Source organism: Phaethon aethereus (assembly GCF_964289735.1).
Source record: "Phaethon aethereus genome assembly, chromosome: 19".
In the NCBI taxonomy this organism is placed as follows: Eukaryota; Metazoa; Chordata; class Aves; order Phaethontiformes; family Phaethontidae; genus Phaethon; species Phaethon aethereus.
The window spans coordinates 11,142,947-11,423,367 of NC_138595.1; the positions used below are offsets into that span (position 1 = coordinate 11,142,947).

The 280,421-nt window shown below is 45.9% G+C and overlaps 1 protein-coding gene across 1 annotated transcript; it reads left to right on the forward strand.

Annotated features, from left to right (window-relative positions):
• Positions 1–23,087: 23,087 nt before the first annotated feature.
• GALNT17 (polypeptide N-acetylgalactosaminyltransferase 17) lies at positions 23,088–241,453 on the forward strand (the record flags this gene model as incomplete). Its single annotated transcript, XM_082008558.1, has 11 exons — positions 23,088–23,538; positions 79,315–79,498; positions 102,128–102,294; positions 111,192–111,366; positions 113,574–113,771; positions 158,890–159,007; positions 225,307–225,492; positions 228,987–229,124; positions 230,364–230,459; positions 240,502–240,669; positions 241,325–241,453. Exons 1-11 carry the CDS (start codon positions 23,301–23,303, stop codon positions 241,451–241,453), a joined length of 1,797 nt encoding a protein of 598 aa, XP_081864684.1. The 5' UTR covers positions 23,088–23,300.
• Positions 241,454–280,421: the final 38,968 nt, after the last annotated feature.

A 280,421-nucleotide genomic window follows, 5' to 3' on the forward strand; every position in this document is an offset into this window, starting at 1 on the left:
TTCTGTCACCAAGTGTTTTCAAGGGGAGTGCATTCAAACATGCTCCTAAATGCTCGTCATCTAATGAGACAGAGTATGAGTAATTCTGTTATTTTTATTCATTCTTTCCCTAAAGGTATACCACACCACTTCGATTCACAGTACTTGGCCAGAAAAATAAGGGTTTCTAAAAGGCACTGGGCACATGTGTATTGGTGTGTTAAGCGGTATATACCATGCCTGGGATAATCAAAGCTTTTATGTCCACTGGGGCTCTGTACTCATTGAACTCCTTAGTTGTTAAAGTGGAAACAGGTTTAGGTGGGATTTTTTTGTGGTATTTTTGTTTGGTGTATTTTGTTTGTTTTGAAACCAAGTGGATTTGGGCTTCCTTCATGGCAGCTAGTTGTATATGCTAACTGGGAACAATTTTCTAGGTAGATCTTCTTTAAGCTATAACTACTCTTGGGGCCAGCTGAAACTGAGGGAGCCCATGGTTGTCGATGTTGTCTCCCATTACAGCTGGAGGCAGTGAAGTCTTTAGGGATTAAGAGAAAAATCCCACCAAGACCTTGCTGCATCTTATGAAAACCAGGCTATAAGTGACTTTCCCAGTATCTGACTTAAAAGTCCCTTGGCACAGCAGAGAGTTGTCATGGATACTCCAACTCCAGGACACTATAAAGCCCATCGTTTGTCACATTTATAAAATTTTCAACACTTTAAAAATCTGCTCTCAGTACCATTACAAACCTACATCAAAGCAGACGGTACAGCACTACAAGAATAACCTTTTTAACCTCCTGAGGCATGGTGAGGGCTCTGTTGCTCAAAGAACTCCAACAGTGCCAATGAGCCATCACCTGAGCACCATTAGGACACGCTTTGATGTAAATAAAGGTAAAATTTGTCATGGTTTGACTAGCGATCCCTTACTCCTATAGATGTGTGGCTGCCTTTTTCAGTCTGAAATGCTCCGTGTTCCCTTAATTGAGGTGAGCTATTTTGGATACACGACATCGGTTGATGAGCACAGACCTGAAACCCCAGAGCTGTTTTGTATGTGTTAGAAGCTGGGGTAAATGCTAGGATAAAAGGTTGACTTGATTATTTGTTTTATCGTAGAGATGTGGGGAGAAATTTTGTTCATGTTAAAGCTGCAAACTGGAGAGCATAAGGAAAAGTTGAAAATAAGACCCCAGTATTAACCCGCTTCGGAGTGGGTCTATATTTAAGTCTGGCAGACTCTCCCCTATTTCCCTGCTTAATTGCCAATTAGTGCAATAGATCTCTCTGCATCTCTCTAGAATTAATTTTAGCTATGTGCTGACAGATCAGAAGGAGAAGCCAGGTGAATAAAGGATGGCTCCTGAAAGGCAACTTCTTCCATATTTCCTTAAATACCCTTCCTAGGAGCTAGCAGTAACAACAATACTTGTGTTACTGAGATGTAGGGAAAATGGAATATCAGAAAACTTAGCTTTTGGGCTAGGTTCTAGTAAAAATATTTAAGTTGAATTAAATGAGGAATCTGTCAAGTGCACCAGTATTCATGTGATTCCCCCTTTTAATGTGAAAAAGAATGAATTGTAATTTCTCTGAGAGCTTGGTGTTGATACTTAATTGGCTTGAGTGAAGCAGATAGCCAATTAAGGTCTGATTGAAAAAAATGTGTGTGCTAATAATAATGCCTTCTGGCTATAGTTAGTATGGGCTAATAAATTTGTAATTGAAGGTGGTGTTCACTTCCCGAGCACTGTCTGACACTCTGTAGTGAAGAAATACAGCCTCACTTGTCATTGAGTGCTATGAAGGCATCTGCAGTTACCTGTAACTCTTTAATGTGTACATCTGGAGTCAGAGCAGACCTGTGGGGCACTGCTAAGGTAGGTCATGCTCAACAGGTTCAGCTGTGGCATACAAAGCTGTAGGCTTTGTTACATGAACACAGATGACCATGGGAGGGTTAAAACTGCAGAAGAGCTGGAGACAAATGCAGAAGAGTGCTGTCTGCAGGGGAGGACTGCATTCCTGAGTTGGAGAGGATGACCGTGTTGTTTCTAAGACCAAAACCAGAGGATGGGTTGGTACCTTTTTCTGATGAAAGCACATGCCACACTGACGTCTCCTGCTTCATCCTGGCCCCAAGCTAAGTGCTGGAGGCACAGAAGGATACGACCCTTCTTCTCTGTTTTGTCTGTTCTCAGTGCTGGGAAGTGAATCCAGTGACAGCACATCCCTACAGAAAAAATTAAGAACAAATACAACCTCCTCCTGAGCTATGCTTCAAGCTCTTGTCCAGGGTCTGTTAGAAATGGTAAGAAACTGTCTTGCAGCCTTCACTGCATTAGGCCCTTATTCTATATATATGCAATGTATTTTTGCAGGAGCGCTCAGTTATCTCTGGTTTTGTTGTGTTTTCCGGCTGTGGTGTTTGTGATCTTATATTCTACATCTAAGTCAAATCCTGTACTATTTTGTTTCACCTCTTATGGAGAATATTTTTCTGGCCTTTCTCTCTCAAGTGAAGGGGAGCAATAATATAATGTTGGAGAGGATTAGACAAGGGGTAAACCCTCTCTTCATGCTGTCGAAAAAAAAGTCTTGGTGGTTTTGAATTTTAAGTGCAGGAATAAATACAGGAAGTTACCATTTCTTTCACTCAATAACTGAATTGAACTTGGATGAATCATTGTTTGGTTGTGGGTTTTTTTGGTTTTGGCTGTTTTTGGTGTGTGTGGGGTTTTTTTTTTGTGGCAGAGATGTACTAAGTTGCATCAAAGAATGCATCTGTGCCATAAAATTAAAAGTAATAGATTTGTGTATGTGCTTATAGAAAATGTTCTAGTCTTACTCAGAATGATAGTAATAAATACTGAAAGACATGCATGGTACTAGGAGTTGTGACAGACCTCTAAGAAGAAGAACTATAATTTGAAGGCTGTGTGCTATGAGCCTCCTTTTGGTGTTCGGTGAGTCCGCTGAGGTTAGTAGTAGTAGAACAATGTTGCTTTCAAAAGGGATCAGGTTCTTGAGGTTTTGGTGCAGATGCTGGCATATTCCATGGGAATGAACCAGTGTAAAAATGCAATATCCTTTTGTAAAGCAAGAGGAAACTTTCTAAGAATAGTAACTTTTACAAAATTGTTGTGCGGTTTGAGACTTTGAGGGGTTGCAGCATTTTCTCTTGAATGTCCGGGAGAAACTGTAAAGCTGTCCTCATGATGGGGTTGAAAAAGCAATTATGGTAAATCTACACTTCAATGGATCTCCAATCATTAGCTTCAGCCTCAGGTATGCTAACCTTTCAAGGCGAATACATAAAAAAAATGCTTAAAAGTTTTATATACACTGAAGGCAATACCCACCTTCTGCGTAGTTCAAAACATCAAAAGGGAAAGAGGCCTTGATAATAATGAACTTTGGCAACTTCAGAAATTATAGAGGTCATTTCAGAACCTATTTGCCCCTGAGTAAAACTGTTTCAAGGCATTTTAGTTTCCTCACCTTCTTTGTATGTATTTGAAAGCCATGGCTTTTTACCCAGAGCACTCTGAAGAAGATTAAACAGCTTTTTAATGTCTGCTGTGTTCATAGTGTGTAGGAAGAGCTATCAGTTTTGGTTGCTATTAAGATGAATGGGTGTTTACTTGATTTGGAAAAGGTGTTTAAACATACTTTGTTTTATGTTTTTGTGTTCTATTATACCCTGAAAATGGGGGGGGAAAAATACCTTGCTTCAATTTGGTGACTTTCGTTCAAAAGGAAATAAATGCTTTCAAAACAAAGCACACCCGCATCTAGAGGTCAGTTCTCTTGCAGGCATAAATAGCAGCATCTGTTTAACAGCAAGCAGCAACTCTGTGTAATGATGTAGTATAGAAGTATATCATGTGTGATAAAAACTAGAGGATAAAAATACAGGCTGGTTGGTTGAGTTGTAAGAGCAACTAATATTTATCAATTGTGTGACGAATTAAGAATTTGATAAATACTGTCTGCCTTATTTTATATGGCAGTATCTTGCTCAGCTCTGTGTTAATCAGAGAGGCTCAGGACAGAGCTACTCAGGGTACAGAGGGCTCCTAGGACATCAGGACTTGGCATGTCCATGCTTGTCTCCATGATGGCTGCTGGGTCTGACTCATCCCAGGCTGAACTGGGACTGCTGAACTGGGAAAGGCCTTTGCTATAGAAAGGAGAGTGAACTGATGCCTGGATAAAGGGGCCTGAGGGAGACACTCAGATCTTTGGAGAGGCAGTCTGCTTTGCTGGGCTGAATGAGGGAAAGGCTCCAGAAGGAGTTTGTGATTTAGGAAAGGAGACTGTGTACGAGCACGTTTCTTGTCAGCACTCATCTCTGCACAATGGCATCTTCGAGTCCATGAATAGCATGTACTGAGATGATGACGACTTCTGAGGACCACTTTTGTTAGAGATTCCTAATGAAAAAGGTCTCAACTGGAGCCAGTAGGAACATACAGCTGCAGCTCAGAACTGGGGAAATTCTAAGTACCTGAGCCATGTTCCTGGAGAAAGGTGCTAGGCATAGGGCCAGGAGGTGCAGGTGAGAAGGACCGAGAAGAGTCTAGAATTGCAATTCTCAACCTTTTCTTTTTATTCTTCCATGCTGTTCTTGGGGTTTTTTTTTTTTGTGGGGTTGTGGGTTTTTTTGTTTGTTTTTGTTTTGGTGGTTGGTTTGTTTTGTTTTGGTTTTTTTTTTTTGGCTCTTCATGTGACCTCAGTCAGTAGAAAGCGTCTGGCCACACATAACATTTGGGCTCCTCTGAGGAAGCCCCCTGCACTTGACATGATCATTACCATGTCTGTGGTAATGATGTCTCACCTAAAACAGAGCTCCCAGCAGCATGGCAGTGTTCACCTTTTGGTGTGACTCTGATCCACTGGAGGAGCTGGGTTGCTTTGCCAGCAGCAGCTTCCAGCCTTAGTTGGGTTTTTTCTCTCCGGGAACTCTCATTCCAAGTGCAAATCTGAATTCAGGGTTGTATTCTGCTCAGTTTGTAAATTCCCCAGGGATCACCTCATAGGACAGACAGAACAGCAGCAGACATCTAAGGGGAAAGGGTGGTGTTTGCAGCATACTGTAGTGCCGCTACTTACAACCAGTGTTGCAGCGCTGCGATTCCTTGATGTTCATATAAATTCCCGCTTGGAATTTATATGAGCAGGTATACAGGCCTTCTGCTTGCAATAGCCTCGCAATCAGATCTGGAGAAACTCCGCTGGAGAAGTAACTGGATTTTTGAACTTCAGATGAAAAGCCAGTTGCTGAATCTCTTATTTATCTGAATTTCCCTTGACTTTTGTAAGAGATTGAATGAGCAGAGGATGCAGAGATTCAGCCTGAGATTTCTGGAATTCAGATTTTGCTGTTGCCTGATACATATTGCCTTGCATAAGTCAATTAGCCTGTATTGAGGTTCGATTTTTCTTCCTGTTTTATATTTACATGGTTTTCTCAGAGCTTGTCTCTGCTGGGTTTAAGGAATTGCCTTTTTGTGAGGTTATTCCAGTGATGAGTATAAAACTAAAGTTGAGAAGAGCTTGTTTGATGCCTGGGCTCTGATAAAAGCATTCTGTAAGTTACAGCAGTGGTTCTCTGGGCAGGTTATCTGCACATATAGGATGCTCCTGGCGGGGAGCAGGAGGCTGATGCATCTGTGTCTGCATGCTTTTATATCCCACAGCTTTTGGGATAGGTTTCACATACAGCTGGATGGGGCTTTGAATGCAGGCTTGAACTTCTTGGAATAGTCTTATTGTTGGAACCAGCAGGACTGATCGTGTTTCCCTCAACTCTGTTTAGTGAACGTAGCGCATCAGAGTTCGGTGTGCTTTGTCCCAGGCGTAAAAGCTTTTATAGCTCAGCATATTTGCTAAGATCTCCACTACTCTCTCAGTAAGGAGATTAGTAGAGGAAATAAGTTTTGCTCCCTTAGGAACTGTGGTGCATTGCCAGTTTGTAAGTACACAGATGCTGTCACAAGAAAAAAATCCAAGTATGTTAAGCTGTGATGTCTAAAACATTGTTTTATGTTCTCAAAGAGTCTTGCTTTGATACCAAAGACTTACACATTCACTTTTGTGACATCTATGATGAAATTTTTTGCAGGCCTACAGCTAAAGAGAATGGTAAAATTCTAATGGTGGCTACTGTTAGTATATTTGTAGGGAAAAAAAAAAAAACAAACATCTTCCTAATGTAAACTTCATGCTGTATTTTCTAGAGTATGTTAGTCACAGTATAACCGTGTTCAAGAGAAGGGAAATAGGAATATAGCCAACCCTCTCTAGCTTCAAACTAGCCTTTATTGCACATCTTCTTTTGCTTTAGCTCTTAGCTTGAGTGTCCCAGACGATGTGAATTCTTATGTTGAGTTGGAGGAGAGTGAAGCTGCCAGATATTTTAATGTAGCTTTATATTTGTCACATGAGATGTTTGGCTCAGAGAAATCGATTCCACAGTTTCGTTTTACTTGAAAAAGGAAAAACGTGCCATGAATAGGCTCAAATTATTTTATGCCTGAATTTTCTTTCAGATCACAGTGCAACAACAGCCTTCTGCAGCGCTCTCCCTAAAACTCAGTGGTAGATTGAGCTGTTGGTGCAGGAGATGTCACCTGGCACCGCAGTCTTTGGGACCTCGTCCCCTGTGTTTCTGCTTCCTTTTCACAAAGAAGTAGGTCACCACCAAGTTGCTTCTGGTGCTGCTGAATTAGGTTCCCTTGTTCACCTCACTTTTAATTTTTTTTTTCTCTGAATGGAGGGGAAAGAAAGATATAATTTGCACTAATTTTCAAGAACGGATGCAAAATCCCAGTGTTGAGACATGAAAAAAATGAGGCTGTGTGAATCTGTGAGAAACTGTGGTGCAAACATGTAGGAGATTCAGGAGAAATGATAAACTTATGCCACGTATTTGGATGTCATTACTGCTACCATCAGACTAAGAAGGTCCCTGTTGCATCTTTGATGTAGGCTTGGCTTCTTTGGGCTTTATTGCGTTTCTTTTCTAATGGCATGCAGATACAGTATTGCAGAAATTCATATACGTGATGGCTGCCAAGCTAATCCAGGCTGTTGTCTGTATCCATTATCTCAGCGCTAACTGCACGCTCTGCCAATGCTGCTGCACTGTGTCCTGCAGTGATGCTGTTTGTCCCCAGCCCCCAGGGACTGTGAGCAACCCTCCTGCTCCTCTGTCCCCCTCACACTGACTCAAAAAGCTTCAACACTTGAGGCCACTGCTTTGCAAGGGGCTCTGCTGTTTCCTCCCACTCCACCGTACCCAGGTAAAGAAGCCCAGACTTTCCTTGCAGACACATTTTAATAGTTCACTCTTGTTATCCTCATCAGGAAGTGTAGGTGGGGGGAGAACAGTTTCTATGCCTCACATTTTTAGAAGCTGTAAATAATATAACTTAAACTTTCCTGGAAAGCACTTTGTGCAATCTGGGTGTTTTTCACCCTAATTTATCATCTGTGTAAAGTATCTTGTTTTCTTACAGATTTATTGTTTTCCTTTGCTCAGTAGTTCCCTAAACCTGTCAGTGAAGTAGCACTTTATTTAATGTATATATTATCAAGGGCTCAGCCATTAAATAACAAACAAACAAAAAACCTACCCAGAAAATGCTTTGGGATTTGGTTATTCAAATAATTGCCTTGTCCCTGTGGAGTATCTGCAACTGAGACAAACAAAATCTCTCAGGTTTGATTTCAGGATAAAGCCCCTCAGAGAAGGGTGTTGGTGAGGAGGAAGGAGGGTCTGGAGGCTGTGTCGTGGGGCTGGACTCTTTTGCTCTCGCTACAGGATGCTTGGGAGGCCTCAGCACACTCTTTAGAATGGAAGATCTGATACCCAAGATGCCCTGCTTTGGTCTGTTGGATTCATTAAAGTTGTGGGCAAGATCCCTTAATAAAAGTGCCAATATCAGGCAGTAATTAGGTAATTAAACCTGATGAGCCAGGAGGAGTTTCTTTCCCATGCTGTGAAGTGCTCTGTGGCAGAAGGAAGCTATTTAAATTACTCTGAAAGATGGGGGTTTCGCTGGGGGTTCCAAGGGCAGCTCAGCGAGGATGCTGTACAGAGGACAGCACAGCAGTGTTGGGTGTTTAGTGGCACCCCTCTTTTGGACTTTGCATTGTTTGAGTTTATGTAAGCCGCAGAGAGTGCTGGGCAGGCAAAGCATCAAATTAAATTAAAAAGAAAATATTCAGCCATCTTGGACGAGTTAATACGCACTAGACAAGCACATACATGAACTGTGCAGATCAAAGACAAGTGCTTGATAATGTCTGAATAATGCTGCCCTTTAAGGGACTTGTGCTGACCTGTAAGGTTCCTCCTAGAACACGCGTATGGGCTAATTGCAGCGCTGTCAGTCTGACAGCCCTGGGTGTAGCTCCCGCTTCGTGCTTGCTTCTCTGAAAGTAGTCAAGATGTTGCATTCACAGGCTGTCACTTGTGGCTTTTTGTAAATGACCACCAAAGTCTGCTTTGGATGCACTTAGACATTAGCAGGTATGGGTTTACCTAAGGAGGAGTGGGCAAAGAGGTACTGAAGATCTTCCCGTTCCCCTTGGTATCAGTTTGAGATACGCTCTGAAGAGCAGTGATGTGATGCTGTTACACTCATGCACCCTCCTGTTTAGATCAGGGCTGTGTCCTTTGCAGCATAGCAGGGATCTGATGTTTGTTGTCTACTCAAAGCTGGATTGGCCTTGACCTATTATTTCAAATTTTTAAGAAGGCAAACCCCCAAACCGTTATAAAATGGGTGTAATTTTGAAGAATGTCAATGCACATTGGACTTTTGGACAGGGTTGTGAGCACAGCTCCATGTGGGTGGGTCTCTGAGCACGGGCCTGTCATGTACAATTGTAGGGATTGCCATCAGCCTTTGTGGGGTTGGTGGAAGTTTTGCCTGTGACCTCTGTGGGCCTGGGCAATTCCTCAGTTGCTGGGGTGGATATTAACATTTGAATGCAAATGTCATCGGGGTGTTTGGTGAGGACACTGCTATACAGTGCAACAGTCATAACAGCTTCAACGTAATCTTAATTGCTGATGATAACTTCTGAGGTATCAATCTCCTGTGCTTCCTAAAGGATGCTCTATCACCCCCTTTCAAATACTAGCCAACACCATTTTTCTTGTGTACAGGCCATTTTTTTCCCTCTTGTTGTTTGCCTCTAGTTTTGAGATGTGCTGTAAACGCTGGTATGTAACAGGATACCACATGATATCAGAGTTAGCATGTGAACCTGCAGGCTGCTGCAGCAGGCATTGGACCTTGAAGTACCCAGTCCAGCTGCAGCTATGAAACACAAGCCCCTTGCTGGCTCAAAAGTACAGCATGCTCTTTAATAATAATCATTGAGTCATGTGGATCCAGGATTTGGAAGAGGGCTAAAACTGCCGCTTGTAAACCACTGTAATTACAACAGACACACTAGCAGTTGCGTTTAATATACTTACAAAAGACCAGGCTTTGCTATTCTTATCCATAACATGTTAAAAGTTACTTTGTGATCTGTTCCAGGGATATAAATGGGCTTTACTAGGTAAAGCACTGCATAGTAGAAATAAAGATGTCAAATAATAGTCCATAACAAAAATCCAGATCATGGGTGGAGGATGATGGCTTTCACTGTGTACCTAGGTGTCTTATACCTAATATGGCCCAGAAGTGTTGTGTTTTATAGCCATGGCTTATATTGAAGGTGAGCGATGTTACATTTCTTAGCCTCCAGTATTCCCTTTGAACACACCTTTATCCCCAGCTATATACCAGCAATTGCACATCCCAGTAAGGTTTTCATTTAAGGACCATATGGGAAGCATATGGGAAAATATCTCTTTGGTTGATCTGTCATTTATTAATGACACCTTATGAAATCTTTTGTTTGTTTGTCTTTGCTTGGGTGTTCTTGCCTTCCCTTGAAATTCAGCTCTTTTCCTCTGGGCAAGCTGATACCATTGTCTGCTTGCTGGGGAAATGAAAGAGATATGCTTGCTGAGGGTTAAACTTCTGTTAGGGGAATAAGCAGCAGTAGCAGATGAGATCCCTAATAAGGCTCTTTGCTTCAGTGAAAGTGCCCTTGATGATGCAGATGGAAGGTAGATCAGTATGGAAAACATGACCTAGATGTTCTTTCTAAGCAGAATACTTATATATACACACAAATATATATATATATATATATAAAATGTTGTTCCAGGCACTGGCAGCTCTTTAAAGGAGCAGCGAAAGCTCTTTTTTCTTTCTTTTTTTTTTTTCCCAGAGAAATACCACATCAACAGGCTTATTTGCCTCAGCATAGTCCCTGGTGATTAAAGCTACACCTACAAGAAAAGCTGAAAGCTTTGCCTACAAGCCTTCCTTGTTCTAATGCAGCTGAAAGACCATTCATTATCCCACTCAAGGCAGAGTTTAAAAACAAATCCTTTCTAGACTCCCTGCATCAAAGAAGAGAGGTTCAGCAGCAGATCAACTATACACGGAAATATTTTAACCTTTCTGCATTGATTTCTATGTAGGACACCCGTACCGTGGGCATATAGACTCTCTATATTTTCTGTGAGTGGTCAGTTAATGTGCTTATTCATAAATCTTGCAGAATGCTGTTTTGCATTATGGGTATTTTAAGATGAAGTCTAACTGTCAAGGGTTCATGGATAATTGATAAATTATAGCCATGAATATCTTGAATATGGTTAGTTAATATAAGCTAGAGAATTATCATTTTTGTAAGTAGATCTATCAAGTTACTAGAGTTCATAGCATTTAAATAACCATTCATTAAACATCAAATTGGTTCATTTTAACCCTTTCTTGGCTCCCTACATGTAGTATGTCAAAACTTACTTTGTTCCTTGATTGAACTGTAGTCCACATTAATGCTGTGACCTTGTAGCTGTTCATCACAAATGATCTCATAAGCCAGAATGGAACTAGATAAACAGCAAGACAACTCAAACACAGACTTGTACATACTGATTACTCACATGATTCAATTCAGTGAGCTACTGTAGTGAAATTTTAAATATAGGGCTTAAATGAATTTATATTATACGCAGGTATTATCCTGGTCTTTTGCACAAGAATGATTACAGGCTATAATATATGCCTTCAGGTTTGTATTACACTACTGAGACTATCCACACAAAATAAATAAAATGTATCTTTGCAAGCAATTCACAAATGCAAGAATTAAATCCAGTAAATGGTGTTTTCTTATTCATTGAATTGCTCAGTCTGAGTAACTTTGCTCCCCAGCTTCACCAGTCAGAAGCTTTATTCCAAAACCCAGTACTTGGGATGCCAGTTCTCCCAGCACTTACTGATGTAGTACATTTTGTCTAAATGAGTGTAGTCATTGACTTCAATAGGACTGTCCCTGTGCTTGGCGTCAGGTGTGCTTAAGCATCAGCACTCTCAATAAAGTAATTTTTAAGTGTGTGGACGTCCAACTCCAGAGGACGTTCTGTGCCTGCATGACTCTGGAGACTGAGCTTTCCACTGGTAGCTGTAACTGGTAAGCTTAAGACCTGAAGGCCTTAATTTCAGTTATCTCGAGAGGTACTATAGCCAGACTGGAAAATAATTTGTATGTGGCAGCTCTCTCTCTGTTAATCCTGAAAAGTGATAGCTGGTGTACGCTGTGCATTTCTTAGCCCTTTGAGTTTAACCTATTGAATAGTTTCCTGTGATCCTGTCTGTGATTCCTCCTTCATCTGTAGTGAGCCACTAGAGGCAGCTTAGTAGCTAAACTGAGCAAGTAGCTTTTCTGTTTGCTTTTTTAATTTATGCATATACATAATTTTGAAATGACCTACTCAGTTTTTACTTGTTGCAGTTTTGTATGGGCAGAAAAATCCATCCATGGAATTTTACTGTTCAAGATTACAAATGCTCCATTTGAAAGCAGGCTTCTTCCACCTTGTATGCACAAAGCAGGGATAGTCAGGCATGTATGTTTGCCTGGAGCTATGCCATGTGCATCTTACTCTCCAAAGGCCTGTGTACTGTGTGCACGTGCCTTTCTCCATATCCAGCTGGTACAGAAGGGGGCTTACAGTATCAGAGATGGAGATGGCCAAAATTATTTCAAAGAATCTTTCTTCTACGTTTCTGCCGTCCTGGTTCTGAACACCAAAACACCGAGTACTGAAAAGGAAAAATATACATCCTGATTTAGCTGTCTTGTCTTATTTGGTGTGAATGTGCCCTGGAATATTTGTGAATGGCATTTCTGAATAGCCAAACCTTGTGGCTTTTCACTGTGAACTGTAGAGATGGGAGGATGTTTCCTGGTGAGAGTAAAGCAGTTTGCAAAGCTGCTGTTGGCATGTGTTCAGCTTCTTAGGCCTGTGGATCTTGTTCCTGCTTATTTACTATAACCTCTGTGGGTCATAATAACCGTCCTTTCTTTCTAGAACTGTCTCAAGTACATCAAGTACTTTCTGTTAGAAATTTTTGTACTACCAGTGACAGCACCATGGAATGGTCAGCTCCATACTCCTCACACTCTGTTGAATGAAGGGGTGCTGAAGGCATAATTAATTTATTACTGAAACCTGTTTTTGACAAAATTTTAGAATTCAGCACTTGCTTGAAGATATGTGTGTCGAATTGATGGAAAGCAAACACCAAAGTCTCGTGTACAGATCAGAGGCACACCACTATGCTAAGCTGTATGCCTCAGCACTAGCAAGTCTCTGCTATGGTCTGATGGAGAAGAGCAGAATTGCCTCTGCTCCATCATCACAGGCCATGGCTGGGACACAAAGCCAGCCCAGGAAAGGGTCAAGACTCCTGCCCTTCAGAAACACAGCAGCCTTCCCTTTGACAACATATGGGCAAAGAAAAGAAGTACTGATGGGAACATGGAAGCACTCCTGCACACAAGTGTGGCAGTGGGGCTCACTCAAAGAACCAAGTCACATTTCTGCCTGGCCTTAGTGTTTGGGGCTGAACACTTCAAATCTTCATGTCTCAATTTACCCCTTGTGTTGGTTACCCATCAGCACCATAGCAGAGACCATCAGCCGATGCAGGAACACAAGCGCAGCAACACCCCGGTTAGTTACTCTGACACCTCCCTTCCTTAAAAGGCTCCGACATGAGTGTATCTTTTAGGGAAGAAATGAAATTGTTGCATATAGTAGATTATTTCCCAGAGAAATACCAAAAATATTTTTCCCGTGACTGTTAGCTTTTCTGCAGTAATTACTCTGTGTAAGAAATGCAAATACACTGTCCAGGCCACGAATAAACCCACACTTGGAATGGCATCACTGCCAGTGCAGGGGCCGGGTTCTGCTGCTCTGTTTCATCAGCCGTTTCCATTTCCAGCTCTGCTGTCTTTGACAGGAGATTTGAGCACACATTCACAAGCTAGAAACTAAGCTTGTATCCTGCTGATATTTTCCATTTCTTTGAGGTTTTGAGGGGCGTAAAGATCACCTCACTCAAAATATTTGATAAAAGTATCTCTACCCTGTGAGGAGGCAACTCCTGCACTCCTCACCCGAAGCATTTTTCCATCTGCCTGGTCTCTTCATCTTATCTTTCCCAAAAAATTCACTCTCCTGCTCTTTTCTGTTTCATGACCTGCATCCACTAAGAAGCGGAAAGGACAAGACGCGGTACTTACAAAGGGAAAGAAGCAAGTGTGAAACACATTTAGGCTTTGGCTGTACACATGAGAATCTCAAACTGTACTTCCTCCTTGCATTCCTCAAACACTCTTTCCTCCCTGTCTCTCCATCCCATGTCAGCCCGGCCATTCCTGTTGCAAAGCCCTTTCAGAAATAACCAGGGCATTTACGATTAATAGGTGCGCTTTAGTGTTTCCATCCACAAAATGGATATTACTCATCTGGAGGTTACGGTCAGTGCTGATGGCTCTAAAGCTCCTTAAAGATATGATGCTGTTTAAAAAAAAAAAAAAAAAAAAAGCAAAGGCTATTTATAGCTTATTATTTTTTATATGTAATATTTACTGCCTTCCCCTGCCTTCTTGCATAATGTAACAAATGGTGTTCTGCTTCCTGGAAATGTGTGGTAAATCAATCGTTCAACAAGTTTTTTTCAAGTAGCATTACTTAATGTTAGTTTTCATGCACACATTTTGGAAACTATGTAAAATAGGCCTGAAATAACAGAATAAAATAAATTCCAAGTTTCTTGCAGCTTCTTCCACCTGCTTTCAATGCAGAGTTGACAAACAATTTCAGTATTTTATAGGCTGTTGCCCCAAATCAAATTCTGTGTTGCTTTTGGTTTAAGGGCTAATAGCTTTTTGAAATATATTAGTGCTTTCTGGTGACAGATCCGAGATTAGCTGTTTATCCATAGTTCCAAGAGGTATTCTATAATCCTGTGGCACAGTAAACTTTATGAGGAATTTTACTAGCTTTCATGAGTGCATTGTGTTTTAAAATGCTAAAAAAGCAGTTAAGGAGAGAAGAAAACAAAGCACTGCAGTGTCTCCGTCTGATGTTGCACTAGTCTTTGAAGCGCAGCATTGCTAGCGATCGAGGAGGAATGACTGCGGGACCTACAGTGAATGAGGAAGCCAGCAAGGCAAAAGCTTTAAGCTCTGCAGAACTGTTTTACTACAGGCATATAGGCCTTCATATAATGAACAGCAAGAATGGCGTAACTCTTTCTTGAGCCGAAGTCATTGGCAAACCTTGAGCATGCACTTGGTAGCAGTAGCACTGAGAGAGTGACATCCATTTGACTCGCCTTCACTGATTTGTCACTTAATGTGATTTTGGAGGCAGCACGAAAGCAGGATCTTTGGAGTGCATTCATTGCTCTGCTGCCAGTCCTTGAGACGGTGGTTCATGCAGGTCATGGAAAAGGCAGAGTGCTTCTGGGCTGAGGACCCCCGTGTTTCTTTGGACTGTTGCAAACTGTGGATGCGACTTGAGTGAATCCCTCCATCTCTTAATGCTTTATTCCCCTTCTGTATGGAGAAAACGGGTAACACCCAGGTGCTATGATGAGACAGACCAAAGGAGAGAGAATTGGATAGGCTCAGCACAGCTTTTTTTCCCTTAAAGAATACTCTTCTCTGCAAGATCTTCAGCTGTAGATGTGGATGGTTGTTCCTTCAGGAGATGCATTTCAGAGGCAGGGTCTAGCACATAATTCTCTCTCTCTCCCCCTGCTTCCATAAAGTTGTCATATCTTTCACCCACAACAAATGCTATTGTTGGAAAGAAGCAAAAAATCTTTCTGGCCATTCTTCTGAAGTGAAAGCAGCAATCTTCAAACCTAAAAACAATCCCTTCAGGGTAACTCAATAACTACTTAGACCTTATGAAAACAGTCAGTTTGTACTGGAAGATTTGCAGCTGTTTTTATCAGGATGGAGCTTCCTATGGAGATGTTTGCATCTGGCAGTGGCTGGAGCAGTGCTTGGTGACAGGGAAGATTGCTTGAATCCTGCTTTTATAACTGGAGAGAAAATCACAGCTTATTTTGGGCACCAGTTTTCACTTGATGGGGAAAGTTACAGGTTTTATAAGCTTTGGGATCTGCTTTCCTTTGCAGCTCCACCATCCAGTGACTGGTGTGAGTGGAGCTGACTCGGCTGTAGCTGGTCGTCCTCCTCCCATGTTCTTGCATTTTATAGAAGCGTGACAAGAAAGCACAATACAGCCAAAACTCTGGCTTCTATTGTCCCAAATCTCCTACAGCAGCTTCATGGAGGCATTAAACACGAGGAGGAAGCAGGGTTTTGCCCTGAAAGACTTCTTGGCTGAGAATTTTTGCAATAAAAAGGAGATTCCTACCTGTAAATTGCTGCTTTCGGGAGACTCCACACTGTTTTCCAGTTTCGTGGACCCCACCTCCCAAAGAAACCACCCATAGCTGGTGACTGGGAGTATTTCAGCAGCGTTGCTAGGCTGAGGATTTCAATGTGCTTCTTAGGGTTGCTTAAAAATATGAAGGTAGCGGCAGAGAATGGGAGTTTGTGCAGTGTTTGTGCCAGAGGACAGATGTACCCAACATCTCTCCACATAGCCACCAGCTGTTCAGAACTGGCCAGCATGTTGGGTTTTACATGCAGAGTGGAGCTCTTCTGAAACTGTAGCCCTGGGTTGAGTGTCTGAATATTTGATCCATGACTACTCTGAAAACTCAGCTCTGGGCACTTTGCCTGGGGACACCTGATGAATCAACAGCAAATCTGGAATAAAATCCAGTTTTGGTTTGGTTTTATCCCCTGCCCCCCGCCTTTCAAGGATACGCAGCACCTCGTGTTTAGCTATGAGGTATTGCTGAGACATGCACTTGGTATGGTTTGGGAACTGGTAAAACAGTTGATATACAGATTCCCAAAATAAAACAAAAGGCTACCTGACAAGGAAATTCAGTTGTTTAATTCAAAGTGTAAACATATATATGTCTTTTTCTTGACCTACTTGATTTTCTAAATGTTAAGAACTGCTTTGAAGTATTCTTTTTGCTCAGATGCAGACCTCTTGAAATTTTTATGAGAAGCATCTTTTAAGTTCTGTAACAAGAATTTTATTCATATCTATCAATGATATTTAATTAGTGTGGTGCAGTACACAGACAGGCATTCATTAAACAATTGTTGCAATAAGTGATACCTCCTTATTGGGAGGTTTAAGTTTTTAAGGTTAAAATAGTGTATTATTTCCAGATGGTTAGCCCACCTTTCATTATCACAGCAGGATAAAGGCTGCCCTAGCATGACTGTAATGTAGTTTAAGCACAAAGCCCATGCAAGAGATATTTTAATTGTCTAAAAAGAATTAATGAAACGACACGAAGAAGCAAGTATCCATGTACACTGACTTGTAAAACTCACAGTAATTTTTTTTTGGTTGTTTTCTTTAAGATGACACTCTTTGTATTTTTGACATCAATACATGGAGAGCTCTCTTAGGTAAGGAAAAAAATCAGGTGGCAGATTTCCATTGCTGCCTGTGGCTACACCACAACCAAGTTGTGAATGATGTATGTTCAGTGCAGTTTCTGAACCACTGTCCTGCCCCAGTACTGCTCGTGTGGGGGAAGAGACATGCATTGCACCCCCAGGAGTCCCTGGGTTCAGAAAAGGCTTTTGGTGTTGACCCTCAGCTGAATACTTGATATAAGGTATCGGTTAATCAGTTATTCTTGAGCATGAGCTGTAGCATCTAGAGAGTTCTCAGAGCCAGGCTTAATGAGCAGCAGAGAGGGGATACTCCCTTTCTAGGATCTCTTCTGCTGTAATAGAGGCCAGAGCGCTACAGGAGGCAAGATCGGGCTTTTAGAGAGAAAACTAAACCCTGAAAAGTTGTTTTTATATCCGAGCTAACTGACTTCTTGTCTACATCTTTGTTGCACTATCAGATCTGCCCTTCTGACAGTCGCATGAAAAGCACCCCCAATGTTAATAGGAACAGGGATATATTGCAAATTGACTTCGGGGATCTTTCTGGATTTCCTTGCTTTCTGCTGGCATGGATGTACTGCGGTGCTGACTGAAGGGCCTGTCAGCTGAGTGTGTTAGCCTTGAACTTCAGAGGCTAGTCGCAAGTGGAGCTCTTGTACTAAAGGCTCTTGATTTGATTCTGGACAGGTTATTTTTGTCATCTCTTGACTTCCTTGGGGATTTAAAGTCCGCTTTTTCAAAGGTCTTTAGGTATCTCTTTGTTTGCACACGTAACATGAAGAAACAGTAGTATTCCTGGGCTCAAACGAGATGTTCTGAAGGACTATGAGATGATTAGGTGCTGAAATAATATGGGCCATATAGATATGTAATGCAAAAATGAGTCGTGATTTTTTTTCTAGACACACAGAAAGTCAATATTTAAAGCATATTTTCTTATTTTTTAATAATTGGTCAAAAGTGCAGTGAACTTGCTCTTCTCCCTTCTTCCCTGTTTTTTGAGAAAGAAGCTGAAACTTTTCTACCCAGCTTGTATAAGAATAGAACAGACTAAAATACAACAGACTATTTCAGATGGAAGGAAAATGATCTATGAATTAGATTCTGGTCGTTGAGCTGAATATTGAAGTTCAAAGCAGCAAAACTGAGGAGCAGTTGAGTTTTAAGCTATGATTTTACTTTTTCTGAGGGAGTTCTTTCATTTCTGAACTCAGTCAAGAGTTGAAGCCATTCTAGAAGCTTTAGAAATGCTGATCCTGAAAGATGTTTATTGATAACCATTGCAAAGATCTCTTTTTAATATCCTTGAGGAAACCATTAAGCAATCTCATAAGCTAGAATTACAATAAGCTGCTTGTTTTTTCACAGCGTTTCCCTGATGTGTCAGTGATGAGCTGTCCATGCTCACAGTCTGAACTTAAAAATTAATGAAATATGAATAGAGTCATTGTAATGTAGAACTAAATATGTTCCCCAACTTTGAAGATAAAACTGAAGAAAGTTACTTTTGGGCATTAGCTGTTCCCATAGTGGAAGAAAATTTTAAGGCTGGAGATAGAGAGTTCACTCCTTGATCTTAAATACTTGCCTAAATTACTGTCAAAAATGAATCCAGAGAGAGCAGACAATGTGCCATCAACTTTTTAATATTAACTTCTGAAAAAATTAATCTTTTTTTGCAAGTGCTTACCCATTTCACAAGATTGGGCATCACATGGCCAATAAACTGAGGGTACAGAGAGATTTAATGATGTTGGTGACCCTGGCAACACCAGCACCTACTGTATTTCTGGAGTAGCATGTGGACTGCAGCTCTGCATGCAACGAGGCCTTGGGCTGCAGGATCTGTTGCGACTTCCCTTCCCGAACGGTTGCCAGCGGGCAAGTGCATGCTCCGTGCCTCCTGCAGCAGCTGTCAGCACTTCATGGAGCCAATTCCCGCACGGAGAAAACACCAGTGCGAGAAACAAAGAACCCATAAGCAATATGGAGGCTTGAATTCATCTGACTTGATGGGGGGGGAGGACTTTCTCAGAGGTGGTTCTGGGCAGCAAAGAAACAAAATTAAAGCTGAATTAATCAGGAATTCTCAAAAGCCCAAGAGAAAAAGGGAAGACTGGCAACTCCTGAAAACAAAGCAGTAGCCCAATTGCACTGATAGTACTCCAGCCAGAACTTTAAGATTTTGAGGAAATAGCTCATGGCTTTAAATTGGACTCTTGTGGTTTGCCTCCCCGCCACTGCCTCACCCCTTGCAGATCATGGCTTCCATAGGGGAATTTAAAGTCACAGAAAGGCAAGTTCAAGGAAATTTATCTAAAATGACCCAAACATCTGCTTTTTCATGCTGGTGTGTCCAATGCTGGAAATGCAGATGATTACGTTTCCCCAGGTCAGCGCTGGGCACTCCTGCAACTCCCTCCCTTGCTGCCAGCCCTGGGAGCAGGTGAGAGAGGACTGAGCTGGAGTGGCTCCAGGAAGTGGCAAGAACCCAGGTTTTTCTGCCTGGTTCACATCTACCAGGACGTGAAGAGAGTCTGCCTGGACGCGTCATGCTATTGTACCGCCATCGTGTACTTCCAGAGTGATCAGGATGAGAGAACTTATGGAAACCAAGTTATTTTTGTATTTTTAATTCTTCTTGTAACTGACAGCTGGTGTTCGCTGTATTTTAAGGAGCAGAGATTTTAGTTAAAAGATTATGATGTCATTAATCAGTCCATTGAATATTCATGATTTAGTGGATTTTTCCTCCCCCTACAGAAGGAGAGAAGTAATTATTTTGGCTAGCACTTGAAAAGTGTGTGTGTGCTGTTGGTAGAACTCCGCTGTATTGGACAAAAATAGACTTTTTCGATTAGACATGCAAACTGATCTTCTCTCCCCAATACTGATAAATACCCTTTAGTTGTTCTTCTCTATTTAATAGCAATGTTTCATTCCTTTTTGTAGGAATGTAATGCAAATGGACAAAATGAGAAAAAAGAAAAAAACCCAGCAAACCCTCCAGTGGAGGTTGAGCGACTCCTTATTGAAACCCTGATTTGGAGAGTGGGGTCTTGACAAACCTTTTCACATTTATAGCAAACTACCATTTTGTATTTGTTATGTAAATTTTGTTCAGTCTCACAGTGGTGCAAAGCTCAAATGAAATACTGGTTGTGGAGCGTCTTGAGACTTCTAATGCACAAAGCATGACCTTACCTGGTCTCCTACAGCCATATCCTGTTGGTGTCCATCTTCCGTGGACTATTTGGTCCTTTTTTTTTTTTTTTCTTTTTTTTAATCTAAACTATGCTGCTTTCTCCCATGTCACTTTAGGGGAGGTATAAAGGTATACGTTGGTAGATAATACTGCAACTCTTGATGATGCAGATAGCATTAGGCTGTTTGGAAATACAATAGAGTTGGCAAAGCCTCGCGTGGAGCGTGCTGGTGGTTGTTGCTCAGGTCAGGCTAAAGGGCACATAATGATTGATGCTAATTCCGTGGGTTTTGTGTTCAAGCATTTTCTAAAATTGCATCATTGGGCCAGAATTGATTGTAGGACATCTGAGCAAAACTGAAATAACTTAATTTCTTTTACCCAGAGGACGGGGAAAATTGTAGCTGCTGCTGCTGCTAAGAGTAACACAGTGGAAGGTGTCCTGTGGAACATGCAGTGTTACAAACCAGTTCAGGAGCAGGGGATCAGTTTTTAGAAGGCAGCCCTTCACCCCCAAAAGGCCAGCACTGACTCATAGCAGGAGTTTTGCAAAGGTGAAGAACGTGCCCAGTGGTAGAAAACCTTTCTCTCCTGTAATGGATGCCTTGCAGCTGGGTTGGTGAGCTTCCCAGGTGATGGCTGTTTGTTGTCAGCCAGCAGAGCTTCAAAGTCTGCACTGTTTAGCTCTACCCTTTATATAAAGAAAAGCAGCAACAACAACCACAGATACCTTGGAAAGTTTTTTAAGTTTAATCCTCCTGGATAGGGCAGGGGGGCTGTATGGCTAGCTGTTGAACGCATGTGTATTCTTAATTTTTAGTGCTCCTGCTATTTCCCTCACAGAGTATAACTTCCCCCCCCCCTGCCCTGGTTTTTGGACATGTTTATTTTGTCCTGGAACGCTGTCTTCATCGGGACCACACACTCTCACAGGGGCTGGGTGACTGTACTCAGCAATACAGGGTCACTGTAAGGTTCTGGCGTCATCCCTCTCTTCCGGCTTTCTCTGGGGACTTAATCCTGCTCCTTTCTTGGGCGGAGGAGGGCAAAAATACTCCCCCTTGTCCTTCAGCAAGGAGCTGCTTCAAACTCTCACATTCGCTTTTTTCTTTTTAAAGACAGCAATTTTTTTTTTTTTTCATTAGGGTCATATTATGTAATAGCCATGTACCAAACTTCTTTACATCTAGCATTTTACAGCCAGTGATTTATAATTACAATAGACCTTGCTGTTTCTGTGTAATGCAGTAACACTGACTTCAGTGGGAGCACTGCATAATGAAGCAGGAATGGGTCTACTTTATCCGAGATGATTTTAAAATAATCAGCAAGTAGTTTTGTTTGCACAAATATTTCTGCTTCTGATAGTCTGAGGCCATGTGGCTTCCCTTTTTGGTAAACAGCTTTGCAAAGTTGTGGGTTGCCTTTTGTTTTGCTTGATTAAAAAGTGCTTTTCTTGAGAGAGAAAAAAGATCTTAGTTGACAGCTCTGGAAAAAAACCTCTTCTGTTTACCACGTGCCAGAACACCCCAGAAGAACCCTCAGATCTGCAGGTGTCATGATAAGCTTCCCCTCAGTGCCAGCAAAAAGCTTTTGTGGTTTTCAGGAATGTGTAAGGTAGTTCTAGCTTCATGTCACCGAAATCATTCACAGCTTTACCCTCTTAGCAGAATAATAAGCCTGAGCATGGATGATAAACTGACCACGTTATTTTAAGGTCTGACCATGAGTTATGTGCCTGTCTCCGTTTTTCAGGTTTGTAGCAGGGTCCTGGGTCTGAATGTAGAAACCATAAAAGTACTTGTGCAGCTAGTACTAAATTAAAACTCCAAATCCTTTAAAGCAATTTTAGGTTTGTTTCCATGGCATTCATTTTTTTGTTTCTTTTTTTAATTATGGTTGAAGGTGAGAGGGGATATTCTTACATCTTGAAAAGTTGCCTTGTAGGATAGAATGACTCAATGTTGTTTGGATTTCTAATTCGTTTTCGTGTCATCTTTCTGAAGAGCAGGGTTAACCGTGGCAGGTGGATAAAGTTCTGCAGAGGTCGGTTTCCTTCGGTTGTTCAGGAGTAGCCGTCCTCTCTGATAATACAGGATATTCAGTATCCTGGCACTAAACTTTGGGTCCGAGTTCTATTTGATGCTGTTTCACACTACCTCATTTGAATGTCTCGAGCACAGGAGCTCCTTGCTAAGCACCCAGGCGACGGCTCCGCAGCCGTTCCCCGGCACTGGCACGGACAGCCGCGTAGACCCGCCGGGCACCAGGCCGGTCTGCTGCTGCGTGCTGAGGGCCCGTACGGGGCAGCCGGGTGCCCGAGGGGAAGCCAAGTTCGCGGGCGCGGTGGAACTTTCTGTGGAACTGAAGAGCAAAGAGGACTTGCTCGTGACCGTCCCTTTCTCAGATACCCCGGGGGTGCGGTGCCGCCGCTCCTCTCCGCGCCGGCGAACAGGCGGAGGCGATGCCCCGCGCAGGCCGGGCCCCGCGCGGCTGCGGGCGCCTGCGGTGGGGCGGCGCCGGGCTCGGGCCTCCAGCGCGGGCTCACCCGGCCGCTCTCCGCCGGAGCGGGCGGTGCGCGGAGCGGCGCTGGCCGCAGCCTGCCGGCCTCGCGCGGGCGGGGGGGATCCGCCGCGGCGCGCCGAGAGGGGGCGGGCGCGGAGCGGCGTGGGGCTCCCGCCTCCCGCGCTCCCCCCGCCCCGCCGCGGTGCAGCGAGGCGGCGGCCGGCGGGGCATGCCCCGTCCGCGCGGCGCAGCAGCGGCCCCGCGCGCCCCCCGCGCGGCCGGCGGAGGCAGGCGCGGCGGCGGCGCTGCCGCAGGGCTCTCCGGGCCCGCGGCCGCCGCGGAGCCGAGGCGCGGCCGCCCTGCGCGGGGCATGAAGTTGCGCCGGCAGAAGCCCGGCGGCGGGCGGAGCGGGGCGGGCGGCCCCGGCGGCGGCGTTTCCTCCGCGGGGCCGTAGCCTGGGCGGGCTCCGCCGCGCCTCGGCGAGCGGCGCTTCTCCTCGCCGGCGCCTCCCCGCTGCGGCTCGTCCGGCGAGCCCGGGGCTGGGCCGGGGCGCGCAGCCCCCCGCGCCGTGGGATGTGCGCGCAGCGGCGGGCACCTGCCGGCCCGCTCCCCTAGCCCCTGCCGGCAGCGCGGCGGCTGGCGGTGTCCCTCGGGAAGTTTGATGGCTTCTTTGAGGAGAGTCAAAGTCCTGCTGGTGCTCAACTTGATCGCGGTGGCTGGCTTCGTCCTCTTCTTGGCCAAGTGCAGACCCATCACGGCCAAGAGCGGCGACTCCTTCCGTGACATCCATCCCAGGGCAGAAGTGACCAACTTGACAGCCCACGGCGTCGGCTCCATCCAGGATGCAGTGCTGAAGAGACTCTCCCTCTTAGAAGATATAGTCTACAGGCAGCTGAACGGTAGGGATAGTTCTCGGGCTTTCAGTGCCTTTTGGGTTACGGTCGCGGGTGGTGAATCAAGGCAAAGAGCTGGTGCACGGCTTGCTTGAAGTTTGCATGATAGAGCCATGCTTCTTCCTGTATTCTCATGCAAAAGGAGTCTCAACAGACCGGATCAATTTTGTACCTGGTTTCCAAGTTCCGTTTGCGTTTAAGGCTCAGAGTACCTTGCACGGGATGGGGGAAATCATAACAACGTAATGCTGCCTTTCAGGTGGATAGTACTGGTCAGGAAATTACAGCATCATGATTTCTGCATCAAACGAGAAGGGTGTTAAGTGGGCAAATACGGCTTGGAGCAGCACGCTGTATATCAACTGAGAGTGGCTTTTACTACTAGAGTTTGTTTTTTGGAAGGGAGTTTTTAAACGGCTAAAGTGTCTTGCATCATTTAAGTGCAAAAGGTCACAAAGCAAAATGCACTTTCTCTAGTAAGTTAAGCAAACTGTTCAGTATTTCCTATGGCTCAGCATTGACAGCTGCTAATTAAAATCTCAAGTAATGCTTCTCTTTATAGCATAGTGAAGGGATTTCTATTAAAATCTCACCAGGTTCAGTAGTTCTGAGATGTAGAAAGGGAGTTTTAAAGATGCCGTGCGGGATAGAGAAACATGTTGTAAAGATGTAAGAAATCTAGGTGAGGTATCTAATTAAAACACTGACTGCGGAAGCTAATTTTTTTGAAATTGTCCCCCCTAGATTCACAACTGGGAATGTAATCTCAATCAAGAGTCCTATTTATTGCTTCCAATCTCTGTAGCTTTAATGACTGCAAGTTTTCATGTATCAACATTAGCAGAGTTAACGTTTTTGGCAATGTCAGTGTGATTCTCTCTCTGAGTTTTGAATATGAAGCTAATGCACTATTCTGTGCCGTGTTGAACCGAAAGCTGGTGTGTGCTGTGTCTCCATACTGAATCAGAGCTACTGCTGGTGGTACTCCTGCACGGAGGATGTGAGGCAGGTGCAGGGATGAAACGTACCTCTCCTGGCGCATAGTAGTTGTCTCGGTGTCTGTGCTTTGGGGAAGGCACTCTACAAAATGAGAAGTACTCAGCTGAGTAAGAAAGTGTTCTTTATAGCGCTGCTTTATATACTTGCATGAAAAACCTGACCTGCCTATGGAAGTGCCTAGCAACACAAGATGTCGAAGCAGCACTGTTGAGTGACAAACAAGGTGAAACAAAAGAATAACAAGAAATAAGGTAGAAAGCTGGGTTTTTTTTATAATCAAACTGTGAAACCAGCTGCTTATGGATATTGCCAGGGCAGAAGTTCCCAGGAAGATTCAGGCACTTATTTAAAAAGGGGCAATAGCTGCAGTTCAAGACAGGAGACATCATACTAGGACCTTGGTATTGGTCAGGTAATCACAATGCTGTCTATGATTCCTGCAAATACGGAGGAGGAGCTGAAATTGTACATTACTACCATTCTTCTGCGGAGAATAACGTGGGATTCCCTGCTCCGATGTGCTCTGGGGGCTGCTTTTGGAGCTAGCTGGTGCTTGTAACAGGAGCCGTGAGTGTAAGGGCAGCCCTGAATGTGCCTGTCTCATCTGTAGGCTGCTGTGGGCACTTGGAGTACGTTTACGCTGTAGTACAGGAGTCTGCTTAGTGCTGAAGAGCAGTCAGGCATCTAAGGACTAGCAGAGGCAGAGAGGTAATAAATATGTTGCCCATATCACAAACATTTTCTTAGGGCAGGCAGAAAGCTGAGCACATAAGTGTGACATCTTGTCTGGCCTCTGCATACCAGGGTGATTTATAGCAACACTGATGAGTATGGCTAAAAAATAGCTCTGGCATAATGGTTATGTAACTTTGGGTCAAGTATGTATTTTGTACCTGTGATTTTTAGAAGAGTACGATGTGCTCTGTTATCTGAGTGGTGTCTGTGTGTTGTGCTTCAGCAAGACATGGATTTAGAGCAAGATGTGGGGGGCCAGGTGGACCCCCATCACCACCCACTGGCACTAAAAGGGAACAGTTAAGTGTGCTGAGACAGTCCATAGGACTGAGGATGTGAAGGCAGCTGGACCAGCTTCCCCACTAGGAGTTTTCTGTGCCCAAATCAGCGTTCATTCTGGGCACTTGGAAGTAGACACCTAAAGCTAAAATCCTAGTGCCCGCTTGAAGTATGCAAACATGAGCTTGCTTCTTTTTTTTTGCTTTTAGGATAGGGAAGTTGCATGCTGGTTTGAAGCGCCTAACAAAACCCACCATATGCTCTTAGACAAGCTCCCTGCAAAATGCATCCACTGTGAGAATTCTTTCTCTTGCGTAAGGTTGTATGTTCGTTTAACTCTGGCCTGTGGTTTAGCACATACAAAATGTTAGAATAGGGTATCCTATCGTGTAGCAGGTGGAAAGCCTACACCTTGGGGAGCATTGGGAAGCATTTGGCCAAAGAGAGAAACTAAAACACAGTTTGGGTACAATCAGCTATGGATTTTTTTCTATGTTATAGGACTTGGCAGGATTTCAGTGGGAGTTGAAGCCATCTTTAAAAAAATGAATCTCTTAAAAAGCTCTATTCTGTAAAGATCAAATGAGCAATCTGATCGTACCATTGCTGTGTTTTTGTTTTTTGAATCATGTAGTGTAAATCATATTGGAAATAACAGCTCTTTCTGGTATGGCAACCCTCATTTTGTATGTATGTGTATTTATTTCTGTAAATGTTGGCTGCGAAAACAGGCTAAACAACACTGCCTTGGGTCTGGTAAAGGAATGATTTTACACAATCATTGCTTTTGAATGACATTTCTCTGCAGTGCCGTTCTGGAAATAACACCGGGCCCCCCTTAGACCTCTTTGTGCACGAAGAGCTGTCCCAAACATGGCCTCAGATGCTGTCTCCTACAATGACTCCACATTTTCCAGGTGACACACCTTGCTGCTTTTGTAGATTTTCCCAGCCACTGTTAGCTGGGCTTGCTGTTGCACAATGCTGCCGCACCAGCCGTGGGATGCTTGTTTCAGATGGTCGTTGAAAGAGTGCCTTGGGGATGCTCAACATGACTGGGGACTCATCACAGCAGACACTGCCCTTGCTTAGTTTTCGCCTCTTTATAATTCTTAAAGTATCCGTGAGAAGACTTGGGTTTGTCCATATTTGTCTATTTGGTTGTCTTTTGGCCTAAAACTGATTGAGAACTGTATGTGTGCTTTGCTCTTTCTAAAAGTTTATTATTGCTCCTTAGTTCAATGCACAAGTTTTGGGTGTTTTACTTTTTGCTTTTCTGTTGCTTTTTTCTGATGTCTAATTGGACGGCTCCCACGGTCGCAAAGAAATACGAGGGTGCCCTTTGAACTGGAGAGGTTTGTATGTGCACGCACTTATCTGAGAATTCAGAGCATTTTTAATTTCTGTAGTCACTTTATGGATGGAATTTTCTTGTTCAGCAGATGTTCAGAGAACACTAATGAAGGCCTGGAAAGAACGTGTGCGTTTTACTCTGGGTATTAACTACAACTTGTCTTTTTGATCTGAACCTAATTTTTTGTGTGCTGACATTTACATAAGCAAAAATTGTGGTCCAAATTATCTCTGACTTTATGGAGATTCACACAAATGAACTTTTCAATTGGGTCTGTGTTTACAAAGAGAGGGTTTCTCTGCTTATGTGATGAACTGATCAGCTAGTGAGGAGCTGGAGTGAATAAAGACTCGAAAGCGAGCATTCGGCTTCTGCTGCAACCGTGGGCTTCCTGGGCAGCACTGGGCAAACTCTTGATTTACTGAGCCCTCTCCCTCTGGAGGAATTTGAGAAATCATGCCTTTTTAGGATCCTGAGACAGCACAGGTGGGCCAACTTTTTAACACCAAAGTGGTGTATAGGATGAATGAAATGACTTGAGAAAAGCTGTAGTTTGCCTCATGAAATGGCGTACAAAAATTTTGCTCACCGTGAGACTCCTCTCAATGGGAAGGGTCCTGCGTCCATTGCAGGGTGAGAAGCTGTGCATCTCCTCTCCTACGAACAGCATCAGGGGAGTTGCCCAGGTAGCTTTTGTCTGTCAGTGTGTCGTCTTTCTTGAAGTCATGCATTACTCTTCCCCACCTCCCTTTGTTCTCTTGAAGTTGTCCTTGATCCCACCCTGGCTGTGGGAAAAGGAAATGTTCACAGCAGTGCAGCGTGCATTCATCCCCTTTCCCAGGAGAGAGGATAAGGCTGGTGCCTGCACTTAGCGGTGCCTGCCCAAGGCAGGAGAAGTGTTCAGAGGTTGGTCATCAGCCGTTGAGGCACTGAGAGGCTGGTGGGATGTATAAGGTTCATAAGCAGGTTTTCTTATGTGTGCAGAGTGCTGGGGCTGCACCAACGTTGAGTATTCATCCCAGGTAGGAGGAAGGAGCCTGGATCTGACTTTGTGGGTTGGTTTTTGTCCCTGTCCTTCTGAATCTGATCCTGCCTGGAAGTGGGCAATCCCCTGTTCTAGAGCGTTTGCCAGAAGCTCTTTAAGGCAATATATAAATAGTTTAGTAATTAAATAGTGCTGCTAGTTTGAGAATAAGAAGCGCAGGAGAGACGGTACTCTAAATAAACCCTTGGTTCGCATGTGGGGAAGCCATCATCTGTATCTCCCACAGCTGAGCACCTTGAACAAATGTGAGTAGATCAGTTCTGTTGGTCACTGGTGATCTAAGGGTCCTTCCACTCAGCCACCTCCCAGGTGTGCTGGGGTAGACACCTGTGTGGCTACTTGTGTGTGTTCAGCAGAGGTTTGAGTCTTGAATTAAAACCTCCAAGGAGCAGAAGGGCTATAAACTCCCTCTCTAGTCTTTTTTGGTTTATATACAACAGCTGAATCTAGTAAGCACTCAGCTGCCTGGAAGCCAAAGGGACAGGAATGATGTGGCTTCTTTCTGAGTAGTGTGAAAAAGTGTAAGAATTTTTTACCTCAAGCTAAACATTAGTAAGACAGAAAACATTGCGAAGGGGCACTGCTGACTCATCCTAAGCATTGCTTTTAAAATTTATTTTGTAAACTCGCAACAGAGTATGTATAAGATTAGGGAGAATAAAAGCTATTTGCAAACCGTTGTAAACGAGAGGCCAGAGATGAAGAACCACTGAAGTGAGAGTGGCCAGAAAATGGGTGAGCAGAGAGAGTTTTTCCCATCGTCCTAAAGAAGTGCACAGAGAGTAAGCAGGTGCTTTACCAAATGTTAAACATTGAAAAGGAACTTTAAATTCCTTGGTGGTTAAATAAGTCTGTGTTCATTTTTTAAACAAGCTTGCATCTGTGCTTTTGCACGTGGAATTATTTGCATGTGCTGAGATATGAGCAAGGACGTGCCAGCAGCCTCCCTGCATAGAGCTTGTGCTCTCGTCTGCTTATCCAATTAGGAAATTAACTTTGTGAGGGTTGCATATGGACATTGAGGCCGATGCTGAAACACAGCCTTTTGCATGGTCTTGCTATCCGCCTTGTGAAGTGGCACTTAATTAACTTTAAACACTTTAGAGATATGTGGATTTACTTCCCATAAGGATAAGATAATGCTTATCTTCTATAACACTTACCATCCTCAAAGTACATTACAAACTTAGCTAACTACTGAGTATAAAAATGATATATGTAAATAAGGCAGATTAAAAGCAGCTCTATCAGGTATTTAATAGTATGTAATAGTGCTACACCCACAGACTAGTCATATTAAGATTTTAACAGGTTGGTAGTATATTAACTAAAATGCTAAGAAATTCTCTGATTAAGATAAACAACTAAATGTAAATAATTGAGAGTAGGGAAGTGCTGTTTGTGGGCAGAAGGGCCCAAACTTTAATCATGTCGATTAAATAAAATAGCTCTTTATACAACCACAGCCTTGTGGGGTGAAATCCTTTGATATAAGCAATGATGATGTGGAGATAAAGTGATATGCTATGGGGGTGTGACTACTGTATTAACTGATGGTTATCACAGAGGATCAGAGATGCTCTTTCCCCGTCTACCCCACTACCATGAAGTAGAAACTAAGTGTGTTATTTTGTATCACCTTGTATAGCTACTTGATAAAAATTGCAGTTTTAATATTTATTATATACTTAACAAATCTGCTTGCCATATTCCGTGTTAGGAATAATGCAGTCTTTTCAGATTTAGTCCATCCTTTTAGAAGTTCTCAGCCTAAACTTGCTAACTGCAGGAGAGGAATCTGCATAGGCTCAAGGCACCTGAGAGCTGCTGTCTGAAATTATTCTTATCAGGCTCATGGAAATTAGGTCTGATACCAATCAAAGAATGAATAAAAGAAATATATCTCAGGGAAATAATACAGTTAAGAGATGAGACTTCAGATAGTCATTTAGGAAGCATCTGGAAGCTTAGATGTTAACGTGACATTTAGTTTACAACCTGGCTGACTAGGAACTGTTAGATAATTTTTGTTTTCGATAGTTGTTTGGCATCATCATCATCCGAATATTCACTGTCATTGGCAATGAATGAGTAATAAGCCACTAACACATTTATCATGCAGAGTCAACACAGGATTCATGAGATGCAACAGCAATGACTAGAAATTAGTGACAATGTTGCTATTTTATTCTTGCATATTAATTCAGATCTGCCTGAATGGAGAAACAGAACCTTACCTCGATGGTAAGATTTACAAAGGCACGTTAGATTTATCAGTGGTGAATTATTGTGTCTCCAGTAAGAGACATTTGGAATTGGATGCATTTGGCAAGACATGGGCATCTAGTGACATTTCGGTGCCCGAAGGCATCCTGCCTGGCTTCCAGCTGCCACTCCAGAAGGGTACGACTCAGCCGATGGTGGATTGTCCCATCTGCTGGGCTCGTGCAGCATCTTGGATAACTCGAGGCCTTTTGTATGGCAGCAGTCATTGCTGAGACAAGAGTCCCACGCTTGCCGTCTTGGAGATCTTCCACTTTGATCAGGGAGGACAGACAGAAGAAGTTGGCTTTAGGCACATGCTGTAAATGCGCTTGGATTTTGGGGAGTCCTTCTGGTCTACTCTAGGCCACAATCTTCCCTCACTACTTCTCTCCTGGTGGAAGGTGCCTGCATTTCTAATAAGAAAATGCTGTATGCAGCCTGTGAGCAAATCTACCTGTTAATAAGGCATAGCACAAAAGAAAATAGAACTGAGCCTTGTCAGGTAATTAAAAAGGTTTTACTCATTTTGTGATTTATGGCACTACTCTTTATCTAAAACTGAACAATCTGGTCCAGATGTTAGGGCAGGCTGCCAGTTCCCAGCTCCTACAGATACACCTGATCCTGGTGTAAATGACGACATTCTGCATGTTGAAATATTACACTTAAAAGGGAGACTTTTTTTGGTAAAACGTCCTTATTGAAGTCTGCAAAGGGTTGTTCAAACCGAATACACATAGTATTGACCCTACTGTGAGTCAACAGCAGTGATTCAACTTCAGTAATGTATCCTAGTGGTACAATATTATTTTTCCTAAACAGTTTCGGGAGTACTAGCAACTGTATTTTCTAACCCCCAGTCCCCGTAGTCAAATTTCTTCGTGAAATTGTTGAATGCTTTACATTTTATTGCTACAAGCGTAGCTAGTTCTGCCTATAAATCTAATAGCTATCGACCCACAGTCTAGCATTCACTGACGGTTAGCTAAAAATAATGCGGCAATGATGCGAGAGCCCTACATAAAACACTACGTGCAAGGAGAGTGCTGTGCTGAGGCTCGCTCTGCTGTCATTGAGCAATTACGCACCGTGCTTCTGACGCAATCTTACAGCTTTGATGCTTGTGTTGATGGGGAGACGCAAAGTTACCTGCAAAAGACAATTTCCTCAAATCAGGAGCAGGTTGGATAAAAATCATGGTTTGCCTTTTCCTTTTCAAAAACATGACGATCTGCACTCGCATGCCTCTCGCAGTGTAACGCGTACCCGATCCTGTGCTACTGCCCTCCCAGGGCTTCGCTCCCTGTGATTCACTCTGGTACCTGACACCCACAGGCAGCGATGCTAAAGGCTATCTGCCATATTACAGCACTTGCTCAGTCTTGGAAGAGGAAATACCTACAGCTTCACAGGATCTGCAATATGGGAGTAATATAATAACTTTTGGTAAATGGATTTTTTCAAAAATAGGGATCTTCCTAAGTTGTCCAACCCAGGCTGTTGTGTAAGACCACCACTCTTCCTCCTGAGAGGGAAGATGAAAGATCCCTTAAAAGCCTGCGTCGTACATGGTAAATCACCCTTCTTACTGCACAGCAGGCATGCCTTGTTGCACCTGATGACTTAATTCTGGCACAGTAAAACCATTGTGTGATGTGTCGGCATTTGATGCTGAGGGAGGAAGGGGAATCCCTGGTCCCTCTTCCCTTTAGTACTCTCCGTTTGTATGCAGGTGGAAATGTTTTGTGTTCCTTCCCGTGGTTTGAAGTGCGATTGCCCAGCACTAACACTTCTCTGGGGTCTGGGAGGGAAAGGCTCTGGGCGGGAGGGCTGTGTGCTGTGTGCCACCTTTGGGCCCTTGAGCATCCTTTGTCTCCCTGACTCTGTTCCCAAACGGGATACAGGATTTTCTTGTCTCCTGTCACCTCTATGTAACAGTAGGGCCCTTTTGTGTTGGTGGGCAATGGAAATCCCACTTGCTTTTCCTTGGCCTCTCTAAGTGCGGCTGAGATACAGGAAGCGGAAAATCAACAGTGGATTAACAGATACCAGCAGTGCTGCGGCTGAGTTATTTTGGGTGTTTCCTCAAGCTGCAGAGAGCATGAGAGAGTCAAGCAAGGTCTCTTACCTGATAGTCATCAGAATTTATTTAACCTTTGTTTTAATCTTCATTTGCTTGTGTAGTATTTCGGGCAGTGTAATGGACTGCCATGATAGTGCGTGTTTTCAGAGCATAAAGATGAAGCGAGAAGGTTAATTTTAAAATGAAACAATTAGAATTTCTTTCTGGGTCTTTGCCTACATTACACTTTAAATTAAATCATGAGAGCACTCATGTTTGTGCCCAATTACTACAAATTCTTCCAAAACAATTGCTTGCTCATACTTTAAAAACACAAAGGAGGAAAAAAAAGTTAAAAGCCATTTAATTTATTTTTAAAGCTTGCTTATGTTCCATTATTGGGTTTAAAATAGTTTTTGTTGACCTCTGTGTGTTTTCAGTGTGCACCACCTTTAGCGAAGTGCACGGGAACACTGAATGCTTTAAATAGGTTGGAACATAAAAACCCTATACTGCTAGATTTTATTTCCGTTTTTCATATTTGCACTCATAATACAATAATAGTAATAACCGTTACACTTGTCTAACCTTGTAGTCACGGCTGGGGCCATGTTGTGCTTTACCTGTTGCTAAGTGTAGACCAAAGGCCATCATGTGGAATTTCGGTTTGCTTGAAGTTGTCATGTATGTAATCAGGAGGGACTGGTGTCATCGTTAAGGGCACCAGGTATCGGTAGCAAAGTGTTTCGTCTCAGTTTTTCCTCCAACATTAGTGTGATGTTGGATGAGTAACTTGAATCCCTAACTTGTATATTTTTTTGTAGTATTATTACAAGTTTCCTTATGTATTACTGAGTGAACGTCTCAAGGTCAGAAAGAGATGAAGAGGTTGTATGTGGGGAATGGTATGAGAACCAAAAAAAAGTTTCAGAGGCATTTTGGTGTTTTGAAGGTACTCGAACTGGCATCAAAGGGGTAGGAACAGAGAAAGTGAGGAAGGGATGTTTGACTCACTTCTTATTCCTTACCATAACAAGTGACTGGAATACAGCCTTAATGAAGTGATCAGCTCTCGCTTACATTATGATCTTGGCCAGTGGCCCTGGCTGGTTCGTGTCCCGTATATTTGGTGCAATACACCAGTGAGAAAGGGGCTATTCCCAAACCACTTATCATTTAGCAAGGTAAGTCATGCAACAGAATGAGGCAGAAGATGGGGGTAGAATTAGACCTAATGTGTTCGTTCCCTGTGGCTTTTGGATTTAAAACTCATGTTGGTTTAAATCTATGTTAATTTAATGTCAACTGGGTTGAAGGGGAGATGTGTAAGAAAATGAAGTAATAGGGCAGGAAGATGTGCAAGCGAAGCGGGGGGGAGGGAAGGCTGCTGTAATGGTGAGGGCAGAGATGAGGTTTCATCTAGGAGCAACCTGCTGAGCAAAGTCCTGCCCCTGCAGGGTCTCCATGGGCTTTGAGGGCTGGGGAGGGGGCAGGCAGCAGCTCCTAGCCGTGTACTTCCTCAGGGTTTCTGCCTCCAGAGGCTTTACTTTCGCCTCTGAGTTATGGGGAACAGCTTCAACATTTGGTTCAAAATTAGGAAAACATCCACCATGCACCAGGTCATAAAGGGACATGCACCCTGGTTGTGGGACGACGGGGGGAGCGGGAGTCTCAATTTGGAGGAGCAGGCGCTGGTGGTGGGGCAGGTGCTCCTTGGGTAAGGGTGATTTGACCACGTGCAATGCCCAGAGGGCCAGAGCTGTTTTTTAAGCTTTTCAGGTGGAGGCCAGAAACAAACCTGCAGTATCTGGAGACATAAATGAACAATTAACCTAATGGGCCAGGGACGGGTGGGCTGCTTCAGGGGTGGGGGGTGCTTCAAACGTGGTGCTGTTTGATTAGTGCTTGTGGCACGAAGGGACGGTATGACAGCTGGATCATGCAGATGATTTATAGGCATGAGACAGCTTTCATTTAGAAATCTGCCCCTGTCAGGAGTGTCTAAAGGTTTTTACCGTGTCTTACATGGAAGGTGTTACTGGGGTCAGGTCATATTGACTTCAGTTGTCTTTGGATCAAGCACTGAATCAATAAGTGACTTTCTGGGGGAGTTTGATAGCTGTTCTGCACAGACATAAAAGGGGTTAGACACTGAAATGGGATTTTACACTTTTATCACTCTTTTCTCAGGAAGTTGCTCAACTTCCAAGTACTAATTAATGCTATGTTCCTTTCACAAATTTTCCTCCCTACTGATGCTGCCTTTTTAATCCTGTAGAACAGCATCAGGCCTTGCAAATTACAACCAGCTGCCAGGCTGCAATGAGGAAAGAGGCAACGAACGGAAAGGAATAAAACTTCGACATCACATCCCAATTTGAGGAATCCAGCATAATTTATGCTCTTTGTGCAGCTCTTTGGAAAATCCTAGAATTCCCTTGAATGTCCAGCTCCGATTATAATTACCAGAACTGCATATCCTGAACTACCCAGCTCCAATTACAGTTACTGGAACTGGATAGCCAAAGAAAGTAATTCACTCTAAAGCTGCACACCCAGGTGTAGGCATCTTTGGTAGCATCTTACTCTGAGGCAGCCCAGCGTTTCCCGTCATGAGAAACTGCTTTAATTTGTTTGTATTTTTTCCAGTTAGGCTGAAACGGTCAGGTGTTGTCAAGATCATGTTTGTCTTTAATCCCAGTAAAGTGGTCCAGCTGTTTTTGGGAACAATGTATGAGAAAAAACACGTACCAGTGGAGGGACAAAAGCTGATACAAAGGGAAAAGGGGTGGAAGGACTGAAGTGGCAGCTCCAAAAAAATTGGGGCTGAGAAACCACAGGAACAGAGAAGGGGGAGATGAGGTGGCTGACATGGGTGGACAACATGGGAATCAGTGGGGAGAAGGGGCATGGGACAAGACATCCAGGGAGGGGGCAGTGGCCCCAGGGAGCAGGGGGCCTGGTGGCACCTCTGCTTTGCCACAGGAATGCTAGAACGCGGTGCAGTTGCTTGGTGTTTTTGTTACAAGTAGTGGAAAAATGGCTGTCTGCAAAAAAAGTGTTATTTTCAACTCAATACTTTATATAAATGAAGTATAACTAAAAAATAATACTTTCAGAAACCTTAATCTCAAATGTGGTTCTTGGGCATTTTCACTGGTTTGATGATTAAATCGTTAGCCTTATAAAGCATTCAAAGACGTGTGGGTATGAAGCCAGGGCAGGTATTATTAGCTGTGTAAAGCAAAACAATACAGTTGCTGTGGAAAAATTACGGGTTTTGTACTGACGCAGATATTTAACCTTTGTTTTTACAACTCCAGGAATGAAGCAGTGTGTTTCTTAATGTAGGCTTAATGCTCAAAGTGTATGCCTGCTAGATTTTCACAGCTGAATGTATGAAATGCTGGGCTATTAAAATCTGTTTTAATGATCTCTTTTCCCATAACTCCTAATATTTGCCACTTACTAATTATGATGTGCCTAAATAGTTCTCATTTGTAGTAGGTATTTTAAATGCTGCAGCTGTCCTAGTTTCACGCTAACTGCTGGTGACTTTTTTTTTAGTGTCTGAGAATTGAGTAGTATTGGTGATTTTTGCAGGTTGGCATTAAGTGCTTGCCTCGTACTGTTCTTCATTAGGAGGTTTTTGATATATTGGTCCCCAGTGGAAGTGGAAATAGTTGGACTCGGTAGAGGAGCAGCAGTGCTGGAGAACACCTGTGTTTCCGGTGAGCGTTGGTTTGTGGCATAAGCTTATGCTGAGTCAGCGAGGGCATAGCCAGGGATGGTTGGTGTGGAACACTTTTTGATTTGGGAGTTCCTTCCCTACCTGTCTTTTTTAGGATTTTCCAACAGATTTATGATAGGAGGAGGGTGGCTGCTTGAAAGGTAGCAGCCTGGGCAGCAGCTTTGCAAGCTTCCCAAGTGGCTTGTGGGGAAGAAAAAGGCAGGGAGGGTGTTTTTTCACGGCCCATTTCGCTGCTGCAGGGGCCAGCGTGATGGGACCGTGCGAACTAGTTTAAGGCCCCACAGATGTTATTGAAGCCGTTGACCTTATAGTCTGATGGACCTCCCCGCAAAACAGAGTGCCGAGAATGCAAGAAAGTGGTAATAAAAAGAACTTGTAAAGTGTAAGTTAGGAAGCAGGGGCCATACTTGAGGGAAAAAAGGGAAGTCTGCAACTTGGAACAATTTAGATGCTCTGCAAGCAAGGAAGGCTTGTTAACTCAGTTGTCTGTCCTCCTTGCATTTCATTTTACCTGAATTCTACCTGTTCTTTTTTCTTAATCCCATTTCTCAATCACCTTCACCAGAGGCAATTCCGGCTGTGACTTGACAGCTGCTGCTGTCTTCTCTGGCTTGTGCTGCCAAAAATCCCAGTTGATTCTAGAACTTAAAGCACAGTGCTATTTTCTGTATTCCTTCCTGCTATAAATTGATACATATTAATATTAATAGTGCTCTTTCTAAATTCAAAAGCCTCCAGGCCTATTGCAATTAATTTTTTTTTTTAAACTCAGTTTTTGGCAGGTATCTCCTGTCTGTAGACACGGGCTATGAGCGTCTCCCAGAGTATGGGCAGTGCTTTAGGGTTCGGTGCAGTGGACAGTACTGAAGTCTGGAACCAAATCCTTAAACTCTTAAGAAAGCTTGAATTTAACTGGAAGCATTGAATATAATCTTTTCACTTCAGATCCTGTGAAATAATTCCTTCTGACTCGGAAGAAGAGACTGTGGTGCCAGGGGTACGATGTGCTGCAGGTCCTTCTCGTGCTGAATGTTGCCAACCAGCAGCAGCTTCTCCTGCGCAGATCTAATGTGGTTAACTTATTTGCTGAGCTTATTTCTTGCTTCTGAGCCATAGGCTCCCTTTCTGCTCTCTAGAAGGCAAATGCTGCTGCTGCTGTTAGAGGCAGCATCAGACCTACAGACTCCCTCTCTTTCCTTCAGAAGTTAAAAAAATTTTTTTTTTCCTTTTTTGCCTGCTCCCTCCTTTGCATTTCTCACGCCTCCATGCTGAGCCTTGGCTTAAAACCTTAAGAGTTGAAGCTCAAGAAGCTGGGGAAAAAAGGCTGATCTAGGAGTCTTCTGACTGGATCAGTGGAGCAAAAGAACAAGCTGCAGTTGCACAATTGTGAGTTAGGAGAACTTTGAACGTGCTGTGTCAGGGTCTTGTACCACACGATTATCTTCAGAGGTGCATAAGGCAAATGCTTTTCCAGTCTGAGGAAATTCCTTTATACCCGAGTGTTAAAATGCTGATTTTTTTTTTTTTTTAAAATTTTTTTTGTTAATTGCTGATGGGGGCATTCAAGTAATAATGAAATTCTTGTAGTTCATTTTCTTTGACTCATTTTTTGGATGTTATTACGTAAAACCTTTTCAGAACTTGCCTTCCGTGAGCACTGGAATTTCTTTTCATGCCTTTAGTTGCATTTTCTGCAGTATGCGTACTCGATCCAGCCAGGCGCCCAGAGCTTCCGAAAAGGAGCTGAGGGGCAGTGGCCGTCCCTGCAGGCTGCAGGAGCCTGGGTGCTCCGAGCCCCGGAGGAGAGCTCAGCTTGCCCCACGGCGGTCCCCTGCGTGTTCAGTGGTCAAGGCTGGAATTAGAAGCAGCTGCTTGGTTCCATTGGCAGGAGCGTTTTCTGCGTGTCTGTATGGGGCAGCTCAAAGCGCTGGTAGCGTTTAAAACCCTGTAGCCCAGCCTGTCCGAATTGTAAATTCTTCTGATGAGCGGAGCCTGCCTGCATCCCCTCGTATGGGTGGGTAGGGAAAAACCCGAGGAGCTCGCTTTCATCGTTACGGGTGCACGCTGCGTTGGTGCCAGGGACTCCAGCAGGCTTAGGATCAGTGCTTTATTAATGGGCAAACGAACTAGAAGGCTGTATATTAGGTTAAAGAAATAAAAAGGTAGGGCCTTACTCTTAGGCTAAAATTGGTATGAGCTGGGCTTCTCTCACATCAGTCCCTAAATTCAAGAGTGAGGTTTTTTTGGGTTTTTTCCCTTCCCCTTGCTAGGTCATGAAGACCTTTTATATTTCATTTGCATTGTGTTATCTGTCAGGGACCTGGACTTCTAGCTATGTACCAAATTCAGAACTAACTGTATGGCAGATACCTTGCAAATTTTCATTCATTTTTCCATGTTTCTTTTTTTTTTTTTTGACAAGTAAATACAGTTTCATATTTATACCCATGCCAGGAATAAATCAAATTAGTCTGAAAATTAGCCTTTGCTCTTACAATGCTTTGCACATTTCTAATATTAAGGAGATAAGAAAGGAGACGAGCAAACCTGCTTTGAAGACGAGCTGATTTCCATAGCAGGCAGAGTGACCTACTTAAAGGGAGGGGGAGAGCGAGCAGAGTCGAAAATAGGCTCTTTATTTATTTATATAATTTTAAAGTATCTGCGTCAGTGCTCCCCTGGCTGAGCGCTCTCCTGACGCTCACCTGGCAGAGGGCTGAAGAACTTGGAGCTGAAGAAACGTTGCTTGTCCTTCCAGAGTCTCCTTTGTATTATGAAGATTTGTGTCGGTGTTGCAGCCGGGGTGGAGCTGTGCAGCTTAGTGCGGAGGCGTTTGGTAGATGACAAGATTCAGACAGGGCTTTGGGGGAATGTTAATCACAGTTTAACATTTGTAGGAAATCTACTTCATTGCTTCGCTTACACGAGAAGGAGCAGTGTGCCTTGCTTTGGGGCTCTTGAGCACAGTGTTCAGGAGCACAGGATGTTCAGGAATGTCCTCGCGGAGAATTGCCAAACGGCGCAGCAGGTCCAGAGATCCCCCAGTAGATGGGTTGGTGCAGCAGATGGGTGGTGAGGTGCACTCACTTCTATTTTTACACACGCCTGGTTTGGTGGCCAGGAGACGCGTGGAGTTATGTATGTATGTGCCGTCAAATAAACACTGGCTGGGTGGGTATATGGTTTATGGCCTTTTTTCTTTAAAATGGACTCCTTCAGTTATAATATAAGTCTGATTCAGGTCTGCTACTATATTAGTAGGGGATCTCACTCTGCAAAACAGCGTAAGTGTCTGGAAGGCCAATGCTGTCCACAGGGCTGGAGTAAGCAATGCGAGCACGTGTGGTTACAGCTTGTTGCCCTGTCTCTATATGGTCATTTCCTTTGGTGTGAAGTCAGTGTAACGTGCGTCCAGATCAGAGTGACCATGGGTCATACTAGACATTGAAATGCGTGAATTTATACAATAAAAGGTGATTTGTCAGTCCCAGTGGTTTTATAACTTGTTTAGAGAACCGACGTTCACTCGGTTGCTGAAGGCTGGCTGTGCCCTGCCGGTGCTGGTTTGCGCTCTGCAAGCTGTGTTTGTATCTTAACTTGATTTGCATCATCTGCAAAATAATTTATATATCCAGGACCTGAGTTGGGCGCAGCTCATGCATTGCAAGAAACTGTGATGATCTTGAGCTTTCACATGCTCAGAAATTGATAGATATTCTGCTCTTGCATTTAAAGTATTATGATGTCCTGATAGGCAGAAGCGGGAGGGGGTAGGTTGTTGATCTGAGCTTCTAAGACAGTCTTGTTTGAGCTGATCATCTTAAGTTTATGTAGAGATGAAGATTAGTTCATTTATTCAGAGAAGGCACTAAAAATTTTTCTTTGCTCATCCTGCATAGTGATAAATATTTTGTAAGAACAATTGTCTATGTGGTTGTCTTTGCCTGAAATCTTTCTTTCTTCCAATACCTGAGTGGAATGAGATGAAAACTTCCCTGCCCTGTGGGTAGTTGCATTTCGCTGGAGCCATATGTTAAGTCTGCAAAGCCCACTGGGAATTTAGCAGGATCTATGAACTAAGTTAAAAATTAAGAACTGACGAGTAGGTGAGAAAAGACTGCTCACAGCCACCTCGGGGCATTAATACTCCCGAAACAACTTCGCTCTATGCAATTATTGTCCCCTGTTGCTTTTTTAATAGTGTTTCTCTTTCTGTGAGCCAAGACTCTGTTCCTTTTAACTTCCATTCTTCGCTAAGAATAGCAAATTCAAGAAACCTAGAGGAAGTCTTGTGGCCTGTTTTAAAAGTTTAATATGTTTTAAGTAACTTACATAAAATAGAAGTTTACTGACCTACTGCAGAGAGGAAGGTATGTCAAGTCAAGCTGACAGCGATGGTGAGAGCTGCTACTCCACTGCCTTAAGTGAATTACCTGTTTGTGTTGTTGCTCAGCTGTTTGCCCCCCGTGCTGCACTGTGCAGGGACTTTGGGTGGCTTCTTAGTGCTTCTGTGGGTCTGGTAAGAGGTAGACTCCTAACGGCATGATATGGAGAAGAACATTTGTCAAGAAAGACATCCGAATCAAACACTTTATTCCAGTGGAAGCAATTTGCAAAGAACGTTTAGGTTCTTTGGGAAGTGCTAACTCACCTGTATGGACCTGAGTGGGCAACGTGGCCAAGAAAAAGTGGTTATGGCAGCAAAGGGCAGGTGGAGATCAGTAACGCTGTCACATGTGCAGTGGCCAGAAGGGCTTGTCCCCCTTGGCAGTCTTGTGGTGGTGCGAGAGTGTACCTTCCGCACTTGGCCAAACCAAGGGACCACCTCTGCCAGCACTACCAGTAGCAGGGCTTAGGGGAAAGACCGTGGGAGGGCTCACTTCTGTCTTTTAGAAAGTTGTAAACTTGGTACTGGGTAACTTCTTAGGTGCTCCCGACTTCTGGGGAGTGCCATGAATAGCTATATCTTGCTTTTTCTATCATTCAGCATCGCAGAGTTCTCTCAAGTCCTCTGAGCTCATCTGCCTCCTTTCCAGGGTGAGGAGTCCTAGTTTATTTAATTTCTTCTATATAAAAATAATTTTAAAAATCTTTGATATCCTACGGCTTTTATTACTAGGTTTGTTACACTCTTGTTTGTTTTTACCTGGAGATTACTAGAGCCACACCTAGCGTTCTGGGTGTGAAAGTCATGCCCAAAATAAGGAAGGAATACTTGGGCCAGACATGGGCAAAATGACATCAATATTTGCAGGAAGGTCAAAGACTTTCCTTTATGTATAATTCCTACTATTAATGTTTAAAGTGGTCCAGGCCTCAGGTGGATGGTTTCTCATACCATGGATTGAATGGCTGTAGTGCCTAGAAGTCCTCTTCTTCCCACCATTTTTCCTGCAGCGTCTTGGTGCTGTGGAAGGCAAGGCTGGAAAATCCCTTCAGTCTCCCAAATCTTTGGGCTACATAACAGGGTCTGTAGAGTCTCGGTGTATCAGAAAATAGAAGTAAGGTGCTTAAAGCTGAACCTGAAAATGACATGGGCTGTTTGAGCCACTTGTAGAACTTCAGACCATTAATTTTGTTAGTATCAGGATTTATGGAGTTCTTAGGAGCTGATGTTATTCTCCGCCACCAGGGATGTGTCTTACCTGTTGTAGGTGGGGTTGCAGATGGATTTTGCCCTTTTCCTCTGAATGTGCATGTTGTGGAAATTTGTGCAACTCTTGCTGAGCTGAATTTGGCAAGTCTGCACTCGTTCCAGTCTCTGCTCTGCAGCTGTTCTTCTTGCACAGTGATCCTTGCAACTCAGTCCTTTCCGATCTTGCACGATGGACTCTCTTGTTAATGTCAGAAACCAGCAAGGCTTTGATTTTTTTTTTTTTTTTTGGTAGCAGTTGTATTTAATGTGTACGTCGATAATGATGCACTTCAGATTTGCACGTGCCAATGCTGCAGAGTATAAGCAATCCAAGCCAAAAAGTAAAACGTAAGACCTTTTACAACATAATTCTGTCTCATTAAAACAAGTTGTGTCTATGATAGGAATTTAATGATTCCTTTCAGAAGGATTTATTTTAATATAATATTAAAAAACCCCCACTTTAAACTGCTGAACTGTTGGAGAGCTAACAAAGCAATGCTTTCCTAGCTGTTTTGCCACTTGGTTGAATGGTAAACCAGGTAGGTTAAGTTTGAAGAAAAATCTTATTTTTACAGAGCACGTAGAGAATTATGTAATTCAGAAATACTAGCTAATTCATTCTTGCATAGCCTTGTGTGGCCAGATAGAGAGGAGTGTGAACTAAGGGGCGAGTATTTGATTTCTGTGACTGGAGTCTCAGGGCTGAACTCAGCATCAAGCCTCTCTCTCCCCTTAGTGCTGGTACCGGTGCCTGTGCTGTCAGGCATGTGGGTCTGCTTTGAACTCCAACTGTTTACAGCCTCAGGGTGCTCCTGTTCAGGTGCGGGTTGTAGTCCTGAGCCCTGCTTCAGGGGAGCTGAGCCCCGAGCCTCTTCATTCGCTCTGCCTCGGTCGGGCACATGCCGGTCCCAGCCCGAGCTGCAGCAGGATTAATGATTGAGGATGCAGAGGTGACACGTGCTGGTCACAGGTTGTGGCTTTTGTCTGCTCGTGAGCCTGGTCTTAACCTCACAGTGCTATCAAGAGCCAGCAGGAGAATATAGTGGGGAAAGGGGTAAGTGCTGCTGCGCAGCTATGCTGCAGGGTAGCTCTGTAGCCCCTGCATATTCAGAAGTAATGCGTCCTGGTGGGATGCAGTGTGCTTGCACCGTGTGAAAACAGTCAAAAGATTGTTATACCAGCAGTGTCCACCACCGCTCAAGGAAGGAGTCCAAAAACTTGCTCAGGTTCACTGGTATTGGCATAAAGGAGAGGTTGTGAAAGGCAGGATATTGCCAAATAAATGCAGTTACCAAAACGGGATGTTTTATACTCACCAGAAAGCCTGTGGAGAAGTGAGAGGTAGAAAGTGACTCTGGCTCATGTCAGGATTAACTCTGGGAACGGCTGGCCTGAAAACTGGACTTGGGGATTGGTACAAACTGGAAGATACCCAAAAAGGGAATCTGAAATCAAAGCTGTTTTATTGTTTGTTGTTATATATCTGTCTTCAAATAACTGGTAAATGAAATCTTGGGTTTTAGTATTGTAGCCTCTTGCCTTTAGCTGAAGGCAGTTTGTTATGGATAATGGCTTCTGATGGCTGGCAAGCCACTGTCAAGGTCTTTGGGGTCCTAAAGCAGCACTGACCATCTCTCGCAGTGCCCAGAACGTTAATCTGAAATCAAAGGTAGCAAGGGTGTTACGGGACACTGTGTGTTGGTTTCGTTTCAAAGCTGAAAGCTGAGGCATTGGTGAGATGTCTCTGAGGGATGTGATTTAATCCTTGATACACAACAAAATGAAGAATAAGTCTCCCCACGTCATAACACTTGCTTTGGGTCAGCAGACTCTGCTTCTCACCATCCTTTAATTGAGTTATTCTGCTCTGTGGTGAGGTTATAAAATACAAGGATTAAGCCTCATGCTTTGAAACCTAAAGCGCTTCCGTTATCAGTTGCTCCATGTGGATGGCAGTGGACAAACCAGGCTGAAGCCTGGTGATTAAATGCCCCAGAGTTTCTGTCCTCAGTGTCTGGTACCTAGTAGAGTTCCGCTCCAAGGAGCGAGAAAGCAGAAATAGTTGAGTAATGATGATGACAGTGTCCTTTTTCAGACACACTTGTCCATGGCATAGGCTAAAGACATTCCCATGGGTACGGCAATACAAATAAAAACAGCGGAGCTCTTGGATCCAGTTGTGAGAGATAGAACAGATGGGCCCTTGTGTGCAAACAGAGTGTGTTCTGCGCTCGCTGGCACAGCAGCCAGTGCATCTGTTGTAGGGCTGGAGCTTCAATAATGCCAGACCCTGTAAAAGCCCTGGAAAATCATATTGTCCTGAGAAAGAAATAACTACAGTTGTTTTTTCTAATACATGTAGACTGACAACTTGTGCTGTTACATGTGGAGGTTCTGCATCACTGAGCCTTACGATTTCTTCCCTCTTGCTCTTGTGAAGTTCCTGCGATTCCCTTCTGCTGGAGGGCGGTGAAACCACAGTGCTCCTGCCTGTGGGGCGGCTGCCGCTGACCTCAGCCCGCCTGTGAGAATGTGTATCACCTTCCTTTCATGTCTGCTAAAGAGACGAAGCAGCTTTCTGGAGCCATGGGATGGATAAATAAACAGAAAAGTACTTACACATCTTATCTTGGTGTGGAAAAAGGATGGATGCAGCCACTTCAGAAGGGTGAGCAAGCGGCTGCTGGGATGCCTCTGTGCAAGGGCGCATCCGATGAGCTAAAGCTGTGCCAGCTGGGACAGCTGGACGACGTGTAGCGTCTGTACCTCTGGAAGAGAGCGGGGGATAGCTTTAAGGGCTGCTATCTGCAATAAACTGCAGTTAGAGAGAACATCTTAGGGGCAAGAGGAGGGTCCAGGTTTGGATTTTGAAAATAAATTTTTGTGTCATGTTTCTGCCCTTAAAACCATCTGGGCTGCAGTTTGTGCAGCTTGATGTGACCTGACTCACATGGCATTGAAAAGACGTTCTGGGGCTGGTGTTTCCAACAGATCTCAGAGCCAGAAGAGGTGACTGATATCACTTCAGTGCCTCCTGTTCAGGCATGCAGCTAGATGGGCAAATGCTCCAAGTAGCTCATTGAAGTTGAGCCTTCCTGAAGGGTAAAAAACTGAATGCTGCAACATGTAGTCTCAAAGTAGAAAGCAAGCTGATTATTTCGCATGCAGCAGTGACCAAAATCCTCTCTGGTTTTGGAGATGAAAAAGAGTGGGTTTTTTTTTTGTTTGGTTGGTTTTTTGTGTGGGGTTTTTTTTGTAGTGGTGTTTTGTGTGTAGTGTTTTATTTGTTTGTTTGTGTGGGTTTTTTTTTTGCAACCCCCATAGACTAGTGTGCAGCACAGCACTGCTCATAAAGGGAATACAATAACGGTGGTGCGGTGTAGGCAGTATTTGACTCTCAGTTGAACATCCTGGAACAAATGCAATTTCCCTGCTTAAAAAAAAAGCAACAGCAATTCATAATGATAAATGATGTAGCCAGTTCTATATGGAAGCAAATGTAGAAAACTGTTGGAAAGAAAATCTACACTTAAGGTCTGTAAAATCAGGCTTTTTGTATCTTCAAATATTCTTAGTACCTGTTGTCCAAGTATGGCTTGATAATTGCTTTCACTTGCTGAATTTTTTTTTTCTGGATGTGGCATACCTGAGAATTTTCAATCTGTACCAAGCCTGTGATAAGCAGCTTTCTTTTGGCAAGAGGTCTCTGCGTTCCTCCTGCTGCTTTCTCTTTTAATGGCTTAATTTCTTTGGGTTTGCCACAGTTTGATTTTATTTTACGGCTTGCAGCATGAGGTCCCCAAATCATTTATGTCCGTTAAACAAACATCTATTTCTGGGATTGATGTTTTAATTTCATAAAACGCTTTCTAATGGGGGTCAGCTGCAGCCGTGAATTTGTAATGAGCGTTTGTTGGAAGCCCTGTCGAACGGCAGCGCTTAGCGCCGAGCATGCGAGGGTGCTTGTTCCAGCCCTCTGCAGATGGGTGATTTGTCAGAGGGGCTTTGCGTGGCTCGCGCTCCTCGCCGTGCTGCTTGTGTTGGATCAGCTGCTCGCGCTGCCTGAGCCCCGGCGTTCGCCCTTTTGCGTGATCCCAGGAACGGTACAGGACTGACATCTGTATGAAGAAAGGGGTATCGGAGGCTCGGTTTTTGGATCCATCTGGACACGGTCCCAAATAGAAAGAGCAACTATGTGTGCAAAGGAGTTGCATATTAAAAGTTACTAGGAGGTGTTTCTAGGAGCTCAACTAAGGGATGCTCTTTTGTAGCACACATGGGGGATTTTGCCCTAAAATGGTTCAGAATATTTTGGTTCAGATTACAGCAAATGGAGCACCCAAACATAGGTGTTGCTTTTGTGCCTAGTCACCGGGAAGACCTGCAGACCAACTGTTGTTGGCTGCTAGCTTGGCTTACAAAAGCAGCGCAGGGCAGAAAGAGATGGCCGAGAGCGCCTCGTACCGGCTTGGGACAATTGACCTGTTGCTTAGCATCAAACACCTCCTAATCGTTTGTGAGGGTTAGAAAAGCCCCAAGACACAGATTGCTTGTCCAAGACTCTGTTTAGGCAGAGTGTGCATAAGCCAGGACACAGGATTTTTGTTGAGTTCTGCGTCTAGTGAAGTTAATTGGGGTCTTGTTTGTTTGCTAAAGAAGCACAGAGTGATTCCAAGCTGCTGGCTCTGTTCTTGGCCCTCAGGACACCAGGCAGAGTGATACTGTATAAATTATAAAAGATACATATATTAGTTTGTGTATTCTTTCAGTATGTCCTTTCCCATCTTTGCTAATCTCTAGTAAATCAGTGTTTTGGGAAAGAAAGCAGAGGCATGAAAAACCTCATAGTAATAGGTTTTTAATAAATTGTCCCTTGAGCCCTTCATTTCATTTTCCACTTTAACATGCTTTGTCCTGCTGACAGTCAGGACATTTAAGCCATTACTCTTTGGGTAACATTTTAAAGTGTACTTCCTTTGCCAGACTTTTCCGAATGGATTTGGGATAGAATGTTAAGCACCCGATTAAATTTTGTGTTCTTCTGCCCTGCAACCTCCAGAGAAAATTCTGACTTTTCCAGAAGATGGAAACAGGTTCCTAATTCAAGTCAGTGAACTTCTTTTACCAGTGCCCTGAAATAATTTGCTTAGCAATCTTCCTGCCTGCTCTGACCAGGATATCTCTAGTAAGACTTGCAACCAGAGTAACCAGTTCATTTTTAACGGTAGTGCTGCCTTCTAGGATATAAAATTCCCTGTAACCTCTGATTTTATTCCAAGATGGCTGTTACGGACCCATCAGACAGCAGAAGTTTTGTTGGCATGTGTTACATTTCAACTGGTGGTTTTAATTGGTGGGGTTTTACACCTTCCTAAGCCCCGCTCGCTCACTGCAGTCACTTGTAAAGGGGGATGCATCATGCTGTGCCTGCTCTGTTTTTTCTGCTTTTCCTGGAGAGGTCTGTCACCGGTTTATTTGGACCACGCATGTGACCCAGCCTGGCAGCTCTACTGATCAACACCTATGTGACCTTGACTAACAGTGTTACACTTTTAATCTTTTTTTCTTCACTCTTCTTCCTTTTCCTTCCTAGTTCTCTTGCTCTCTTTTTTAAATTATTTTTTTGCTTTTTAATACTTCTCCCCTTTTTCCCAGTGATTTTTGGAGTTGTTTTAGTACCAGTCTACAACAGGGCTTAAGCCCTAGCAAATGGACACGGGTACCCATCCTGCAGTATTAGGGAGCCCTAACTGTCTGTAGCGGTGTCGGGGAGGAGGAAGAGGAGCAATGTGATGGCAGAGTAGAAGACATCTACATCCAGACAGGAGGACACTTAAGCCAAAACTGAACTTGGAAACAACTGTCATAACTCTATTGATTGGTTTAACTGGTGTTGGTACCCCAAGTTACGTAAAAGGATCTGGATGCTTAATGTTACCATCTACTGACCACCCACAGGCACCTGTTCTTCTCTAAAAACGATGTCGATAGCTACCAGCGAGAATTATGTTCCACTTATGGCTGGAGCATTACACATAAATAACTTGTTAAGAGCTGTGGGAAACCTCCTGTTGTAACCGTCATCCTGATTGCAAGGAGTTGACGCTTTCCTGTGTTTGCCTTGTATTTCTCTATTAAGGACGTACGATTATCCTGTAGCAAGTGGCATTGCTGTGCAGAGAAATCTATGCTCAGTATCTCCAGCCTTAACCATTATCATGAGAAGAATGGATTTCTCCTCTTCTGTGTATTAAGGACGTGTTGTGACTTTGTGGAATCACTGCGGGAGTAAATGATGTATGAAATGAGAAATCTCTGCTCCGTGCGTGCAGACACAGCCAGCGCTGTAAAATGTTCAGCTCACATGCAGCCAGAAAAAAACCCTGAAGTATCCAACATGACTCCTGCTTCTTTCTCTGGTAAAGCGTGTTCCACCAGGTTTGGCTTAAATTTTTTCCTGGTGTGCTCACAAGTCTTGATTGATCATTATGGAGAGAGATGTCCATGCCAAATGTGGAGAGCACACTGCATGCACATGATGAGACTCTTTCCCTTGAAGCTGCTAGTCAAGGATGGATGCTCATTAGCTTGGGAGGAAGTTTCTTGCTCCCTCAGAGCCCCTAACTTTTATATATTTAAGCCATTACATAAACCTTCCTTTTGTAGATGTCACACCTTCCTCCTTTCCCCACACATCTGAACTGGACAAACTGAAACTGGCTGGTGTTCTGTGGAATTAATGCCCAAGTGAGTCTTGGAAAGTTTTGCAGTTTCCTGATTTTTATTGCCGTATGTGGATAAAGCGTAAAGCTGATACTAAATCTGTGTACTGACACACAGCTGCCCTTCCTCTGCATCAAAAAGAAAGCTGCCCCCAAAGCCAGGTGGCCAGCAGGGCGAGGGAGGGGATTCTGCCCCTCTGCCCCGCTCTGGGGAGACCCCCCTGCAGTGCTGCGTCCAGCTCTGGAGCCCTCGGCACAGGAGAGACATGGACCTGCTGGAGCGGGGCCAGAGGAGGCCCCAGCAACGCTCCGAGGGCTGGAACAGCTCTGCTGGGAGGACAGGCTGGGAGAGCTGGGGGGGCTCAGCCTGGAGCAGAGGCAGCTCCGGGGAGACCTTCCTGCAGCTGCGAGGGCTTAAAGGGTCTTAGGAGAAAGATGGGGACAGACTTTTTAGCAGAGCCTGTAGCGATAGGACAAGGGGTGATGATTTTAAACTAAAAGAGGGTAGATTTAGACTGGGTATAAGAAAGAAATTTTTTACAGTGAGGGTGGTGAAACCCTGTCCCCGGTTGCCCAGAGAGGTGGTTGATGTCCCATCCGTGGAAATGTTCGAGGTCAGGTTGGACGGGGCTCTGAGCAACCTAATCTAGTTGAAGATGTCCCTGCTCATGGCAGGGGGCTTGGACTACTTGACCTTCAAAGGTCCTGCCCACCCAAAGATTCTATGATTCCTCTGGCCCCTGATCCTCCTCCCCTATCTCGCACAGGAGAGCATGTGCTTCCCTTGCAGGGAGCTTGTAGCTCAGACCAGTGTTTGGACAAGGGTGAGAAGCTGGTGGCTCGTGCTGCTTTGATGACCAGTGTCCAAGCTGCCTATAGAAAATCAACTATTGCTGCTCCTTGCTCATTGAGACACCACCTCCAGTTACAGTGCTTGCTGGCTTGAACTTATGAGTGCGTAAGGTGCTGGTACGTTAATTAGCTCAGGCCCAGCTTCCATCAGTACTGTTGTGGCTTTGCAGACTTTTATCCACAGTACCTCTCTGTTGTCCAAGAGAGATTATAGGGCTTTGAGAAAAGAAAGAAGTATTGCAAGTGGTGAGCTTGCCAAGGCGTTCGGATCTTGCAGCTCATTCCATGGATGCTTGGTACTACAAGATGGGAGGGAGCATGGTGAAGATGATGGTTACTAAAATTAAACAAATGGAAAGGAGTTCTGTTGGGCAAAAAATGCAGAGGAGGTTTTGTGAAACATTCAAAATTTTAAATGTGAGGTTTAAGAAATTTCAAAGAAGAAAACCCCCAAGCTCAGTAACAACTGTAGGAGACAGAAAAGGTTCATATCAGGAAAAGCGTGCAAAATGTTGTAGTGGTCATTTCTGCTCTTTGGTGTATGGGTCAGACAAAAGGCATGTAATTTTACACTGAAAAATGGCAGCAACAGGAGTCTACAACTTCTTGTAAGGTAGTTTCGTGGGGCTAACAATACAGAACTACATGTATTTTCTAAAATAATCTTACCTCCCTTTCTCAAAAGGAGATTCTGTAGTTCAGTGTGAATCTCTGCAAGATCCTTGCAGAGAATTTGGTTGGAGAACAATTTGGAATTACTCATAAAGGACATTTTTCTTCCTGTCTTTAACAACGAGGCAGAATGACTGAGCGATAACTCCCTTGGATTCATACCAAGAAGCTGCATCAGTGTTCCTGGGAGAGTGCCTGGAACTCACAAAAAAATATATCATCTTTTTAGCCAAGGCTAGATGAGTTATCAATTCAACACAGACTGTATCTCTCTTTGTTGCTGTAAGTGGCTCCTTCTTCCTACCTTAGTATTTGAGATGAACTCCTTCCCCTTGTCAGACTTCCCGTGTGACAGATAGGTGACGTTAACCCTTGGGATGCTTCAGGTCTGCTTCTCCTGCTCCCCTGGTTCAAGATAGCGTGAGGGACTGCATCTTGCCGTGGCGGTGACCGCGTTGCCGCCGTCTCTAGCTGCTCTTTCAGCCCTCCAGCTGCCATCACGCCTCCCTGCATCCCTCCAGCCATGGTTCCCAGCAGCGGGTGCTCTCCTTGCTGTGCCACGCTGAGGGAGGCAGGGCTGGGACCGAGCAGTGCTAACTGCTACTCCATCATAATGTGTTAGAAATCCTCTAAATGGTGCTTTTCTCCATCAAAATGTTAGATACGGATAATATGGGTACGGCTGACCTGTTGTAGTCCTGCAAACCCCTCGCCTGCTGTTTTTGGCAGTGGTTTCTTGTTGCGTTTGTCATGTGTGGGGAAAAATGTTGGTGTTCTGTGGCATTAGCTCCTTAACTGCCACCCTCAGTAAGTCTCTGCCAGGAACAAATAAATCCAAACCAGGGAGCAGGGGGAGATGGGGAAAAAGTAGGTTTTATTTTGTTGTAGCACTGCTGTGGCCATTTTTGCTTTGCTGTGCATTTCAGGCATGCTTGATCATCTAGAAGAGCTTCTTCAGTGATTGCAGAACACGGCTGTTCACACGAGACCTGTAGCAAGGGTACCTGGCAGTTCTTTTAAGGTTGTTTTTTTTTAATTTTAAATCACAGATCTGTATGATTTTCTGTTGAGAAAATAGCTTTATCAAGAATACATTTGAGGGCTTCCAGCAGGCTCTGAAAAAAGTTTAACGTAGATCCACCTGCCATCTGATCTCTTACCAAGGACTGTTCTACAGAGTTGCAAGATTGGCTCTTACATCTTAAAAACATGGGAAGTGCATCTGTGCATGTTCATCTGGAGGTTGGTTTGCTTTCTGTGCAGCATGTGGTGCTCTTCAAATTCTTTTGCTGCCATTTCATCCTTGACCTTCTCTGCCTTGGTGTGTTGAAAACAGCTGACTGACTGATCCTCCAGCTGCCATTTTCTGTGCTTGAACCCCTGTTCTGCTGCTGTTGAGTGAAACCCAATTTAAAACTTCTTCAGTTGTCCTCAGTGTTTCTGGAGAGAACCAGCTCTTGCAGGGCTTTTGCCAGCACAGCAGCCACTTGCAACTGGCTCCTGAGAGAGTATTTTCAAGAGTGCCATACCCACACGTCCTGGTCTGTTGTCCTCCGTGCACTCTGTAGCAGGGCTTTTGTTGTGTTGAGCCTCCTCATTGATGTTATGTAGCATTTTAACATTTTATATTCCCCTTGCGTTGCAATGCCATTATGTCTGCAGATTTTTTTCAGTATTGTTTGTTGTATCTGGCAGAAATAGCAGCTCAGTAACTATTTCCCAGTTAGTTTCCAACCCATCCCTCTTTCAACATTTTTCTCAAATACGGATTTTTTTGGGGTACCAGACAATATAATATACTGCTAATTTAGCAGATGATGTATGAGTAGGTGGGGAGATATCTGCCCTATGGAGTCCTGTGCACAAAGAGGTGGTGGGCCAGGGGCTGCTGGGGTGGCATTTCTGGGCCTGATTAGCAGTTACGTACACATAATCGATACGTGAAATGTCTGCACATATAGGTTTAATGTCTTTTTGGTGATTTGTATTTTGTAACTCAAGAAACTCTGCAAAGTTTGCTACAAACATGCAAAAAGAAAAAAAGCTACATTTGCATAGTCTGAATTTGGTTTATAGTGTGCATTAAAACCTAGGTTTATTTTTCCTGACAGACTGTGATCAATTTGCCCTCAAAAGCAGTGGCACAGTATTTCCTTGTCCTTTAACATAAACTCAAGAGAAAGTCTTTTCAGTGTCACGTGGAGTGTTTGGCCATTAGGAGATGACAGATGACTTCCATTTTGAGAAAGGCGTGTTTTATTCTTCTCTAGCGTAGCCCTGCAAAGGTCCCGGTGTAGTGAGCGATAGCGTGCAAGGAGCTCTCTGTGAGGCTCTCACTTCACTGGTTTGGGTTTTTGTTTTGTTTTCCTGTACAGGCTTATGTTTAGGAAAAATGGTAAGTAGATTCTTTGGTTTAGACTTTTGTCACAGTCTAATGGTTTCAGATGCACGTTTTATAGTAAAATTAATAGTCTGCTTTAAAAATAAAACCACAGAACATAACTGTGGTAATATAGTAATGTTTGTAGAGAAATGTAATAATCTTGTGGTTGAAACCACTGTGCCTGGAAACCTGCAGAGCATGGCTGTGAGTGGGAGCCTCTCTGTCTGGGTTTTGAACCGAGGAGGGGACGTGGCTCACCTGAGTTCTGCAGAATGGTTCAATAAACCTCATTTTGTGACACTGGATAGGACCTCTCCATTAGGGCAAACTGACGGCACTGGAGGCTTGAAGCCCTCTTTAAACAATGCACAAAAGAAGCATTGTGTGGTCTGTAACTGCACAAGCTTCCCAAAGAGATTTATGTCTTTCATAAGTTTCGCTCACAGAGGCTCATTTTTTGTGTGTGCGTGAAGGCTTGATGCACCTAATAAACCCAGCCGCGTGTTGTGCTATAATTGTAAATCCTGGACATCAACGTATTTCTCTTCCTTGTAACAACTCGTGAATGAATGCAGAGCTGCACAAAAAGGGATGGTTAATGACAGTGGTTAAGCATGATGTTACAGGCAGGTGTGGTTGGTAGTTGAGCCAGCAATCCTATGGGTGAGTCTTGGTCCTGATTTATATCATCCTCTGCCAGTAGCTAAACCTTGACTGTCTTTATACCCAAAAATGCCCAGGACATTTTTGGGCATTTAGGAATTGTTTTTGTCTTTAGTTTCAGGAGGGAGATCTTCTTATCACCCATGTGCATGGACCATAGCATTTGAACTGTCTTCCTTCCTTGTTGGGAAGGAGAGGAGGAAGCAAGCAGTTACTGTCAGTCCAGCAGCTTTCATATTCAGCTTTTGGTTACGGTAGGTGCATTGGGACAGACAGGCAGAGTGGCTGCCGAGAGGCTTAATCCGTTCCTATTAACTTGCATACTGACTTCTCCTGAGAGCTTACACAGCTCCCTCTAACCTTCTTCTCTGCTAATGGCCTCACATCTTTATCGTCTGAAAGAGGGGAGGATTCTTGAACCCACAGGAGAAGATGTGCTGCACAATCGTTACCACGTTAAATCTGTACGCTTTGATTCCTGGCTTGCCAGGAAAATGCTCTCTGCAATGTTTCAGCCGTGGGCATCTTTTCCCTGGCTCCTCCATACCTTGTGAACCTTCTCGGCTTTCTTCTTAGGCTGCCTCCTCCTGGAGAGGTCTCCAGCCAGGGATATGTGCTGGCAGCCAGCCCTAACAGGAGGAAGGAAAGCACCGTGATGGGGACATGAACTCCTCTCTGGAGCTTAGTTTGGAGTGAAGCTTTGGAATAAGGAACTACATGAACATTTTGCATTCTTTAAGGCTTAGGGACCAAAATTCATGCACAGAGCAAGACTTGTGCATCACTGGTTTTCCAGATGGGGCTGTAGCTGGATTAAGTTGTTGGACCCATAATGTAAATTCTGTCTGGGCTGCCTGATGTTCAGAAATGCCGGCTAAAGGCTTGCCTACGGGCACAGATTGACTGCGTGTTGCATGCCCAGAGTTCATTTTGGACTGTTGTGTACCTGCAGAGCTGATCTGTGCATGAGTAGTTCCACCACGTACAGCTCCCGCTGCCCCGAGCAGCAGCAGAGACTGTAGTCAGATGTGCTGCGGCTCCACGGGTTAGCGGCGTCGGGGCGACTGGCATGTTGCACCTCCCGATTTGTTGTACTGTCATTAATGCTAATGTTGCACTGTTTACATTAACATAATTACATTAACATAAACAAAATATTTATATAAAAGTCATTGCAAGAGAAAAATCACTTTCACCCTCTTATCCTGTCTTGCATCTCCCTGTTGCCTGGTCTTTTTTATAACATACCTTTCAACCTTCGCTTATATTCCTATTAAAAGACCCCAAAGATCTTGAAAGTGCAGCTGATAAGTAGTAAGATTAACTTATGCTAGAGCAAGAACGGTGTCAGTCTTTCAGCTACATTTTCCAAAGCAAGTGCTTCTGAATCCTGTTTTCTGTGTAAAGGAGGAGATTTTCAAGGGCATGGCATTACATGACATCAAGAGGAATTAAAGGCTACCTTTTCAAAAGAATCTATGTGGACTGAAGGCCAAATTTCATCAGAAATTAGTAAGAGTTGGGCTTAGACAGTTGCATGTGCTTGCTTAAATTAAGTTCACTTCATCAGTAGGGCTGCCTAGCAGTGTGTTAAGATAAAAAGATGTAGAAGTTTCCGCAGGATTGCAATTCTAGCGACCTTTGGAAAATCAAAGCATTTAACTTTCATACGTTTTTGGAAATCTCATCTTTAATCTCAAGACGTAGCTTGAGGAGCCTAATTTTAGGTATCTAGTACTAAAAATCTTGGCCTCTCTGCCTGAAGAATACTTTTTTCTCCCAGAAAGCAAGGGTGCTTTATTATACTGAGACCAAAGGTTATAGTAATTATAATTAATAATAATAATAGTCTCAGATATTTTTTTTTTCCTATTGCTCTTTTCAACTACAGGAGGATCTTAAAACAGTTTTTTAAAATCAGTTGTTCCAGGGCAGAAACTTGTATGTCAAGTTTCACCCTAGAGCAAACTCACATTTTCAACTCGAAAATATAGAGTTGAACGGAAATGCTGACAGTCTTCTAACAACACAGCTCTAGCTAGCAAGAGTGAGGGGGATAATGCATGATGATCTGGATCTTCTGTGACGTTAATCTGTGTGAGAGAAGAAAGACATTCGGTAAGTCCAACTACACCAGTCATGAGTTGTTAGGTCTCTTCCATGTCTTGAAGATGAATGTCAGGAAGTACCTAAGGCAGCCCATATATTCTTTAGACTTTTGCCCTGAATTATTTAAGCATATTCATACCTGCTTTTACACCGTATTACATCTGCGGCAGTGTGACAGAGATACTGTGGTTTATACAGACCACTGAAGCAAAAAGACAATTTTCAAACAGCAATCACTGAAGAGGGTACCTGTATTTTGTCCACCTTTTCCATCTTATCTGTGATATCTTGTTAAAGACCACATTTTTTCATTTGCTGTCCTTCCTGTTAAATTACTTGTTCTTCCATTTGACCTTGTTCAGGACAACTGGAGGGTTTTGCTTGCTTTTTTGTTTCTGTTTGATGTTAGTCCCAGCTCTTACATATATGCTTGAGGTTAAGCAAGTGCTCAGTGGCTTTTGTACAGCAAGGCAGCTGTGTTCCCTTGGACGTACAGGTGGAGGGTTGGGGGCTTGTGTTTTGTTTTTATTTCCAGTTGAAGTCCAGGGAAATATGCTGTGTTGCATGCTAGTGGGAATACTCATGTTTTTAAAATTAAGCACAAATAATTAAACATAAGTAGTTGCTGGACCAGTGCTTCTGGCTCTGATCCTGCAGAGGATCTGTGTGCACGGGCTCCTGTGTCCCCATGGAAGTCTGCTAGGCATATGGGATATATTAGGACTGGTGGGACAGGAGCTCAGGGTGTTGGGAAAGGTAGTTTTAGTTAGAGAGGAAAGGTAGGGAGAGAGGATCAAGGGTGACATCTTGGCTCATGCAGGACCTTGGCAAGGGTCTCATATCCCACGTGAAAGCCTTGCTTCCTTTTAGACTATGAAACTTAAAGCTTTTACTAGTGCCTCAGAGACACATACTCCTGGGTATTCTCTTTACCCCTCTCCCTTCATCCTTTGACCAGAAACAGAAAACAGTGCAGATGCAATGAAGCACTTCCACACAAGTGAGCGTTTTGCCTGTGAGTGTGCATGTACCAGCCACCTGTACCTTTGCTTTGCTCCCCCATTCATGAATTATACAGCTCTCTTCTTTAAAGTGCTCTCTTCGACACCGAAAACAGCTCCTGGGACACTACTCGTCAGGATTTAGGTTTCCAGGAGCATCAGTGCAGTACCTTCCCTCAGACTTAAATTCACTTTAAAAATCCATTACAGGCCCTATTATCAAGGGCGCTATTAAACCCCTGTAGCATTCATCTCTTTGGTATATACATTAAGTGGATGATCTATTTCCAGACTAGAAGGTACTATGACACCATGTATCACAAAGCTGCAGGTATTTCCATGCTGGCAGTTAGATACTTGGCTTGATTTGGAAGGATGCTAAACACATGTAGTTTTCTGCACTGCCAGGCATTGTCATGTGTCCAGGTAAATTTGGTGTGGGTATTAAGCAGAGCTGGGCCGGATTGTGTTCTCCCATGAAAAGGTTGGCGGTTCTTACTGAAAGCAGCAGGTGCCTTTTTCCAGGTAGAAATGGCAGCAGATACCCATCCTATGGGGCTGTCTTTTAGCCAGGAGTTGAGGCTTCCTTTCTTGCCTGTACAAATCTGCCCCACTATTTGTTTCATTCGCCTATAGTAGTGTTTTAAGGTCCAGATCTACTTAAGCACATCTTTTGCTGTAACGTTGTTAATAGCCACAAGTTCATGGGACTGTTCACATGCATGGGGAAAAGCATATTAGGCGACCAGAAGCACTAACTGCCCCTTCACCTCTACTTAACTATAGTTTGGAGTATTTGCAGTTCTTCCCTCAAGCCAAGATGTTTCTTTGAAAACCAAGGGTGTGTCACAAAGCTTTATCATGAGTTTAGTTCTGAGTTCAATACACTTTACCAGCAATATTAATTTTTTGCCTGGAGTGGGGTGCGATGGGCTTTGTGCATCAGAGTTGTCTGGTTTTTATCAGTTGGAGGTGTTCCGGTTGTAGGGTAGTGTGAGTTAAGGTGCTTGCTTACCCCCATGCTTGTGGGATGTCATGGGCAGAAAAGGAGGGCTTGCAGCAGCAATTGGGACCCCAGACCTTGATCTGCAAGATCGGCGTTGAGGTCCCTGCAGTACGGGAGCCTGGGGCAAGTTGGTGCGTGGTCACACTGTGCATTGGGGCGGTGCTGGCTGAGCAGCAGCCAAAATAGCACTGGTGCCATGCCCGTGGCATTGCAATGAAACTAGTTTTGCACCCTAGTGAGGAAGATGCTAGGAGGAGATCCCTGCCCTTTTTCATCACTGGGGTGGTACGTGCATCCACAGCTGCGAGGCTTCAGGTGCTACAGGAGGAGCCAGGACCCCGTTGAGAATGGGGACATCGATGGTGTCTGAAGCATCTCCTTTTGTGCTCTCAGGGCCCTTGAATATGCCAAGAGGAAGGATTATCATGAGTTAAGTTTGCTGCTGGACAAATTGAGTTTCTGCCTCTTTCCAGAGGCCGCCTCTGACCTCAGGCAAGTCATTTGGCTCAGACCCTCATCGTTCATTTGTATTTCCAAACATGATTTAACATGTAATGAAACTGGTGGAAGTTGGGGTCTAAATACCCTTAAACACCTGATTATAGGTGCTTGTCTCAAAAATCTTGCAGGCTATGCAAATGGTGTGTCAGATGGCTAAAGTGGAGCCCTCATTTAACCAGAGGGTGGAAAACTTTTTTCTATCTTTTCTATATCACAGCTGGAAATATCCAATGTGTAAAAGAAATGGTTAGTAAAAAGAGAGCCATTAGGTCTGTGTGAGTTGTGTGATTTTTTTTTTTTTTTTTTGTCAACCCCTACAGCCAGCAGCTGGTTCCATGTATATGTGTTTTATATGCAGCACGATCAGGGCGGCCAGACTTTTTGCTGTTTGCAGTGAGCTCTATTCAAAGTAACAAACACATTTGTGCTGCCTCAGTGGGAAAGAAAATCTGTTGCGTCGAGGACTTAAGCTTCTGCAGTTCGCTGCGGCATGTGTGAGCATCATGCACCGACATAAGATGGAATGGAAAGGAGTTAAGAGCTCCCAAGATGACAAATTTGCTGATGTACACCGGTTTCGAAATGTGCAGCTCATGCTGTGGATGAGGCTGGGGTGTGTAACGGGTTGTGATGCACTTCAGCAATCTGATGGGGTGATGACATGGGAGATAACTGGGGATGTAGTAATGCTGCTTGGATCCACTCCAGCAGACATGCCTTCTCGCTTCTGTAGCGCCTTTTCTTTAATGTCTGCACATTCTTCACCTTCCTTATCTTAATCACGTCTTGCTGCCTTTGAAAGGCAGCACTCTGATATTATTGGTATTTTGTTTAGGTTTTGTGCTATAGCATGCTAGATTTGTGTGGTTAGAATTTTCAAGGGGTGCACAGACATATTGAGATATTAGAAAAATAGCAGTTTTTCCAGGGGAAAATTCACCCTATGGAAATCACTAATTTTCCTTCTGATTCCATTAAAGTATCATTTAGGCGTACGTACTTTAAAGCAAAGGCTGTTCTTCCTTTGTCATTACCTATGTTGTATTTATACTTGTGTCGCAGGATCTGAAATGTTTGTGCCTCAAAAGACAAAATCAAGAGGTCTGCAACTAAATTTATTGTTGAGATAACACTAAAATAGGAAAAATGCCAGCGAGCTCTGGAAGGCACGTGTCTGGCCTCTGCTTGGAGAGCTCTCGTCAGCCTCCACCCTGGCCGTTGAGCATGAGCCCTGCGTGCTTGCCTGCTGCTTTGCCAGCAAAAGATGCAGAATGCAAGTTTAAATGCAAAGAGGAATTATTAGCATTGTTCTTGCCTTTGGCTACCTTTAATTACTATCATTATTTGTTCTGGACCGAGTGCCTGAGTCGCAGTGCTGTCATTTCTCCGCTCTGTCGTCAACCTGCTGTTGCAAGGGATGGCAACAGCAAAGCAGCGGTGTCACTGCTGCTGCAACACCAGCCTGTCAGCGACTCCTGTTCCTGCAGTGGAATGGTCACCACTTCAGGATTAAAGAACATCCTTTATTTTGCAGTGTCTTAATGCTTGAAAATGTTTCATTGCCAAGCCCACGTCGGATGCACAGAAAGATGCGAGAAATCTGTGTTTCCTCCGCTTGTCTCCTTATCGCCGTCGCTGGCTCCGCCATTTGGCTGCCGCCTTCAGTACTTGACTGTTGCCTCTGGGACTTTCATGTTTCTCTGTGTACTCCCGGATCCTCTAAGTGCTCTTTCTGCAGCAGTTAGGGAACTGAAAATGCGTATCTTAGGTTTGAGTTTTAGGGGTGTGATTGATGTCATGTTAGATGGGAATAAGTTGGGTATCTGTTTTACTGATCTGCTGGGCTGACACACTGGTGAGCGGCAGCATTTGGATAACCTGAATACTTCCATGAGTGGCCGCAGTGAGACATTCACAGCTTCCTAAAGCTTTGGCTTTTGAGGCTGAAACTCTCCAGACTTGCCCTGGACTGTCTTTAGTTAATTTATGTGTATATATATGCCTGTGAACTATTTTTTAGCCATAAGCAGCCTTAGTGAGTCTCCGCTCTGAAAGTGATTTAACCAACTTCTCTGTGTTTCTGTAGCAATAATACGATGTGCAGAAATGAGTAGAAAAAGGTCACTGGTTACGTGCCTCTAACTGTAGTGTTGGTGTGTGTGGGGATTCTTGCTCTATCCATAGCTCAAATGACTGGGGATTAAAAATGACCTCAACCCACTATGGTGTAAGACTTTTGAGGCTGCTTAGCACGTTGGGAGGTTAAATGAAACCTAAGGATCCCAGGCTGTCGGGTGGGATTCAGAGAGGTACGCCCGTGAGCTCCGCGCGGCCCGGGTGGAAGGAGAGGGGTGATTAGACTGCCTTCCTCCTCAGGCAGCTGCGACAGCTCTCATGTGTTAGGTAACACTGCAGTTCAATAGCTGCATGCTAATACAAACTCATCCATCTTCATTTACTATCCTGCTGCTGTTCTTTCCTTTTCTTTCTCCTTACATTAGTGTTGCGAGTAGTTGACACGACTAGTTTATCAGCTCAGTAGGACTAAGCCTAGGTATTGCCCGGTCAGGAGACATCGAGAGGGTGCAGCAAGGATGCCCGTGGTGGCAGAGAGCTCTTGAGTTGGCACCACGCCAGCGTCTGTGTGATGCTGTAGCCGGTGATTGAACTTCGAGAGAGTTTTAATCTGTGGTCCTGATGCAGTGTGACTGCTAAAGAGCTTTGGGCTCTTCCAGGAACCTGGTATCAGCTCATCAGGCTGCACTCAAATAACAGATTTTCTACCTAAACCTGGGTGCAGTGTCATTAGGGATTTATCTCCCTCCTTTCTTTGTCGATAGGTTATTGCAACTGTGTGTTGTTACCTCAGTGCGGCTTTATGAAGCAGATTGCTTGAGAGTAGTGTGCTGGAAGGAGGGTAAATTAGCTTTACGAGGCTATTGTTGGTAGTTTGGGCCGTGAGGTATTTGGTAGCTGATGCCAACGGATGGATTTTGTTTAAACTTAACGTTATAGCTAATCATGTAAATGAAAACATGATGTGCTTATTTTACACAAGGGAGCAGTGACTACATTAGTATGAATATGGGATCAAACTTGAGAAGAAAAGTTACTGAAATTTTTTCCTGGCCATTGATTGAGATTACCTGAAAGCTTATACCAGAACCTCAGAATTTCATCTGTTACTAATAGTAGGAAATAGGACTTAGTATGTGATTACTAAGTCTAGGGTATCATAGGATTAGACTTCGTGTATGTGCAATGATTTACAGCTGTTTATTATTATTGCATTTGACTATGATAGACTGCATAGACTAACGCAGAATTCACAAAGGCAGTTTTAATAAACGCCAGAAATATGCACAGCAGAGTTTTGTTTTTTTTTAACATAAAGAGCAAGTTACTTTCTGCAGACAATTACAGGCGTGTAACATATGGGGAATTATGGAATGAGGTCTGCAATTGCCCTGTATTTATTTCAAGTTCATATGGGAAACATTTATCTTGCTTCTTCGTGGAGACACATTCCTGTGCAGTCTGCTCTTTGGGACAGACACCGAGGGTCCCGTGGAGCTGCCGCACCCCGCACGCAGCCCTGTGTTTGAAAAATATTTGCGCTTTCATTGCCTTATGGTCTCCTGTAAGGTAGAGGTAGGTGATGCTTGGAAATGTTGGATTTTATAGGTATTAAGGTTGAAGAATAAGAGAAAACTGTAATTATAAACAAAAAGTCCAGTAAACTTACCCTAGGAAGTTAAGTGAGCTTCTCTGACAGTAATACTAAGAAATAGGTACATGTTGCTCCTCAGGCGCTAATAAAAGTTTCCTGCTGGTAATTTGTGATGCACTTGCCTTTCCTTCCCCTCCTACGTTGTGTAGCCCAATAGTAGTCAGCAGACGGGATTTTCTCTCCTGAATGAGATGCAGCCCTTCTCTCCAGCCTTGAGAGGGGAGGGATGTTCATTTTACAAAACACAGGCGAGTGTTTAAAAATAAGTCAGTGGAGTGGCAGCCAGTGTTGGCTGGAGGTGCGAGTTTTGACATTGCAAAAGATAAAAGCAGATTTGGCAAAACTCTGGTTAGTCCCTGAAGTCTAACCAATACAATAATCAAATCCCATACAGTTTACTGGTCTCAAATACAACGTAGTTTGTGGTTACCATCCTTTTTTGTTTGGCACTAGCATGCAGAGCCCTCAGTCCTGGTCAGATCCCTGCTGAGGCACGTCCTGAGGGTCATAAAGTCATACTGATTAACATCATCTTCCTGGAGTCTTGCAGTCACCTTAAATATATTGCATTTATTGTTGTTGTCATTAGTTATTTGCACCTAGGTTGTGTTTAGGAAACCCAGTCATGTATCACGATCTCATTGAGTTAGGCTCGGTACAAATAAACAATAAAAAGACACACTGCTTCACAGACCTTACAGTTAAGGACTTAACTAATTACTCTAATCTGTGCAAAAATTGGAGAATTTGCCCTGAGACCTTTTGAAAAATTAGTAAACATATATTGTCTTTTTTTTCTGTCAGATATTCTCACCCTGAGGTTTTCATCTCTGCTCTCGATTATGTAGGAGCGCAAGACTAGCCGTGCTGGGACATCAGGGCGTAGCCAACAACGTCCGCTTCGCCCTCGCTTACTCCAAGTACCTTCTAGTGCCCACTTGCCTCCCGCGCCAGGGAGCGGGCTGGTATTGAACGGTGTGCAGTGGTTTCTCTTCGGCTTTGCAAGGAATCTTTACGTGTTGGCTGGCAGGAGGGTGAGGGTCATTTTGGGGGACGTATGTGGACGTGCTGGCTTTGTAGCATGTGTGCTGTTTGTCTCTTTCAAAAGACTCGGTCCGGGGAGGATTGATTTTTTGAGGTTGGTCTGGTTGAAATGAGCACCACATTTCTTACAAGAGCGTATGCATTGAAAGTATGACAAATTATTTGTCTAAAGGATGTGATACTGTCCTTCTAAATATATCCTCTCAGGAATCTGACCTTTTAAAAAGGAAATTTTATTTTTTTTCAACAAGATATTTTCTAATAGCTCAAACTATACATGCCTTTCTTACCAGCCCTATAACTATACCCAGTTTGGAGCTGAAACTTTGAGTGACACAGCTATATTTAATATTTTTGTGCTGTATTTTTATGTGTCTTATTCTCCCCTTCCTTTCCCTCCCAGCATAGATCATTAAGCATGTGTATGCACATAGCAAAAAGCCTGGTTCAAACTGCTACTCATCTGCCTGAGACCAAAGTTAGGTTTGTATCTTCAAGAAGTGATGACAGGTACAAGTAGGTAACGGGGGTGATGTGTCACAGAGGAAACTTCTCCTGTGTCTGAAATAAGATTCAGTAAGTTTTCAGCTCCAAACGGTAGTGACCCTCAGCAAATTGGTCAGCTTTAGATAAAAAGGAATCTGTCTTAAGGCTTACTGAAATAAGGTGAAGGACTCCTGTGAAGTCAGACTGCCATGAAGCCATTAGCAACTTAGGTTCAGTAGTTCAGATACTTGTTTTAATCTGTAGAAGAAGGTATGGAGTGTAATTGCCAATATTGCAGTGCCTTCAGGTGCTGTCATGCAGGTTGCAAGCCACATGCCCTTCCACCCAGGGATCATGACTTTGGTTTGTGAGGCATATAACTTACTTTTACTCATGCAAATTAATCTAATGGCTTGCTTTTAAGTTCATGCAGAGCACAGCAAAGTGCCAGGAGCTTGTCAGGTTCATGGGTCCCTTCTGCGTTTCTGCCAGGGAAGGGTCTCAGAGTTATGAAGTTAAACTCCAGATTTCAGATGTAAAAGTCTTGCAGTCGTTGTTTCAAGCCCAAGTGCATACCTGGATTGTGGATTGATGCCAAATCAGCACCAGCCTCTGACCGTGTTTAACTTGGTAGGTTGGAGTCTGGATTTCTGATGGTAGTATGTTTCTATCAATAATCTGAAAACTGAGTAAGAGTGTATCCAGAGGAATAAATCCAGAGCAGCCTGACATTACGCTTCCCGTGGTTGCGTAGAATAAAAGGTTTTTGGTACTAAACTCATGTGGCAGATTCAAGTGAGAAGGATCATTTTTGAGGCAGAGAGAGATGAATGCTGTCAGCCATTAGAAGCTTTAATAGCAAGGAACACCAATATCCCTCTCTCTGATAGAAAGAAGGCACTTCAGCATGTCGGTGTCACTGGAGGATGTTTCTGAGGACCCTGAATGTGTCTAGGGGTGAGATGCCCAAGGTAAGGGGTGAATTGTGGTACAGGAAGTGTAGGAAAAAGGAAAGGAAGGGCTGGGTGGCACACAGGTCGGGTTTGTGGGTGGGGGTCTGGGGCTGTGGTCTGGAAAGGCACTTGGCTGTGGAGAGGCGAGGAGGACTGTGAGTGCAGGGTTATTGCAGTAGTGCCTGGTGGTCAAAGTAGAAGCAGAGGTGTGAACTCTTGGCGTGATGGAAAACTTGACGCTGGACAAGCAGTGCTGAAGAGCAAGTGCTTACAATACTTTAGTCTTCCACATTCCACTCTGAGAGTGTGTGCTGTGAACTAAAAATTTAAGCCCAAAAGGTGAGTTGGGAGAGTGACTCACTGCTCTCCCTGCCTTTCTTTGCTTCCTGCCCAACATTTCTTATTCTCTTTGAATTGTAGATCCAAGTTGCTCTCACGTGTTGTCAAAAGGTGGTGTATATATAGCCTTAATAAGTAAACATGGAGAAATGAATGTAATGCTTTTGTTTTTTCTCTTGACCCACATCTGAAGCGGCAACTGTGTTTTGCTCATAAATAAATAATTTCCCCAAGCAGAATGCAATCTCTGCAAACTCGGGGTATGTGAGAGGTTTTGTCGTGGCAAGTGGGAAGAAAAAAAGTGGCAGGTCCTGGAAGGATGTCTTTGGGAAAGAGTGGAGCAAAAGAAACGGTCCCCTTCAGCCCTCGTGTGACTTGGGGAGAATGTGACCCTGTCGTGGCTAGAGGAAGGTGTCCCCAGTTTAGGTCCTCAGCTCCCTTTGTCTACCCTGAGCTCCCAGTAAGGTGTGGCTTTCATTCCCTGCTGTAAGCATTAGATTTGTAACTGCATCTTTTTAGGTCATCTTTTCCACAGCATTTCAAGGACCTGCTTGAGCAGTGAAGGGTTGGGGCTCAGGATTTGGCGGCTTAATGTCCACTGCGTCTGTGTTTTCCACTGGGAATCTGATTCCCTAGTAAACCTGACCTGGAAAGGCAAGGAGCTGCTAAATGAGGTTGGTGACCCTGAGTATTGTACAACAACCTTTTTTCCCCCTGAAGTCCTTTAATCTGCTGAAGGGTGAAGAGGGCAGGCTTTGCGAGGTGGGTGTTAATTGCATTTCTCCCTAGATAGGTGGAGGGGCGAGAGGAAGCTAAAACACACTGTTTGAGTAGTGCAAGATACTTCCCAAATTGCTTAAGAATGATGAATTTGGGGATTAATTAAAATATAGTCTTAACGACTTCACTTTCTCCCTGAATGTCTAGAACAAGCAATGGCAAGAAGTTTAATTTTTTTTTTTTTAACTGTTAAGTATCAACATGAAAAGGACAGTCGATTCCTGTATGCTGGGGAGTTACAGAGTTACTCATTAGCACCATTTTTAAGGGTGAGTCCATTTATTTCATGGGAATCTGGGTGGGAGCCTCTGGCCTGATCGTGGCTCCTCCAGGGCAGGATCCGGCCATGACTCGGCGCAGGGTATGTGGTCCTGGGGGGGCAAGGGCTGAAGCGTTCGAGGGATGTAGTGTAGAAGGGAGGCTGCCCTGATCAGCAGGGGATTTAAGGGATGGAGATAAGGTGAAGGTAGGGTGGAGAGACAGAAGAAGAAAGTATGTGTGCTAGAGGGCTGGGAGGGTGGGAGGGAAAATGGCGCTGAGGATTGCATCTGCATGGGAAGTTGCGGCACCATACGGCTAATGCAGGGCAGTTCCTCCCAGAGAGGTTTGCCAAAGGCCACGTTTTGTGAGACCTGTTAGTTTCTACTTGGGGACCAGAAAGCAAAGTGGCGCGTGTGCACTGTCCTGACGTGGCTGGCGGTGGGCACACCCCTGGGGTGTGTGGGAATCTCTGCCACAGGGCAGGAGGGTTATGGAGGCTGGTCCACGGACACACCACACATGTCAGCGCTTGCTCCACCTCTGGGGGCTTCTTGTCATAATTTTAATTGCATGCATTGCTCTCAAAAAACCTGCAAACACTCTGCTCGTGCAAATAACAAAATCCTGTCAAACACTGTAGCAGGTGAAGCTGGCGCACTCCCTCAAAATCAGCTGTGCAACTTGGGGCTTGGCTCTCGGTGTGAGGCGGTCAGCGTACGGCTGCCGTGCGGTCAGTGCTCGGGCGTGACCCATCACTCGGTGTTGGTCGCTCAAGAGCGAGGGTCTCCGGAGGAAGCCCCCCTGCCATTGTGTCCTGTCCTGAGTCATGTTCTTCACCCCGTGGAACAGACAGTCTTCCGCAGGATTCACTTTAGGATTTCAGCAGCTTTTACTGCTGTAATGTAGCCCAGATTTTTTGTTCTGGAGGCAGAAAGCTCTTTAATTTCATAGGGACTCAGATCCTGTCTCTAAACACTGATTTTTCTAAGTCACCTTGGACAAATTGCTTTCTGTGTTTGACCATCTAGAAAAGGAGTGAGGTACGTTTTGTCTTGTGTTCTCTTGGAGCACCAAACACAATGGGACCGAGACCCTGTTGTACCATGTACCCTATTGAACCACGTGTTTTCCAAAAAAAATAAGGACAGTCCTACTTCAGGTAGCTTAAAAATCTGAGTCATATATTTAGCTCCCTCTCAGGAGTACTTTGAGCATTAATTATGTTTTTAAAGCACTTAGTGCCTATCATCAGGAGCTCTCTATAGAAACACAGAGTTAAATAGTCACAGATCTGTGGTCTCTTAGGAATTGTTCCCGATGCTGTACAGCATAACCAGTCATAAATTTGCATTGATGGTAGAGAGCAAGCTCTGTTTTTTCCTTCCGTTAGATGCCTGTCTGGCAAAGCACTTAAGCTTATGCTTTACTTAAACACTTGAATAGTTGCACCGAGTTTCAGTAACTTGGGTTTGGTAGCAAAGTACTTGAACCTAAAGAAAGCTCTGCCCTCACCATATAGAGACTAATACATACTAGAGCAATTCCAGGTTTTTATCTAAGAGGTATCTGTTGTGCTTGTATGTTCATTACAGTAGCACATATTTTACATAAACCACTTTGGATCCATTAATAGCGGGTGTTTTTGGAGAATGCAGATGTGCACAAGAATAAAGGCATCACAAGGGAGAATTATTTCTCTCTGATGAACAAATGGGCACCTTTATTTCTGTCCTTAGATGTTGCAAGTCATGGTGTGTCACCCCTATGACCTATTTGCAAAGTACAAACAGATGGGAAGAAATTTAAAGAGCAAAAGCGCTCTCTGGGGTGTCCTGGATGTCTGAGAGCACTGAATGCACACCAGTGAACCAACAACAAATTGTCTCGGTTGCTGAGTGAGAATAGCATCTGAGCACAGCCAGAACGAGTATTATAAAAGAAATTAAATGCACTAAGCAAAACCCTGTAAAATAGACTTTCTTGACCTTAAAAAGTAAATAGTAAGTTCACAGCTCAGTAAAACGCAATTAGCAGGAAGAAGCCTGCGCACACACGCTGAAGATGCACATGTTAACCTGGGTTTCTGGATATCTGCAGCTCTGCCAACATAATAATTACATGTTGCCTTTAAAATGTTTGTTCTTCTTTTGGGAAAGCCCACTGTGGGCAAGGTCATCTCTTTCTAACGTTGGTCTTTAAAGAATAGTTTAATGAGCAGATTTAGGCATATCCTAGGGAGGAATAATATGGATCAAAGGGCCCCTGTGGAGAAACTTGGAAGCACGCTGAGGACCCGTCTGAAAAATGGTATTTTTTAGGGTACGGTCCCACATGCCTCCCCCCACTTCCGAACTTTTTGGCATGTTGTCTCAGTGATGTGGGTACTGTGCTTGGGGCCGTGGGTTAAAAATACCGCCCATGCTTGCTTCCTGCCCCCAGTCTTCAGGAGTAGGAGCTGGGGAAGGAGGAGGGAGCTCCTTGGTTGGCCTCATCAACGTCTGTAAGGTTTTACAGCCTGACCTGGTACAGCGGTGTTGTGGTTTAACCCGGCAGGCAGCTAAACACCACGCAGCCGTTCGTGCAATCCCCCTTCTCCGGCGGGGTGGGGGAGAGAATCGGGGGGGGAAGTAAAATTCGTGGGTTGAGATAAAGACAGTTTAATAGGACAGAAAAGGAAGGGAAAAAAAATGATAAAAGAATATATAAAGTAAGTGATGTGCAATGCAGTTGCTTACCACCCGCTGACCGATGCCCAGCCCCTTCCCGAGCTGCCGCCCTCCTGGCCAACTCCCCCGGCTTTATATACTGGGCATGATGTCGGATGCTGTGGGATATAATTTCTGGCCAGGCTGGGTCCGCTCCCCCGCCTCCCCGCTGGCAGAGCAAAGCATGAGAAGCTGGACAGTCCTTGACTGCTTAGCAACAGCTGAAAACACCAGTATGTTATCAACATTATTTTCATCCCAAATCCAAAGCGCAGCACTATACCAGCTACCAGGGAGAAAATTAACTCTGTCCCAGTCAAAACCAGGACAAGCAATTTGGTGACTGTCTCCAGTTTTCTGCCCTTTCCCATTCCCTGGCTCCCTGTGGCTCTGCAGAGGAGGTGCCCCGTGCGTGAGGCTGACACAATTTGTGTGCTGAACGTGTAACCTATTGTGTAACCAGAAAACCCAAAATGGATGTGCTAAAGTATGGTATTTCTTAATTTCCTTTCACGTACCAAATGGCAACTTTTTTTCCCCTTTCCAACAGGCTAATCTATACAGAGAAAAAATATTTTACAAAAAGGAAAACAAGAACATGCATTAAAAGAAACCACAAACACTAACAGCTTGTTATAGAAACACGATCTGGAAATAACAGATTCCTTGTGAAAATAAAAGTGCAAAATATTATTTTTAACCTTTAAATGGGGTTTAAAAAATGTTGGCTTGTGCTTTGTGGGTTTTGTTCTTTTTCTGTTTCCATACTTGTTCCTGTGGCTCTGCTCTTGTTCCCGGGGGTAGTCCTGTCCCACTGTGGGTGTAACTCTAGTTGCAGTTTCTCTGGGGGCAAGATAGATTTAAGAAATTTTAATTTCCCCACCTTTTTCTGCGTGGTCCTGTGCTGGCACTGAAGCTCGGCATCTCTGTAGCGTGCCCAAGCAGTAGCTCTGCCTGGATGCGAAAGGGTTGTGATGGGGGTGGGAATGGACTGTATTACCCAAAGAAGTTAAATGTTACACTGGAACATAAAAGCAGCAATGCAGAGTCAAACAAAATGTTTGTCTGACCGTGGGTTTCTGACAGTGGCTGGTAGGAGTGTACCTGAGGATGAATGGTTTGCAGAACGGCCCCACAGCTTGCTGCATCAGCATGAATGAGAGGGGTGATGTTTTGCTGCTGGAGGCAGAAGAGTTTGGCAACTTCTTAAACTGCCTGAAGATGTTACAATGAGCAACATATCATAATTTTCCTTTCTGCTTTCTGACACCTGGGTTGGCTCTCAAAATAAATGAGGAGATCTCAGTGCGGAATCATGGAATAATTTGGATTGGAAGGGACCTTTAAAGAGTGTCTAGTTCCAGCGATTGCTCAAAGCCTCATCCAGCCTGACCTTGAACACCTCCAGTGATGGGGCATCTACAACTTCTCTGGGCAGAAGAGCTGCTCTTGCCATCTGTGCTGCTCCTGCCGTCTTCTCTGAGCAGGTCTTGCACGTAGCCACGTGTCCTGCCAGACTGATTTCCAGGCAGCTCAAATAGGAAAGCAAGATGGTTTGCACTTGCTTGAATTGCAATCTACCTTCTAAAAATAATGCTGCAGACAATTGCTTAATTCATCACCCAAACGGGCTCGTGGCCGACCAGCATAAATATGCAAGATTGCTTTTACCCTTGGCCTTTCTCGTTCAGGCTCCGGTGTCCCAAGCTATCTGATAGGCACTGAGTCAGTCAATGTGTATGAGAGTAGCTTGAGTGCTTCAGCAAAGTCCATCAAGTGCAGAGCTGGCACTTGGTGTATTGATTCAGCAAACACCTATTAGGTATATGGACCAGGGACCTTGTCTTTCTTTTGAATGGTGACAAACCCTAAATTGATCTTTGAAGTTACTGGAACAGTGTCAGATTTTTAATGCGAAGTCCTGCCATGGTTAATGTTACATTGCATTGGTAGGTTACTAATACAGACTCTTCTTATGATACTTCATCAGTTTTTAGACAGCTGTATGTTAACTCATAGCAGATGTATCGCTGGACAAAGCTTTTAGCGTTGCTTTTTAACCTTGCTGCTGTCAATGTGAAGAGAAGCTGTGATACCTTGTTCCTGTGCAGAGCATCCATAGTAACAGTTGCATGCCTGGGGTGCCCCTATTGCCCCAGAGCCCCAGCAGGTAACACCCAGGTTTACGGCTCGCAGTGGAGCAACCACCCCTGCTCCCACGTTACCAGTTACAAGAGGGGAAAAAGGCGAGAGAGGCCTGGAGGGAGAAGCCCAGGGAGCATTTTATCTGTAGCTACTTGAGTGATCAATGGTGGAGGGAAAGGATCCTTGAAATAAGTTGAACACAGATTGCTGATGCTAGAGCATCTTACTGAGGAGGTGGGTTTAAGCCGTACAAACGCAGTTGTATTGCCTCTGAATCAAGCCGGCGTGTCCCAGGATGCTGTGCTGGGCAGGGACTTGCTCTGCTGTGCTGGGCATCTGTTCTCTCTCTAATTATGTCTCATTACTTGTATCTGGTCATGCTGGGTGCTCTTCCGTAGATTTTCCCCTCCCCTCTCCGAGGGCATTCAATGCTTTCTTTTTGCTATAACAATTCTTCCTGACGGTTTATGCCAACTTAAAGTCTTAGTGAGAAGACTGCAAGATTTCTTTCGACTGTTCTAAGCACTTGATGGAAATTTGTTGCTGTGTGTTGGTGGGGAAATGGTTGGGCCTGCATCCTAGTGAGATTGAACCCTTGCAAGCAGGCCTTAGGCAGGGCTTCATAAAGTGAGCTCTGGAGCTCTCAAACATCTTGAACATGGATGCAGTGTGGCTGGAGTTAGCAGTCTTGCTAAATGATCTCAGTGATGTTTTTGACCTCTATTTTCCTTTTTGTTATGCATTGTGATCCCGTACTTTTTGCTCCCCACCCCCCCCTCCAGTTAAATAACACGGATATTTCCAGAATATGATGGTCCCATATTTTAATCAGAGATATAAATTTGTATTTGAGTCATGTTGTGCAAGCAAGATTGCTGCAACACATTCTTTTCTTTGCCTTTTCTGCAAATGCACTTCATCCATCCCCCTTCGCAGATCCAAGTCTGTTATCTGGAACTGAGAGTCAGCTGCTGGCGCTGCACAGGTCACTCCATTACTTGGCAACTGCTTCAAATATACCAATACCTTGCCTGCAAAATAGATACCTGTTCTTACAATGTGTGTATCTTGCACCTGCTGATGTGATGATATGATTTAGTACGACATATTTAATCCCCGAAAGCACTGTGACCTGCATACTGGTCACAGGAGTCCCTTTTCCTACAGCAGACACAGGGATGTGTTGGGGTGCAAGCGTCAGCTGCTGGACGCCGGGCACGAGGTGAAGGTGGGAAGAGTGGAGGAAAGCTATATCTGTTGGAAGCCGTAGCCCACGCTGAGGGCAGCAGGGTGCAGTTGGTCAGTTTGAGACAAACCTTTATCAACTGTAAGCGATTGGCCTCTTGGCTTGAATGTCTCATTTGAAAGGGAGAGCTCCCAGCAGCTCGGCATCTCCTGGGGTCGTTATGTCAGTACAAGCTTGGGAAGAGTGTTGCTCTAATTAGATTGCCAGGGATGCTTTGCACATGTCCAGGGTTTTCCTTGGGATATAAATCACCTTCAGTCTTGTCTTTTGTATCTGAACAAGGTGTCTGTGCATAAGTCTCCCATCGAAGCATTGCCTGTTCTTCCCTGCTGAGCTGCAGAGAGTTTTTCCTAGCCAGGTCTCTATCTTTTTCTGAGTCCAAACCACTTCTGTTGCTAAGTTCTGCCTTTTTTTCAACAAGTTATTTTAAAAATGTGAAGCAGAATTGTAGACGCTAATATCTTCAGACTTTCAGGGAGCATAGATCTATGTCCAAGCTCTTCTACTAGTCACAGGTTTTAGAATCAACTAAATCATTCCTCTGAACTAAACCGCCTCAGACAGTTGAAGGATTTCTGTTACTTTGTGCCTGAGGCGAATCTTGATCGGGAAATTATCATTTGCAACCAGAACTTGGTAGTGTAACGGCCTAAACAGGGCAAGACTGGCTTTGAAATTCTCCTGATGACTATATTCTCCTTGCAACGGGTGCTGATCCTCCCTCTGGCTTTGGAGGTAATTTCTCTCTGTTTCCATTTCCATATAGATAAGAGAACTTCAATTCTGAACAGGCATATGTATGTATGTATATAGGTACATATGCGTATAAATGTATATTTATGTTAAAACATTTTGAGTTAGACTGTGCTCTCTTCTCCCATCCTTTTCAGAGAGTACAAGGGGGGAAGAAACCTTGATGTTGTCTGACTTTTCCCATAATGATGTAAGCCAGCTGTACTTAAATCATTCTTGATACAGATACAGAAGTTCATCTAATATATCCTTAAATATATTTAATAAGGAGGAGCTGTGCCCATCCTGGGAATGCTGTTTTGGTGATTGCCTGACTGGGCTGCTGGAAAATGTCTACGATTCCCTCACACGCACCTGCCACAATTATTTAAGTGAAATCTTAATGATCTGTTGGACAAATTCATATTGGTGAGAATTATTCATATAATTTTACATACACTTTTAAGTGAACGTAAACTTTTTTTTAAGGAACTTTTTAAGAGATTAAATACATTGGATTACAGGTAAAATATGATGTATTTTATTACTATATTAAATATATATTATAATAAATAAATTATAAAATACTATAAAATAATATAAAAATATAATATATTAAATATTACTATATTTTCCGTTTGTCTGTGTCGGGCTAAAATCTCTGCTTGCCAAGCATGGGCCCAGCAGAATTCATCTGCTGCTTTTCTTGAGTTCACATTTGTCATTCAGCCTGAAGCCAGAGGTTTGAAATTTTCTTGAAACCACCCTTCACCAGTCGTCATGCTCATGTTTATCTCTGCGGTAAACCAACAAATCATTTGCATGGGAAAAGACACCAAACAGCTCTGTTGGATCCCCGCGGCTGAAGGAGATGTTCAGCTGTGCTAAAAGACTGGCGAAGTACTGTCCGAATGGAAGCTGATAGCATTGATCCTTTAGTAGGGGGGATTTGTCGGAAGCCTGCTGCGGCATCCAATTTTGGGGATATATTGGCTTTTGATAAGTGGTCAGCCCTGGGAAAAAGACACATGCTGAATAAAATTGTGTAGGGTTCAGGGGAATACTGATTTTTCCACTGGACTCTGGTATTTAGGCTCATTTTTAAAATTTATTCCCCCCCACCCCTCTCCCCGAAAGCAATCTCTTATCTTCTAATCCTTTTACTACTGCTTTTGGTTTCTTTGCAAGAGTATACGGGTGCTTTGGGGAGGCGGAAAGAGCAAAGGAAGCTGATAGAGCCAGTTGTATTTAGTACTCCCTAGACAGTTTCCACAGCCCTTCAACGGTGCGTGGTGTGTGTTACGTAGGTGTAACCTACAGCCGGAGGAACTCGCATTATTTAGTCTAATAAACAAAAGGCCTGAGCAGAGACTGGGTAAAAATTGTGTAAAAACTGCTGTTGGGAGAAAAAAGAAAATCCCAGGTCTCAGGTTCCACCAAAGCTGTAAAGGAAAATTGGTGCCTGTTAGTCTGCCAATTACCCTTATCGTTAATGAGTCCTCCCTTTAATAGTCTGTATTTGCAGCGATCAGCAGGACAACGCTAAAAACTTCAGCAGTCTTCCATAATTTCTAGCGTTACCTATGACATTTCTCCCTTTGGTATCTATTAGAGTTTCTCATAAAATACACCTAAAAGCCTATCTGTTGTATTCTCTCTTTCTGTCTTCACTGAGCGGTCACGCAGAGGCAATACCCGCAGTGTAACGCACGGCACGTGTTAGGCCATTGGCCTCGGCAGTTTTGCTTTTTTCCCCTGAGCCAGAAATTTCTTGTTAGCCTTCAAATCTCTGCCTGAAGTGAGGCCAGAAGCACACGTCCCTCGGAGAGCTGTTTAGGCTGGAAGATTCATGGTGCTTAGCTTAGTAAGAGCTGTACTTTTCAAAGACATATACTTTTAATTTTCTTTTTATGCTTCCCTTATTTTTCAGTACCATTTCAGTATTATTTATTTCTTCTTGAGAAGGAGGGCTTCGTGTTCCTCTTCGCAATAGGAAAGTGCCTTTCAGTCTGAGCTGTGCCTACTCTGTAACTCACGCACCAGGATGACATAAACAAATAAGGAAGGATGCAACTGGAAAATGTGCTTTTCCAGAAATCTTTCCCCTTTTTCTCATAAATGCCTTTCAATTTCAGATATTTTCCCTCGCTGTCTTAATGAAAGAAGTTTCCTCGGCTAAGGTTTGTATCGGTAGGGTTAATGTTTTCCTTCATCTAGGCTGACACGTAGCAAAATGCTTTTCCAACATGCGGGCTGCCTGGGGAGCCTGTTTGGCTGAGTGCTTTATAAATGAAGGCTGTGTATCACCTTATATTGTATTTTACCAAAGGTTTTCTCTATCCTAGAAAACTCCTGTCTCCTTATGAAATATACTGTCAGTTTAAGGAGAGAATAATATATTTACTGTAACTGTACTCAGTCTAGGAATAATTTTGCTGTAGAGATTAAATTTTTATATCATCTTGAAGGAAACCAACTCTCTGTCAGTCCCCAGGGAATCAGATGTCTGGCCATTTCAGGAGGAGTGGCTCAGATCTTAGCAGCTCTAAGTCCTGTCTGTTTTTCCTTCCATTCCTGCAATACAAGAGCAATACACTCCTTTTGTCACTAAGTTCAGCTGTTTTATAAGAGTCTGAAAAACAATCCTGCTTTCATTTCTAAGGTACTTGTTGGGTGAGTGTGGTTTAAGGATGAGTGAAGCTCACAACTGTTCAGAGCTGTGACCTGTACTGAGCATCTAATCTTGATGCAGCCCATTACCATCTCATGAGCTTGCAAAATTCACTAGAGAGTGACTTCACTCCAAAGAGCAAGCTTTTTTTGTGGGGGATTAGTGCTGTTCGTCGCTATAGATAGGCTGGAGCAGGCGTCAGGAGAGACTTTTTGGCAGTGGTTCAGCACTTCTGCTTCGGTGCCTGCCCAGAATGATAAAGGGTTTGGTCTATGATTTGGGAACAGCTCTGACTCTTTACTTTTTAGCCGTGTTCTTCAAGGAAGCAAGCTGATGGGATCATGCTCTTGCTCTTCCTTGCTCGTTGTGTCTCTGTGTGTAACTTCTGACCCTTCTGGGCCAATTTTAAGCAGATTTGGCAAAGGGCTGGAGGTATTCAGGGTGTGAAGATGTTACAAGCACCTGCTAGTAAGAGGCCACAGCAGAAGGCTGTGCTGGAAGCCGAGCCTGGATGGTTGTGTGCGGGGGACGATGGGCTTCAGAGGCGACGTCCCCTTTCTGCTCCTGTGTCACCAGAGGCAGTTAATCATTCATTGGCGATGGGCTTCAGAGGCGACGTCCCCTTTCTGCTCCTGTGTCACCAGAGGCAGTTAATCATTCATTGGCAGCGTTACGCCATTTGGACGTGATACGAGAGATTGCTTGTCCTTTGAGACCCAAATGGCGTTTCCATGCAGGCTGTCAAGGGCAAACAGAAAATCAAAGCAGGTCTGTGTGCTGCCTTTGGAAACCCGCGGTCTGTAGCGCTCTGCTCCCGACGCGGGCCGGGGCCCCGCTGCAGTGATGGTAGTGTGAGCAGGGACTGAAAAAGGCGATTCGGAGGTTGGATGAGCCCTTACTTAGGCTTGGGAAGCGTGTGGGTGTCTCCGTGCACCCAAGTAGGGGTGAATGCAAAGCCCTGGGAGCTCCCTGCCGAGAAGCAGCTTTCCCTGGGTTCCTGCCTGGCTGAAGGAACCACCCGGGCTGGGCTGAGGATAATTTCTGAAGTTACAGCAAAGGCCTCTCAAGCTCACAGAAATGTGCCCTTCCTTGTGAAGCCCTAAAATGGGGAGAATAAAAGCAAATGAATGAATGGATTGGCTGGATGAGGGTCTGCTGTAACCTTTTGTTTTCAGTCCTGCTGCTCCTGGGGCATCTTATCAGCCATTTGCAAGCAAATTTCTTCCTCTTCTGTTTGGACATGAATTATCTTTCTTGCCAAATGTTACTTGAATCTTGCTTCAAAGTGCCGTACACCAAAGTGACATCCCGGCTGCGCGGATGAACCCTTCTGACAGCCCGAACTGGAGGATGAAATGTTTAACCAGCAGAGAGACAGACACGGAGATCCTCCCTGTCACATCGCACCTGGGAATATTCATCTTTGTGACTATCCCTGCGGATGTGTTTGCTGTCCTGGGTGGCACTGAAGGAGATGATGATGGTCTCACAGTAGTGCCTTACCCAACACCTATGAATCGATCACCTTAATTGATTCCTTTGGTTAAATGATGTGGGTTTATCTGTACTTACTGAGACGGGGTTTACAGCACTAGAAGGATTGAGAAGTTTGCATGCAGAAATAAGGGAGTATACTTAGTGAGCAGAGAGAAATGTATGCTGTGTGGTATGTATGTGTGTCTAGTTGTTGTGATTATGGTCTTGGGATAAAGCACTTAATGGCATTATAGGCTCGTCAGTCGAAGCTGATGAATATAGTCATGTTTTGGCATTTCTCTGGTGCCTCTGCAGTCAACAGAGAGGCTTCATTTTGCCAGGACCTTCATTTTGCCGTGTCACAGAGGAGCCTGCTGCCTTGCAACAGCTGAGGGCATGAGGGCACAAGTTTTGGCTCTGCCCATGTCTTGCCTGTATTTTGGGAGAAAGATGGAGTGTGCACCATCCCCTTGTGTATCTTTATTCTGTAATAAAACCACAGGTGGGCAAGTAAAGAAGATGTCCTTGTGCTGTCCAGCAGCTCCAACCAACCCTGCTCTCCCCAGTCTCTCCCCAGGTTTGTCTGTAGGGTACACCCAGCCTGCAATTTCAGTGAAGCCAGCTGAATTCCTTGGCAAAGATATCCTTGCTCCAGGCATCTCCTACTGCTGCTAATACCAGCTTCAGGTCCACCAGGCTGAGCAACGTGGAAAAGGCTGGTATAGCTAGTTTCTGTGGTTGTTGGTGTTTTGAATACTGAGAGCTAGATTACTCTAGTCTAATTTCACATACTTTCCCGAGATGCTGTAGCTGGGAAGCCAATTACCGTAGTCAAGACAGAGGTAAGGACCTCTGGAGACTGATTCAGATCTTGTGGTTGGATGAATTAGCCGTGGAGGGATGAGTCTTTCCCTGTTGACTTCAAGTGTGGAGCTCTGGGAGAAGTGCTGCCTTGGGTGTCTGAGTTAATTATAATCTGTTGATAATAACCTGAGCTTGTGTTTTTTAAATCTGCTTTTAACACCACAGCAAGGTGCTGTGGTGTTAGCGGTTCTGATATCCCACTGAGTGGGAAGCCCAGGTGCCACTGCCCAGCGCCAAGGTCCTCCATCCACGGAGCTTCTGCCAGCCCTAATCCAGCTCGGAAGGTTCCCACTTCTCTTCAGCCCTTCTTACAGATGTGTAGATTCAAAGTACTGATAGCAAGAGCATTGGGGAAGTGAGAAATGTGTTAAAATGAATGAAGAAAAGCAAAATAAAACTTTAAAAGCAAAATGGTAAATCCTGAGGATACCTGTAGCAGAAGTATAAGCATGCTAGATACCGTGGAAGGACTTCATAGCTCCGTGTGACAGTCTTTCTGGCCAAGAACGAGCATTGATAGGCAATAGACAATTTCTTACAGATTTTGGTAGAAACATTTCATGGGGAAGGCGAAGAAGAAGGAATTTATAAACTGAATTTCTGTCAGAATGTGTTTAGTGGTAAAACCCTCCTTTTTTTTTTTTACTTGAACTGGGTGAGGAAGTCACCTTGACTTTTTGGTGTAACAAGAAGCAGGACGTGATCTAGAGTACCCTAAGGAAATTTATGCATCTACAGGTGAACTGTTCCTGAGGAGAAAAGATCTGATTTTGATAAATAAATAGACATTTTGAGAATAATTGTCTTTTGTGAGAATATTTTTTAAAAATACTGTTTTAATTCTGTTGGAGTCTGTGTCTGAAACCCTGGACGCTCCCACAAAAGGAAATCGGTATCTCTTCTCTTCCTAAGCAAGCTGAACCGAGTACCTCCAGCAGTCTGGGATGAAGAAATTCATGGAGCGATCCACTAGCTACTTGCAGGCTGGAAAGTTTCACCTTTCTGAGCCCTCTTGACGTACTCTTCTGGCTGTTGCTGAGCCTAGAGATGGCAGGAGGCAGCGTGGGTATCTAATCCATCCCACGTCACAGCCAGCTGCTCCTAGCAGTTGATTTGTTATTATTGTCCTCGGATAAAATCTAATCAAGCCCAGTGCAGTCAGAGGGACTCCATCAACTCTCAGAAGCTCCCTAGCAGGGAAGGCTGTTTAGAGATTCCTTGTCAGAAGGAATCATAATAATAATAATTTCTATTCAAGTGCTTCAAACTGTGATTTACATTCAGGTGATTTTCTTACTCCCTCACAATACTACTTTTTGAGGTTTGAAGTGTTTAAGTCTGCGTCTCGCTGATGGGAAGGCAGAGTGTTTTGTTCAGGGCAACAGAAATCTGTGGTAGGTTTGGGAGCTGGAGCATGATCTTGGATCACTAAGCCCTGTGTATAACCTCAAGGTTATTGTACCTTCATAAATATCAGCAGTGAGGACAGTCTGTTCTGCGCTCAGAGTCAGGGCTTTGCCATTAAAACAAGGGGGAATATACCCTGGTGTCTTTATTTTTTAAAAAATCAACAAAATAATACATCAACTTTTCTTTTTTTGTTTCTGACAAAAAGAAGAGTGTGAGTCTCTGCTAATGAAAAATATTAAAATTCCAGGTCTTCTGTGTAATAAATAATAACATGAGCATGAACTTGGTTTCCCACAATCGCTACCAAATCATCAATATAGCTCTTTCTGTGCAGCTCGTTTTGAACTTTGCCTGTTTCCTTCAGCTATGCAGATATAAATAAATAATTCCTCTTGATAAAGGTCTGGGAATGCTATACTTTCAAAGATAAGAAAGCTTTGAGGGGAAATTGTTTTTAGATCCATAACATTTGTATGCTGTTCACTGTTCATACTGAGCAAAAATTCATTCAGTTGGCAGTTAACCAGCCCTATTTTATTCTTATTCTCTGTTCAACCTATCCTTCTCCTGGGGACACCTAACCTTATATGTAATTACCTCTCTGAGAGTGGGAAGGAGGCCCAAATAACTTTCCTAACAACTAAATAAATGCACAGAACCCTGGGACGGGTTATCAGTTGGATGCTGGTGGCAGAGCTATCAGGAACGGTGTGCCTGAGCCATGAAGAATTTCAAAATTTGAGTAATTTTCTTTCCAGCCTTGGGCCAAAGAACTAGAATTTGAAATGTTTTCAGAAAACCAAACCAAAACACCCTGGATTTTCATATTATTTTTGTTTCTTTGATCGCTTGATAATCACGGTGATGAATTTTAATAGTGATGGTGGCTTTTTTTCTCTCGAGGTCTGTCCAAGTCACTTGGTCTCATTGAAGGCTATGGTGGACGTGGTAAAGGTGGGCTTCCAGCTACCCTGTCCCCTGAGGAGGAGGAGAAAGCAAAGGGACCACATGAGAAATACGGCTACAACTCCTACCTCAGTGAGAAGATTTCACTGGATCGTTCCATACCAGATTATCGTCCAACCAAGTAAGTACTGGTTGCTCCGTGAAGGAGTGCACATGTTTTAGGTATCGTCTGAGAGCCAGGAGTGATGGTTGCTTTCATGTTCTCGTGTGATGCTGTTGGCTCTTCCCTCCTTACCATTGACAGGGCCGTGCTCAGTAATGAGCAACCAATGTAGTTTGGCTGAAACTGAGATAGTTCATAAAGGCAATTTATCAGGGGGAAAAAAGTGAATTTCTTCCCACCCCTGTCTTTCTCTCTTTTTATTTCCGTAAAGCAATATATTATTTTGGGTGGTAGTAATGCGATCAGAAGCTCCCATCTGCTTTTGTCAGCAAAGAGCTGTTCACTGAGCTATTGGCCTTTGGTGTTTTATTATCCTGTAAACATGTGCAGACTCTCCCTCTCTCCTCCCTTGTCAGCTCCTTCATGTCCCTGCAAGACCCCCGGGGCTCTCCGGCTGCCTTCGAGCTCCTCCCAGAGCAGTCCTTCTCCTGGGACGCTGCTGTGGGATCTCCTGTTGGTCTTTAAGCAGCTCAGAGAGGTTGCTGCAAGGGAGGGGACAGCAGTGCTTTAACCCTTTGCTGCTGCGGTGGCAGGAGGGAGGCACAGGAAAAGGCTTAAAATGCCAGTCAGGAAGAGCTCCAGCTCCTGAGCAATGACACCTCTGTGAAGACACCTTTGAAGGGAGCCCAATGGATCAGGTAGCAAGATCCTTTCTCTACTATTTTTCCAGAACGACCTTTTAAGGTGATGTTTACCTGCTAAGCACTATAGAAGAATAGACTTTAAATGAGATACCAAATTATTTTGTGAAGAGTGTGAGAAAAGACATGTTGTAGGTTTATCTTTATGAAAGTTAATTTTAGATATGGCTAGCAGAGCGTTCCTCAAAATAAGAAAGTGTCAATTTGTCCGGGCCTGGAGTGAAATCCCTGATAAAAAAAATGAGCTGAGAGAGATTTAGATTCTGAAAGATACGTGTCCAATGCCTGTGTCACTAGGACAGTGACAAAGCCATTGCTTGGCATCTGCAAACCATTGAAAATCATGAAGCAAGGGGATGCAGCTACATGTCTCTAGCGTACTGGCAAATTGTTAAGGAAGTGAGAGCATGGAGAGCTTTTGTTCCTTCACTTCTCTGCATGCTGCATGAATTTCAAGCAGCCACTCAGAGTTTCCAAGGCTGTCAACCACTGACAACAGAAATATTTGGATGAGTTTTCTAGGGAACGGAGGCTCAGCCTCCAGTTCTGCTGGTGTGGTTTGTCTGGACAAAATGAATTGCAGGTACAAATTGGACCTTTGACTATATGATATGCAAATCCCACTACCATGATAAATCCTTGAAGTGAGACCTTCTCTAGCAATTACCTGAGTCTGAGCTGCTTATTTTCATTTCTTATCCAGAACTCTGAGTTCTAGCAGAGCCAGCATTGCTTTGTGAGAATTAATTTGAGAAGTAATGTTTTTTCAGATCTTGGGGGGAAGAAAAGGATTAATTCTAACATTTCTTGGTTTGCATTGTTTTCTTCCTCAGTGCTGCTATCTGTCATTTCATGGGAGGGTGGTGGAGAGGACAGAGCAGACACAGCAACTTCTTAAAAATGCATCATTTTGGAGCTGGGCTAATGCTTGGGAGAGAATTTGTGTGTACTGTCTGCAGCTGCATAACTTAATGTCTTTTATCTATGTAAGGACTTCAGGAGCATGTTTTGGTTATTGGTTGGTTTGGGGGGTTTTTTTTAGGGATCAATTGTCTCAGTGTTGTAAGAGAGCAGTTGGTCTTGTTATGAAATAAACTTGAGTTTGCTGGAGGATTTGAAAAGTTTTAGCTTTTTCTACTTCTAACTTGGAAGATCCATTCGCTATTTTGTGCATGCAATTTTATGGCTGATTTTATGAAGGGTTTAATACAAACCATTTAAGTCAAGTATCCTGGTCTCTGATTAAAATAGATTCAAGTCAAAGGAAATTAGCCTAAATGGTTTTAAAATTGCGGCATTAGTGGGGAAAAACTGTTGAAAACCCTCCAGCTGATAAGCATTACAAAGCATGTATTAGTTTAAAATATAATAGTGAAGCCTGTTTGGTTCAACTAAAGGCTGTTGAGCGTCTGGAATGCCGATGGACTCAGACTGTTCCTAGCAGTGATTGTCGCTTATGTGTTCTTTCCTTTTCGTTTTTTTCTTTTCTAAAAGGAAAAGATAAATGTGGTCAAACGTCACTCTCCTGAATGATGAGCTGTGCTGGATCAAACCTCTTAGTCTTTTTCCTGCCCCCTCTTTGTGACTGTGGCCAAAGCGAGTGGGATTTTAGGGGAAATTTGGCATGCTTTGTAATCGTTCTGTATCTAGACTCCCTGTACCTTGTGGTCAGCATCGCTAGGGGTTGAGAGATGCTGCTGTCCCTGCTCAGGGTGATTTGCACGCAGACGTTGGCAATGAGGAGGCATCACGAGTCCCAGCCCAGAGGGAGCTGAAAGGATATATGCAAGTTTCCCTGGAGAAAACGGTCCAAGAGGTGTTGGATGCAGGATGTCACTTAGGAGAAGGTCGGGTCTTTCCGAGGGTCAGGAGTGGGGGCAAAATACCTTGTTTGACTTGATTTGGGGAATTGTGGCCTCTCTTTTTGGTAGTTTGGATTATCATCTTCGTTTTGGTTATAAAATGCAGTTTATTTGAGAGATTTTACTTTTTTAAAAGCTGAGGCTGCACTCCTAGGCTGGAAGGTAGAAAGTCTACCCTGCTGTTCACCACTTGAGCAGTACTGGTCTTTACACTGGACTGATTCCTGAAAAAGTGCTGCTGACCTTACGGATACATGAAGTATGTGTGTGGTACTGGTACCATAAGGGAGCTGTGCCTGTAAGACCTTAATCTTGATCTTGTTAATACTGATGTTTCTGATCCTGGCCTTCTGCTGGATGGGAAAGGTTGTGTTAGGTGTGCATTGCAGAGTGTTTTTAGAGTGAATCAGATAATAGTACGTTGTTTTGGATGACCGAGAAAGCTACTCCTTTGGCTAAAATAAGGGGGTACTAGTATTTTGGTGCAAGGGACCTTATTTCAAGTCTTGCTGTGGAACAGTGCCGTAATGAGATACGCATAGGCAACACATTTCTATCTTGTTTGATTAGGTTTTTGGACTTCAAGATGAGATTCCTGCATGTTCTGGAAAACAATTGCTGCTTCTAGATTAGAAGTACCCAAGGTGCTGCCCACAGACCACAGGACTTGTACACAAATCTGAAAAACAATGAGCTGGATAGATTTTCTTCAGTTTTCTGCAAAAACTGTGAAAGACAAGGCTGATCTGCGAGTTTTATTGTTGATCAATTCACAGCATTTTCTGCTTGCCTGTGAAGGATGGGGGGATTTAAGAAGACGTGTTGTTTTCTTTATTGAAAGTGAAGCGTATTTACATGGGATCCTAGGGGCTGCTAACATTCCCCGCTTTGATACTAGATTTTATGCACCTCTATTTTATTCTGTGATGCATGATTTAATGGGAACCCCTCCTACGTGTAGTGGGAAAATAAAAATTGCTGTGTTAGATCAGCCTGCCTGTCCATCTTATCCAGTATCTAATCTCCGATAGTGGAATTGCCAGATGCTTCAGGTTGAAGAAATCATATTAAGAAAAACTATGAAATAATCTGCCCATCTGGTATGTTCTGTCTTCTCTATTCTCTCTTTTCAATCCTATCTAATATATATGTGGAGTTCTCATTATCTCTTTAAAAGTCTGTTCCTTTCTGGAATCCTGCTAAGCTCTGATTCAGTGGTATTTTATGGCATTATGGGATTAAGGAGTAGATTTAAGAAAAATAATACCCACAATTGTTAGGACTATTGAATCATTGGGTGAAGATGACATATTCCTGCTGCTGCGAATATCTCAACAGCTGTTCTCATGCAGACAAGCTTCAAGTCGCGGCAAGATATTAAAGTGAAGAGGAAAAACAGTGTAAGCGATAAGCAACTTCCACAGCTTGATTTTTTCAGAGGTTTTGTGGGCTTCCTCGCCAGGAGATCCTACCCCTTCCTCCTGCCTGCCTTGTGGGTCCTGCATATGTCGGTCAGGCAACGCATGGAAAAACGTTGGGGTTGTTTATGGGGAGCTTGATCTGCTTTTGTTTTTTCGCAGCACGCACCTGGTGAAAGGTTTACGTTTACTAGCTGGACCACACGGCGTTATAGCAATGTCCTGGCTAGAGCTATACCATCACCTGGAAGCCATTGCTAAAGATTAAACAGTTCCATATCACTGACTTGATTTTAATTTTTCCCAGTGGTGTGTTTGGGGCTTGAGTCAGAGTCATTGCACTCAAGTGTCTCAAGTGGCTGAATCACCCGTTTATTTCTGTAGCTGCCTTCCTTGGGAGCCTGGGAGCAATTGGGCTTTTTAGCACCATCTGGCTTTAGCTGGTTTTATTACCAGACATTTCTGTGTAGCAGCTAGTTGAAAGTCTTTCTTTGGGATATAGTGGAAAAGACAGAGTTTTAGGAGGACTTTGGGTTGTTCTTTGACAACTTACCCTCATCCAGATCGTTGATAAGTTATTGAGTGCTCCCTCAGTAAGTTTACAGATGACACCAAGTTGGGCGGGAGTGTTGATCTGCTGGAGGGCAGGAAGGCTCTGCAGAGGGATCTGGACAGGCTGGATCGATGGGCCGAGATCAACTGTATGAGGTTTAATAAGGCCAAGTGCCGGGTCCTGCACCTGAGTCACAACAACCCCCTGCAATGCTACAGGCTTGGGGAGGAGTGGCTGGAGAGTTGCCCGGTGGAAAAGGACCTGGGGGTGCTGGTTGACAGCCGGCTGGACGTGAGCCAGCAGTGTGCCCAGGTGGCCAAGAAGGCCAATGGCGTCCTGGCCTGTATCAGCACTAGTGTGGCCAGCAGGAGCAGGGCAGGGATCGTGTCCCTGTACTCGGCACTGGTGAGGCCGCACCTTGAATCCCGTGTTCAGTGTTGTGCCCCTCATGACAAGAAGGACGTTGAGGTGCTGGAGCGTGTCCAGAGAAGAGCAACGGAGCTGGGGAGGGGTCTGGAGAACGTGTCTTCTGAGGAGCAGCTGAGGGAACTGGGGGTGTTCAGTCTGGAGAAGAGGAGGCTGAGGGGAGCCCTCATCGCTCTCTGCAACTACCTGAAAGGGAGTTGTGATGAGGTGGGTGTTGGTCTCTTCTCCCAAGTAGCAAGTGATAGAACGAGAGGAAAAGGCCTCAAGTTGTGCCAGGGGAGGTTTAGATTGGATAGTAGGAAAAATTTCTTTCCTGAAAGAGTGGTCAGGCATTGGCACAGGCTGCCCAGGGAGGTGGTGGAATCACCATCACTGGAGGTGTTCAAAAAAACGTGCAGATGTGGCACTTCGGGACATGGTTTGGTGGGCATGGGGGTGTTGGGCTGATGTCTGGACTTGATGATCTTAGAGGACTTTTGCAACCTTAATGATTCTGTGATTCTATGGAATCCATTCTTGATTTTATTTATATTTAAAGTGGTCTGTGTGTGCCCTTTGGGAGCTCTCAGCATGTACATACTCATGCTAGAATATATTCTGGGGTGGAGGGAGCAAGCTGTAGCAGCAGGCACTGCCCCCTTTGGGTTCTCTCCCCACCTCTGCAGAGCCTCTTGCCCTCTGCCCTGGGGGTACCTTTGGGTCTCAGCATCCACTCAGGTTACTGGGATGTTTCAGGGCCAAAGAAATGGATTTTGGCTTTCTAATCAAAACTGAATAGATCTTTGGAAAGTCATGAATGTGGATGCGACTTAGATACCTCAGGACTGTCCAGGAGGATGGGCCTTAGAGACCTATAATTTAATCTCCTGCCTCTGAGGCCACACCTGCCTTCATCTCTCTCTTGTGCTGGACCCAAGGTGTTCTTGTCCTGTGCTGGACGCTGGCCGTATCTGCTCTTGGGGGCTTCCCCTGCAGACTCCAAGAGTGGCAGTGTTTTGTGCTGTGAGGCTCAGCCTGTGCCCTGTGGTTGACTCTGATGGGACTGCGGAACGTTTCATGTGCTATCATACTCATTTATTTTGTTGTGAAGAAGAGCAAATCTCTTCCACTGTGGAAATAACTAAAAAGACCTGGCTTTGCAGGTGCCTTTGTCTCAGTTTTCTCTTGTACCAAGATACAGAGACGCGATACTTTCTCAGCACGCATCAGGACTTGGGCAGGAGACTGCTCTGTATGCTGCTGCATACATCTGGCATCATGTTTGTCTTAGTGTTTCGCTTGTTCTCTAAAATGGAAGGCATACAACTTCCCTCAAGCTTTGCTTGAAGCAGAATGCTTTTTGACTTTCTCTCCTGCCCAAACGAGCGTATTCTTTTTGGTAGACATGGCTGAGATCTGCAGATAGTATTGCAGGGAGAGAGCTCTTTATTGGTGGTTTCCTCAAGATTTTAGGAGCTGGAACATTGCTGGAGTCGCACATCTGTGATATTATGCCAGTTACTTAGTCATGCCCTGCCCTAGGGTGTTTAGCCAGGCTTGATGTAATGCGACTGAGGAGAAGCACAGTGCTTAAGAAGATAAAAACAAACTACTTGAATTACGCTGGTGATATTTGCTGGGAAACAAGAGTTTCTTGACTGTTTATTTGTAGTCATTGCTGTTTATTGCAAACAAAGGAGTTTGGAAGAGCTCTTTCTCTTTTGCATGCACAATACCTTATTTTAACTTTTGCAAAGAGGTTTTTGTTTAGTGTTTTTTTTCCAATCCTGCATAGAAGCAATAACAAGGAAAAGAGAGGCGAGACCTAGCCATTTTTCTTAATCAAATAACTGAACAAAAAACTAGAGAGGAATCGAGACAGTGTAAGAAAGAAGAAAACCATGACAGTGTTTCAGATGTGAAATTCTGTTTGAATAGCATGTGGGAGTGTATTAAAAGGTACTTCCATCTCCAGGAAAAAGTCAGAACTAGTTGTGTATCTTCTCTCCTACTTTGTTGTTGGTTGTGGTCTGATCCAGCGTTGTGTGAAAAGCACTCTTGCCCTTGGCTTTTTATGGCTTCAGCCATAAAAAAAGGAAAAGTAATATTTTCCAGTACTTGGAAGGATGCCACCTGAAAATCTGGGAGAGCAAGTAAAGAAATCAAGCAGTGAGTATCAGTGTCAAAGCTCTGGCATAAAGGAAATGTGCCTCAGAACAAGGCTCACCAAAAGTAGATCAGTTCTGCAGCTCAGAGACAGGCTGCTGGCTATTTTCTGTCCGTGCTCGCCACCCTGCCCGATCTCTGTGAGGCTTCAGGTGTTTCTGTTCTGCCAGGCTGCCCGTGTTCCTTGTGCTCTCCAAAGGAACGCTTGAGGTTGTGCCGAATCTGTCCCCTCTGTGCTCTGAAGATTGTGGGGGTAGGAAGATACTTGCAAACCCAGCTTCAGACCTGAAACAATTTTGTTCTTCTTTCTCCGACATCATCAAGGCACTTGTGATGTGAAGAGCCACGGCCGCGGTGCTGTGCGTGCAGGCGCTGCCTGGCTCCGGGGAAGCTGCGTGCACCTCCTGCCTCTGCAGCGGCGGTGCTGCAACTTTTGGATGATTTTCATGAGAGCAAAAAGCTGCTTTATTGCTGCACTGCTTTTCCAGTGCTAATACAAACCAGCGTGCTGTTGGGTAAATACTGGTATTGATCTTTATTCCTCCGTGCATACCAATATGCGTGTATGGCGAGATTGTTATTTGACTTCTAGTAATTCTTTTGCTTGAAAACTGATCAAGTAAAGTCTCTAAAGACAGACTTTTGCAGCTGCGCTTGGTATTCGCCATTTATTTTTTATGCCTACTACTGCGACCTCTTACTGGGAGCCAGCTCCATGGCGCAGAGCAGCGTGGTGCCTCGTACACGCGTGCCAGCGAGTAGGCTTGGCTCCACTGAGAGCTGTGAAAAAATCCCTGGAACTGGAAGACTCTGACTTCCTACTGAAAAGCTTAGGGGTTTATTTTTTATTTCCGTTCTGGATGTAGACAGGGACACCGGACAGCTTTTTTTTTTTTTTTTTCTTTTGAGGTAAAGGTTGTTGAAGTATACTTTGACAACTATGTGTGCTCTCTGTGGAGTCAGAAGTGTATCAAACTTCAGTGCTTAGAAGTCCCAATATCTTCTTTAAGCTCAGTCAGTAAGAAAGGGCTTTTGGGAAAGTAACTCAGAGTTTGTTCAGTGGCTGTTACGAGATTCTCTTACTATCCTTATGCTGCATAGTGTAATCTTGAGATGCTGTGACCATGGATTTATATCCATGGTACCTAATTTTTCTTATGCAATGGATTCCACTAATTGTCAATTTTCCCTTCCTGACTACAAAATTATTCCCTATTCTTGTAAGTTTGGAACATGATGCTTCAGGGAACACTTCTCTCTGTGAAGTATGCTATGGAACATTTACTAATGTAAACATAAGTATTAAATGCACACTTTGGCAGAGGATGGGATTAATATAAATTAATGACTTGCTTTTGTGCTGTTCTGAACTCCAGCACTGAAAAATACCTGCGTTATCATAAATACTTCTGACTAAACCATCCTTATGAAAATAAATGAACCAAATTAAGCTTTGGATACACTTTTAAGTTGGCTTCCAAAGAAATCAAAGCTTGTGTGTTGTGCTACTGATCTGCTTCCACGTATTGCAGAGAGCTTTTCTATTGCCACAGAAGCTTTTAAATAGGTTGCATACTCACAGCCAAACCAGGCAGAGGTATGACTCAAAACACTGGTGTCCTGAAGTCATTTATTGTTTTATAGTTTTTTATATTTTTTATAGTTTTCCAGCATCCGAGGGAGTCTGGTGTCTTGGCTCGCGTGGCCGGCAGGTTGTTGCCTTGAGCTGCCGATCTGACGGTGTGCGGCTCGCTGGGCAGGGCAGAGTGATGGGGGACCCGGGCGGTGGGTGAGCTTGTCTTGCAGTCAATGGCTTGTCTCAAAGGACAGTCAAGCACAAAGCATGAATGCTTTGAAATACTTTTAGAGTTCATTTCTGAATTTTCCTCCCCTTCTCCTCCCTGTTGTCCTCAAATTGTGGCTGTTAAAGAAATCCTAGACTGAGGATCTCCTCATGACTCTTTCTCTTCATGTATCTGAAATAGCTCGTGTGCAGCTATTAGAGAGAGATGGGTAAGTGGATGTGACACTCGTAATTGCTCTGGCTTTTATGTCCCTTAGACCTGTCTGAACCCAATAACTGTATTACATGAAGCCCCTCACAAAAATAAATCCTGTTCTGCACGTTCTGTTTTTACAATTTAGTAGATTATTTCTTGTTAGAACTTGCTGAGTAAGTACATTTAGAAATGCCTGCACATCCCTAAATACTGAAATTGTAATACATATTTTTGATACCCTAATTCTAAAATATAAAGCATAACATTTCTGAAAAATACTTAATGGAAATAAGGTAGATGCTTTAAAAAACAAATTTTGTGGGGAAATGTGGGGAGTTTGAGCTTTAATGATCAGAAATAGTTTATGAGGATCTAGTGTTCTGAATCTTTAAGCACTAAAGTGTACCAGACGGTGTTAGGTCTTTTAAGATGCATGGGTAATAGAAAATGGTTTGCTTTTCCATTTACTTCATAGGGTAGACACAATTGATTTAATATTGATAATCCCTTTTGCAAGAAGACATGTGCAACTGAATCAGCAAAATACAAACTAAAATAAGCAATCAATGAATGGAGCGTGATTAGGAAGTGGCAATATGAATAGCAGTCTGAACGCTTGCTTTCTTTCAAGCTTGTTTATAATCTTTACAAAAGCCAAATGAAGATCAATTCATTTCCTGGTGAAGCTTTATTTTTGTGAGGAGAACATGAATGAAGCTTGTTTGAACTCAATAGCTTTAGTCTGTGGAATTGCTTGTCACCAGTTCAGAAGGATATTCAAGCTTTTTCCTTTCCTACTGAGATTTAAAGACAAAAAGCAGTAAGGATATGTAAGTAATAGCTGAGAAGCAGTGCGTATGACTGGATTAAGGAAACTTGAGCGAGCTTGAACCTGTCTGTGTGTGTTCGCACACGCTATGTGTGTGTAGACAGCTGTATACATTATAATGTATTGTATTTCAGCCACGGTTCTTTGCAGCCTAATCACGAGTAAATCATTCCATCCAACCACTGAACCAATGATATATAAGCATTTACCTCCCAGCTTTTCAGCTGCATCAATACAAAGTATATACTGGTTTTCTGTGGCAAAGAAGGGCCAGGAGCGGGTCTGTGAATACCCACTGGCTGCAGGCAGAAACGGAAAGCCAAATCTTGGGTGCATATTAATGTGTTAAATTTGGCTGTGCAGGTGGGAGAAGGTTTTGTGTTAGATTTTGCTTTGGGTCTCGCGGGAAGTGGGTAGAAGTCAGATGGCATTCATGTGGTGAGGAGGAGAGGGAAGATGACTCCTGAGTTTTCCTACCGAGTGGTTTTCAGGTGTACATCCAATCATAGAATCACAGAACGGTTAAAGATCCTTAAAAGATCCTTCTAAAGAACCTTAAAGATCATCTAGTTCCAGCCCCCCTGCCATGGACAGGGGTTCCTTCCGCTAAACCAGGTTGCTCAAAGCCCCGTCCAAACCTCTGGTGTCTATAGGTAAATGACAAATACGCATCGGGAAGGTGTAGACCATGTGTCACTCTATGCATTTCTGTACATGTTTGCTCTTTGTGTTTTGTGTCTACTCACATCAAGTATATCGCGGCCTGTGCTGCCTAAAAATGCGTCTGATAAGGCCGGCTGTCTTTACAACAGAAGTTGCAGTGTACCTCTGTCTCCTTTGGGGGCTGTTGGTGGTGGCAGGGAGGAAGGAGCTGACTGTTCAGGCTGTAGTGTCAGGCTTTAGACACTCCTGTTAGAGTGTCTGTTGTGGCAGAAGAAAGCCCTACAGCCTTAAATCATGTTCCCTGGGTTTAAGCAATAGTAAAAGACTTCCTCAAGTGTCTGTGCTGGGTAGTTGTGTATCTGGTGTCATTTGGATCTCTGCAGATAAAGGCATAACAAAAAGGATATGATATGCGACTCACAGGGCACCTCCAGCTCACCGCTAAAAATTACAGAAGAGTGTTTTGGTTTTTGGTTGGTGGGTTGGTTTTTTGTTTTTTGTATTTGAGGGGGATGTGTGTCTGTCTTTTTTTTTTTTTTTTCCCCTTAACCCTGTAGCAATTCAGCTCTTGACTGGCTGTATCAGGCTGGATCCCTCCCTAACCTGATTAGTAGGTATTTAAATGGTGTTAGTGTTTTGCGCAGTGCTAAACTGGGTGACCTTTCTCCTTGTATGCTCAGGCTCTGAGTTGGTTAACTTTGTCTCCCAGTTTTCTCTCTTGTATTTCGTTTTGGCAGAGGTGGAGAATGCAACCCATAACAGCAGAAAAGCCATGCAGGAGCAAATTTAACCACAGAATAGCAGTGGTGGTGTGGATCTTCATCTGTGGAATAAAGGGAAACTTCCGGCCGATGGGAGTGGATGCTTGGCCAGGAAAAAAAAGTTTCATGAAAAACTAGAGTACCGACAGTGTGGCCAGTCGTTGCTTTTGAACTCTATCAGCACCTACTTTTGTGGCCTTCAAGTTTATTAACCTCTCCATGCTAAATGTCCCCTGCCATTAAGGGGGCACCAATATTTATAGCCAGTTACTTGCATTCAGTTAACTAGTACCTGAAATGGGAATACGAGTAGAAATGTAAATCAAAATCAGTCCCCTCCTCTGTTTTTGACACTTTTGATACGGCTTGTGACTTGACCCAAACAAAGCAGTATGTATGATTTACCAAGTGGTGTGTTAACATGACCTCGGCGAGCAGCCTGCACTGCGCGGACGCATCGGTGGGTTGTGGTGGTGCCGGCCCCGGCAGGCTGACGCGGGTGTTGTAAAGCACTCCGTGTGTGATTTCCACCATGCTGAAATTTGCCGGACAGGGCTGAGTGACACCCCTCTGCTGAGGCTGATCTAATTCTGACAGAGGTTAAGTAAACTTATGTAGTGATTTCTATACATAACAGAAAAGGTTTAAAACCCTCTTCATCTTCCCAGTTCATAAACCTGCCAGCAGAGTGGATCTGTTATTATAAAAAAGAAGAGCTATCTCTAAAAATCCGTTGTGCCTTTTAAGTTCATCATTTTTATACTAGCTGTTCCAGCAATGGCATCGTTCCACCCTATGTTCCAGGCAGCACGAGTGTTGGCCACTTTTCTTATTAATCGTCCTAAGTATGTATCAGGGATGTCAAAATCTTGAGTTCCCATGAGATCTATTCTAGTAAGATGCTCCTACGATAAGGCTATATACCAAGGATTTAATTTTAAATTTGGCAGGTAAGGCTTACAGCAGTGACAGTTTTATACCAATCCACCTGAGCAGAACTGTGAACTTGTGGGTGACGCTTGCTGGTGTGATTGCTGCCCTGAAGTCACTGGCCCAGGAGGGTGAGATGGGAGGGCAAGGTCCCACCTCGCTGGACGTGCCCATCTGAACGTTCAGTCTAGGTCTACCTGTGATCAAGGGAGAAAAAAAGGCACTTCCACCTACCCCAAAAATAGGTGCATTAGTCTTTTATACTGGACAGCAATACACTTACACCTCAAATAGAGGGGTGGAATAGATGAGCTTTGGCAGTGTCAGTGTCTATTCATTGACCTTGAAGGGAGCTTTGACTTCTACTTTAGACTAGATGTCTCGTAATTAGCCACATCCAGTATTGTGTCTACATGATTGGCTACATGAGTAGTAGACACCTCTAATAGAGGATGTCAAAACACACACTGTTAATTTACAATTTTATGATACCGCCTTTCATCCTGTGATCTCTGAACACTTACACGCTTGTAATTGTTGAGGATTTGGTTGCCCCTGTGTAGCAGAGTCAGCGTTTCTCTGCTTGATGGCGCCGGCTGGCGCGGTGCCCGTCCTTCCTGGGTGGAAACACAGGGTCTGCTCAGCAGTTTGGTGATGGAGTCAAGAGCAGACCTTGCATTGCAGCCTGGCTGCTCAGGATCTGCACTGCACAGGAGGTCAGGGTGCTTCTCACTTTGATGTGACGATGCCTATCTTTGTAAAATGCTCTAGACAGCCATTTTCAAAGCCTGTGCCTTCAGTCCATGCCTATTTTAAAATTATTCAGCATTTAGCTCTGTTTCAAGGGGACTGTTTTAAAACAAACAGATAAAAATGGCTTCTAAATTTTATCCCTGTCTGATGCACTTTGCCTGGGATAGCAGAAAGGCCGACTGACTGGCAGAGCCATTGCAGTAGGACCTGTGGGGTTTGTTCCTGAGCCCCACTGACCTCCTACCTCCTTGGGGTTGACCATTTCTGCATTCTTTCATTTGGAGCAGTGATAATGTTAACTTTGAACAACATCATGTGATGCTTAAATGATTGATGCCTCAGTTAAGCGGAGAGCATCCTCCTCCTCCTGAAGACTCTTGACAAACTGAGTCCTCAGCTCTCTGTCGATGTCCATGGTGTCCACGTATGTCCAGATGCGGCCCCGAGGGAGGCACGTTCGCCTCCTTGCAACATGGTCACGCAGGGCAATGGTCTGTGTCCAGCCCTAACTTGTCATGGTGTATTTTGTCACTGTGGGACTGATGAGGAGCAGGCAAAGAGCCTGGGGGCTCTATGCAAGAAGCAGATGCAGTGGCCGTCATTACTTGCATTATCCCGAAAAGTATGTAACTGGTGATAGGCACCCAAAGGCTGGCCGTGGGATTATAAACCACACTATGTGTTAACCTGCTCTTGGGATCCAGCTCCACCAAAAGAGCCCTGATGCTTTCTCTCTATAATGGGGGAAAATTGGTACACCGTATTTGGGGAGTGCTCTGAAAGCGCAGTCTTGGGAACCAAAGGGTCAGAGCTTTCTAGACACTGAGAGATGTCTGGATAATTCTTTTAGTTGCAAGGTAATGTTTGCTACAGCTTGGCTTTTTAAGACTTTAGTGAAACAGTAATCTATATGATAGCAATTTTGGGGAGAATTCCACTTAATGTGCAGAAATTCTAACCAAGTTGTCTCTTATGCACCCTTAGCTTTAATGTTGCAGTTCTATATATCATTGTAGGAAAGGCATTTAAAAATGTATGAGCTTATTAAGTTGAACTCTCTCTCTGCTGCTAAACCACATTTTATAGGAAAATCTACAAAATCCTGTAAAAGCTGTGCTGACATAGTTGAGCACTTTCATGACGCTAACAGTGTTTTTAAGGACAGTAAGTAACAAGAATAATTTATTCTACTAATCAAAAGAATATTTGCTTATTTAAATATTCAAACTCTCAAGCCTTATACAAGAATGAAATGTCAGGAAGGGATAAGCTTCTGATAAGCACGTTAGCTGGATTTATTTTGTGTGATGGCCAGCAAAGAAATGATTAATAACTGTACTTCAGGAAGCCAGATTGGGCAACCTACTGGCTGCTCAGAATTAGGAAAAAAAGAAAAGTGTGGGGGGCAGCCACCCTAATATGTCAGAGAGGAGGAAATCTTTGAAAACTTGTCATCAGGATCTTCTTTTATGAAGAAGTGTCATCTCCATAATCAGAACCACCAAAGTCTTTGTCTACCCTGTCTTCCTCCACAGGCACGTAGGCTCTGGGTTCCCCTGTCCATTTTGTGCCACCATACAACTGGTACAGCTTTTCATGCCTAACTATTTCTGCCTGCCCAGTTCATGAGTATTTATTATGTTTGATCACACAAAAAAGATGGAGAGGGGTCCAGTAGGACCCCCATTAGTAGCTATAGGTGTGACTTCATAGGATGTGGGAGCAACACAGGGCCCTAAGGACTTGGGGCATTCTGCAGGCCATAGATGTTCACCCTTCTCCGTGGCAGTTCCTGGCGTTGGTATTTCAAAAGTGCATGTAGAAGGGATGTCACCTTCACGCAGTGTGGGAGAGTTGTATCTTGAACAGCCCTAAAGGGCATTTCTGCAAAGATGAGTAATGGCATAGTGTCAAAGCTAATGATGATGTAGCTATTGAATAGATACACTGATCATCAATCAGCCTGAGCACCCGTCAAGGCTAGCACAGAGGGCTTCTGCTCCTTAGACCCTCTGCCATGTGGCAGCAGAAGCAGTGGGTCCAACACCTGCATGTGGCCATCAATGTGTTCCCTAACTTAAGCACAACACAGTGCTGTGTGCTTCCAAAAATTATCTCATATGATGCTGCCTAATCCTTACCTGTGCCAGACATTAGTCAGATCAATTAAATTGGACCAGGGGTGGATCCATGTGAACTTCATGAGGTTCAACAAGGCCAAGTGGGGGTCCCGCGCCTGAGTGAGGGCACCCCTCAGTATCAATACTGGCTGGAGGATGAAGGGATGGAGAGCAGACCTGCGGAGAAGGACTTGCGGGTACTGGTGGATGAAAAGCTGGACATGACGAGCTCTGCTCTTACTGTGACACAGGCTCAGGCGGTATTTCCTCTGCTGTTTGCAGTGATGGTACCTGAGCGTGGCCTGCAGTGGCTGATTTGCCTTTGCTGCCTTTCTGCACTTGGATGTATTTATCTTGCATACAGCGTCGTCTGTCCCGGAGCAGTTGGACGTAGGGAGTGCAGATGCTGTTGCCCACAGTGAGCTGCCCGAGCTCGGAGGTCAGACCTCAGTCCTGCTCTGTGTCCGTCTCAGGGAGAGGAACATGGGATCTGCTTTTTCAGCTGGCAGTGGTTTCTGAGGAGCCCCTCGGGACATCTCCTTGCTGTGGACTGAGGAAGGTTTCACTGCCAAGGCGAGTGGCTGACCTGCCTTGATGATGGGTGCCACGATGCCCAGTTTGCTCCTACCAGAGCATCGCATCCCTGTCAGACAGGCTCACAGGTTTGTGTCAGATTGGGGACCTCAGCTACAGCTTACCTGGGAAGGGCTTTAAACCAAGGGCAGGCAAGCGATGGGGGGCTGGCGAAGGCGTATTCTTCCTCTTATTATATTGTAAGACCCCCCCCCCCGATAATAACTGCACAGCCTTCAGCTTCCACTCAATCTTTGTTGTTCTTCAGTTACTGGTTCAATGCATGTTTAAAAATAAAAATGCAGCTTGCAGGAGGATGGTTGTACTCTCCACAGGCTCTGATTTGGCTTCTGCTCTCTGGCTTAGGTGCTGTCATCTTGCCCAGGACCCTCACATTGTTTCTTCCCTTGTGCTGTAGGGCATGTTTGAGTGCTTCCTTTTATGAGAAGACTTTGTTTTTCATTGAGATTTCTTGAACTCTCTGTTTGGCTTCACTCACCGTTGCGTTGGCATCCCAGCCAGTAAGGAACCGAGTTGAGTGTAGAGTTGGAAGTAGACTTTGCAAGAAGGATTTGTGCTGGGGGCTGTGGTGGAGATCAGCTTTGGGGCATTCATTTGCAGACTGAGGGGTGAATGGCTAAATCTGCAAGCAGAACCTCTGCTTGTGCTCCAGACTGTGCCTTGGGTAGTGCTGCGGTGGCACCAGTCCGGAGGAAGAGAGCTCTTGGCAAAACTGTTGTCACTGATCATCAGTGTTCTGAGTCTGTAGCAGCAGATACTTTTCCTTCAGCGGTGTTTTTCTAATATCTCTTTACCACCTGATACTCCTCTCCATTCGACTCTCTCTGGATCTTGACAGACAACCTCTGCATCTTGTTGCACCCCCATCTCTCAGCTGGAGGGATGGCTCCAGAGGGCTCCAGGCTGGATAATCCATGGTGCTCTACAGGCATTAGGGATGTTTTATTAGAAATACATCATTAGGAAAATCAGGTTACTGATTGATCATTTTCAGGCAGCCTGTTGAAGCCTGTTCTTTAGCTAGATCCAAGATCCTTTAAAACATTGGATATATTTGAAAACCAGGGCACATCTGACCAAAGCAGTCTTTTCAAATTTATGGAGTTCTGCTTCCTCACTGGAAATAAGGACAGCTATACTTTCTCCTTAATAGTATTTAATCTCCACTTTAAGCTTTGGTAGGCATATTTATGTGGGAATTGGGGGGAAGGAGACAGTACAAACAGCACAAATTAGGAGAAAGCTGATGGTCTTGAAGATTTGAGATTCTGTGCAAAATAGATGCGTGTGCTGTCAGGATTGGGTGGCTTGAGTGAGGCATATCATAGAAGGGAAGATGATTTCTAGAGTCAGTGATGAATATCATCTTTGGTGCAGCATCTGGGATTAGTGGGTACTGGATCTCTCAGTATTAGTGGTATTTCTGCTTTGTGATGTGGGGAGGAAGATACCCTGGGAGGAAAGCAAAGCTGCAGGGCTCTCTGTCCAGCTCCTCTCTGGACTCATAACGGAATGCTCTTGCTCGTTTTTTCCAGAGTGTGAGGTAATGCTCCTGTTGTCCTTGGTTATGGACTTTGAAAGAATATAATACATTACTGTCTTTTTCATTAAATTGTGTTTTTGTGAAAGGTGCTACCTGATGGCACCTGTCACCCGCAGGAGAAAATGCACCATGCACAGTCTCATCAAGTCACACCATCGGCATAAAAGTCCACCGTCAGCTCTGTGCCGGCATGGTTTGATCTGGAGCTGAAGGATCAGACAAGTGGGTGCCTGTTTTCCAGGTTGTTCATAAGCTGCACTCATTAGTGCTGATAAATGGTTTGTGTTGGGGTAGTGAAAGTATAGAAACCATCTGAGTTTGGCTCTCAGTTGCCTGATACTAGACAGTGTGATTCTAGGTGGTTGATGGAAACAGCTTTGCACCCCAGAAGACAGTTGATATGTATTAATTGAGTAATAGAGTGGATCATGTTAGATCACTGAGCAGGAATAAGTGTTTTTTAAATGTTACTTGCCATTTTGTGGCCTCTTTGTGCTCCACGAGTCCTTGGTGTGATTCCAGGTTATTTTTCTGCTGTGGGATCAGGAAGCAGTAAATGATATGCTATCCTTTTTCTGTTACCGAGACAGCCAATAAACATCCTAATCTCAGTTACTGCACTGAATAGTAGATTTACAGCTGTGTGGTGAGCATAAAAAAAATGATCGCAGGATTCAAAGGCAGACTCCTGCAGGAGACAAACATACATAGTAGAAAAACTTGATTTTTTTTTTGTTTGTTTTGAAATTGGCTGACTTGATTAATACGGCCTGATGTATGCCAAGCTGTTCAGCATCAGCTTAGCCATGTTTCCTCTTCCCCCATCTCCCCTTCTCATCCTTCATTTGTTTCTGAATGGCTTCTTACATAAAGTAGTAACTGCAAAGAATTCACAGTAAAGAATGTCCTCTGTAAATATATTTTATTTCATGTGTTTCCTTGCACCTTCTCCCGATTGCAAACTTGGGCTTCATATAAAGATTTCGGACCCGAGAAAGGTGACAGTGTCCTCAGTCCGGTAGTGCTGTGCTCTGCGCACCCATCTGCCTCCCTGGTTCCCTGCGGGGCGGGCGGGGAGGGCGCTGGGAGAGGGTCCGTGGATGTGCCGGGCAAAGGTTTATGCTTGGTCTGGTGTCTGTGGTCGGTCCGTCGGTCTGTTTCTGAAGTGAAGGAAGATGTGTCTGAGCCTTGGGCCAAGGACGGAGTAAACCCTCTCTCTCCCCTGTTTAATGACAAGTGACACTTCTCAATGAGAGCTCAGCAAGGTCCTTAAATTAAACCCAGTGCCGTACGTTAGGAGGTTTTCCCCAGCCTCTCAAAACCTGGGAAGTTGTGGGAGCGTGATTTAATGGGACGTAGTCAAGCATGATTTAATGGGACATAAAATGCCTCTTACTTTGATATCCCATTGATCTAAATGAGGGACAAAACTGTAAGGGATCTCTTTCTTTTTGCTGTTGATTCATGGTATTTTGATATAAATCCTGAAAGCAGGTGCACGTTTAACTGAAGAGAGTGGGATTTAGTGGGGACGATGTCACTGTGTAACCTGCGCTAATTGGTTTACGGGTGCTGCAAGTATACGCAGTGTTGCGTGCCGCACCGGTCGAATGTTTCTCACCCAGCAGAGAGGGGATCGCGAGGGATCAGCTGCAGCCTACTTCACTTTGCTCCGATCGGAAGTGTTTTCGGATGTAGGCGGCCGGGCATCGCCCTTCTGTACACTGGCACAGCGCCTCTGGCGTGCGGCTCTGCCTGGGGTCCGCGGGCAGACGCGTGCTCGGCTGGTGAGCACCTGATACATGGCGGGGGGGGAAGTTTCTGAGACAATGGAATGTCTTTTGGCAATGATGGAAAACTGAAAGTGGGCAAATATAAATTTAAAATGAGGTGCTGGTCTTTAACCCTGAGGGTAACGAATAGCTGACGCCGACAGGAAAGTATTGTGGTGGTCTCGCCATCATATTTCATTTAAATGTAAAAGTTTTTATGTGTATGCAGTGGAAATCCAGCGTACTGGACCGAGAGTTGCTTGTGAGCTGAGTGTTAGAAACAAAACCCGAGATTCTACTCCTAGAAGACGTGAGGAGCTGCAAAGGGTTTCCAGCCTACATAAGAAATGGATTTGTTTTAGTGTTAATTCTGGTTCTAGAAAAGCTTGGCAAAAATCTCAGCACAACAGGTTTATTCTTAGAGCTTCTTGTCTCCCATGTGCCGCTTAGCCTTGCGCTCCCCTGAGAACCATCTCGAGTATCACATTTATCTCATTAATTGCTAATCCCCGAAGAGACCAGCCCACGGTCTGAGCTGAGGACTACAGCTGTGCCAGAATCCAGTTCTGGCCGTGCGCGTCCCCTTTTGGCTAATTAGTGAGACTCGAATCCTGAATTTAGAAGTAATTTGGCCTGGGATCTGAATTTTGAGGGTACTGTCTGGCAAGCAGCCAAACGCTTTCTCGCCTGAGGGCAATAACGGGGGGCGGAGGGGGAAGGTGTGTCTCGGGTGGGGTCTGATAGCCCGCGCATTGCTTGGGCCTTGTCCCCGAGCCCCTCGTCATTGCTCCCGCTGGGACCCGGGGTTGGCGCCGGCGTTCTGTGCCGTTCCTCTGGGTTGTGCTTGAAACGCTGAAGGAATTTCACGTCATGTGTCTTCCCACCTTAAGCAGAAAACATAGCCCTCCGGGGTGAAAAGGTGTTGTGCTTTGGGGTACCGGCAGGGTGGAGGTGGAGGCTGAAGCTCCGTAAGCTGGAGCCATGGGCAGCCCGACCGGCTGACCCCCTGTGAGATGGTAAATCCTCCCCAAACTGCTGTCTGAAGTGTGTCTAGGAGTAAAACAGTCAAACCTCTGCGCCACGGCATGTAAATGGTCTGAATGGTAAGGCCGAACCACAGAGTCCAGATCAGTCCCTTTTCTGTTTAAAATGCTTAGAAGAAAAAAACCAAACCACCAAACAACCAAAACACCACCACTTCCCACCTCGCATACTCATTATTCCCGCTATTTCTAACAAGTTCTGCACTGGCCCTTCTAATTACGTTTGAGCTCAAGTATTTATGTCTCTTTCCCTTTTCCCCTCCCTGGCCTGGAAGCACCGGGTGTTTTCCTGCACGCGTGCTTGAGTATTTGCGGATGCACGTCAGCGTGTGGATCACCAGCCTCTGCGGTGGAGCCCGGAGGGCTGAAGCCTGGCAGCGCGTGGCTGCGGGCAGGGAGTATCGCTCAACCCAGCTGCTGGTTGCGCCAGCAACAGAAAGGAGCCCGGGTGAGGAAGACGGACAAACTTGAGGTCAATTTGGTTTTAAATTACTGCCTTCCCTGCTCCTGTGGTTGCAACGAAAGCCACTGAGCGTGGTGTTTATGCAAAGCCTTTGCCTCCCCACCCCTGCTCCGTCTGCCTTTGGAGAATTGGAGCTTTGTGCATAGGAACAATGTGGGTATTTGGCGTGCTCACTCCTTCCCCAGACTTATCTCTTCTCCTAGTATCTTTGTTTGCCTGTCCTCAGCAACAGGGAAGGAGAACCGTGATAAAAGTGGTGCAGGGTGAATGCGAATGAGCAGGAGATGAACCTCAGAGGGCTCAGTTTGGATTTTCGTCCAAACCTCTTTGATCTCAAACTGAGCTCTTTATCCCCCTGCAGCGCGCCCTGGGGGAAGGCTGCCCGGAGGTGTGCAATGATTAAAAGGAAATACTCTTGCTCCTATGACCACCTTCTCTTCAGCTTAGCAGGTATTGACATATATCAAAAGCAGGTTTTTAATCTCGGAGTCAGTTTAGTTTGACTTTCGTGGCAGGATTTCAGGTCAATTGTCACTTCACCCCATCACAACTGTTCATTCATCTTAAAGGGAGATCTTCCCTTTGGAAGATCCTTTTCAGCATTCGGTATGCTCCCTTCCGTAGGGAGCTTGGCTTGCTTTAGGATAGGCAATAGTTAAATCTAGGAATACAACTTCGTTTTTATCCAGCATACTTGTTTAACTAAAGAAGATTCATAAAGAACTGTTTCTGTGAAAATCTTTGTCTCCCAACTCTCATTTTGGAGTCTGAAGAATGCCTGCCGTTGCCTAAGAAACACCCAGTAGAATTAAATACAGAGTTATTGTTGGGCAGTCAATGAGCTTGAAGTGACGCTGGGATGTCATTCCTGCATTCGGTCTTTCTTTGCTTGTCTGGGCAGGATTTACTTGGTAAACGCTCATTGTAATTCTGTGAACGCTGCTAATGTTGCATGTCTAATCTGTCATGAATGCGGAGGGGGAGCGAGAGGCTCGTCGTCATCTTCTTCCCTCACACATATTGTAGGGAAAGCTGGAGGGTTTGATTAAATTCTTTGAAGTAGTTAAAGATCGCCTGTTTGCTTTCTGTGAGTACTTTATTAAGATTTCTGGTTAGGATAAAGTGTGGCATTGAAACAACATCTGTACCTCTTTGGGAACTATGTGTGCTCCTCAGAGAGCTGTGGGTTACCTGGAAGACCTCTTCCACTTAGAGCTACCCTAGTTCTGCTCCATGGGTGTCCTTGGTCTCAAGGTCTGGTGTGTCGATGTAACGTGAACCTGTTGCTTGCCAGGGAGATGCTGACTTGTAGGTGACCTGGGAGCTCCTTCCACTTCTGTCCCGCTCTGATATGCAGAAATGTGTCTAAGCACATACCCAGCCACAAAACCAGCTGGAGTTAAGCAATTACTCCTGAAACCCAGAGAGATGATCACAAGGTTTTGTTTGTAACCTATCCTGGCTGTGAAGTACAAGGACACCTGTTCATGGCAATGCTGTGCTGGGGTACTTCAGAGCCAGGAACGTGTTCAGAAGCATTTGCAAAGAGAGCTAAAACATTTATGAAGACTATTTAACCAAGGGTCATTTTGTATTCATTTCATTCCAAAGCAAACGGGAAAAAAATTCACAAGTGCCATTTAAGAACAAAGCTCGTTTCTGAGCACTTATTAATCTTAAAACAGAAACAGTGGAGTTTCACTTAAATGGTAAAGCCATTTTCTCAGTTCTGGAGGCTGCTTTTTGTTACATGCCCACAGACATGCGTACGCATTCGTACGCAGACACACAAACACAACCTCAGTTAAGCGAACTCTGGATTTGCACCCTACCCTTGGTGCTCTCTGAGCCCGGAGGATACTCCCTGTCACTGCTATCTCTTCCTACACAGCAGTTGTTTTTCAGCAAAAAAAAAAAGCTGAAATTAGGCACGGGCAGCTATAACGCGTGTGTGCAAAGCTGTGGGCTGTCAACCATGGTCTTGTGCTGTGTATTAAATGTGTGCCCGACTCACAGTGCTGCGCTGCACACTCTGCTAACCTCACCTCTCTCTCTGCCCCTTGTGCTACAGGTGCAAAGAGCTGAAATACGGCAAGGACCTACCCCAGATCTCCATCATCTTCATCTTCGTGAACGAAGCGCTGTCGGTTATCCTGCGATCGGTGCACAGCGCTGTTAATCATACGCCAGCTCACCTCCTGAAGGAGATTATCCTTGTGGACGACAACAGTGATGAAGGTTAGCAGCGCTGGGTTCTTGGATCTCCAAAACACCACGGGGGTGTTTAATTTCTTAAAATCTCATGAAAGAATTGTGCTTCTTTGGGAGCGGTGACGGTGCTGGGGGGCACACAGTATGAGGTGGCAGGTGTGCTGGCTGGCACACCAGTTTTCTCCCGCTTCTGTAGCAAAAAAAGAACAGCATCAAACCAAAGTTAAAAACTGAGATAATTATTGATTGAAAGTGTAGCTGAAAGCTGGAAGGCTAAAGGAAACCAGAAAGCCATCTTCCCTTTCTTGGTAGCACCCAGAAGTTCCGTTCTCAGGTGTATCCTTATTTCTAATGATAACACTTTGAGAAGCGCCTCCGAATATTTACCATGGAGTTGAGGGACGAGACCCTGGAACCTAGTGAGCTGTTCTGCTTTGGCCCCTTGCAGTGGTGTTAAACAAGAGGTTTTCTCTGTGTGCGCCTCAGTTTCCCTATCTGTAAAATAACGTCCCAGGTTTTATAAATGACTGGGACCCTGCAGAGGCCCTCCTTCCTCTTATATTATGTTTTTGGTATAAGAAGGATAAGTAAAGAGGAAGAAGAGAAAATAAACGCATCCAACCTGCTCAAGTCAGGCCATGGCAAAATGTGGAGGGGGGTGTTAGGTTTTCCACATTACACACGCGTGGTGTTTGGTTCAACCTGCTCTCGGTCACTGTGGCAGTACCTTCTCTTCTGGCTTTTAATAACACAAAGCTGCAGGAGGCAGTTTCATGTGGAAGCATTTTCAGACTCTGATTCTTCCAAGATTTGTTTTTCCCAATATACAGTTGGATAATGTCATTATGATAGTTAAAATCTTCATGAAGAACAGCAAATGGTTAAGTTACTTTGATTACTGCCTTCTTTATTTGTACTACATGCTTTTAATATTATTTTAAAAAATAATAAACATGTGCTGTGGATGCTGTGATCAAAAGGGAAGAACAGGGAGGGTGCAGGATGTGGAGAGCTCATTTCTGGAGGGGGAGCCTGAGAGGTTGCTTGTCTGTCTACAATGAGATGAGATGGTGTACAGCAAGCTACTCAGTCCTGTAAAAATAGACACTCAAATACCACAGTAATGAGCACCACAGAAAGCTGATGAATTATAATTGCCAGTAAAAGAAAGAGGAGGGCAGCTCCTCAGCTGATGGAAATCACAGCAGCTCTAGTGCAAAAGCTGGGATGATGTGCACCAGTGAAGCCCTGGAATTTCAGAGCTGGAACTGTTTCGCTGAAGAGAAAGTGCAGGTGATCTGTCGCTGCAGTATGTAGCATTGCCCAGTACTTAGAGGGTTTGAAATACCAAAATGAGATGCTGCTTCTCCAAATTTTACCATATCAATGGGGTGAAGAGAAGAACATTTTTCAGACGAGAACCCATTGGCAATAATTATGGAGCTTCTCTATCCATTGCCACAGATGAAGAAATATGTTTCTAAACAGCCTCCACTCATCATTTGGTGTGTAGCACCAAGGCTAATACTGAGTTAAGTACTCTGGAGACACTACTGAAAGGCAGAGGACAACGAAATGAATTCTTTCAAAAAGCATCACCCCTGCCACAGTGAACTGAGACTGCAGCTGGCAGCGAGGATGCAGAATGAGATCCCTTATCCATCGCTGAGATTGCAAGGCACTGTCTTCCCTGGCTATTTGCTGTGAGGGCTGGGCCACTGCTGGTGGGGTCTGGTGGTGGGACTGGATGGTGGCAGGGTGTTGACAGAGCAGTGAGACGGGTGGCCAAGCTTGTAGTGTGCTCAAGCATTTCCAGGTCTGGGATTTCCTCTTTGTGCCTGTTTTTGCAGGCTGACCAAGCTGCCTAGGTTGTGTTGGAGTACCTTGTGGCACCCACCTATTCCGGGAGGCAGATGCAGGTAGATCACCTAAATCGAGGGACAAATTCATACGTCATGTGCAGGAGGTGGGAAAATCCCGACCTCCTCACACACCTAGGCAACGTGCACTCTGCATCCCACCAACAGGACGCGCTGGGAATGGGTAACATCCAGGGTCCCTAGCGATGGGTCAGTGTTGTACAACACCAGGGTGGGTCTCTCCTCAAAAACCTTGCAATGGAAGCGTACAAGGAGAGTTGGGTGTAGGGAAGGAGGCAATGCTATTAGGCGATAGGGTTAGTTAGTAATGTCAGTACTGTGCTGTTGAGTCTTTGTAGGCATCATGACAAATGAGATTTTTAAGGATGGATTTGAAGGAAGATAATGAGGTAACTTGGCAGATGTTTATAGAGAGCTCCTCCCAAGCGTGTAATAATCTAGTTTTCTCATGTAAAAGAAATGATACAAACCAGAACGTATCTCTGGGTCCCATGCATTCACTGTCTGCATTGAATGACAAATTCACTCGTCATTGTCAAGAAGCTTCAATGACAGCAAAGAATTATTAATGGCAATAACGTTCTCGCATAGTTCCCACTAATGGTAGGAAATAATTGTGAGTGGCAATAGCAACATCATACAGTTGATGCTGTGGATATTACAAAGGCATTGCAATATATGGATTTGGCTTCTACTGGAAAATAATTGCAGGAAAATAGTTTCTCATGAGCTGTAAGATTTAGAGATGAATCCTGGAGGATCAAGTGCTGGCATCGAGCAGAGGATGGGGTTGCATGGGTGTGACTTTGGTGGCTGTGATTGAACAAGAGAAGGAATTGCTTTACCCTCTGTGAGCAGCCATGTGTGTTTGAGGGACAATTTCTATGGGCGTGTGGCTTGTCGCTGTAGCCTGAGCAAAGCCTTTGGGCTTGGTTTTATACATCTGAAAGAAGGTTGACCTTAGTGGCTTCAAACCAGTAGCTGCGCAGTACCCTGGTGTGTTACCAGAAGCAGCTTCTGGGAAAGTTGCTAAAGGCTCCTGAAAGCCGGTGGCCTGGGGCTGCACGCGGGGGCGTTTCTGAGTAGGTTTTGTCAGCACTTTACACAGACGTGAAGAGGAAATACAGCTTGTATGGGTAATTGAAGAACAAAGCGTGTTCCCAAACCAAATATTAAAAGGCCCCTGGGATTTCCAAGTCAACTTCAAGTTTTAAAATTAATCCCAGGGCTGGAGGTAAGAACCGCATACCCTGGGCACCCCTGGCTGTTACGTGCCCTTCAGGTAGACCACCTACTGGTTACACGGATGTGATGAAAGCCTTTTGGTGTTTTGTAGTTTTCAGGCTGGAACAAACTTCTTCTGAAGACTCATTAGACACTTCTTGCTCTTATCTTTGTTGTAACGCAGTCTGTACAACACCACTGCACAACATAAAAGTATGGAATGAGAGATTAGAAGTTAATAAACATGGTCATTCTGATTCTTTGTATCTGAACTGTAAATAGATAAAATACCAATATATTGTAATGGGGGTGGGGGTGGGATGGAAATCCCTCCTTGAAGGAAAAAGCCTGGGGAGTTGTAGTTTGAACTCCTTTCTCCTTGGAGCTGTACATTATACTTGGTAAAGACTTTTTTGGTGGCTGCTTTTGTTTGCATTTGTTGCAGAGGTGTAATTACAAGGCCAGTCCGCAGGTTGTGTTTCTGAGTGATAACGTGTTTCCGAGGTTGTTGGAGGGATACAGTGACGTGCCCCTGAGATGTTGCGTTATCTTGCAGCTGCACACTTTGTCTGAGTCTGTTGTTTAATCATCACCTGCTTTTTTTTTGCTGTCTTTTAGCGTTTTTAATCTGGGATAATATCTCTTTGAAAAGCAAACGTCTCAGTATAAAAGAAAACCTTTGGATAAAAGGCTGCTTAAAGGAGCTGGCTACACTCAGGGAGACATGCTATGGGTGGTAATTTACCCCGGTGTAACGTATGAGCTGTGACTTGATAACACCGCTTTCTTGTTTTGCAGCTCATTTCAACAGCAACAACAGCGGTTCCTGCACGCTCTCCTGGGAGCTGGCTCGCCTGCGTTCCATGTGTGTTTGTGTTTAGAGGAAGGTTTTAACAGAGTTGCAAGAAGCTGAGTCATATCTTGGCTTTTCCTAGGCGCTGGTCCAATCCAAGTGCCTAATTATTCCAGTTGCTCAAACTAAAAATGGGTTGCTTAATTGCAGCTGACCTGGTGCTGCCCCACTGGTGTGCAGGTCCGAGGCTTTCAGGCCCTGCCAAGGCATGGAGAAACCCAAACCTGGGTTTCTCTCTGGCTTTTGGTGAACCAAATGAGCCAGAGACTTGCAGCCAAATGCACCTGGTGGGACCAGCTTTGCCCATAACCCTGCATGAGAATTGATTCACGCTCCTACTCGCTTTTTCACAGTTTCCTCTTCAATATTTGCAGTCAAACATCAAAAGCTTCGGAGACTCACCTGGCTCTGAGTCCTGCTGCAAAAATTCTCATATTTGTATATTGCCTGTTGAGGGAGTTTCTTTTGTTAGTCCTGCAGAAATCCAGCCCATGATGGCTTTGGTATTTCAGGGAGATGAGAGCGTGGGACAAGGGAGTGCTTGTGGCCCCCATGGCACTGGAGCACTCCCAGCCCCAACTCCTGTGTCCTCCAGCTTTCAGTATTTCTGATAACAGCCTTGGGCTCTGTAGACTTTTCCCACCCAGCTCAGCCTGGCAAACACAACTATGTTTTCTTTAGGGGTGTAGCGGAGGTGCGGTCTACTCCCTAGGACCACCTGGGCATTGTTGTAGAAGAGATTTTCTGCTGTTGGTAGTTCCCTGAGCTCCTCTGGTGACGTTGGTCTTTGCTCCTTTCTTTGTGTGGCACCAGCCAGTTCCCACCTTTAGTTCGGGGGACTTCAGCAGGATTTGGGGAGATTTGGGTAGGATGTGCAGTGTGGAACACTGAGCAGTGGATGTTCCTGTGGTTGCTTCTGGGCTAATGTCTGTGACATGATTACTTTTAGTGGCATCAGGTGATTCAGTTTCTCTGGCAGGCCTGTTTCCCAGAGAGCTCACGTAGGTGACAAAATACTTTGCAACAGATAGCATAAGTCATTGCAGCTGGAAGATGGGGTTTTTAATAGAGCAACAGGTCTATTTGGATTCTAGTTCCTTGGACTTGCTCTTCAGCGAAGATCAGTATGGACAGCTGAAGAACAAAAGGCAGGATTGAAATTGAACCTACTGGCATTTTCAGTAGGGTTTCTCGCTGCAAATCTTCCCTGGAAGCAGATCGTGCGAGTGGCAAAGACCAAATACTCACAAATAGCTCTGTGTGCAAATGTTGATTGCATCCGTAATAAACGTGACTTAGGAATGGTGTGGGTGTGCTGTGAAGGATGGTCTAGATAGGCTTCCCCAAAGGATGCATGTGGAGGGGAGAGTGCCATAGGATACAGAAGAGAAAGGAGTCTCTAAATTCCATTGCAGTGCTTCGTTTGGCTCAAATTAGTGGTTGTGTAGCCCATGTAGATCCACCTACGCAGATACCTCACAAGCGTGTGGCCTAAATATGTGGTCCTTTGATTAGGAAGGATGAAGGTGAGCTGGGGAGCCACTTCTCTGCTCCCCTCTTGGCTCCTGACTTCCTTTGTCATTACTTTTCATTAGAGTTTCAGTTTATGAACACTGGACTGATTATCATGCTAAAATTGTCGTCGGATCAGTATCTAGTGGATATTCTCATTTTCAGCAATGAGCTGAAGGGGCGAAAGCACCGCTATGACCCTGCGCAAGGCAGAGGCGAGGAGAATGGCAGCAAGTTATCGGAACTGCGAGGTGCTTTCTCCCCCGCTGCAGTTTGCGGGAAGCCCTGGGCGCAGCAGATCCAAAGGCCAGGTTGCCAGTCTGTGTGAAAGCCCTCCCCTAAGTGAGGGTATCTGCTGTTACCCGTAAGTGCAAGTCATTTAGTTCCTGGCATGCTACTTCAGACCTCCCAGCCTTCCTATTGCAGCTCTGGGACGTGCTGCAAAGATGCAACAGCTGGGGATGAAACGTTTCTTAAGTTGATATGACAGACAAAAAGCTTTGCTGCTACTGAACTTAATGCAACAGCTCTCCATATCCTCAGGCTGGAGCCACGCGTTCTGACAGCGCACGTCAGAGCCACCGCAAGTTGTTTTGCTGTTACACTAATGGCACTTGATGAAGCGACTGCTGAGTGAAGGAAGACACAGGGTAAAATCAGGAATGACTTCAGATGACTCGGATTAAGATTAGATTTGTGAGTGAGTTAAGATTTCCAGCCCACTGGAGTTCATGTGGAGGGAGCTGAGCACGTCTGGTCCTTCATGATCAGCATCCAGGGGACCGGGGCAGTTCTGATGGTGCAGCCGTGCCGGCGGTGGGGTTTCCACTGATGCTTTTCGACACGGCCATGTCAGTCCTGCTCATTGGCGAGGGGAGACCTGGGCCAAGGCTCATGTGATACTTGAACGGGTGTTTTGCAGACCATTCCTGGAGACTGGCATTTCACTTTTGTTACCTAATGCTATATTTTCCACACCTGTGCTTACGGATGTGCTGAGAAAGGAAATGCAAAGCTCACCCCGTCCCTGTGCCTGCTGGCTGGATGCCCAGCTGAGTGCCACGTATTGTATCTCGTAATGCCAAAATAGCGCTCAGCAGCCGCTGTGCACCATGCCCTCCTCCTGCAGAGCTGCAGACCAGCTCAGAAGCACGAGAGCCCAGTGAAGGCCAGCATGGATGTGGAAATCTGCGCAAGGTTGTGCAGGAAGCCCTCAGCAGAGGGAGGGTCTGGAACCGCATTTCCCATGTCTGGTTAATGCTTTCGTCTCTCGAGTGTTTCTCCGCTGGGGTAGCGGCTCATTAGGGACGCTTGTAGCATGCGTTGCGGGCAGGAGAGGGGCACTCTGGCCTCTGCTAATGAATGGGGTGGTGGGTTAGAATGATGCTAATCATAAGCATCTTCTCCACTGGCTCTCCATGGTCACCTTGTGCCGTTTCGCAGGTGCACGAGTGTGCTGTACTGGCCTTGGTGCTCTCAGCAGATCAGTTCTTCACCTCCTGGCAGCCAGCATCCTTTCAGAAAGGCGGAGGACGTGGCTGTGGCTCCCCAGGGAGTTTCTGACGAGCTGCCTGTTACGCAGTGTGGTGGGCGTGGGAATCTCTCAGGCTTCACCCTTCACTGCCTTTGAGACATGACATTACAATTCATTACAATTCAAAACAATCCTGTTTCGCTAGGCTGTGTTCTCCTTCAGGCTGCTCAAACAATTCCTGTGAAGATTTTTCTGGTTTTCCTTCAGCTGAGATTGAAACTCCAATTTGAAAGTTGTTTTAATCGTTCAGTCTAGGGTCTGCAGCATTAATGGCTTACCTTCTGACAAAAGCATGTGAGATGCCAGTGTTACGTTTGTGGGGTTTCATCTGTCAAAAAATCTGCATCTGTCTCCTTAAACACATTCGGAAGAGTTGTTGTCTCCATAAAATACTGTTTTTTCTCTGAGTGGCTCAGCATGAAATGGAAGTTGCTGAGTTATGTATGTATGTGATGCAGATGCTTTGAATTGAGTAAGGGGCTCATTTGCTTTATTCTTTTTATTCCCATTTCAGCATAAAAGAGAAATGAGACTTTTGGGAAATTGATACGTGAGGGGAGCCATCCCAGAAAAGCAGTCTGAAGAAAGCACGTTTTATGTGCTTGGAAGAAGGCGTGGAAGGGAAGGGAACAGATAGTCCCTTTTCCTTTGATAATTTCTTGGGCTAAACCCCACAGATGGGACTTGCTGTTTGCTCTTTTGCTCTCCATTACCATGTTTCCTTCGTGTAGGAACCCATGTGTGCTCATATGCCACAAGTATTTTACTCTGTGCCTTATGCTAACGGCGACCTTTTGTTTTCTTTTTTTTTCTGGAGGAGTATGTGTGAGCGGTAGTAGACTATAATTTGGGGTCACGGACCATATCTTAATTTTATGACATCCTGCAGCCCCCATAGGGATGAAAGACGTTCTCAGGAACTGCTTCCGTGGTGTTTACGCTCTGTGTTGGTACACAGTGGCATTGCTTAGTTTTTACAGAGTGCTTCTCACCGGTAGATCTTCATGTGTTTAACTGATACGCCAGGGAGTAGAAGGACCAAGGTTTCTGGCAGAGTGCTAGCACTTTCCCAAATAGTTGAAAAAACATACTAGTACTTAGCCCTTACTGTAACCTTTCATGTGCTTCCACGTGCAAAGTCCTGTGTGTCTTTTACACTCAATACTTAGAACTATCAAAAAGTTTAATGTTGGTAGTGGCTGCAGGCTGAGATATCCATTGTGTTCTCAGCCGTAGCACATATACAGGCTTAGACAACATATTCAAATGATCTACAGTTTCCAGTGAACAGAAGATACGTGATATGAGCACCTTCTGACTGAAGACAAAAATCTCTTTCATCCTATCATAAAAGCAGGGGGAATTTCAAGTTTTCTAGTGGCAAAGCTTGGAAAAGTTAGAGCAAATGCCAAGACTGTAGTAGTGAGGCTGAATGAAAAGCATGGTAAAGCTCATACACAGTTCCATGCAGTTTAAGTTACTTCAGATGGGTTTTGCAGCATTTCTAGCAATCCATTCAGCTAAAATCTCCATCACAAATTCAGAGCCACTAGTGTTTGGTATGCATGGGTGACTTCTTTCTTTTCTCATCTCCCAGTGGGGTGATAGCAGGTGTTGCAAGGCAATCTAACTGGCTTCTTGCTGCCCTTTATCTCTAAAGATGGTATTTGGGTTCCTTAGTGGTCCAACATCAATATTTTTGGCAACCTTGAATTTCTTTTGTAAGGGTTGTGGTCAGTACACCATCAGGCGGTCTTTTGCAAATTGGCATTGATTGACTGTAAATGATTATATCCCTCCCAGTGGTGTTCAGAGATGCATGGCTCCAGTAAGTTATGCTCATATCCATCAATAAAGTGGGTTTATTTTAGGTGAAAACTCTTGCACCTTTTCAATGCATTCTCTGGCATTTCTTCTCTAGAGGAACTGAAGGCACCGCTAGAAGAATACGTCAATAAACGATACCCAGGGCTCGTGAAGGTGGTGCGCAACCAGAAGAGGGAAGGCCTTATCCGAGCTCGTATTGAAGGCTGGAAAGCTGCCACTGGCCAGATCACTGGATTTTTTGATGCCCATGTGGAGTTCACCGCAGGCTGGTAGGTGCTCAACCTCAGGGTCTGAGTTAGAGTGTCTGTGTACGATGCATTAAACAAGGGACAGTCCATTGTTTTGTAAGGATGTGTTTGCGGACAAATCCACTGGCTTACTAATCTTGTCTTCCTTCTGTACTGAATGGCTGCTGTTGAGATAGGATGGAGGGATACAAGGAAAATCTCTCCTTGCCCTTGTTTTCTGCAATCATTTTCTATGCCCTGCTTTTATGCATGCACCTCCCCTTATCCTCCATTTATATTCTACAGATTGATTTCCCATTCCCTTAGCCCTAAATAATTTCTGTAAGTTTAAAAAAGCTCAGGCAGCAAGGGATTGAAAGAGCAAGTGTTTCCTGCTTCCTTGCCCTTTGCAGCTGGATCCCACTGGGGAAGGCTTAGATGTTTTAGATTGATTTGTTTCTTCTGCAGCTAGGAATAAGTGCAGAGGTAGAAAAAGGTGTTTCATAAGGATTTTTTCAGAGATTCAAAACGTTTGAGTTCAAGTGACTTAAGTTTGAGTCTAAATCATGAGAGGAGCCTGAGAGTGGGTTGGTTGTTTTGGTTTTTTTTTTCTCTCTAACCAAGTGTAAAAAGAAAATGGGCCATGTTTAGAAAAGTAGAGGTAGAAGCAGCTAACCTGCAAGTAATTGGAACTGAGAGTAACATCCACAAGAAAAATGCTTTAGCAGCTGCAAACAAAGAGTTCTGCGCAGTTACTGAATTCATCGCGATGACAATGCGGCTGAAGGGTATCTGTAAGAGCCGTTTCTTATGTTGATACCTGTATTCCCAGCCAAACGTCCCTCTCTTCAAGTCACTAGGTCCTCGCACCTGATTTTATTGATATACAGAGGAAGCTCCCATTTGCTGAGCCCTTGAAACAGCTTTTCTAGGGGTAGAGAGTGAGCTTTTCTGCAGCATGGCCTTGACTCACTCTGGTGTTACGTACCCACTGCTGTCGCGGGAGGCACCGTGGGTGGAAGTTGCTCCTCGTGTTGGCAGACTGAGCCCACGGCAATCAATGGCTCTGGGGCTGCAGAGGCGAGGCTCAGCGCACTGCCTGCTCTGAACACTTCAGATGGACAACCCTCACTGCACTTCTCATGAGTTTTTGCCTGTTGTCAGTTGAGCCCATGTAAACTTCAAGCGTTCACAGCATCCTTGGGCAAAGGTGCTCCACACCTTAGCTATCCAGTGTGGAAAGAGCTAACTCCTTGTTGTCCCTCTTGAGCCTGTTTCTTCTGATGGTCCATAATTTTGGGTTATGGAGAAAGTCTCCAGGTGGTCATTGAGCACCTTCTCTGAGCCACTCCTGGCTGTACGCTCGGCCCGTGCTGCAAAACTGGCCCCTGGTTAACGTACCGTCTGATTTCATTGCTACCTTAGTAAAGACGTCAGGAAAGCTCAGTTCAAAAACATGGACATTTTGAAAATGAAAAAGTTCAGAATATGGAGTTATTACTTACTAATGCTTTTTTAAACTGTCACACCAGAGAAAACGGTGTACCAGCTCTGCAGGAAAAGGTAAGTTTCGGTTTCAGAGGCTTGAATTAATTTCCACAGGTTAACACCGTAGTTTGTGGAAATGGTCCTTTCCTTGTGCTGGTAGCCTCCGCTGGTCCATGAATTGGTGTAGCCAGTGGTGTAGAAGAGCACTAAAACTCCCCAAACCTCCAGGGCTGCAGCTACCTGAGCTCTCTTGGCCTCTGTGCTCCGATGGCAGCTCCACGCAAGGGACGCGTCCGGGTGGGAAATCCCATCAAGTGGAAGTGCTGAAGCCTCTTGCAGCATCTCCCCCGGCTGACAAAGCCTGGCAAGCCTTTCGGAAATAACCTTTTAAACTTGGCAGCGCGAATGCTTTGTCTCTCTGTGTGATGACTGTGCTGATAAAAGCACGGGCGAGAGGAAGGGTGAGACACAGGCTGGTGCGTTGCAGTCTGGGGTCACTCGCTGACTCTCTGCGGAGCCTCGTGGCAGTCCCCGGGCTCCTCAGGCTGAGTTTTGCTGTGTCTCTCTGGAGACATGATGCCACTTGTGAATGGGAGCAGAGAGGAGTCCACATGATTCCCTTCTGTTTACTGAATGGTGACAAGAATGCCTGTTTTCTTACCCTCATTTAAGTGCACAAGCTGTACAAAAGCTACAGTGTCCATCTGCAAATTACAAGATAAATTAATGGTTTCTTCCTGCGCTTTTTTTTTATCTCTCAGGGCTGAGCCAGTGCTTTCGCGTATTCAGGAAAATCGGAGAAGGGTCATTCTTCCCTCCATAGACAACATCAAGCAGGACAATTTTGAGGTGCAGCGTTACGAGAACTCTGCCCATGGGTACAGCTGGGAGCTGTGGTGCATGTACATCAGCCCCCCCAAGGACTGGTGGGATGCCGGAGACCCCTCGCTGCCCATCAGGTATGTCGCAGAGCTCTGCGTCAGCGTGGCGCAATGGGGCAAAATGCAGAAAGACAAAGTGAGGAAGCCAGGTTGGAGAGGTTGCATAGAGTATTGTAACACAAGCCCCCTCAGAGAGGCTGTAACACAAGCCTGGAGGGGTTTTGCTGGGGTGAAGGGACTTGGAAAGGAGTGCTACTTGGTAGCAATACACAAAGACACTGGGGAAGTGTAGGAACTGTGTAGATTTGTAGTGTCTTACGTTTAACTGCATATGACAAAGTCGCTTTACCTTAATTACAGGATTATGTCTTTGCAAATCATAAGGAATGAGGTGATTATTCCTGTGTAATGAAGTGAGCGTGAATTCATGAAATACAGCACTGTTTTTTCTGGAATAAAAAGTACATCTCCTCTCAGGGCAAACTTTGTCAAATGGATCTTAGGTTGTCCTAACACTTCAGCTTACAGGGTCAACACAGCTGAAATGTTGCCCCAGCCCCTCCAGACTTCAGGATTGGGACAAGCCTGTTCGGATAAAACAAAAGCAGGAGGGGAGGGAGACTAGGGCTGCTCTGTACGCAGAAGTCAGTGATTTTTCCCTTGACAGCCCCTAAATATCAGAAGTGATGCTATGATCAGGACTGGTTTTCTGGCCAGGTGAATAGGCTATATTGCTTCTAACTTAGTTAATATGGAGACTTGTCCTCGGGCGTATAACAGATGCATATGTGCAAATCCATACCTGATCTGGATCCTGAACCAAAATATCTGTGCTTTGGTCAATGATGCAATCCCTGGAAGCTGAAATTAGGTCTATTCCTATTTACACAGAGACCTTTTTTATTCCTTTGGGCTGTCTTGTTCCAGACAGCATGTTCAGCCATCAGTGGAGGAATTGACAGCTTATTCTGGGCAGGAATCAAGTCTTTGAGGAGTAAACAGTTATTTTAACCAAATGCAAGCTGCTGGGCTTGTTGAAGGAGGGGCTGAACGGCTGGGGTGTACAGAAGGCGAAGCTGAGGAATTCAGAAGCGTTTGCAAGTGAGGTGTGAGCGATGTGGTGCTGGCAGGCCCCACAGAGGTGGGACCCTGGTTCCCAAACTGGTGCCCCTGGAGGATGAGGAAAGTGGACCGTCTCTGTTGGGATAAGCCTTTCTCAGCCAGTGGATGTAGAAGTCAACAAAGTGTTGCAGGGAAGAGCAACCTCTTTTATTAGGCTAAACTGCTGAAGCTGGGAGAAACAGTCAGGCTTTGGGCGTATGGGATGTCCCCTGTGACTGTGACGCGACCCCGGGAGCTTGCTGTGGTTCAAGAACCATCGGGCAAGGTGCATTGAGGCAACTGGACCCACCCAAATGTGACATTTAAATATATGGCAGGAGCTTCTGTTTTATCGACCTACATGAGCACGGTTTTAATTTCAGTTTCAGTGTGCCTAGGGGAGTGGGTAAGGAGGGCAAGCTGTGGCAGGGAGAGATGGGGAGGGGCAGGCTGCTTTGTGGAAGTTGGTGTTTGGTGGCAGGGGAGATGAGAAGGGAAGGAGACAGGGAAAAGAAGAGTGAGAAACTGAGGAGGAGAGCTATGGGGAGCTGAAGGGGTGGATGGCTGTTGAGAGGCCAAGTGGGGAAGTCACTGCCTAATGCAAGGAAGACCGAGGCTTTTTAGGATGTAGCTTTACCCCAGGCTCCCCAGATAGGAACCAGTTTAGAAAGGCGGCCACCAAAGCCAGGAGCGCAAATGCGGTCACACTGGTGTTGGACATTTGCACACATCTCCAACTACCAACAACCTTTTTTTTTTTTTTTCGGTTCAATGCTGGGAGCCAGCAGGTACCACTAAGTTTCAAGGAGTGCTGCCTGGAGGTTTTATGTACTTCTGATCTACTGCTATAGAAATGAAAGGTTTGCCATGGGAGTTGTCTTCTGTTGGGCAGAATGTTGTAATAGGTTGGTGGATGTTGCTAAAATGTGGACAGGATGGTGAGCATCATATTTCTGCATTTAAGCAGATTACAAGCAGTTACCGCTTAGGAGGAGCCGGGAGGTGCAAGAGGTTTATCTGTCTGCTCTGGGGTTCCTGCAACCTTTCTGCACCAGTTACGTCCCCTTTCAGAGACATAACCTTAGAGCGGCTGATGTCCCGTGAGCCCCACAGCATCTGCAGCACTGTGATCCCGAGGGTCCGCCTGCCCGGCTCTTGAGCGCTGCTGGGTTGAACCACCAATGCATTAGAGATCAGAGGAGGCTTACGGAGACGCTCAGCTGGCAGCAGCACGGATGGACGTTGTGATCATCCGCTTTGACTTTGTTAAAGGCATCTGTAATGTGGACGCTGCTGCTTGAGGCCACAGTGTGTGGGAATTGGGGCTCGGGGCTTAAAGGGCGCCGGGGTGGAAGGACACTGCCTCCGAAGCGTGCTCTGGAAAGGGCTTCTGTAACAAACCCAGTAGCCTCCCAGCGATGTTAAATAATTAAACAACTTACTAAAATAACATTGTTAACATGCACTGGGGGAAGGATTATGAGAAAGATGAATGGGTAGTGTCCACAACAAAAAGCTAATGAAAAATACTGTCTCATTGCATTATGTTGTGTAACCACATGCAGACCAGAAATAAATGACTACAGTTATTTTTTTGTCATATAATGCTATGAAAACAATGAACTTTATGGCAATATTTGCACGAAAAGGAATACCAGTGCACTGCTCCATGTAATTATGCATGGGATTAGAGGAAATTCTGAAATTATAGTATACAGAGGTACATTAATTTTTTAGAGACTTTTTAGAATAAATGAGTGGGGGTGAAGTAGAACAGTTTATTCCTTTTTTTGGTTTTCCTCTCTGGGTGCACGGGGATTTTGGCAGCCGCAAGAGAAGTTCCCCTGCCCACGAAGGGCGCTCCAGCATGCTTGTGAGCCACGGTGCGTCAGCCCCTACCAAATACTCAGCAGCAGAGACTGGAGACAGACAGCTGTGTGAATGAATATGTTTTGAGGCAATTTTTTCTCATGGATAATTCACAAGATATAATTATCCAGGCAAAGAGAGCTGATGGCACGAAACCCATCTAAAATATGGCCCAGTCTCAAACTGGCTCCAGGCTCCTGCTTTATCCAATAATTTTCCTACAAGAAATAGCCTCTCTTAATGCTTAGGAGGGAAGCCAGTGTAATACCTGGATTCTGTAATACATCTTCTTTTGTATTTTTTTCCCATTAACATTTAAAATCCTGATACACAAAGGTACCCTCAATCTTAGCACTCAGTTGTGCATGAATTTCACAGCTAGACTTTCCTTGCCAGGCTTACAGACTTCCTCAGACTACCTCTGCCCAGAAGATAAAACTGTGATTACAGTGTAATGTATCATGTCTAAATTAGTACTCACGGAAGAGGCAAGACAGTAAGTGACATTTGAAATGGTCATCGTATAGATCCTGATTTTCATCAGCACGAGCTCTCACAGAGATATTTTGATTTCCTAGTTCAAATGGTGCTAATGGGTCTGTGTAAATTGAATACACGCTTGCGTTACGTATCTGGACATACTTTGCTCTAGATGATGTAGCCAGTCCTTGTACATTGATTAGTGTTTATTGAGAGTCCAGAAAACCTGTGTGTCTACAAAAAATGGAAGAAAGTTGATGCTTTCTGTGTCCTGTGGGAAGCCCAAAAAAGGTCTTTGGAAATGCTGTGAAATTGCAGATTGATGACCTGACCTGGACATGGGGTATCTCAGGGTGGAATCTGCCTTCTTGTGGTCTCCAGGAATGATTAATTTCCTACCTTGGAGAGTGTGATTTTTGCGGGGGGTGTCTTGGGGTCCAGAGCCTGCCTGCTGCAGCAGCTCTAGTGGGCTGTGAACCTCAACGCCAGTGGCTTCTTCTGCCTGACTTATTTAGTTCATGCTGCATCAGGTTTTGTCAAAAAGCAGCTTTGGAGAAATTGCTGATATCTGGAAGATTTATGGCTAGATGTGCTGATTGCGCTTCAGTTGCAGGACTCATGATTTATAATTACATGTGTGAGATATTGATGGCTCCAGGGGTCTGATTCAGGAAAACAATTAAATGCAGTCTTGCATCTGTGTCTCTTCAAGAAGCCAAGCAAGCAGATAGTGCATATTAAGCAGCCTTGGGGACGAGGGACCCTTACCTGAGCATGGAAATTGGGGTCATTGCGCTTTTCTACTGGCAGTAGTTCACGTATCCAAGCAGAGAGAAAGGAAACTTGAATCTTCGCTGCTTGGTTGATTGGTGAGTCCATCAACAGTGCTGTGACCCCACTGCTCCCAGACAATAGATTATTTAGAATATAACGCATTTCCTGAGTACTGCTTTGTATTTTCCACCCTTGGCTGGGCGGATCTGTTGACTCCAAGAGGCAAAAGCACTGCTGAATAGCTCCGTTAGTTAGCAACGCCCTGTAATGTGTTGGGGCTGAAAGAGAAGTCTTGGGGTGACTTCAGAGATGACAAAGAAGCCTCTTCCCACGCATGCAGTGTGCGGGGTGCCAGCTGGGAGCCAGGTAGCAGGGTAAATTGCAGGTTGGATGGGGCTTTGCTGCAGCTGTTTTATGCGATACTTCATCTTTACCAGAGTTGGAAGACAGAAGCTCATTTCATTAGTATTAAGATCACTGCAAGGAGGAAATCGGTTTTGAGAGTTATGGATTGTAAAAGAATAGAAAGGCTGTTAGGTTTGGTTTTTTTAAAAGATGAAAATAATTTGAATTAACCCACCCAATTACCTGTTATCTCAGCCTCACAAATGCTAATGGCTTTGCTCTTGCAATGTACTTATGTAAGAGTGAACTCTCATCCCGGTTGTGTAAATGATGCAGAGGTCGAGATGGAAAAAAAGAGAAGCTTTAAGTTATTGAATACCATGTGAGTGAGGAGAAGGTGCCTAATTCTACCGTTTAATGAAATGTTTGCGGTGTTTAATATAAACCGTTCTCTCAGTCATAGACTGCAAATGGTGTTGAGGTCTCCCACCCTGGTTACTGGGCGTTTCATTTGCAGGAAGGCCATAGGGATTTGTCGTGATCTTATTATTATATATATTTATGTGTATATCCATATTTATATATATTGATAGTTTTTAAATTCCAGAATCCATTAACTGTTGTTTTTCCTTAGTGCTTCCAGCAGCCATCATCCCATGATGGCTTTCAAAAGCACAAAACCTTGATGTTTTCTTTATTTCAATTAAATGAATTTCCTCTTTTAGTCTGACCACTGAGACTTCTTCCAGGCAACTGCTACAGCCTGAAACTTTTGTCCACACAGGATATGCACAAATCTTGAAATAGCCGTTAGAAGTAAAAGAGCTCTCAGGAGTAGCCTGTACAGCCACGCAAAATGGATGCCAGTGGATCTTTATGTCTGGGACGACTCATTCCTGTAGCTCATCCACACCTTTGCAGGGATTAGCATGTTACGGCAGCACATCAAAACCTCAGTAGATAGGTTTAGACAGGCTTGCTTAAACTATTATAAATATTTTCACCGACATTTGAGTACTCAGCGTGGCAGTATATCAGAAGGCATCCAGCAATTCAGAGATGTTGCAGACTGTTAAACATAGGTGATGTGAGGAAAGGGCAGAATTTCAAGGATTAATTCCTGGGTTTCTGTTCATACAAAATGCTGAATATTTTTAAAATCTACAAACTGCAGGAAAATTACCATTTTTGTATGAAGACAGTTGTAAGATGCTCTCACTCTTCTGGCATAGCTGCTTTGGAAGTCAAGGGGAAAGCTGATTTCCATAGGAGCCAGACGTGGGGTGAAAATGATAGCTTGCATTTGGAAACCTCACCTGGTATGTCTGAGAAGACACTTGTGTGCAGGTGTTTGCTTAGAGGGATCGGATGTGTGTGAATGCCACAACAGCTGCAGAATGCTTACAGAGCTCTTTTAAGGGCTTCATATAAAATTTATATCAAACACAAAGATAAAATAATGGCACTGGCAATCCGTCTCTTGCTAAAGCCCTTTTTTGTTAGCAGCTCAAAGAAAATAAAGCTCTGCGTTGGCCACCCAAACACTTCTGTTCCTTGAAGTCTGGTTCTCCTCCAAGCCCTATACTTGCTGCAGTTGCGTGTCCAGGGGTCAGTGTCCTGCTTTATTTTTTTATAGCAAAAATCCCCGTGGCCTCAAAGTACAGTGGACCAGACCTTAGTCCATTTGCCCACAGGCAGGATTTTATTAGTGCCTCTGGAAAGAGAGCTTCTACAAGCATCTTCTCATGTAAACCTGTGAATAAATCAAATCCCAGCCATCCTTATCGTGGTTGCTGGAGACATGTGCTTCCAAGTAATGTGGCTCTAAATTCAGGGTCTGGCTGTTCCTGGCTGGCATGGGTCAGAACAGAGATCTCTGAAGACTTGAAAATAAGCTAACAGAAGAAGAAATGGAAGGATTTTTTTCATCAGTGTTTAATTCGGGGCAGCCTTGTTTGGGCTCCGATTCTGGGAGAGGGAATATTTAGGTCAGAATCATGACCTCAGTAAACTTTGTCATCCATTCTCCAGATTAAATTGCAACCATCAAGTGCTTTACCAGCTTCAAAACTACATTGACAAGAACCTTTTTCAGTTTTCTCCATTTGGGTTTTCCTTTCAGCTGTCAGGTTTTTGGTGATGATTTGAGGCCACAGAGAAAAAAAACCAACATTTAATTGACTTCCCTGATTTTTATTTTAAAGGTATTGAGGAGAAGTGAGCCCCAACTCACTGTACAAAGTGACTTTCACTCATTGGTGTGCTAATTTTAAGATCTTAAACTTCACAGGCATTCCCTGTGGTGTGAGAAACCTGCCATGAGCTTTGGATGGTTCGAAGCTCAGATTGCTGTCGTCGTGCCTTTTTACGATGAATTCTTCATCTGGTCATTTTTAATGTTACATAATTTAGTGTAAAGCGTAAAAGAAGGTTGTCTAATAATTTGTAATAGTGTCAGGTTTTGCAAGACGAACAGGTTTCTGTCACTGCCTGAAAGACTGTACAGCCTCTGTTGAGGGTGCACCTGAGATTTAAGCATATGTAGGTGGTTTGGCAGTAGCCCATGTGATGACCAGCTATCTCCACATATGTTAGTGCTGCATCTTGTTTCAGGTCTTTTTATTTTTGTAAGACTGTCCTTGGGATTGCAAATGTTGGCTGCGTCCAGCAGTTGGGGTTGATCCAAACTTCACTGAAAGGTGGCGAGGTTCCCACCAAACGCCGGGGTTTGGGAGTGGACCCTACAAGCCATGTGATTTTTCTGTAAACTAGAGAAAAGCTGCTGGAGTGAAGAATCAATGTTTCTTCAGCTTCTGAGCACCATGGCCAATATTGTCATCACAGATGCCAGCATGTCTTGGTATGGACACAATGGAGGGACTCGTATGGGCTCATGCTTGGCTGGTTTGGCCAAGTGACCTTGAAAAGGCAGCATTTCTGCACTTTTCAGTTAGATCATTTTGGAGCATGGAGTGGGATTGGGGTGCAGTATTAAATAGCTCCCTGAGAGAAGGATGTGTTTGTCGTGGGACGGAAGTGACCCATCCCTTGAGTCCTGAGACTTCAGGCCAGCTTGGTGCAGATTTACCCCCGTTGGCAGCCAGGAGCCCTTCACAGACTTGAGTAGGGGCTTGTTTTCATCGAAACCACCGCTCTTTGCCAAACTGAAGGCGTGATTGCAGGTAAAACTTGAAGTCCTCCTTCGAGCACCAAAGTCAGCAGGGCTTCTTCCTGAAGAGCCTTTAAAACTGTGAGGGACACTTAGCCTGCAGGCTTGTCCCTTCGGAGGTGAAGAGAGGGTGCAGGGAAGGGAGCAAATCCTCCATCCTGAAGGAGTCATGGATGGTTGGTATAAAATGTTAATGTAATCCATTTTTACAAAGAAAGGAAGCTGGCCATACTGGAAGCATTTGCCTTTGTATTTCTAAAGCTTTGCATAAGAGAAGTATTTTGATTAAAAAGAAAAAAAAAAGCATGCCTCTGATTAAAAAAAAAATAAATAAATACTCGCACTGACAGAACTTTTAATCTGAGTCCAAGTCACAAAACCGGCCTTTATTGATGTCAAAGTTGCTTTAGAAAAGGAAAGAGTAAACAGGATTTGGCCTTTAATTTGTGAAGGGTTTTGATTTTTCAGAGCATTAAAGAGACAGAAAAGATGGGTATTGAATTATTTAACAATTGCTAGTAAAATTAAGCTTCAGTCAGCCTGTTTTCACTGAAATAATCTTATGAATAAAAACAAAACAATCTGGGGCAACATCAATATACGGAGCTCATATCCCACTGACTGAATTGTTTCAAAGTAGCCCGTGAAGTGGTTTTGCAAGTCAAAGCCAAATGGAGCCTTTCTGTGGTCTGTTCACACTTCCCCTAGGAGAAAGCTGCCGTTCATGGATTATACAGACGCCTTTTCTCTCTAAATCCAAAACAGAGGGGAAAATATGCAAAAAGGAGTTGGGGGAATTTGGCACTTTGAATTTCTTTTATCTTTGTCAGATGGTATTTAAGTGATTTATTGGCCAAAACCAATCTATTCTCATTAAGAAGCAAGTATTTAATGACTTCGGAGGTGGGTATTCAAAACAAAGAAGTGATAATCAAGCCGATTGCACTGGGTGACAAAATATAGCAACCCATCATCACACTGACTTAAAAGAGTGTTTGAGAGCAAGTGCTGAGGGCTATGATTTTCTTTCATGTGCACTTTAATTCACCGTCCTTTTCAGTCAGTGGTGCATAAATAGGCATAGTTTAAATGAAAGGGAAAATAGATCCTTATTATCATATCCATCAGTTGAAGCAATAAGTGGTCGATGCCTGGGAGCTCCCGGCTGCCTCTGCTCGGAAGCGCGGGAAGTTTTTCTAAACTGTCCCGCTCTCTCCCTGCCCGGAGCACAGACTTGCTGCTCTGTGTTGGATAGTCTAAATTAAATCTTCTCGAGATTTCATGGTGCTTGTAGAGCATGTACACATGGGTGTGAGCAGCAGGCTTGCACATCATCTGTTTAATGGGCAAAACCTCTCTTGGGGCTTGTCCGTTAAACCCGGGCTCGGCAGGCGCGGAGCAGAAGGCTGCGGTCGTGTCTCGACGCGCTCGCTTCGGCCATCCGTGGCAGCTGCGGGTGCCCGGTCTCCACGTTGGCACGCCTGGCCAGCCGTAGCGTGTCTCTTCATCCGGCTTTCCAGCACAAAAATGCGGGTTGGGAAATCTGCAAGCGGATAAACCTGGGGAAGGGCAGTTTTGCGAGTTCCTGATGGTTCTGCTGCTGTCGCTTGTTCAGGTCCCCGCTGAGCCTGTCTGTGTGTGGTTCTCTGAAAATTTACCTCTTTGAGTATTTTAAAATTCTGGCATTTCAATTTGATTCCTTAGAATTTCTTGGGGAAGTTGGCGTTGTGTGTGGAGTTAAGTTGCCAGTTAAGCTGTGTGGTGGCTTTTTACTTTGCCACGGGATAGGATTGGGACCACAGACCTCCTTACGTGGGGCAGCAGACCCCTGCCTGCTGCCTTGGCTGTGGAATGTGTTAAGAGCGGGTCCAGGCTAGCAGGCCCATGTGGACCAGCAACTCCAGAAATAAATGTTGTGGGATTTCGAGGACCTCGGTGATGTGGAAGGACATCTGATAAGGTACAAATCACCTAGAGAATAAGAGGAGTGGGTACGGTGGCAGAGCGTAGCTGTCGGGAGGGTGTGATTTGGTGGCAGCAGAGGGGACTGGCTCTGCGGATGGCCTGGCACACGTGACAGACGGCCTGGCTGCCAGCTCTCTCCAGTCGATCGCTGCTTACCCTGAAGACAGGACTCTCCTGGGAGGATTTGTTTTAGTCAATTCATGCCTGGATCAAGCAGTAGCTTTGAAAGCGCTGTTAGTTAGGTGCAGGTTTGGTCTCTAGCAAGCACTGCTGTCCTCCATGGTGGGCGATGCACACATGACCGACGGATGGAAGAATCACTGCTGAACACTGAGCTTTGAAAGAGATGGCTTGCCTCCAGAACACAGTCCCCACGGCCCCATCATTTGTCACGAGAAGTGACACATCAGAGAAGCTCAAACTTCAAACTGAGCATCACAGGTTGGAATTAAGAAGGGCATTTCAGGCTTTGACAAGAGGCTGGCGGTTGGGTTACTGGAGGCACGGTACTCCAGGGTGGTGATCCCCCACCCCCGTACCCTCTCCCTGCCTCCCCATCCTTGGGGAAGAAGAACTGAAAAGTTGGTATTTGCTGCCTTCTGCAGCCAGGCTGGTCTTGTACAGCTCATGGTGGAGGTATGTGCGTTGGGCTCCTTCAAAGAGCAGGTTGAGGAACGGCAGACAGTATTGTTGCCAGTGATTTTTTGCATTCATGTGTAAATGAAAACACATTCCAACGTGTTTTAGTTGCTGTTTATTGAGGCTCCAGAATGCAGCTCTCATGAATGCCTTTAAATGACTGCGTGTCGCGACAGCCTGGTGTCTGGCTTTGCGCGGCGGATGGAGCGTCTGTCTACCTGCAGAAGCCCTGCTGCACTACAGCATTCGTAGCGGCTTTATGGAAGACTACCAGCTGTGCTCCTGAGGTGAGCCGCTGAGTCGTCACTGCTCCTGCTTCCCCAGCCGAGCCCCACAGCTTCGGCTCATGTATTTGAATCCCACACGGAGGGAGGATGGGGTAGGGAGGGATCCTTACTGCTCATTAAGATTTTTGGAGTCTCCACATCAGAAACTTGCTGTGCTTCCAGTCCCAAGAGTATCTGGGGAGAGCAAAAGACTGTTCCGGGGAAACGGAAGGCTGGGAGTTTGCTCTGATGAGCTCTCTGGCCGAGTCTCTGCCTCAACATGACAGCTGAGGAAGGCTGGCTTGTCTCTGCTGGGCACCGCGGTGTTCGATGAACACCCTTCTCAGCTCCCAAGTTGCCTTGTAGCTGTTCTGCTCCTTAGAAGACGAGCGGGTACTTGCTAATGAGCAGTCAGGTTGGGGATGTTCTTAGCTTGATCTGACTAGCGCTCGCTTTGCTCTGATTAACGCCTTGGACAAACTCCCCTGTTTTGGGGGGAGAGAGGGAACTGGTTCAAGCCTGTCACGTTGCAGCAAAGGAATCGGCTGTCTGTAAGGAGGGCTGGAGGCTGAGCTCTGCACCGGGCTTGCCTGCCCTGGCAGCCCTTCCCCTCCCTTCTTGAGTCTTGACTTTGTATTTGCAAGCATGGAGCCAGTAGTAATAGTCTGGTGTAGCATCTCTATCAACCCAGCACAGCCTGTAGCCCTGGCTCGTAGCACAGCATTGCTGCTCGAACGCCAGCGTAGCATGTCCTCCTCCTTTCTCATCCTTTCTGTCTCTCTCTGTGGTTTCCCTTCAGGAAAAAGTAGTTTGGAAGGGGGGCAAAAGAAAAGATGACATGAAATATTTAAGTGAACAGCTGTCAGCAGCTTTGCATGGTGCCATAAGACCTCAAAGTTTTGTAGTTCCAGCAAGCTGGTCTGTCTGAATGGGAGAACTGGGCTGAAGAGGAGGTTTTGGCACTGGGAGAAGGTGGGTGTCTTGGCACGGTTAGGCAGAGAGTGACGGGCTCCTCAATGGTGGGCATCCTGCATCCGGATCATCCTCCAGAGAGGTTCATCACTCCCTGGAGAGAGGGAGGCTCAGGTTTGCTAGTCTTTGTAAATTCTTCCCAAAGTCACTGATTGGAGGTGTTTTGAAAGGGTTCTTTCCTCTGCCAAGCGCTAGGTTGATGTCTGCAAAGGCAACAGTCAGTTCTGTTACCATCGCTGCTGCCACCACCACCGCTTTATTTTTCTTTGCAATTAGAAAACCCGTCAATCATTTTCACATATGTGCACCTTATAGTTGCCTTCTTGTGCTCCCTATTTATTGTCAATGTTCTTGTCAAGTCCAGCCCTGAAAGAAAAGAGCATCTGACAGATTTCCCAGAGCTCGGCAGAGATTCTCCACAAATTTAACGACCACGTGATTTTGTGCTTTTGGTTTCTTTTATAGCGGAAAGAAGTTTGGGTTTTTTTCCTATTACAATGACAGAAATTTTTCATTAGGTGTGGGAAGTCTGCTAGGGCAGCGTGCCAAGAAGCAGTATCGTGAAATTCTCAGAGTATGAACTTTATGCAGCAGAAAAACAAAAGAGTTGGAGAACTACTGGCTCCACGGGAGGTGCCACTTAGGGTTTTGAAACTGATGGCAGCCCTGAGTGGAACTGAAGTTGACCCACTGAACGTGTTGAGAATGTTTGTGGCCAAAGCAGAGGCAGAAGCAAAGGCTGGCACTGAGAAAGGGCTCGGGGTTGGAGTCTGTTACATGCCTCTCCAAGTTTAAAGGGAATTCATGTCATGAGTTTGGTGACCATTTCCAAGAGAAAAAATAAAATCTGGGTTTTTTTTTCAGATCACAAGATCTGATGAAGGTATCTCACCTTGCTCTGTATGAATTTCCAGATCTAGGTTTGTCTAGTCTACATGGTATTTTGTTTTCTTTGTGTTGCAAAGCTCTCTGTCTGCTGGTCAATACATTTAATGTTTCTGCTCTATTTCTGCTGGAAGAAAATGTGGTGGTAAGGAGAGAGAAGCACACAATATGCAGTATTACTTACTGATGGGGAATTCAGCTCTGACTGAAGGGTGCTCTAAAAATAAAGTGGAAAGTGGAAGGAGAGGAGAGATTCCGGTTACTTTTGGAACAGAAATGAGGAGATGGGGGAAGCAGATGGCTGGCTTGCTGCTAGCCACGATGGATTGTTCCAGCTGATTTTGGGATGGGGACTTGTAGTTATTGCCAAGGAAAGTCACTTGGGCATTCATGAAGACAAGTATAATAAAGAATTAATAGTTTTACTGGACCGTGGCACCAGACTGATGGCCTCTTCGCATCCAGGACAGCAAAGCAGAGATCAGAAGGGGCTCTTAATGCTGCATGAGGTAAAATACTTACTTGAGATTTCTAGGGAGGTCTTGACGTAAACCAAGGAGCTTTGCAGTCCTATTAGTTATCAGGGCTGTACAAGAGAGGCACATTTTCCGTTTTCAGCAAGGAATAGCCTTGCAGAAAGACAATGTAGTATGACTACTTTTTTTGCAGTGAGCAGTCCTTCTCTTGCTGATTTATGGCTAGCTTGGTCAAGAAATTCCTGCATGCCTAGTAAAATGGGTTCATTTTTAACTCTGAGGGAGCATTTTCTTTTTATACAGTAGTTTCTTTTTGTGCTTTTGTGAAATAGACTTTAATGTAGAAATAAATCATCAGAGCATTACTAAATTAAAAATAAGTATAAAACCAGGCAGTGCTGCCAAGCCAAGGTTAAACTTGGATCAGGAGATCAGACTATAGTTTCGTCAGTCTTTCCTCCCACTCTTTGCTTAATTTGGTACTTAAATGAACTTAATATCCATTTCAGATACGTACACCCAGCTGCTTTGAAGAGCAGTCTCCTGGTCCTCATGTTCTTATTTTGGGTCACGCGCATCACTGCACTAATGTGCTATAACTGTTCGTCCTAGATGCCACAGTTTATTTGGATGCAAAAGAATTACACTTGCTTGGAGCAGAGATTAACATCCAGTTTACCTATTATCTCTGTAAAGCAAAAGAAGTAAAGGAAGCATTTTCAGACTATTGGCAGGTTTTGGGTTGATTTTTGTTTACTCTCGTGTCTGTCCCCTGGCTCACTTTTGAAGAGTGTTGAATTGGCAACATCACTAGGAGGAAAACTTACCACCACTATCAGGCAACTTGGCACTTAACAGTCAAAAGGGACAAATTGGCAAAGGTATATAGATGCCTGATGATTTACTGGTGCTGTAGGGGATTTACAGAAATCTGTCCAGAGTATGTTTTATTCCTGACAATCAGTCTAAGTCCAGAGACCCGAGCTGGTGTTTCTAACAGCCATGCGTTCCAGAAGCATTTTGTCCCTTTCAAAGGCTCACCTTAATGACTCTGCACCTCCGTTCCCATCAGTTAAATGAATGTGATGATATTTTCTGCCTGCTTTTCCCCTTTCCTTTACTGAAAGAGCAACGTGGCAAAATACTCGAGCGTGTTCTTAACTTGAAGAGCTAGACCAGGAATGTTTAAAAGGTACTAAATGTGATACGTGGCAAAGTACTCTGCTGAATCTGGCCCCTGTTTGTAATGGCTGCTGTACAGGTCTTTTTGCTGTTTGTTTGCCGTAATCTCGATCAGTTGTCTGGATGCCATTGCGAAATGAATGAGATGATAATTAGCATAGCAACATCAGAGGAAGTTGATTTTCCGTCTGTAATAAGGATGATGATAATTAAACATGCATGACCTCATTGGATTGAATATGAATCAATTAAAATTAAAGCTTGTTGGGAATTCTTTTCCTCCTGTGAAATTTTTCAGAGAAAGCAAGAACAATATACCATGTCCTAAGGAAAAGAAATTGGGCCAATTTACACCCTCAGTATTAACAAATGAAAGTGATGTAAGGTTCTTCAGGGGTGGAGTATTTAATGGTGCCTCCCCCACCCTGCCCCAGCCTTGTGTAAATGTCCATTTTGATGAAGTTTTTCATTTGGGAAAAAAAAAGTTAAAAAGTTTTCAGCTGTTCCTAACACTGTTTAGCAAAACTCAGATCAAACATGTGCAAATGCTTCCTGAGCTTGTGTCCAGGGAGGCGTATTCCACAGGCACTGTGGCCAACAGGGCGCATAAATTAGTTTTATAACACATTTTAATTTCCTACACATGAGTGAACACCACACTGGAGCAGTTTATTTTAAAGGATAATGATTTATTAAGGGCAGACTGCAGAGATGAAACAAAGGGAGTTAAAGTTGGAAGCCCAGGTCCGGTGCCCCAGAAAGGAGCTGGTGGTGCACCCTCAGCGCATGCAGCTGTACCCGCGAGGGCTCCCCTGGAGCGCAGGTGGGGAAGCATTGGGTTGAATTCCTTCTTTTTGCCATTTTTCAAAAGTGAAATTTCAGCGACACTGTAGCAGTAGCAGTTGCAGCCAAGCTTGCCTAGGGCTTTTGGGCTTGGTTTTTGAGAGCTCTGTGGAACCTCTTACCTGGCAGCAATATGCACCCTGGTTCAGTTCAGAGCACTGACCTGAAAAATGGGAAACCAAAGCTTGTGTAGTCCCAGGTCAGTGTTCAGTGTTTTGGGATGCGCTTCTAGGCCCTTTGGTTAGAGCTCTTTTAATCGGTGTAATTTATCAAACGCAAGAAGAGGTTGGAAGCAAAATGCAGTAACTGCTGCTGCGGTGAGGACGCACAGCACATGTTCTGGATTCAGCTGGTGCTTTCCCTTTTTGATGTCCTCGCTGAGTACCCTGAACAGCAAGATACTCAGCGTGTTTGCTCTGGCGTAGTGTTGTCCTTTGGTCATCTTTCCCCTCTCCCCAGGAAAAAAAAAAAATCCATTGCATACAGTGCAGAATAAAAACAAATGCTGAAATCTTTCTTTTTTCTCCTCTTCTGAAAGTTTTTTGTTTCTTGACTGTCTCCAGTAGTTGCTAGTATGGGGTGTGTGGTAATATGTGTGCGTGTGGTGGGAGGTAGCTGCTTAAAATCTGGATATGATCCCTTGTGCTGTTTGGGGTTTGGCACTTGACTGCGCTTGTGATGGGCACATTTATGATTCAGATTCTCAGATTGCTTCGTATCTGATAAATAGCCATAACACGACATGGTGTCTATGTGGGTAACAGTCCTAACCATGGTGTAAGCCGTGCGTTGTCTCGCTTGAGCACATACCATGTGTGACAAAAGAGTGTTGTGGCTTTTGTTTTAATACATCAGTTTAAACTTGGGTGTTTTCCAAACGGATTTTTTCATCTGTCATTGGCATCATCCATGAACATGGAGGGCTGTTTCTGAGGAAAGATGCAAGATGCATCTCTGATAGCATCAAAGAAATAACTTACCTTAGACTGACAAATCCTGGTTTTATTTCATCTCATCCTGGTTTTGTCTCATTTAGGCTTCATTTCTGCGAGATGGGGCAGTTACAACCGAATGCAATGGGTGTATTTTCTGTTACCTTTATAGCCTTGGCTAAAAAAGCAGAAACTACTATCCACAGGTATGAAATAAAGGGGGTTACTAGGGATGCAGAAATCGCCACAAGCTGAGTTCAGATGAAGGCAGCATAAAACATTAAATCACTCTGTTTCGAGCAATCCTGCTGTCTTCCCATGTGCCGTCCCCATCCGCTTTCTTCTTTCATTTGGCCATGAAGCTGCACATAAGGCAGCTCTTGCCGGTGGCTTTCCAACGGGGAAGAATACCTCCAAGTTTCCTTCAGGAAGTTTCTACCCAATGTGCTTCAGCACACGCCATGCGAGTTGTTAATGTAAATGCCTTGGGCTTCAAACCCAGCCCCATGTAAGCAGCAGGGCAGTCTGCCTGCTCAGCACACAGGCGTATGCGTTTCCACTATAGCACCGTGCTATTTTCTGAGCTAATGCGCAGTTTTAGGGGGGAAAAGGGCAATGAGAAGTGAAGAAGGTATTTTACCAGCTCTCTGCGCCTCATCAGGTGGACCTCTCGGCGATGTATGTGGAAGAAGGATTTATCCCCAGAGCAGCTCCTCCGTCAGTCCCTGTGGGCTCAGTATTTGCTGCCTGCCTGCCTGCACGCTTGGCCTCTGCACAGGGGCTGCTGTGGCCAAGGAGGGATGCCCGGTGGGGTCAGCGCATCTTCCCGATGGTTCTTCGGTCTGACAGCGGGGAAAAAGCTTCCTTTGGTGACACCCACGTGCTTCGATGTTGTCGCATGTTACCCTTAGGCCAGTAGGTAAATACCCCAACTCGTGCTGGGTTGTTGCCATCGAGCGTGACCTGCTGAGTGTCACTTCACGCCTCTGGGACAGAAGAGGTCAGAGTTGACTCAGTGGGAGAAGATTTGCAGTGCTAGGGGTTAGGAGGGGGGTAAAACCACTTTTTAGCACTGGACGAGCGTTGCTGCAGGAGTTGCAGAGAGACAGCGGATGTTGCGTCCTGCGAGGTGCGCCTATCATCACGCTGCTTTATTCTTGGAAGAGGAAGTTAAATGTCTACGTTTGAAGTGGATATTTATAAAACATGATGAATTGTGTTAGGGTTGAGGGCTAGGTTGGGCTGGAGGCAGCAGCCTGATCAAAGGAAGAGGTTTAACATCAGGGCCTCTTACTGTTCATTAGGACAAATCTTGGAAAGAAGTTCTCTCTTTTGCCTCTTAATTGCGCTATCAAGGCCGGTATCAAAAAGGCAGGATGCAAGTGACTGCTGCTGCCCAAGATGCTATTATAATTAGAGTAGTCCCTGAACCTCATCCAAACTTACAATGTAGTATCAATTCAGGTTAAATTGGGAAACTGAGCAGAAAATTGCTGTCTGGTGTTTTGAGTGGTTTTTGCATCTTAACATTATCTGATATTGGATCATTATGTACTGATGCAAAATGCCAACAAGTAATGGCACAGCACTGCAAGTAATGGCACTGGGACAGAAGAGAAGGAAATAGTGAGAGAAATTTAATTTCTTTTGCAGTTTCACGAAATAAAGTCAATTCAGGTACACACTCATTCAGATTAAATATAATGATCTGTGTCTGCAGCCGAACTCTGACAGGAATGCATATCTGTAAGTTGAGGAGCGCGGGGGGAGAGTTGCCATGGAAATACAACCAATGTCATAGTTGCAATGCGTTGCAAATGGCTCATGTGTCATGGCTCATTCTCCAGAAGAAGCGGAGAAGACTGGGAATTAAGGAAAAGCGTCTTTAAATGTTTGCAGCAAGATGTGTCTGCGACTGTGCAGGGACGGCTTAATAGGCAAATGTTGCGAGTCTAAGTACTTTGTTGGGAGAAGGAAGCCGAAAATACATCTGTAACAGAGCTCTGCAGCTTTCCTGCACTGCCTAATTCGTTCCCCTTGCTCCTCCTGACGGCTGCTCTCCAGGGCTTCCTGCCTCCGGCTGGCACCGGTCGATCTTGGACGAACCTCCCGTGGTCTGGCCGGGCTTCGCCCTTGCTCTTGGGAAACCTGGCTCCTGCGCAGGACATCAAGGTTGCCCTCAGTTCTGGCCTTTCAAGTCTTTGGCAGGCCAGGTTCTTTCTGTTTGCCTTTCGTTCCTCTCTCTGTTGTTTTCTTTCATGCTGTGAAGGAAAACTCAGGTGTCTGCAGCAGGTTTGTGTAAGAAAAGAGTTTCTTGCAGCTGCAGAAATGTGCCTGTTCTTTTCCGCGTTGCTTGCGGTATGCCAAATGGTCCAGAGTTATTGTTTGATCTAATCCTTTAATTGAGAATTGAATTGCTCGCTGTTGTGTGAACTAACACATCGCTTACTTTAAAATTGGATGAGGCACTCAATGGTATTTTTCTTATTTTTCTGATTTTTGGGGGAATAATTTCTTTGCCATGCAAAAATAAATGAGGCTGCTAGATAAACAGCTTGGGTCTTTATAGCTTCTCTTCAAGTAATTATGGTGTAATTCAGGCTTCTGAAATAAGAAGCAAACAATAAATAAATGATTAACCTGTCTTTATCGTATTGAAATCTTTATGTATTTTAACACAGTCCCATTTGCCATAGTGTATAAATATGAGCAAGTGCGTGTTTGAACATGCAATGTAGGAGTGACATGGAAATCAGAGGATTTGATGCCAGAATCCGTGAGTTCACCAGCTCAGGACTCGCCTGGTGATTTCTAAACGTGGAGAAATGAAAGAGCTGACCAGTTCTTGACTTCGGCGTAGAAGGCAGCAGCACTGACGTACGGAAACGAGTGCTGACCCTCAGACACGGGGTGAATTGGTCTCTTTTATTGACATGTGAATAAATTCTCAGCTGCATGAGACCCTGTGTCATAGCACAGTCCCCAAACGGTGTCTCCAGATAGTACATTTTAAAGCCATGGACAAACTCTGCCGTTGAGTTGAAAAGCCAGTGGGTGCCCCTTGAGCCCTGGGGTTACAGATCGTGGGCACTCCTGTTCCAAAAGTGGGAGTGAGGCAGAAGTTAGCACAGAGAGAAAAACATGAATCTTCCCTTCCCCCCCATCTTCTACTCCAAGCAACTTGTCAACATCAGCACCTTGAGGTGAAAAGTAAGTAAAATGGGAATGTAAATCTTTGGTTCCTCCACTGTAGCAATGATGCTCTTGTTTTTGTCAGCTGAGAAATGCTGCCTTTCTGCCAAATCCCACCTGGGTGTGAACGGTGGGCAGATATCCCAGAGGTGCAGCTCCAGAGTCTAGTTTATTTTCTAAAGCAAGGTGATACTCCTTAAAATTAAGTGTCATTTCTCTTTTTTTGCTGATATATTTCCTTTAACAGCAAAGGAAGGCTGCAGAAGAAAAGTGAATAGAGTTTCTACTGAATTAAAAAACACTGTAGTGATAAATACGGTTCTGAATAAACCTCCTCGTAGTCACAAATCAATTAATCTTTTTCTCCCCTGTGTGCTCCATCCTAAGGATTTACTTTTTCATTGAGTTTTTGCTAGCTAGTGCAGTATACCTAATTCTTCACCTGGATAAATAACTAGTGGCATTTTTATTCTAAAGCAAACCAGCATTATCTTTCTTGCTGTGTACAAGCAAATGGAAAATAACCTTCATTTCATTTATTTATTTATTTTCCCCAGAGCAACCTCTGTGATTTGTGGCTTAGAATAAAAAAGAGTTCAGGGCTTGGCTCTGAGGAGCACCACGCTTGGCCTCTGAAGACAAAGGGTATCGTCACTTTGCTTGAGCCCTTCGGTTTGCCATTACCCCTTGGCTGATGATACACTGGATTTTTATGGCAACAGCTGTCCCCACTAGTCTGGCTAAGATGGTGGGCAGAGGCAAGTTTACTCTTTTACTGCTTGGAGCCAGCCAAAAGCTTTGCAATGAGTTTAGAAGAGCTGCACATGGGCTGATGAGCTCCAGGTGGGCAGTGGGGTGTGTGAGCTGAGCTCAGGGCAAGGACAGAGCAGACACACGTGTCCCTGTGCTGAACGATGGAGGCAAATCTCGTGTGATAGAAACTCTTTCTTCAGCCTTCTGCTTCTCTTTAGTGAGTTAAAAATAGAGACTAAAAGAAGACTAGGCATGCACAGACAGCGTGTGGCTTTCTGTGTGAATCTCATGCATTGCCTCGGTGATACCTGGAGGTGCAGCATGTCCTCAACGCAGGTTATTGCTTGTGCTGCTTTTTAAGCAGGGAGACGACCTGGAGTAAGTCCAGATGGTGACTTCCTGACTGTGGAGGAGGTGTGTGCCCACACTGAGGGGCTGGGGAGTAGGGCAGCACTTCCCTTGAAGCTCATCAGAAGTTAACTGATATGGGAGAATTGCTGTGTGTGTTCTGACTTCTGGCCTATGTCAGCTAACTGCACGGGTCAGTACAGGAAAACCTCTAGAGTTTCCTCTGTGCAGAGTCTCCTTATTAAACCATTTTCTCTCCTCTTCCTCCTTTCCCCTTCCCCACGCTTGCACGTTATGATCTGGTCTCTAACGGATCTACCTTTGTTCCCTGCAAAACACAGGGGAGAAACGATGAGAAATAATCTGTAGTGTTGTACTTCAGACTAAACCCTAAAAACTGATTCCAAAGGTCTTCTATATGACCAGCATAATACTAGATGTTAACATGTGTTACTGAACAGCTTATCAATTGCCTTTGCAGAATGAATTTTTCAGGCCTTTCTTTTCTAGTGACTTAATACTTGGAAGGTGGCTTTAACAAGATGATCAACATCTTCATCCCGCAGCCTAAAAATTGAATGGCGATTCGGTTCTCTCTTCTGCCGAGGTGATGGAGGTGGAGGATGCTGCGGTGCCCCGTTGCAGACTGTTGTGCATAGAAGGGGCAGCCAAGGCAAGTCAGTGTGACAGTCTTTGGGAGTGCTAAGAGACCGCATTGATAAAGTATGGTAGAGGATTTGTATTCTGAGTTACGACACCACCTGCATTTTGCCACTGTGGTTGCCTTACAGAAATATTTCTAAGAGGATGTGGCACAGGAGCAGGAAGCTGGAATCCAGATTGCAGAGCTCCCACGGGCTCTTCTTTCATCCCTTGTAGATGTGAAATGTTGATTGAGTTCTGAAATCCCGAGAAATAAAGATATTTTAAATCTCTACAGAGCTCTTCTGCTCTGAAAGATTGTCTCTCATTAGCATCCAACATCAAGGATGCTCCCTGAAAAGAGGAATCTTCCCTGTATATAAGTACAGTGGCCCATTAGATATCCTGCTTGGCTTGTGTCCGGCAGTTTATGAAAGAGATATTTTTTTTTTTTTTTGCCTGGTTCTGGGTGGGAGAGAAGAAAAGGCAAGAGAATACTAATTATTCGCAAACACTCCTTCAAAAGTCATGCAAAGTGTTAGCCTCTGGAAGCAAACTTTCTGGAAAGCACTGCGTGTTAGATCTGGGGTTTTCCACCGCAGGGTCTGGCTTATGAGGTTTAACCAGCAGATGGTAAAACCCATTTGCTGCCTGTTAGACATGGCAGGGAACAAGGTGGGACTGGAAGAAGGCAGAAGGGTGCAAAGGGCTACCTTTTCCGTCTCAAAGAAGTATCCTGCTAACAGCAGTATGAGTCATACAAGCTAAAATTAATTTATAACAACATGAAACTGTCTTAAAACAACAAAGTTTAACAACTGCAAACATTAGCTACGCCTAACAGAAAAGTAAGCTGGTAGCAGATGGTTCATAAAAGTATCACGTCAGCTGTATAAATGGTCTCAGTTTAATTTACTGATGGGAATTGCAGGCCTTTATCATCAGCTTGACCAACTGAATCTCATTTTGGTCAACAAGATCTATCTCCTCCTCCTCCTTTCTTTTTTTGCCCTGGGTGTTCAGTGTTAACCCTTGCGTGTAATACAGCCCTGGTTGTTCCGTCCTTGACCTGTTGATACCATAGTGGATGTTCTTTCTCTGTACCACAGTACTTCCCGTAGAGGTCCCAAACAAGACGAAGCATTTAAGAGGCGTGTGTCAAAAAAGTAGCAGAAGCAATCCACGTTGCAAAGGCCTGGGAGCCTGAATAGCTCGAGAGAGGTGTTTACAGGTGGAGTGAAGCATGGGAAGTGTAAGTGGCTCGCCCAAGACCACACATCAAGCTCCAAGGAGGACAGGAATAGAGCCACAGGCCTGTACCCTGGCGGCAAAACACTAATTCACATCTTCTCTCAGCACATTTATTTACTGTACCTGCCTCCTTTAAACTAAGGTCTTTTGTAAGGTGTTGTGTGCATTCTGTCTTGCAGAAGTCATACTGTCTTGCACAGTATGAAGCAGAAAACAAATTACCCTGCTGAGAAAAAAGGCGTTGTATTATATGGCATCCCATGAAAAATCTGCCAGGGTGTGCTGCATCTTCCTAGCTCATCTGAGACCACCACCTTTAATGTCCTAAAACCTTAATCAAACCTGAAGAGTGATGCAGGTACTGGATAGTCCAAAAATGCCTCAGCATTGCCAGCAAATGGCGGCAGGCCCCTGGGCTGACCCCCACTGCCGGTGTGACTTGGCAGATAAGCACCCCGGGCAATGGCATGGCATGAGCCTGCTCTTTGTGGCAGGGTGCTGACAGCAGCAGGGTGAATTTGGAGCCGCCGAGCCCGCTCTGTGTGTATAATTCATGAGGCTTGTTTTGTGGCAGTTTGAAGGACATCGCTGTCACTCTGGAGCCAGATCCCTGGGGCTGTTGTCTTGCGAGCCAGCTCCAGGGAGCCTGTGCGTGGTTTTGCAGAGCTAAAGTTTGTACTGCTGCTAAAAGAGAAGCTGCAAATGTAATAGATGGGACAGTTGTCTCATCTGGTATCGATCAGCTGGAAAGCACGTGTAAACGCTAGTGCAAGGCATCCAGCTAATTTGGTGTTTCACACCTTTTGCCTCAGGCACCAAAGGAGTCCAGTTGTGGAGCAGAAAGATTTTAAGAAGTTGTGGCAAAGTGTAGTGAGTTTGTACCAATTTCATCCAACTCAAAGGCTGCTGGGACAGCCACAAATACAGCCTGGCTTTGGAAGGAGGGAGAACACCACCACTGTCTTCCAAAAAAAAGTCTGTCTTTGGAAAGGCTCTGGAATAAATGTCTACTTATTAACAGCAGGGTTGTGGTGATATATGGCTGTAATGGCTTGAAAGTCAATGGTTTGGAGTTTGCCCTGGCACACCTCGGAGTAGCTGTTGAATACATTTTTGGGATTTAAGAGTGGCTTTGGAAGGGCTTGGGGTTTGGGTCAACATGGTGGGGGGGGCACATTGTGGATATCTCCATGGCCCTAAAGACAAGGGAGGCCTGGGTGGTCTCGGCTGTCACCATTGGGAGCTCTTGATGTCTGGCTGTGGAGCTGGTCAGGGTGGCTGTTGAGTGTGTCCTATCAGGGCCCAGCCCCACATGCCCAAACAGCAGGGAAGAAACCTGAAAATCCAGGTTGCTACTTAAATCTCTTAAGATATTTTGGTGAAAAAGCTTCCTGCTTCATTGCTGAGAATAAATAGTTGACCAGCTAAGTCACCGCATAGTGGTAACACCTCGCTGTTAATGTTGAGCCTCTCCTGCAGTAAGGGAAGCTAATGCGACTGCAGAGCCATTTTCCTCATTTCTCATAGCAATAAGAGAAAAGAAGGGATCTGCCCCAAATCTATGAGGTTCAGGACTGTAGGCATCCAAGTCACCTTTGAAAATTGGATTTTGGTTCTGAAGACCTCTAAGCACTATTCAGTGATTTGCTTCAGTGAAACAGTCGAGGCTTTAGGATGCAATTACTATTCATTGTGAATCAAAACTTTTTTAACTATTGTAAACTGTCATTCACTGTAAATGAAAACAGCATTTATAGAAAGTGAACTTACCTATAGACAACTGTTCCTGTCCCTAAACTTTAAGCCATATCCCTTGGTTTTCTTACAGAGATTAGTATGTTCTCATCCAACATCAGTCTTCTGAGTGCTGCTGAATATTCAGCCTCTGAAACAAGAGAAGGGGAAAATAAATGAGGCAGTGAAGTTGAAAACGCAGCTTGACATGAACAAGGAGAGCTAAACTCTCGAGACAGTCGAGCTGGGATGCTGATGGACAAGAGGTACTGAGCATCCCCATTGCCCATGAGATTCAGCTCTGTGGGTCTGTCTCAAAAAGGCTGCTGATGATCAGCACCTTGCAGGATTTGTCCCTTCACGCAGTAATAAGGATCAGACAAATACTGCTATATTTATCTCCTTCTTGAGATTTTATCAGAAAAATGGATGAGTTCTGAATTATTCACCATATGTTTCACATTTGGGCATCAGGCTTTGCACTCTCTCTCCCTTGCCGTTGGGGACTGGAGTGACAGAGCAAGGGTGTATCTCAAACCTGGCTACCGTAATCTTCCTCCTTTGCTCAGCAACTTCGAAACACTAATATTTAACGCAGCATCTTCCCTTCCTTCTGCCGCTATTCCCCCCGGACTTTCCCACCCACTTGTGCAGTCAGCATGTTCTGCTCCCCCTCGCATATGGCGTGCATAACTTCCTGTATATTAAAAACCAAACCCAGGAAAAATCCAATGTTCCAAAAAACATAACAGTGAAATTAGAAACATCAAGATATGATGGCTGCTGAAAGGGACGGGGATTCTACCCAGGACATGACAAAGAAATCTGTCTGTAACGTGTTCTGTTGCATTAATAAGCAGATTCTGGATGGAGTTCTTTTGAAGAGCTGCATATTTAATCATGGTAACTTTGAACATCTGGCTTTGGGAGAGGGAGTGAGAGCACCTGGCTCTATTGACTTGGTAGATGCCTTGCAGGTATGGGAGGCTGTTAGGAGGTGTGTGTCCCCGAAGCTGTCTCCTGCCCAGGTTGAGCTGGCCCTGTTCCCACAGCCTCCCCTCCACCATCTCGGGGACTTCTGCTGAACTCACTTCCCCCCGGCCGGTCCTTCTCTTACCCTTGGGGACCCAACACTGGATGACCTTCCAGACGTGGTCTAACAAGTGCCAAGTGAAGGGGAATAGTCCCCGTGTCTACTGGCTGTTGCTACAGCCCGCTGTGCTGCAAGCCTGGGTTGCTGTTGGGCTGCGCTGCTGGCTGGGGCTCAGCCTGCTGTCCCCCAGGACGCCCGGGTCCTTCTCAGCTGTGCTGCCCCCAGGCTGTCTTCATACGAAGAGTTAGGCTGCTCCAGGTGCAGGGCTTGGCATTTGTCCTTACTGAACTTCCTGAAGCTCCTGCTGGCCTGTTCCTCCCATCTAGGTCCCTCTGAATGGCAAGTTGCTGCTCCTGGAGGGGTTGCTGGAGAAATTGCCTTGGTGTTAACCAAGCAAGAAATTTTGGGATGAGCAGTCAGAGATGCATGCTGTGGCATTTGTAGGGTCTGAAAGTGCTCCGAGACCACGTCTGAGGCAGTGAGGACGTCCATGCCGCAAGCATCACACAAGGGTTGTTTTCTAGCTGCTGTCATGCCTGGTGAGCCAAAGCTCCATTCTCCGCAGGGACCGCTGCGCCCATGACCCACTCAGTCGGACCCTGTAGCTCCCCTGTACTGGGGAGGTTTGTCAGAGAGGGCAAAGGAAAGCTATTTAGAGGTCATCTCAGTTGCTAGTTAGCAATGCCCCAAACCAAAAAGCTCCAAAGGATATTAGATCTGAGATCTGTTCAGTCCTATTATTATCATTACTGGTTTTTGAAGGCTCTTCAGTTAAGCAAGTCCATCTTACATGCTTCCAACACATGGCCTTAGTAAATGATTGCCCTATTTATATCCCTGGAGTTTTGTCAAGCATCTGTTTCAAGCACAGTGTGGCAAGAATGAAATTTTTGGTCACACAAATGCAGTGTACTATATGTATTTGTTAAGAAGGCAGATGTGATTTTTAGGTCAAGTATCTGGAGCCAGCAGCTTTATATAGTCATGTTGGCAGTTGCCCGTGTGTTGAATAGCGCTTTCTGTAATCCTGGGACAGGAATCTGGTTTGTCTGTACATGATTCTGTGATGACAAGGGGAGTGGTGGACTCTTTTCCAAAGATGTAGTATAAATTTATTGACTGTACGTGACCATGGATCCAGCCTGCCTTGGTTGGGGGCTTTCAGTGAAGTTGAATTATTTTGAAAATTTTCCATCTTTATTCTCAAGTTCCTGATCATACCTAGCTTTTAACTAGCAGAGTGGAGTTATTGCTGCTGTGCTAATGCACATGTAATGGGAAATGGTATCAAAGGAAAGCAGAAATGATGTGTGATTGGGATAGCATTACTCTCCTGAATTAATCTCTTGAGTGTTGCTGAAATTCCTTGTGCAGATTGCCGGTTCATCTGAAACGTGCTTTCTTTTTAGTTCAGTCATGCATGGCGCAGCACAGAGCTCCTGTGCTGGTTGGAAATGTCAGAAGTCAAAATTTCGATGCCGGGTTTTTGCTGAAATGTTGCATTTCATGGCGAATGAAAGCAAGGTCCTTTTCAAGAAAACAGTATTGGAAAATACAATGCTTCTGTCTTTTTATGACCCACCATAATGTTGAACGTATTGATTGTTGGGGCATCAAGGATACTGCATGAAACCTTACATTTAAAAAGAGATACGGAAATCAGTTGCCTAAATCATGATGTTTTATAAGAATAATAATATTCAGTGTAAAGAAAACCCCATGGAGTTTAGTGTCCAGCCTCTGCGAGTGGGTGGTGAGGTACCTGTAAAGAGCAAAGAGTAAGGCAAGACCAGGGTGCTCTTTTTGCTCCTGCCTTCCGCTACGGGTGACATTGGACATCAGTTTGTGCCTGGATCTGGGTATTGAAAATGTGCCGCCAGACCTACCCTCCAGAAGTCCTGAATATTCAGCTTTTCCCTGTGCTCTGTGGCAGCGCAACCCCAGCATCACTTATATTTCCAAAACCTTTTCTTTTTGTAATTCTTTGTAGTACGTTCCTGCCTGCTAGCATCTTCTCCCTAAGAAATACCAGATAAACTATTCCCTACTGAACCTTTTAATCTTCCAGTTCCCTTCGCAGTATTGCATTTGACCTGCTATTTTTTCCTTCTTTTCTTTGTTGCTTGGGAGTAGAGGACTGAGACAGTGGAATTTGCTGGCAGTTCTCATGTTCCATAAAAAATTTTAAGTAATTTTAAATCCCTTTCCTGGGCACGGGAGATGCAGCACAGATGTTGAACAGTGAAGCAAAGGGAGTGTACTCACATTCTGCAGGATGTTATTTTCTGAAAGCACAAGTGCCATTCTTACAGTCTGAAGCCTTTAGGTGTATCTTATACAAATTTTACTAATAAAGGTATTACAAATTACATTCCCTTTCTTATCCTCTTTGGTTGATGGAAAGAACTCTTATACCACTAGTTTTATTTTTCTGAAGTACTATATTAAAGTGCATTCCATGTTTGTATAAATGAAAATATCTTATTTTAAAAATGATATTGAATGTCTCTAGTTGTTTTGCAAACTAATATTTGCATGGAGGCAGGTATGCATCGGTGCATAATATCCAGATCCCTTAAAAAGAAAGGTACTTTTAAGTGGAGACTGAAACTTTTCTGGAGACTTTGGGTCTCGTTCTGTTTTACTTGAACCCACCTGCTGCAGGTCTGAGGGTTGGCTTGTTGTGCATCTTGGTGTGGGTTAGCTGGGTCTTCGCCCATGCCGGGTCATCCCCCAGGGCAGCCTGGGTGGCAGCCACGGCCCCGAAGTGGCCACGTGCTGCCAACGGCTGGGCTGAGCGGGCGCGAGTGGGTCAGGCGCTGTCAGGACACGTGTAAAGCCGAGGGCCAGCCCCTGGATTGCTCGTGTGAGGATGGCTTGCAGTCCCCATCCTCTGAGCTCCACCAGCAATGTGCTGGTTTCTGCATCCAGCCCATCCCGGTCCTTTTAAAATGATGTCTCAGGTGAGGTGGCCAGGGGTGCAGAATCTCTGATACCTCTGTGTGGGTCATTCCCATAGTGAAATATTCTCTGTGTTGGGGCAAAAAATAACCCAACCCCAAAGGCAGTCCTCTCCAACCTCACTTTCTTTTTAATTCATGCTAAGCCATTACGTGATGCTTGTGAGAGAGCCCCGAGCAGGTAACTCCTGCTGCAGGTGGCATGGGAACCTCGGGGACAGGTTTCCCTGCTTTGGGAAAGTGTCGTTTAGCTTTCCCTGGGTGCATAGGGAAATGGAATATACCCTCCTATGGGCAGGATAACTGCTGCTGGCAGCTCGTGAAATGGCAATTTTGAAGCCTGGTTTTAAGTTCTCAGTGACTTTTGTTTGTCAGAGATTTTTGTTTCAGTCATCTGATGTGAAGGACCTGCCCATGTCTTCACATGAACGCGGCTGAATGAAAATCAGGCTGTCATCTGAAACAAAAATGTCACTTTGGGGAGTGGGGGGGTTAATCTACTCTAAAATCAAAGTTTACCTGAGAAAACAAGTAAGGAAGCTGTGGGTGGCCTCCTTTAGCTCCAAAGTTAAAGAAGTTGGGTCTTTTTGTTGAACTAAATTTTTTTTTTTTAATTAAAGTCCTTTTTTTGTGAAAATGCTTGCCCATCTCTGTCCATAAAGTCCGCCTAGTACTTTGCAACTTCTGCTCTTGGCTTCACATAGAAGGTGTTTGCTACTAGATGATGGGAGACAGAGAGGTCGCGCCGTAACAGCAACAGGCAAGTCTCCATCTACCATAGCAGTGTCTTGTTGATTGTTTATATTGGCAAAGCGAGTGGCTGATAAAACTATAGAAAATTGTGAAGCAGCTGGTGTTTAATTAGCGTGTTCCTTACATAGCTGATGGGCCACACTCTGATCTCACTCCGACTGGGCTCAATCCAGAGGCATTCAGTTGGTTGTGCTGGACGTTTGGTGGGGTTGTGTAACTGAGAACATGAATTAGCGTCATATGTTTCTGCTTGAATTAAAACCTGCAGATGCTAAAAGAGGTGGGGCAGACGCAGAGGGCTTAGTACTGAACTGTTCTGTCAAAATCCTGAAGATCATGGCTAAAATCCTTTCCCCTGTTGAAGCTGATTGCAAAACTCTTTCTTCTCTCGAGCCAAGAATTTCGATTTATTAAAGAGGGAGGGGGTAAGATTTAGGCCCGGTGCTATTTATTGTTGCAGGAGCTCTGCTATGGGATGTGCTTTGCAGAAGGAAAAGTTTGACTTACCTGTTTTCGTTTGCATATATCCAAGTGACAACTCCTGCACACCGTTTCAGTCGGCAGAGAAAGTCACCTTGTCCCTTCCCCACTTGGAAGAAGTGAGCTTCCAAACCAGGGCTGAGACTGGACCTCAAGCCTCCTTCAAATCTGGATGTGTTTCAGTTTGGCTGAGACGTCCGTAAAGAAATAAAAGGAGTGTTGCAGCTTGGAAAACCTTGTGCTCAGCTGTGCTGCTAAGAGGTCAGAGGTGTTGATGTTCAGCTTGAACCCGTTGCTGCTCCAGTGGAATGGGTGGGTGTGAATCAGCTGGTGTCAGCAAGCGTTGCTTAAATGTGCCTTACCGTAACCAAGAGTAGGTGCAGCGAGTAAGATGCTCTGCCTTGTGTGTTGCCTGCTACAGCTCGTACAGCGTATCTGCCCACACTGAAAAATATTCAGGAACACAATAAAAACAAACAAGGATTTAAGATCTCCTCTGCAAGAATAGTGCTAAATTCATGCAGATCTGACTCCAGAGCTACACAAATGTTTTCCCATTAAGGAATTACTCAACTCTTGCAGATTTTCTGAAGCAGCAGGATTAGGATTTACTGTTCTTGAGTCCGAATCCGGTGGATTTGGGGGGTGGTCGGGCAGGGGTGGGGCACTGCCTCTCCTCCTGCATCATGGGATCCATCAGAGGAGATGTTATTTTTCCAGTTAAAATGGTCTAAATCAAATGCAAAGGATAGGTTGAAACAGGCAAGTGGTGGCATGAGAGCAGTCTCATCGTGACATGCTGGGCACAGCGGCTGGGATGGGGGACAGGGAAGCACAAAAGGCTGTTAGCCAGGGCACCAACCTCCTTCTTTTCTGTTTAGTTTCAGCTTCCCTTAAAACTCCTGCTGTTTATCCACTTTGCCCGCACGGGAGCCAGCAGCCTTCCTGCTCTTTTCTTTCAAATTAAATTAATAGGGAAAAAAACAACCACACAGATGCTCTAAATTCCAGGCTAATACTGCAGAGTTTTGGCTCTTGCATCTGATTCTCGGTGTGGTTCAAAAGCAACTCTGGAGACACTCGGGGCACTCAGAAAGGCAAAAAGAGCAACAATTTTTGTGTTTAAATTGAAAGCTGAATTTTTCATCCAGTTCTGGAAGGTGGGGTGCGGAGTCAAATCCTGGCTTTGTCTGTGATCTCTTTCTGCATATGTGGGCACGTATGATGGGGCTGATTTGCTGCAGGCAATGCACTGGGATTTTCCATCAACTGTGTTGGCCGGATGAGCTTTTTTGCTAAAATAATTGTGTAAAATATTTTCTGGGAAGCTTCCGTGAGCATGAGGGAAGCATCCTCCCCACTTGCAGCTCCCTAATTCCAGGAAACCACCTGGGAGAGACAGAGATGGAAACCCAGCTGCTTGCACAGAGCAACATGCATGCACTTTGGCAATCTGGCTTTTTGGGAGCAGTTTGATTTTTTTCAGGATCACTTGAAGTCTTCTCTCTGCCCTGTAACACTTTGCAGCCAGCACAGGACCTGGAGGATAGTTCCGGATCAGATGGCCCCAATCACAAATGTACTGGCCTGAGCTACTGCAGCCGCTTAAGGGCAGAACCGTTGTGTCCTGTGGATGCAGATAACGATTTTTGTGTGGGGGAATAATTAAGGCAAAGGTTGCGACAGTCGCAGCACGGCACCAGCCATCTGCTTCCTTTTCGCTTGTTGTGTTTGCAAGATCAGGGAAGAGCTAAGGGGAGAGTGAAATGGGCTTTTGACTTTAACCATATCTAAGAACCCAGATCATCCCTCTGTAAATGGCTTTGATTTGGCACTTTATCTGCAGCTCAGACCTCCTGCCATCATTGCATCTCTCCGATAGCACGTGCTCCGCTACCGTACTTTGTCTTTCAGCACTTTCTTTCCTTTTCTTTCTTGTTACCTGGATGATGGAGTTGCAAAGGATGCTCTTACACACTCCGGATTTAGGGCTGGAATACCATGGTGCCGCTGGGAGTTTTGTGTAAGTGATGTTGTCTGCATGGATTTGCCTTTTCTCTTAAAAACTGTTGGAGGGTTGAGGGAGTTTTGCAAACCTTCAGGTGGATGGAAGCAGTTTTATCAGTATTAATTATAATGAGTTGTTTTGGCCTAAGTGAAAGCTGAGGCTGTGGATCAGGATAAGAGTGAAACGTGTGACGTCAGGGATCTGAAACTGTTGGAGCTACTCATGGCTGGTGCCAGGGACATGTTTAGGGTTTTGCTGACTTGGAGCCTATATGAGGATCAGTGCTTACTCCTAATCTTATGGAAAATACATATTCTTTCACTTAGTCATCTTTTAATTGAAAACATACTAAAGTAGGTACTGTTTGCAAGACTGAGACCAAAATTTGCTGAACAGTATTTCTATATGCTGATGGATGGATGGATAGATATAGATAGATAGACAGACAGACAGATATTTATGAGAGCAAAGTTTTGATTTGTTTTGAGTTTTCTCCCATTTGGTAGAGAAAAACTGGCTGCCAGCAGGACAGCTTGTTTTCATGGTGTCTTTTGCTGTACCCCACTGCCCCGGTTAATACTGCACATCTAGAGGCATAAAGCAGCAATTTCTGAAAATGTGTATGCTATACAGTGTTTTGTATGACAGTATGCTTTTACTCTTTTGAAAATTGCTAGTCAAGAATCTCTAAAACGTATCACAACCATCAATATGGGTTTAAATGGTTTTCTTAATTCAGAGTAAATTCTTCAGTGAGAGCATGCCATCCGCAATTTAGTCTCTCAACTGTTAAAATGTCAGATTCTCGCCTCTCAATTAAAGCAGGGATGGTAAAGTGGGACCTCAGTGAAGAGGTTCTTCAGCATAGCATTAATGCTGAAGTGTTTAGATGCGTTTCACGTGCAGATTATGAACATATTCATTATAGCACTTGGCCTCTGTAGGTTGTGTACAGGTTTACCCCACAGCTTCGGAAGACTTTGGTTTTGCTGTTCGCTCTCCATTCTGATTGACTCCTCAGAAAAGTGTAGTAACACAACATGTGGGGTTTTTTACTAAAGGCAAAAGTGGAGTGAAAGTGCTTTTGGCTCTTTTGGCATGTGGTGCTTTGCAGAAAGAGAGGGCATGATTGTTACTCCATGTGGTAAAACTGGCAGTGAGTCCTAGCACATGCCTTTAATTTTTGTCTTTCCTGCCCACTGTTAATTTTGCACAAACAAGAAGCCTTTGCAAAGACTCTTTAAAAATACTCTTTCGTCCAAGAATCAGAAAGCAGTTTGGATTAGAAGGCATGGAGCATGTCCTTAAGGTATGAACCCATTGGAACTCTTGATTTGGTTCAACAGTCTTTGGATTCATCTTGGATTTGCAGGAGTCTGCAGACGATCCACTGATAAGGGTTTCCCCACTAATCTGATTTCTTTTCAAGGGGTTCAGACACTGACATCCACTCCCTCCAGTTTTTTCCAAACTGTGGATTCAGTCACAAAATCTTGATTTGTTTAAAGCCTGCAGCATATTGGAGGCCTGCCAGGGCAAACTGCAGATCCTTTCCCACAAGGAGTCTGGTGCTGCTTAACTTTTAGGCAAAACACGAATAAAAGAGTCAGCCTTTTGGCCACAAACATACTATGGCAACAGACAAATGCTTTGTTAGCAAAACGAGAATGGCAAAGCACTTGGGATTCCCTGTGTAAAAATGTCACCATTCGCTAGAAAATGGGAGCAGCTCCCTCTCTGCTCCCAGCTGCATTTTTATGCATCAAGCTACAAAACTGTATTGCAGAGCTGAAAGACCCACCCAACTCAAATACCCCTCCACACACCGTGGTGGGTGACAGGCAGTCCCCTCCGCCTCCTGGAGAGGAGCTCGTGCCCATGCCAAGCCCAGGGTGCAGGGAACCAGCCTTCCCTTGACCTTCTCCCTTTTAGTCCTGGGAACCTTGATGCCAAATTAGTTGCGAATTGCAAGAAAGCACCTGCAAACATGGCTAAATGAACATTCGTGCTGACTTCTCCAGTTTGACTGTGTGTAGTCAGTGAATGACATTATATTCCTTGGGATGACAATTTGAAGGGGAAAAAGAACCTATTTTCCACATTTCTTTTGCTCCCTGAATGCTGACTTCAAACAAGCTCCCGTAGTGTTAAGTGTACAAGTTAAATCCTGGCTCTTCATCAGGTCCAGTTCTTCTTGGGCTGATGCTGCCTTTACACACGGCTAAGCCCGTTCATCCCAACTTGCGCAGTTGCCTAATTATCAGGTGCCAGGGAGCGCAAGCTGGCTGATGATGTGCACTGGCTTCTTACATGAGCAACCTGTAATTCAAACACCTTTTTTTTTTTTTTTTCCCCCCTAAACATTGAAGGTGAACTTTTGCTGCCAAGGAGCTTGCTGAGAGTTTTGCCAAGAACTTCAGGAGAGCCTTGAGTCCAAGTTCTCCATTTAGAAAATCAATGCATCTGGTGTGTTGGTTTTGTTTTTTTTTAAATCAAAAAACCAACCAAAAAACCTAAACCCAACAACAACAGCAAAAAAAACCCCACAACAAACTGACTCTGAGTGGGTTCATGTTGAGTGTGCCCCATTCCAGCAGAAGTCAGTCACAGGCTAGGCTTGTGCTCAGGCTTTGAGCTTTGTACCAACTTGCAGTCAGTAGATCATCTACAACAATTTCATTGCTTGGACTGTGATCAGCGTTGCTTCTCGCCACCTTTGCAAAGAGCATCTGAAGTAGTGGTCCCCAGCCTGCATGCATCTATGGGAGGAAGTGCACAGAGCCTTAAAATTTTCAAAGGTCTTTTGGTGCGATAAATGTACCTGGGATGGGATATGATTTCTGCTTTGGAAGCTGCTGGCCCTAAGTTGTCTGGCCCAGTTTAAACAGGCAGTTTGGTTAAATCCCTTTGTCAATGCTGGGACATCTGATTTGTGGTTGGGTAGATCTGCTCTAATCCAGACGGTAAATCCAAAACGGCCTCTCCACTTCTGTGTTCCCTTACCTGGCAATCATCTCTACCAAGCTTGCTTTTACATTTTGATACAGTTCTTCCCATATTCATTTTTCTTTTCTATCTGCTTCGCTCAGTGTTTAAATAAAATAAACCCCAAACCCTGAGAAATGAGAATGACATTTACTATTAAACGCTGGAGGCACAAAATGTATCTGTTATATTTCTCAGGAATTGTGCTTCTGCGCTATGGATGTGTGAAGGGTAAGATAAACCTGAGAGCTGCCCTCCCTACGAATAGGCTTGTATCAAGTAGTTGTCAAAATAAGTGCGTTACTCAGCTGCTTTGAGGTGCTTACAGGGCTGTTTCAGCGCACTCTCATTTACCCACAAAGTGAAGCTGCACCATCTGTCAATAACCATTACTCACATCCCTATTCTTAGTACCAGCCTATCGTGAACGTAAACGTGTTCGCCTAAATCCTGTCTGCAGAAATATCCCTGAAATTCCCAATAACTTCAGTCTCCTGAATCTTTAACTGCAACATCCATTACAGTGATGTATCAGAAAGCAACATGGGGCTGTGCAAAACTGATAATGAGGAGGTCAGTCATCAGCCAGTGCATATTTCTGATAGAGCCTTGAATTTAGTATTTAGCAGGAATTCAGGTTCAGGAGGTACTTCTGAGTGTTTGAAGGAAACTAGGACCAGCTTGTGAGTTGTGGCTACACTCTAAGTTTGAAAGTGACTGTGCAAAATAACCCTCCTGTGGCAGAGGTGCTGTGTGGCTGTATTCGCAGGTAAAGCTAAGCGTAATGATGGCATTAATCTCTCACTGCTCATTTATTCATGTTGTTTCTTAGGGGCCGGCTGAGCGACAGGGACTTGTGCTCCATTCCTACCTGTCAAGGGAATTAATTACTTTTTAACTCTCCTTTGTGAAAGCCTACAGTTTCATTTGTGTGTTTGTCCCCAGATGTATGGGTTTGGCTTGCACCATCTTTGTTACAGGCAGTGATTCACCGAGAGGTTTCTCTCTTTATTTCTGGGTTTTGGCTTGAGTGTTCAGAAAATAAAAATGCCATTTCAACCATAAACAGAGCAGGTTTGTTCTAGAGTGATGCTCACATGCATGGCCCTCAGAGCCCATCCTCATATGATCACCACCTTTAAAAAGTCACTTCAGTTGTAACCTTGCAGTTGTTTTAATTCTGCATTTGATAGACACTGGAAGCGAGTTCAGAAGCTGGAGGCGTATTTTGGTGTAAGCGCTGCATTGGATAAATGCTTTTTGGGTTTGTGTGATTAATCATAAATGCCTTCCTTGCAATGTTGTTTACCTTCACCCAGAAAGAGTGAAAAGGAGCCAAGCGGTTGGGATGGGACCCTGTCACCACATGTCATGCACTGCCTGAACCCCCCAGCTTGGACTGGTCTGTATAGATGCGCTTAAGTGCAGACATGTGCTTTGTGTGTTAGATGGGGTGGTGGCACAGCCTCCTCCAGTTGGGGTTTTTGAAGGAAAGCGGTTGTGGCTCATGTTCTGCACTGAGCTCGTTCCTGTCCACGTGAAGAGTAGCTGAGAGCAGAGCCCCTGGTGAGGGCTCGCTGAGACATGGGAGCCTGGTGACTTAAATGGGGTCCTGTACATGGACATAGGCTAGGACACAACACCCTGCCCACGTTTTGAGTACCGAGCGGTCTTTTGAAGCTTGGACCTGAACGAAGGAGCAGGGTGTTGAACCCTTGTTGAACACCTTCAGCTTGGTGCTTTAACCGGGGCACGGCTTGTTGCTGAGTTGGGCTGAGAGTTGTGTTTGAGGCAGAGAGGAGAAGCTTGTTTACCTGTGAAATCTGTTCACTGTGATTTTTGTGCTAGGTGGACAGAAAGAACATGACTGGAAGTCAGCCGCTTTGCTGCCCTTGAGAAAAAATACATTCACGTTAAAAAAAGAAAAGTAAATAACATATTCCGGTTAAGTGCCTGTTACTTATACATATTACATCTAAAAGTAATTATCTTTTAATTAACAGTCTAGCAACAGTGGAAGGAGACGAAGTTACAGTTACATTGCATTTACTACTGGTAGCAAGCAAAGGGTCGTATTCCTGATGAAGCAATTCCTGCAGAAGTGATTTGGACCGGCCCTTTGGCGAGTGTGAGCATCACCGCGGAGCCGAACCCACTGGGGCTGGGGGCTGCAGTGAGTGGGATGGCAGAGACCCAGAGGTGGTACCAAAATGTGCCCACTGCAGGTTTGCCATAATTGCTGTCTAGTTTGTCCATAAGGAATTAGATGTTCCCATTTGAAAACCAGTGGGAGTGGGATTAGGATTAGATACGAGATTAGATGAGCATGTGCAGTCTTTGACACCCAAACTTAGTTAGAGGAAATAAAGTACAAGAAATCTTTCACCTTCATAGAGGTGAAGTCCCAGCATTCGCCTGCTCTCTTGTCACTGGGATTTTTGAAGTAGTGCAAATGCAAATCCTGAAATCTAGGACTATATATAAAAACATTGTCTTCTTGAGGAACTGGGAAATGGTTTAAAGGTGTTGGCTGCCTAGCTGTGTGTTTTAAATCCAAGTATCTAGGAGGTTTGGGGAAGGCGCCTCCCGTTCCGCTCAGAGCTGCCCAGTGAGGTGGATTTCAGTCTCTGCCAATTAACAGGAATGAGGTTTTAAACTACTTCTGGTGAATCTTTGAAGCCAGTGCCTGACATTGCCCTGAGGGAGTTCTGCATCTCTAATGTGGAATAAAGAAGTCTGATTTGCATAGACAAACAGCAGCGTTTTAATGAAAAGTTCATGTGGGATTGAAAACCCCTGAATAAGCTGTTCAGGAGGGTGCTTGCGACTTGCATTGAAGAGGCGACTGATAGTCGATAGTGGGAAGAGACCGTGACCTTCCGTTGATTAAGCTTTAAAGGTATGTGCCCTCCTTACCTACCCCGCGTTAAGTAACGGCAGCTTTCCTGTGCGCGGGCGGCATGGTGATACCCAGCGTGGGAAAGAGACTAATTTACTCTCACCTCCCGGCTCAGATTAAAACTGCAAGCTGCTTTGTTTTGCTAGAATTTTATCTCATGTCGGTTAACGTGTTTTAACTAACGAGATATAAGAAAACATCTATTTTCCTAGTGGAGACAAGGCTTTGTGGCTTAGCTTCTGGGTTTGATTACAAGATGTACTCCGGCTGGATAATTTATGTGCAAGTAAAATGTGACAGCAATTTCCAGATCCACTTTGAGTGTAAGACCTTTAGGGGACCAGTCATATAGGAAAAGTAAAACCAGGTTAACTAAATACTGTGCCTTTCTGGCTCTTCATCCATGCTAGTCCTTGCTTCCCTTTGTATTCTGTCTTGATGTGCAACAGCTTTCCAGACAAGGGAAGTATTTTTATTCCTACCTTTTATGCATTTTTCGGTGGCTTCTGCTATGAGCCAGTGCATATATGAAAATCATGCTCTGTTTTATCTCAGCCTCCAAACTGAGACTCTGTGTCGCCTTTCCTATAGGACCATCCCTAATAAATCACTACGAGTGATCGCTATTCCCCCAGTTCTGCCTTTGTGAATAAATAGGGCACCATTAAGGTCAAACTCCAGGTGTAGTGACATTTGCAAAGCTGCACTTGTGCTGTAGTGGCTTGTGGGAAGGAGTCTCTTGCCCCCGTGCTTTAGGGAGGCACCTGGGCTCGTCGCTGCTGGCCAAAGGCTTCGCACCAAGTGCGAAAGGTTGGGTTTCCCCTGAATGCCTGTCTCTGCACTGCCTCCAGGAATAGCTCTGCAACTGCCATTAAATTAGCCAAAATGAGCCATCTTTTAAGTATATCCCAAGGGAGAATCCTGTAATTGCAGCTATTTCCTCAAAACCATTCCTAAACTGAGAGACTGAGTCCCGTTTGAAGGGTAATTATCAAATTTACTTTCTCCAAGGTGCTTCTTCAGGTCTTGTGCTCTGAGTTATCATTTTTAGACTCAAAACGGCAAATCTCAGACACTGCATGCGGCAGTGCTCCCCTGCGCATGCAGAGAGCAGGACCAGGGCCGTCGGAGTTAGCGCCTTGTTCTGTTGCCAGCGCTCAGGCGAGTAAAACACCTTTGTGTGTGCAAGTTCTCATGACCTTGAGCAAGGCTCACTCCTATCTTACGGCTGTTGGCCTGGAAGGGTTTCTCGAGGTCGGTGTCTTTTGCTGAGGTCCCTACAAGATGGCTGTGGGAGGTGGCTGGGCAGTTGACACGTGCCCTAAGTATCTCCTGCTTCCAAGCAGCTGTGGAAACAGAGTAAGCCTGGATCTGTGTGATGGAGATCTTTGGGTTGGAATTTTACTTCAGCTGACAAAATACATAGAGTTGGGGGCTGTTACTACCTGCACATGAGCATTTTGACAGCCTGTAGCAGCAAACAGCTGCACAAAAACTCCTGCTAAAAGTACTGAAGAAAACAGGAACATGGAGGTGGGTGTTGCGGCATCTGGTGATTCGCAGTGGTGGGACATCCTTGGGGTTTCCAGAATATGCAAGGAAGGAAAATGCTTTTAGGCAATGACTTCGCAGCAGTTTTTATCCTGGAGGGGAAATTTTACAGTTGAGTTACGGTCCTGAAGCTTGGACGTGTAAATAGAAACCTGCTTTAGGCTGGCATGCTGCGTCTCGGCGCTCCATGGGCACCGTAGGGGTGTGCAGGCAGCTTTCCTTGCTGCTGGTGGCTTAAAGCAAGGCTGGAAACAGCAGCTTGTGTGTGCGATTCCTTGCTTTTAAGGTTGTTAACTACCAGTGCTTTTCTCACCATAGATGAGTTAAACTGGGCGGGGGGGGGAGTCTGGCATACATAACAATATTGGTAGTTAATTCAGCAGCTCCAATGTGGAAGTCACTCAAGTGATTTATAGATGCTTTTTCTCAAGAGCATCTAGGTATTATATTCATCTGACAGATGAGGAAACAGAGGTAACAAAGACGTGAAATGCTTTGCCTGAGGTCCCAGAGTGAGTCTTTTCTCGACGTGGAAGTCGGAGCAGGCGTACAATAGCAACAAAGTCAAATATATCTTGAGCAAGGTCACAGACACGGGTAGTCATAATAGGTATTTTAAAAAAATATATAGTTTCCACAGCTTCTGGGCCATTAAAAGTTTAAGTTGTATTAATCTCCAGTAAATTCAGAAAAGGCATTCAATCTAGCATCTCTTTTATGTGGTATCGCCTATTTTTAATTTGTTTCGCAGATTCTGTAGTACTTAGCAACAGTGGGAAAATAAACCCATTCGAAACAGACAATTAACCAAGGTCACTGGGGCAGGGAAACTAGAATTATTCAAGAAACAACTATTACAGATGCCATCCTGGGGATAATATTAAGCAAGGTACACTGCTGTGGGCTAAAATGCCATTCCTTTGCAGAAATTTTATTACATTCTCGTGAAAGACATCCATCTTTTATCTGCCCAAGCCATTACGCAGGCAGTGAAGGGAAGCTGAGAGCGTGGCTCCTGTCTGACCCTGCATCTGCATGTAGACGCCCCGCTGCAGGAGGCAGAAGCAATGTATATTTCTCCTTTGGAGATGTGCTTCATGTGTGACATTGGTTTTTGGGCTTTTGCCAAAAGATCGGCATCTTGCCCTCATACGCCGCAGTTAGTCGCCTCCCACGGCCGCCCTGGCACTCAAATGCTCTTCCATTACTGCAAACTTCATAAATTAATGGTCTGAAGTTCACTTCTAGAGCAAATACCGCTCCATAGCACGCACCCAGGCCGTGTCTGCCCGGCGGGTTTGCTTCTGGGAGAAGCTGGGACGGGGCTAAGGGGTGAGACATGGGCGCCATGCATTCGCCATTGCAGTTGAGGAGCTCGTGGGGAGGAGGGCTGAGAGGGCCGGTGCCAGGCAGGTGTGTGCTGCCTCATCCTCGTCCTTGCCGGTGCCTCCTGGACGTGACCGAACCCTCTCTGAGGACAGGGGAAGGGGAGTAAAGTGCGGTGGTGGGGGAGGTCTAATGAAGATGGCAGGGGGGCTGGGCAGGGCCAGGTTTGCCTTTGGGCCTTAGGTTCGCTCTGCCTGGCCCCACCGTGTCCCTCGTACAGGAGTTGTCTTGCCTCGGCGTAATCTTGTTTCAGAGAAGAAACAGAGAAGAAGCTTCCAGCTCCGGGCTCTGCCTGCGCCTGCCCCGTCACCGCCTCGCCACTCCGCGGGCCCCGGGAGCCCACGCAGGCTCCGGAGGGCAGTTCCCAAGGATGCGGATGGCCACCAAGTGCAACTGAAAAATGGGCTGCTTGTTTTCCAACTAATTTTTAACTCGTTCACTTCCTCTCCTCTTCCATTTCTCTGCCTCCAAAACCTGAGGGACCAGAGGTTTCCTGTCTGGCTTCGCGGTGAGAGCAGATGTTGCCCAGGGATGGCAGCAGCCCCGGGGTGGCATGTGGAGCACTCAGCAGAGACGCTGCGCCTCCGCCATCTCAGAGCCATCCTGCTGCCGTCAGACTGGGCCCACTGGTCTGCAGTGGGCTGGACTGGCCAGGCAGGCTGCCAGCGTGGGAGGGCTCCAGCCTGGAGTCCCCTCGCGCGCAGCCCCGGGGTGGCATGTGGAGCACTCAGCAGAGACGCTGCGCCTCCGCCATCTCAGAGCCATCCTGCTGCCGTCAGACTGGGCCCACTGGTCTGCAGTGGGCTGGACTGGCCAGGCAGGCTGCCAGCGTGGGAGGGCTCCAGCCTGGAGTCCCCTCGCGAGGCCGAGCCATCTCCAAGCCCCGGGGTCACAGCTTGTTGCCAGCGGAGCAAAGGGTTTCGCATGGTCTCTGCCCTGTGGAGGTCTGCTGCCTGTGGGCAGGGTCCGATTAACCCCGTCTTATGACCGGATCGGTCCGTAATGCCACATACTTGTATCTAATTCCTCTTCGCTATAAACCTGTGTTACGCATCCTGCTCTGTATTTATTCTGCGATATGTTCTCTGTGCCACAAATGCAGAAGTGCAGCGGTGACGGCACTGACAGTTGTTTCTGTTTGCAGATTGGTTCCTTAATTTCACCTATGGCCAAAAGAAAGCTCAAATGCTTTATCATAATGCCATGGGAAAATTAAGATGGTATTCTGCCTTACCCTGGTATAGTTAGGGAAATAATTGATAGGCCAGTATTTACATCCACACATTTAATTTGACCAAATTTGATATTTGACCTGAAATTTTCTACATATTGTGAGTTTGGTAAATTTAGACCATAAAGCTCAGAGTCTCCCAGTGTTTCCTGCTGAGATGCTGGCTCCCACCAGTGACCCCCAGCTGAAACACAGAGGTGCAGATGGGCAGCAGAAGTGGGAAATTTTGCATGTTTTGGACATGCAAAAATGTTTTTGAAATCTCAAAATGGAGAATAGGGTATTTGAGTTGGATATGTTAAATTAGGAATGGCAAATTTGGGAGAGGGACAAATAGCACCTTTCTGGGCAGGTAAAGGACCATCCCAGGTATGCTAAATGTGGTGCTGTGTCTCCTAAAGTAGTGGGAACGTGTTGTTGAAGGTAGAGCCATTCCATGACTGAACTTTATTAAAAACAACAGCCATTTACTGGAAACTGGACACCCCAGCAGTTCTTAAACTATAGTTTGAGCCTTCCTGTGCTCAGCGGTACAACTGCTAATTATTTTTTTAATATCTTTTTTCCACATATTTTATACCTTGCACTTTAGTATAAAATTGGAAGCAAAATCCAATTGTGTAGGAAAATTAATTTCCTTGAATTGAAGAAGCAATCTACTTGAGACTTTTTAATCATTAGATGGTAACTGTGCACTAACGAAAGGAAGACCATTAGAGTAACTTAATAGACAAGGATAAACGTTTTTTCTTGTATCTTCTTCATCTTTATTTAGAGATTCATGCTTGGAATATTTCATAAAAGCTACTCTTCTTGACCTTTCGTCACTTATTTTATAGAGGCACCAACTGAAATGATGGCAAGGAACTAACGCTGTGGATTTCTGGATACAAACCCAATAATTCCGCTAAACATTTCTGTTCATTCTTTTCTGCCACATTCTGATTTTCCTTTCTCATTAAAGAAAGAATAGCTACTGGGACAACTAAAAACGCATTTAGCTGAGCTGAGCTGTGTGATTTTTAAAAACAAAGTGTGTTAATGCTTTTAATTAAGGCGCAGAGTTACAAGAGGCTTTATCAGTTCTTTGTCTGCAGGCTGTTATTTCATTGAGGATGGGCTATCTATTATTGTAAACGTCCACCTTTGTGAAGGATTTACTACCAAATCAAATGGTGTTTTTATTTAAATAGTTGAGTGCCGCTTGATTCCTCATTTATTTAATATGGAGGCTTTGTTAGAAAAACGAATGTAGCACTTAATTTGTATTGCTTGAGGGACCTCAGATCCACTCAGGAGCACTGCTTTGCATGCTTCACGGTACTGTGTGTTGAAAACAGAATGTGCAGCAAAATGAAGAGGAGGAAAATTTGAAGGTGAAAGTTAAAAAATCCCAATCAGGCTGTTTCCAAGAGCATTTTGGAAAGGATCGGTGACTCTGTGATCTATAAAGTGAAGTCATGTTGCAAAATAATGATGATGAAAGCTTTCTTGGGGTACAGCTCCCGTCCATGACTGTTGAGTGGCTTCCAGTTCTGAAATCCTTGTTTATCTGATGGTGAGTTGCCAGTGATCTAAATTACTGGATCAGAAATGTAGTTTCATTTGTCTGGAACTTTCACCTGGATTTTTTTCTGGATTTAACTGATCCCTGAGTGCCTTTAGCAGACCTAACAGGTTTTGACTGGAGAAGTCAAAGGTTCCTGTGCTCCCCCACGGCTGTTCCCCATGGAGGAGATGAACTGGGTTGTTCATCCTCTGTGTAAAACCAGAGCAGCTTACCCTTCTATTTAATTCCGGGAGGTAATCTAGGATAATGGAGCTATTAGATTTGGCATCGGTAACATGGTTATCATTTCAGAAAGAATTGTTTCTGCTAATGGCAGTTAACTTGCTACACATAAAACAATAGAATTGAAATCTTAAGTACTAGAGTGGCAGCAAACCGTGAAACATTATACCGCTTATTGGAAGGAAGGCCGAGCTGGCTGTCAGGGAAGAAATCTATTGAAAAAACCCTCTGATGGATTCCAATTCTAACTAATTTAATATGGCAGCAGCATTCAGCTGTTCTACCAGTCTATTAAAAGTATTAAAATGTCTATCAATAATAATACTTAAGTGGCTAGAACTCTTCACCCAAGGAGCTCAAGGATTTCACAAAGATTAATTTGGCCGGCTGTCGGCGGAGCCGAGCTGTAGGGTCCTTGGGGGCTATTGAGCCCTGCAGATGCCTGGGCTGTGTTGGGGGCCCCAGATGTTCCTCTGGCAGATACGGCCATTTTGTGCGGTGTGGGTGGAGAGGTTGAGTGTGAGCCTGATGCTTGCCATCTGTAAGCCACATCTGGGTATATTCAAGCGTGCGTTCCTCCCCTGCAAACTGTAACTGCTTAGTTCAGCCTTGAACGTGCTCCACAATATAGACAAGCCACGAAGTGTGTTTTGAGCCAGGAGTTTGGGGCTGCCGTTAAAATCCATGATCCCGTTTCCCCCTTTCTACCTCAAGATGAGGTTCCCTCTGGAGAGTGTGAGATTTCCAGTTACACGGGCTACCACTGGTGTTACACCCTGCAAGTCTTCCCCAGGCAGCACAAGGCGAGTGTCCCCGAGGCCCGGGCGAGGAGCTGCAGGGGTGATGGCCATCCCATCCTGCACAGTGGAGCTTCCCTCTGCTCGAAGCTTTGAGCTCAGGGTGGGCTCGGGGGGTCCCACAGCTCCCGGTAAGAGCAGCATCTGGCATTACCTTGGTGTGGCTTAGCTGTAAAATTCATTGTCTCCTCCCTGCTGATCCCTCTAAGTGGATCCTTGGGTTTTTTCCTGTACAGCATGGATTCACATGAAAGCAAGTTAAAAGGGAGAACGGTTTTTATATTTGTATTTTAGTACAGAAAATATCCCAGGGGGTAAACTTTCCGCATACCATAACCACAACAGATTAGTGTATCCCCAAGCAGTAAGAGCATAATGATACGGTGTTGTTCAGTGCTGTGCTCTGTGGCAAAATGTAATTTTATGGAGAAGGTCACAAGTGTTTAACCACTCAAAAAATACTCCCAAACGTGATCGCAGCTTGCACGGATCAGAGTGGCATCCTCATCTCAAGGAGGCTGTATCGGATGGAGATCTGGTCCAGTGTTTTGCAAGGTAACGAGGGAGGGACGGGGTGTGTGCACGTGGCAGCCAGGGTCATTAGTAAAGCCATCTATTATGTTCTTGCAATTGCGTACTTACTATAAATCAACCTCTGACACTGAGTTTTTGCTCAATCTTTCTGCTGTTCTGTTGATGTCAATATTGTTAGTACTACTCTCATTTTTCTCTGTTATTTTCCTTGACCGGTTACTGGGCTTGGCTGCTCTTGCAGAGGTGGAACTGAGCAGTGCTGTTAGCTACAGGGCATGAGGTGTTGCAGGATGAACGTGACAACTTGATCTCTATCCCAGAGCCCCGTCGATACTGGTGGAACTGGGCAAATGACGCAGCAGATGTTTCTGCAAACAGTTGTCTTGAGTTTTTTAAGGATTTGCTTCTGCAAATTTGCAATTTAGCTTGTTGTCGCTGGTTGGTGATGATGCCTTTGTGATATATTATGAAGATCCCAGTCGGAAATCCCATTTCACAAGATACCGTAAAAACTAGTATCTGTCCTGAAGTCTGCTCTGTTACTAGACATGCTGGAAGAAAGTAAGAGAAAGCAAATGCCATTATTACAATTCCTTCACTTATGGGGAATGGAAACCCAAAGAACTTGTGCTGTTGCCCATAGACACACCGAGGTGTTTGCGACAGAGCCAAGACCTGAAAGCTTTTCAGTAATTTAATCCCAGGAGAACTCCTTCTCCAGTCTATAGAGAGTGAAATGAAGTTGAATTTTGGACAGTTTCATTGCAGTGGTAAAATGTCTTCAAAGGCACAGAGTTCACTCATTGCTGCAAAGTCTCTGAGATAACTTCGCAGAGATTATCCCTCGGTCTATTAAAAATTGGAAAATGTCAATAATTGTACATTTCTGTTGGTTTTCTTTTTGTACAGGACGCCAGCGATGATCGGTTGCTCATTCGTTGTGCACAGAAAGTTCTTTGGAGAGATTGGGCTTCTTGATCCTGGGATGGATGTGTATGGAGGGGAGAACATAGAGCTCGGCATCAAGGTTTGTGACTTATTGGTGAGAAAAATTGCAGCTAACAGTACTTAAGGAACCCAAAGCAACACTTTAACAAGTTGACATAAACAGTTACTAGAACACTTCAGGGGAACTGAGCACTGATGTGTTTTTTAGCATTTTAATTTAAGGGGGAAAATTACTTGCTTTTAGGTGTGAGGCAATTTTTTTCTTTCTTGAAGCTTCTCTGTCTGACCTGATGCAAAAAGCTGCTGAGATGAAATGGCATGCCAACATATAGGGGCCCTGATCCTGTTGTCACACCATTGCTGTAGGTTATAGGTATCTTAAATATGACAAGAAGTACAGTGCCATTTTTGTCATGTGAACCGTCTTAGGGAGGTTGGGGGGACTCTTGTGAGTATCTCAAGAAGACACGAAGCTTGAAAATATGTTATAGGCATTTAGCATCTGCAAATAAAGTAAGTTCATAAACAGGCAAAACCTGTTTTTAAAGTGAAATACTAATAGCCATGTTTTTAGAGCTGCCTCGGTGCATCTGTGCAGACAATGCATTGTTACAGAATTCACCGTGACATCACTTGATTACTGTGTACAATATTAGATGTAGCTTAGTGACTCAAGTGTTTACATACAGTGGAGCGATTCATAAGCAATGAATTCAATGTTCAGAAGCAACTTGGGATGGCAAATTCTGTGGAGATTCTTCCAGGCATGTTTTAGAGTACAGCCCTTGTACGTTAACAAGCTGATAGGGAGAGGCTTGAGACTTCTAACTGGAAAATTGAATTGACTGTGCTGTTGTAAAAATGAAAAATCATTGTTCAGTTCATAGATTTACCAGAGGATATTTGCTTTGCTGGCAAATCAGAAGAAGCTTAAGAAATCTATTGTTATTGGCTACTGGGAGCAATAATCTCACTTAAACAAGGGAATAGAAGTTAAAGGCTTTAAATATGCCACACAGCTCTTCTCCATATGAAGTAATTATTGCACATCATCAATGCAGCTCGCTTCTTGGGTCTAGAGAGATCCCGCTCTAAACCAAGTTTCTCTTGCGGCTATCCTTATTTGTTTGTTTGTGAGGTTTTTAAATAATATCATTGTGGAACTAGTCTTCTCACAATTAGTAATTCAGCCCATCCACTAGGTTTTTGGGGGATTTCATGGAAGATTGGCTTCTTAAACTGGAAAAAATAAGATAGATGTCTCCAGGACAAGTGGTGAGCATATGTCTTCTTTTTTTACATGCTGAATGTTTTAGAAAGGCTACCTAATAAATATCCTTTTGGAAAAAAAAAAAATCTCTTTTCCCCAAGTGACTTTCCCAAGCTTGCATTTTCAATCCGTGTATCTCCCTGCTCTTTGTACACTCATATGCTGTGTGTTCTGGTCAAGGTTTTAGAAATACTGGTGGTTTTGAGATCCAAATACTTAGGAAGTCCACCTTGTGAGACTATGTAGCAAGTAGATTTTCAAAGATTCCTAAGCTGAGTCTCTGTGCAACTGACTTGTTTAGCAACCAAGAGCTCATAGCACATCAGTCCCATTTAATATACATTGGCTGTTGTGTATGCAGGTCAGGTAGCTCTTATGGAGAGTGGTCCTGGAGATGTGTGTCTGTGACTGCCAGATATTTGAGTCCCACTTCATAGTAAGATTTCAGTTATAAATAGTTTATCCAAGGTTAATCATTGGATTGATCTCCTTCTATGACCAGGTGACCTGCCTAGTGGATGAGGGAAAGGCTGTGGATGTTGTCTACCTGGACTTTAGTAAAGCCTTTGACACTGTCTCCCACAGCATTCTCCTGGAGAAATTGGTGGCTCATGGCTTAGACAGGTTTACTCCTCTCTGTGTAAAGAACTGGCTGGACGGCCGAGCCCAGAGAGTTGTGTTGAATGGAGTTAAACCATTGGCAGCTGGTCACAAGTGGTGTTCCCCAGAGCTCAGTTTTGGGGGTGGTCTTGTTTAATATCTTTATTGATGATCTGGATGAGGGGATCGAGTGCTCCCTCAGTAAGCTTGCAGATGACACCAAGTTGAGTGGGAGTGTTGATCTGCTTGAGGGCAGGAAGGCTGAGCAGAGGGATCTGGACAGGCTGGATCGATGGGCCGAGATCAACTGTATGAGATTTAATAAGGCCAAGTGCCAGGTCCTGCCCTTGGGTCACAACAACCCCATGCAACGCTACAGGCTTGGGGAGGAGTGGCTGGAGAGTTGCCCGGCGGAAAAGGACCTGGGGGTGCTGGTTGACAGCCGGCTGGTTGTGAGCCAGCAGTGTGCCCAGGTGGCCAAGGCAGCCAACGGCATCCTGGCCTGTATCAGGAATAGTGTGGCCAGCAGGAGTAGGGAAGTGATTGTGCCCCTGTACTGGGCACTGGTGAGGCCGCGCCTAGAATCCTGTGTTCAGTTTTGGGTCCCTGACTACGAGAAGGACGTTGAGGTGCTGGAGCGTGTCCAGAGAAGGGCCACAAAGCTGGTGAGGGGTCTGGAGAACGTGTCTTCTGAGGAGCGGCTGAGGGAACTGGGGTTGTTTAGTCTGGAGAAGAGGAGGCTGAGGGGAGACCTTATTGCTCTCTACAGCTACCTGAAAGGGGGTTGTTGGTGAGGTGGGTATTGGTCTTTTCTCCCTAACGATAACGAGCGATAAAACGAGAGGAAAAGGCCTCAAGTTGTGCCAGGGGAGGTTTAGACTGGATATTAGGAAAAATTTCTTTCCTGAAAGAGTGGTCAGGCATTGGAACCGGCTGCCGAGGGAGGTGGTGGAGTTGCCATCCCTGGAGGCACCCCTCGCACCCCTGGAGGCGTTCAAAAAAACATGTAGACGTCGCACTTTGGGACATGGTTTAGTGGGGTTGGTGGTTTTGGGTTGACTGTTGGACTCGATGATTTTAGAGGTCTTTTCCAACCTTAATGATACTGTCCTGTGTAAGGAAACAGTCTCACTATGGATTCAAGCAGGTGCCAGGCCTCAGATGGATCTATCTGTTTCTAATAGTCCTGATGTACAAAGGTTGCCGGCCTTTCCTCACGTGCTTACAAGCTGCCATGGCTGGGGTCTGTAGCAGCCATATCACATTACCAGTACTGTAGAACTCTGTTAATAAAATAATTTTAAAGGATCAACTCGAATAGAAATTCTTAGGCTTTTTGTGGGTGTTTTGCCTGATAAGTATCTGTCTGTAGTCAGGAAAGTAATTACATGGTTCTGTATTTGTTTCAGTGATTCTTGGATGAAAATAAATACAGAAAGTATTTCTCTTCCTTTTGATGCTGGTGTAAATTCCATCATCTTTCTGGGACTCATGTTGCATTTTTTAAACATTATATTTTTGTATTACCAAAAACGCTCAAAGATCAAAAATGAGATAATAAACCCAGTGAGGCTATGAGAAGGACATGGAAAAATTACAGTGTTTCAGGCAAAAGCACGAGCTTACTATATTATGGTAAAATTAAATGCAAGTAATCTGAATAACAAAATGAAATAAATGATTGGAAGGTTGAGCTCTCCTAACCTAGAAGGGCCAAGACCATATGCTGTACAAGAGTCTTGTTTTATTAATATGCTTCAAATATTCTAAAATAAGCTGCACTGTACCTACGTGTGTTGTAATATAAAGGCCATATGTTTCTTTCAGTTGCTTAATTCGGTTAGCTAAATGAGAAAGCTCCTGCATGAGCCACTTAAAAAAATAAAACCCCATTACTGATGGTCACAAAGGTGGCGCTGGGCTCGCTGCTCGCCCGTACGTGCTGGGAGGCATCCTTGGATCGCTCAGATAATAATAATAAGAAAGCCATTTAGCTTGTTGCTGCCCCAGGCAAATTCCTGTTCTGCTTGCGGGGTAGCTTTGGCCCTGACAAGGGGAACATGCTGTTTTCTGTGTTATTGTGTGTTCTTTTATCACACTGGAGTGTCTCCAGAAGGTTGTGCTTATTCACTCCTCTTGTCCCTGATGTCCACTACTTCACTTCCCGAGGCAGAACTGAGTCTAATTCCCCTTTTCTTGGCAGAGTGCGGAGAAGTGTTTGCTAAGCAAGGCAGTTTAGGCTAATATTTCAACTGAGAAGTTTTCAATGCCCTTTTTTTTCTCCCCCTGCCCCAAAGCGTGCATTGCGATCAAATAATGATAGCGCCGCGTGTTCCTACTGTGTTGGCAGCCACAGGACCAAACATGTGATCTGTTCTTGTGTTAATAACTGCCCCCAGCAGACCGTGGAAATCTCATCCTTGCGCCCGGCTGGTGACCGGAGCCAGGCTGTGTGGAGACCCCGTCTCACACCCAGTCTTGGTCTTGCTGTAGGAGCAGGGAGAGCAAGTCAATACAATCCAAGCTCCCACTGCCCGTCCTGGGGAGTGTGTGGGTGCTGTGGCCCACAGCCTGGCCCCTTCCCCAGCTCCTGCTCTTGGTCCCAGAAGGAATAACCTGTCCTCTCTGAGCAAGCTTTGAGCCAGCTCTTTTAACCCTTTGCTGTACTGAACAAGTTTCTGCTCTGATTTTATAAACCTGCTGTCCAATTTCCATGGCTTGAAAGTGTTGACGCTGCGCTGGGTCCCCACCAGCTCCACGTCTGAATTTTGGCACTGAGGCTTCTCTGACCGTCTCTGCTCCGTCTGTTGAAAATTTTTATTTTATTTTAAAACTGTTTGTGGCCCTGGCTTTTAGTGCCTGTGTGACTAGATGGGAAGACTACTTTTGCTGCACGTCTCTCTTTTCCTCTGCAGGGAGGGTTTCATGGGTTTTCATGGTTAGTCACAGACGTTCACTAAAGATGCGCCATAAAATTGCGCGTGTCTATTTGAATAAAGATGCAAAAGTCTACTGCGTGACTGTTGCGATGATTTCAAAGTCTGCAATGGGTTACAAGGTTGTTTTCAGAGTATGTTGTGCTTCTGTCATGCGTTGCTAATGAAACTTATTTGAGTTGTCTTTTAGAGATTAATTTAATCAATGAGGATATTATTACTACTTTGATGGTATCATTTGTACAAATTGTCACTTGAAGAAAGCAATTAACTGAGAATGCTTATTACCTGATCCATACCAAACCTTATTTGTGTAGTAAGAATCGATTATTGAATTCATTAAGAAAAGCACAATTCAGGGATCTCTTTGAGGTTGAATGACTGACTTGATCTACTTTTTACTGTGAATGTTAAATTGTGTGAAATTTGGGTGGGATCTTTTTAAATTATTTCCAGAGGAAAAGCACAACATGTCATCTTAATATCCCAGATTTTTTTCCCCAAATTTGCCATCTAGATTCAACAGGCCAGATATCAGATGGTGGGCTGACCCTGGCTGGACGGCAGGTGCCCCCCAAAGCCGCTCTGTCGCTCCCCTCCTCAGCTGGGCAGGGGGGAGAAAATACAGCAAAAGGCTCGTGGGTCGAGATAAGGACAGGGAGAGATCGTGCCCCAGTTACCGTCACCGGCAAAACAGACTCGACTTGGGGAAAGATTAATTTAATTTATTACCAATCAAATCAGAGTAGGGTAATGAGAACTAAACCCAAATCTTAAAGCACCTTCCCCCCCACCCCTCCCTTCCCCCCCATTTCTCTCCCTCCTCCCCCCGAGCGGCACAGGGGGACGGGGAATGGGGGCTGTGGTCAGTTCATCACACCTGGTCTCTGCCGCTCCTTCCTCCTCAGGGGGGGAACTCCTCACGCTCTGCCCTGCTCCGGCGTGGGGTCCCTCCCACGGGAGACCGTCCTCCACAGACTTCTCCAGCGTGAGTCCTTCCCACAGGCTGCAGTTCTGCGTGAGCTGCTCCGGCCTGGGTCCCCCCACGGGTGCTGTCCTTCAGGAACAGGCTGCTCCAGCCTGGGTCCTCCATGGGTGCCATCCTTCAGGAACAGGCTGCTCCGGCCTGGGTCCCCCATGGGTGCCATCCTTCAGGAACAGGCTGCTCCAGCCTGGCCCCCGCGGGGTCCCAGGTCCTGCCAGCAAACCTGCTCCAGCCGGGGCTCCTCTCTCTCCCCACGGGGCCACAGGCCCTGCCAGGAGCCGGCCCCAGCGCGGGCTGCCCACGGGGTCACGGCCTCCTTCGGGCATCCCCCTGCCCCGGCGTGGGGCCCTCCCCGGGTGCGGGTGCAGATCTGCTCCCCCGTGGAGCTCCATGGCTGCAGGAGCACAGCCGGCCTCCCCGGGGGCTGCCGGGGACCCTCTGCTCTGGCGCCTGGAGCCCTCCTGCCCCTCCTGCCCCGGGCTGGGGGCTGCATGGCTGCTCCTCTCACACCTTCTCACTCCTCTCCCCCACTGCAGCTGTGCAGTAGTTTTCCCCCTTCTGAACTCTGCTCTCCCAGAGGCGCTGCCGCCATCGCTGACGGGCTCGGCCTTGGCCAGCGGCGGGTCCGTCTCGGAGCCGGCTGGCACGGGCTCTGTCGGCCATGGTGGAAGCTTCTGGCAGCTTCTCACAGAAGCCGCCCCTGCAGCCCCTCCCCTGCCAAACCCTGGCCACGCAAACCAGGTACATGCTGCCAAGCCAGCGACTGTGTGCATGGAGCCGGCAGAGTTGCATCCATGTGCATAGCTGGAAGGGCTGGGAGTATGGAGCTTTGAAAATTAAAAGGGTACAGCGAGGGCATCGAGCGTGTTGTTGTTAGTGGGGATTTCTTTAATAATCAGACTCTCATCCTGCAGCCGCTTAGGCACATAAGTAACTTCATTGCACTGGGAATGACATTGATCTTCTCCCAGAGGGTACCATGCCTGTGTACCCTCAGTCTTTCAGAAACCCTTAAAATAGATTAAATAACATTTTAATGGTACAAATCTCTTGTGTGCATTTCATCCATGAAAGAGCCCATTTTGTTTATATGAGTACAATTATTCATATGCTGAAGTGTTGAGAGGGTCAGGCAAAAAAAAAAAAAGGGAAAGCCATCAAATAGGTATATTTAGATTCCATAAGGGAGCTTGACTCTTTCTGCATTCAGAAAATCAAATTCTTCTTTTCCTACGTACATTTTCCGTAAAATTATGGCTGCATCTTTTTGTTAAGAAGCATACGGTGAGGGTATTTAGAGCAAGCGGTTCGTTCGGCATCCGTGGCTTTGTGGGGTCTGAGGTGAGGGATGGGCAGCCTGCATGCGGCCCCATGGGAGGCAGAAAATACCCGCCACGGGTGCTGGGTGGGAGCACAGGAAGGGCTATGAGTCATGAAAAAGATGTTTTGATTTTTTTCCTCTCATTTTGTAAAAAAAAAATACACTAGCACAGGCTTGCTTTCCCAGCCCACGTGGGAACACAGGCTCTGGTGCAGATACCCCGTGTCTTTGTATGACATTGTGCGTGTCTCTAAAATGGAGAGCGATAGACACGAGCATAATGAGGAGCACATAAATACCATTGCTGGACAGAGATTTGACTAGGTTTCTACTTGCATGAACCTCATACCTAAATAGTTAGTGCCTGTCATCAAAATGTAAAAACATGCCTGGTTAGGATGGAATTTATTTTTATAATGTCAACTAAACGTGCAGAGACGTAGTATCAGCTGTCATGGTTTGACTCTGCGATGTGCGTTACCACCATCATTCGAAATGTTGTTTTGCCAGGGCTTTTTGTTTGATCATCTTCAAATGTCTCCCTCTCTCTCACTTCTTCTGATTAATACATTAAAGTCTGGGTGCAGGCAGAGATAGCTGACGGTAGGCAGCACCTGAAATCCCGTTTTAACCACCCTGTCCGTCAGCGCCTGGGCGTGAATTACAGCGTTCCTCCGGTGACTGTCACGTCTGCTGGCTTCACCAGCCGCCATGCGATGCGCGCGCCGGGGCTTGCAGGATGCGGCGCGTGGTGGGATGCGAGAGATCTGCCATGATGTGTTGTTACATTTTTTTATCACTTTGAAAAATTGGAAGCTGAAAAGCATGTAATTTATTCATAAGGCTTTATTAGGCTTGTGAGGGTTCGCTGAGATGCGGTAGGTAGGGTTGAATCAAGTTTCTCATGATGTACAGGTTTTTTTTCTCCTGTCTGCACCTAGCTTTGCTGAGACTGAATTAGTCATGAAATTACATATGCGGCAGCAAAAGGGTTTTTTTGGGAAGTGTGGGGACAAATTGGCCCAGACTTCTGAGGGAAGGCTTTGAGGAGCACGGGTGGCTTTTGCTGCGGGCTGTATCCCAAGCTTTATTCTGTGGTTGGTCGCAGGAGGTGTTGGTGCATCAGCTGACACACGTTTCTGGTTGCAAGGAGGGAGAGAACGTGCCTTTGGGTAAAATGAGCAGTTATGGGTCGCTTATGTGGGGAGTATGGACTGTTCAAATATCCACTCTTTTGACATTTCTGAGAATTCATGCTGAGGAAATGCAGTCTTCATGACACTGCAGTTGATGCAGAAGTCAGTGCCAGCAGTGGGGGATGCTCGAGTGGAGCTGTTGGCAGGAGGGGCAGGGGATGAAACTCGGGGCTCCCCTGTCAGGGAAACACATTTTGGAGTTAGAGCAAGAGCCAGTTTGAAAAGTTGGAGGCTAAACCTTGGTAAAAGTAACAGGGGAACCACCAAAGCCTAGGGTAAGTTTTATTTAACAGATACTGAAGTTAGAGAGGCCCAGCCTGATCTGCAGGATGAAGCTGCGTGGGGTGGATCACATCTCCCTCCTCTACCTCCAGGCACAAAAAGCCTCCCCGTGGCGCGGAGCAGCCGTAGCAGCAGTGGGTTTGGTGCAGGCTGTCGCAGAGCTGCCCACGGGTTGCCAAGACCCCAGAGGCTCCTGCAGTTTAGGAAACATTAAAAAAACCTCAAACAAACACCACCCCTCCCCACAACCCAAACCTGCCCACAATGTAAGCTCAAGACCAGCTTTTAAAAAGTATTTTAGCAGTCAGGCACCAAAATCCACTTAGAAATTGGGGCTTAAGGAAAAATCAAGTTAACTTGGAACAAAATAAGAGGCAGAGTAGGACTGACCTTGGAAAATGTCTTAGAAATACAGCTTTAGAAATAGTGGTACGTCGGTAACACATTGCTGTCATGTACAGCCACAGTCTGTTTATTTGTACCTGTATCCCTGTCAGAGAAGTTGACTTTGCTCTTCAGAATGATTGTTGTGTGGTTGGAAGAAATATTTCCACCACTGAACAATATCCAATCACTGCCTGCATTTATTTTAAGAGCAGGAATCAGTACAAGTATGAATTCAGAGCCTATATTTGGCATTTTAGTTGTCAGCTCAGTATTTACTGTAGGTGCTTGAAGATGCTTTATCAGAAGCTCCAGTGTAGTGTAGTTTTCCAAACTGGTAAAATGCTTTTCATCATAGCTGCCGCCATGGAAATGGAGCCGTATTTTGATTATTTTCTAAACAGGCTATAACCTCTGCGCTGGGAGCCGGAGAGCAGCTCTGCTCTTACCGCCGCAGTGCTTGGGCGGTTTATAGCTGTCCCTCCTCGGGAAGGGGGATTGCAGGCAGGCGCAGAGCTCCTGTCTCCCTCTTTCCTCTTGATGGAAAATGATTTGTCATCCCTGCCCGTTCCCCGCTGACAGATGGGGACAGGTAGAGGCAGGGGAAGGGACCGCTACTCTCACCCCACTGGATTCCAGTGTCTTTACTGACAAGTTGATTTTTATGCCGGGAAGACACTGATCGTCTTTGCTGGGCGAGATGATAACTCTTGCCGTGCAACAGGCCGTGTGTTGCGGTTGAGATTCACTAGTGGATGAAGAAATCCATTTTAGGACTCAGCCATGCCTTATCTTCACATGAAACTCTGGCAGATATCAGCTTTTTACTGATTTTTCCGGCGGTCGGTGTACGCCGCTGGCAGGCGGTGGTCAGGGATCTGCCAGGCGTTGGTTTACCACGCTGGACCATAGTCGGAGTCCACCACGGGCACCCTGGGCTCGGGGCCCAGGTGGAGGAAGCTGGATGTGGAGAGCAGCCACAGCATCTCCATAGCTAAAGGTGTGCTGCAGAGAGCGAGTGGCCATCCAGGTTCGTAGAGGCTTAGCAAAGTTTGGTTTATTTATGCTTTTCACCAGTGGATTTTAAAAAACAGTCTAAATCCTGAGGGAGGTTCTGCAGTGCCGATCTTTGGCCTAACCCAGCTCCTGTTGAACAGAGCTGTTCCTGTGTTGCTCTTTCTGCTGAATTTGTTGAAATTTGAATTTGAAGTTCCACTGCTACATGATGTGGATGACACTGATGTTGTCTAGTGAGGTTGCTCCAGAGGCCCCTCAAGCACAGGTGCTCACACCCCTGCCCACATCCAGGCTTTGGGCATCAAAGACACTTCCAGTATCCCCAGGACAGGCTGATTTCTTTTCTATCACACACTCTGTTTCTTGGGCAGAACACCCATCCCACAAGCCCTTTAACTTCTCCTGGGCTACCAGCTCTCCATCCTCTGCTGAGAAAGATGTGGCAGAGGAGGCACCCTGAGTGTCTGAATTTTCACCCTTTCCTGCGTGTTGCTCAAGGGTGTATCCATTCCTGGCCGTGTTCCCTCAATACCTTGTGTGGAAATGCCTGAACCCTGCCAGGCATGGGGTTCAGGGTGCCTCACCATCCATGCTTTGTGTTATGGCTGTTGGGATAAAACGCGGCAAATGCGTAGGGGCATGGTCTGCTCTGGCATTTGCGCCATTCTGCACTCCGGTGAAGATATTTGCAAGACAGGTTTGGGTTATCTGGCAGTCCTGGCAGTGATGCTCAGGCAATGGATTCCCTTCATCTCCAGCCCCAGAGATGCCTGTGGTGCCATCCTATGCATCTCGTCCAGCCAGCCCTTGCTGTGGTGGGGAAGACTCAAAAGACTTTCCCATAGCAAGAGACATTTCTTGGCTGGCTGGGCAGGTGCATCAGGAGGCACTGAAATGTGGGATCCGGGTTGCATCTTTGGGATACATCAGCAGGCATTTTAAGGACCGTGTGGGCCAGAGACTTGTGCTGGTGTTCACCATAGCCTGCTGTGTCTGGGAAGCCAAGGGGTTGGCACGGGTGATGCCGGCAGGCTTGGCACAGCCATGCTTTGTTTCTCGCCCTCTGTGTTCTTGCAGGCAAATAAATTATGTAAGTCCTCTTAAACAGCAGCGATGGGTATGAGCAGCTGAAGAAGGATTCCCATATCATTTCAACTGACATATTCCCCTCTGTACTGCAAGGCACGTTGGTTTGCTTCTTTATTAGCCCTCTGGACCCTGCTGAGTGGAAGCAGCCCTGGGACATCCCTTCCTATCCCCTGTTCCCTGGGCCATGGTCACGTTTCCAGCACTGAGCACTCATTAATGTGGGGATGATGCATGAGCCGGAGCGGTCCCAGCTCTCTCAGTGCCTGGCGGCTGCAATTTGGTCAGGAATTGCTGAGATGTAGCGAAGTTAGGCCCTCTGAAAGCTGGTTTTATAGCATCGTTCCCTGGAGGACAACTGTCCTTTAAAGTATTTCTAGGTGTCTGAAACAATAATTCTCTGAAATTTGCTTTCTCCTTTCAGTCATCACTATACAAGGTGAGCAGCAGCACATTTACTCTGTGCATGTGCCTACAATGTCTGGGATATAAATTACCCTATAAAACAAAAACAGGCTTGTGACTTCCAAAAACCAACTCCAAGCCAAACTGAACTTTGTCTTCTTACAAAAAGCACGCTTGGGAAATTCCAAGAGAAAATTTGACGTGAAATTACGCCTCAATAAATGAGTCTCATAATAAACTGAGATGAGAAATGAGGTTTTTTTCATCCCATTATATTCATAAAGCTTTCAGAAAGCTCCCTGTTCATCATGACTGCAAAAGCAAGGTTATTTTTTTGTCTTTTCATCTGTCCTTTCTTTCTTACGAGAAGACTAACTTGTGATGCACTTGCTGGGACTGTGGGACACACAGATCTCTTCCATACCTCATCCAGAGCCACAAAGTTGATTTTATCACTCTCGCCAGCCCCCGGTGATGCAGGCAGGGCGATAGCCTCAGACCTCAGAGTGATCCTGTCTCGTAATCACCAAGCGTTGGGTTTTTTCAAGGATAAGACACTCTCTTCATTGACTACAGATTTCTCCTAGGCGTGAGGATTGTTCCTGGTGAAAATGTAATCAATGCCATTACACTCCTGTGATTTTCAACCAAAAAAGCTTGTAGTTAGAAATTCTCAACCAGCTTTTAGTATGTAAGGCTTTTCAGGCATCTCTCTCAAGGACTTCCAGGTCAAACCCGTTCATTTTTACAAATGAAAACACTGTTTTCCAAGAGCCCCTGCTGCAGTCACAGCCTTGGCTCTGAGAACCGTTCAAGCCGTATTTCTGTCTCATCTGAACTCCTCACCAATACGGAATGCAGTTAAAAGACAGCTGTCAGCCTGATGGCTGATGGCAAGAAACAGAGACCATCTGCATTTCCCTGTGTATGTCCATCCTGGCTCTAGCGAGTCAGCAGAAAATTGTAGTAACAATAACAGTATTCATGACCAAATACTGTCCCAGCCCTGTAGCGAGGCCAGCTTCACTCCCAAATTAAGGAAGGCCTTTCTACCCTGCAGCCTGCACGTGCCCTTCAAGCATCCCAGTTTTGCTGGAAGACCCTGCATCACCGCCCAGATGCCCCCGTGAACATCGGAATCCTTTTGAGACCAGTATCCTGCCCTTTGAGATTGCTTTTTAGGACTTCCTCTTTATGTCAGCTCGTGGCCAGGTATGATGGATTGTGCCATGTTAGAGACACCCGTTCGTCCAAGAAATTCGGTCCAACGTGTTTGTATGCCAGTCACCTGCCTCCCGACCTTTTGCTTTTCAGTGTTACTGGCCATGATTTGCTGTTGTGTTGTCACAGGCTCCAGCGTGCGGTGAGTAAAAGCAGACGTAACACACTTAATAAGGATGTTTAACACTTGGTACACATTCATGCCCAGCACTGAAGCTTTGCAGAAGGCTCTGGAAGATCTCTGCCTCTGGCAGATTGTACTGTGTCCAGCCCATGGCTTACTTTCATCTAAATAAATCCTATGTACTTGAGGTAATTTTGCTTAGTTTACCATATTCAGCTAGCTTTTGCACACGTGAAGCTTGATTGGGGTAGGAGTTGCACCATCTCATGTGTTTAGAGAAGATGTTGGCATCTTTGGGCTCTTAACAGTTTTAATGGCAGTGATAGGAAGTACCAGTTTGTTTGGTTGTCTTCTCAGATTAGTTGGCTCACTTCATCCACAGCTTTTTCAGGTCTGGCAGACTTGAGTGATGGCTTCAGTGTGACAAGGAGACCAAAATTCTCAGCAAATTCAGTGGGAACTAATTAATTATCTTCTTCAGCCATCCTGGAAAATATCCTCTTTCTTTTTGTGACTAGCAAGAGCCTGGCACTGAATGCGCGTCCCTTGATGTGATATCACTTGAGACTTGCCCTGTGCATCATTGAGAATAACAGTGGAAATAACTAGACATGATTTATGTTTCCCAGTGCATTTATTCTTCAGTCTAGTGTGTCCTTGTGATACTCAATGGAGACTGCAGAGGTGGTGCTCTGTGGGACTCATTTTGAATGGCATTCACAGTCGGAGCTCCCTGTAAAGTGAGTACTATCACAGCAGTGAACTTTCTGGCTTCCCCGTACTGCATTTATTACTCATATCAAGACTATTGCCTCATAGATGATCTAATTGCTATGATGCACCACTGCCGTACTGTATAGAAGGTAGTTAACCCCAGTAACACTGCACGCAGTTTTCATTCGTCTTCTTGACTTCAGAGTTTTCCCAGGAGTCCCAGGGCAAGGGAAAATGTCACAACTTGACCTCTGCACCACGGGCTGCCTCCTCAGCAGCCTCCCTGCGCTGCTATTAAGCAGTTGGCCAAATCCCATCCGCAAATTCTGAAAGAGTTTGGGTGGTTGACAAAAACTTTCTTGGCTTTACCTAACAACTCAGCCACTAAGGTATTGGATACCATGGAACTAAATTATATATTAGATTTTTTTCTGCACTCAGGATGTTAGCAATGTTTTCAGTACCCAGTCTCGCCCTGAGCTGGCTAGAAGCAGCCAGTACAAGAAGGTGGTGAGGCAGATCAGAGAATAAAATGAAATTCCACCTTTGGCTACCCAGGCTGTGATCCAGCAGAGCACTTAACTTTCAACCACTTGGGCAGTCGTCTTAATTTCTGTGGCATATTACGCCTGCTTCAATGTAAGTGCTTCTTAAGTGCATTTCTGGATTGAGGCCTCTAGAGTTGAACTTGAGCCATAAGGGTTAATATCTTCAAAACAAAATTTTTCACTGGAAGAAGGTGTTGTTTCTCATCCTTCACTTCCTTGCCCCCTCCAAACAGTTCTTCCATTTTATGAGCTAATTAACTCATCTAGCTTTAAAATACAAGCACATCCTTCTTGGATTTTGTCATGTGTCACCACCTTCTAGAGAGTTATTATGTCTTATTTGCACAGAAAATACTGGGAGAAGACACCAGGGAGTAAACTAACCTGTTCATTGAATAAATTTATACTTAAAGCTTCAATAGCAAACCCATTATTTCATATTAATCTACAGACACAAAATATGTATTAATTAACCAAAGTACTGCTAGTGGGCATATGTAAATGAAGTGGCATCAATCAAGCCAAGATCACCCTTTCTTTTGCATTTTTACGTTATTAAGAAATACTGCTTTGTGCTGACTGCAGTTCCTTAATATCAGATCTGTGCCTTGAAGCTCAGTGCTAGGACTGAAAAGAGAAAGAAAATCAGAATTTCCCAGCGCTGCAGAAACTCCTGCAAATAATGCAGCTTATAATGAAGAATTCGTATGTAATCCCATAGAGGAGATAACTGTCTAGATCTGCCTCAGGCACAAAGAACCCAAGTTTATTTTTGTAGAAGGTACTTCATTCTGCCAAAGCAACAGAATGAAATGGAGAGAGACAATTAGATAGAGATTTACATTTGGCCTAAATATACCTAACTTAATATGTAAAATAGGAGGTTTAAGTCTATACCTCTGCATTTCCAAGAGACAAGGTGATAGCAATACCCAAAGCAATAGACAGCAAAGGATTTTCCACCTTGGCCTGCAAAGTGCTCGCTTTAGGAGGAAGATGATCCTCGGTGTTGTCACCCTTCCCCACTCCCCAGGGTGCCAGCGGCCAGGACACCGCGTCGAGCAGCACCTCCCAGGGGCCTCGCTCCTGGGCAGAGGCACTCGGGATGCTCCTGGTATGTCAGTTCTTCATGCTTCAGGTCTTTGCCCGGCACTTTGCACGCCCATGTCCTGCAAATCTCCCAGCCACGGGGGTGGGTACCTCTCTGCAGGAGAAGGTAGGGTAGTAGCCTCATCGTTGACCTGTTCAGCTCGGCAGCCTGCTTCCAGTATTTCTTTTATCTTATTTGTTGCTTTGGCAACATTCAAGTATTGATTGTGCTGAGGGCATATCAGTGTTTTTATAATTGCTTCTGAGGATGCATTTTGTTTTCTTTCCAAATGAAGGATCTAAGCAGGATATTAAATGGTGAGCCAGGACTATGGGGAGGTGCTGTAACCTTTAATGTTTAAGAAGAGCTAGCATTAGCATTGCTGGCCAAGACACTGTGAGTAGTAATAACACTCCTTACTGTACGGTGTTTTCCATAACAGAGATGTCTGTCCACCCACCAAAGGCAGGTGTCCATAATCTCCTTTTGCTGAGGGGTCCTGTAGCACAGTTGTGTCTGTGTTAGGCCAAGTGCTCCGTGTGCCCCCTGAGCCTGCCTCGAGCTCTGGATGGAGACAATTGGACCAAATCCTCAGGTTAGTGCTTTCCCCTGTGGTTTTCCTTGGGTGCCCTGTGTTGGCAGGACACATCCTCTCCAAGCAGCCGTGAACTTCGTGGAGAGCAAATCTAAAACCACGCCTGAGGCTCAGCTCTTGCCCTCCGTTTGGTCTGATTTGGTTAGCTTTGCAAGCTGTAGAGTTACAAACTCAGTTGCAAAGAAACTGCATTCAAAAATAAAATGTTTCCGTTCTCCTTCCTGGGATTTTTTGTTTAAAAACCATATAAATGTACAGATTTACATCTGTTTTATATTCAAAACCTTAGCTTTGGCCATTTGTACTTGAAAATCAGTCTGGGTCTGCAAAAAACTCATGTTCCTTATTGCATTTTTCCAGGATTAGGAGCCTGGGGTTTGGCTGTGAACATAAAAAAAACATTCCTGTAGCTTTGGTTTCTGCTCAGCCTGTTCCAGATCCCATAATATCTCACTGTGCTGGTGAACTCAGATTTTGGCAGGCTTTGTTTTCTCCTTATCTGTGCTTGCTCCAGTGGCATCTCCAGTGAGTGCTCAGAGGTGGTGAGTCCCAGGAGAGGACACATGCTGCCTGCCCCGGGGGCTTGGCTCTCGCCTGCCCTGCTGGCCCCCACAGCTGTCTCCAGTCAACACAATTTGAAAAACCCAGAGCTGGAAAAAAAATGCAGTTTCCTGACATTGCAGCCAGCTCTTGCAACTGAGCTATCCTGACAGCCCCCAAACCCTTCTGCTCCCACCCAGGACTTCCTTGCAGCCGTACCCAAAGCCACAAGCAAGGAGCAGTTTGTGGCCGTGGGACCCAGAGACCAGCAGATTTTGCCAGAGCACCCAAAGGGGTGACCAGCCACATTGTCCATCCCAACCTCCTTCAATGCCCTTGCTACTTACATCATCTCAGAGGGTTGCAATCGTACTTCTAGTCCGAGGTCATCACAACCACTGAGTCGCAGGGAGTTTTCTTGCATTTCTGCTGCCCAGGTGGGGAGGAACCGCTGCTCAGCGTTGGGGCTGTTGATGTGCCGTGGTGCTGAGGCACTGACTCTGCTTATTGCCCAGCCTTGGTCCTCGCGGGCCGCTTCGCCTGATGCTGTCCCATTGGAGCAGTGGCATTGCTTCCCTGCTGCTTTACGTTGATAATGAGCACGTATAGCCTCTCTTACTGACCATATGCGCTTTACTTGGACTTGACCTCTTGGCAAAGGTTTTCTGAACACCTGTGTCTGCATGCAGGGGCCCCATGTTGTCTGATGATGCCTCTCCATGTGCTTTTACGGTCATGGAACCACAGCTTCAAAATACAGAAGACTTAGAAATTATTAAGTAAGCAAACCTGTCTGATCGCTGCCGTGGAGGTCGCAGTTACTGAGATTTGTATGAGCTGCAGGAACAGCGCACAGACCTTTTTAAGCAGGACACCTTAATGGTAATTTTTGCTGACAGTCAAAAAGCAGCCAAGTGAACCATTTTAAAAGCCTTTCAAAACTGTTCATTTACATCATCTGCTGCTTTTGTCAAATACACAAAAGAGTGTCTTGTCATGTCGTTCGTCTCATTTTTACAAGAGCTATGTTGTCTATTTAGATCATATTACAGGAGCAAACAGTTGTTCAGGGATTATAATTTGTATGATATAAGGAGAACGTTCAAGAATGGTAACAGGGTGGTTACGTCCTCAGCTGAAACCGTCATTAATTATTTTTTTTTCCTAACGTATAAGCTTAACAGTAACCAAAGCTGCATCCAGTGTTGACTCTGGTCCCCAGTGGAAGGAGGAGCTCATGGAGGAGAATTTCTGGTGAGCAAAGTGTCCTTTCCATCTGCCCAGGAGGGGTGAGGGACCAGAGGCAGCTATGGGTTTAGCATATTTTGAAATCTCTTTGTGGAGCAGGTTTTGCTGTTTTGGTGTGTGGTTGGTTTAATGACCTGGTGACATGGAGATGTGTCCCCGTGGAGGGCAGCTGGCCGCTGCGTGTGGCCTCTGGACAGGCTCCCTGCGGTGGCTGGGAGGACAGGAGCCCCGTGCCCTAGAGGGAGGTAAGAGTGTCCTGCTGTGAACTGTGTGGGCAAGAGCCCAAGTCCCTTGAGAGGAAAATGCTTCTGACAAAAACGTGTATCGATGGGGTAGAAGATGGAGTGGGTGTGCTCGTCTCATTTGTGTCTTCCATGTCTCCAAAAGCCGCTCTTCTTGGTAGAGACTTACACATCAGGCCAGGGCGCTTGGCTGTATCTTCTGCTTCCATTTGAGCTGGAAAGTGCCTCTTGTTTCTAAAATCTCTGTTGTCTTTAAAAACATTTAGAGCAACAGTACTTTCATTTTTTGCGAGGGACAGTTAGACACCAAATCACTCATCTCCTCCCTTCTTCCCAGCGTCTTTCTGAACAATAAAATGGAGAACTATCTGCCTAAAAACTGAGCACCCCAGGGGAGTATGTGCCTGGGCCGCTTTGGTTTCATTTGGTCTGGGGGAACACCTCGTTCATGGTGTAGCAGTCTGCGTGTGTAATGGATTTGCTTGGCTCTTTCTGTGACACGTATAAAGGGAAAAATGTGTTTATTGGTATCAAATTCAAGAAGTCCTGTAACGCTTAAGAGGGAAATCTGTTCGGTGCTTTTGAAAATGTGATATGAAATGGGAAATTGTCGGTTTTGCTATCTTTGCAGAAGTTCTCTCAGCTTTACTGACCAGGCTTCTGCGATGCAGTTATAATCCAAGTCCTAAAAAAACTGAATGCATAATAAAATACCTATGGCATGTCATCATTTTCGGTTGTATTACTGTAACTGCTGTCTATATCTAAAAGCAATCATCTCTACAGAGGAGGGAGGAAAACACAGAGAGCTTTAAATTTCTTTAGACATTGAAACATCTGAAGGAGGACCTATAATGGTAATATACAATAAACCTATTTTTTTATCTTCTCATAAAATTACATCTCTCTCCCTTTTTCTCCTGAAGTTGATCTGACTTCCAGTATGCAGGTTTCAGAAATAAATCGATGATTAACTGAACAACAGGTATTCTTAAAACTCCTTGTTTTATAGCAACATTTGAAGTAGTGCACAGTACCTGCTTTTCAAACAGATATACACACCTTAGGTACATTGTTTGAACTGTAGATAAATGTGCAGTTACACCTGGTAGAGCTTCTGTTCAGTCGGTACTTATCCTGCTGGTGTAAATTCCTGTAGGTTTATGGATGGAGAAGAGCGATATTTTTTATAGCTGCAGGAGACCTGGCCCCGGGCTGAAGATCTCTGGGCATTGCACTGAGGGAATGATATTCCTTCTGCTGACTTTTTCTGGCTGAAGAGTGCATCTCAAGAAGTGCAAATGAGAATTTTTTCCTCAATTTCCATATTTCAATTCCAATAAAGAGTAGGTCCTGGGGCATTTTGGGACCAGCTGTTTTCATTACTGGAAAGCATCACTGTAAAGGAAAAAGGAGAACTTTATTCTAAACGAGCAGCGTGTAGTAGATTATTCCTCACTGAAAGCATTTAGCTCTTGGCAAATGGGTATCATGTAAATAGAATAGACTGTAAAGAATATCTGATAAGTCGACTGAAGAGCATGAAAAGCCCAGTGTACAAATGCTCTTGATAACCACCTGGAAGAGTCTGTGGCTCTCAGAAGTAAACACACGTGCAGGTTTCTCTGTTGGCATTACTTCAGAGTTGTCTGGTCCTTTAAATGTGGAAGTATTGTTATGGTTCACCCATATTTCACGTAGGGTCATACGTGCCCCACTGATTTCTCTGCCGACATCCATCCTTTTCTTAATGAAACTCTGTCCTCCGTGTGGGGAGCTGGGGATTGGTGTTACAGTGGCTCATTGTGGCAGCTTCTGAAATCATCATCTCTGCGTCAGCAGCAATTGAAAACGCAACAAAAACATGGGGATTTATCAGGAAAGGAGCTGAGAATAAAAGCAAGGACATTGCTATGGCTGCCCACACCCTGACTACGCTGTGTAGCTCCAGGGCCTCAGTCTCAGAAATGATGACTTAAGAGTTGGAAATGGTTCAGAAGAGGGCGGTGGGGGTAATGGAGGGTACAAAAGGGCTCCTGGGCGGGGGCGGTGCTCAGCAGAGAGGGTGTCTGGGGCCTGGATAGCGGAGGAGAATGTGGGAAAGCTGCAAAATCAGAAGTGGCACAAAGCAAGCGAGTGGAGAGTTGCTTTTTCTTGGGCCCTTTCAGTGGGACATGTACTGAAGGGAGCACGGGGGCATTTGAAAACACTGAAGAAGATGCTTCTTCACAGTGTGTGTGGACGCTTGGCTGCTAAAAGTTCATTTGCTTAACAAGTGCCTGGATTAATTAATGCATGAAAAATCCACTGAGGGCTATTAAATTTAGAGACTGCTTCTGGCTCTAAATGTCACCCACATCTCTGCCCAAGGGTGGGAGCGAGCTCCAGGGCAGCAGCACTACATTTTTCTCCTCTTCAAGCAGCGGCTGTTGGCCACATCCAGCTTCACTTCTCTTCTCAAAACCTTGGCCTGAAGTTGGCTGAAGGCAGAGAGATTTAACTCCTGAATGTTATCCTTGCTCAGCTTATTCAAGTCTCATCCACCCCATCTTGTTTTGGTGTGCACACAGAAGCGGTGCCACCTCGGACGCGCCTGGTTGTGGCCGTGCAATGCTGCCGTTGATGCTGCCACAGCTCTGGGCTTCTTAGTTGAAGGTTCTCCTCTTGCATCTCTCGCTGAAAAACCCTGGAGGGGAATGTGTGTCCTTTATAATGAGAAGAATTTGTTGGGCACTTGGAGTGATTAATCCTGCTTAAGTTTAACTTCGGTGGTGGGAGTTTGGATAAATGCCTTAGGCTGGATGCCTACGTTTTGGATCGCTGAGAAGAGACACATCTTACAGTCTTTATTTCACCTCTCTTTGTGTGGCCTCACTTCACAACTCACGTGTGTTTATACGACAACTCTGGGAAAGCCATAAAGCACAGAAGATGCACACAAATTTACAGCCAGTAATTTCCAAGTTGTGTCTGCGCCCTGCCTCTAGCTACATCGTGCTATGGAGGGGGAGCGCTCAGCAGCAAGGAAGGATTTCTTCTGACAGAGCAAATCCGCTCAAAACCTCCTTGCAGGAGAGGTTAAGCACAGCAGACCCAGATCCATCAAAACTACACTCATTTCATCATCAAGGCAGACAGTGTCCTCTCTTCTGCTCTTGGGAGCGTGGTGTTGGTTAACCCTTTAGCCCCGTCGTTTCTCAATCCGTGTCCTTTAGTCACCCGTTAATCAGATTAGCGTGCCTGACTTCATCCTCCTCATCGCTGCTGTACTTGCCAGCCCATCTCAGCCAGTTAAAAGTCAGCATTGGCAGATATTACAGATTTTTCTATTTGATTTTTTTCCTGCTGTTGCTTCACATTTGACCCTTCCTCGTACATCACTAGTAAAGATGCTCCAAGATTATATCCGTTTCCTTTTTTGCAGATACTGCATTTGGCACTCCTGTTCTGCAGCGAGGGCTGATGCATCAGCGCTTTCATTTTAAACCACTTCAAGCAGGTTTAGATGTGCTGTAAAAATGTGTGCTATCTGAAAGCTGATGTACAGGCAGGGTAACGGGGACACACACGCTGGCATTGATGAGTTGTGGAGATGCAGCTTGCAGAGTAGACATCTCAAATGGAATTTCTGGCATTGCTGTTATTTCTAAAATTTGTTTTTTCACTGAACAGTAGGTTAGAAAGAAGATGAACAAAATCAATGCATCAATGGAGCTTAGGTGAAAAAAATCACTGCAGGAGACATTTATACTCTCCAGAAGAGCAGTTTTGAGAAATTGTCCCCACCTTAGAAAAGATGTTTCTCTTCTAAGAGCAATTGAAATGTTGCTTTAAAAACAGAAAAGGAAAAATATTGAGGGTGCTTGAAGTGTAGCAAAACAGCTGATATCCAACAGTCCTGGGGCTGGGTCAAGGAAAGACAGGTCTCAATGGCCTTAACACCAGCAATACATGAAAAGTCTGAAGCCAGCAAACATGACACCACGAGCCTGAACTATCAATGTGAAACAGTTCCTGCCTTCCAGCGAGCAGCGTGACAGTCCCTCAACGTATCTCAGATACTTACTAACACACTGTGGAAGAGCCAGACGCTTCACGCCTGGGAAAAACGGTTGCTGCTTCTTCCTTGTTTATCATCTCAAATACAAGTTTAACTTTCTAATGCTCATCCAATGCTGGACCATCCTGTGCCGTAACCGATACAGCACCCGTTTTGGGTAACCGGCTCGGGCCCTGATTGGGCAGTCAGTTTTTTGGGATTGCCCCGGGCAGGGCTCTGCACAGGGAGGACCTGCCTGTACAAGTCTCATTCCCAGACTGTCATTATCTATTTTTTCTTTTCTACATCAGTTTCTCTGAAAGGGAATGCTATTTAAAGATAAAAAATGTTCCCTCCTGAGCATGTACAAGTATAAAACATACTTCATGACGTCTTGCCTTGCAGTTCCTGCATGTTGCATTAAGAATTGCTGTTTAAATTATGATGACGTCCTGGAAGTGGCACGATCACATCTTAAAGAAGTGAGCTAACTTATTTTCTAATAAACATGCGCAGGGTAGCAGGTAGTAACTAAAGTTACTAAAAAAATGCCTATTTTTCTGCTCTCATGCGTTTCTGGCTGATCCACAACAAATTCCCTTTGGGCAGAAAGTGGCAGCTCATTGGTGTTAGCGAAGGGGAAATCTTAAAACTTAAAGTAGAGTAAAACCAACTGGCTTTATGAGTTTTGCAAGTATAAAAAGGCAGTCTTTATTCAGGCATTTTCCTGTTCTTCTTGGTTATTGTCGCAGCAGGTAGAAATTTTGTGGTGAAATGCGTTATGGTAGTACCTGCAATATCCTCCAGGATTTTTATTAGTATTGGTATGTTATCAGAGTGGAGTATTGCTGAATTTAAGGAACCACAGAACCCAAGTTTATTGCCGAGATGCTATTTGATGGTGGAATATAGCAACGATGACCATGATGAATTCCCAAGCATGGGAATACAAGGCCTCCCACCACCCGAGAAATGTTTAAGCATCAAGAACACCTTCCTAGGTGTCATTTCCAGGGCCGGGACCTGCATACAACACCAGCGTTTTCATTTTTCTCTGCTCTTCACCTTTCTAGATGGCTTCCACTGACAGCAAAAATGAGATGTGGACAGGCACGTGGTTTTCCTTTAGAATCCGGTTGGCTTGTCCTCGTGAGAGTTGTCCTGGCCTTCTGCTGGTTGTGGTATAACTGTTTCAAATAAACTGAGTTGCATGACATCAGCCTTGTTCTGCTCTTAAGGTCTTTGGAAGGATGTGTGATGCTGCCCACTCACAATACAGAAAATAATCCCCTCGGCTGAGGATGATTTAATAGAGTATTTGAAAATGTATTTTCCCCATTTCATCACTTTTCTGTTTTGATAATTGCTGCTGCTTCGAAGTAACGCTCATGGATGGCATCTGAGTCAAACCACCGGTCCCGGTGGAACTGAACCTGCCTTTTGACTGTACGGCTGATGCTGATGATAGTAATGACACTTCGTACTTCTCTAGGTCAGATTTGCCATGGGAGAATCCCAGAGTCCTTTCCAAACCTGTGATCTGGATACAGTCAGGCAATTAGATCGGGCTTCGCGCTTGCTGAAGTCTCCAGCGCCTGCTGGTTTCCGTGAAGTGTGGCTGGGCTCTGTTGTCCCAGCTTGGCGCTTGGTGGGATGTGGGCCGTGCAGGGCTGCAGCGCTGCCGCTGCCCGGCGCCACACTCAGGACCCCCAACTCCTCCTCTCCAGGCTCACCACGTTGCTGGAGCACCCACGCTCGGTGGTTTTGCAGTTGGCCAGAAGCTAGTGAGGATCTTCAGGCTGCTTGCGAACACTTTGTGAAGCGACTAAATGCGTGGCCTGATGCCAGTCCACAGCCCAGCAAAGGTGCATGTCGGCCAGCTCTGAGCAGCCGAACGCGGCTCTCCCCAAACCGTCCTGCAGCACAAGCACCCCTCGCCCCCGTGCTGGGGGTCCCCTGCCCTCCCGCTGCCACTGCTTCTGCTGCTGACAGAAACGCAGCCTGATCGAGTTTTCTGAAAGCAGAAGATGCAACTATAGTTATTTCTGCAGGAAAAAAGGCCAGTGAGCTTCCACATCCAGACAGCGAGGGTTATCTGAGGGTGAGAACCACATGCGTCAGTCATAAGCGATTTTAATTTCTAGGAGCGGTGTGTGAGTCCCGTATCAGCCAGGCTGAATCCTCAGGCAGGGCTTTGCTCAGTCTATAGCAGAGGTTAGCTAGTGGGCTTTGGTGTGGACAGGCACAGCACCAGACCCTCCTTGTGTGAACTTGGCTTGCACCAGCATCGTGTCATGATTTATATCTGTTCTCTGGATAAAATAGGCCACATTAACCAATATTGCTTGTTCATATAAAAATGCCATGAAAAAATCTTCTCCCTCTCTGGCGTTGCTCCAGCCTGGGAAAGTCTAAAGAAAAATCAGAGACTGGGTCCCTCTGCACCACATCCCGTGGTCGACCCAGATGTCATTGAGAGCAACGCGGGAGTGTTTCAAACAAGTGCTTTTTGCTGAGGAGGAGCATTACAGGCTCCTGATACCTCTGTGGCCTGTGAACAGCTGGGACTGGGTGGTCTGTGATAAAATAGGTTCGAGAAGGATGAGCAGCAAACGGGGCCATAGCCTGTGCTTGGGATGTATTTGGCCTGGGGCAACGCGTTACTTAGACCTATTGCTGCTGCGGACAAAGCGGCTGCCGGTGCTTTTCTGCGGTCTGCTTAGCCCCGGGGGGGGCAGGCGTCTAACTGAGGAGCTGCGTGCTGTGCGTTCACCCCGAGTTCTGATTTATGTGTGCCGCTGTTGGAATACATATTCATGACGTTCTTTGTATAAAGCAAAGCAAATTATTGTTGTGAAAATATATAGGGCAAGAATCCCTTCAATTTGTTACCTCCTGAAGTGTCTCTTGTGATTCGAATGAAATGCAAAGTGTCGGGTTTGGGTTTGCATTGGTCTGGGAGGGAAGGGGGATCATTCATTAGAGAGCCATCCTTTTGTGAAAGGGATGTGGGGGATTAATAAATGCTGATAGACCCTGTCATTTGTACTTGGTTGTATCCCCAGATCACTCTCTAGCTTCCCTCGGTGTGTGCCATCAGTTACGTTATTGCCAGTTATATCACAGTAACTGATGAGGATCCTATAATAAATTCCGCTCATTCACGCAGCGTACGTCTAGCGTGGGTTAGCGGAGCTCTGAATGTACCTGAAACCAGCCTTGCTGTCCCTCAAAAATGTCACCAGTTTCTGTACGTTTGTTGGAACGTGTTGCGGCGTTTGCGCGGGGCCGGGGCTTCGGGGTTGTTGCTGAGTCCCGTAGCCTTTCGAGTTGTTTGTATTAACGCGCTCATCCTACAGCTGTAAGTATTTTAGGCGCTTACAAAATATCAAAGTCTTTTGGCAGTTGATGAGCAGAGAAGGTGGTTGAAATTGTTGTCTGAAGTGGATAAATTGCTCCGTGTGAGTTGTTTGCCCGGCGCTGGCCAGCGCCTGGTTCGAGGTGAGTTACCGGGGTTTGGGTGACTTGCGCTGCCTGCCTGTGGATAAAAGACCCTTGTTCTTCGTCAACGCTGCCAGAATCAGGCAGAGCAAAGAAACCAGAGAGGGGGGGTGCTTAGCAAGCGCGAGGCTGATTTCTGATTAACTGTGAGCTTTTAGCATGCTATGTAGATGAGATCTACCATTAAATTAATACACTGTGAACTCTAAATAATTATTTGAAGGAAAAAAAGGAGCTTGAAATGATGGATTACTTGCCAGCATGCTGAGTGTTTCCTGAATGGAAGACAGGTTGCTACTGCTTCTCTCCTGGAGAGAAAAATACTTTGAAAAAGACCGTGCCCGGGTCTGTCTTGTGCAAATTCAACCTCCTTTCCTTTTCCATTTGAATTATAAAAAGTTTCTGTTTGTTTTATCCAACCATTCGATTGGCTTTGAGAAGGAACATGATGTTATTTACCATGCTTTAGCTTTGTACTTTAATCTGTTTTTTAGTAGCAGAACAAATTAACTTCATTCTCCCTCTCTAGTAAGAGAAGTCTGGTTCAGAGCCAGCTTAGCCTCAAAACAAAGGATGCTTTTAGTCACCGCATCTTCCCAAGCTCCCATCTTCAGTGGATTATTTTATTATTCTTCCTCTGATTTGAGATCAAAAGTGGATATGTTTAAAGCTATATATTTACAATATACTAGGCATAAGCCCCTCAGATGTAATGCAGTCTGGCTTTATGCAATTTAGGGCACAGCGTGTTACTCCAGATCAAATGCTTTGCCAGAGAGAGTGTGTTCTGATACATGTGAAATCCTTTTAAGTGGCAAACACTGCACAGGCAACCAGATGCAGCAAGTGACTATTAACACCAGGAATTAGCATACTGGGAAATTAGAAAGCTAAAGAAAACTCCTGAAAGGGGATCATCTTTTGGAGATCGTGTTCTGTGAGAATGTGCCATCCGGCAAGCTTAGAAAGAGCGAAAAAGCTGATTTTTCCCCTGCTAGGGAAGAGCGTACAACTACTCCTAACTCACTGGGAAAGAGAATACCGGAGGGTGAAAATGATGATGGTGATGATAGTAGTAATAATTGTAGCATGAGTACGAAAGAGAGATGGTTTTTTGGAAACAGTGGTTCGGGAGGCATCAGAGTCGTCTTCTCCGGGAGAAGCTCCATCAGTCTGGTGTTACAGAGATGCTCATGGTTTGGGAAATCAGGGAAAGCCTCATCCTTGGTAGCCAAATCCTCTGTGTCCCTGAAGGTATTACACCAGGAATTTGGAGTAAAAGTGATGGAGGACTTTGGGGTGTTTCAGGTAGCTGGCTTTGGATGAAGCTGTCTAAGCAGATCCTGCTAGAAAGAACTTCATATCACTGAAGTGAAGTACCCCAGACAGCCATTTTCTTCTGCTACTGGCCAACATTATCACAAAAAATAGTCTTTCTGCACTGGAAAGCTGCTTATCGAAACTTTGCCCAGACCTGATTATTTCCTGGTTCTTTGGAAAGGATTTGAAGAAAGATCATGCTTATAAATTCGCTTGAATTTCTTCCCCTGCCGCCTTCACAGTGAAAACCTAAAACCTCACATAAAATACCTGTTTTTTCTTATTCTTCAGTTACTAATCACTGGATTTCATATGCTTTCCCACTTGTCTTGGTCCAATACAGATTGTGCCACGCATAAAAAGGCGTAATTATTTAAGGCTCGATAAAAAAGAGAATGCAAAGCTTCAGGTTTCTCTAGCTATTTCTGTCTTTGGGCTGAATTCAGGAGGAAACTGCTGGAAGCAGGAATCGTATCCCCCTGTCCAAAAGGATAGTCTGGACCTTAATGAAGCTTTTCAGAATTTAGAATAAACATACTGTAAATTCTTATCCCCATTTTAGTTCACATCCCTTGTCTCTATTATAACGGTTGCTTGGCAAAGCCAGACATAAAATTCCTGAAATAAAACCAGATGCTGCAGCAATTATATGAAATTGTTTCACTGAGGAGAGAGGACACTTGGAATATTATTTTCCTGACCATGAAATGGAAACTGTTTTTAGAAAATAAACTGGTTTTCCTGCTTAAGAACAAGAAAGGCATGATCTGTGCTTGCTGGAAGGAAGGGCTGTTTCTGTGCAAGTTTTGCGTGATTCACTGAGTTGGCTGCAAAGTTACTTGGAAGAAAACATTGAAACTTTTTCCATGTGGAAGTGTTTCCATTGGTTTAACACAGCTTCTTGGGTGATGGAAAACTGCCGATAATAGGTTTCTTGCGTCAAAAGAAAATGTAGTACAGAATTTTTGTAGGGCCTTAAACTCTGTTTTGTTTGACTGTTGCATGGTAGTTCCATAGCTCAGGGGACACCATGGTTTCTCGGTGGTCCTTCCCTGCTTCACCAACGGAGGTGGGAGCTGGCTCCATCTGCCTGTGCAGGGCATACCCCTTCCCTTCCAAGGGTCAAATGGTTTCCAGCAGCTCTAAGTCTAATGAAATATTCTCCTTCTGTGTAACAGCCCCAAAACACCCACATGGATATGGATTATTTGGATCCAGCTGAGTAAGGAGTTACCATGTGGACCAAGGTCTCAGCGCTGAAGGTGTCACCCTGCTGCTGTAGGACAAGGGGGAGGTTGAGCTGGGATCTGTGGGGGCAAAGTCTTTTGAATACTTAGTGCAAGCATCTCCTAAGCATGAACATGTGTGAACAATAAATGTCCTCTTTTCCTCTGAAGACGCCACAAATGCAAAGCTGGGAGAGCCTCTCCCACACCTTGCCTTCAGCTCAGGTGGGGCCAGCTTCTCCATCAGCCAGCCTAGATGGTACCAACTGTCCCCAAATTCCAAACAAAACCAGGGGCTTGACAAGACACTTCTCTGCAAAAATACTTTTGCAGAAATAGCTTTCATGAAATTTCTTATCCATATACAATCCCAACTTGGCATTATGCTAATAGCTATAAGCAGTTATTAGAATTAATTAAAATGTACTACATGGTCTGGGAAATAAAACTCAATTTCACATTCAGTCTTTAGCCTAGTTATTCCGTTATGAACGCGGTAGTAAGTGTTGAAAATACAGGTGAATATCATGCAAATTAAAGGGAGGATTAAGTGTTTCTAATTTTATCTGGAAAACCACATTAAGGACTGCAGCGGGTCAGCTGCTGCAGTATTAATCACTTCCCAACCCCTGTGGTTGGGCTTTTGGGGCACATGAATGACTGCCTACTTGATCAGGGAAAATAAAGGGAGTTTTAGGCATTCTAGGCATCTTGCCCAGCAAAAACAAAAGGTGTCATTAACTGGCTGCTAGTGCCTAGTTTTTCAAAGTTAGTTTTCCTTTAAAACTTCTATTGAAGCAATTCTTTTTTTGTTCATGTAAAATAATCCATGCAAAGAGCCGAAACGTTTGTGCAGCGCAATTACTCCTCATTATCTTTATGAAGTCTAAACTAGTACAGAAAAATACTGACTTCTTGCACTGAGCTAGCTAGCAGTATTTATTTCTTACTATAGAGTGGCCAAGAAGTAAGCTTTCTGGCTCTTTCTATTATGATTTTTTCCATTTTTTGTCCTTATGGGGCTGAACTCCCGTTGACTCTTAGGCTTATATTTTGCCAGCAAAGCAGGCACATCCTATTGAGCAGCTGAGCTTGTACAGAGAGTGGTCAGTGGAAAAAAAAAAAAAAGATCTGGCCTAATTTGTGGGCTCTTGGATCGGTGCAAGCTGCTACGGAAGAGGAGATACAGCCAGCTCGCTGTTTTTATAGCTGGTGTAAATCATTGGATTTGGCATGAAATAAAAATCCCACAGCCCCGCATGGTCCTGGTCAGGTCCTGGCCATCTGGAAGGCCACGGGTTAGTGTGGTGGCTGGGCTGCTCGTGGGGACACTGGCTGAGGGGTAGGAGGTGTGAGGCTCCCATTCATGACCCACCTCACTTTCCTCATCCCCCTAAGCATTCGTCATCTCTTAAAATGGCAGGAGGGTGCTGCTGTGCTTGAAGTGTGACCAAGGACGGTGGTTTAGATGCCCCAGCTCACACGTAGAAGGTTCAAGTCCCAATTGCCCAGTGCCCTTAAGGCCGCATCTGCCCCTGAGCTTGTCACCTCAGGTGGGGCTGCAGGAATGGGGCTGGCTTTGCTGCTTCAGTATTTTGTGATGACTGTGCATGCCTCTTACAGGACCTACCTGCTCTTAATTCAGCAGTGTTGCTCACCGCTTTGGGCATGCTGCTGCTCCTCCGGTTTTCTCGCCTGCCTTTTTTTCAGAGGAACAGAGTCAAAGTGCTTCGTTCACCCTCCTCTTCTTTCTCCCTCTGCCCCAATGTATCACAGAGCAGGACTGAGCACACAGTCCTCAGACCTTGTTCCTTAGAGCACATAAAAAGTAGGTCAGTGCTTTGGCCTCAGGCTGACCTTGTCTTCCTCAAGCCAACATGTCTTAAGGGTTTCGTCATGTTGGATGAAATCACGTCTGAATGGAGTATCTTTATGGCTGGTTCCAGGATGATATGGAAGGGGTGTATTGTGGGTATATTTTATTTTGTTTTTTTTTTCATAGGCATAATGTTAGTGTGGCTCTTTTATAAACTGAGACTCTAAGGACTTGCCCATGCTTTTGCCATCTTCTGCATTTGATACTGCCTTCTAAAGGTGCCTTGAACATTGCTTGATCTCTTCAAAACTCAAAAGAAACCCCAGAATGACTGTTGAAAAAGGAAAGTTGTTGGCTGATTCAGCATGTGTTTCATCATGTTGCTATGACAAAAGTATTCTACTTCTAATGCAGCTCTTTCAAATAAAGAAAACTTTCAGCACTTGTTTTTTTGCTGCAAAGTGGCCAACAGACAAGACCAGTGACAGCTCGGTGTGTTGAAGGCATGGGAGGAGTCTGTGCTGAAATCCCTGTGAAGCATGGCAGGAGTGGGGAGGCTGTGCGGGTGCATACTGTATATTACATCTCATCTATATCATACTACGTGTCTGAGATGTTGGGGTCTGCCAGAGGCTTAGCAGTGGTTGCTGCAGCAGTAGGGTGAGACAGAGTTGTTGTCTGAGCTGGTGTTTGCTGGAAATACCCATTGCAAGATCTATATTTTCATGCGGTTTCATAAATTTGAATGAAAATCCATGCGGTAACAGATTTTATGTGTTTACAGTATGAGCTTGAAAAACTGGATGCTTCAGAATTTAATTTCCAATTGAATTTTGTTAGGTTTAACGGGTTTATATTTATGACTTGTATATCGTCATGAAAGTCATAGCAGCCAGCTTTTGAAGCAAGTATTGCAGTATTGCGTTACAGTTAAATTGTACTGTGTTCTTGTATTCTATTTTCTGGTTTTCTCTTTTATTCTAAGATACGGGAGTGTTCCTGTGCATAATACTGAGCAAGATACCTTCATGTCCAGAGCAGACTCCCTCTTGCTTATTTTTCAGTAAACCATTTCAATGGTAGAAATGATGGCAAAATGATACAAAAATGAAAAAAAAAAACCCCAACCAACAAGCCCAAAACCAAAAGGTGAAGATAATCTTTTTCTGATGCTAAAATCCCAATGGGGAAATGAATTTTTGAATAACCAATTTCCTGAAATTTTTCAGGAGCATGTTTGTTGTTGCTTTGCCTCTTAATTCAAGCAATTTAAAATGCTGAATTTTTCACTGTTACCAGAAGCTGCGTATTTTGTGGAGCATAACGCCCCTGTGATAGAGTTCATTTCTGGGCTATTCGGGGCAGCCAGTTATCAGCAAATACTGAAATATGGAAGAAGGGGCTCGCCAAACTTTAACACTTTTTGGAAGCACCAAATAAAATTATTTTTATGGTCCGAGTTAAATCTTTAAACAACATTCCACATTAAAAAAAAAGCCACTGCATGTCTAAAAGGACATTTTGATTAGCAGCGTTGGCTCTGGTGACGTCTCGTAAGTGAAGCAGCAAGAAGAATAAATGAGCCCTGTCTCGTGCTCTACCTTTTCTCTTAATATCACAGTTGATGAGTTTGAAGTACTGGCAGTTAAAATAGGAAAGAAAAAGAAAGGAAAGGGTTTGTCACGGCAGCAGCGATGCAGCAGTGAGGACACAGTCCTCTCGCTTCCATCCGTAATGTGTTTCCAGCGTCTGTATTGAAGTCAGAACAGTGTGAGAAGAGGGCTGGCTACTTGAAAAATAGAACCATAAAGGGAATTTAAATGGCTGAAGAGAAACTTAAACAAGAAGGCGCAAGGAAACAAATTCAAGGCGTAGCCTGTCACAGTGAAGAGTGTTTGTCTTCAAAGTTGTTTGGATAATCCCGTTCCTTCTCGGCGGGTGTGTAACCTCCCATCACTCTGCTTCCCCGCGGTCTTTTTATTCCTCTCGCTTGTCACTTTGAAGTTTTCCCTGCTTTGAATACCAGCTTCAGCGTTTCCTACTTTTGCCGCTTACCCAGACTGGTTTGGACAAAGGTGATAGATTGACAATGGCCTTTACCTGAAAGCAAAGTATGAATTTTAGTCAATAGAGAATGAAGGCTGCTCTCGGATTTCATTTTGGTTTTTTCACCCTGGTTAATCATGGGCAGAAATTGATGTGCCTGTCTGGGCGAAGTAGTACGAGAGGCCGCCTTTCAGTTCTTTAATTGAATTCCTGTATGCAAGGAACCTTTCGGGCTGCTGCGCATGCAAAGCCTGATGGTATCACACGTGAAGGGTTGAGCGTCCCCGGGCCGGCCGCGCTCGGAGCCTGCTCGTGATGGCCCCGGTCCTGCCTGGCATCCGCGCTCCTGGCAGCCGCTGCTGCAGTTACAGCTGTAATATGTGAATATATATTGGAGCTTAATGTTGTTGGAAAAGTCAGCGCTGCCTTGGTTGGAAGAGAGGTAAGTTGGGGTGGCATTAGTAATTCATATGACGGGGGAATCAAGACCACGCATTTCTTTGATGATGGGGTTCCATGGACTGAGTCTTGTATCAGCTGAAAATGCTGAAATTTGGGAGTCTGAAACCAGAAACGCTGAACTTGCGTGGCTTATTGTTTCTCTGTTTTCTCCCTGTTCACAGCTCTAATACGTGTTAAATAGAAATTACAGGCTTTTCTCCTTCCTGATGGTATTCGATACCGTGTACATCCCGGCAAGGTCCAGTCTTGCACTTCACTCCAGGGGCATTGTGGATTTTACCATGTTTGCTGCAAAGCAGGGCTCAGAGCTGTCAAATGACTTTTCTGCAAACTGAATGTTGTCAGTTTGAGCCTCCTGATCAGGAAAAAAGGTCCATTTCCATGTCCCTTGTAAGCCTTTTGTAGGGAATTTGCCCATCTGGCTGTGGTCCTTTACAGTCTCGCGGGTGTGCGCAGTCACACGCTCTCTTGCAGTACAGAGAGGAGCTATAAATAAGCAAAAGAGTAAGCTTTTTTTTTCTTTTTTCCCCTTAATTCCTCCCATCCTTATTCTCTGCAGTAAATGTAAGGTTTCACCTATTTCCAGTGCATCAGAAAGTTCAGTCCTTTGCACAGAACCAGCACTTGAGTGGTTCAGGTAATTCTGAGCAATGTAACTATATTGTACTTTGGTTCCCCATCTTTAAAATGGGAATAAGAAACTTTTTAGTGTGCCTTCTTATGCAGCGTGTGAGCAGCAGAGAATATATTTGGACACAGCGCTCAGCAAATCCAGCTTCCAATTAATTGCCACTAATTCAGAGAATAAAAACCACATCTTACCCAGAGCTGCCCAGCCTCCCGCGGCACTATCGAACGACGCAAAGTTGTCGTAACATTGTGTGATTGTTACAGACTTGTTGGCGTTACCAATACCTTCGGCGTGGAGGATGCGATGAGCTTCCCAGCCTGCAACCCTGGCTGAAGGCCACCGTGGGTGTTGGTTGCACTTTTGCCGAGCTAAATGCTGCTCCTGGCTGCCAAGCTCTTAATTCTCCTTTCACGTCTCTGCAAACCAAGCTTCCTCAAAAATACCTTCACTGGAGTCCTCTGTGGCACCCGCAAGAGCAAAGGGCCATCAAAAGCAAGTTTGCGAGACCTCGGGACTGCCACGGGGCGATCAGCGCCGCGTACCCTGCCTCAGCCCTGCCTGTGTTACTGCCTGTGCTCCTCACTTCCAAGGGGCTGAGGATGCTGTCTAGATAATAAACTCGGGGTGCTAAGGCAAATGAGCAGCGTATATTTCAGGGGGACCGGGGGTATATTTATGTGAGGCTGAGCTTCCAGGTGGGCTGAGAATGAAGATGTTTTGCAGTGTTCAGCTGTAGCCAGTACTGCACTAAAAAGGCATCGTGGGCCATCACAGCGACGGCTGGTAGCTCGCCGATGCTGTTGGGTGTGCAGCCTGTGGGTATTTTAATATGTTTGTGATTTATTTTGAACATTCATACCGTTAGCAGCCTGGTATTAAAGGAAACAAAACAAAGTAAGCTTGAGCTGCTGTCACCAAGAGGCTGTCAGGGCAGGGAAGCCTTTACATGGTGAGAAGCAAGATAAAAAATCAAAGAAAAAAAAAAAGAAAAAGATGAAAGAAAAAATGAAGATCAGATTTTCTCATCGACTTGAATTTGCAGGGTCCACGTGCTCAAGTCAATGTCCACGACAGCTCTGGGAGCCCGTCTGCTGAGTTAGGCAGCAGCACAGTGCTTATTCATGGGCTTCCTATTAATATATGCAATAACTCATCATAGACTAATTAAGCAGCTCAATTTGTAAGAGAGGCATAAGGGAATTGGATACAGGGCATTTGTTTAAAGAGCACAATGCAGTGTTTTGTTTTGGGCAGCCGACCGTTGTGAATCCCGCTGTCCCCTTGACACTGGCAGCAAATCTAGCCAGCGTGCCTGTCGGCAGCCTGGGTGTTCGTGGTATTACACTGTCACTGTGCTTCAGATAACAAATAACTTTTAACTAATCTTGGAGTACCTTTGAGAACAAGAGGAAACCCTTATTTTCAAGGTGACATGGTACCTTCTGTCCTGGAAGCTACCAGCTCTCAGTGCCGAAACTCCCGATGCCCATCACGCCGCCGGCTTCCATAAACAACACGGCCGTCTCCGATACGAGCAGCTCGTCTCTTAAGCAGCTTTAGTAATTCTGCAACCTTGTCAAAGTGAACTGAGCTCGGGTTGCCTGGCTTCAGGTGAGTCTCAAAGGCGCTGAGATGCCATGATTCAACATGTTCTTTTATATAAAAACCGTTGCAGAGATGGAATTGGTCACAAGTCGTCTAAGTCTTACTCAAAGCCATCACCTGAAAGGTAGACGAAACCATTGGAGGATGTGAAATTGCCACCGATTTACAAGAGTTTGGCTGGTTTAGAAAAAAATAACCTGCCAGTTGCTTTAGTCTGTTCATCTGATGGTGTTTGAGGGTGAAGTAGTGGGGGGAGCCCCGTGTGGGACCAGCCACGAAGGAGGGAAAGGTGGAAACCAAGCAGAGACTCTAACGCTGATAGCAGGGAAAAGCAGCAGCACTGCAGCTGGTGCTTATGGGAGAGGCTCTCTGTAACTGCTAAAGCTAATTACAGCAGATTTTTTTGTCTCAAAAGGGTACTAGCAAATGTTTTAAACCTGTCCTAAAACCTGGAGCACTGCTGAGAAGCCATAGCCCTAATGGTGTGTTTGTTTATCCAGATTCTTCTGGTTATTTCTGTCAAAGCAGCAATCCTGGTTGATGTGTCTGCTCTGTAGTCTCTCACGTGCATTACGTGGGTGTCCTACTGGAAGTCACATCTGGTTTACTTGCCTTTAATAGACAATTAGTATGAAGTGTTTCCACCAAATGGATAAAAAAGCTTGCAAGTAAGAAAGTAAGATTCTCCTTACCAGGGAAGACATCTGGTATGACTGGCAGTCGTAAGTGTGTACCTGTGCTGCATATGGAAAATATTTTGACAGTTCAAACTGAAAGCAGGCTGTGGAATTTGGACTTTTTTTTAGTACGCTGATTTTTTTATTTTAAAGAACTGCAGTGTGGAACATGGCTTTGATGCTTTAATGGAGTCTAGGAGCTCAATAATATGTTTCAGGTTTGGATAAAAGAGAGGAAAATTGCTTCTAGCGCTTCTATGCTCAAGAAAAACAAAGCCAAAATCATCCCTCTGTGATGTCTTATCTATAATAACTATCAGAGTGGTATCTAAGCATAGCTTTGGTAGATCTTGCTGAGACTTTTCAGCTCAGAGAGGAGGTCCAAGAAGACTGAAACATACTGTGAGTTGCTTTATATTGACCTTTCTTTAAAAAAGGAACAAAAATTAAAGAGAGTTCTAGGTAGATGGGTTGATTTTCAAGGATCATCTGCCCCTGGCTCATTGCAACATGGAGGAAGTCAAGCAAAGGTGGCAGGAGGCCTGTGAGGATGAACAAGGAGCTCCTGACAAAATTCAAATATAACAAAGAAATGTGCTGTGGGTGAAAGCAGAGTCAGGTCACCCAGGGGAACCCAGACGCTATCCAAGTGTGTGGGGATGGGATTGAGAAAGCTGAAGCTTACCTGGAGTTGAATCTGGTGAAATATGTGGAGAGGAACAACAAAAGCTTTTGTGGGTCTATCTGCAATGGAGGAAGACTAGGGAAAATGTGGGGCAGGGGAACTGGAAAAGGTTGAAGTCCTCAAGGCCACCTTCATCTTGGTCAGATTGGCCCTGAAGAACCTCAGGCCCCTGAGACAACAGGGAAAGTCTGGAGCAAGGAAGACTTGTCCTTGGTGGAGGAGGATTGTGCTAGGGAGCGTATAAACAAACTGGACATACACAAGTTTATGGGGCCTGAGGGGTGCACCCATAAGTGCAGAGGGAGGTGTCTTGATATCATTGTGAGGCCACTTGATTATCTTTGAAAGCTTGTGGCAACTGGAAAAGGTGCCTGAGGACTGGAAGAGAGCAAATGTCACTCTTGTCTTCAAGGAGGGCAAGAAGGAGGATCCAGGCACTTACAGGCCAGTCAGCCTCAACGCCATCCCTGGGAAGGTGGTGGAGCAATTAATCCTGGAAGTCATTTCCAAGTATCTGAAGGATAAAAAGGCGATCAGTAGTTTGCATGGATTAACAAAGGGGAAATCATAGCCTTCTGCAGTGAGGTGGCTGGCTCAGTGGATGAGGGGATAGCAGTAGGTGTTTATCTTGACATAGCAAAGCGTTGGACACTGTCTCCCGTAACATCCTCATTGACAGACCCAGAGGTACAAACTAGTGCAGTGACCAGTGAGGTGCCAGGCTCAGACGGTTGTGATTGGGGCACTTGTCCGGCTAGAGACCGGTCATTAGTGGTGTGCCCCAGGGGTCAACGGTTTAACGCTTTCATTAGTGATCTGGATGATGGGGCAGAGGGTACCCTCAGCAAGTTTGCTGATGATACAAAGCTGGGAGGAGTAGCTTATGCACCCAATGGTGGTGTTGCCATCCAGAGGGATCTTGAAAGACTGGAAAAATGAACTGACAGAAACCTCATGAAGTTGGAGGAAAGGAAATGTAAAGTCCTGCCCCTGGGGAGGAACAACCCCAGGAATGAATATGTGGTGGGGGCCAACCCCAGCCCAGCTGGTAAGCAGCTCTGCAGAGAAGGATCTTGGGCTCCTGGTGGAGTTGAACATGAGCCAGCAATGTGCCCTTGCAGCAAAGAAGTCTAATGGCTCTAGGAGGGGTGTTGACGGCAGGTCAAGGCAGGCACTGGTGAGGCCACATCTGGACTACCGTGTCCCACTATGGGAGAGAAAAAGACATGCTGGACAGGGTCCAGCAAAGGATCACTAAGATGATTAAGGGCCTGGAGCCTGTCTCCATTCAGGAAAGACTGAGGGAGCTGGGACTGTTCAGCCTGGAGGAGAGAAGGCTCAGGTGGGTTCTCATCAGTGTGTATAAACACCTGCGGGGGGAGTAAAGCAGATAGAGGCAACTACTTCTTAGCGATGCCTGACAGGACAGGAGGCAATGGGCATGAGTTGAAACACAGCAAATTCAATTTAAACAGAAGGATAAGCTTCCTTCACTGCAAGGTTGGTTACACACTGGAACAGGTTGCCCAGAGAGGTTGTGGAGTCTCCATCCTTGGAGATACTCAAAACTTGACACAGTCCTGAGCAACCTGCTCTAGGCTGAGTGTGAGGTGGTTGGACTAGGTGATCTCCAGACGTCCCTGCCAACCTCAACAGCGCTGTGATTCTGTGAAAAACAGAAACAAAAGAAATTGTGTTGGATTCTGTATTGTCATGAGACAGATACATTTTTTCCAAAGCTGTGCTGTAACACATGGAATTGCACGGGGAAGTCAGTACAGCCCTCACCTTGGCCAGGACTCATCTGTGGTACGTCCCCGCTCCACAGCAGCTTTCAGGTTCACTGCTGGTACCTCAGGAAAGACAGACAGACAGCGCTACCCAGCTCGGCTGGATTGAGTTCTGGCAATAAAGACTTCAAAACAGCGTGGCAGTACGCTGGCAAACAAGCGTTTACGTAGCACTGAGATTTAATCTTCAAATCCCCCCATTTGCTTTAGCTGCTGCTAATTCTGTCCTGTGTGATTTTCGGCAAGAAGCCCTATTAACTCAGGCTGTGTACAGCGCCTTCATAAAATTGAACAACAGAAGTTAATCTTTTCCCTTTCATCTCCATTCCTGTGTTGCTTCTAAGCAATAGCTTTGTAGGTTTTCAGCCTTTTTAGCACGCCAAGCATTTCCCCCATCTCTTTATCTTCTTTTTTTCATTTATGTCCTTATCCTTCTTCTTGAGACAGCCTCATCTGCAGGGACCGCTGTGCTGCAGACACAGGACAGCTAGTCTGAGGAGGTTTAAGAAAATGGTATCTGAAGATTAGCGGAGATGGCAAGCAGCCGGCTCTAGTTTCATCTGCTTTTGTTCCTTGTTAATTGCCATTGGAAGGAAAGAGGGGTTTTATGATTCCAGTGATGGCAAACTGATAACTCGTTAAACTTACAACCTCCCTTGTTCCAGTCTCATGACTCACGTTGGAAAGCAAAAAAATTTGTCTAAAAGACCATACGAGAGAGCTGCCAAACAGCTTCGTTCTTTGCGCCAGGCTTCTCCCCCTCGTTCCCGGGATAAAATGAAGCCACAGACGCAAGTTGTCACGCCAGCCCCAAGCGCTGCAGTCCGTCAGCTGTGGGTGTGGGTCAGACACCCTCCAAGAGGATTTCGTGCTGGCTCTTCCCGTCTGCGGAGCACCCCGTGCCCAGCGAAGACACGTCAGTCCCAGTTCATGCACCCGCTGCCTTTGCCAGGGAGAGGTGCCCAGCAGGGGCACGGTTTTGACCCGTGCTGTCTCGTACAATTATATGATATATATTAATTTTGGAAGATGACTTAAGACCTGAAGCTGTTCCGGCCGGCCCCAGGGTGCGAGCGGAGCTGTGTGTCAGCAGTCGGCGCTTTGGGAACGCATCGGGTGGGCTGTGCTCATGCAGGCGGTTTCTGCAGCGAGGCACACGAAGCGTTTGCTCTCCTTCTCCCTCTGCTTTGGAGGCACCCCCTCGAAAGGATATGTGGACACTTGCTGCACACAGGTCTTTTCTCCTCCTTTTCTGCTGCTGGTAGAAACTCCTGCTGGAAGGAGCTGAGGAATTTCTTCCCCTTCTTGTAGACATTTGCACGTAATTATTTTTACGAAAGAGAAATAACAATTTGCAGATGGCAGCAGACGAACCCTCCAAGAATGTGCCTTTCATTTTGGATGTGCCTTTTTACTGTGGTTTGAAGCCTGTAGATTTAAGAGTCGGAATGAAATCACATGAGGCTGAGCAGAGACTGTCAGATGTCATCTGCCCACCTCCAGGTTTTTGATTTCTCCTTGGCTGTGTTGGGCTCTTGTCACAGGAAGGTCTCCATAAGCACCCAGCCTGCCCCTGAGTTTGCGCTTGCCATCTGCAAACCTCGGCAAGAGGACTACAGTGGGGTGGTGCCTAAGAGAAACCACCCAGTAATATGACTCATGGATTAACAATTCATCCCTTAAGATTTGGGGTTCATTGTTCTGTTTTTGCAATCCACTGATTATCCCAGTTCCTACCAGTTCTTGCGATCCTCGAGTGAGTCACCACTTCAGTTTCCAAAGTCGTTTTCTTCCACTGTTAGCCTGTGTGTTTCCTGCCATTTTATAGATTTTATTTTGTTTTGTTGTGTAGATGAGCTCAGAAGCCTAGAAGTGTTTGGTGAGCGGTGGCCACGACAGTGTGAATCTCATTGTGACTATATTTGTGCAGCGTTTGAGTTTGGTCCTGTAGTTCCTGTAGGTAGAATAACACGTGTGTAATAGTCTGTATGTACCGAACAGCGTTTGCAGCTCAATTCCTCGGCCCTACGGCAAGCAGAAGTGGCTTCCATGGCACGGCGACACTGCAAGTGGGATTTGTTCCATGGAAACAGAGTTGGGTAGAGACTAGGTCTTTAACCCCAATTAGCCTTACGAGCACTGGAGGGGAGCTGGGTCCTCCTGCTGATGTGGCGTCGCGGAGCAATTCATCCTCCGACGATGCCTGTCCCTCTCCATCGGCAGCCGGGGAAGCCTGGGTGACCAGCAGGGACGAGGTGCCTTTGTTGTGAGCAGCTAACGGCAAACAAAAAAGAGCCTTGCTTAAAACTTAGTCCAATAAATCACAGCGGTTGGAAGGAATTTGCGAAGAGGAGGAGTGGTTGCGGGAAGGAGGAAGGAGCGGTAGGCGGGGGAGTGCCAGGCTGCTGCTGCGGCATGCGCTCCCATGTGCATCCCGGGAGAGCGCAGCACGCACGTGGTCCTGCATGGGATGGGCTGCACATCCTCGGCCGTGGCAGCATCCTCCCTGCAGAGGTGAAGGCCTTTTTTTTTTCAATTCTGCTTAATAAGGACCTAATAACAGTTTGAGCTTCTTTCTAGTGACCAAATATTTTAGTCATTATTCAATGTCTGGTGAGGTTTATAGGAATTTTTAATTAATCTTGATGGGCACTGTCTTAAGCCTAAAATATGCTGCTCCATCCAGGCACACATAGAAGTGCACTGGTCTCCAGAGAGCCAAGAGCATGAGGATGCCAACCCCAACCAGAGCTCTTCCTAAACAATCCCATGTGTGGATGAGCTGTATGATACCCATCTTGCCTGTCTTGAAATGTCTTTCTGTGTCTGGCCCCACGTCTGGGCCGTCTCTGCAGATCAGAGGGAGACAAGTGCCTTTTGAGCACATTGGTGGGTAAAGCTCTTTGTGGAGGTCATGAGCTCGGTTAGACATCTTGCTATGAAAAGTGTGGGAGGGGAAGAGATGCTGCCTGCTAACATCTCTTTTTCCTGCTTTTTTTCACTGCAAAATTAAATGTAGAGCGAAAGACTGGAGCTGTAGAAGAATAGTGTAGGCTGGCCTTGGATTTCAGGAAGGATCTGCCACCACTGGAACACCACGTGCAAGCAGGCTCGTTGGCTTGATGACCGCTTCAGACTTCGCACTGCTGTGACTGCAGGGTTAAGGCTCCCAGTTCAGGCTGTTAACTCAAATCCAGCACCACATGAAAGCTGTCACAGCAGTCATGGCCCTTGCCGCAGGCGTGATTGAGCGGCATGTGCTGTTGCGTCGCAGCTGCGGCACTTTAGAGCTCGCGTGTGGAGATAACCTGTCCTGTGCTGACGTGAGTAGAGGGGCAGGCAGTGGTGTCGGCTTCAGCCTTCCTCTCCCAATTGCTGCCAAACCTCCACTGTGTCCTGATCTTCCCCTTGGGAAGATGAACGGTGTTATTCTTGCCAATGCAAAAAAAAAAAAAAACCCCAAACAACCCCAAACAAAGAAAAACCCCAAAAACGCTGTGAACTGGTTATGAAAGTATTTGACTTGTCAAAAGGTTTTCAGTCCTTTCTTTCTGGAGCAGGAATGGAAAAGCAATAAAAGAATGGTTTTCAGCTTGCTTTTCCTTTTTTGGTGTGTGAAAACTTTGGGGTTTGGTTTTCATTTAGAAAATGCAAAAAAGGAAATGCTACCAGTGTGAAAATGAAATACAACCATAGGCTTTGGTCAAAGCAAAGCACTTTCAAGCAAAACAGCAGCTACAATACCATTGTCCTAAATAATTGTTACTGCCTTTCAGGAGGAGTTAAATACTGCTTAATTGTTGATCTGCAGATAGTGTGGGGTGCAACCCCTGACAACACATAAATTAATTGCCACCTTTAAACTGTACATTTGCTTAACAGCTGCTATTAGTTCATTTTAAAGTGATTTTACAGATCTGGGATTAAAACCAAGTCCCTCTGCCATCATCACGAGATGCCATTGGCAGCATCAAGGCTTCGGCTGCGCTTTGTGCAGCACGTGCATGACCCAGTAATACATGATCTTAACTCAGATGAGGTTAAATCCTGGCTCGCTCCTGTGTGTATGGAGCTTAAGAGAAATAAAACGCAGCTGGTGTTAGACTGGCTTGCCACCAGCACTGCTGGCTGGGGGGTTAATTGCTGGCATATGGGTTTGGTGAGGAGCGTCCATCATAAAACACTGTGAGCGTATTCTCCCAGTGCTCCCAGTAAATCAGTGCAATGGCAGGTCAAACCTGAGAAGCTCCACGAGAGCAGGATCTGTGTTTCTGCTCTGGTGCCCTTATCTGGGACTGGTAAGAATGAAAAGGAATTTCCAAATCACAGTATTTTTCATGGAAATGGTGTTCCTGGTACCTGGCAAGCCTGCCCCAACTGGGCTTTGGCTCCTCGATGCGATTTCTGCTGTGGACCTCTGGGCCTGCCCCATCCTTGCTGAAGCCGGGCTGGGTTTGGACGCCTGGCCGGCACAAAGCCCAGCACAAGGGTGGGCTTTAGGCAGCAGATTGCCCCAAACACCTTCAGCAAGGTTTTCCTACAGCAAGAGGGTCTTGGAGAACCAGAGAGCGCGTTGGTCTCTGGGAAGCCGAGTCATCTCTCTCTGGTGAGGGCATCGCTCTCAAAAGTAATTATCCCGAGATGGAAGCAGTCAGTGACAAGCTCTGTACCAGCAGTTTGAGTTCAGATTCTCATTTCATGCCGCAGAAGGATGAGTAATTCTAAATAGCTCTAGAGACATTTAAAAGCACCCAAACCATGACAGACAGAACATAGCAAATGAGGACAAGGTAAGTCATTATGTGCTTTGTGAGCGTATACAAAGCCCTGTCATCACTGGTGCGCTGACACACTCGTTACGTGGTGCGTGCGTAGCTGTAACGTGCTCCTCTGGTGCGGCGCAGGTTTGGTGACACCACGCCTGAGCTTCGCTTTCCCTGGCAGCGCCGAAGGCTTCGGCAGCCTTGTCAACTCTGAGCTGGGTCAGCTGGCGACGAGCAGAGATGTGCAGCTGCTTCATCGGGGTGCTTTCAGCAAGGAACTGCTTATTCAAAAATACGGGGGAAGCACTCGGTGATGGGAGGAGAGTCTTGCTCTCTACCCTCAGAGAGAAAGCTAAAAATACACAGAAATGCCAAGGAGGCAGGAGGAGAACCCCGACCTTTCCCCGTCTGGGCTATCCACAGCAATAAGGAAGACGGGAGCACCCAGGCAGGCTTTTTCTCTGCCTCCAGCACGATGTGCATGACTGTGCTTAGCGGCGTGCTAGAGCTCGCTCATTTACCGGGAAGATCAATGAGCAGCTTCTAGTTAAACTAATGAAGCAGAGCCGAGAGGCGCTTCTCGGACCCAGAGCTCTCCACGCGCCTTGGAAGAGCAGATCCTTTTGCACCTGAATGCATCTTTTTAATTAAAAAAAAGTTCTACTGTCGTATTCTGATTGAAATCTTGGCACCTGGTAGGTAATGATGGCATCGGCATTTCCCAAGCGAACTGCTGCCGAGTTCGGTGTGTGGGACCACGCTTAAGGCTGATTTAAAGCCCATCGAAGTGGATGGAAACTTTTCCCTTTTACTTCAGGGACTTGGCTCGCGTTTTACAAGTGTAATTTGAAGTGAAGCCAGAATGTGGCCCAGGCTTCATTTTAGAGGGAATTTGGTTGAAGGCTTTTCATGGCTTTCAGGTCTGCAGTGGCTTTAAGGATGCCCGGTCACTTGCAGGTAAAATAAAATAAAATATCTTAACATGCTGGTACAACTTACAAAGCCATGAGTAGCATTGGAGCAGCCCTTCTGCATGACCTTGCTAGAGCAGAGAGACAGGTAGAAGGCAACTCTGCTCAGGACATTTTGTCTGGCAGGTGGTTCAGAAAAATGTGTTGACAGCAATTTGGGAGCAATCAAGGTGGGATCTTCCGATTTTATGCTTTGTTTCCATCTCTTGTGTTTTTCTGTGTTTACGGAGGATTGCTATATTTGTTATTTTAAACTCCTACCAAACCCAGGAACACTGATGAATTAGGCATTAATAACAATTGGTGTTGAAGTCTAAACAAACAAATGAGAAGTGAGTCATAATGTCGTCACGACCTGAAGAGGCAGCGCTGCTCATTGTCTCTGTTCTTCTGCGTTGTTCACTTTATACATTCCGGTTTCCAAAACTCATTATTTCCGTTTGGGTTTTGAAATGCGTTTCAAAAAAGCCTGAAAAGTTTCCAGAACTGAAGTTAAAAAATGCTGTAGTTGATGAGAATGTTTTGTTTTGCTAAATCTGAAATTTTGCTCTATTCACAGCTTTCATTTTTATTACAATTTTTTAATGAATTTCAACTTAATGCAAAACCAAAAATACAGACACTCTCCATTCTGATGAGCTCTAAATGGGGCTTGATCCATTATCTTGAAATGCTACATTTCCTTTTTAGCAGAATTTAAGTGAAATCACCATATTCCAAATTCTTAAAGAAAAAGTTTTTAGATGCTTTTGACTCATCTCTGTTTTCAGGCATGCCCAGACCTTTGTATCTGAATTCACAGCAAATACCTGTAAGGGAAAAGCGTGAGAACAGAGCGGGGCGCTTCACATCCGTGTCCTTTGTATTCACAGTGCAGTAGAGTCTCCCAGAGTGAAACATCGTGCGTGCGTGCGTGCCGTAGAGCTGTTCTTAAAAATGTGTCACAGAATCACAGAATCACAGAATCACTAGGTTGGAAAGGACCTTTAAGATCATCAAGTCCAACCATTAATCCAGCGCCACCATGTCCCCTAAACCATGTCCTGAAGCGCCACATCCACACGTTTTTTGAACACTTCCAGGGATGGTGACTCCACCACCTCCCTGGGCAGCCTGTTCCAATGCCTGACCACCCTCTCGGTGAAGAAATTTTTCCTAATATGCAATCTAAACCTCCCCTGGCGCAACTTGAGGCCATTTCCTCTTGTCCTATCACTAGTTACTTGGGAGAAGAGACCAACACCCTCATCGCCACAACCCCCTTTCAGGTAGTTGTAGAGAGCGATAAGGTCTCCTCTCAGCCTCCTCTTCTCCAGACTAAACAACCCCAGTTCCCTCAGCCGCTCCTCATAAGACTTGTGCTCCAGACCCCTCACCAGCTTTGTTGCCCTTCTCTGGACACGCTCCAGCACCTCAACATCCTTCTTGTAATGAGGGGCCCAAAACTGAACACAGTATTCAAGGTGCGGCCTCACCAGTGCCGAGTACAGGGGCACAATCACTTCCCTACTCCTGCTGGCCACACTATTCCTGATACAGGCCAGGACGCTGTTGGCTTTCTTGGCCACCTGGGCACACTGCCGGCTCATATTCAGCCGGCTGTCAACCAGCACCTCCAGGTCCCTTTCCGCCGGGCTGCTCTCCAGCAACTCCTCCCCAAGCCTGTAGCATTGCAGGGAGTTGTTGTGGCCAAAGTGCAGGACCCTGCACTTGGCCTTATTAAACCTCATACAGTTGGCCTCTGCCCATCGATCCAGCCTGTCCAGATCCCTCTGCAGAGCCTTCCTGCCCTCCAGCAGATCAACACTCCCACTCAACTTGGTGTCATCTGCAAACTTACTGAGGGAGCACTCAATTCCCTCATCCAGATCATCAATAAAGATATTGAACAAGACCGGCCCCAGAACCGAGCCCTGGGGAACACCGCTTGTGACTGGCCGCCAGCCGGATTTAACGCCGTTCACCACAACTCTCTGGGCTCGGCCATCCAGCCAGTTCCTCACCCAGCGAAGAGTAAACCCGTCTAAGCCACGAGCCGCCAGTTTCTCCAGGAGAATGCTGTGGGAGACGCTGTCAAAGGCTTTACTAAAGTCCAGGTAGACAACGTCCACAGCCTTTCCCTCATCCACTAGGCTGGTCACCTGGTCATAGAAGGAGATCAGGTTGGTCAAGCAGGACCTGCCTTTCATGAACCCATGCTGGCTGGGCCTGATCCTTTGGTTGTCCTGTGAGCACTCTCAAGACCAACCGCTCCATAATCTTCCCTGGTATAGAGGTCAGACTGACAGGCCTGTAGTTCACAGGATCCTCCTTCCGGCCTTTCTTGTAGATAGGTGTCACATTGGCAAGCCTCCAGTCTTCTGGGACCTCTCCTGTTAACCAGGACTGCTGATAAATGATGGAGAGTGGCTTGGCAAGCTCCTCCGCCAGCTCTCTCAGTACTCTCGGGTGGATCCCATCAGGCCCCATAGACTTGTGGGTGTCCAGGTGGCTTAGCATGTCCTTGACTGCTTCCTCCTGGATTATGAGGAGTACATTGTGCTCTCCATCCCTGTCTTCCAGCTCAGGGGGCTGAATACCGTGTGGATACCTGGACTGGCTATTAAAGACTGAGGCGAAGGCGGCATTAAGTACCTCAGCCTTGTCCTCGTCCTTGGAGACAATGTTCCCCGCCATATCCAGTAGGGGATGGAGATTCTCCTTGCCTCTCTTTTTGTTGTTAATATATTTGTAAAAACATTTTTTATTATCCTTTACGACTGTGGCCAGACTGAGCTCTAGCTGGGCTTTTGACTTTCTAATTTTGTCCCTGCTTGACCTAACGAGATCCTTGTACTCTTTGTGAGTTGCCTGCTCCTTCTTCCAGAGATGATAAACTCTCCTCTTTTCCCTGAGTCCCAGCAAAATCTCCCTGTTCAGCCAGGCCGGTCGCCTTCCCCGCCAGCTCTTCTTACGGCACATGGGGACCGCCTGCTCCTGCGCCTTTAAGATTTCCTTCTTGAAGACTGTCCAGCCTTCCTGGACCCCTTTGTCCTTCAGGACTGTCTCCCAAGGGACTCTCTCAACCAGTGACCTGAACAGGCCAAAGTCTGCCCTCCGGAAGTCCATGACAGCAGTTTTGCTGACCCCTCTCCTTACTTCCCTCACAACCGAGAATTCTATCATGTCGTGGTCGCTAAGCCCAAGACGGCCTCCGACCACCACATCTCTCACCAGTCCTTCTCTGTTTGTAAACAGCAGGTCCAGTAAGGCATCTCCCCTGGTGGGCTCACTCACGAGCTGCGTCAGGAAGTTATCCTCCACACACTCCAGGAACCTCCTAGACTGTTTCCTCTCTGCCGTGTTATACTTCCAGCAGATGTCCGGTAGGTTGAAGTCCCCCACAAGAACTGTGCTGCTGCTCTGGGTTTTGTAGCCTCTGTCATGCATTTGAAAGGAATGAAATAGAAATAGCTGCTTCAGCAGAAAAGTTGTTAGTGCTGGTGCACCCTTGAATGGCAAGCCTCCTATCTGGAGACAAAAGCTGAAATAAGACATTTTCCATTTTATGATGTTGTCTGTGGAGAAAGTCCTTTTAATCTCAATTTAATGAAAGCCGGCCCAAGGTGTATAAGTGACTGTGAGTGCTTGGAAGAGGCAGGAGTAAAGCTTGAAGTGGGCTCCAAGGCAAGATGAATCTCTTCTTTAGACAAGGCAGAATTTGGAACGTGGCTGGGTAACTGTGATGCACTTATTTGTAACTACGTGATACTTCATTTAGATAAATGGCTTGGGAAATACTTCATATACATGGCAGAAAATGTGGCAGAATGAATCAGCTCAGTGACAGTTACGTCAGGAGCACCCGTCTTTTTCAGTCTCTCAGACCAATATAACTGAGAACAGTCTGGTCTTGTTAATTGTTTATTGTTAACGAGTGATGCCTTCATCCTTCTGCTCTCCTGATAAATGACAGGGATTGTTTTTTTCCACACCACCGTCTTTTTCCAGATGCAGTATTTTGAATACATTGGCGAGAGTGCTGCTATAGAAGCACGCACCCGTCCCACCTGGGCATCAGCAGGCTCTTCTGGGAGTTACTCTTGTCCTTCACCGGTGCCTTGCAAAAGCCCAGGAGCCACCAGAAGATCCTACGCAACAGGTCCCGTTGCCCTTCCCATCCCTGGTGTGCCAGCATGTTGTAACAGGTGACTTTCAATATATTAAGCCAGCTGAGGGAGGGAAGAGGGATGTCCCCTCCATGGACCAGGGCCATGTCAGAAGCTGTGGTGCCCTGGCCTAAATTAGATGTATATCTCAGCAGATACATACCAGGAACTTGGCCAGGTGGGTGCATGACATGATGAAGAACCTCAAACTTGCTGATTTTTGAGGACATAATAGCCGATGGCAAAACTGGTAGGATGATTATTACAGGCTGTTAGTTTCCAACTGTGGAGGCCTGCCGCATTGTCCCCTTGCTGGGACCTGTCATGAGTACTTGAGAAGCAGCAGTGCTTTTGCTGGGTTTCTCTCCTGGTCCAAAACAAAGCGCTTGTTGCCTCTGGGTGTTGGTGCCACCAGAGTCCTGTAGCATGCAGCCCAGCCTGGGAAGGCCTCTTCCGCTGTATTGCTTCATTGTAACGGCACAGCATGGCCAAACACAACAGGACTGCCCTGTGGTGGTGCAGGTGGTACTGTACCATCCCAGCTGCACCCACGCCACGCGGGCTCCTGTTTGTCCATTGTCTCCTTCATCTGTAAACTGTCACTCTTCATCTCCTTTCCCATGAAACCACACTGCCCACATCTTCTCAGCTGCTCTCTGGAGACAGCTGATCTGCACGACCTGTTGTAGCACTGAGTGAAACTCAGCTTTGTCAGCCAGCCCTCTTGAAAGAGAACTGCTTGTGTGAAAGAAATTGAGACTCTTCCCTGGACTCTGCTCTCTGGCTGTACCTGAGGGACAGGAGAGCAATTTGCCTCCTAAGCAGCCTGGCTTCCCTGCCTGCTCCAGTAAGCCCTCCCCGATCTTGGAGGTGCTGGAAGAAGGGGTGGAGGAGATGGCTTTCCCACAGGGCACTGAGTCCACAGCACAGATGTGTAATAAACTGAAAAGATGGTCATCTGCGCAGGGAGTCACAGCAGAGCTGCTCTGGTCTCACGTACCAAAGCTGCTGAGAAGGACCAAAGCCCCCAAAGTCAGCCTGTGCTCAGCAATCCAGAGCTTTGCTGCTTCTCTTAGCGGCTGAAGAAAAAAGAGGGAACGTTTTTAAAGAAACCAGCCCTTCTCCATGAGAAGGATATCAAGTATGTCCTTTATTAAGTTCTCACATCTCGCTTACCCCAGAGCAGTTCTTAACATGTCAGCCTAAACCATAAAGTTCCTGAGGATTAACCTGGAGAATCTTGAATTAAAAAGATCAAGAGATGATCAATGGATTCTTCTGCTAGATCTTATGTTGCCATTTCCTTTGCTCTGTTCCTCTTGAGGTTCTTCTTCCTGTAGAGTACAGTCGTCCTTTTCACCCCCAGGCTTGGTTGCTCTGCAGAAATAGATTGTCTAATACCAGAAATGGTTTGCAGTGCTTACGTGCTGCTTTGCCCCATGCATAAGACATGGAGTGCAGTCACAGGAGTTAAGATAGAGAAGCTGTAATGCTTAATAAGAGGAGGGAAGTTGATTTAGTTTTACCTTCTTTGTTGGTGCTAGCTCAAACTGAGCACAGACAGTCTCACACGGCTGAGGAAGACAACAACCCTACATACAGGGATCATTTTGCATCCCATAGAGCCCCATCAGCTTAAATGCCATCAGAGCCCTCTTCTGGCAATGGCCTGAAGCAAATTAGTTGAAGAGATGGGAAATAAAAGCACAGATTGTGGTGTTCAAGATGTATTGTGGTCATGATATGCAACAGCCCTGGCCTGGCTTTTGCAGACACTTAGAAACAGTGAATTGTTGGCTGCTTCCGGAAGAAAATATGAAATTAAATTTGCAGAGGGTTATTGAATACAAAGACTCCACGTCTTTCTCAGGAAGTCCTTAAGTCATAGATTGTCTGAGGCTGGGAAGGACCTGGGGGCAGCTGTCACCATGTGCTTGCCCCGTTCTTCATTCTCATTCATGGATACCAGCACATGGTTGCCATCGGAGAGGCCAGTCTCACTGCCTGTACAGAGCCAGCTTGTTGTCGTAATCTTTACGCAGCGTAGACAAGGCATACGTCCCTGCGGTGCAGAGAATGTGATTTTCCAGCGGGGGAGGCACTTCTGGGGTCGTGGGAGCCTGCAGTCATGGGACGCTCCAGCTGATAAGGGTGCCTGGAGTCAAAAAGTGCAGCCAGGCTGCATGAGCCGGTGGTTGCTGTCGGTCCCGGCGGGCGTGCGGCGTACTCGCCATGCTTCAGCCTTCGCAGGTGCCCAGCACTGGCTTTTCGAATGCCTGGTGCCGGGCATTCGTAACGCTCATGAGAGGTCCACAGCCAGAGCGGTGTGGGCCACGAGGGAGTGGGTGGGAAGGCATGTAGGAGGTGGATGCCCTCACATTGGGCAGCCTGAAGTGCAGCCTGATTTTTTCAGACTTGGAAAACAACAATTTTGACTTCAAGACAAATTTCTACAGTGATGGTCTGTTTTGTGTGCTGTTCCAGGCTTCAGCTGAAAAAGTAGAAATATTCTCCCTAGAAATGTCTGATTAGAATATAATCTCCTTTTTCATACTTCCTGGTGCTTTTTGAGGCTCTCAGTTAACAGAGCACGGTAATTGGTTTCTTCATGTTAGAATAAAATATCAGAGTATGTGCGTCCGTAAGTATGTATACATATAAAAAAATGAAAATATTAATTGTTCTTATCAACATGCTTCACTGGGAAAAAAATTCCTTATGAGCTGTTTTTGTGGCTCTCTAATAGCTATTCGGGTGACAATCTGTCTGAAACCAGCAATCTGGGATTGTATGTCTTCCACCACAGTTATTTCTAATTGGTAAATCAAGGACAAGAGGAGTCAGGGAAGAACGGATAAGGACTCTGCTCCTGTTATTAAAATGCAATCTTGAAATTGGCCTGTGCTGAGTGAAATGTGGTGCCGCTAAGCAGGCTTGCAGTACCGTTTGCAGGGATTGAGGGCATCATTATTCTAGAGAGGCTTTCTTTTTTCTGAGGAGTAAATTAATTGGTAATTTTAAAAAGGGATGTAATATGAAAATACAACCAAATGACTCTTAGGTGGTCTTAAACAACGACCATGCATTTGTGGACTTAGAACTGAAATTCTTGTAATCTATTAAATATTTAGTGAGACTTTTATACATAACAGACAAGGGAAAGCACAGAAGTGTGGTAACCACAGTAGTATCAAATGAATAAACAGTATCCTATCAGATTGAACACGTGAAAGTGTTAGTGTATGTTTTTACCACTATCTCTATTCTGCACATTTGATGCAAAATAAATAATATTAGTTCCTAAACTTTGTAAATAAATCAGTGAACTGAGTCTGTGGCCCGCTCAGAGGTGTTCTGGTTTGCTTTGATCCAAAGCCTTCGGATGAAGCTCCTGCAGGTAAGCTGTAGGGTGTTCTGGGACATGACTGTTCTCACCAACTTCCAGCACCATTGAATTCACTTGAGAGGTTTAACTGCTCAGTCAAACAGTGCTTTTATTGCACGCTGGAATTCCTCAAGGTTTATCCTTCGACGCTTGGCAATATGCCTGTGTTGCCCAACTCCCTTCTCTTGATTCAGCTTCTCTTTTATAAACTTTATTGAAGACCTTTGATCAGTTGAGTAGAGACTGACCTTTAAAAGACTCTGAAGCATGTCTTCCTTGTCCATCAATCTGTTGTTCTTATAGACCCCAACCACAGTTCAAGTCCTTATGTGCTGATTGCTACGTGGACAAAAAGGAATATAAACCCTGATCCATCTCACCTGTGTTTGGCTGTCTGGTCTAGCAGAATCACATGATGGGTGGTCTCATCTCCTCCATGCTCTAAGGAACCTAGAAGGCAGCTCAGACCGGGCTTTAAGTCTGGCACCTGTGGCCACTGGCTGTCCAGGAATTACTTTACAGTGTCTGTGAAGAGAAAAACCTCCTTGTATGCTGTACAGTAATCTAACTCAGAGAAGTTTCTGAAGGGATCTTCTCCTCAACGGGACAATTTCACAGGACTCAGAGGTGAGAAATGTCTGAAAACCACCAAGTTTAAGTTTAAAATATCCCTCAAAGTCCTACTGTGCAAAATCATTCTTTATATTCCAGTACCAGAACGGGCCTCAGCTGAGGTTAGACCGCTGCGGCACTAGGAGCAATCCCATGTGCTGTGGCAGCCTCTCTCCTCATCCGATTGTATCTCAGACTACGTGGGTTGTAAAAGGAGAGAACAAAGGTAGAGAGCACAGAAATAACTTGTCAAGATGCTCAGTGGAAGAACCAAGACAGTATTTCACACTTTCTCTACCCTAGCCCCGTGGTGTCCTTACAGGGACCTCCAAACATCCATCTTAACTACAGGAATTGTATAATAATTCAGGCTGGAAGGGACTTTTGGAGGGGTGTAGTTCACTTCCAGCACAAAGATGGACGAGCTTCAAGGTCGGATCAGCTTTCTCAGGAGCTTGCCCAGTCAAAGAACAGAGGCTTCACGGCCTCCTGTGGTCCCAGTGCTGGGTGCTCCTGCTGCGCATCCTGGCTGCAGGAGGTGAGCACAGGGAAGGCTTGTTTTCCTGTTCACAGTAATATAAATGGTTTGAGGTCAAACTAGTTGTAGAAATAGAGTTTGCTGTAAGGTGCACATAGGAGGTCAGCCTGGGGATGCTCGCAGCCACGCACCCAGCCAGCTGGCACCGTGGTGGCAGAGGGGCTATGGCTCTCCTACCCATCCCTCTGCTCCCCGAGATACCTCTAGGACTACGTGCTATGTATAGCTGCAGGGGAAAAATAAGGAATTTGGGATATTTCAGTTTTTTCATAAGCACTGACAAATACCTAAACACCAAAGTGGTTGTGTGTCTGTGTGTTTTATCTTTCACGTAAAGCTTCCGCATGGACCCGTCAAGTGCAGCCTTACGCGTGATCGATTTACAGCAATTTTGTGTGTGTAGCTTAACCTTCAGCCAGCGTTCAGGGCAGTGGCCACACACCATGACAGTGTGGAGACCCACCTAGCTGTCCCTTCTGGGAAAGATGGTCAAAAGGACATCCTGATAGAGCGGCTTGTGCCGCCTCTTCTGCAGCACGGCAGCCAGGTAACGCCGGAGTCACCTGGGGACAGTGCAGAGCTCGCGCTTCGTTAGGGTCTCGCTGCCATTCAGTTGCACCGAAGAGGTGCAATGTAATGAGCACAACAGCCAGCCGGCGTTTGCGCCGTGAAAAATCATTACTTGTGATGCTCTGCAAAGCGATGTCCATGCTGTGACCAGACCCCAAGGTAAGCGGAAGGAAATGAGGGAGATGCTTTATGGTTGGGCTTTCGGGAACAGGGGAGCACTGAAATGTGCTCCTCAGGAATGGACTGCCAGCCGTAACAAGCTAATGGAGTCTGCAAGCAGCAGAGGTAGGATTTCAAAACCACTTTGATTTCTACCCTGGTAGATTGGTGCCGCAGATCAAAGGAGCAATTTGCAGTGTGGGTTATAAGAGCATTTAATGTGAAGCAAGATGCTTTCTGGGCAGCCGTGAAGGACACTTCCCTACCATAGCGGTAGGATACCTGAGCACGATGGATGCCCAGCTGGGTGTAGGCAAAGATGGATGTGGCTGTGCTGGTGAAGGACTACTGCTGCTCTTCTGGACATTAATGTCATCTCAGATCTCCTAACAAAGCTGCGACCAAAGGCATTCTTGTTCCAATGGGTTGGGTCACCCTAAACAGTGCATTAGTAAGTGTTTATGTTCTGCCTCTGTTGGGTTTGGTTGGATTAGGTTTAGGGAGGGCTCATGTGAGCAGCTTTGTCAGCAGATCTGGAGCATTTGCTTAAGGTACCCTGTGATTCTTTAATTATTGTAAATAATCCAAACATGTAAGTTCACTGTAAATAGGGAAAAGCCTGAACTGACCAATATATATTTGCCTTTTTTGTGCCACAAAGACACGGCCCTTTGTGATGTGGAGGATGTAACACCTGGGCGTGCAGATGTGTCCATGACAGCCCTCGTCCAAACCGTGCAAATCCTTTCTGCATTTGACACAAAGCTATTGCTGTTGCTGGTTGGAGAGAGAGGCTGAAATCCTGGCTCTGGAAAGACAATGGGAGTTGTGCTGCTGACCTGAGGGAGGGCAGGACTTAATACCCAAGCCCATTTTGCATCAGACATCCCTTCCAAATCTGTCCCCGCTCACTGCACAGCCTCAGTCCTCTTGGCTGTTGCTTTTGTGTGTAGTTGAAGGGTTGAATTTCTGGGTGCTGTGAGCAAGTCCTCTGAAGTCAGTGGCCATGCACCCAGAGTATGTCTACCTCAAGGAAATGCTGTGGTCTTTATTAAACCACAGTTTAATATGTATTATTACAGAGTATGAGCCCTGGCCGCTTGCTCTGGAAACTTCTGAAGATGAAAGAGAGAGTCCAGATGGATGGCCACCAAGGTAATTCGATGTTCTTGGAGTGTTTCATGGATAGACCAAGCAGCTGCACTACAGTTATCACCCTAAATGCTGCCCCCAGACACAGGGCATCCAGATTTAACATCAGAGCTCCAGCTCAGCAGCTCTTCTGTCCTGACAGGAAATGTTTCAGGAGTCGGCCAGACTTGAAGGAGTGATGTTCGACAGATGATGGTGCCTGCCGTGTTGAGATGAGCAGCTGTTAGAAGGTTATTAATCTTAGACAGTTTTTGCACAATGCTTTACCTGCACATGTACCAGAATTTTAACATTGTTTTTTAGCGGAGGTTGAAGGCTGTCGGGGACGATCGGTGATCAGTGGGTTTGCTGATGATAGCTTCAGAGCCACAGCAATTGCTCAGGCTTTAAACTTGCATACTTGCTTTGAGTTGCAAAGTATTCATTATTTCAACGTACGAGACGGCTCCGCTGAAGAGGGGGTTTTAACAGTGCCAGAGAAAATAAGCAGATGGCAGAGTGAGTGGCAAAAATATGACAGAGCTGCCCTGGTCTCTAACCGTCTGGCTTGGACCTTAGCTTGACGTTTCCAGGTAGCGCACGCTAAGCCCATCTGCAGCAGACTTGGTGCTGGGGGGGTGCACTGGGCGGTGGCACGTGGCCGCCCACAGACGAGGACGTTTTACCTCAGTAAAACGGACGGGTGCCTTTTCCCCTCTAAAGCAGTGGCCAGACGATAGCTTCCAGATTCCACTTGCCCTGCCTGAGCTGCCCGTAGGTCCTTCCTAAAGCGACAGTCAGGAGTCTGTGGCCTCGCTCTTGGTTTTGGCAGGGCCAAGAAAACAGGTTTTGCACTGGCTCCCTCCAGCTCTCCTGGACGTCAGTTCTGAGCCTTTCCTCCTGTCTAACCCGTGATCAGCTAAAATACAGCAATAAAATTCAGAATGGAGAATTTTTCAAAGGAATGTAAAAACCTGTGGTTCAGACAGGTCCCGGGGCTCGAAGGTCCCTCTGCCGCGGCGGCGCTGGGTGTCAGAGCAGGCTCTGTGCCCCGGGGATGGGCAGGACCCTTTGAAGTCCCTCCTAGAAAGAACAAGGTCTAAAACGAAGGTAGAGCGCCTTAGATAAACCTGACAGTTCGTTTCAGCACCGTTCAGAATCCTTTCCAAGCGTAACGAATGAGACAGACTGTGGCAAAAACATGAGCGCGCTTAGGAAACCTTGTCAGCCTGGCTTTGAGCGCTGACAAGGCATAAAATACCTCGTGTGTGCCCGTGTCTGTGCGTAGTCATAGGCATGGGCACCAGCTCACAGACGCACAGGGACTGCATGCCTTTCCTCCCTCTCTATTTGCATGCTTTAGTTTCAAACTCATTAGCGGCTCTTTTCGATGAGCTACCTGGGCAGAGGTGGGCTGAGCCGCATTCAGTCGTATCCAGCTGTGAACGGCTGCGGAGGAGCTCGGCTTCCTCCCAGCGCCTTCCCCCTCGGCGTCTGATAGAGGATACCTGGAATTACAGATCACGAAAGCCGCGGTCATCATGTGCTGGATTTAAGAGGAGTGGAAGGAGCTCGGTGGAGCTGGGCTGCTCTATCACACGTCTGCCTCTCTCTGCATAAATAATTCTCTTTCAGAACTGCCTCTTATGGTTAAAATGATACATGGCACATTCCCCCCTCCTCCTGCCGCTTCCCATGTGGAATCATGTTAGTCCAAAGAACGGTCTACAGATAATTTTCTCTAAAGGCTTTTTTGAATGAAAAATAAGTCAAAATGTTGTTGAACTATTTACGCTATTTTATTTTTATGGCTTTGACAGAAATAGTAATAGGAAAATGAGATCAAGACGCTTTTGGTAAATTACTGGCACTAAAAAAAAAGAGCAACCTCCAAGTAGTTCAGGGTCACATCCTACAGGTAGTTTCTGTACTATGAGCGTATAAAGCCCCGCATGTTCTTCTCCTTCTGAAAGGGCTTACAGGTATTGTTGATGCTGTGTTTTTTAAGGCGCTTGTCTTTTACGAGTCTGTAATAATCTTTGCATTATAGTATTACAACGTAATCAGGTCCTTGTCATGCTGCCAAAGCTGATCAGATAAAATCTGAGGAATTTTAGTACTAAACTTACTAGGAGAGACCCAGATTTATACCACGACAGTTGCAAACCACTTCAGCGCATAGCTGGAGCTTTGTGCTCTGCAGGAACGTGGGACTCAGCCATATGGGAGCTGCTGATACGAATTTTGGCTCCAGCTCCAGCCAAGGCTGGGAGTTCAGGTGTGAGAGCATCTCTCCAGTTTCACCAAGCATTTGCAAGATGTGGATTTAAAAATATTCTGTTCCTCTTTTTCTTTTAAAATAACTTTTGGAAGTGCTAAAATGACAAAGCTACAGTTGCTCTGGTTGCTGTAGGTTAGTTTTGCAACAATTAAAATATCGGTCCCAATGGACTGAGAGGCAAAATACTTCTCTTCAGCAGTTTGTATGAGCCAAGAGGATGCAGGCACTTGTCGTTACAGCTATCCCCCCCCCCGTGCTGTGCTTTGTGATCAGAGTCTTTTAAGTATAGCTTCCCACCAAGCCCATTCTTATGTATCTTATCTGGTGATAAAGTCAAATCAATATCTATTGTAGCCAGGAATGATGCACTATTTAGAACAGGTAGTGTTGCATTTGTTGAAGCACAGCATAAATTTTTCATTGGAAAAGCCTCCAGTTTGAGCAAACACAATTGCTGTGTGTATGTATCCTTCTCCTTGAACTGTGGCAGCGCAGAGAAATCACTGCTTTGCATTGACGTGAATCTTGTTTTATTTTAACATCTCCAATATGTCAAATGCTAAACTATTTATGTTCCCTGCCGAGTTAAGAGGATGAAAACTGTGGGTATTACCTAGTATTGCTATAGGTTAGGATTTGTGGAGTCAGTTGTGCACCTGAGTTCCGCTCTTATTTTGCATTTTTAAGTGGCCGTTATAAAAGGAATTAATTTAGTAGTTTCAGCAGGAGAGCTAAGACATTTGGATACTGAACAATCTGAGTATTTCTGTTATTGGTCTGGCACAACATAGACAGGAACCTGTCCAAAGTGGTATCATCCATGAGGATAAAATGTGAGTGGAATGCTGAAAAAGAATTCATTGATTTAAATGTAGTGTTACCCTCTCCTCCCAGTTCGTTCTCTGCTTGAATGGATCTGGTCTGAGATGGTCAAGTGAGGACATGTCCATTCAAAAATCATATTTTAAGGAAATGGCATGTGACTACCACACCTGATCTGTCTGCTTGGGCCTGATCCTCTTGGAAAGGGTTTCCATGGTCTCATGAGAGAGAAAACAAATTACAGATTTAGCAATGAAATTCCTTTTCCCATTTCAGCTGCAGGATGCCAAGTCTCTTTTGCTTCTTCGTAGAGGTTTCCAGGATAATTTAGTAGTTGTTCAGGATGAAGTTATGTTGAGATTTCCAACAAGAGGAGGGTCTTTGTTGCGTCTATCAGAGCAGATGTTGTCCCCACATGGTGTTGCCTTCTGAAATCAATGTACCAGAGGGTTTTTCTGTCCTTGTGCTGAGAAATGTTTCACTATCCAGTTGGTCTGGTTGTTGGTCTTGGCTGTCAATACAACACTGCACCTTTGCTGGATCTATAGCGAAATGGCCTCAAAGGTGGCACGTTTACTGCTTTTGTATAAATTCTCACGGCACCAGTCCTCCCTTCATGTGAACTGTGAAAATCCACATATCTAAATTAAAAGGCAGTCCTCTTCAAGGAGTGCTGGTGTCCACCTGCAGACATCATGAATACTATATTTCACTGCAGTGGAAGTAAAAAGTTCCCCGAGAGAGCTGATTTTCCTCCTTCTTTTTTCCCTCTGTATGTGGTTTCTTAAGTCACCTTCATGTAATTCAACTTAACATTTCCCCTGAAGTTGTTGCTGTGATTGTTACATGAAATAGTATCATTCACAATAGCTTGAAGAAGCACTTCAACGATCATATAGGATATAACACATACATATATAAAAATATAAAATATTATCCAGCTTACTGTGTGTGAGAGGTATGGACCTTCTGACTGTTGCCCATAAACAGCCATCAGCTAATGGTGTAGAGGTGTTTATTTAAAAAATTTGAATTTAACAGGCTCGCTGTGGTGTGCACCTCTCACTGCTACATTACAAGGACCTTGTTCCGAGGGAATAAAGGTGCTACAGCTAAGTTATACTTGTTGTAAGTACCAAACCATGAGGCTTTCTAGAGGAAGTAAGGCCAACACACCACCTTTGCTCTGTGCTGAGGATGCTTAAATAACAGGCATTGCCTCTCTTTTCAAGAGGGGTTTTAAGTGTAAGGGATGGTTGCTCCAAAAATGCAGTGTGTTTACTTAGAATAGAATCACAGAATCATTAAGGTTGGAAAAGACCTCTGAGATCATCAAGTCCAACCATCAACCCAACACCACCATGCCCACTAAACCACTTCCCGAAAGTGCCACATCTACATGTTCTTTGAAGACCTCCAGTGATGGTGACTCCACCACCTCCCTGGGCAGCCTGTTCCAATGCTTGACCACTCTTTCAGTAAAGAAATTTTTCCCAATATCTGATCTAAACCTCCCCTGGCACAACTTGAGGCCATTTTCTCTTGTCCTGTCACTTGTTACTTGGGAGAAGAGACCAACACCCACCTCACCACAACCCCCTTTCAGGTAGTTGTAGAAAGCAATAAGGTCTCCCCTCCTTCTCCTTGCACAAGCCGTTGCTGTGGGAATCCCTTACCCCACTGCCTGGGCATAAGGATTTTGGCTTGGGCTGCCCTGCCCCACGTCAGCGTTGCGTGGTCAAGTCTCTGCCCCACTGGAGAGCAGCGGCCGTGCTTTGGGCACGAGGGATTACAGAGGTTTGGGGGAGCGACATGTTCATCCCATTCCTGAGCCCTTTCCTGCTCTAGCATCTTGGGCAGCAGGTCATGGCAGCGTGAGCTTGGGCCTGGGGACGTGCGTGGATGGAGCACGGCCAAAGCAGGAACAGAAAGGATAGAAACTGCTTCAGATATGTAGCTGGAAATGTATCTGTATGTGTTGTTTCTTCTGAAAAAAGGAATAATTTGGAGAGATACCGTCTCTCGGAACTACACGAGGGAGCATGTGGAGAAATTATTATTTCTTTGCCATTTTTGCCGTTTCTCGATTTTATTATTCAGGTCTTTGTTCTGATACATTCCTTATTATTTTAGCTGCCCTGGGTAATTGTGTTTTTTCCTTAACTTAAGAAGTTACTTTTAAAAGAAAGGAGGGGGGCAAAGATAAGGCAAAGCTGTTAAATGGGAAATCTATTGCTAATTAAGGCATGGATTTGCTAATCACCTTAGAAATGAAGTTATCAGCTGAAAAAGGCTGGAGTTTGTGTAATGAAAGTTAGGAGCGCGCCTTCTTCCCCCGTTTCCTTCTGTCACAATACATTCAGAGATTAAAAGTTTACCTCACAGACTCATCTTGACACCGTTAGACATGATGTCTCTTTGCATTAACTGCAGGCGGGCTCGAGCTGTTCTAGGATGTATTTCAGTCTGAATAGTTAAAATTTGGCAAAGTTGTAAGCAACTGAAGTCAGGATCCTTTAATGGGAGCTGTCAGTGTTCATCATAGATGTCGCGCTGCGCTCCAGCTATAACGCCGCGCCCAGGACCCAAGGTAGTGACTGTCCATCATCATTATTATTATTATTATTATTATTCACAGAATCACAGAATCACAGAATCACAGAATCACTAGGTTGGAAAGGACCTTTAAGATCATCAAGTCCAACCATTAATCCAAAACCACCATGTCCCCTAAACCATGTCCTGAAGTGCCACATCCACACGTTTTTTGAACACTTCCAGGGATGGCGACTCCACCACCTCCCTGGGCAGCCTGTTCCAATGCCTGACCACCCTCTCAGTGAAGAAATTTTTCCTAATATGCAATCTAAACCTCCCCTGGCGCAACTTGAGGCCATTTCCTCTTGTCCTATCACTAGTTACTTGGGAGAAGAGACCAACACCCTCATCGCCACAACCCCCTTTCAGGTAGTTGTAGAGAGCGATAAGGTCTCCCCTCAGCCTCCTCTTCTCCAGACTAAACAACCCCAGTTCCCTCAGCCGCTCCTCATAAGACATGTGCTCCAGACCCCTCACCAGCTTCGTTGCCCTTCTCTGGACACGCTCCAGCACCTCAGCATCCTTCTTGTAGTGAGGGGCCCAAAACTGAACACAGTATTCAAGGTGCGGCCTCACCAGTGCCGAGTACAGGGGCACAATCACTTCCCTACTCCTGCTGGCCACACTATTCCTGATACAGGCCAGGACGCTGTTGGCCTTCTTGGCCACCTGGGCACACTGCCGGCTCATGTTCAGCCGGCTGTCAACCAGCACCCCCAGGTCCCTTTCCACCGGGCAGCTCTCCAGCCACTCCTCCCCAAGCCTGTAGCGTTGCATGGCGTTGTTGTGGCCAAAGTGCAGGACCCGGCACTTGGCCTTATTAAACCTCATACAGTTGGCCTCTGCCCATCGATCCAGCCTGTCCAGATCCCTCTGCAGAGCCCTCCTACCCTCCAGCAGATCAACACTCCCACTCAGCTTGGTGTCATCTGCAAACTTACTGAGGGAGCACTCAATTCCCTCATCCAGATCATCTATAAAGATATTGAACAAGACTGGTCCCAGAACCGAGCCCTGGGGAACACCACTCGTGACCGGCCGCCAGCCGGATTTAACGCCATTCACCACAACTCTCTGGGCTTGGCCATCCAGCCAGTTCCTCACCCAGCGAAGAGTAAACCCGTCTAAGCCTCGAGCCGCCAGTTTCTCCAGGAGAATGCTGTGGGAGACGCTGTCAAAGGCTTTACTAAAGTCCAGGTAGACAACATCCACAGCCTTTCCCTCATCCACTAGGCGGGTCACCTGGTCATAGAAGGAGATCAGGTTGGTCAAGCAGGACCTGCCTTTCATGAACCCATGCTGGCTGGGCCTGATCCTTTGGCTGTTCTGCAGATGCCCTGTGAGCACTCTCAAAACCAACCGCTCCATAATCTTATTATAATAATATTATTATTATTATTATTATTATTATTATTATTATTATTATTATTATTATTATTATTATTATTATTATTATTATTTACTAATGATATCCCAGGGACAAGGAGGCAGCACAGCATTATATAAGGCGGTGGCCCAGGGAGGCCAATAGTATGGTTTTTCACCTGGAGATGCTGGTGGTTGAGAGGAGAAGGTGCTGTGCCGGCGCAGGGCACTGTCCTGGCGTGGCGCCGGATGGAGGGGTGAGGGACCGGCCCCACTGTAGCCTCCGATCGTGCAAAAGTCCTTCTCTCTTTTCCTGATGCTGGTTTTCTTTGTGTGAAAAACGGACGGTGAGCCCGAATTCCCTTGTACGGCTTGCAGCCGTGTGAAGAGAAGCGCGACGTACGAGTTTTTCTGCCATCCCACGGGAAGCAGCCCCTGCGTCAGTATTTTGTGAAGGAAATACTCTCCTTCAGTTAATACTTTCATCTTCTGCTTCCTTGCCAGTGGGCACCATGGCATAGCAAGGACTGGTTGCAGGAGGCTGGGGAGGGGAACAGGGTTTCCTTGATATAGATGCATTAAACCTCTGTTTCAAAGTTAGTTTTTTTGCTCCAGCTGCGGCCGTGCCTTTCCCAGCGGGCGCTGGCTGGACTTCGTGCTGCTGCACCTGCACCCAAGGGAGGAAGCCCTGAGGGGCCCCCGCTCCGTGGGGTGAGCGGAGGAGGACAGCATGCAGTGGAGCAAGCAGCTGGGACCTGCTGGAGAGGATGGGCTGGGACAAGGCGGCGGCCCGCCATGCCCAGCAGCACCCTCCTGCCTGCCCCAAGTGGCAGCCAAGCACATCCCCGGGGTCGCTCCCTCCGAGCAAACCGGGGCTGCAACGCACTAACGGCACCAGCACCTCAAGGCACGAGCCTGGCCAGCCCCTCCAACATGTACTTCTAGCCCTGCTCATCCGGGGAGCGCAGTGCCTCGGGCCTGCTGTAGCGCAGGATGGGCTTTCGGCACCCTCCTGGGTGGTGGATCTCCTCTGGGTCACCCTTTTCTGCCGGGCTGGCTCCTTCGACATTAGGCACATTGCCAGAAGCCCTTTCGTTTAAACAATGCTCCTTGAGAGAAATTGCTGGCTCTGGCAGACAGGAGCAAAGCAAATCAATAGCTGCAGTGCATTTCTGAGGGCAAAGGGGATCAGTAATTGTTCTTAACTGCTTAACACTTTGAAGATTGTTTCTGTGGCTGTTGCAATGAGCTGGTCAAGCGAAATGAAGATTTTCTCGCTGTCGCTATTAGATGCACAAAGGACCATCGGTACGCTGCGTTTTGCGAGCAGTCTTCCGTTCTCCCTCCATTACCGGGGTGAGGTAGCTGCCGGGGACGTGCGGTAGCTGCCGGGGACGTGGGGTAGCTGCAGGGGACGTGGGGTAGCTGCAGGGGACATGCGCTTCCCGGGCAGTGCCAGGGTGTCTCCTCCCCGGGTTGCTTGCAGTCCCGTCTGACAGGCCCGGTCACCGCCTTTCCAGGATGCTCCCAACGCTACGTTTGCTCATGTCCTGGCTGTCGTTAGGAATGACATATAGAGTGCCCCACAAGAGCGATGTAAAACCAACTCTTCGATTTTGCAAATGGAGGCCTGGAGGCGGATGGCAGAGGAGATGCCGATGCCTTGGCTGGGAGGCGCAGGAGCGTGTCGCTATTGAATATTGCCGAGTACTCGCACGCCCACACCGCCATGGAGGTACAGGTGCACGAGGGCCTCCCTTGTAGCTCTGCTGCTGTATTGCATCACGCCGAACCTGCTCCCCAGTTTGGGTTATCCCCCGCGCAGGTCACTGAGGTGCCGGCTGTTTCACAGATGCTTTCACGCACCCGTGACACCTTCGTGCTTCTGGAGGGTGATTAGAAAGCAAAGCTGGGTCATCCCATCACTGGAGCAAGGTGATGCAGTCTCGTGCTAACCAAACTTTGCCTCCCCCATCTAGAAGCAGACACTTCTAGAAAGTAGATGGCTGATGCAGTTCCAGCCGTACCTGGACATTTCACAGAATCACAGAATCATTAAGGTTGGAAAGAACCTTCAAGATCTGCTTCAGAGGAATCGCTGCTTTGCCATACCGAATTCTTAGGACAGTCACATTTTCCCTGGAAAATAATTGCAAGTGTATTACCCGCAGCTTTCCGAAAAACATATCAAAGATCTCTGGGTGGTGGATTTGTTTTCCATTTGTTTTTCTGGGATTTCTTCACTAGAATTTACTGTTAACTGGTTATTTATAAATCCAAGCATCTTTTGGTATGTTTGATTACTCCTGTGTGTAGACTGATGGAGAAGTTACTGAGTCACCGTCATTTACTGGAGGGGAATGCTTCTATTTTTAATTCTGCGTCTCTTTACGGATGGATGAATGGCAAGCTAATAGTCATCTTGAAATTTGAGTGTCAGAAAATAAGGGAGAAACTTGAGACTTGCTCATTATATTTAACCTGCTGTGTTACATGCTCTATCTTGAGTCTTTAAACATGCCTTTACATCCCATCCATGCATATTTTATAATAAGAAATGATTGTGATTTCATCCTTTGTAGGAAGCAATGTAAAAGACTCTGCCTTGTTAACTAGGCTAAACATGAATTCATTTGACAATACCTTATTTTTCTGATTGGTCTTAATGTGCTGGCTGTTGATTACCCATCTACTAAGAGAGAATTCTTCAAGGAATTAGCAGAAACAACATGCTGGACTGATTATCCTGTTAATACTGTTGGTTGCAGTAAATAGAGTATCTTAAGGGATTGTAGGTTTATTTGCTATGAACATGAAAAATCTGCTTCATAGGAAGGTTAGCTATTTGTTAAAGGTCTTTGGTGGGACAAATGGCTGCTCAACAGGGAGATAAATGAAGGTTCCTGAAGAACCTTCTGCCCTCAGGGTCTGATGGCCACAGGAGCGGAGTTGCTGCAGATTGGGACACTAGTACCAGGGAACTCAGTGGAGGCGGCTGCCCCTGTGCCTGTGCACGACTGAGCGTGGCCTTTGCCGGCGGCACGAGGACGCAAGTGGCCAAGATGCATCAGGACATCAGCTAGGCGATGACTTCCAGCCTTGCTGGAGGATGGAGAGTCTGCTGAGACCTTTTGGTCCCAGTGTCTCGCAGTTCATCTCATGTTGGCGCCAAGAGAACAAAGCCTCGGGCCGTTCTTGGGGCCATTCACCGCTCCGCAGTCGTGGTGATTGTGAGGATGGAGCATCACGCTGAGCTTGGAGGGCAAAGAGACCTCAATGCTTCATGGCCTTGGAGGATGTCCCCTGGGTTGCAGTCCCTTGTGCTGTCACCTGTGGACCTGTTCACGTCTGCTTTTGGATGTCAGCAGGAACAGAATATCCTTGTCGGGTCACGTGGGAGCAAGCGATGTCTTCCTGGGGCCATTTACTCCTCTGTGCTCTGAGGACAGCGATGCCGGCTGCGCCTTGGCCGTTTCGCGTGTAGTGGTCCTCTTTGCTCCCGTTGTTACCAGCAGAAGTCGTTATAAATACCTTGTAAATACAGTTTAGGTTTTTTAATTTATAATGACAATTTAGGCTTTATTTAGGAGGTAGAAGTGTGATCTTTCCTTGCAGAAGTGCCGCCTTTGAATTGAATTTTTGTGGATCTCTCTGGAACTGGCTTGTGGGTATGTACGTAACCCTTTGCACAATGCCCGGTGCTCTTTCTCCCTCAGGTTGTTACAATATGTGCATTTCAAGATAGTTTGTACAGACATTCCAGAAAGCTAGGAAAGCATAAAGCCATGTGAATTATTTAACTACAGCGCAGAAAGACAATATTGCACCTTTACCGCTAGAGGCAAGCTTGCTGGAAAATGACATTTTTATTACGTCACAGTTTTTACATTTTAAAAGTAGTTTTCCTGATCTCAAATCAGGACAAAGCCTAACAAATCCCCAAAACTACAAAAGCAGGTGGTGCTGGGGATCTTCCAGGACTGGCAGTTTTATTCAGCGTTGTGGCAGCTTTGGGAGCGCCCGAGGGCAGAGCTCGATGTTCCTATTTCACCGAGATGTTGAGAAACTAAAGAATCGAGCAGGCAAGAAACGCAGGGGGTTTCTGTCAAACTCTTGCCTTGGGAATATTCCTTTAATTATTTTTTTTTCTGTAGAACTCCCTTGTTCACTTCTTACTTGCTTTGCCAGCGTGTGGCCTGTTGCAAAGCTTCGAGCGGACCTTGTGGACTTGGCTGGCCAGAGGCGAGCGTGGTTGAGGCTGGGTGGCGGGGACGGGCATGCCCCTCATCCCGGAGATCAACTCTTGAGTTCACTCTGGAGACATGAAATTGTATTTAAAAGTGTTCAGAAAGGTCAAATGGCACAACAGGAGCAAGATGGGATTTTTTTGCTCCGTGTTTATGCACCAGCTAATGCATAGGTCTCTGATTTTTTGGGGCTGAGCCCCTATATTCTGCAGCAATCCAAGGAGAACAGCACGAGCAGCAGGATGCCCCGAGGGAAGGCGTCTCCGTGCTGTGCCCCTCACCGACGTCGCCTGGGCTTGCGAGGCGCACGTGCCCCGTGCTGGGTGTCCTAAACCAGCTCAGCGGAGGAGGCTCCTCGTGGTGCTGGGGGGGCGGGTTGAGCGGGGTCAGTAGAATTTGGGGAACGCAGATGGGATAAAAGTGGTGAGCCTGGAAGAGATCCCGGAAACGATGGGTGTTATAACAACTGTGCAAAATGATAATGCGGAGCAGACTGAAAAATAGGCGAAACTGGGATTATTAGGCCTGTTTGGCGTATGTGTTTGTGACGATTGTGGTGCCTGGTGTCCTGGATACGCGTCTTTAATTTAAGATGAATAACTTCTTGGTGAAAACAAACAGGGAGGGAAGACCTCAGGTATGGTGAGTCTTTCTGCAAATTCCCTTTCTGTGTGATAAGAAGATCTTTTATTAACTTGTGAACTGTGATTTAAGGTAATTTTAAACAGCATGTGAAAGAAAAATACTGAACAAATGTTTTCAAGTGAGAGAAGTCTGTCCCTGCCATATGTTTCACTGAGTCATCCCTTCTGCATGAGCAGATCTTGCAATTGTTTCAACTATCCCAGTCGCTAATCCTTTTTATTTAGTAGCAACATCACTGTCAACTCGGCACCCGATCCTACGACGCATTAGCACCACGTGCTGGATACAGACTTGTTCCCTCTAAAGTCGACACGTATTTTACTCGGGCGCAGGTTAAATCCTCCCTGTGTGTCTCACCATTGAGCAAAGGCCAAACCTGGCCATGAGTTTCCACTTGCCAGCTAGATGATGTGATGCTCCGCGCTCGCCAGGATGTTACAGAAAACTCAAACCCCGCCACTTCCTTCTCTTAAATTTATACGTGGACCCTTTGCATCACGGCAGAGCCTCGTGCTGACAGGGTTGTGCGGTTGCGTTGCAGGTGTGGCTGTGCGGTGGCAGCATGGAGGTCCTGCCCTGCTCCAGGGTGGCTCATATCGAGCGCAAGAAGAAGCCCTACAACAACAACATCGGTTTCTACACCAAGCGCAACGCCCTGCGGGTGGCGGAGGTGTGGATGGACGACTACAAATCACACGTCTACATTGCGTGGAACCTGCCTCTGGAGGTACAGCCATTGCACCCTGTCCTAAGTTTTCACTTTATTGGGGGAAAAACCTGAATTATAGAGCATTTAGTGCCCCTGGGTGAAGGACAGACTTAAATACCCCGGGTCACATCCCGGCCCGGGTCAGCAGAGCTCCCTCAGCTTTGACAGAGATGCTGCAGGTCTGTGCAGGAATTCCTACAGTTCACATCAGCCTTTTTATTTTCATTTCTAAAAATTAAACCTGTATTGTAGTGTTTACCTCCCCGTTGAGAGTTTACACAGCGTGAGTTTATGTCATTACACTGCTCTGCAGATGGAGTCTGTCTGTAAAGTCAGTTGGCAGAAGATTATTAATATCAGCATCGTTAGTGCCTGAGGTTTTCTCCTGCGGCTCGGGCAGGTCCCTGTTACGTGCAGCCCAACTCGGGTTTCTGAGTCGCAGATGTCGCTGCCCAGAGCTCACTGCGGATGGTGTGTGGTCCAGGCGCCTGGGCCGTCTGCTTTCCCAGCGTTGGCGAGGTCAAGGCTGTCAGCGCTGAGAAACGGTGTTCGGACGCAAAGGATTGGAGGTCGGTGGCTCACAGAAGGAGATCCCTTCCCAGCAGCATCACCAAAATTCGCAAACGCACCAAAGGGGAGGGTGAAAATGCACCCAAACCACTCTCTTTTTAAAGCTTTGGTGGTTATATTTATTTCTGTTCAGAAATGGTCAGACTTTCTTAGATCTGACATGTTATTTTTCATGTAAATCCTGCCGTGTGGCCATGTGGTGCATCTTTGGAAAATTGTGGGGTCCCACCAGCAAGACAGGCTGGCCATGCCCAGGGGATGCATCCTGCACGTGGGCCTCTCTAGGTGATTCCCTGCACTTCTGCATAGAGCTCTCTAGGCTCCTGGAGGACTTTGTGCAGGTCCAAGGCTGCTGCTTGGGCTCTGGTCTCCATCCAGGTTACGGCTAATGACGAAGCCCGAGGGCGTCTCCTGCCTCCTGGCTCTGAACGCCGTCCGCAGCGTGCTGGGAGCATCCCCGGCTGGACCAGTCCCCCATCTCCTGCCTCTGGTCCTGCCAGACGGAGGAGAAGGTGTGGTGGGGAGGGGGAGGCAGCAACGCTCTGCAGGTGATGGGTGAGACATGGATTTGGGGTGTCCTGCAGAGCCCATTGCCACCCACCATGCAGGGTGCTTAAGCATGAGCGCTGGGCTGCTCTGGTCAAGTGCAAGAAGTGCCATTGCCAGGAGCGGCCAGCCCCCCTGGGAGCAGTTACTTACAGCCGCCCTTTTGGTGCTAAAAATAAACACAAAATACTCGTGCCTTGCCGATCACAGCCCTGCAAAGAGCTGCTTCAGTCGGCACCCTGCTGCGGCAGCGTCCCCGGCCGGCAGCACTGCGCTCCGGGGCATTTGGAAAAACATTAAAACATAAAAACGTGATCTGCTGCTGCATCCTGAGGAAAGGTTACATCTGGGGAGAGTTGCTGACATTTAGAACCACGGTAGTTGCAGCTTTGTACCGCGTTAGGGAGCAGCAGGTACCCGGGAAGGGCCGGTGAGCTCCCTGCGCTGCTGCTTTGTCGTCCTGGGGCCGGCGCAGCCCTGGGTTAGTCGGTTAGTGAGGAGGAGAGGAACAGCGATGGAAGGAAATGCCCTTTCCCCAGCAGCTGCAGGAGGACACTGGCTGCGACAGGCACCACCCCAAGCGCTGAGAGAGGCACAGCATTGCCTGCAGGACTGTGTGGTTTCAACTCTCTTAAAAACAGGTTGCAAGATCCAAATGCCCATAGGCAGGGATCATAAATTACTGTGGGTTCAGCTCCGATCCTCGGGCTGATTCCTTTCTAGAGGTGAGGCACCGTGCTCCTGCTCAGGACTGCTGTGGAGCATGGCAAAAAGGGCTTAAAAATCAACACGGAGCCACAGATCCTGTACCACTCGGGAAAGGCAGCATCACACGAGTCGGCACTGGGAGTGGGTCTGGGGAAACAGATTTGGGTTAACCTAAAAACAGTTTGCAATTTTTATATAGGTCTTACTGGTAAAATCAAGGTTTAATTTTAGAGAAGCCTTGTTTAACAGGTGGTGCTGTGCAGAGGGTTATGGATATACACTGAATTATTTTGCAGTGCCACTATATTCAAAACGAAGCCAGACCCCATGCACTGAATATTTCAGGTGCTGACTGGTTTGTGGTCCCGCTTTGCTCTGCATCCTATCTCGCCCATTCAGATTTCAGCCTGTCCTACCTGTCTACACTGAATCATCTTTATTTTTACCTATGAGTTACTAGTCGTGCATTAAAATGGTGTCTTCTCTAAAGCAGAGTGAATAATTCATTAGAAGATCATTACAAGCGTTGTAATGGAAAATTGCTTTCCCAGCTGTATTTAATGATCACTGGAAAAGACAAGAGCAGACGCTAAAATAGAGTAGAAACCCAGACACCTGTAGGAAGGAGTAAAAGGGGCTGCAGTGTGCCTTTGGTTTCCTTCACCTGGCTGCTGCATTAGTTCCCCAAATTCTGTAATGGAATAAAAGGTTAAAGGGGGGCAGCTCTCTTCAGGCCCTGCTCCTGGCTCCTGTAAGATTACTCCGCCGGGGACAGATACCGTAACTTTGTCTGCTTTTAAATCGGCTCGAGCAGTGGGGTTCCTCTGTGTCTCCAGGGTGACTCTTTCACCATATAATTGCCCAAATTGTCAAGAGGTTTTTCTGAAGTTCAGCTTCAACTTCTCTTCTCTTGTAATTTTTATCCTTTATTCTTAGCTATCTGCCTCTATTATATATGAATCTTAAACCTTTCTTTTTTTTGTTTTTTTCTCTTCCCCTCCCTATTTTATACCTTTTAACTGTGCTGTCCTCTGCGTTGCCTCTCAGTAGGGTCACGCACCCTTGGTGAGTAAGGGGAAGGGCTTTGGTGCTCAATGCACAGTCAGGGGTTGCATTTCCAGGATTCAGCAAGTGATGGTCTTTTAAATCCTGAGGTACGTTTGCTCTTAAGCTCTTCTGGAAGTCCTGTACATCAATACCTAAATGGGAGGTGAGATCTTTTAAAAATACTTTGCTGGTTTGTCCATTGACAAATTCAGTCTTTTCCAGATGCATCCAAAGCCGAAGGGAATCGGTCAGAAGATTCACCTCTGTTACACTGCACTTTCATATTTCCTCCAAAACCTTTTCATTTCCATTTAGGTTCTCTTTTCTAAATTACTTCCTGCGACCAAAATGTGTCCAGCGTCAGTCTGGTGGCCATTGCAAGGATGCCTTCAAAACCCGTGAGAGAAGTACATGTCTCCTTCTCATTGTGGCTCCGAAACCCAAGCCTTCTTTGGGACTTCTGTGAGGATGATTTCAGCCTTGGACACAAATGTCAAAATTCCCTGGCATGGCCTCTGCATGGACTTACTCAGCCGTTGGCAGTTTCCAGGCAGCTTGGAAGTGATATCAATCACAATACGCTCATTTTTAATTTTTTTAAGAGTAACCATTCAGTGACATGCTGTGTCTTTGTTTTTCAGAATCCAGGTATTGACATTGGGGATGTTTCTGAGAGAAAAGCGTTAAGGAAGAGCTTGAAGTGTAAAAATTTCCAGTGGTACCTGGACCATGTTTATCCGGAAATGAGAAGATACAACAACACCGTCGCTTACGGCGAGGTAATTAAGACTGAGCAGTCCCTTAGATCAGACTGGTAATATTTACAGCTGGTGAGTCTCTTGTGAGAAATAGCCTCAAAGGAGAGGAATGTGAATCAAAACCTACTGTTTGTGTATAATTATATAGGTTTGTATAAAGCCATTCACAGTTTCTTTTAAAACCTATTTTGGGTTTTATTTATGATCTTGGAGACCGTATACGGTGAAATAGTTTAATACCTCGTTTACTGAATTGGCAGAAAATTATCTATATTACCCATTGACTCTATGGATTAAGCAGCGTTATGTATATTTTTAATACATAGTCATCTTATAAAACCCTTTGACTTAAACTCAGTTTAATTCCTTACAAGGTCTCTGTAGGATACGGTGCGTTGTCACAGCAGCTTAAGGACGAGATAAAGTAAGGAGACTTAATTCAATCTCTGCTGGCTTTGAGACCGTACTGGGAATATAAAAACAGGCATTGATGGAAACTAATAATACTCTGTTGCAATAGGTCTCATGGAATAGTGGCAGTTTGAGAAGGCTTCCTGAAGCACAGCCCGAGCACCCCAGATGGGTAGTAATTTTAAGAAAGATTTATTATCAAAGTTATTTAATGCCTTCAAGCTAAAACTTCCCAAAAAGTAGTATTTTCAAAGGCATTATTGCAGTTGTCCTCCATGGGGAGACTGGAGAGAGGACACCTGTGCATTAACAGACCTGCTGGCTGGGGTTCAGCAGCCATTGAACCCAGCACTTCCATGCTCCCTCCGAAGCGTGTCCTTCAGTGCTTGACGGCTGATTTGCCATCTCTGTGTGTCCTTATGCATCCCTGCGACAATTCGGAGCGGCTCCTTGTGCTGGCTGGACTTTTTTCCCTGCCTTGTTGAGGACTTCGAGATTTCGATGAAATACAAGCAATTCTGCACTGATTTCAGGCTCCTGGCAACATGCTGATGGCAATCTAAAAATATGTTTGTTACCACCACACATGACCGAATACAAAGAGAACTGTGTTCAAGGAAGTTGGCTCCTTTGAATGGTAATTATTATATAAAAGCAGTAATCATTAGGCCCTGTATTTAAAGAAAACATATGGCGCACTAAACCTTTCTCTGCCTGATTATGCCTAGTGATACAGCACCGTATATTCTTTCTACAGCACGAGCGGCTACAGGCATTGCTGCACATCACTTTATTGCTTATCTCCGAAGAGACAGGGCCATATAACTCTGCACTTTTTATTTCCTACAGCTTCGAAACAATAAGGCAAAAGACGTCTGCCTTGACCAGGGCCCGCAGGAGAATCACACAGCAATATTGTACCCGTGCCACGGCTGGGGACCACAGGTGAGGAGCTGCTCCGCTGGGACCGTGCGTGCTGGGGCAGGAGGTACCCAGCCGTGGCTGGGTGGGCATAGGACAGAGCGTGGATGTGCAACGTGTCTGTTGGCTTCTCTCTCAAATGTATAAGGCCCAGCTGCTTGTTAAAAATACCTCAGACATAAAGGTGTATTTTCCCAGCTACTCTTAGAGTAGCTGTTTTCTGGATTACCATAATCATTCCAGAGACGCAAGTAAAAGCACAATTTGAAAAAATCTTCCGGATGAGGGTAAATAATGCTGAAAGCAAATAGCCAACGAGCAGAGCAGAGCATACACAAGCAACAAGCAGAGCATTTTAAGACGTTTCCTTTCTCTTTTCACCCAGCAGAGTAAAACCGTACTCACTGAGTAAAGCAAACAAACAGTGCTTTTTAACAGGATGATAATTGGCCGTTTCAGCTTGGCTGGGATTTGCCATAGCGTTAGTTTTCTAGCATTCCTTTTGCCTCTCCAAAAGTTTTGGAGCAACCCAAAAGCTTCTTATCCTAATTTTAAGATTATTCTAGATTAAAAACCTTCATTCCAAGATTCACTCTAGATCTCGTATCTTTTAGAGGATTAATGGATGTGTCAAATACTGAAAGTTGGTGATGATGAACTAATTTATCTCTTACCATGTTTTAAGAAGAAGGCAGCACAGCAATGCTGCAGGTTTGATAGCCAGGGAGTTGGAACAAAACGGGGTATAACACTAGCTCTGGCGTCTGTAAAACCAACAACAGACTCCAAGCTGGACTTCCAGGATCTGCAGCTCCAGGGATAATTTACCCAGTTCCCTGCTAACTTTTCTCTTATCTCTGCCCATATCCTCACTTCTGTATTTTGCCTAAATCCTGTGACTTGCTTTGTGTTTTTCTTTCTGTATGCCTACTGGTCTTCATCTCATCATGCAAATCCCTTAGCACAATGTCCTTCTTCCCTACAATTTTTAAGGAGAAAATGGAACAAGTTTCCTTCTAGGTCTGGAAGCAAAATGGCCATCTTATGACACATGGGGCTTTCAAGAATTACGATGTGATTTTTAGGTTTTCTTTCATTTCCAAAATCATGCCTGACCTCCCTAAAGCCACAGCGTAGCAGCACTTGTTCATCTGGCGTTTTAGCTCTGTCCAGTGAGGACCTGGGTGTTTATCATGAGGATTTGATGTATGTATCTGACTTCAATCTCCTGCTTTGATTTACATTTCCCATGTAAATGCTGTGGTTATCTATATTGGAAGGGAGGTTGTGAATGATGGGCTCAACAGTCACTGTGCTTGCACGGTGTGTAGCGGCGATGGGTGGAAACAAGGATAAACTCCTCCCTGACAAAGCTGTTTCTTCTGTTGCTTTTCTTTTCTCTTTGTTGAAAAGTCCATGTTCATTGCCAGAAATATTTCCATGTTACCTTCTCTGGATCAGCCACGTTTGTACTGAAGGGGTTTTATCTACTGATCTGCTTAGAAATTGAGGCAAAACTGTACCTAAAAGCTGTCTGAACACCAAGTTTCTAGGCTGAAGCCATTATCCACATTCTTTCAAAAGAAGTCGAGATGTGCCGCAGGAGGACACCCATGGCACCTCACACGGTGGGATAGGTCCTACCTGTCGCTCTCCATTGCCAAGAGGACAAGTCTTACACTGGAAGTTTAACATTGATTTGGGTGACATTAGGTGAGACAATCCCATCCTACTTGTGCGCGGATGCTGAGTTAGGTACGTTTAAGGTGCAGACAGAGATTTTTTTTTATTTGCACAACAGCAATCTTTGTGTGTTTCAGGGAAGACCTGGCCTCTCATTGCATGTATTCTGGTCACCGTCCTCTATGGGCTGTGTTCTCCCCTTACCCAGTAAGGCAGCCCTGGCTTGTCATTTCACTGTTTTCTGTCTAAGCATCATGATGTTTATTGTTTTGGTATTGGCCATGCCTTCCAATAGCTTATTTTAACACGACGACTCCAAACCAGAGCTGTCAGTGCTGGCAGAGGACATGGGGTTTAGGCTGAGAACCGCTGGATGGGCAGGGCCGCATGTCTAAGGCGTTGTGAGCCCCTAAGTCCTGTTGAAATTACTGCACGACAGCAAACTGCTGGGATGAAGCAGCACGGGAGGTGACGCAGCAATGACTCAGATCCCGGCCACCTGATACACTCCAGTGTTTGACAGATTTACTGTGCCATCGAAGGCAAGTTACTGTATTGAACCTTCATCTCAACGCAGAAGTGCATAAATTACATAGAAGTGCTCAACACCAGTGGTTGAATTCCTGCTCCCAAGAGCTCTGTAGGCCTGCCCAGCACCTCTGCTCCAGGACCACTGGGACCTCCGTGCAGTGGCAGAGAGGGGAAACTTCTGGTTCCTTCATAATGTTACGAAGAAAGCTCAGCACCGCGGCTGCATTCATTAAGACCAAAACTGTGAAATATAACATAATAAAGACCATTCCATTAAATGCCTGCAGGTATTTGTGTAATAAAGACTTGCCTGTGAAAATTTCTCCCAAGGAGAGCCGGGAGGGACCCCACCAGACAGTAAGGTTTCCCAATTTATTTGGGGTAATTTATTTACTGAGCAGATTTCCAATTTAAGCATCAGAGCTTTCCAGTTGAAACAGAGGCTGCTATGACTGGTTTTCCGGCTCCAGCTGTGTTCTAGCCCATGATGGGTTGTAGCCCATCCTGGATTTGGGTGTCTTTTTTCGAATACCCAAATATTGAATGCTTGTGTGAACAGCAGAGATACGTAAACTCCATCTTGAAAAGAGAACTTGCTTTAATCCATTGGACATTACAGGTAATGTCAGTCTAGCTTCCGCACGGTTCTCGTGCAGCCCATATGTGGGAGGAGGTCTTTCCGAGGAAGGGAGGTGCCCCAATTGCTGCTTTTTAGGTGGGAAACATGTATTAGAGTTCACAGCAAAATCTTGTAGCTATTCCCTAGGGTTTGGGAACATGCCATCCCATTCCTGGTAGCATTCTGGAGATAAGAGCTGATTTTTTTTGTCACATCTTAATGATTAGCTTTTCAAATCTGGCTGAAGACCTGGAGCATTAATCAGGGCTTAGCAAGGTGGGGTGTCGGTTCTCTGTTCTATCACAGGCCTCAAATATGACTTAAACATGTCTCTCTTAATTCTCCGCCTGCAAAATGAGTCTCATTGGCATGAGGGTGAGCTGAAGATTGAGATGGAGCGAGTGGGGACATGGGGCTGCAGGACGCTACAGCTGTGGCAGCCAGCGGTATCTGGGGGCCCAGCTTGCTCAAGGAGGTTCATTTTCAGCTAAAAAACCTGTATAGTTCAAGTGATGGGAATGCGTAAAGAGCCTCTTCTCACAATATGGTCACCCTGGGCTTTCCAGGCTCACCAGGACTAAGTAATCCCAAAGCTCACCTGAGCCGGAACTGCAAACTTCAGGAGCCACCCGAGCCTAGGAACTGGCCACAGGAGTCCTTCAGGGTAGAAACAAATCTCACTTTCGGTTTATCTGTGCCTTTAAACAAAGATCAGTCACCTGTGGCCAGTCGGGTCACTGCTAAATATAACCTAGCTGTTGCTTAAATGCACACAATCTTTTTCTTAAATGGCACAAAGTGCCTTTTGAACTTTCTGGTTGGAAACTTAAATTTCTAAGTGCATTATCGTATGAGAAACTGAATTAGCCTGGCATTGCCTGCTAACCCTGGGCTTTAAGATAAATGGCTAAAAGCAGGTTATTTGGTTTTTTTTCCTCTGCTGTTTTTGTGATTAGACTTAACGATGTTTTCTTTTCCTACCTGACGTTCTGAAGTCAAACGTTGCAGTGCTGCCGGCTCCCTCCAGCTCATCTGTCACTGAAGCCCAGCACAGATTTTTCGTCTTGGTCTTCCACCTCCACATTGTGCCTTCCCTCTCCAGCTGAGAGCCGGTTCTTGGCACTTCTTTTGTTTCATGATACCTGCAATTAGTTTAACTCCTTGAAAGTGCTTTTTAAAAGCAGCTATCAGTGAGTGCAGAAGCTTTGAAATTAGCGTTTTGCAGAAGCACAGGCGCCGCACAAAAGAAATGGGACTTCTGCTACTACTGTTTAATTAATGGGCTGTGTGTTGTAATGTATTGCCGGGAATATAATTAGATGTAATGTAAACACCTTGTTCAAATAGCTTCATTGGTTTATATATATATAAAAACCACAAGGTGTTGCAATTCCTTTTGAGTTGTTCAGCGCCCGAAAGCACATACAGTGGTGCCTGTGCTCAGTGTTCGTGTCCTAAAATCTCCACTTCTCTCCGTGTTACTGTGGCCCATCCATACGTCTTTAAATGCATTTAATGCTTAAGGAGCAGGTTCCTCGGCTGCGGCGAGCAGGGGTACGGTGTAGGCTCTGTGCTGGCGTTATAACGATGCAAGGACAGCAGTGTCGCGGGTCCTGTTCCCCGCCACGCTGCGTAACGCTGGGAGTTTTTTGGAAGCCCTCGCTCTTTCTAAGTCCATCCCGACACGGTGCTACTGGCTGCTGCGGCTGCTGCGTGTCCATAGACGAGCAGCCCAACGCAGAGGGAGGGGAATGACCTACTCTGCGGGGAGGGATTCCCGTTCAAGGGAGGGCGGCTTGTATTATATATGGAGTTTCTGCTCGCTCTCCTGGTGATGCTAATCGGGTTTGGGTAAGCACGTAGCACTCAGATGCAGTTAGGTGCGATGGAAGCCATACCTAGCGCCGAATGCAGATGAGATCTTGGCTTTTGCTTGTAGCACCTCCGTTCTATCGCTGGGGGACGTTCTTGTTTTTCCCTCTTGTTTTCCCTTTAGCTTTCTGTTCTCCCTGCTTTCATTCACTTCCAGGTCAAATCATTATCAGATTTCATGATGAAGTATCCTTTTATCCTGTAATTGAGCCTGCCCGTGGATTTTTTTCTTCCTGATGGCTTCATCTTTTAAGCGATACATCACGAAAACACCTTGCCGCAATGATGTATTACACTAATAATATAGTAATACCTCATTGGAGTGACAGGACTATGGTGATATATTAAGGTGATAGAAAGCACTATAATACTATAAAACTTAAGATAATGTTCACCCAGCAGAGCATTTCATTTAATTATAGGATAAAATATGTTTTGCCCATTTAAGCATCAGAACTTGAGGACAAAACCATCAATACTGAGATCACCAGGACACCGCGGTATCAAGGGTGACAAAATAGCGCACCAGATTAAATTGTGTTAAAAAGAAAATACTGTATACGCTTTACTTACGGTTGCTAATTGACGATCTGCTCAGTGCAGAAAGGAACCTAAACAACCCTAAATTATTTTCCAATAGAGTCAATGAAGGTCATCAAGGCTTTTATTTCCCAGGTGCTAAGATGTCTAATTAACTTTCTCCCATCCCTGAGATGCAGCCGGCCAGAAACAATAATCAAAGAAGATGTATTGGTGGTGCAAGTTTGCCGATGGGGGATCAGCCAGAGCGATGCAGCGGGCACACGTGCGGCCGCGTGCCCCTCTGCACTCCTGGCATCAGCGGGGGCTGCAGGTCCCCCCGGAGCAAAGCGGTCCCCCAAAGCGGTACCTGAAGGTGGGGGACTTCGCAAGACGCGCTTTTACCCGGGATGCAGTTTTACCTGGAAGAGTGTTTGCAAGAGGCTGTGGGTATGAATGCGTGTTTCTCCCGGAAAGTGGCTTGGGGCCACTGACACTGATTAAGGGCTTTAAGACCTCATCAATATTAACCACCTGGGTAATAACGGGTAACTGGTTAATATTTTCAAGCTGTTTTCCTCTGGTCCTTCCTCTGGTCTTTCCATTTGTTTCTTGTCCTGTGCCAGGCTGGGTAATTCCTTCAGGCAGTTCCTGAGGCTGGTACCTCCATGTTTCTCTTTTCCCTGGGTAATTCCTTCAGGCAATTCCTGAGGCTGGTACCTCTATGTTTCTCTTTTCCCTGCTGGATTGGCCGTATCCTTCGCTGTTCGTTCAGCTCTTGCCTAGCTTGGTCTGTTTTCTGGAGGCTGACAAACCTGCCTAACAGGCAACGAGACACGGGACAGATCACTTTAAAGGAAAACATACATTTTTAGGGCAAGTGGTGCAGAATGTAAACTAGATGACTTCAGTGATTTGTCTTTCCACAAAGCCGGGAAAACATGGGTTTGATGCATTAAATACCACTGGATTTGACTGGTTATACGACATGGGCTGTCATTAACTTCCTGTGACTGGACTGCACTTCGGCAAAACCTCCTTCATCAATGAAGTAATTTCCTTTGAAAAGAGACAAACTTTTATTACCTTTAAGCACCATGATGACCATGTGAGGAAATACTGGTGCCTGCAAAGCAACCATGGGATCTCCAAGGGAGTAGCCTCGTTCAGGCACTTGTTGATGCAGGCAACATTTTTAGGGTGGTCGGCAATGAAAGAATCAAGAACAGGAGGGACAATCCTTATGAAACATTTGAGAGGAGAAAACTGAGGTGGTCCAACAGGAGAACATTTGGTGGAAGAGCCTTCCCAGATCCTGTGGGAAGAGCTCTCCTGGCTGTGCTGTGAGGATGAGGAGGAGCGGGGAACAGCACAGACTGTTCAGGTGGTGCCGGGTGGATCGGGTACACTCCTGGGGCAAGACAGTGGGATTTACACAATTAATGTCGCTGAGACTCCCAAACACAGCGCCCAAAGAAGTGAAATAGTGAATTCCCTCAGCATAGTGAAATCCTGAGCATGGCAGGCCCTTCTTGTGCCAAGGAGTGGTGTCACCCCAGGGATATTTTGCACTGATGCTGAATATCCCTGTGAGCACTCGCAGTATTCATCAGGCTCACTACTGCATCTTGTTCATTCAACTTTCATATGTAGCCAAAGGATAATTTCTCATCAGCCATCTTTCCCAGAGATCGTCGTCTGAGGCTCTACTGGCCGTGTTGGAGCAGGCAACTTTGCTTGAAATGCTGAGTTCTTGACTTGGTGAATCGCTGCAACCACTCGGAAGGTTTTAATAACAGCAGCAGGTGTAATTTACTGATATCATAAAGCATTTGTATGGTATCTGCAGTTTCTAAGGTAGGCTCAGGTCTTACGTGAACACACTGTCTGGAGCTGCTCTTTAAAATCTTGGTCAGTGCAGTGACCAAGGTTTGGTCATGGTGATGAGACAGAGGTGCTTCCCGTCTCTTCTCTTACCGGGCAAATCCAGATGGAAGGTGCCAGCCAGGCTGCAGCTACGCTCCCCACAGCTGCCTGTGGGGCTGTCTCGAGTGTCGGCCTCTGCTCTCTTATTTTCTCCCATTTTATCGCTCAAGAAAGACCCACTGGCAGCAGGATTGGTGCTTCACCGCAGGACTCCCATTTACCTGAGTGCCTCACCCCCCGCTGTCACCTCGTGGTTGAGATCTCCGGCTGCCCGGTGGGCTTGCACTAGAGAGGAGCAAAATGACAAAGGAAGAATTAAGGCATCAAAGACAAAATATCCCAAAAGACAAAGATTCCATAAGTATCTTAGAAGTGCAGTGGAGCTTGCACTCATGAGTTAGGTGGGATTTTTGGGGAATAATCACTCTCAGGTTTGACGGTTGGACAGGCTTGAAGGCTGGAACGGCTGCTGCTGCTAAGCCTTCGCTGCGCTCGGCAGAGTAGATCAGGCATTAGGCAGTGTGCTAGATCTAGACACGTGTTTGGGGCTTTATTTATCTGGCTATTATCCATAGTAGATGACACATCTAATAGATGCACTTAATGCATTTTTCATAATACCCGTGTTTGTTTTTCAGCTTGTTTTGTCTCCCTCCAGCCCCCACCCCACTCCCTTCCTCGGGAAAGATTTGATTTTTGCTCCGCTTATTTTTCCCACCACATTAGGCGCTAACGTGTAAGAGCAGAAATCATGTTGCCTTGTGGGCATTAGACCAACTGTCTGTAGACAAGCGGCCAAACATCATAGAAAAAGTAAGTGTCTAGCACACTAATTATGTATATGGTAGGAAACATTTTGGAAGCAGGAGAAGGAGGGTAACTGGCTCTGCCTGTTTGGGACCTCTGGGTGATTTCTTCTGTCTGTCATGGAGAGGGCTTGTCTTTTCTTTTCTTCTCCTTTGTATACTCTTTCTTTTTGCAAGGCAAGCAGCCTCATCCTCTGTGTTGATGAGTGCTAATTCAGATGAGCTGCGTGGTTGAAAACACGCTGTCCGGCTGAGAGCAGCATCTCGCTCGAGGCTTGGCTCGTCAAAACATCGAACTGCCAAAACAAGTAATGTGAGTCTGAGCCTTCAGCTGGGCTGGAGGTGCCCAGGGGGTCATGCCCAGGTTGCTCCGCCTCGTGTGCGGGGCAGCTCCCTTGCTGGGAGCCTGGCACAGCGTGAGCTGGGCTCGGTGGTGGATCGGATCCCTGTCCTGTGGCCGGGCCCCCGTGCCTGGCGGGGACGGTGAATCAGCGGGAGGAGGAGGAGGAGGAGGAGGAGGAGGAGGAGGAGGAGGAGGAGGAGGAGGAGGAGCAGGTTACAGCTTTAAGCTCCGCAGGCTGGCCTCCTTTCCACCCTGCCGCACCAGCGCAGCAGTTTGGAGGGGGAATTACTGTAAAGCTGAAGAGACAGGTACTGTTCTGCACCATCTTGCAAAGGGCTTTGAGGGGCAGAAGAGCAAATCCTGCACCGGGGGACAGGATGGGGCAGCTTCGCCCCACACCAGCATCAGCTGCACGGTGTGGGCTGCTGCAGCTGAATCTGCCTGGGGGTGCGTGCTGTTGGTAAATGGACCTCTGTGAGATGTAAAGTAGCGGAGATCTTGCTTTCATACACAACACCTTGGCTAAAAGTGTAACTCCACCAGCAGCTGGGAGCACAGCGCGCCGGGCACCCGTCCCGAGGCGAACGGGCGGCACAGGGGCCAGCCGGCGGGTCCAGCACGCCTATGCCTACAGCCAGCATCCCAGAGGGAAGGCAGAACCGGCTTCAAGCACCAAACTGTGGTTACTAGCTGGAGTTGGACCCTCTTACATTGTTTTAACTTGATTTTCAATGTTTTAATTATTCTAACTGGGGTAACCTGAACTCCCAGTGTGATTTACTGCCTCTCTTTAAGCATCTGGGTCACAGATATGCTCAGTTAATTAACGTGCGGAATACTCCCTGTTTGTCTGCTGGATAATGGATTGATTCATAATTTAAATAAGCAGCTGTGTATGTCTTTCCCTTGAACTATAAAAGGCAGGCTGCTGTCATTCATCTGTTTTCACCCCTGAATTTGAATAAGTTTAGGGAAATATTTTGGTGGGATTCCTTAAACACTGCAAATGGAAGAGCCCGTTGTGTGCGGTCCCGCCGTGACAGCGGGGCTGTCTCGGTGCCGCCTCGGTGCCAGCCACCTGCCCAACACCCCGAGACCCTCGGCACTGCCCCGTGCTCCCAGCCTGCGTCTCCCTGGGGGCACTGGGCGGTCGGCAGCAGGGGGTATTGCAGGGGTTAGCTGCAATCCTGAGCCTTTGCTTCGGCGCTGAACCGTGGGGGAGATCTGGGCTTGCGTCCCTGGGGAACGGGGCCGATTACACGTTGGCCTCCTTTGGCTGCCGTTGCTGCCCGGCTGCTGTTGCAGTTGCTGGAGGGCTGTGCCAGGCACACCAGCAGCATCATTCGCAAGCCAAAGCAAGGCTGGCTCACCACGCATGCGAGAAGCCGCAGGCTGGGCCAGCGTGGACCGGCCAAGCCAGCTGGCTCCGGCCAAAAACCAGGGGAAATCATCCATCTCCCCAGCCCACAGAGTGTTCAGGCCAAAGGATGCTGGAGGAGTCTGCCCCATGATGGCTTTAGGGATCAGAATTATTCTTATCCCTTCCCTGTGCCCCAGCTCCTCGCTTGTATCTGAAAAAAAACCTCAAAACAAGTAGAAAAAAAGGCTGGAGAAAGTTGGGTTTTTTCCTCTTGTCAGTTCTGCTTTCTCTGCACACCAGCCTCTTTTTTTTCCTGAGGCTCTGCGAACTTGTCCTTTCCTCTGTCACTTTTTAATGATGCTGCAGAGATACCGATGGTCTTTTTCCTCTTCTTCCCTGCCCCCCAGCTTGCACGCTACACCAAGGAGGGCTTTCTTCATCTCGGCGCCCTCGGGACCACGACTCTTCTACCCGATACCCGCTGCCTGGTGGATAGCGTGAAAAGCCGCTTCCCTCAGCTCCTCGATTGTGAGAAGGTCAAGAGCAGCCTCCATAAGCGCTGGAATTTCATACAGGTTTGTTACGGGTCTGCCATCGATGCTGCTCCTCTGCTTCCCAACCTGAGGGCTGTGGCACATCGTCTCTGGCATGGGACAGTGGGGGATGAAGACGAAATGGTCCTACACGACAGCAGATGCAAGGTCCTACGGCAGAGGGAAAAGGTTAAGAGGGATCGGGCAGGGACAGTATTTTAGGACAATTTCCAGTAGAAGTTTCCCTTTCTGATACCCTCAGGTGTATATAACCTGCCCTGCTGATGACTTCCAGATTTCTTTGTTTCTTACAGATGATTTATGGTGAAATACATGAAAACACAGTACTTTTGTCCCACAGCAGAGAGTAAATAATACATATTCTACAGAAGTGCCACACCTCCCTAACGCAGGGATGCAGCCACGCTATGTAAAGGTTACGGATGTCCTTTGGTCGCCCCCGTGTTAGGGATCCATGTTGTCAGTGATAAAAGGTTGCTCATTCAATTCACATTGATTATTTTAGGAATTATTTTGTTGTTTGAATTGCATTACCACCCAGCTAAGTGCTGTACACTTTCCAGCAATGCACAAGGACACAGCTGCACTCCTGGGCAGCACACGGTCCTGGCTTGCTTCACAGGCAGCCCCAGGTCTTTAATTTTTGTAATATTTTCCCCATATCGTTTAATTTTAGAACGGTGCCATCCTGAACAAGGGAACAGGACGATGCTTGGAAGTGGAGAACAGGGGAATGGCTGGCATCGATCTGATTCTTCGCAGCTGCACAGGACAAAGGTGGACAATTAAAAATTTCATCAAGTAAAGGGTGGAAGAGTCGGGAGGAGTTTGATGCAAAATATGGCTGACTTGGACTGGTCCAAATGGACTCCTTTGGAAAGGACAAAATATCAAAACAGAGCTTTATTCATGTTATTAGGAGAGGATGTGGGTAAATGGGCATTTGTGTCTTTTTATTTTTATTGTATATTAGTCTCCCACAGCTGATTCCAACTGTGTGAAATTGGGTCAGAACTGCTATTTTCTTCTGGCAAGCGCTCTAAAAGGTACCACTTATTTCTGCTGGAATGACTGTAATAAGTTCATGCAGTCTTGTGAGCATTTTACTGACAGAGAGTTGTTGCTTTCCGAGACGACTCCAAGCTCTCCCAAAGGGCCAGGTAGGTTTGCATCACGTTCGGAGTCAAGAGACGCTGCATATACCTGCCTGGCAAGCATGAAAACTTACGTGCTTCTGAGAGGAAAAGGTTGCCAAGCCCCAAGTGGGCCAAGTTTGAAAGATGTGGTGTTTTGCTAGGTCCTCTCTCTCTTTCCCCCATCTTGCCCCTGCATTCAGCAGCCCCTTTCTTGAGTCTGGGAGAGGCAAAGCTCTCAGAGACACCCCGGTAGCTCCGATGGATCACAGATGTCGTTAAACAAAATCCTGTTGAATAAAAACACTGGTCTCCCATTGTCCCCTCTCCATCGCCCACGCGCTGCTGCACAAGCCAGCCTCATGCAGCACCAGTCCCTCCCACGGAGACCCCAAATGGGTTCCCCTTGGAAAAGACCTCGGATGTATGTTTGGGCAGCTACCTGCCCCTTTTGGGTCGCGGTCAGACTCATGTGTGGTGAGGAGGGCTTACGGGATGCTTCCTTCCCTGCAGGGGCCTGGAGAGCTGCAGACTCACCTTGCCCTCCCAGCAGAGCTGCTGGCCTGGTGCTGTCCCTGTGGAGACCCACATTTACCCTTTTTTTGCTCTTTTCTTGCAGAAGTGAGGATGGATGTGCTGGTGTGTGCAACAGGCTGAGAGCCGGTAATGTGAGAGCAGGTCCCGCTTGGGCTTCCCTCCCATGGAGGCTATAGGGTTTGTGTTTAAAGCATTCTTGCTCTGAATGAACACCTTAATAATGGTAGCCTCTGTAACTTTGTAGTGGTGTAATTCTCTTCCTGAGGCTCAAGCACACCTATCCTGCCTGGTCAGCATGAGACTGTGGTCAAGGTCCACCCCGAACAGCGCGTGTTGCCACAGTCCACGGACAACGGTGAAGTAAGGAAGGGAGAGGGAGGGCACAAGACCAATAAATGGCAGTTTGGCTGAAATTCTTGACCTTGAAGTCACTTGAGGCTTGTTGATACAGTGGGGTGATCTCACCTGCTTTTTTTGGCCCACAGTAATCTTGGCTACCAAATCTACCCAGCCGTCATGGGAGACGGTTGGTGTGGGGTCCTGATGTCTGGCTAACTGGCAAAGGGAAACGTGGTCTTGCAAACTTCTTTTACATGGATGCTAGACTAATGGGTGGATGCAGGCTCTGCTCGGTGGAGAGGAGCAGCCAGCCCATCTCCTGTCCTTCTCATGGAATAATACTCTTCCTGGTTGCCCTCTGGCTAGGGTGCACTAAAATGTATTAATATATGAGATGTACGTGTAAATATGTTTCCCAAAGATGGGATGTGCACAGAGTTGTTTGCTGCAGAGCACTCATGCCTGTCTTCCATTTGCATCAGGATGAAGCTACCTGGATGTTTAATGAGTTTAATTTTCAGTGCCATGCAGCAGGTTTGTAACTGATGTTTTAGTAATTTATTAAACAGAAGCAGATATATTTCATTGTTCCTTCTACAGCAACGAGCATCACATAGGACTGATTGTTCATTTAGGCTTGACAAGACTTCCTCATCCAGTGGGGTTGTCTCTGATTTTTTTCCCTTGCATTCGTTAATGAAGTAAAACCTCTAGTTGTCCTGAATTGCAAAGTAGGGAGTCAATGTAGAATTTTGCTCTCTTATTCGCTGTTGCATCATCTCTTGTGTAATAAATTTTAGCGCTTACGAAACCAACATGATCACAATGTCTTTAGGTGCATGATGTATTTCCCCTTGCATTTGTTGCTGCCTTCTCAGAAAAGCAATTTACTGATGAAGTGGACTCCAGGAAAGTCTGGGGGATTTGAGACTTCACAGCTAATGGTCAAAATGGTAAAATGCCCTTTAATTGAGCAATCAGTTTGCTGTCAGTCATCAGCGGAAGCCACATATTGTTTAGTGTTGGGAAAAGCCTTGCATGTTTCGGGATAAACAACCGAAAAGCCCTTGGATGTCGCCTGTGCTATAATTCACGGTTCCCAGTTCAGCTCTAGCCCTGCCAGTGCGCAAGGCGCCAACAGATGGGCCTTGTCAGATTTAATCGTGGTGGTATAAGGTGTCACCGCCCCCAGCCTTCCATCTGCTTCAGCGGCTGGAGGTTTCTGTCCCCATCACCGGCAGCAGAAATGAATGTGTGGCTGCACCTCGGCTACCATAATTCGCAGGACGTGCTCCAGCCACCAGGCAGGAGGGACTTGCTCTATTTAACGTACCGGGTTGTCAGCCAAAGTCACTCTGGGACGGCCACGCGGCTCCGCTCGGGAGGCGGCAGCCCTTGGCAGAAGCGGGGAGCAGCACCGAGCATCTCCAGCTGCCTGGTGGCATTTGTGCCGCCCGTTGGAGCTGGCGTACGTGCGCTTGGGAGCGTGCCCTCAAGCGACGCAAGGTGAGCTGGCAACGGGGATCCTGTTGGTGATGGGCTTTTCTCATCCTTTAAAAAAATTAAGGTTCAGATACCTGTTTCCTTCGTGCTCCATAAAGAAAGCAAATGCCTCAATATCCGAAAGGAAGGGAACGGTGGCAATGAACACTTTGCTCCAGGACCCTCAGGTGGGGCAGAAACCTCGCTGAGGTGGTTTGCCCGTCCTCACTGGTGTTCATAGAGTGCTTTCAAACGACTGAAAAGAAGCAGCATGAGTCAAATCGGGATTAAAAGCGAGAATTGAATCTGCTGTGTCCGTGTAACTGAAGTTCTGTTCTGACATTGGTTTGTGACGTGCAGAGATGATTGCTGAGGCGACGACCCGAGGTCCGCACCCTCCTAAACCGTAGAAATCTGTCTTAGAATCTGGATGTAAATGTTGCATCTTGCGCTTATCTCTAATAATATGTTAATTGCTTTAAAAAGTGATATCGAAGTGGTTCTTATTAAATATATGATTTGAGCCTTGCCTCTTGAGTGATTTTAAAAAGATTCATTGCTGATGAGATACAGAGGCAGCCATTCTTCTCTGTTACTTATTTAATAGAAAAGTGCTGCTGTTTTAATGGAACTTCCATTTTAAAAAGAAATGGAAATGAAGGAGAAATCAAGAGAGATGGCCGATGCAGATTAGCCTCCCATTTCATCCATCCCTGCCGGCTGCCACTCACCAAGATAATGCAGTTACGTTCAAGAAGCTGAAAAGAGACGTTACGTGGTAAAAAAGCATCGCTTGCAAACGCGTTCCTGTACCCAGGCTGGGTGTTTCTAAATGTAACCTGAAGCTTGGGGCACTCCTTAGACCCACTTTCTTACATCCATGTTGTCCTAAAAGCCAGGTTGGCCGGTGACGTGGTGTCCCTATAAGGACAGCAAGGTATGGGTGGGTATATGCCCATGCAAGAGGGATGCGCAAGTGGCTGTGGGTGCACCGCGTAATAAGGGCAGCGTTGCAGTTCCGACGGGAGCAGCAGCTCTCCCACCCGAGCCGAGGACACAGCCGGCTGTTGGTGTGAGCCCAGGTAAGCGTAGCCTCCAACCTTGGGCCTGTGTCTGCAGCGCGTGGTAAACGGAGCTCCGTCACGGAGCGTCCCATCTGCAGCCGCGGCGCTCTTGAAAGACGACACAAGATGGAAAGCTGTGCTCTTGCTGCGTGCACTTTACACGCTCGAGACTTCCTAAGGGGAAAGGTCCAGGTCAGAGGACGGTACAATCCAGTGTGCTTCCCGGCAGACGGAAGTCAACAGCGAGCTCTTACTCTTTCACAGCCCATAGCAGGACCTTTGTGCTGCCCAGGGCAGAGAGCCAAGCTTACAGAAAGTTCCCTCTAAGCCCTCAAATGAAGTTAAACTGCTGTCATTTTGAAGTCAGAGGTTTAACTCGTGGACTCCCAATAGAAAAGCTTCTCTGCTTGATCACTGAGCAATTTGGGCACTCATCCACTGCTAATAGATACAGATTTAAGCACTCCACTCTGCAGTCTGAAATTAGGCATTTTGAACTCTCCGCAGCTCGCCTTTGCAGATCAGAAGCCGTCTTGGGTTGGCTTGGGGAGTAGGAAAAGTGTATATGACCATTAGGAATCTCGGCTGGAATTCCAAGGACCTTGGGATGACGTATTAAGGGCCCTTCCCTGTCACTGCCGAACCTAAGTGATCTGTACACGGTCCTTAAAGACTCATGCCAGCTTTAGGGACATAAACCCTTCTGCCCCGTCAGCCTAGTGTCATACAGGTGAGGGCCCATCTCTTCTGCATTTCTACTGAAAGGCCAAGATCTTGTAGGTGGGCTGATCCTGTGTGTTGGGAGGAGGGGGTTCCTGGAATCACTGTTTTTGTAAACCAAAAAAATTCTCCAAATTATTAATGGCTTTAAATCTACTTAGAGGCAGGAGCCACACAGCACGCTGAAGACAGTGGCTGAGCTCACTTGGGTTTGCAGCTAAGTCGGTGCTGCTGGGACCAAGATGCCGGCTGTGCCTTTTGCTTAGAAGCCAAGTGACAGCATCCTTCTAGCAACAGTCAAAATAAAACAGCGCTGCAGAAATGACAGGCTTGAAATCCCAGCTCAGCAGCCTCCACTTATCCAGGCTATCTTGTCCAGAGCAAGTAGGTTAAGTGTGGCATCCCACGGGGATCACTGTGATAAATATCTGCTGATGTCTCAGCTGGGTGCAGCAGCTGGTGCCATCCATGAAGGTCTCACCTATAGGCTGAGATAAGAATTTAGAGCAGAAAAACCAGGGTCAGTTCCTGTCTATGGAACTGCTGGTTTGGGTTAGTCCAGCAAGCCCCAGCTGAGAATTTGGCCCAAGTACTTTGGATCGCACTTGGAGCTGATACACCTGTACGGTGGTTGTGGTCAAGGCAGTACCATTTATTGGGGAAATAATAACCTAGGTATTAGCTCCAGGACTTCCTAAACTGCTAAATATTTATTTTGAAGGCTGCAGGATTCGCTACCTGGAACAGCCATCCTGATCCTCTGTGTCAAGTGTTGTTCCTCTGACAAAAGGCAAAATAACAAGCAGAAAGATTGTATAACCCGGAGAGCTTTCCAGAGGAGGCGTTTCTTATTTCATTCCCATCTGGTGGCTCTGAGACGTGAGGGGTAATAGCTCTCCAAATGTCTTTCCTGGCTACTGTAATTCTAGGTTTTATTGTTATAGGCAAGTATTTCATAGTTAGGCAAGAACCCGTGCAGGAACTAATTTCTTACCGTGCTCTTCAGAAATTGCAGCTGGGAGGAAAATAACAGCAGAGTGGGGACAAGGTGATTTGCGGTGCTGAGCTGCAGAATCGGCACCCAGCGCTAAACCGGTAACAACTGCTGGCATTCCGAGAGCCGAACAGCTACCGCGAGGGTGCTTTTAGCCTGGCACGCTCCCCCTGAGGAGGCTGGGTTACGTCCCGCGGTGCTCCTCGGCACTGAAAATGCCCTCGAAGCCTCATCCTGGGGCTTACAGACCCATTCTATAAAACTGGCCCAGGGATGCAGCCCTCTGTGGCGGACGGCGCAGAGCTTCCGCCGTGGGTCAGCGGCACACGCCGGAGGCTGCAACGGTGCTGAGCTGAGGAGAGTGTGGTGGGGTTGACCTTGGCTGGATGCTGGTTACCCACCCAGCTGCTCTCTCACCCACCCTCCGCAACAGGGCAGGGGGAGAAAATAAGATGAAAAAGCTCATGGGTCGAGATAAGGGCAGAGAGATCACTCACCAGTTACCGTCATGGACAAAACAGACTTGGGGAAAAATAATTGAATTTACTGCAGTTAAAAATGGAGTAGAATGGTGAGAAAGAAAAAGAAAACTAAAAACACCCTCTCCCCAACACCCGCTTTTTTCCAGGCTCAATTTCACTCTGTCATTCCCAGCTCTTCGACCTCCTCCCCACTCCCAGGCGGGGCAGGTGGATGGGGAAGGGGGTTTGTGGTCGGTCCATAACACTTTGTCTATGTCGATCCTTCCTCACGCTTTTCCCCTGCACCATCGTGGGGTCCCTCCCGTGGGATAAAGTCCTTCACAAACTGCTCCAGCGTGGGTCCCCCATGGGCCACAGTGCCTGCCAGAAAACCTGCCCCAGCATGGGCTCTCCACGTGCTTCCTTCATGGCATCTCCACCTGCTGCAGTGTGGGCTCGTCCGTGGGCTGCAGGTGGAGATCTGCTCCACCATGGCTTCCTCCACGGGCTGCAGGGGGACAGCCTGCCTCACCGTGGTCTTCTCCACCAGCTATAGAAGAATCTCTCCTCCAGCACCTGGAGCACCTCCTCCTGCTCTTCACCAACCGCAGTGTCTGCAAGGGCTGTTTCTCCCACATTTTTCTCACTCCTGTCTCTCTCCAGCTGCTGCGCAGCATTTTTTACCCTTTCCTAAATATCTTATTCCAGAGGTGCCACCAACTTCACTGTGGGGCTCGGCTTCGGCCAGCAGCAGGTCCACTCTGGAGCTGGCTGGACCCTGTGTTGAACCCTTCTCTGCTCTGTGCCGGCTGGCCCAGGCGGGACCTCGTGCAGGTCCTGGAGTAAAGCAGGGGAGAAGACGGCTCTGGCTGTGGGAGGGAGGGACGCATTATGATGGAAAGGAAGGTTGCCCGTGCCATCGGTGGCGTTGCAATGACTTTGAGCATCTGAGGAGCTGTTGCAGCTTTGGAGGGGTTCCCGTGCGCGGAGCTGGTTCCAGGCCAGGCAGAGCAGGACACGGTGGGGAATGGGGCTTGGTGGTGAGGCAGACGCTGTGGGACCGACCCTCCCAGCCCAAGCCAGGCCGTGGGGCTCTGCCGTGACCTGCTCCCTTTGCCCACCCTCCCAGGCCCCCCCCTCGTCCCGCGGGGCTGTGCTGGGCGGAGGGAGGGCAGCCCGGGAGCAGCATCTGCCCCGGTGTTGCCTCCCACGCTGCGCTTTGCCCCTTGACTCCAGTGGCATCTCGCTGGTCCCTTCACTCTCTTCATGTTTTCCGCTTTGGTGCTATTTTTGTTCCAGTCCCCCGTTGTCTTTAGTGCTGTCTTGTCTTAGTTTTTGTGTCGGGGGCTGCCTTACATTCCCCTCTTTGTTCTCTGTGTGAGTTTGCTCCATCTCTGTCCTCTCTCGTTCTTTTATTCTCCATGTGCTTTCTTTTGTTTGCTCTCTCTTTCCTTTGCTATTTCTTTTGATTGCTTATTTCCACTTCTAATTTTTTCACCCTTCCTTATTCTTTCCTGATTCATCTTTCTTCTTTTTTCCTCTTGCTTTGTTTTCCCCGTATTCTTGTTCTCTCTCCTGGTCCTTTTGTTCTTTGTACATCGTCGTTTTGCTGTTTCGATTCCCCATCTACCGCTTTCTTCTCTGAGTTTGCATTTTGAGTTGGAAACCAGTCTGTTGTTTCTTTCTTTAAATTTTAATCCAAATACTTTTTTTTTTTCCTTTTTATTGCTAATAAATAGACATCGGCACAGCTTGTTACAGCAGCTGGTACCCGTCCCGCCTCTGCCAGCGCTGCAGGGCTTTGACACAGGCTGGGTGGTGGTGATCGCGTGGCCAAAGCCATGTTTTTTCCGGACTCGGAGACTTCCCTGCCGTGAAAAGGTGCGGGCAATGGGTAGATCCTGCTTTCAAGCAGCAGAAGGCCATGGTGTTTGGGAACGTGTCTCTGCTGTGTAGGTGGTGGGGTGAGCCTGTGGTCCTTCACTGAGAGGGTCCAGATCACTCAGGGAGAGGGAGGGGGAGAGGGATTAGGGGAGGTGTGAAGATGTCAGGGTCACAGGAACCTGAATTTACCGTAGGCCAAGGTTGTCCTTTTTTTCTAATAAAGAAAAATCCCCAAATACTCTACCAGTCTTTATGCTACCCCAGTGGAGCTGAATGGCAGCAGCAGAAACGCCAGAGCCTCCCGTCCAGATGCCCCATGGTGGGGCAGTGGTGGGACCAGAAGCATGTGGAACTTCCAGGGGAAAAGCCAGGAGCTGCAAGGGGTGGAGGAAATCAAGAAAGGGAGATGGAAGACATTCGGGCCAGACTCAGTGAGCGGGGAAAGGGGAAGATACCCGGGCTGTTTGCCTGCCTTGAGGAAGGTGCCCGACCCAGCACCTTCCACGGGGCCCCGGGAGGGGTCATCCCTGCCATGCCCAGCGTCATGGGTCACCCCCAGCCCCAGGGTCACCCCCAGCCACGGGGTCACCCCCAGCCCCAGCACATGGAGCTGGGCCAGGAGGCACCGAGCAGCTTCTCCGTCCCCCGGGGCGGCCGTGCCCAGGCCCCTTCCTGGCAGATGTTCATCCCGTCTGGTCCTGAACCGCCACTGATGGTTCATCAGTGCTTCCTCAGGCATCACTGTCCTTGCTGCCAGAAATATTTTTTCACATGTCTAGGCTGAACTTTCCTACTTGAATGTCAAGCCTGAGCCTTTCTGCCTTCCCCAGCCCCAACAGGGAGGCTGGGTGGATTTTTTACGTCTGCTACTATTCCCTGTGTCACGTTTCTTCTGGTCCAGAAAAGAGCAAGCTGCAGCTGTTTGGTGCTTCCTCGCCCAGAAGCGGCAGCTCCCTCTTTCTCATCCACGGCCCCTGGAGCCAGGAACTGCTCCACGCTCGGTGCAGAGGCTTCGCACATCCCGACCCCTCGATGGGAGGTGACAGCAAGGGACCATCCAGCTGCCGAGCGCGTGACCCGCTGGCCTGGGACCGCCGGGTGAAAGCTTGGCCCCAGTATAAATCATAGACCCAATTAATGATTTAGGCAATCTATAGAGCAAGGTCACGGTCTCCCATTTACTTTCCCACCAGGATAATTTAGTTGACCTCTTCTGTTTAAGTGTAACAGCTCCTGCTGAGCTGCTTTGTTGCAGTTGATAGCAGGATAATTATAATCCCATCAGTGGTTAAACTGTTTCACTAGGCAAAAGACACTCTTCAGGCCTTTGATGGATATCTAACAGCTCCCAGAGATTTGATATTAATCAGCTGCTATCTCTTGACTGCTGGGAGGCAAGTGATCACTGACAATAGCAGGCGAGGGAAAACATGATTTTTCTGAGATGCACATTTAAAAAAAATAACGCTTTGCAAGGAGAGTGCTTGCGGGCTGAACGCCGGCGCTGGCTGTTAACCGTTCCCGCTTGCTTTGCTACAGAAGCGGCCTCGGAGCTGGGAATGCAGCTAGAAATCTTGCCCCCAGCCCCCGACGATCCCGGTTAGCACCAGTTTCCTTTTCCTGCAGGTGAAGGGATGTGAACGAGAGCGTCTGCCCGTTGCAGTCAGAGGAGGAGGGATTCTGTCGTCAGTCTCGCATGAATTATTTAGCGGTTGGAGTTGCGAGGTGAGGAGTGAAAAACGCCTGTTAAAATGTTGCTTAATATTCGATTGCATGCAAAATGAAGGCCCCGTAGTATTTGAATCCTTCCTGAAAAAAGGTGGCAGGTAAAATGTATTTATTACTCAAGCCTTTGAACCAGAGTCCTTAAAACCTTAAAACCAAATAAGCTGCTTTTCATGTTTTAATGAACAATTTCCCCCATACCGCAAATTTGTGCGTGAAATTATAAAAAGTAATAAGCTCATCCATTTTGCTGCAATCTTGCTATTAAACTGCAATGAGACAGACAATCCAGTCAATAATGCTAATACTATTCTTCACAAGAAGTCAGCCGTGCCGAGGGCCCGTGAGCACAAAACTCTTCCTGCTCCCAGCCTGCGGAGCGGGGACATGGTTTTGCCCTGAATAGTTGGGATCTTAACTCATGTAATGTCATCCTATAATATGTCTCGTTAAAAGGCTGGACTCCTATGAGACTTCAAATAGCTAAACAGCACAGAAAAAGTGTAATTGTTTTCCAAGGAGGGGTTTATTTTTTTTAATTTTTAATCCGATTAGGAGTGCACAGAGTTCTCTTGGTTTTTGCTTTAATTGTTGTTATTTGTCTGTAAACATACAAAGAGGTTGTTGTAGCCATTGGCCTGGAAAACTACCTAGGAGGTATTTGCTCCTCGCTGCAGTGTTTAACGTTTCATGACTGTTCTTTTTCAGCTCCGCTGTATGCAACGTTCTCCAGCCATTTATTCCGAGAGACCCCGGCAGGCCCCCGACAACCTGGGTGTCCCCGTGCTGGGAGCTGCAGGCAGCTGAAGGAGGCGGCTGAAGTACCCGAGGCGAAGGACAGAGACAGGGAAGAATATTTGGGCATGGTCCTAGGGCAGGACAGAGCTGTTTCAGCTCTGAGGCTGGGGACAAGACCGCGGGCAACGTGCCTGTCCCGGGTGCTGATGCCCCCCCCGAGAGCCAGAGTGCTTATTTATCGGCTGGTTTGGGGTTCTTGCTCTTGCTTCGCCGTCTCCTGGAGCCGGACGGCTCTCTATCGCAGACAGGCTCGTCTGAGGTGCTTCATTTTTGGCTACGGTTTTCATTTGTGCCAACCTCTTCCAAGGGCAAGCGGCGTGGGGTGCCGTTGTCTCCCGGCTTCGCCGGAAAACCACTGCCTGTCCCCTTGGCAGCGAGGCTCACGTGGGACCCGCACCAGCGCCCACGTGTGCTCCGGCCGCGCTGGCAGCTGCCTCGGAGCGGCCCCCCTCTGCCCGGCGGCCCTGGGAAGGCGCTGGTGCTCGGCGCTGGCCTGGAGGCCGCTCCTTGCCCGTGGGGCTGGTGCCACCCGAGTACGTGCGTGCGGTGCACACATCTAAAAAAATAATAAAAAGTAAGAAATGTCCCCCAAGCAAGCTGGAAATCACAAACGCGAGAGGAGCACCGTGGTGAGGTAAAGAGGATGGGTGTCCTCGCTGGGGACACGAGTCCCTGACGGGTGCTGCGTCGGCAGCCCGAGCGGTGGCAGCGGGAGGGCAGCAGCCGCACGCAGGCAGCGAGGGGTGGCCGTGGCGGGATGCTGGCCCGTGCCCCCATGCCCCGGCTGGGGCGCGAGGCCTCAGGAGGAGAAGGAAAAGACGCGTAAGGTGCGCGAGGGCAGTGCCGGCCAAGTGCGGTGGGTTTGGTACCCGACTGGGCGGCGGCAGTGGGTGTCCGGCCGGTCCCCGCGTGCACCCGCTGGGGTGACGCGCTCCCGCGGCGCGTCTGCACCCCACGGGCTCGCGCGGCGAGACGCTGGAGGGTGGAGCTGTGGGTCGGTATTTCGGACGCAGGGTTTTCCGCTTCCTTTGAAGCCGCGGCTGGCAGCGGAGCGGCTGCGCCCGCAGAGGGGCGGCGGGAGGGACCCCGTCCCGCGTGGGCTCTGCTGCGCCAGGGACCCGCGACACGAGCGGAAAGCTGCTTCCTCAGTGCCACCTCGTGCCTGAAAACCGAACAGCCCGGCAGTTTTGCAGGGTGCAAAAGCACGGGGTGATGGCAAGGCTGTGAGCAGGCCGGGACGTGCCTGTGGGGCTAGCAAATCCCAAATGGGGGCAAAACCCGGCTTTTGAATGATGCTGTGAACGGCTCCTCCCCGAGAGGAGCCCTGGCGACAACGGGACTTTATGCGAAGCCTTAACCGGGAAAGGCGAGCCTTGCCGGACAGAAGGTGTATTTAAAACCGGTTTCTATTTGCCCATCTGGAGAGAGGCGTAGTGGCGGGGACTCTGTCTGGCCAGCACCCTCCGGATGCGGCCCCGGGTCGGGAGTTAGATGCTCGGTTAATGTGGCAATAATGGGAACGCGCCTCGTGTGCCCATGCGTCCCAAAGGTGCTTTCCTTTGAAAGGTGTGAGGCCTCTTGCGCTGATGCTTCCCTGGTGTCGGCCACACACCCCCGGTTTGCTGGGTGCAGAAGCCCAATGCTGAGCCCGGGAAGGTGTCGAGTTGTGCAGGTCCAATATCCCGTGTGTGTGTGTGTGTGTCTCTGTGTCTCTCTGTGTGTGTGTCTTTTTTTAATCCTGATCCTTAGCTACAGCAAGTGTCCTGGCCATCAGTCTGTCACAGCGGGGAGTGACGCATTCAGGCAAGGAGCAAAGCTGGACCTCTTGAAAAGCCCAGTGGTAGGAGGTGAGGGAGAGGGGAGAGCGACGGAGCTGTGTTGCCCCAGGCTGGAAGCACCAGGGCTGGAAGTGCCCGGTGAAAACACAGAGCTGCAGAGTCACCCCCCACCTTCCAACTCAACTCTGCCCATTTCTTTCCTTGACCCCAAAAACCTCCTCGCTATTCGGTGTGGGTTAACGCCAGCGGGCAGCTAAGCCCCACACAGCCGCTTGCTCGCTCCCCACCGGTGGCTGTGTCCCCTTCCAGCCTCTTGCCCACCCCCAGCCCTCACACTGGGGGGCAGCGTGGGGGACAGAGGTGGCCCTGATGCTGTGCAAGCAGCAAAAGCATCGGTGTGTTATGAGTCATCAACACTGGGAACTGCTGGGTCTGGAGACATCTTGGACTTTTCCAACATGGAAATCCGTGAGCTTAATAAAACTCCATCTAAATCACTTGGCAAACCATCGGGGGCAATGTCAGAGCTATTGGAGGCATCTCTGCACATCAGAAGTGACAGGACAGTCTTCAAAAAAAGGGGGAAAGAAAACACAGGAGGATAAACAAGGAGAAAAGTTAAGAATTGTAAATGTGCCCTTTGAAGAGTAGCATCTGGGGCACAAGGTCTGGCTTACACAAACTATCCATCTCTAAAACACCCGGAATAACAGATCGTATCATATGGTGTTAGAACAAATCATAGCAAAAGATGTATTTCCTCTGCTGACAAAGCCATGGGCTCGCACCACGTCCCTGTTCACCGGAGGAGTGGGAGGGTGGTGGGGACAGGCTGAAGGATGGGGTCTCCTGCGGGTGGGCTCTGCTCTGCCCCCCACTCCAGGAGAGCCCAGGTCCCTGGGAGCAGAGTGGTCCCAAAGCACTCCTGGCAGGTGCACTGCTAGCAATCAATGGCAGGTTAATTTTTCAGGCACTTGGAGACAAGACAGAGAGAGAAGGGTAGAGCTATTGTTAGCTAGAGTGGTGTGTAATTGTAGCTTCATACTAAAAAGCTTTGACATGACAGGGAGGGGTCTTTTAGCTACTTAGAGGAGAGAGAGGGACTTGCATAGGCTGGTGCAGAGGTGGCTTTGCCTTCAGTGCACTGCCCTGTGCTCATGTGCTGGGACCTCTTTGGTGGGAGCCACTTGGCGGTGTGGACTATTACAGGAGCGTGGGCATGTGAAACAGCCAACCTAAACTTGTCCTGAGCACCATCTATTGAGAAAAAAAGCCTTTGAAAATTACACTGTATTTTTCCTAGTAAGAACAAAACCCTTCTAGATCAGCAAGCTAACGGCACAACAAATAGACTGTCTTCTCCATTGGCTTCCCAACTCCATTCACCTTTGGGTGGGTCTTGTCTTCGTGGTCTCCTTCCCTAACATATCTTGTAGAGAGCAAGGCTGAGCAGCAGGGGATGATGATGACATGCAACATGAGCATCTGCATGCTGTAGGGTGTCTTTCCAAGCAGAGCTGATCTTGCCAGCTGACTGGAGAGGACGTCAAAACCTTCAAAGAGACTAAATCACCCATCGTTCCTTAGCAATCCACAGGCATTTTGCAGAGAAACAATCTAGCTTGAGCTATTTTGGCTTTCTCTTCTTTGGTTTCCCTACCCTTCAGCCAGCATAGTCTTAAAACAGGTAATCCAATGATGAGATCCACAAGTCAGCATAGCAGCTGGGTGCCTGTGGTGAACACAGCAATCACTTGCCTTATTTGAAGTCTCAGTCCTGGTCTCATCCCCAACACGTTATTTGCCTTCAGCCTCAAGAGCTGATAGTTGCAGTTGAGCTGTAGGAGTGGTGACAGACAGGCTGCATGTGATGGGACAGCCCTTGCTCTGTACATTGAGCAACTCAGGTCTCCCGCAACTGAACTTTTCTCTACTGGAAAAAGCCACAAATTAAATAGCCAGCAAAAACAGTGCTGGGTGGCTGGAGGGCTGAAACACCTACACGGAGCACAGCGAAGCTTGACTGTGCATAAAAACAGGCTGGCATCACTCCTTCAGGCTGGGTCCTGCAAAGAAGCGACATCAATGAAGCTTCAGGGTCCAGTTCCCAGAGGCTTCATGGGGACCTCCAAAGGGTGGAGACAACTGGCCTGGCACCACTGCAGCCTCCTCATTTCAGGGTTGTGTTGTTCGTGCTGTAAAACCAGGAGTTATTCACTGTACCTGTATAAAGGCTGCAGGGACCTTACCTAGCACGGCTATTTGCAGTCTTTTCAAGGGGAGGGTTAGTTCCTCTTGTCTGGGAGCATCTTGTCTCCTGTTTCCTGTTTATAAAGTTTCTTTAAAGAAGCTATGCAGCCTGCCAACCTGGACTGCTCTCTTGCTCTTCTCAAATAAACACATTTTTACTTTCCACCACAAGAGGCCCCCAGGATCCTTGGCAAACAAAAAAAAGGGAAAATACATCTAGGAGCAAGGCGTGGAAGCAGCGGTGCTGAACCAGTGTAGGGGAGGACAGATTGCTCCCTCTCCCAGGCATGAGACTTCCAACACATCTCTTGCTGTTTGGGCTTGGATCCTTGGGGTGTAATTTCAAACTTTCTCAGCAGGTGTGGGAGCTGGTCGGAGAGCCGAGGTGCTCCCTGTACCGTCTGAGAACTCTGCTCCAAGGGAAGAGCCAAACTAGGGGAAAACTAAGTTTTTCAGCAATGGGATGCACACGAGAAGGGCTGGCAGCTGTGACAGGGTCGTTGCCACCTCAGCGGTCGTGGTCTCTTCAGTGGCTGTAATCAAGTGTCCAAACTTTAGCCTTTCTCCCCTTCCGCAGCTAAGGGGAGCTTACTCTTCCCGTGCAGCCCTGTTACAAGGTTAAGTACATGTCCATTAACATGTGTTGCGATGTTTTCATGTGGAGTGAAATGAAGAGTGGTGTTAATTGAGGAAGCACAACCCTTGATGCTTTGAGGCTTTCTGAACAGTACAGGCTTTCTTGTCCTCCTCCCTCTATGCCTGGCAGTAAACAAAGCCTTCTTTAAACATATTTCAGTGCAGAAATTAATAAAGGTCAACTGCAGGACTGCCAAGGTTACAACAGCAGTTGTTACTGGAATAGATTTTTGGCCAAAACTGGCCGGGTAGATTCTACCAGGCGAAACGAGGCAGACAGCAGCCCGTGTCATTGAGCACGGGCTGCCAAGAGAGTCCCCGTGCCCTTGCAGCACGCGCTCCTGTCCCCCGCGCGTGGCGCGGAGGTGGGCAGCAAAGATGGAGCCACTTAATTTGCCATGCGCTTTGGAGGTTCGCTTTGGAGGCAGGTAAACGGCGCACGCAATTTAATGTTGCAGACGGCGGGAGGCCGGAGGCCGCAGAAAGGCAGGATGCAGTAATAGGAAGCCCCGCTTCAGGCTGCAGTGTTAAATGAACGGCGGTAGAAAAGGGCGCGCGAAGGCAGCGGGGTTACTGCAGGGGATGCGTCTTTGAAATCCCCTCCAAGGTGAAAATTTTTGTTTGGCCTGGCCTGGTTTTCAATGTGTTCCTGAGCATGGCTGTCTTTCCACAAAAGAGAGGAAAATGTTTCTCTTCCTCTCCCCACACCCCAACATTGCCTTGGCCATCCTCACTGCGTGGAGGGACCGTGGGAGCGGGTCACCCCCAGCCCTTCCCTGGCAGGAGCACGGGCTGTCTCGCCCGTCTCCCCCAGACCGGGGAGATACTGACAGTGAGAGAAATGCAAGTCCTGAGCTTTCTTTTTAATAAACTACTTCTTTGGTGTTACTCAGAGGCTCATCACAGGGTGTCAGTATGGATTTCTGGGTGGTCATGATTGGTTTGAACTCATCAGCAGGCAAAAATGAAACAGACTTTCCTTTTAAATGTTAATAGAGACCTTTCTCATTCTTCTCCTGCAGGCAGACTTGGTGATGCGTGATTTATTCCTCTTATTCTTGCTCTTTCTGCAGTGCTCTCTGAATGCTGTACATGTCTCTGTGTGTATATATATATATGAGTGGTCTCTGTGCATACTTTACTTTCAGATCTGAATACTCAAGACCCATAGATACGTCTAACCCCCCACCGAAGCCCATGCTTACTGAGCTGGCTAGTAAACTATCCAGCCTGGGTGGAGGGCCAAGTCCCAGTTCCCATGCTGAGATGATGATGGATCAAGTTGGATCACCAGGGCACTAGTCACTTCTGCTGTGGACAAAACCAAGGACCCCAGCCCAGGGCTCTCCAGGAATTGGTCAGTGTGGTGGGTCTTCTGTCAGCCTCGTCTTCATTGTGTGGTGATGGAGATGATGGACATGTGTCTAATTAGACCATGTCTGTACTTGGTAGAGTGGAAGAAGACATGGGAACAAAAACCTGGCAGAGGTTGGATTCAGACTGATGCATTAACCCATGGCTCTCAGGCAGCCTGTAAAGGGAAACGGCTGTGCTAGACCTGACAGATCTTGTACAAAAACACAGTGCATGGTTCTCATAAAGAAATGAATGACTTTATTCTTTCAGGAATTCATGAGAGGACCTCTGGCCAGGACAGCTTCAGGCAGGCTGTGATCGAATCAAGAGAAATGTTGGGACTGGAGTTGGGGAAGGGAGAAGTAATTATAGGGTGCCAGTTAACGAAGGAGCAGTGCTTGTGTAGAGACTTTCACTAATGTGGTCAGGGACTGAAGAGCTCAGCATTACCTGGACTTGGCTGGCTGGTGAGCAGGACGCAATCATGGGAATCAAGGATAATGTCACCAGTGGAAATTTTGGGAAGGGAGCTAGGATGGTATCTGGGGCCAGACACCAGATAGTGGCTATGGGAAAGCAGTTAGCAAACACAAGATCCTCCTTCTACCAATCCCACTACCTCATAAGTACACAGCCAGGTGTCTCCCAGGGGAAGGAACCAGGACAATACAAAGTAATACTCTCCTGGCCCAGTCCACTCATTCTAAAACTGCATGATTTACTTTGGTCGTGTTAGGTTATTGGTATAAGGCCTTGACTGACTGGAGCGAGGCAAAAGTGCAAATGAAATTGCAGGAAGGATACTGTCAACCCTGTAATTCTGTTCTAGGTGGCAATTCTCAAGCTCTTGAAGTGGAATTACTCTTGACTATATCAATGACCTTAAAGTTGGAGCTTGCCTGCAGGAAAGAGGTAGTCTAAATAGAGAGAAGAGGTTTTAGCTCAGTAAGAGTTACCCATGGAAATGAAAACAGTCAAGCTCTTGCTGGGATCTGTCTGTGAAACGTGATGCGAAAGGTTTCCAAACATCACCAAAACTACTCCCCTCTTCCCCCCTGAGATACTAGCTCTCCATCATCTTTGGCCCCTCATTTTAATGAGGGGGCATCAGATGTTCGGGAAGTATTTGGGCTTTGTTACCAAAGCCTTTCTGCTTCAGATGTTTTGTTTCTTGTTTTCACAAGAAGATCTTGTCTGGCTTTGAACCCAACTCATTTCCAAGGACAACTCTTTTCTTAGATGAGGCCTTTGTGAATGGCAGAAGAATGACTTTCACTGTAGTTTCTTGATTTCTTTTTAGTTAAACAGACCCAGTTCTCCACACCGACTCTAGAAGGTGGACAAGTACCCAGTGCACCCAGTGGCTATTCTCACAAAAGGTGGTTTGCAAGTTCCCCTAGAAAAATGCTTTTCTCTTCTTCTTCTCACCCCACACCCTAGAAAATGTGTCATGCTTCATAGAGGAGCAGGATTAATTTCGTCCTTTAGCAGCTTGAGAAAGCATAATGCACAGACCTCTGACAAGTCCTTGTGTGCAAATAGTATTTATTCACCACTGAAGAGAGGTACTTCATGGGATGTCTCCTCGTACAAGAGCGTGAACGATCTCTGAGCCCACTCAGTTGTCTTCATTGCAAGACATCGCAGGATCTGGTGCTGGAAGAGTGCAAGCTCTGCAGCAGCCCCTGCAAGGAGGATTTGGCTGTTGAATTTGCTCAAATTCCCGCTGAAGGCGATGGCAGTTGTGCTGGAAAAAAATGGGTTCAAATAAATGTTGGCCCAGAGCTCACGTTGACAAGCTGCGTGACTAATGCAGCACCTAGAGGACTCCTTGCAGGAAGCGTGTGGGCACTGATGTCTGGCTGAAAGCAAGCACGGCTCCGGCGTGGATGGAGGAAAGGAAAGGGGGACGCGAGAGGTACCAATGCTTGCGTCATATCTTCTAACTATAGATACTTAGCAGGACATCTGGGTACAGGATCCAGTGAGGGACTCTCTGATGACACTTCCCCAGAGTCCTACAGTAAATTACACAAAAATCCTCTTTGAAGGAGACCTCTCCAGAAAGCCTTGGAGCAAGCAGTATTTCTCAGGTTAACAGAGGGGAAAAAGCTAATGAAGACTAATGTTATCAGAGTGTGAGGAGAGTGTGGAGGGGAGTTTCCTTTTAAATGGTTAGAAATAGATTTTCTCTTGGCATTTAAGACTGTACTCAGTTGAATGAAGCCTCAACCAAGCCCATTCGGCCTGTTCAGCACATCGCCAGGCTGGATCCTGAATAGAAAAAAATCACAGGAATAAGCGGGAGCTGGGGCTGCTGAAGGGCACTCATGTGCCCTCTCTCCCAGGGTTTTTCATTTCTTTTTTGGTCTAAGTTAGGAACAAAGAGGTGGCGTTTCCGTTCCTGCTTAGCAACTTCCCCTCTACCTGATAATAAGCAAACAGAACGGGGAGAGAGGATTTCTGTGCTCTTGGTCATGTGGGGAAATGATGAAACCCTCATTTTCTTGCTCTGGCCCCCGGAACAGGAACTGGTGCTGCAAGATCTGTTTTTATCCCTCGAGCACCAAAACACTGGCTTGCTGTAAGATTAGAAAGCGTTGTGATCCCTCCCAAAATGTCTGTTAGTCACAGCCAGGCGTGAGTGAGAGAAAGCGTGGCTGACACCTGGAGAGCTCTCCCGAATGTCCTCAAGCTGCATCCTTTGCATCCTTTCCTTTCTTCGGGGACTATGTCTTACCGAGACCTGAACAAGACCCATCCCCTTCAGGGGGCTTTGCAGACATCAGCTTGGCCAGATCTGACACTTGGAGCTCGGTAAAGGTGTGGAGGTGTCTCTGTTGCTGCACCTGGAGTGGTGGAACATGGTCATTTGTGACTTATGTCCCCACCACATTCAACAGCTGAGCTACGTTTCAGCACAAGACATAGGCAGAGGAGCTCTTTGGGTCATGTCCCCTGTGCCCAGCTCCAACAAACTTTCTGTGACTGTGCTTTGGGTCTATTTAAACTCACCTGATTCATCTGATTATTTCTTGATGCAGAGAGGTGACATAAGAAAGAAGGTCTAAGCAAAAAGTTGTCCGCCACCATCTCCGTTGAAGGACTTGCATTACAAACTAAAAAGCTGTGCTAGCAAAGTAGCTCTGCCTTCTCTTACAGACTGTCCTTCGGTGGGAGATCTTGGTCTCCTGCGACTTGGCAGACATGGCAGAAACACAGGAGAATATGCTTTTTATCTGATTTGGCTTGTTTTATAGTCCCCTGCAAGAACATTGAGGTCCTAGGGAGCAGAGTTAGCAATGTACCCACTGCCATGTCATTTGATAAAGTCCCGCTATGCCAAGTGCTCTGGATCAGTCACCTTGTCCTTTCCCTGGCATCTAGACAGTCTCCTGGGCTTAAAAAGATATTGGTTTGTAAGTCTAAACCAGAAACCAGGTTTTTACTGATCTCTGCGTACGGCAACTCTTTAGACAAAGGGTTTCTAGCAGTAAAAAGGCAAGTGTTTCAGACCGTTATAATCGGTACTTTCTATAGTTTAAAGAATTGCTTTAAAAGGCAGACAGGGATGCGGCTTATCCTATGTAAACGTTAATATTCTTCTAAATTGATCCTCATTAATTCACTGTGGACAAATCTTAATTCAGTGTTATGTTACTCGTGCTGAGTTATTAGGCAGAGCAGTGTGTCAAGCCGTGCAGTAGCTTGGCATACGATGCAATATTTACTTTCCCCCTTCCAAAGGCATGTCCACCCTTTGCTTCCCCCTTTCCCTTTTCAGGGTTTTTCACTGGACCCTGATTCAACTGCTCCGGGCACTATTACCAGCCCTCATGCTTCCACTTGCTGATCTTAAATGTATGTCACAGCAAGACCAAACCGAACCCTCGTTCAAGCTGGAAAGTCAGCTTGCACAGCCTGGAGGAGGAGGTGCTGGCCACCCCGAGCATGGTGGTTTCCTTGACATGGCTGCCATTGGTTAGGAGGAAAACTGCACCCAGCTGCTGCGACGTCGGAGGCATTTAGAGTCAGGTGTGTTCGTTCTCAGACCCTGCAGATCTCTGGCCGTGCCTGGTGGGCGCCGGGACCCAAGCAGAGCTGAGCCTTGCGGGCAGTAGCGCTCAGCTTGCGCGCAGCCCACGGGAGTCCCTGGCGCCGCGGCGAGTGCCAGCCTGCCGCAACGGAGGAGAGCGCCAGGAAGAGTCTCGTGCCTAAGCTTCGGTGGTGGCTGTTACGCAAAAGAGCGGATTTGCATTGGATTCCTGGAGGGAAGCTCACTGACAGCCCTGCCGCACTCCCGAATTCGTTCTGGCAGGGGGTGAAGCGATGCTGTGGCAGAGAAGGTCTGTTGAGGTCTGCGGGGTTTCTTCCCACCGTGGTCTCCTGCAGGATGGAGCCAGCTCTTCCGCGGTGGAGGGCAGCGCTGAATGGCCTAGAAAAGCTGAGCTCATCCTGCATCCTGAAGCAGCAAGCTGCTACGATCACAGTACTTCATACAAAGGCGCCTAGAAAGAACGCCGGTAATTGGCTATTTGGAGAACAAGGTGGATATAAAGGGCATGAAGGAGATGTTTGTGCACAAAGGTGCCACCTCTTACTGCTGCAACGAGAGAAAAGCACGGCTACGCCAGAACTTGTGTGTGCTGTGGGATCTCGTACAGCTTCTGTGCTGTGCCCCCACCATTTGAGCAGTGACTGGTACCTGCTCACTTCGGAGATCCTGGGTGCAGTTTCAGTAGCTTTTTTCTTCCTCTGGCATGGACACTTTCCAAACCAGAAGAATAAAGGATGCAGCCAGTCATCACTTCTGAGAAAACAGCTGCAAGGTTTGTAATAAAAGCTCACAGATAGCCGGGCTTGAGCCGAAGCTATCTTCTGTTGTCAGTGTGCTGTCTGCCTACGCAAAGGTCTGTGTTTCCATGTGCAGCACAGCTGCTGCTGGAATTGAAAGCACTTACGCGTTGCACGTAGTGCCTTGACTTTTGACAGACCTGCAGAGAAAGAGTTTACACCTTGCACACAGATGATTGTCGAGAAGTGCAGATACAAGTACGGTGAACCCGCTGCCGAAAACGGCCCGTCTCGCCTGACTGGCATACGCGCGGGAGTCTCGCAGGGCTCCACGCAGCAGCCGCGCATGTGTGCACATCTTCTTTTACCACTAGATGTCATAAACTGTTTTTTTTTCCCCTCATTTTCAGAAACGGCTTTCAGTGTGTGAGACATCGCTCGATGGAGACAGGCATGGTGATAACCCCTGAATAAGCTTCCCTTTTGGGGTTTTGCGGGGTTTTTTGTGGTTTTATAACTCTGCCTAGGACCAGAATATGACGTGCAATAAGCTTTTTTTAACATCTCACACACGTGCCAGCATATTGTTTCTGCCATGCTGCAAATGACACACTATGGCGTGTTTGCTGCAATCTCAAAGCTCGTTTGGGCTTTGATTTGCATTTTTAACTTTAAACTACTTCAGCATCCTTCCTGAAAGCGGTGATAACATTAATGTGCTCCTGTTTGCTGAGCAAAAAATGGTGATAGTTTTAGCATTTCTTAGTTCAATTCCAGCTCAGAGCTTGTTGTGTGTCCACTCTGTGGTGAGGTTGGGAGGTTAAAACCCAACCCAACCCAACCCAACCCAACCCAACACTCCCTCTGGAGTCTGACTAATGTTTTTTGCCAAGAGGTGATGCCTCCTAACAGGGGAACTGGCAAGAGTCTCAACAAGCGTCCCAAGCTTTCTGGAGCTAGAGGAGTTGTACTTACCAAGTAGGACAAACCAGCAATTTTTCATGCTTTGCCCTAGCTTTATTTGAAGACAGGCATTGTAAAATCTCTGCTCTGAACTGTGCAGCCACGTCAGGCACAGGGGATAGACAAGACTACACTTGTGTGCTGTCAGATCCCTGGCTGCTCTCCGATTGCCCCGAGAGAGCTCAAGACACCTTCCTAATGAAAACATGTATATTTGTATGTAAAGTGAGCTTTGCTTCAGGAGGTGTTAGCATAACCTGTGAGCATGCAGAGAGTAAGCTGCACACTTGGGAGAGATCAGACATCCCTGCAGATCCAGTTAAGGATCCAGTGCAAATGCTGAGGAAAAAAAAAAGGGCTAGAAAACCTACTCCTTCTCTTCTCTTTCATTTGTGCTTCTTTGGTGCTTACTTCATAGCTGTTTTGTTTCCCTGAGTAAAAAGAACTGGAGAATATCATAGGGGGAAACGAATGAGCAAACAGTCTGCAAGAATCTGAAATACAACCTTGTTTCTTACAAGAACGTCCATCTATCTTACAGCCAATTGCACCGTGAGTGTTGGAAAGAGTTAAGAAATGTCTTGAGAACAAGAACAGGCTTGCTTTCTTCACCCTACGCAATTTCAGGGAGAGGCTCGGCATGTGGCCTCCTCCAGGCTTTCTGATGTTCCCCAGTGGTACTTGAGGTGTTAATGGTTCACACTGGGGAGAGCACAGAAAGTGCCAGGATCACACTGACATTGCTTCAGACAGCTCTTCCCAGAAAGGAGCATGGCCACAGTCCTCATTATGGAGGAAAGTAGATGGAAATCACCTTCACTTAGAGGGATTGCATCCTGCAGCACCGCTGGTTGAGCTTTCTCTAGCTTCTCCCCAGAGCTCTGTGCCGGTAAGGGCTAGTGCTGTGGGGACAGCTTGACCCCCACAGGAAGGGGTGCTGTGCTCTGCCTGGTGCAGGGTGACCTCCTTGCATGGTGGGGTAGGCGTGAGGCTTGGGGTGAATGTACTCATGGCTTCCCTGTGGTCATGACCAATTGTTTTGTGGGCTTTTGAGTTTTGGAGTGGCGACAAAGAAGGAAATTTCATATTAAGGAGTCAGTTCTGAAACAGATTAACCCATATTTGATTCTCTATGGATGGAGTAGTGTAGTTGAAATGTATAGAAGAGAGGTTTGTGGGGCGATGTTGACAGTTATCCTGGAAAAGACTTTGTGAGTGAACAGCCGTGGGACCTCCAGCACCCATGTCTGCTCCAAGCCATGGGGAGTGACACATGTGTCTGTGAGGAGGTTGGGGTGAAGGTGGAGCCCAGGTACCCCTGTTGTGACAGCTGACTGAGACCCATCACTGGGGCCGTGACTGCTTGGCAAGTCCTCTTCTTTGACAAAGCTGCCAACTGTTAAACAGATCATCAATAGCCACGTTTACGCTGGACACATCTGCTCAGACAGCTCAGTTTGGGGCTTTAAAGACAGAAACTCTCTGTGGAGCCAATTGGGAGGCCCATGCAAATGGTAGAAAGAGCCGTATGTAACATGGCTGCACTAGTGAGCTCAGGGGATGAAGGAGAACCCAGGCGGCAACTGGGCCATCTGTTTCTGGGCCTGGGAGAAGTGTGGTCTGATTAGGAGGCCCCAAGTATGAAGAGGAAGGTGAAGAGCAGCTGTGAGGAGAAGAAAGAAGCAGGTGAGCATGGCCACATGGGGCTGAGGAGCTCCAAAACTGAGTTTGCTCTGATGATGGGGGGGGTTTCCTCATCTCCAAGAGCGAGGAGGTGGAGACGGCTGCTAGGGGTTGACATCTCTTAGCTTCCTTCTTTACCGTTTCATTCAACACAATTTCTCTTCTCTCTTTCCTCTCTCCAGGAAGGACTTCCCCATTGTTCTTGTGCAGGAGACAGAGAAGTTAGTTTGACTTGTGTCACTTTAATGCTGAATATGGGAGTACAAGTTGCATTCCTCATTTATCTTGTGCCATCTGCCTTGGGCTAGACCCTTTGAGGGTTGGTGTTTCCTAGAGGGGAGTGTCACTACTCCCTGGAAGTCTGTTGTGCTGCAGATAGATTGATCCAGTGCTAGAGGTGACTCCAAAGATGTGGCTTCCCAGTGTCTCACTGAGGAGCTGGAGGTTGCTTTGGATGTTGTGGCAATGTTTCTCTAGATGGATGTGGAAAGGAGGGAGGCAAATTTCTTCACTAAGCACCAGAGCGACCTTCAGTAAATTTGGGGCAAAGCTATTATCTGACCTAGCTGCTAAGTTCATTAACAAACTTATTATGGGGCCTATCTGAAGGAGACAGGACTTCTTTTTATAGATGTGATGGATTTCTTAAAGTTAATTATTTACAAAGATAAACACAATTACCAGAATTCCTCATTACCCATGAATTATCTTCATGCAATATGGTACCCTGTGGTGGAAGATCTGCTCTGCCAGAAGTTTAGGAAATAGCAAAACAAAGAAGCAAACACACAAACTCTAGTGAACAACAAGGGAAGCAAAACAAGCATAATTAGGTCCCAAGAGATGCTTATTCCCAGCTCGATGTAGAAATTAAGTCAATACAATTGAATGGTTAAATATTGACTGAATTGTAATATTTAATCAAGTAGTATTCATATTGCTCCTCTTTCAAAAGAGGTTTAGCAGGTTGTTTTATTGGCTTTTTAATCAATGCTTTAATTATATTGGTGCTCTAATTTCATAATAAGCTTGCATTAATTAAGGTAGCTCTTCTATATGCAGAGAGTAATAGGAAAACCAAACCAAATAAAAAGAATATGCTTTTCTCATTCACCAGAATAGATGTAGAATGTGCTATTTACACTCATTTACTCTTGCAAAGGAAGAATACACTGGGAATCTGTATTACTCAGAGTGACCATGAATTCTTTATTTGCTGCTTAGGTCAGTCAGCTCTGCCTCTGGCTTCAGTGAAAGACTTGTGAAAATAAGAACTTGGGTCAACAGTTTCTTATCAGATTATTGATCAGATTCTGAAAAATGAAGTGTTTGGATATAATGGAATATAAATGGGGATCCCCCTGAAATAGAGAAATACTTAAGGTTAGTCTTGGGCCAGCCTCTGTCTCACCCAGTGTCATTCGCTATTGATGTCAGCAATAACTGGAGGGACATGGGTGAGTGGTTAGAAGAGAAAATTGAGCTCTTTTTTAAACAGAAAAATTTCTCTTGGTGCTTAGGACACTCACAGATTCATACAGGCTGGGGAGAACTGTTAAGAGTTTGCCTATCATTTTTTCCAAACGGATAAAGAAATAAGGACAGGCTTCAGGTGGTTAAATGTGGATGGCTACAGATTAAAGGTTTGCATCTGAGCTTGTCCTCCTGTATGAGCAGCTGTGACTCAGGAGAGTTTAGGACACAATTTGGATGAACGGCTCATTAAGCTGCATATTAAAATTGCCTACATCTCCACCGTAACAACGATAACCAGTGCACCTCTACAGTGTAACCTGGTGAAGGTGCACACCCAGAGATAAGGGTATTTTCTTGGATAAATCAGGGAAGGTGTATCCCATTACAGCTACCTCCATGCTTTCACCAGTCCACCGCCGTGAGTGTAGTTTAGCGGGACTGGGGACACCATGGGGCTCGTGGCAGCCTCCGAGGTGCTGCTGGCTGGAGGCTTCTTGTGTTTGCTACGCAGCAGACCCCTCGCTCCTGGGTGCGCATGGGTGTGTGCAGCCTGATTCCTGCTGCAAATGCCAATGGAAAAGTAATTCCTCATCCTCTTTTTCAGAGGAACAGCAAGAAGGCAGATTACTACTTCTAAGCACGTCTTTGCAGTCGCTTGGCAAATGCAGACAATTGCTCCTGGTTCGGATTAACAGAGAGGTGTGAGCCGCAAGCTCTGCTCCTGAAGCCTACCTTAGCATAGCAGAGAAGTGAACAATTTCCCTGGGATACAGAAGGCAGCATTGTTTCAGCAAGAGGCAACAAAGCCTTGTGGTGAGGTCACGTCTTGGACTGGAGAGCGTTTGGAAGGCCATGAGGATGCTGTTATCCCAAGATTTCTCTGTCATGCAGTAAGACCTTTACAAAGCTGGACTATTTCGATACAAAGCATTTTCAATAATGAGGTCACCGTGACTGGAAGGGTTCTGATATCACTGGGGTCACAATAACTTCAATAACACATTATTTCACACTTAGAAGTGATGCAGACATTAAGTGTGTTTGTTTAGCCAATGAGATACGGTGTCCCAAAAGTATTAAGAAATGCCTGTGAATATATAAATCAGATGGTTGGGACTGCAAAAGGATGTGTTTAAGAGACAGCTTTTTGGAGCTGCCCCCAGCTGATGCTTCTACATCTGTTGATCATCATCTTCTGTCAGAACAAGGAGACTGTGAGCTGTAAAGGGATAAGTTTGCCTTGTAAGAATGCTTCATTGATTTTTATTAACACTGGTTGTTAGCTCTACCTGCTGGTATCTGCTTAGCTCAGCCTGGGGCATTCTCTAACAATTTCAGTGTGAATGTTCAGAGCCAAACCTAGTGAAAGGGATAAGTAAATAATCATCACTGAGCTCCTGCCGCACGCCACGTCGAAGATGTCTTTATAGCTTATTGCAAACGCACTAGCATGTCAGTATTTCATAAAGCAAATTTAGAAATAATTAAATGTTAATCCTTCTTTGGGAGTGTGGCATTGGTGTAATTGCCGCAGTAACAACCTTTGTGCTAGTGCAGGGCTTTCTGCTAGACCGGGCTAGTAGTTCAGCACGTCTGTTAAAGAAACCCTGTGTTTACCTAGGCTGCTGGGGGTGGCTTTGGCTTTCTGGAAAGCCAGAAATGGTTTTCACTTTGCCAGCTTCTACATAAAGGAGTCTTTTTATTCGTGCAAGTTCACTCTTCTGATTTGGTTAAAAATACTGCAATAATTGCAACTGTGATCTGAACTCCAGCTTCCTGCCTGACAGATGTCAGCAGTCCATACCCTGAATTCTTAGAAGCAATTTACCACGGCAGCACTGTAACTGCTTTCCTGAGAAATAAAAATGATTTGTAGTACCCCCAATACGCTACCTACCCCTTTCTTTGAGCCTGTTGCTGAGACCAGCATAAGCAAATCCATATGCTCAACATTTCTTCAGTTTTGGCACAGTGTTGTCCCGCTCGAGTTGTTTCTTGCCTTCTGTCCTCTGAACTGATGCTTGTTTTCCCTCTTCACAGGGGACAAACATTTAAAAATAATTGCTAGTTTAAACTGTCCAAGAGGGAGTGAACGTTGTGATCAGTCTCCAAATGAATAGGACAGTAGCTAATTAATTTTAAAAATGCTCTCTGAAACTGAGTTTAAGCAGCAATAAATATTCAAAGTAGGTAGTTGGTCTTCAGGATTAAAGTGGGGTTACGCACTTGGAAATACATTTCGTTTTGGCAGGACTGTGTTGACAGGTCCTAATCTGGAGCTGTGTTTCTGGTGGTTGGAGCTTTCTTTCATCATAAGAAACAATTCCCATTTTCAGTATTTTTCAGGCTTTTAGTTTCTCTCCCATTTGAAGTGAGAGAAGACACTAAAATTGGCACCGCACAATAGGAGGTCACACAACAGGGTAAGAAGCAACATCCCCTCTCTCTCTCAGATCTTATAGCTGTGGTCATTAGCTTCTTCACGTATCTTCCTTGATCCGTCTGTTCACAAAGTCTCCAGGCTCCTTCTTGAACCCAAAAGGGCTTCCTTAGAAATAGAGAGAAAAAAATGACGTATCTTGGGGTGTGTTATGGCCTTTTCTGATCACATAGTTCGAGAAGCCAGTTCTCCCTTGGCTTCACTTAGCGAGTCTTACCTTCAGCCCAGGGTCCACAGACCCATCTTGATGGACGCAGGAGAAATCCAGTTTTTCCAACACCTACCACGTGCAGGATGCTGGGAGTTAGTCCCATCCCTCCTGTACCAGGGAGGTGCATGCCGCTCGCTGGAGATGGTGCCAGCTCCTGGGTCTCTCGATGATAGTTCAGGTTTAGAAATAAGGCGCTCTCCTCCTCGTACAATGGGCGAGAAGATTAAGAAATCTCTTCTTAATCATAGCAAGGAGGCTTCGTGATGCAGAATCGGCCCCTTCGTCTCTTACGGTTTGTCTGGTTACTTGATGGTGAGGGCACGCGCAGAATTCAGTGCATGGCCGGGAGCCTGACCCAGGCACGAGGGATGGAGGGGTGCTCAGGGAAGTCTAATGAAACGAGGACGAGCTGCGATAACTGGTAATTGCAGCGTTTTCAATACAGGGAGCCGCACTGTTCCCCCACAAACAACTTGAGGCTAACGAACTGCTTGTTCATACTGTGTTTGACATCATCGCTATGTAAGCGAACACGGTTCTTTCCGTTTCAGTAATGTGCAGATGCCAAGGCTGCTGGTGCCGGTCCAGGAGGTGTGGAGCAGCCCATGGTGCAGACATGCCAGGCCATGGGGTGAGCTTCCCAAAACGCTCCGCGCAGCCAGTGAGAGGGATGCTCTTGCTATTCAGTTCACGTATCTTGCTGAACATGCAGATGAATTTAATTTATATTTAATCAGCCTCTGCAAACAGCAATCACTTGAGAGGTTTTCCGTATAACATGCAGTGATTACCCTTGTTATAGCGGTACTGTTCGTGCTGCCAGCGCTGGGGTCTCTCAGCCCCTCCATGTGAAATCCTTCACTTCAGGAGGTTTTAACGTTTTCTGTAAAACGCTCTGCGGGCTGGAACTTGACAGACCACGAACGGGCTCAGTAGTAGCCATGCTCACAGTCCTGTTCTCCTTGGGACTGGGACGCCTCTGACAGCCTTGCTTTGTCCCCGTGGCTGTACTGGGAGCCGAGATGCCGGCTGAGCCTTGCCCGCCTCACCGCTCGCTGCAGGTAGGTGACCCTGCCTGCACGAGGGACCCACAATGCAGGTATTTGCAGTAGCCGTAGCTTTGCCTTAGGATTTGTGTGTGTGAAATTCCACACTGTAGAAAGCGGCTGTTGCTCTCTAAGGTGTGATGACTTTGACTATTCGCTGATGTGTCGAAACCAGCCATGTGGGACCTGTCTGTACGGCTGCAGGGGAATTGCCTGGCTCCCCCAGTGGAGCAGGACCTTCCTGGAGGAGCAGACGTGATGGCTTTGGGAGGACAGAGCCTGAAGACCCATGGGCTGAAGGCAGAGGGTTGGATTCCTTGTGAAACTAACTTGTGATGTAGAGAAAGGAGTTGGAGCTTTTGCACAACTTCAGATGGCCCTCTTCCAGGGGTTTCTCTCTTTGTCTGTGTTTGTAATTTTAGCTGAGACCTAGAGGTGCTCCACCAACAGCAAGCATCGAAGGGAGCACTGCTGGATGCTATTTTTATCGCCTGAAGCAGAGGTGGAAGACCCTGCTCCTCAAATAGCTTTGCAGCCCTGTCTCTGAGCAGTGACTGGACACCGAAAATCTGCTTGCCCGCACCATTGGCACCGTACCACAGGCTGCTGGACCTGTGCTTATGCTGTTGCACTGAATTTCTGTCTGTAGTGACGTGTATGGTTGTCCTGTGATTATCTCATCCTTCTGTCATTATCTGGTGAACTGTTTTTGTCAGCTTATTCGAAAGCGAGCTCAGGATGGGCAAGTGGAAATCTAGACAGAAATTGGGGTTAAAAGACATTTATTACAGTGTGCAGGTGTGCACTCCGCATCTTCAGTCTGGCACTTCCACGCTGTGTGTGCTGGTGGCACTTCTAGTGGATTTATTATCTTGCCTTTTGGGGAGGTGGTGGTGGAGCAGGACCTTTATTCATTGCAAATGGTATTACAGGTAAAAAGAAACGGCTTTTAGCCCTTCCTTGCTGTTCCTTGCCCAAATCTCTGTATCCCTAGCAGTTCCTTAATTGTATCTCCTCCTTTCTTCCCCTTCTCCCCCCAAATTTCCCCTAGACTTAGCAGCTGGCATGAAAGCATGCCAGCCCCTGCAAAGACAGCCTCCTTTCTAAGCAAAGACTGAGAATGCAAATTTCTGTTTCAGAAAGTTGCAAAAAAGTAGAAGCTGGGAGGCTGATGTGTAGCATTCAGCAACCTCAATGCTAGCAGCAGCGATCAACATCTGCTCTAATTACTTTCTTTAGAACTTAACAAATGTGCTGATAATTTTGGTGGGAAAAAGAATAAATGGGAAAAGATCTGGAAGATACTCTTCGTGAATTTTTTAATTAAAATGTTTTTGATTTTTGAGAAACTCTTAAAGAAGCAATTAAAACAAGATGATATTAGTCTATACTTACATGGGAAAGCCTTGCCAGGATTAACTAGCTTGTACCAAATAAATTACTGCCTCTGGATTTGCATTAGCAAATACTTTCTGTAGATGCTAAGCAGGAAGGAGTGCGTATTGAGTGGGTGAGATCGTAGCAGCCTGCAGGGTCATGGGCAGAGTGCACCTACCTGGAGGAAAGTATTGTCTCTAACCAAAGACACTGTCTGCTGGGAGTTTTGAGCTTGGAGAGCCCACTGATGGCAAGAGGTTTTAGATGGGGTCATGCCTGAATTGCATTCAAGAGTAGGGAAAACCTTATTTCTTCAGTATTTGTATTTCAGTAATTAAATTTGAGGCCTTGGCCAGACTCCATTTAAACAAAGCAAAGAGCCAGGGTGTGAAATACTGTGCTGTATGATGACCTAATCCAAATCCCACTAAGTCTGGGAATGTTTCCACTGACTCCCCAGGAGAGTGGATTAGACCTGCGCAGTCGTTCCTGCCCACTGCCAGTGCCCAATCCCGCGGCCGCAGGCACCCAAAACCTCCTGCTGGGACACAGCTGAAAGATGGGCCCTTTGGGTGCTGTCCTTCACCTGTGTGGCTCTGCTGAAAGGACAGCATTAAAATAACGCGAGAGCTGGACAAGCTTTGGTAGAGCTGGAACAGCGGTTGTGTGCGTGGGCTCTTTATGGTGGGATAAAGCAGTTTGGTCTCAGTCCAAGTGTGTTGTGGTTTTTTTTCTTTTAAAGTTTGTTTTCTCCCTGCAGTCAGTAAAGATTTCCCTACGGTATCATACCAACCTGCCCAGCACGGTGCTCATCCCCTGTGAGAGCTGATGGGCACAGAGGGTATGTACTAGCAAACTCTGTTTTCAAAGGAGAACTATGTGGTGTAGGTTTCTTCTTCCAGCAGAGAATTTCTTTGATTACTCATTCATTCCTATGATAAATATATAGGAATTCCTATAATACGTTTGATTCATTCCTGTAACAAATTCAGGTTCATTCTGAAGCCGTTCATTAAAACACTCTCTAGTTACATAATGCAAGAGGTCAACTAGAGTGTACGGTATCTTTTTTAAAACTATTAGATCACAAATGTTGTAAACATAAGTTTCCTGCATCGCTTGCTTTTCAGTGGTAATCCATGCATAGAGAATTGCTCATACCGAAAGCTGTGATGGTTCCAGGAATGAGGAACCGTATCTGAGCCACCAGGCTCTTGTCCAAATGGTTGCAATTAATAAATAACGTGAGCCCATGGAATGGAATGTGATATATATCATTGTCTGGGGAAAACCACTCTTTTTTTCAGAGTTTAAATGAAGTAATCAAAAATGCTATTTTTGCAAAAAAGGTCAGGTCTAGGGAAAGCGTAACAGCTCCTTTCCAAGCACAAGATAGAGATAGTACTCTACCTACGGGCATGGTGGGAGTTTTGGGGGCTGCACTTGTTGCCCCAGCAGTCCTACCACCGTGACTTGGGTCCACCTGGCTGAAGACAACTTGCCTACATCAGCTGTTTCCTTTTAAGCTTCAATTTGGGCACCACTTCAAGCAATTTGGGGGACAATCATTAACCTCATCTTCTCCAGCCAAATGGCTTGCAGGACATGGTGGACTGGTAGCTGTGGAAAATGGTCTACAGTGAAACGAAGACTTCTGGATTTGCTAAGGGAGCAGCGGCTCTTCAGGACATGCGAGTGCAGTTTAGCCTCACAGAGCAGCTCTCGTGGTACAGACCCTTGGCAGTAGAAGAGACAGGATTAAAACTTGTGGTCAGCGTCCTCTTCCCAGCAGCAATGCACTGGACCCAAGCCCATGAGAGCTCAGGGAAATAGGAACTGAGTCTCTGGTAGGTACAAGAAAAGGGCTTTTGAGTTTTTAAGCAAGTGTCATGAAAGAGCACATGGCATGGTCTGACCTTTCTCTTTGAGATCTGTGTGTGGTGCCCACCAACCACACCAGTTGTGGCTTTGACTTCCACTTCCAGAGGAGAAGTTCAATTCCTCTCTTTGGCATGCCAATGGGTCCTGTGCCTCTGTGTCACTCGAAGCATTGATCCCAGCTCTGAACAGCCAAGGCTTCTATTCAGCCAGGAGCTCTTTCTGTAGTAACAGGCTTTAAAATATGTAAATCTATTTTCAAAGGCAAATAAAACCCCCAAATGTTCATGCATCCCTCAGAAGGAAGAAAGGGTCTCTGTCCTAATATTTTATGCAAATCTAGCTTTTGCTCTTGTACTTGGTCATGAATAAATATCAATGACTTGTTCAAAATGAGGAAAAAAAGAAACTTCATCCCTCATCAAAAGAAAAAACACCTTTATTTCTATTGCATAAATAATGGTAAAATTAAAATCTTTTTATACAGATTATATATTTACAGTAGTGTTTGGTTAGAGGAAACAGCCGATACGTATGGCATTCGGTTTTCCTTTATACAAGTCTTTATACACTTGGGTAACTTGCAATAACATAGGATTTATTTAAGTTGCATGCCAAGTTAATTTATATTAATATTTACAGTATTTTGTACAAAGGTTTGTGGGGTGGGTTTTTTGGGTTTTTTTTTGTTTTTTAGCATTATGCTGCTGACTTTGTGAGTTGTTGTCTTTAATTAAAATACCATGTCTTTTGTTAACAAGCAAAAAATGGTCAGTTTGGCAATGAACGGTAAATGGCTGGAAAACAGTGAGGGACGAAATGATGACAAAAAGGAGATGCATTTTTAGTGAAGAATTTCCTAGAGATGAATCAGGAGGCATCAATTACTTAGATCCTGGTATGGAATACATGGCAACAGGTTGGATTCTGGGCTTATTCTAGTTTAAGCCAATTAACTCTAACGAGTTATTTCTGATTTACCCTGGACTCTGCGAGGAACTTCATCTCTCTTCAGCCCCCCACCCCAACTAAAATCTGAGAGAACAAGAGCTGGTGCACGAAGCTGAAGTAACTTTGGCTCCTCTGAAAGAGATGGTAGGAAATGTAGTACCGTTCTTGGGTTGGTGCAAAATGAGTACACAGGCACGTTTTTGAAGATCGATGCCAAATGGCAACCCCAGGGGCCTGAGGCTGCAAACACATTGGCTGTACCGTTTGGGTTTAGTGGGACTGCTCACAAGAGAGACAAGACATGCCCGAGCGCTGGCAAGACCAGAGGGGTAGCTACTAGAGCAAGGTCAACAGCTTCAAGTGGGGTGGCCAAATGTCTACTAGGTGGCTGATGAAGACAGAAGACCAGCTGATAAAGGGAAGTTGTAGTACAGATCTCACCTAAAGCGTTGTAAAAATAGCAGTGTTTCAAGCTGCTTTTTCACAACGCTGGCAAAGACTGGCCACGAACGATTGTAGAAAATAATTGGTTGGAAAATGGCAATTTCATTTAGTAATGCTCTTCAGGGCTACAAAGTATTTTGGTCTGTCTTGATAGAAAATAAAAAAACCTCCATGGTATTTGCACAATCAAATTGTTAATCCTTAGGTACAGAGGATTTCCTTTTTCTCCTTTCTCCCTCTTCACCTTGCTTCTGGGACTGAAATTTTTTCCTAGTGAGGATGCCAAATTGAGTCAGTTTTTCAGACTTTTGCCACTGGAGATGTAGGAGTGGAGTACTCTTCCAATTAAAATGTTGTTGTCTCATTTTCTGTCCATCTTGCTCTTGGTGAAGTTTTTAGAGTTCCTAGAGCTGCCTAAAATGTCCTACTTGAACTGGAGAAAAACAAGATCCAGTCCTGATAACAACCAACAATACACAGAGATGAAGATGTTGTGAGCTTCTTCCTTTTCTGTATTAAATTCCTGGGAAAGTAATAGGTTTTAAGTGATGCCAGGGAAATGTAATTGCACTGTCAGAACAGAGTACTGTAAAATAATAGATTGAAAACCAGTGAGTTCTGTACATCTTCATCTGTGGAATGTAAGCATGATTCAGAGCCAAGAAAAAAGATACTTCATCAGATTCTCATTTTAGAAGAGTTGGTTTTTCTTCTTTCAAGTAGTCATGCATAAAGCAGAAACTAAATAATTTATTACACGGGTGGATAAAATAGGGAACTTCATTCTTAGTGATCTTAATGTATTCCTCCTACTGCTTCTCTCCTTGCAGATCTAAGTCTGACTTGGGACTATGCACCTCTTGCTTTTGTGTGATGACAGTCCTTTGCAGTGCTGCTTGCTCCACGCACGTGCGCACGATGCGGGGGGACAGTTTTCTGTGGAAAAAGCTGAGAGTGTCCTTGTACCAGGCACCTTGCAAAGCAGCGTGTCATCTCGAGCAGAGCCAGCACTGGACCTCGGATGGCCATCACAGTCCTCTGGGTGTCCCAGGAGATGTTTTGGTCTTCTGCAGCAGGTAGAAAGATGCAGTATGGGGTTTTTTTGTGACAGAATATTCCTATGCTTTCCATGGAAAAAAGTGTTTGCCAGTAGGTACTTTGCTGATCCAAGTCTGTCAGACAGACTTCAGCCATCCAGAGTAGTTTCCTTGGGAATGCTTTCTACCTTTCCTTGGTTTCCTTGCTTGCTATCCTATTTCTTATGGGAGAAGGACCAAAAAACCCCATTTACTTGGCCTCAGCTTAAAAAGATGTGTTTGTATGTATGTATATTTTCTTTTACAAAGTTGCTGGAGGTCTCCTCTGTAAAGCAACCACTGTCCAGCCCTACCAGTGCACCATATCCAACATGTGAGCTCCCAATAACCAGTGAATAGTCTGTACGAAATCTCTCCAAATCACCAGGTGATACTCAAATATTCAGCTCCATCTCACCTGGGAGCAGAGGCAGATATCTGGGTCTTCTACCACCTCCCACCCTTCTACTTACAGGTGACTCTTATCCCGGGGGCCTGTGAGCACCGTCACCAGGACAGAGTGTCTGGTAACAGTAACTGGCATATTTGTGGGTACCTATCAAACAAGAAAAAGAATTACTTTTTCTTTGTCAACTCTCTTTTATCCTATATGACCTCTGACAGCATGAGGACCGAATTCTCCCTAACAAAGCCAAGTTTTCCCAGTTGCCCACCCTGTTTAATTAAATTACTCTCAATATTTCTTCTGATTAGAAATTATGTCTCAGTGGTGGACTTGTTGAGAGGGTCAGACCCCAGTGAAGTCCTTGAGTGGCACAGCCTGTCGTGGGCAGGAGCCTGCTCCCCAGGGCCACCACCACCGCCATGATGCACTTGTCCTGTCTGGCGACTCTTCAGCTTGTAGTTTTCTTCATGGCTGACCTTATGGTATGGCTTTGGATCTGACAGGAAGGCAATGTTCCTTCAGCAGCTTTTACTGGAATTCACTTCTCCATAGCCTCAAAAGTATTTCAGCATGCCACGTGCCTGCCATTCCCTCGTTGGCTTCTCCAGGAGCAGAAAATCAGGATGTGCTTTCAAAGTTAAAGCCAATAGTTAAAATCAAAGTCAATGGTTATCAGCGATACAGCCCGGTGTCTTGCAGGAGCAGTAACCCAAATCTTTCCCATCAGAGATCGATCCTTCTGTGAAGGACCTGCCCAAAGTGTCCTTGACAAGCACGGGATGGCCCGTGTCAAGCAGTGCTTATGCTGCATTGATTTCACTTGCTCCCAAACAAAACCAAAGCCTCTCACAAGCTAAAATAACCATGTCCACCTCGAAGCCTTCCCTGCATGTCAATCTGTTTAATTGCACATTTTTTTTGTGGCTAAGCCAGCAGAATTGTCTTTGGGTGCTCACAATTGGCTAATAATTTGCTAATCCATGAGCTGAAATGCTGTCCCAGGCTGTTGGGAGCTGTTTGTCCATCCTTAGTTTGGCTGGGAGCGTGTCTGCAATTGCTGCGTGTCGCTCCGACACAGTGGCACACGTGTCACGAACAGCGAGGGTTGCCATAGCAATATCCTTTTCATACAGAATTGCAGTGCTGAAAAGACACTTAAATTCTCATGTAACTGGCAAGAGCATAAGTTTAGTGCTTTTTCTGACAGCTCTACCTAGCACTGTTGCAGTCTGGGTATTTTTTAAAGTATGTTAATTAGCACTTAAATAGGGGTTTTTTTCCTTAAGGTATGGGATGTGGGGTTTTTTATATTTATTTCTTTGATTCTTCTACTTTCTTCCCCCTAAGCTTTTGCCATCAGGTTCCAATCAAAATTTTAGTGCTCTATTTTTACCTACTCTCTGTAAAAGCTACAAAAAGCCCTTTTTTTCCTTCTTGTGTAGAAGAAAAAAAAAAAAAAAAGAAGATAAATGGATGTTACATAAATGGAGCCAGGGAGGTAGGTAAGAGACACAGGTCCAGTGCTGCTGGCTAGGAAGGATGGAAAGGTGTCGGTAGAAAGGTTGTGGGGAGAGAAAAGGATGAAAGGGCTTGGCCTGATCCATCCTGCATTGCCACTAGCTATCAGAAGAGCCTGACTAATTAAAGAAGGGATCTCTTCAAGACACCATTAGATGGAGAAAGGCTGCTCTAGGAAGAAAAAGGAGAACCCTGGCAAGACATGACACTAATTCATAATGGATAAATTGGGCTCCCTACGGAAAAAGCAAACCAACCCCACCCCCCACCCCTCCAAAATCCTATACCCAGTAAAATCAGCGGGGAGTTTTGCAATGAACTCTACTGACACCAGGCTATGGCTTTTACCAATATATTAATTATAAGTTTGGTTTTACAAATGGAGCTTCAAAGTGAAGAATTATACTGAAAAATGACTCTATTTACAAAGGTTTTTATGGAGCATGCACGTAGAAATTATGGAGCCTTCCAGAAAGCTTAAAGGTACACAGAAGATCATCTCATCTTTAAGGTAGCTGTTATAACTGGAGTCTGCCTGGTATTAGCTGTCAGATGAGTGAGAAGAATGTGAAGAAATGCCTGGTCCACATGTTTTAGCTTGTGTTTCTGGGGTCAGCGAAGAGGCACTGCTCTGCCCTGTGTTTCTGCCGTCACTGAGCGGGACTGGTGGGTCGGTGCCCACCTCTCTGCTCCATCTCCATCTGCCCCTGCTGCCCACATTCACCCCAGCACAGTCCCGGGGCAAAAAAAGTCTTAAGAGTATTATTCAGTGGCAAGTAACATTTAGACTTTTTTTGCCGCTGCTGCCACCTTTTCACATGCCCCTGAGACCTAAAAATATGGATGACATTTTAAATGACCTCGTTATCCGCAATGCCCAGCGCAACTAGTGCTGGGAGCGCGCCTTGGCTCCCCAGCGGTGCGAATCCTGCGCTCAGAGCCTGCCCAAGATTTTCCACTGTTGGTTTGAAGTCTGCTGCTGCCCTATAGCAAGCATAAATCTCTCCATCTTCTGGGAGATGTAACAATTTTTGTGGAATATTTTGCAGTTGACCTCTGTTAGTCACAGCAGAACAGAAATACAGAAATGTTTGTGAAAGGCAGGAAAAAATAACTCTGCTGCTCTGGAAAAGACAGCTGTCATCTTCAGTGATGGAGGGGAGGCACCAGGAAAATGGCAACGATGAGGAGGTGGGCAACTGAGACACACACCTAAAGGCAAAATCCAAAGTAGTGACATGAGTTTAAAGGGAGACAGAACAATGACAAGCAAATTTTCAAATCAGGCTACTTAAAAATACAGGTTAAATGCTATCAGTTGAACTTGTAACCGAAGAAAGACGTGAAACAAGTCTTTGGGACGGATCCAGGCTTAAGCTGATGGCTGCTGTGTGGGACGAGGGAAGCTCACGGTTTGCAGCCCCTCGGGGGGACACAGGAAACAGCCACCCCCATTTACAGGAGGAAGATCTGGCTGTCCCTTGGTGTTTCTGGAGCTCACCCAGCCAGCAGGAAGAAGCCACCGCAACTGCAACACGCGGGTGCCTCCATGGACCTTCCCGGGAGTGCTCCCTGTACCGGCTTCAGGAGCGCCAGCCAGGAAACCTCTCCCACGAGGGCAAGAAAACCAGATCTCTCCCAGGGTGACACACAGGCACACAGTTCATCTGAAGGTAAATGCAAAGATTTCTGTCAAGTTTAAAAGGAAAACCACTTTCAAATGTAATCCTGGCTCCAGGCTCGCCCAGTCCTTGTGCTTTCCATGGGATGTGTTGTGTCCCTAGTCTGCATCCCTCCAACCCCTTCTCCTTGCTGCTCATTAAAATCTCTTCCAGGAAAAATAACTGATGCTTGCAGGATCTGAAAGTCTGACGCACTACGTAACATATGGCAGTATCCTCTAGTTTGAGTCCTTCTTCTCTTGCTGCAGTCTGCTTTTCAGCTTACCCTCTGTGGAGCCTGCCCATGCGACGATGGTGGTGGTGGTGGTGGGATGGCTCCTGCAAGGGACCGGAGCAGGGGGCTGGTCAAACCCGCATACTGCCGTGTCGGCAAAAACATAACCTCTCCCATGTCCAACACGGAGGTTTCGCTCCAGATTACAACCAGGGCATATGAAATGAAATGAAATAAAAATTGGGCAGGCAAGGATAGGGGAGGAAAGATCTTTCTGAACTTTCTTCATGATTTTAATCTCAGATAAGGTTATTGAAGACCAATATAGAAGAAGGGCAAAACTGATGGAAAGCAAATGCTGTTGAATATGCAGACAGGACCAAATAGAGGGAGTTTTAACTGGTGCTGGTGGTTGCAGAGTCGGTTGGAAGACTGTGCACAAATCTCAGAAATGCCC